The sequence below is a fragment of the Aquila chrysaetos genome, chromosome 2 (assembly GCF_900496995.4).
Source record: "Aquila chrysaetos chrysaetos chromosome 2, bAquChr1.4, whole genome shotgun sequence".
NCBI classification, from domain to species: domain Eukaryota; kingdom Metazoa; phylum Chordata; class Aves; order Accipitriformes; family Accipitridae; genus Aquila; species Aquila chrysaetos.
This window is the reverse complement of record NC_044005.1, coordinates 55,337,864-55,626,221: the sequence shown is the minus strand read 5'-3', so window position 1 is coordinate 55,626,221 and position 288,358 is coordinate 55,337,864. Positions and strand designations below refer to the sequence as shown.

Below are 288,358 nucleotides of genomic sequence, written 5' to 3'. Positions count from 1 at the left end.
GAGATTGGTTGCTTGAAGGGTTTTACTTTGAATGTGGCTAATTAATCCCCAACACTGGTTCAGGATTTTCTGGTCCACATAGTTATTGCCAGTTTATTCCCTGACACATAGGAATTCAAATCACTGCATCTTGCCAATGTATTTGGGGGGATTTAAACATACAGATTTGGAGACTAGCGAGGATTTTGGTTATGCTTCAAGGAAGAAAGATAGACTGGCATCTTTCCAGAAAATTAACAGCGGTGGATTTATGGTTTTGCTAAAATTGTGTCAAAGCCCCAAAAGCTTTGCACAAGTGTCAATACTCAAATAAAAATGGCTTTTGTAAAGTTTTTATCACCTTCAAATAGTTGAAGGCTTCTTTTGAAATTAAATGTATTGAAAACTGCAATATTTTAAGATGAATTTGCATATGCAGGTTGCTGACTGAAAGTTCCATTTTATAGAAGTGTTCCATAAAAATTGTGGTTAAGGGCGGATAAAGAAGAGCACTTTGAGTTTGTCACTGATCTTCAATTAACCTGTCAAAATCAAGAGGCACACCTTGTAATTCGACATAGTGTAGTCTATTGAAACTGATACCGTAACTAAAACCATCAGGGGCAGGGGAAAAAGAGCAAAGTTTATCTGCCCTGAATAAGATAACCTACTGTAGCTGTAAGTTCTGGTGACCGTGCTTATTATCTGGTGACTGTACTGTTATTATTCACAGAGGTGATGTTTTGAGACCTGCTTGCCAGACATCCAGATTTGACTTGAACAGTCAAGAGTACAGGATCATCAGCTATCTGGATTAAAGTGCATCGGGTCTGAAAATGTCCCGTTATGCTCAAACTCAAATCAACGGCAACAGAGCTTGCATTCAGCACAATTTTGGGTTCCCAGTTCTTGACAGAAACCCAACTCCCTCAACAATATTTAAAAATTTGGAAGGGATCAGGATTAGTGTTGCATAGGCCTGATTCTGGGCCAAGGTAAGAGATTTGCTTTGAGAATGGGCTACCTTTGAAAGCTAAAATATATTCTTCCCAAAATCAGCATAAACTTGTTTCAGTATATCATGCATATAAATTTCATAAAGGGCATAGTATCTTGTTTGGTGCATAATCAAGCTAGTTTATAAGCACAGAAATGTGAGTATTTTTAATTATTATGGAAAAAGGTTGTAAATAATTTATTGAAAAATGTTCCTGAGAGTGAGAGAAAAGATACAGATGATTTCTATGACCAGAATAGTCCTTAAATTTACAAATTAGTGCTGATGAAGTTTAAGAACAGGCATTTTGGACAAAGCGAATAAGAGCTATGTTTTTCCACACATACCATATAAAATGCTCTTGAGCATCTTTTGAAATTTACGAACACTAGGGCAAAATTGTAAAGATTACATAACACTGATAGTTTTTTACATCATTGTTCATTTTTACTTTACTTCTTAGTTACAAGTGCCCCTAATTACTATAATAAAATCTAGTTTACTTGCTTGAAGCATACTTTACTATCCTGTTAGATATTAAGAGAATAATTTTAAATCATTATTACCACTCTTTGTATGCTGAGCTAGTTACTCACAACAGAGCTTATCCACTTTCACATAAATCCATGTTTTGAACATTAAAAGCTTCCTGATCTGTAAGATTAGAACTAAATAAAACTAAATAAAGTATTTACAACACCTAGCAAGGAAAGTAATAAAAGCCAGCATTTGAATATCAGGAGTTACTCCACAAAGAATTTCTTAAAGTCAAAGATTGTGATGAAGCAATGTGGTGTCTCTGAAGTAGGAAACCTGAAGGGCAAGAAAAAGAATTCACTCAAAGTCTTCATCCAGTTAGAGTAAGCTTGGTGATTATAGCCTTGGTCCAGCAGTTACATACTTAGCTTTGAGTATTCAGGTAATCTCTTTGAGATGAGCTTTCACCTGATAAAAGTCTTGCCACACACTCTACCAGCCAAATGCAGAAATGTACTTATACTAGGTATGTTTGCTATCTAGTTTTTAAAGCCTACTATAACTTTCAGAGAATTTTAAAATGGAAATCCGTCAGAGAAATAAAAAAGAATTCATTTTTTTAGTAACAAGGAGCCCTCTTCCCAGCTGATCTAGTTAAAGAGATCCAATTTATCAACCTTTTACAGAAGAATAAAAGGGGTTTGATTTTTTTTTTTTTTTTTTTTTTTAAATTAGGGGTATTATTTCTCCACAGTTAAGTTATCCATGGCCTTCTCTAACATCATTCAGGTATGACATTCATAGAGCTTAATTTTAGTTTAAATGTGTTCTTTTTTTTGTTGTTGTTGCCAAGCTTATGAGAACCAGTTGAATTATTTGAGGCTGAAAATCCAAAAAGCACAATAAAGCTGCTAGGAATAATTACACCTTAATCTTTTGGAATCTAAAAGCTGAGGGCTTTTGAAACCTAATATTCAAAGCCAACTTTGAAGAAAATCCAGTAATTCTAATGTTTATGACAGTCCAGGTTGTCTTTAAAACTTCCTTACTTCTTTTAAAGTACTTTAGGAAGTATATCTGTGTAATTTCAAGTGCCAGGTTTCTGCTTATAAGATTTTAAAACTGTAACTATAGTGCAGATGCAATAGTAACTGAGGATAACCTTTCATTCACTAAAACCAGATCACTGTTTTAAAGATCTTCTATAAACTCCGTGTCTGTGGAAAGCTCTATCTTCCCGTACGCGGTGCAGCTGGCTTCTGCATTATTTGCCACAGAAGCTTTTTGATGCCAGACTACACTTCCTTAATTAATGACTACCTAGAGAGAATCTTCAGAAATTACCTGGGGAAAAAGGTTGTATGGTGGCTTCACATATTTATATTATAAATCATATGAACCCTCATAAAGACATCTTAAATCTCTAACACTTGGTTTAATTCAGGGCAAAATCATTTGCCTTTCAGAAGCTTTTTTCTGAGCCAGAGCTTCTGCTGCAGCACAAATGGGTCCATCATAGAAGCAAGTAGCTCTAAATTTGGCATCCAACCAAAACAGAGAGCAAGGCCAAGTAGATATTGAGAAGTAAGGGACTGATTCTACTCCATGTAGCTGTCATACAGTGTGTACCCTGGAGAGATATCAAATTTGCCAGAGCAGGAATTGTAATAAAAATAGGCTCAGATCATCTCCTGCAGAAATAGTGGAAAAAGCCTTGATTCTAAAAGATAAATCTCTATAATATACTAGTGTTAAAGACGACCTTCAGGGCCACATGTAACCGATATCTGTACGGGGGAAGAATACTAACTTGTGCTTGCCTAGGTGGAAGGCCACTTTAATGAAACAGTAATTTATATTGTTGCTTATAACTACACTATGTAAATGCACAGATAAATGCAGATCTCCAGTTTACATTATAAGCTACTTGTCATGCACAGGAATATGATACTCATACTTGGAAATAAAATTCTTGTAGTAAAAAGACTGTGGCACAATCCTTATTCTATTTTTGAGAAATGTGGAATATCTAAGTCTGGTAAAAGATGTAAATCATATTTGGGGAAAGAATATAGAGAGTTTGTTGTCATCTGGTAGATATGCAAAGTATGAAAACTACTGGAAGATCTATACACAGCTGTTTTTTAATTAAAAGAGTATTTTAATTCTTCATGCAAGGAATTAATATTTATTTGATAATAATACATAATTCAGCTGCTGAACTCTCATCTAACATCACTCAGGGATAAAGGTGTCTGATTCAGAAATCGTGCCCACCACTCAAACTCAATTTTCATCACAAAACGGCTCTTTCAGAATTATCAGTCAGCCTTACAGGATTATCATGCAGTTCTCATTGTGTTTGCTCTCTAAATTACCTTCCATTTATTTTCTTTTTCAATGATGAAGAATGAAGCAAACTATACTACTGCCTATTTTTGATGCTAGTCCTCAATTACTTTAGTTAGTCCATAAATATTTAGTTAAATTGGATATTTCTTGTTGGTTGTTTGTAAATACTTTGGTGTCATTCAAAGAGCTACACAATAGCTAAGAGAGTCCAAATGAGTGTGCAGGTGCATCCCCTCAGTGGTGGCAAAAGAAAAATCCATTTCAGTGGGAATACATCCTGGTATTTACTTCCATGCTAAACTTCCCCTTGGAGAAAGAAAAATCTAATTCCAAATTGCAGCTGAGAGAACTTGCTTAGCCTTGTCGAATCAAGTATTTAGGAAAAAAATCAATGAACTTAAACTAAAAAGAATATTAAGATGCTTATTTTCAACTACTCCTCTTATGAAAGGATGAGTTTAAAAAAAAATAAAATTATGACATCAATGGGCTACCAATAGCTTCAATTATAAGCTGAATTAAATTTATTTCTTTCTTAATAATAAGATTTACAGCTGATTGTGTATTTGTACCTGTGTATAAATACAAATTCACTTCTATGCATGTATCTTAGAATTTTCTACAGTGTGCTATGTAGCACACTTCCGTCTTTCTCAGTATCAGGTAGGAGATCCATGCTAAAGAAACAAATGTTACGCGAAACACCAAGTAATTTAAAAATCAATTTATAAAAACTTACTTTAAATATTTTATGTAAAGTGCTGTTGAAAACATGTTCTTCTGTCACACCATTTTTAGAAAAATAAAATAGAGAGGAGAAACCCATATGCAAAAAAGATGCATGTTTACTCAGGAGAGATGATTATTTCTGCAGCTCCAATTATTTCCATATTTGAGAAACTAAGTATGAAAAATGGAATGGGTTTGACATGGCTGAAAAGAAGAATATTAACCTCTGTTTGAATTCCTGCAGCTTCTGCATTTTATTCCTTCTCAGTGAGCACAGTGATGAAGCTGGCTTCACCAGATACTAGTCCTGCACTAGAGGATCCAAATTTAGCCAAACATCATTTCTTCCTAGAGAAGGAAAAAATAGACTATCAGCATTGGTTTTGATACAGAGCTGACACAGAATACCACTGACAAATGCCTTTAACTGACACCTGGCACTTCAGAGAATCAGTAGTTCTAATAGTGTAGAGCTAATTTAGAGTATGGGCGACACAGTTATTTTTTTTGCCTGGCAGGATACCAGAGTAGCTAGTGAGACTGAACATCCTTCTCTTTTAAATACAGTTTCAGATCTTCAGTTCAATCTGTATCACCTAGAGAAAACTATTTTTACAATGCTGTTAGAAGTTCCTTCTGATAGCAGTTTCATGTTATGATCCCAAGACAAGTGTATAGAGGAACAAAAGATCTAGGAGACTAATTACATAATACTAATTTAATCGAGATTTGACATTTTAACAAGTGAGAAATCCCTATAATAATTTTACATTACTTGTTCACCAAGTATCACTACCTCACTATTATATAATGGAGCAAAGATGTCTGTCTTGTCTTGGATCCTTTCATTGTCTCTGAGATACTTCCCGCACTTCCCAAACACTTCAGTTATGAACAGTGCCTCTGTACTGCAGAATGTCACTCAGCCCTTTTCAGTCTTGCACACATATATTAAAAAAAAAAAAATCACAGTGGTAGTGAACCAGTCTTCCATAATTTTATTCTAAAATACTTCTTTCATTATTATTTTCTTTCTAAGCTATTTTTCTCCTTTGCAACATTTCTACTGTAGTGCCAGTGTCTCCACTTGAAAACTAACATATTTCACACAAATATTACAAATTTAAACCTAAAATTCATGGACCAGCTTTAAAGAAATGCATAGAAAGTTATATTCCAAATCACTTGAGAAATTATACTTGTAATGTTTTCTGGTAAAATGACTGCTAAAAAGCAGGATTACCTGTCACTCAGAAATAATTGATATATGTCCATGTTAATCCATTTTACCATAACTTACTCTTCCGTAGTTCTTAAGGCAATAAATGTGTCTAAGAATGAAAGTAATTTCATGCATTATTATACGCAAAACTCATTTCATGGATTTTACTTCCCCATGCCACATGCAAAGAAAAGCCAGGGTTTCACATGGAAGGCCAGATGTTAGAGCAAACCTCTTTTTGGCTGGTGACAATTCCACTCTCTAATAGCTCTTAACAATGTCTTGTGGAATCTTAACAATAGACATGAAGTTAATAGACCACGTCAGCTAAAAATCCCTTTATTAAACCAAAAGGCAATTTACTTCAAGTATGTTCCTGCTAAGTAGTTATGACACAATGTAAGCATACCCAGACAGGTTTGTAATTCTAAGCATTCCTACAGTAATTCAGGTTAGGAGGGACCTCAGGGGGTCTCTGCTCCAACCTCCTGCCCCAAACGGGCTCAGCTGTGAGGCCAGGCTTTGCCTGGTCAGGGCTGGAAAACCTTCAATGATGGAGGCAGCACCACTTCTCCAGGCAGCCCGCTGCTACACTTCCTGACTGTCCTCGCAGAGAAAGCTTTTCCTTACACCCAGTTTGAACCTCTCTTGTTTCAATTTATGCTGCTATCATAAATCCTTCTGCCATGCATCACTACAAGGCTCCATCTTGATAACCCCCTTGTAGGTATTGGCACATTGCTGTTAGATCCCCGCTAAGCCTTCTCTTCTCCAGGCTGAACACGCTCCAACAATACATTTGCAAATCCATTCTGACTAGCTTCAAAAGAAAGCATTAGCAACAGGTACTAGCTTGCATTATTTATGGTTTTGATTTTGGTTTTATTAAAGGGTTATCTGACGTGTCCGTCCCTCTGGTTCCTTGCTTTTGTTAGGACCAGCTGAACCCCACTTTTGGTGAGTAGCTATTAGGTGAACCAGCAGTATAGATGGTATTTATCCTGCAGCCTTTCATACATCTCGTACTACCTGACTCATCCTCCTAAGCGATAATAATTCCCTTTTCCTGGCAAAGGACAATATCCAAAACAACAGATTATATTCTTAATAATTTAACGAAACACAGCTATTTAAGGATATTGATAATTTCCCATGCCTTTGCTTCTCTTAATTTAAGAATTGAGGTAATTCTGTTGTCAGGGTTTGAGGAACAAAAGAAGAAGGAGAGCAAAGAGGAAAAGATGGATTTCTTTCAATTAAATCAAGTTTTATGGAAAGCTTTTTTCCTTTAAGTCCGTCTGTGTGGGAGGTGGAAAGATGATGGGAAGAGTTCTTTCTCAGACAGATTTCCTTCTGTATGTATAACACAAAAGAATTTTATACAACAAAAAGAAGTGCTTCCCTTCTAGATGTGCAGGATGATACCAAAGTCAAGCTGACCAGGACAGCAGAAATGCTTTCATATAAAATCACCATATAAATGAAAAATCCCTCTTTCTGTAGAGATCTTGCTTCACAGCCCTTTCTAATTTTTGCTAGACAGCCCAGAATCTAAAAGATTAAACCAGGCCTTTAAATTAAGGCTTCCAACATACAACCTTTCTCATCATGAAAATACTGTCTTAAACAGTCCTTCACAACAGAGGTACCAGGAGAGTCACCTGCTCTGCTCTCTCTTGGCAACAGAAACGTGCAGGACAGAACCAAAAGAGGTCTCCTCTCTACACCCTCACCTGTGTACAGCTATGAAGCAGGTCAGCTATGCCCAGGGTTATACCAAGAACACGTCTCAGCTGCTCACAAGGCCGGGCGGATAGTAATGTTACCATTACAGACAGAATCATGAGCAAAAAATATTTGTCAGGTTGCCCCAAATGATATCAGAAATGGTATTTTTCTAACATATTAAATACTGTATTGATACACTACAAAAATGGTTACAGCTTGACATAAACTTTCTCCATTCTTTTTGTAAGGTTTTGGCAGAGGAAATTCACAATGGAATTGTGACACAAAGTAGCTGGGATCTCCCTGATAATGTTGACTGAGGCACCGTCGGCCTCGCGTTCATGATTCCCAGACAAGCGAGAATTCATTCATTTAGCGATGTGAAGAAACTGTTCTTTGCCAATGAACCTTCCACTGCAAACACCTGCAGTGATAAAAACTACTCAAGTTTTTTCAAGGTAATGTTACAATATTTTTTAAAAGTAACCGTGTTGTTTGGCTGCCTCTTCTTGCTATAAAACTTCCTATTTACCATTTTCAAATCTCAGTCTTTGACTTGTCAGGGAATTTTTAATGCTGCTCTGTGGTGAATATATAGGATGAAACTAGGTCACTTCAGTAACCTGGGGCTGTCTTTGCTCTGTCTCAGTGAACATTGTTGGGCCATGGTGAATGAATTATTTCTTTCCTTGACTGACAATAGAAGGAATTATTTTAGGAAATTTTATGCCCATTTTAGACTGGTTATATATTAATATGTAGTCCGCCAAGACTTTGGAGACAAAAGCAGAATACAGTTGGCATTTCATAGCAAAGACTACCTTGGAGAGTCCCAGAAAGATCAATCTTTGCTCTAATTCTGTTTAGTGTCTACTTTTGTATCGTTTTTGTGTAAACAGAAGTAGACAGATCTTGAACCTAGGTACCACAGAGTTGGAGGTAACACTTGGGTCCCTCTAACCCTAACAACGAACTGCCATTAAGACGAAAAATGGAAGGAAACAGAGTAAGTTTTTAGCTAGAATGAGCGCTTTGTGCATGACAGCCATGAACAACATTTTCTATTCTCTGTAGAAGAAATGATGGCACCCTGGGTTACAGAACTCATCTAGAAAACAGTTTTATTATGTCCCCACAGGACTGCAGTGTTGCATCGTACCTGAAGCCAGTGTTTAGGAAACCACCTAAGCTGAAGCGCATATCCTCGGCAGTGACTACTATGAGCAAAAGTAACCTTTCTCTATTCCTGAGAGTGGCTTCCTTTATGAAGCCACACATCACGGTTTCGGTCCTTAGTTCCAAGGTGCTTATATTCATAAGATGCTTGTGAATATGAAAGTTCTCAGCCAGACTTAAAACTTTAAGAGAAATTTTCTAGCACCACGGCAAAACCTTAGCGCTCTCCCCTGCATGTATCCCTTACAGGCTGACCCCCGGGATGATGGAAAAGCTGCTACACAGGAGTTACGTTCCCAGCAAACATTGCCAGCCCACGCGCTAGGGACAGGCCATTTCACATCACCCGCAGTAAAATGAAAAACTGCCTTCCGAAGGGCCTCTCTAGAGATGCCGCACCAAACTTTGTGAGGTTTGATTACCCAGGGGAAGCTCAGTATCATAAACCCCCACTCAAGTTAAGGCTCTCATTGCACAAAATGCAATTCCAACGCCTTTTTAAATAAACCCCTTCCCTCTACGCCTTGGAGTTCTCAGCGGCCTTCGCCTCCGCTGCGTCCTTTTCTAACGCAGCCCCCTCTAAGAAAGGGTTCACACGGGAGCGTCCATCTGCCCGAGCCCCGGGCGGCCACCGCCCTCCCGCCCGGCCCGCGGCGAGCTCCCGGCTCTCCCGGCACAACAGCCGGGCAGAAACGCAGCCCGGCCGCGGGGCCAGCCCCACCCGGGGCCGCAGCCCGCCGGGGCGAGGCGGGAGGGGATCCGGCGCCTCAGCGCCCTCCCCGCCTCCATCTTCCCGCCTCAGCCCTGCCCGCCGGTCGCCCCCGCCGTACCGCCTCAAGGGCGCGCATGCGCCTTGCCGCCCACAGCGGCCGGGCGGGCGGGCTCCTCTGTGTGAGGCGCCTCGCCGAGGGCTGTTAAAGCTTGACGTGCTTCTCCGAGGAGTTTGAGAGCCTCCCGTTAACCCCTTCCGAGGGGCTCTCGGGATGGCGGGTTCTTCAGTCGGCCTGTGTGGAAAAGCGTGGAGCTCTGCTTTGCTTCTTGCTTCCCCTACAGCCGCGGCCCGTTGGCGGGGCCTCAGGGGCGCTCAGAGCTTCTCCGAATGCTTCGGTATATCTGTACTTACCCGTAATTGATTTCAGGGGGATTTCCTCCTGATGTTCATGACTGGAGTTCAGATGCTTTACCTAAGCACCACAAAGAAGCATTAAGGTATGGGGAAGGCTTTTCAAACGTGAGGGCTGGAAGGGCTGAAACGAAGCCCCTCTCTGGTCACGGCTTGCTTATCGCGGCCGTCGTTATCGCTAATCCTTTCCAGCACGTGTCATTTCTAAAATGCTTTTATGTCAGGCCTGGTAACCACCAGGTCCAACTGAAATCTGAAAGAAGCGGCCAAATAAAGAAAAGAAGAGAAAGCAAATTTTTATGAATTCAAGACTGTATGTCTCTCCCCAGTCTGAGGCAGCCCACACAGTTTTAGCACAAACAATTGGAGGCTTCCCAAGTTTGCGCTTTGATTGCTCATTGCTGTACTATACTACAAATTAGTTTGTTCAGTCATGGCTAAAGCCATCCACCCACTTACAGCTATTCTTATAGAAAATAACGTCCTTTCCCACTGATGCACATAATTTGTGTCTTCTGGTAATTGTACATCTGATACGTGGAGAGAAGGAGATAACGGATAAGGGCTTCAACTTGATTTCTGACATACTACTGGAAAAAAGAGGCAATGGCTTAAGTTAATGTGTGTAGACATTTTGCCTGAATGATAAATAAACAAATTGAAAGCTTCAGTTGCACTATTCAGTAATGTCAGTAATTTTCTGAGTTTATGAATGGCTGAAATGCCATCAAATGGACATAGATATACAATCATAGGTATGATTTTGACTGTAACTAACCTGCAACTTTTTAAAACTAAAAGTTAAAAAGCATGTCAGACAGTATAGCTGCAGTTAAGATGCCCAAACTGCAAAGTAAAATGTGGCATGAAATAGTCTTAATGAATGTATTTTCTTGTTAAAGGGAACATTCATTTCTATTTGATAATACTAGGAGACTTCAAAAATTATGTGTAACTTATGCAGTTTAACTGTTTATTCAAACTAATAGAGCACACAGTTTAAAAAAAAAAGATTTGTTGGTCATGCATTTGGAGTTCAGATGCTTAGAGAAAGAATGGGCAAACATACAGCTATAAATCACAGGAGTTAGGAGGCTTGAAAGAATTTTCTGAGAACTTTGGGAAGTACCTAGTGACTTTTACAAAGTGTTTTGAAAATCTGAGGAGCTGAGATACAGAAATTCAAGGTGAAGTTCTATAATTACAGAATTATATGTTCATATGTCTACCTATATCAACTTGAAGTTTCTGTGTTCTATATTCTGCAGGAAGAGTGGTCTCTGACACGGCTGAAGATAAAGTGCGCTGTGCCTCCCATGTCTCCACACGACTGCCTGACCACCAGCTTGTGGCTTGCTTGGGGGCTGCTCCTGGGCAGACTCATCAGGTGTGCCTGACACTGTGCTCACTTGTCAGCTGTGTTGAGCTAAGTTTAGTTCCTGCAGGCAGCAGGTAGCTCTAGCCGTGCTGTGTTCATGAGCAGAAGTTTGAAGTTTACAGAGCTCCTCCTCAGAGCTGCCTTTGGCAACAGGGGAAAAAAGTTCCATTGGAAAATCCTTTGCATCACTATATGGAAGGGTATATGTTTACATATGAAGATATCAAGAAAAGAACATCCTGTTGTCAGTACGTATAATCATGCACCCTTTGATTTATGCACATTCTATTAAGTAATATCACACACATCTTTTCTCATATCTGAGACAGAAAGTATAATGTCTTGTGATACTATGTGGGACTGTTTTCTAAACAGTGCTCATGGAAGTCACATAGTTGGAAAGTACAGAACATGTTAAAATTATCTGTAGAGAAAGAAGAAGCAATGAAAATTTTCTGGCAAATATAGGTCACTTATTTGTGCAAGTTAGTTTCACAGTTCACTGCCTAACCTCCTGCTTTTTTACCTAAGGAGGGTTGTATAGCTGACACAAAACAAATATGTGGTGTATAGACTGTGTTAATGTTATTTAAATACATTCTTGAGGAATGAAATTGAGAGTAATACGGCTAAGTAATAAGAAATGTACTGGACCATTAACACAATGAAATTACTGTAAGTATACAGGATTAATCAATCAGTATAAAATGCCTCAAGTATGCTTACAGTTATAGCAAATACATAGTTGCATTATTTGATAAATGTCATGTGGTCATATCTTTTAATACTGCATTCTAATGTAGAAGCCCAAATGGATTTTTTGTTGCTGTTAAATTTTAGGAAATGGATGTTAAAAAATCTGCAAAAGATATTCCTTGCACGTGACAGTAAGGTACTACTTCTGTATGTAGTTTTGTTATCAGTTCTAGTCAGACAGTTCTTGCTGTGGAGGCCCTTCAAATATACTCATTTCATAGGCATAGTGCAAAATAGAGAGGTACCAAAAATTCCACAGCTCTGCACTGAATTTGCACTTTATTATGAAAAATATAGCACATCCTCTGATACAACTGAAAACTCATCTTGGGAAAGATGGCTTTTTTAACCTGGGTCAATTCTCTGATAAGACTCGCTGGAGGGCAGCACAAAAGGCTGTGCCAGCACCAGGGCAGGGGCTGGGTGGTGGGCAGAGCTGCTGCTTTTGGTAGCAGTGCCAATTTCTGCTGGCTTAAGGTGTTCGCATAACCACAGTTTGAGTATGCAACTTCATAGTGACTGAAGTCAGGCTAGGTTGGTGCTGTTATGGTCCCACAGCATCTCCTTCCTTCCCTCAGCTGCACACTCTCACCTTTCTTTTCTTTGGCACAGGTTTTTTATTTAACCCCTTTGTGAGCTAGTTTGGGCAGTGAAAGGGGCAGACAACTGTACATTTTTTTTTCTGATTCAGTTTTCTATTAAGTGAGCCTTCCAAACTGACTCATCAGAAGGTGAATACTATGGGCAGCAGTATGAGAGAGCAATGCAAAGCTGTGGGCAGGATTGCAGCATCTGACTTGTGTTGGCTTAAATTATCTTGGAAGTAAAACTGTTTTGTGGCAGTCAAAGCTTACCTAGGCTAAGCTGCTGCAGTCCTGTCTTCTCTTTCCTGGCTGCATGCTCCTGCACCTTCTTCCTGTACGCATTCACATCCGTGGAAATTGCATTGGTACAGGGACCAGCCAAAAACTAACCACTGTTTTTTGTTAAGTAAGATTAATTTTCAAATGGCCCAGCTCTTGAACTGGCTCCCTTTCTGGTCATGTAAGCACCCAATTTAGGTTTGTTTAAGCTGCCAAGGAATTGCATTTCAGGGTGATGTGGTTTATTCACCTAAAAATCTTTTCTGTTGGATGAATGAGTATGGAAGCGAAAGCAGCCAGAGACAAGAGCTCTGCAATGTGTGAATTGCTCTATTCCTTCTGCTGGGTGCTTTCTCTTCCCAGAGGCAGTGCTTGTGGGCCTGTGATACGTGTCCACTGAGCTTGAAAGATAACCCAGGAGAAGCATGTTCCTCAGTTGGCTGCTGAAATGCATAGAAGAAGAGGTCTGAACTCTTTGCGCACATTAATGTTCACACCAAAACTCCCAGTGTGTTACTGCCTTTCTGAGCTCTATCACTGCAGTCTGTGAGACATTAATGCTGTCAGCCACTGAGCAATGGGACAGGAAAAGGAGAGGTTTTGTTGTCCTGGGAGGGAAAGTGTTCTGTGACCTGTGTACCTTCTTACAGACTGCAGGCCTGGCTGTATTTCTGGCTCACTGTCTATAGGCAAAAACTAGATGCAGCCTTGAACATACAAATGCTGACAGCTTTAAATAAATCAGATTTTTCTGAAAATCTATCTTGTGAGCAATGTGGCCTCCTGGTACTGTAAGTCCTCCTTTTTAAAAGTGCCACTGGGTATGCATAAACATGCTTATGCTAAACATAAATAATAAATAAATTGCATATACAGTAAGTTAACTGTAAATAAGCACAAAACAGAAAGAAAAGGAAAATACTTCCTTGCTATGTGTATTTCTGGTAGAAGATAATGCTGAGAAGTGAATCTGATACATGTATGTGTCTCTAAGAGAGTTATGCATTTTGCTGGAAGAGCATATAAGATGTACTGAATTTTAAGAGAAAATATTTTCTTTGTATTTACTGTCTCACACATACTAAACCACAGCTTTCCCTAAGGCTGTTTTATTTATAAATTCATACTTATAAATAATTTCCATAGAGTTACTCTGAAAAAATTGCAAGATCTGGTAAGAATAATAAAAAAAATTACTGACATTTTTAGAGGAAACACTATAAAATAAAACCTGCAATTGCCTTTTAAACTACCCAGTCTCACAGACTGCATTTAGAATATAAATAATACTGAAATTACAAACATGTATCAGAATTGATTTTTTTTCAAAACATGTTGCCTGGGGAAGGCATGTGCTGCCCTGCTGCTGCTCTATGCAGGCAATACTACTTGTGCTTAAACCCATTAATTTGTACTGTAATGAGGCTCTGATGAAAACCCTAGGGGCTGCAGAAGGAACCAACTGTTTTGTTTTCAAGGAACCTTTCTCAGAAGTCTGTGGCAACTCAGAAAAAAAGTCATTGCATTTTGAATCTGCAGAAGCGGGAACCTGTTTTGTATATCCGGAAACTGTTACATATGACAAATGTGACATAGATCTGACATCTGTATATGTCCTATGTGTGTCATGAAACCTTTCCTTTCATCAGTTCTAAAGTTGGCATTCCTCAACTGTCATGTCAGGGATGTATGCTGTAAATGAGGTGTCTGAGGGTCAGAGACTAAAGGGACAAGGGCTGACTCAGTAAGAGCAAGACTGCAGTTTTTAACAGTGTTTCAGGTATATTATAATTTTTGAGGCATTATTTTTTCCTTTGTTGTTAATTCCAGTTAGTTAGGGTACCCACTGCATGGGTGGGCACCCTATTGGTCAGGGCAGCAGAAACATAGACACACATTCCCTTCTCCCACTGCTGCTACTGGAGCAGCATCCCCCGGCACAGGGACAGTGCAGATATCTGAGAACTGAGATCTCCCTACAAGATTTGCCAGAGGACATCTGTCAGAGCCCAAAGAGGTAACAGCTGCACAGGGCAGGGTGGAAAATTTTGAAAGAGCACGAGTACTGATAAGGAAAGAGGACAGCAATTTTTATCTGCCTAGAGCAGAAAAAAACCTTGCATCAGCTCTGCTCAGTTTTAGTACAGATTTTATTCTGGTTTTGTTTAGTTTTCCCACAGAATGTTGTGATGTGCGTTTCATTGCATCTGCTCACCGTATTCAGTCTAGGGAAAGGTATTCTAAGCGGAATACATTTTGGAGTTACTTTTCAAAATGCAAAGCACATCAACCTCATGAATACCCTTTGGAAGAGTCCTGCACCCCAAAAGCCACATTGTTTCATGAGCTGGCCCCTAGCAGTTTGAAGGCAGTATTTAGAGACATGGAAAAGGTCATTGCTGCTAAAACACATACCCTGGGAGAGAAGGAAAGATACAAAAAATTATGTTGCCAAGATAGACTGAGGGAAAGCTACCTATCTGAAGATGGCCAGCATTCAGTGTGAAGGTTTGACAGATGTTAGAATATGTGCTTTTCCTTCCTCCCAAGAGCCTTGGTATTTACTGAATAAGCTCAAACCTGTAACTTGCAGAATGATAAAGGCTGTAAAACAAGATAGTGCAAGTTCAACGTAGAGACAGTAGTGTTAATGATCCTCAAGAAGCTGTAGCCTCTCAGTACCATCCAGTGAGTACAAACAGTTGTCACTTCTCTGTAGTTCAACCAATTTGTTCAACTCTACACATGCAGATGGAAATAAAAGCATTTTTCCCCAGATGAGCCTTAAAGATGTTATTCAAGATGCAGATTGAGTTGTGCCTGGAATGTGCAGTGATGACAGAAGACTAGATTACCTGCAAAGATGCTAATGAGGCTTCAGAGATGCTTGTTTCTTATTATCCACTCACTACATGTCCTTCCTACAGCAGTCTTGCTACTCCAGTGCTAAGAGTAAGCCCTCCTTGCCTTTCCTCAGGGAGCTCATAAGGAAGCAACATTGCTAGCTCTTCATGATCAAATATAAATAGTTTTCCTGCTTTTTTTCTTGTCAGGGCTCAATGAGAGCTGCTTGCTCCCTATGGGAGGATGAGCCAGGTCCCGAGGTGACCCCAGCGCAGGCCATGCCCGCACTGCTGGCTGTGTCTGACCGCTGTGGGCAGAGTGAGGGGCCGTAACAGGATTCATTGGCAGCCCCTGAGATGGAAAGTGAAGAACCAGGGCCAGGGACCATCCAGGGGCTCCCATCAGGAGCTAAAGCAGAGGGAGCTGGAGGCAGGACCAGAAACAAGGCTACAACATGGGTCCGAAGTTCGTCCAAGGGACAGGGCCGGAGGCAGGACTGGAAACAAGCTGCAGCGTATGACCACAGGGGCCACCCAGGAGACCGGCAGCCCACAGCATAGGTCCATGTGCGTCCAGGAGGCAGGGCCAGGGGCAGAGGTGGGAGATTGGCAACTGCTCCAGCACAGCCCAGGCAGGGACTGATGGCCCCAGACTGAGCTGAAATGGGGCTCCTGGGCCCACGGGCAGAGGTGGGGGGAGCCCCATATGAGGCTGGTCAGGGCCATTATGGCCTCTGGGTGCCCTCAGGGCCCTGACCTTTCCAAATGAAACCTTTTTGAATTGTTCTTCCCATCACTCCTAGAGAAAAGAATGCTAAATGCCAATAACCATTTCCAAAAGCCATGGCTACTCTGTCTTTCACCCTCCTCCTGTTACAGAAGCAGCACTGAAATGTTGGGTTTGCTGCAGGAAGAGTCCTGGGTCAGGCATGGTCGGACAGAGCTCTTACGTCTCGGTTCCTGCTGGGCTCAATCCTCAGGAGTCACACTGAGGCAAGATACCAACAAGAAGTGGATTAAAAGCAGAAAGCTTATCTGGGAAGCAGCAACTCCAAAGTACTGCTGAGTTTCTACCAGCATGCTTTCCTTTCCTTTGGGGAAGAAAAAAAAGTAAGCTGTTACACCAGTCATCAGAGGGTTGCCGGGTTGCAGATTTAGTATGAAATCCTCACTCCACTCACTTCAGTAGCAATTTTAGGATTGACTTCAATGTTTTTTTCCACCTGCTACCTTCTTATACATAATAGGATGTATTTGGTGCTGAGGAACCTACAAAGAAACCCTGCGTAAGTGCTAAGAATCAGCCCATAGGCCTGTTTTTCAGCTGAGGGATTTAAAGCCCTCAGTTACATGATGTCAGGAGTCAAACTAGATTTTCAATGCACAACTTGCCTTTTGGTAAAGCTTTGCACCATTGGTAAGGTGCATTAAAATACAGCTCCTGTGATCTCCCAGCCAATGAGAAAGAAAAGGAAATAAAAACTAAAGGAGGTTTAAATAGAAATGCCCACTGTATTAGGGAAAAGGATAAGTGTATATATAAGAGGCAAAGGTAGGAACTGAGGTAAAAGGGAATGGAAAAGACAGTAAAGAAACATGTCATCAAATAATCTACAGCAATTAACTTCACTAATAATTACCTATAACGAGTACCTAACGGTTTAGAAGATAGTGGATATACCTCTTTACAGGTCCTGTATAGGCCTGTCTGAATATGAAAAAAAGTTAGTCAATGGCATTCAGTGATGCATGGGCCCAGGGCTCCCGCTGGGTGAGAGGATAATAAAAATGAGCCCTAAATTCCCCTTATGTGGGTTAAAATACCAGACCTGATCGGATTATTGTCTGTAACTGCATTGTCTCTCTGCTCCTTGTTTCAGTGATGGATTGAATGTCTTATCTCTACTACTGTAAGTTGTCTCAAGAAAGTACAGAAACAAAGAGCCAGATGTTTAACCGCTGAGACAGGCTTGTCTTCATAGCCGAAGGCCATTAAATAATTTCAGGCTTCCTGGAAATACAGTCTAGAACAGGACCATTTAGGCTGTATCCTGGGGTGAATCTTCTCCTTGTTCTTCAAGATCACTTTTTCACTAATGTACCCACTAAGCTGCTGGGTTCAGATGCGTTCAGATCATCCTCCCCAGGGTCCTGCCAGTGCTCCTTGGAGCACACCCCCAACTCAGCGATTTCATTACAAGCCCATCTCTTGCTAGGGTGTATGCACTCTGTCACACCATCTCTTTCCTCTGTGAAAGCAGGTGTGGATTACCTCCCCTTGGTCTACTCCCAGTGTGCAGGTGTTGAGGCCAGTCTCCTGACTGGAAATTTTGCTGGTTCCATTTCGACTGTTATCTGTCTTAATAATAGTGTCCTCAGTAGATGTCCCCTGATTATTTTGAATTAAATTATGAGGCAAGGACATGTAAGCATCCTGTTTTACCAGACTTCCTTCCTCCTGCTGCTAACTGCAGAGCTGCAGGGACTGCTAGAGGGCCTGACAGAAGGCAGGGAGAATCTACAGCCCATGCTCACTGTCGTTTTCTCTGGGACTCTCTGTGCAAGTGATTGGCACCTTCACTGGAGGAGCTGTCACCTCTCATCATTCACTGGCATTTGGATGTTTCTAAAAATTCCTGCATGTTTCTGTGAGCTATGTCACTCTCTAATTTAGCAAATATGTTCTCATTTTTAAATACAGTTTTATTTATTTCTACTATGTTAAAGCATGCTTTTTCTTCTTTGTATATGGATCAAAGAATACCTGGGTGAGTGCAGATATAGTTGGGGATTTGCTGCCATCTGCAGTTGAAATCTAATATTAATCTCAGTTTACATGAGCGATTCTTCCTTCCCAGTGTCTTCAAAGACCTTCAAATCTCAGACAACCCACAAGACATGCATTAATGACTGTTCTTCAGTCCTGACCACCAAGTTCCTGCTCTAGCAGAAGGGAGGAGAACTGTTTGCATAAAATTATTTAACTACTTCTGGCTGTAAAGTTCATTGACAATCCAGATAGATAGTAAAACCCTTGCAGTCATCTCTTCAGCTCTCTTTTTGGTCAATTTGTTCACTTCTCAGTCTATAAACACTGATGACACGATCCCACTGTTTAAACTTTGAGCAGGAACTTTTCAGAAACTTTCCAGCCTTGACACAGAACTTGAGTGGTTTGGGAGTGAGAGTTCAACATCCGCATTTTCTGAAGTGAACTATATCTCCTTGTTTCATCTCTAAAAGAAAGTAGGACAGCTGGTGATGTAAGACAGCTCTCCCCTAACTACAGGTTTTCACATTAAGATATATGGTGGATCCTAGTACAGAACAGAAAGGCATTAAAGCCTGCGTGTATCAGGCTGGTGTAGAAAAGAATAAGAAAAGTAATTTTAATAAGATTTACCTCTACAGTACTGCAATCATTCTAGGCACCAAAATATCCAGATGCATCAAAGGATGTTGGGGGTAATTTAAAAAAAAAAAATCAGTTAATATTTCTATATATTTTATGGTTTTGTAGATAATGCATATGAAATAGTAGGAGAGAAATTCATGTAGTTCTTCACATATCCTGCAAATAAATACAGAAATAAGTAAATAATTACATAAAAGAATGAGAATGGCACAAGGGAAGTGAGTAGAGATGATTAAATTGTTGTGGCATGAACATTTTCTAAGTATGGCTGGATAGTTTTGTAATTTTTTTTTGTTGTTTTAATGAATCTAGTCAAGCAACTTTACTGAGCCGTTATGGTAAAAAATTATTTTTGACTGTCTGCATAAGAAAGCCAAGTATTAGTTTCTATAATATTTAAAAGTTCTTCCTGCACTCTAGTAAAAGAACTGCATCCCATTTCACACGTATTGTTCTAACTCCTCTAATACAGCACATTTACAAGCTAAAAATCTCTGTACTTGTAAGGATCTAATATGACAATCTCTTTTGATTTTCCCATCCCTGCAAACCATAGAAAAATGTACAAGTATTCTAAGTCTGATCCTCAAGGACTGTAAATCACTGTTTCTTCACCGAAGCCAATGGAGCAGCACTGATTTGTAGAAATAGAAGATCTAGCCCTGGTTCTTAAGTGTTTCATAAATATTTCACTCAAACTGAGAAACATACATGATGATTCAAATAATAGTTTGCTTTCTGTGTATTATAGTTTATGCTCTTTTGCCCAATTTGGAGAACTTAAAGTATCAACAAATATAATAAAAGTACAATATAACAGTGATCAGCATGAAGTGCATCAAATTCCTATAGTTTAATCACTGAGTGAACTGCCAGCTTGTTTTTGCAGTCACACAAAAGCAATGTCTTAATTTCTTCTGACAAATGGAGATTGTTACTTATGCAGATGGTGCATAGATGAAACATGAGTGGTTAAATTTTGTCAGCTTGTCTTTTTCCAAAGAGTGCTTAACACAGCAATCCTAAGTTCACATAGGAAAAAAACTGTTTCTGTGCTGAGATCAAGGTCAGAAATTGTAGCCACTGTCAATCCAGTTTCAACAAATTGTCTATATGGTCGAGAACTTGTAGTAAGGCATTTCAGGGAATCTGGGAGTGTTTCTGTTCGCTAGGGAAATGGACATCATCTTGTTCGCATTTATTTTCTCCCCTTCCTGCTCATGGGAAGACTTCACAATCCTCAGATATGCAGAAGTGCTCAGGCTTCTTGTTCAGCATCTGGGAATCATGGCACTCAGATTTTGGCTATGCTATTATCTACTGTGGGACCTTGAGCAAGTCACTTAACTTCTTTTTAGTGTTTAAATTTAGGTGTTAATTTTCACAGTAGAAAGTCACTAATACCTGGGTGACAAGTGTATTACAAGGTTTGGTTGATGAAAATGTTCTGAGACTTTTAATTTAGTGTCCTTTAAAAGCTTTTATTATGTGTTATGTGATTTGGCTAATGATGAGCACATTCGGAATTCATAAAAACTGTAGCTATAAAAATTGTCTTCTATAAAACTGTGCTAGTAAATTAAAGTTTTTATTGTAATGCATTCAGACTGTATCTTGAAAAAAGGATAGTGCAAACCATTTTCCCCAGATTGCATTAGTAAAGAGTAAAATCAAAACAAATACTGAAATAAACTTTAGTTTGCTTGTTTCTTAAATTACTGGTATACTTCAGAGTGCCCTGCAACAACCTATCAATAAAAGAAAAATATGAGGAAATACCTTACATTCTGTATTATGCTTCCTAGTGACTAAAGCTGATGTGGTTTTGGCTGGTTCTGTACTACAAAATTTAAGTTATGAACTTTCTGAGAGATCATAAAAATTTAAATTGTAACTTGGTTCAAAGTATTGCATCTGCCATAAGCCCAGCACATGCGTTTTAGAACTTCAGCTTCACTTAGATCCAAGGTTCAGGTTTTGGCCATGTTCTCTGATTTTTGACTGGGGAAAAATTCCTCCGTTAAGGAGAGCTCAGTGACTGTTCTTTCATATAGGAAAAGTACTCGGAGGAAAAGAGTCTTTCTGTCCAAGACAGTAACATCAATTAAAAAGTCACCAGCTAAGATAGCATTAGAGTGTGTTTTAGGCCTGAGCATTACAGGCAGAAGTTTTCACAGCAGCTTAAAACTAAAGCCTATCAGAATTTGTCTGGTGCTGTTTGCCACTTAGGATAGACAGTCTCTAGAAAATTTCAAGCTTTGCTTCTGCTTGACCCCACTCGCCTTTCTTCCAGAAAGCTGTTGATAAAGACTGCCACAGAAATCAAGCAAAACTCTCCCTTACTTCCCTTACAATCAGGTGCAGTTGACAATGTACATGAGAAGAGAGAGAAATAAAGAATAAAAGATTATCAGTTCATTTGACAAAGAGGTGTGTTTGCTCCCACTCCTTCAACACTTGACTAAGTAAAAGAAGGGAGGAGAGGAGGGAACTAAAAAGTCCTGAAGTGTCATCTAACTTGCAAGATTAGGAGGGAAAAGTAGTGGGAGCTCTTAAAACTATCCCTGTGGTCTGGGGAGAAAACATGTAAGTGAGTAAATAGAGAAGTAAGAGCTGGGAAGAGCACTGGAGACTGTTGGAGCTTAAAGGCAACTGTAAAGTCCTGTAACATAAGTAACGGTGAGAACTTTTGTACTGAGGGTCAAGGTGCTTGGTTTAATGTCCCTGGGAATATTAACAATGCTTTTTTGTCATGGAGCTAGGGAGCAAAGGGAGTTCAAAAAAAAAGAGAACCAAAATGTATCAATTTTGTTTGAATAATCCCATGTTTTCAGGGGCCGGGAAGCAGGGAGCTGATAGGAGGCCACCACATATTTGCTTTCTTCAACCTTTCTAGAAACTGTCCATGTGAAGTCTGAAGAATCCACATGTAGCCCAGGCCTCCTTGAGACCTGGCAGCTCTCTGAAACAGCAGCTCTGACAGTGTGATGGGATAACTGGAAATATTCCCTGGGCATGCAGCTCTGCAGCATGCGCTTGCTCACCCAGTGTGACACCCCTCGGAGCCAGGGTACCTACTGTGCACGTGCTGCACACATCGCAGGACTCTGCAGTGCGTGCTCACCAAGTTCAGCATCTTTTGGAAGCACCAATCTTGCTGTGAATCCTAGGGACAGTGATGGATATACTTCTGCAGAGATACGCCAACAAGAACTACGGTAATAATGTTGTGAAGTGGTGGGTACTGTTGATGCCTTCTATGGAGATACTGATAACAATAACAACCTATGCGATATCGGCTTTGCAAGATCGTACTCCCCCAAATGTCTTCATTACTCCCCTCCAGTTCCCCAGTTCTCTGTGAAGTCCACCCATAGCTCACACTTCTCCCCATGGCCCCCTGCAGTGTCCCGCCATCCACGGCGGCACCGTCCATCACACGTGGCTGCGTCTCGCGCTGCTGTAGCCACCTCCAGCCCTGTCTCACCAGCAGCTCCCCGCCATCCCCGCGGTCACCCGAGGCCTTGGCAGTGTCCCAGCTGCCTCCCGGCAGCCGTGCCGGCTTCGTGGCCTTCCGAGTGGATTGGGCTTGCCCAGCCGGTCATTGCCTCCTTCTGCTTCCCAGGGTGGGTGGGTGCAGTGAACAAGCCGTGGTGAGCCCAGGAGTCTGCCCGAGGCTTGTCCTGGGTGGGGAAGGAGCCATCCTGGTTTCTCTGGGTGAAGAGAATTGGCTCGTTTGTTGTACGATGGTGGGTTTGATTGCAATTTAGTTCCCTTTTGGGAGCTATCCGTTATGAATGAACTAATAACCTTGCAGCTGACATGATGAGACTCCCTACTTTTGATGATAGCTCAGAGCTAGCTGCTGAGGGTAAATGGGGCAGAGCCAGCTGAGGGAAAAGCTTTAGAAAGCTGAACAGCTGGCAGCTACTGAGGTGACTGAGGAATAGAAAGCAGTAAATAAGGATGTTTAGATGAAACTTGTTCTTGCTGAAGAGGTAATTATGTTTTCTGGAGGGTACACTAATTTATCTGTGTGGGTTTTTGCTTGGTTTGGTGGTAATTTGCACACTATTTGAGAGCTGTGCGTTGATGTGAAGATGGAGGCTTTGCAGCTGAGTGTATCTGGAGGTGTTTTATCTTTGACAATAGTTGCAGGACCTGCTGGGTAAAAAGAAGGTGCAGAGCTGAACTAGGTAAAAGGGATTAAAGCATAACTGTAAATAACTAATGCAGCCTATTAAGTGGACTGACAGTTGGCCAAAAGTTGCTGTAGCTGACTTGCTTTGAAAGAATAGTAAATAAAGGGGATGATATAGTGGTACTGTGCAGTAGAAACAGGCTAGCAATTAGAGGTGGTGTTAGTATGGCACCAGAACAAAGGGAACAGTTTGCCTTACTTTTTAGTAAAGTAATGCAGTTAAGTACAGCAATGCAGTTAGAACACAGTTAAATGAGGCTAAAATCGAAATTTTCTATGAGAATGTTTGGAAACGGAAGTTCACCTGATTTAAAAAACTTAGATGCTATCCTAAAATAATAGGAAAATAGTACATATGCTACTAAACAAAGAAATGTGATCCAGATTGCTGCAGACCTGTTTAACTGTCAAAATATAGAAGCCTTTATAACCAACTTTGGAGAAAGAATATGTGGGCAGTTGCACATAAATGGAAAACAAGATGAAATATGATGTGTGTGTTTACTAACAGTAGATTGTGTCAGGCTGACATGGTTTTTTTTATCAGTCTCCAAAGTTCAGTAAAGCACTTGATACAATGCTAGGGAGTAAATCATTACATGAGAAGAAAGAAACTGGTAGAAAAATGTGAAACTGGTGAAAACCAGACCATTCACAGGGGTGCACTGTGGTAGGATGGGAGGCAAAGGACACACGTTGCAACAAGGGAGATTCTGATTAGATGATATGAAGAGTTTTTTCACAGTGAGCAGGGTCAAACACTGGATCAAGCTGTCTGGAGATAATGTGAAAATTCTGCCCTTGAAGAGATTCATAACTCTGCTGCGGATGAGCCTGAGCCATCCGATCTAATGTCCAGGTTGACCCTGTGTAGCAGTGCTACATATCAAGGTGCCGCGATTAGATCACTGATCGGTCTGGACCAGGGAAGAGACAGATAACACACATGGTGTGAGTGCCAACTCCGTCCTTTATTGCGCAGTTAATTCCTTTTATACTAACAACGGTAGGTGGGATTACTGATATGTCATAGGGAGGCGACGACTAGCCTTCTACCTTTCCGTGACATCGCGAGATCTTCCGAACGGTGTTCCCTACATCTCCCCCTCCTCATGTCCAACTAGCTCCCATTGGTTACACACACTATTCATGCACTGTCCACGCGTCCAGTTGCACTCAATGATTGGCTGCATCAACACTGCACACGCGCATAAACATAAAATATAATTGGTCATACTAACTAAACATACGAGACTTATCTCAGTCTAATTGGTCAAGATAAACTGCCAAATTGAGGTTGTTTGTGCCAAGTTCTCTTTATCGTGGAATATGCACCTGTGTTTTTCTAATTGGTATCTTTCTTATTTTTGTCTTCTTGTTTATTCTGTTCAAGGCCTTCTAAAGGCGTCTGGAATGCTCTTGTGACCGTTAGCTAAATATGTTCCCACAACAATTCCCCCTCCCTTTTTCTATTAGAAGAGTTAGCAGATCTAGTCACCACCATCCGCGAACTCAGCCCAGCAATCGGTAGGTGCCAGCTTTACGTGGGCGTCCCCACAGAGGCAACGATGGCCTTGCGTACACCAGCCCGATGCTCTTCGGAAAATCCCGGTATTTGTACATTTGCAGAGGAACAGATTTCAGCACACGTGGCCAGCGGGTGCTAAAATTGCCTCAGTTGAAACATAGGGAGCCTATGGCACATGCGGTCGCTGGCCAGACGTGCCGCACGAGTCATAGCCATCCTGTCTATTGGTTCACGGGCTTTGTGATGTGGTTGCAGTGCACAGAGAATCTTGACCTGTTATGTTGGCTAAGGTGACCTACAAGATATATGAACACAATTAATTAAACACAGTAAAAGCAACATTATACCTAATAAAATACACAAGAATAAAAGAAACCCCGATTTTTAACAAAGATACAAACCAACTCCTAAGTCCCCATCCCGCAGCTAAATGTTCTAAGCCGAAATGACAGTTTTCTTAATTGCTATAAAGGTCTTGCAGCGCCTTCTTGCTTCTGCAGTTCTGTTATCTTGTTTATTAATTGCTCCAGCGTCAGAAATTCGTAGCAGATACCCAAGACATCACAAGCCAGGAAAGGATAACAGCAATCTGTAAAGAAAAAACACTCAAAACACTATGAGGTTAGGACAGGACGAACCATGCGACTAGGGACCCATTTCAGTAGCCCTTCAGGTCTGTACACAGGCGTACCCCCGCCTGAGGCAACGCAGCTCAAACGGTCCGTCCCATTGGCGTGTCTGGGGATCTCGCACATGGACCAACGGGTAGGGGCCTTTCTCTTCCGTAGTCGTAAAATGTCGTTGCACCGTCGTCTGGTCCAGGTCCCCCCGAATTGTCTGATTTAATGAAGTTAACGCAGTTAACAGGAGACGCTGTGCACGGAGAACAGGTGAATTATCCCGTAAGCAGGAGGGCTCCGCCTGGTCCCCCTCCCTAAGACGATCTAGCAGGGTCTTTAAGGTTCGATGTGCTCGTTCTACAATGGCCTGGCCGGTGCTGTTATAAGGGTGCCATGTACAAGGGCTATACCCCAGACTGCACAAAATCGTTTCACCTTTTCCGCAGTATAAGCTGTACCATTATCCGTCTTGATCTGTCGTGGAATCCCCAGTTGGGCTATGCAAGCACGCCAGTGTTGTACAACCACCAAGCTATTCTGCTTCCTGTGCGCTGTAGCGAGAATATATTTACTATAGGTGTCTACGGTAACATGCAAATACTGTAGTGGCTTAAAGGGAGCGTACTCCGGTCCACTCATGTTGACTGCGGGCTACTTATGCTAACTCTAAATAATCAGGCTCAAAGAAATGTTCCCCCATTTTCTATGAAATCTCCCACAATTTCCCTTTTTTTTTTTTTTTCCATGCAAGATTCCCTTTATTTCACAAAAGAATCCAACTTATATATGTTTCAACAAAGATCCAGAAAGTACTAACGACTCACAGCCAATACTACTAGCACAGGAGGGCATATCTGACCCAGCTGGGATGTTTGCCAGTCCTCAGAACAGTTAAAGATAAAAACATTCCATAGACATACTCGTGACTGTCTTCAGCCACATCTTCCCAGGCCTACACAAGGCCATCCTCCAACCTGACCTTGTAAAACTAGTTCTTCAAGGCTTGGCAAACATGCAGCACAACAATTCTAACGGTCACTCTTGAAAACAAATGCCAGGTGTTCCGAGCTGCTCCCACATCGCCCCCTTTTTTGTTTAGGAACATCAGATTCACGAGGAAGGCAGCGAGGACTCTAGCTTCGAACTGACGCAATCCTCGTACTGCTCCTCAGGTGATTCTGATTGCTGCAAACACACAAATGATTAATAATTCTCCAATAGCAATATAAATTCAGATATACAAATTTAAACCTTCAAATCATGTTTTTGGATTTAAGCATTCAACAGTATTAGACAATTCTTTGAAAAACACCTTATTCTGCTAATTTCGTATATTTCCCATTTGATCTTGTAATATCTGTGCAAGGTCTTAGGTCTCTCCTGCAATATTAGTAGCAAATGCACCTTGCAAATGTGCCTTCACCTAATTCCAATCACATACACTTTCATTCCCTTGTAAAGGGTTACACAGAGTCCTTGTTTTTGAAATTCCCAATTGCAATGTAATTTCATTCTATTTTATAATGCATTTTGTCTATGTGATGGGTTGATCCTGGCTGAACACCAGTTACCTACCATAGCTATCCTATCACTCTCTCCTCCACGCTGGACAGGGGAACGGGAAATGAGGTTTTGCGGTTAGTTCACACACTTATCTCTGTCACTTCATCCTCCTCAGTGGCAGCACTCATCACACTCTTCCCCTGTTCCAGTGTGGGATCTCTCCCACGGGAGACAGTCCTCCACGAAGATCTTCAGCATGGGTCCCCTCCACAGCGTGCAGTCCTTCAGGAGCACACTGCTCCAGCGTGGACCTCCACAGACCGCAGGGGAACGACCCGTCTCACCATGGTCTTCACCACGGGCTGCAGGGGAATCTCTGCTCCGGTGCCTGGAGCATCTCCTCCCCCTCCTTCTGCACTGACCTGGTGTCTGCAGGGTTATTTGTCTTAGATGTTCTCACTCTTCAGCTGCCATGTCTGTGTGTTCTGCAACCCGCATCTCTCTTCCCCCTCTCCAGCTGTTTGTTTTCATTTTTTTTTTTCTTTCTGTTCTTCCTCTCTCTCTCTCTTTTTTTTTTTTTAATTATTTTTATGCAAGCCAAGTTACATGAAATGCTTTTGCAATCATACGTTCAACTATTTTATGATACGTAGTACAATCATTACAACTGCTAAATTACAATTAAAATAACTAAGCCATGCATAAGCAAATCTTTTAATCATCCCGTAATTCCCAAACTTGTTAGCCATCCAGTTAAACCTGTGTCAGTTATTGTGAGCCTTTTACTGTGAATCATATTAATATTGGGTGTTAGTAACGTAAGTCGTCCGAGGCTACATGGCCTCCTGTTAAGTTTCGATGGAATTCCTCTCCCACGCTCTATTCCACGATTAAAAACATCGCGTAGGTAAAGCAGCTGGAATAGAAAAAAGAGTGTGATATTCTGGAATAGATATAGTTACACCAAGCTGTAGCATTTCTATATACAGGCAAATAGCATTTACATTCTGACCCTTTTGAGTGGTGTTATGGGTGTAATTAAACATCACACAGGGATTCATGATGACTGATCCTAAGAACTCTAACTCTTGAGGTTCTTGCATTTCTTGAGGCAGGTGTGCATACAACAGGAAAAGTAAACATGGTATCTCCTTGCTGTAGAGCTTTTCCTCGACAGCATTGCATCAAACTGTGATTTTTTCCCAATCATTAGTGAATCGTCATGGATTAGACAGAGGCACAGAGTTAGAGGGATTAGCAGGAAAAGTAGATACAGGCAGTGCAGCAAAGCCAGGTTCCGTTCTAAGTTCTGCAGACCCTGGAGAGGGAGTACCAGGCGATTGGGGTGGGGGGGGGGGGGGGGGGCGGCGGCACGGCAGCGGTCCCGGCCGCGCAGAGGCCGCGGGAGGCAGCGGCGGGACGGCCGTGGGAGGCAGCGGTGGAGGTAATGAGGGATATAATTCCGGCTCTTTTTCAGAGTCCACCCTGCCTGATACAAAAGAATTATTATCAGAATCAGAATCCTGCTCATTAGCGGCCTGCTTACAGACTGCCTCCTCAAAAGCAGTATCAGGCTGTACCCGCCTGCAAAAGTTGTTGCAAGGCCGCCACTATCGGACGCGCTTCCCGTTGTTGGTCTCTCTCCAGTACATGGCGTATCATGTTACCTAGGGACGAACCCGCTGGCAAATGAGAGACAAGCGCTGCGCTCAGTGGGTTAGCTTGAGCCCTAGCACATTCAAGCACAATCGCCTCTTTAGCCGCCTCCGGGAGGTTTGCCGCCTACACAGCAAGCTGAAGCCGATCTAAAAAGGCAGTAAAACCTCTCGGCAATCCCCTGCGGAACTTTCACGCAAGGGGGGTCCGCTCTATCCATGGCCGCGACACGCCCAAGTGCGGCCAAGGCAGTTGTTGCAAGTGCCGTAAAGTCACGCCCGCGTATGCCCTGTGCCTGTGCCTGAGGCGTTGCAAACCGTCCCTCCCCGTGAGCTGCCGAACCACCCGCCGCAACTCCTCTCATGGATAGTGGCGGGGGGGGGGCGCATCAGGTCCCGCTGGTGCCGCCTCTGCAGGAAAAACCTCCGTCTCCGCCGCACCCTCCGTGCCCATGTCCGCAATTAAGGACGGACCACTCTGCGAGCCCCGCTCCACGGCCGCCCGCTCCGTCTGAGTCCGACCCGCTGTCCCCGAGGGCGCTGTCCCCGCTGTCCCCGAGGGCGCTGTCCCCGCTGCTCCCGAGGCGACGCTGCACCCGCAGACGCAGCAGCTCGCGCCGCCAGCCAGGACGCCTCAGCCTCCCGTCCCGCCGCGACCACCTGCTCCACCTTCCCCCAACTCTGCGATCGTTCAGCAGCTCTGTGCTCGGATCGGAGCAAGGACTCCCGAATCTCTCCCCAATTTGGGGGGCTCAAAACTTATCTAGGAAACTCAATGTCCCCCCGGCGCAGCATCCATTGGATGCATTCGCCCGTGGGGCCCCTCCTAATCGAACCGCGGGCACCCACCTCATAAGCTAACACCTTTAATACCTTAATCGCTTGCGCAAGCCCCATCGTCGCCTGTGCGGCCGATCACGTCGGGGTCACCACTATGTAGCAGTGCTACATATCAAGGTGCCGCGATTAGATCACTGATCGGTCTGGACCAGGGAAGAGACAGATAACACACATGGTGTGAGTGCCAACTCCGTCCTTTATTGCGCAGTTAATTCCTTTTATACTAACAACGGTAGGTGGGATTACTGATATGTCATAGGGAGGCGACGACTAGCCTTCTACCTTTCCGTGACATCGCGAGATCTTCCGAACGGTGTTCCCTACACCCTGCTTTGAGTGAGAAGTGGGGTCAGATGATGTCTAGAGATCCCTTTCAAATTAAATTATTCTACAGTTCTTTGAAAGATCCTTTTCCAAGGCAAAATTTATGGATGAAAGGACTCTATCAGTGTATTTTTGCAAGCATGGATTTTGGGGATTCTTAAAATATTTTCACTTATTCCAGTTGGAGAATGCTGAGAAAATTTGGGAAATACTGCCTGTGTGTAGGAAGATTAGTGTATAGGCCAGAAACAAGTAAGACTGGAGTTATAACAGTGAAACAATTTTGTGTGTTGCTATGTAAAATCTTGGGGACAGTAAGCATTTTGAAGGGAATAAACTGCTCAAATGAGGGTATATTAGCTGATTGCCACCCGACTAGGCCACCAGTGCCTATACAGCCATGGGAAAGGCAGATACAGTTCTAAGATGACTGACAGACACCTCCAGTAGCCATTATCAGGAAAGACGAGTTCAAACCCAAATAAGTTCATCAGGAATTGGGGGAATGGAGAGCTTATTTTCGTGAAGGGACTTGACTGACTTAGTTTGGGAACATTAGACTGAAAACCAAAATGTTTAATGATTTTAAGTACATCAAGGTGGTAAACATCACAATAGAAGAAAGCCTGTTTAAGATACAGGATATGATGTTAGACCCAGAACAGCTGGTTATAAGGTTAGTAAACACTGAAGAAAGTTACAATCCACCAAAGCATTCAAGTTCTGAGATAGCTTTCCAGCAGGAGTAATAGGGCTTAAAAATTATCTAGGCCTTGGCTGGTGCTTGATCTGCTGTTAAAATAAATTATTTGATATGGCTGTGGGGACAGCAGAGGACAAGAGTTGATGACTTTGGAACGTAAGACTGGAAAGTACATTGTCTTTCTAGAAATAAAAGCAAAGTAGTTTGGTGAAAAGCTACAGTAAATCACTCTGATTCTTAAATGCCATCAATATTAAAGGGATGTTATTTCTCCAAAGGATCTAGGACATCTTGAGCCACTGATAAAAGTAGGAGGTATTTATTATCGAGGATGCTTAGACTCAAGAACTGTCTGCACCAGCATCCATACAGCCTTGGCCTAAGGGAAAGGTACCTTCAGCTGAAAAATTGCTCTGGTTGCTGGTTTTGACAGAAAGCAGACTGTATACAGGAATCCCTTTATGTGGAGGACAAACTGCATCTGAACTAGACCTGTTTTAATAGTTGATGCAGCCTTGTCCATTTAAAGCCATTACATGGGTCCCATCCTGCTAAGGAGATAGTGAGCCCTGCTCTATGTTTCTGCGTCTAAGGAAAGCAAAGGCACTTTTGAACACGACAAAAAAATTGTCTACATTTGGCTTGTTTTCATTTAGTCTAAGCTCTGGGCATCTATCAGAAATTATTCTAAATATTTACTGCATTGAAAGTTTCCCTAAAGTTAACTGCTCTGCAGTGCTCATGTTCTTATATACATCTCTTGTTTGCAAGGATGACCTTCACATTTCCTGAAGGAAAATCTCAGTTCTCTATCTAAACACACAAAGAATTCTTGTTTTGATATAAAATAAACTAAACCTATACCATGGCTGACTGAAATACGTAACTATACTGTTTTTGAAGCAGCAGTTCCATGGGTAGCAATCAAAATTCTTGTTTTATGGAAAATACTACAGTAATAGTCCTAAAATAATAGTTTACAATAGCTCTGCTTAAGGGTTTGTAGCCACTGCTGTGAAATACTGTAATTTTTTTTTTAATATATAAATACATATGTTATTTGTAAGTAGCAGCACTGGAGCCATCTTTGAAAGAGGCAAGCACAGAATACAAATATGTACAAGGTGTTAATCTGACACACTTGAAGTGTCATCTGAATAAAAGAGTGTAATACAAGATTTTGGTAAGGGATATGGTGATGTCTTCAACAGGATTAAATTATATTTATTTTCCTTTCAGAATAAATTATAAATGTCACAGTTCCGCACAGCTGAAAAAGACTGAATTAATTAGCCTGTCACCTGAGAGCTTTCGCCCTTTCTGGAAGGGAATGAAGTGCTTTGAAAGAGCATTGGAAAGGGCCCTCATCCTACTTGACCTTTCCAGAGATGCGGCAGACAGATCGATAGGGAAGTGACTGCAATGAGCTGGCACCTCGCAGAGAGGGTATACTTCAGGAGTGCCAAAACAGGTTATAAAAACATGGAGGTTGACTGCTTTGTTTTATGAAGAGGCTCTCCTGTGCTTTTGGTTAAGGCTGAGGTAACTTCCAACCACTTTGTCTGTCCCTTGACTTTATTTTTTTTAAATTGTCTGGATCTTTATCAAAATCAAACCCTTCTTCATACTAAAACATTGGTGGTGTGAATTTGTGATAGCTAATCTTGGGGGGTGAATGACCTGAGGCAATTGAAAATGGCTCACTGAGGTAGAAGTTTTAAAGATAAACTGGACTTTCTATAGTTGTTCTCCTAGTCTTTTTGGGCTCAAAATCAAAGATAAATAGCATTACATAGAAACCCCAAATGTGCCCTCACTGGTGTTCATAAGAATTGGTGATGACTGTGAGCACATACAGTCAGAGTAGTTCATGCACTGCTGCAAGGTTTGTGCTCTCTATGGGATATTGATGCAGCGGTTTGTTCCTGTGATCCTCGGTCAGCTGTTTCCTTGTGGGTAGAGGAGTGTGGAAGAGTACAGAGAGGGGAAATCGTTGTGGTTGAAAGTGTGTGTGCTAGATTCTTGGTTTGAGGGTGAATTCTACCAAATAAATCTTCTCTCTGAGACCTTTTATGCAACATTTGTCTTTTAATGTTGAAGCCCAGTTGTGAGGAGTGATGCAAAATCGCAAATAATATGTGGGTTTAGAGTGCACCACCTGAGACAGTGCTCCTGAATCCCCTCTGAAAAGCTTTCATGTAGTGAGGGTTTTTAAGTATTTAGTTATGGGGGAGAGGGGAGTCCTATTTTCAGAGCCTGCTCTGCCTTCTTCACTCAGTTCCCAGCAAGCACATGTATATATAATGTTTTGCTTTAATCTTTTGCTTTTATCAGTAGGCTCTGAACAGCTAACTAATCAAGAAAAAAAAAACATCGAGAGCTGCATGGCAAAGCTAAGTAATTACGTTGATGATAGCAGACAAAACAGATGTATTACTCCTAATCACTCCCAAAAGAGACATGAATACCAAAAATGACTTAATAAGGAACCTTTGTAATGTTTATTGGATTGTTGCTCAACAGCAGAAATACCTAACCTGTAGTCACCACCTTTCTAAAATTAAGTTTTCCAGCAGCTCAGAAGTGTGTCTCTGCTGAACCGCTCTGTGTTGCTAAGTATCTTAATGGCAGAGGAATGACTGAACAAGATTCATAAATTGTGCCTATACCAGCAAATCAAATGGTGTCTGTATGTTAATTTATTAGTGTGGTGTCTGGCTCTTTGTGTGGCTCAAAAAGTGCTCTCCCAGCACAGGCCAAGGGCTGTTCCCAGTGTGTAGATTGAATGGGGCACATCTATTCTGGAGGGAAAGAGGTTTAATGCTATGGATATGGCTGGTCTGTAAACAGCTGCTATCAGAGCCAGAGAATAGGCTCTGGCACTATTTAGCTTTCTGTGTAGAAGTAGCCATCATCTCTGATCAGAGCACTCTTCTAGAAAACAGGAGACAATCCGAAGCTGATTGCAATAACAAACTCTCAGCTCTTTCCTAATGTGTATAGTGATGAGGTCGCTCACTTGCAAGGTGATGCTCTAGGCTCTGGTCCTTGCTTTGAGGACTTTTCTGTATTGAAATTAAACAATTAGTGGAAAGATGAAGAGAATGAATTCTTCCCCCCAACAGACTGTAACTGTAGCTTACAGTCAATGTAGAGTCACAGTCTTTTGTTCTCTTCCTCTGGCTCAATTAATCTTGATTTCCCTTTATTATACATTGAGTGGCTTGACCAGGAATAATGGACTGCCTTTACACTCATCCCCCTACACTGGTGATGAGGGCACTTGTGTGGAAGGTGAGAAACAAGGATTTATAATTTATTCATATTTGTGCCTCTAACTCTGACAAATTGCCTTGAGGGGTAAGATGAAAGATGAGGCTGAAATTACTGGATGTTTAGGCCAAGATTATATTGATCAGGTTAAAAGTTCAGTATTCTGTGATTTGATATAGGACAGAAAGCTGGATCCAGGAGGCCTACAGACAGACCCATGAATTATTTGTATAAGCAAGTACACTGTGAATGCCATTTGTTATGGTAAGTCCCATTTCTGGTGTGACGCTGCCAGAAGTTTTCAGTCTTGTCTATTGAGAAATGATGGTTGATGGCTACTGCTTTACCAGGCATCAGATACTCCAAGGTAAACAGTGCTCATACTCAGTATAATATGGGTACCAAGGGAAAAGGTTTCCCCTGCTTTGCTCCTTCTGTGTACCCTCCTTGAGCATTTCATGTACAAAGCTGCGCTGGTGTGTTGCTGTGATTTTTCATCTATCCTGTCTTCTGCTTTACCTTGTAAGTAATCACCACAACTTTGAAACCAGCTGAAGGAGGTTTTGTGGGTGCTGCTGTCTAGAAATTTGTCCAACTAATTCATTGTTGTGCTTTGTGCTTTGCTCTTGCGCTCTTTGTAGGATTGTTCTGGGGGTGAGAAGGACAGTGCCGAGTGACTTTAATCTTCAATTCATACCTCTCTTTAAAAAAAAAGAAAAGATGAAAAGAGTTCTTAGAATTTGTGCCTTTCTTACCAGCCCGTCTTTCTATTTAGAGATCTCTTTGGCTAGGACCTATCTTTTTCTGAGACACCGTTTGTTATTTTCTCTTTTGCATTAAAACTGAATCTTTACAAAGGAGTTAAACTTGCTCCTGCTGTTCTGTCAGTGAAGGAGATAGTCTTCTCTTCAGTGATCTGTGGAAATTGTTCTGTGGAAACCAGAGAGGCTATTAGAGCCCCTGAAGTCCAAGTTATTGTCTGAAAAGGATCTTGGCAAAGACGAGCACTTGGTCTTCAGTGTGAAGACCATTAACCTATCGCAAGAAAGCTGCTTAAGTACCCGAAAATTCTTGTTATAGGGGTTTTTACCTTGATCACACAAAATGGGAAATAACCTGAACTGCTGTTTTAAGCACAGAACAGCTTCCAGTTCTGTTTAAAATATGGAGTGAATGAGCAGTGATACTTCCTGACCTGCTGGAGAGGAGAACATTTTATTTTGATTTTTCTGTTAGAACTTGACACAGTGAAACACATGGTCCAATTAAAATGTTAGTAACTCCTCCAGGGTAAAACGTAAGCAACCTAAAAATCTACAAGTACTGCATGGGTACTGCACAGGTCAGTCACCTGTGCTTCATATGGATGCATTTTTAACAGCATCTTCTGTATGTGGTATTCCAGCTTAATTTTTGAACTAGCCTGGTTTTAGTCTCCAGGAGTGAAAACAAACTCTTGGTAAACTGTCAGGTTGTTGTTGGTATGCTAATAGGACTGGTGGGATTTGGCTCAAATAATCCAATATGTCCAGCAGCTGCTGTTGCCTTAGTTCCCTTTTGACCCCCGCAAAAGGAATATTCAACCTGAAGCTAGGTTCCTGGGCTTTCCACGCAATGTGTGGTGGTTAGATGCTTAAGAAAGGGATTGTTGGGCACCAATGGAGTCAGAGAAGCAAGGCATCAGGAAGTGCCAAAAATAAATGGGTACCTAATTCCACCTGTAACTCAGTTACAAACTCTCTGTCGGAAAGAAGGCAGGCTAGTCTCAGAGCATGGCAAGAGAAAACTGGGATTCATTGCAGCAAGTTTGGCAATGGTCAAAGCTTTCCCCAGTGGTATAGGACACCTGCCAGAGGAATTTCCCAGATACCATGATCTCTCACAGCAGATGACTGCTCTGTCTTCTGGATTTATGGATTTGTATAAATAAAATAAATTACTTTACCCCCTGCCCCCCCCTTTTTTGGGGTTGCACAGGGGGTTTTTTGTCATGTCAGACATATCAGAAATGCTGGACAATAGAAGCAAACTATTTGGCTCAGACCATATAAAGGGAAAAAATGAGAGAATTATACTGGAGAAACAGGGAGACATCCCCTGTGATATGAAAGACTAAGGTTTGTATTCCTGCTGCAGACACAAGCTCCGACCTCAGGTTTTTAGTATTGTATGTGAGTAAGCACAGGTTAGGCTGGATTGGAGAGAAAATACTGGAATACTAGAAAATCAAAACTGACTCATTATGTCTCATGCACTGGCCTAAATTGCTGTCCCACATAGTCTTGCTGGTTTTTTTCTGGTTGTTGGTATTTTAGGTACTACTTATTATTCCCAGTTTGAGTCTGCCATGCCTATTTTCTCACACAAGACCCTGAAGTGGCACTTCTCATGGAGCAGACGATGACTGTGAGAAAATGGAGGTCTTGAGAGACGCATGGAACAACCTTTGTGGGCCTAGAAATGCTTTTCTTAAATTGCAAAAACCTTTTGCCATAAATAACTTGCCACAGACATACATTTAGGCATGGGACTTACTTACACAAATGGATGGATACCTGACCCACATGCTTGTTTACAAATGGTTAGCAAAGCCAACAAAATGTTTAAATTGGGTGTACAGCTTTTTTTTTCAGGTTTATATACCTGAAGTGAATATCCAGTACTAAAATAGCTCCAGTAATCCAATAGGTGGCTTTAGATCGAGTATTCTTTATTTGTCTCTTAGAATAGAGATCTGATTTTAAAAACTGTTCTACAAATCAATGTACTAATAAAGCCAGAAGAGTCTCCAAACTATCTTTCTCGATCTTGTGTGTTCATGAACTGGACTTTAACAGCCTGCAGTGTCAATTCTATTAAGCATTCGATAACAAAGTAGGCACTGCTCTCTATGCAAAAGCTGTTTTTCCAGACAGATAAATTACCAGGCTGAAGTGCAAGTACGCTTGTTCTGACAATGAATTTAAATTATTGCCTCTAAAAATGGTGCATCTGTCCAAAGCAGTGAAACATCTGGGGGTTTTTTGCAAATGTTCATGGGCAAAATAGGTCGGGTATAACTGTAGTATTACCTGCATTTATTCTGGTTTGCTAATTTTTACACTATTCCACAAGAAACTGCAGATAGTTCTTCAGCTTCATTTCAGCAGCATAAAAGAAAAATATTTAAGTGCCCTTTAGATATTTAACCTCCTTTAGGGGCTAAAAGGAAGGATAGGCTTGTGGGTAAAACACTGGTCAGAGAATTGTTCACTTGGCTGTAGCCTTCCTGTGTTACTATGGTCAAATTAAACAGGTTAAACACTTTTTTCCATTGGGATTTCAGTAGTATTGCTTCCTTTCTCTCTTCCCCAAGTAGGCTATAACTTGTTTGAGATAGAGACCATCTCTTACAGGGTCTATACAAGACACACTGATGCCAACTTCTAGGCAGGCAACAAACTAGCCTGTTTCGACTGCTGTTCCTGTTCTTGTATTTTTATAACTTCTCAGCATTTAAGATTCCTTTAGGGAAAACCTTTTGAATATAAGGACATGGTGTAGCCTGTTGGAATTCTGTTCCCTTTTCACTGAGGAATTGCTTTGCCCAAACCTGGAGAACATACCCGTGAAAACACTGAAAAATTATGTCTTTTTTTTTTTGCTGTAGTGGCATGGTCTGTGCCTCTGGGAGAAGTTACACTCACTAGGGGAACTGTTTTCAGTTACCTGTACTCTGAGATTAGTATGGAAATTGGTTATCTATTCCTTTATCTTTTTTTCATTTCTCTTCTTTATAAAGACATGTAATTTCCTATCCTACCTGTGTAATTCAGAATAAAGGAAACAGAAGATTGCTATGACATCCTCAACCTTTTTGGTTGTAAACCTTTTGAATGTAAACTTAAAAACATAAATGATTAATTAATTAAAAATGAGTGTATACAAGAGGACCTCTCCATCTCTAGAAGTGCAGTGTATAGAACCTTCCTTCTAATTTTATGTGAAATTGAAACCTTTTGATCAGCCAAACTTTGGGGCCTCAGAAGTGATCTCTTAGAAGTTTGACAGTCTTAGAGGAAACCCGATTTCTTGGGAACCAGAGGAAACAGGAAGGACTTGCTTTGCTTATAACTGAAATCCCTTTCTACCTGATAGGACTTTGCACAAAATTTTTTTTGTTACATTTTAAGGTCATAGTATCAGGTACCTAGCCTTTATTTCTTTTCCTGTTATATTTCTCCTAGTTTTCCTCCTTCCTCAAGCAAACATATATTAAAAATCAGAACAAAAATCCAGCCAGAACCTTGTTCCAAACTATTCACATGAGACTTACTGACAGGACAATGACATAGCAGCCTTTAGGATACTATGTTTCATTTAAAGATCTTTTAAGTGAAGAGCAACAGTGATGTCTGTGAATTGGATGTATTGCCCAATTTACAACAGTTCTAAATTTTCCTTCAGTCTTCTTTAAGAAGGGTCTGATCTCAACTATGCCTTTCCACAGCACACTGCTTTTACTGAAGCCTGCCTACACCGATTTCCCTGCTAGTTTTATCAGAGCAAAAAGAATCTTTAAGAGTATCAGCAGTTGTAATTTGCTTCTACCTATTTAAATTCAGAGGTTCTTCTGGGGTTTCCATAGGCTTAAGGGAAAATACTATTACTCTGCTCTGATCCAGATTTGCAGCGTGAAACCGTCACTCCACTTATACACTCCACACATTGCATTTTACAGCCATTGTCTTGATTACTGAACTGCAATTGATTCACTAGACAGCAAATTGAAAAATTATCTCTAGGCTTCTCTGTAAAATTACCTCTGATAGCAGGTGCATTAGACAGTGCTTTAGTACTAACAGAAGGCTGTCAGGCTGTCGCCTTCTCTGCCAGCTAACTCTGACTGCTAGGAGAAAATTAAAGTCCGTGCTTAGAAGCTACAGCCACTGACAGGTTCCCTCCAAACAATGGCAAAGTATGGGATGGCAGATTGGGAGGGAGGGAAACACCTTACTGTACTCAAGCAACTTGGGTGCTTAATTGGCCTTACAAATAATGGTGATTAAAGAGCTCTCATGCCAAAGTTGGTTAGAAAGAGCAATGTCCTTTTTATTTTGGCATCTCTGGGTTGCATGTGTATCTCTTGTACTGAACTGTTACTCACTCGTGTGCCTTTGTCATCTTCATCAGGAGTAAGAGCCATGCCATAAAACTCAGGGAGTGACTTTACAGCAGAGGACACAGTAGTCTTTCACACAGTGTATGGTGAAGATGGAGGCCTCATTGCTACAGATGTAGAAGCTAAAAGTGCAAATAATTTTGCATGGATGTGTGGGTTTTTTGTTCTTTTTTTTAATAGGTGCATGGAAGATAGGAGGTTGTGAACAGATTTTTGGACCACAGGGAGCAATGTACTCAACTGTCATGACAAGGTGTGAGTGGATTTCTGAATAAGGATGTAATTGAATAAAAAAATTGAGACAAAGCAAAATAAGCTAAGATATAACAATACAAACTTTGCTAAGGAAGATGCTATCTAGAATTTCAGGAGGGATTTTGGTGCTGAAAAGGATGAAAGCTGAACTGGAGAAAATTAGATAGTAAGTGTGATAGAAAAATGTTGTTGAGGTAATAGTTGCAGAGACCTGGTAAGCAGGGTAGAATTTCTTTCAGTTCAGTCTCTACTGAGACCTTTTTAAGAACAGTGAAGCCTCAGGCATGCTTGTGTTGAGAGCCAGAGGGGAAGGAATATAAAGTCAAGAGGCTGTCTTCATGCTGGTGGTGTACTTTGTGGTTTAATTTGGAAAACCAATATATTTGCAAGAAGAAAAAGTGAAGGAGCAGTTCTGGGTCAGAGGGCTAGGAAAGTTCTTGTCTTCTAAGAGCTATTTTGAAGCTGCTGTGGAGCAACGGGAGGAGAAAAGCAATGTTTGCTTCTTTCTTAGGGTCAAAGAATAGAGGCTATTTTTGTACAAGGGTGTTTTTCTTCCTCTAGGAAAAAGGCTGTCATTGATGTAAGTGAAATTGTTGATTCTCTTCCTGCAGTAAATTTTATGTACCAGTGGGGATGCATGTGAATATATGTATTACTCACATCTCATGGAGGTTTCTAAGGACTGTGATTTCAAGGTCTCCAGGTGGACTGACACCTATTACAGTTTCTACAGTGTCCCTTTAGCCTCACAAGTCCACGCATAGCTAGAGTGTCTTTATTTAGCTCTTACCGTTCCCTGTGTGTGTGGGTGCATGCATGTGCGCACAGCTGTCTACTGCTTGCTGTGGCCCTTGCAGCTTGTGATAAAGCCACAAGCACCAGCAAAAGTGACCTTCCTGAATGTAAGATGACAGTGTTTTTATCCCTCTGCTTGGCATGTCTGGGAGCTGTAACTGTGAAAGAGAGGAATGTCTACTTTTCTGTCCTTCCCTTCCATTCCCTGCCCAAACAGAGCTTAGCAGCCCGCTAACGGCAGGCTGGCATTAGCAATTGTTTAGTGACCCCTGGTGAATTTATGAACTCTCCCCTGCCCTGGGAAGGAGGGGCTGACACATGCCCTTGTGTTTTCCTTCCACTCCTTCCACGCTTTCTGCTTTCTTTTCTTGTCAGACACTTTGACTCCCTGACTTATTTTACACTTACAGCAACTTTCTGCTGAGAGCTTAATGAGTGCAAAAGGGCACTTATGACTTCCAAACATCGTAAGGCATAATAGTGCTGTGGGGGAGACAATCTAAAAATGAACAGAAATAGCAAAACACTGAAGGGCGAGCAGGATGCTGCAAAACCATCTAGAAATATCTACATACCCTGGAATGACTTTGCCTCACCTTGAATATCTAGCTTGCCCCCCCGCGCCCCGTAGTTTGTAAAGCTCTGCCTAGGTATTTCAAGTGTGCCTAAAGCTAGGCTTCACAAAGCATTGGTGCATTGCTAGCACTGTGTGAAATCCTTTCCATGTAACCTTGCTGCTGTATGGTGGAATATTCTTAATACTTGATAACCTCTTGAGAAACAGTCAGCTTTCTCTGGACCCCAGCTCATTTTAGCAGATTATGGTCTGTATTTCCCTTCCCATGGAAAAAGCACACAGAAGAGAAAGTCTTATTGGCATTTATCCTTGTTTTCAGCTTTACGTTCTGCTTTATGTGTTCCTTTTAGAGCAGACAGAAGCCTTCAAAAGCAACATTGGCAGTTCTTATGGAAAGCTGAGATTAACAGACCGAGGACATTTTTGGGCTGTTTAGGTTCTGTTCAGGTCTCCAATGTCACCGGCCACAGGGCTCTTTTCCTTGCTGTTACATAGCTGGGCTAGAAAGGTGTGCATTTCACCTAATTACTGCTCAGAGTTTATTAATCTAGTCTCATCATAATTCTTGATTTCTTGATGGAACCTGCCTAAACGTGGGACTGGAAGAGTTACTTGGCATTGGGTTGAAGGACTGGAGCCAGGCACACTCTAGCCAGGAAGGTGGAAGTTACATTGCCATTCTGCTTGGTGGTTAAGATAGTGCTCCTCTGCCTTTATGGTTGAGGGTCTGTGTTGGTTTTCAGTTCCCCATCTACACTAAGTTCTCCTCCCTCTCTCACAAAGTGACAAATGTTCAACTGAAATGTTTCAAGAAGTCCAGTCTGGGAGCGGATTCTGTGGACAAAAGAATCTTAGTTCTCAACTTCATAGAAAATACCCAGGACCAGTCAGTGCCTCTCAGTGTGATGGGGAAGATCCCGAGACTCTCTTTATGCTGACAAGCCTTGCAAAACAGTGGTCCTTTGGGATGTGCAAGGGAAAGCACATTTCTCCAGTTGTTTCAAACATGAGTAATACTGAATAAACATCCCTTAAATACAGGAAACATACGTATGTAACAATGCTTAACTTTATTTGTTTCTAAAGGCTACCACAGAGTAAATGTGGACTAGTAAGACAGACCCGGTGAACTTAAGAACCTAAACAAAATCACCAGAGCAGAAGTGGTCGGGTCCTTATGAATATGGGGTCATCTTCAGGTTTTGTTCCTTTTTTGATATCCTGAGTGCACCTCCAGGTACACACAAGCCAGCTTCACCGAGACTCTTCCTCCAAGCTAAGACCTGTTGCCACGGGCTTCCCACATCGTTCTGTAACCACAGTGTTACAGATAGCACAGGATGCTCAGCGAGGCTTGAGGCTTAATATGCTTGGGAATCAAAACAAGCTCTCTCTTATGCTCTGATAACTCACCAGCTGCTTGTATGATGTAGGTTTTAACCTTCACGGATTCCCAGATTGAAGCGAAGTTAATATTGCCCCAATATTAATTGCTGATGCTTAGGAGGACAGAGGACAGAGGGTGGCAGCGCAGCGCTGTCAGAGCTCAGCTACACAAATTGTAGAGGCTGGGGCAGGGCTGAGTGGGTGTAAAACATTTCACACACAATTGCTTCTAATTAAACGTACATATTTTTTTGTTTTGCTTCACAAACAGGGCAAAAATACCTTCTGTTTGCCTGGTGTGTTTTGGTACGTTTTAAACTCTATCTTATTGTTTGACTTAAGCTCAGGCAATGAAGTTTAAAACCGTGAGCCATGTGTATAGTGTATGTACGCAGAGACAAAACTTGCCTCTAAGAGGTCAGTCACTGATCTTTTATTTATTAAATACTATAAAATTGCTGCTTGTTCTGACAACAACAAACAGGCCATTTCTTAGCATAAGGAAGAGTAAACAAGCGACCGTGGTACTGAGGCTATAACAGCTCTAGCTTGGGGGGAGGGTGAAGAATCTTTGGTATGAATCACAGTAGGGGGGAATGGACCACAACAGTAGAAGGAGGCGTGCTTCCAGGAGCCCTAAAATGCTTCATTTTGCATTTTCCCCCTGTGGAGAAACTGAGATAACAAATTGCTTAATATGCTACTGGGACAGGTTGGAATTTCACGGTGCTGAGTGCAGGACTAAAACTTGCAAACCCAACACAAAACCCAACCACCACCAGCCCCCTAAACGAAAACCAGATCTACATCCCCCATTGAAACACTGGTACAATCTTTATTCCTCTCGCACATTCCCAATTAAGTGAAATGAAGATGCTATGCTGTTGGTAACATGCTGTTGGTAACATGCCGTAAGGATATGCATATATCCAAGACATTATTCATGAACCCTCTTTGTTCTTTGAGGAAAACAGTAAGTAGAATTACTGAAGGATCATCCAGAGTTCTTAGTACTAATAAAAGGTTTCCTGAATGAGTGTCAAAAATTAGTTTTTTTAAAAGAAGCTAGCTGAGCATTGAAAGGAAGCCTTGCCCATTTCCTCCTTTAACAGCAATAGTCTTTGTCTCCTGTGTTTTGAATGAGAGGTCAGCTTTCAGATGGCAGACCAAAGTTTCTGGAGCACATTGGTCAAAGCTCAAACAGAAGAGTTTTGTATTGTTGAAAATTGGTGACATGATTATATTATTTATATTGTTTGTATTGTGATTATTTATACTGTTGTAAATTGGTGATGTGATTTGGACCTGTGTGATGCATTAATGATGTAGCTTGAAAATCCCTGTAAATCTGAGATAGCAAATGTAACTACCAAATGATTTTTACTGGAACTCTATAGAAGTAAAATACCATTATTTATGACTTGTGTTATAATAAGAGCTTCTTTGAAAAAGAAAAAATGTACACACAAACTGGGCCACTTTTACAAATGCCTTTTTCCACATTCATTTTGTTTAGCACTTCAACAGTTCACTTAGATGAGATGTTATATCTTGCTTTTACGTCAGTTGGTTTACTTAATCTTGTCTTGCTGTGCTCTTTTGGCTAATCAGGAAATGCATCACAATCTGTTTATTTGTGCAGATGAAATTATTTTTTGTCTGATAATCCCAGGAGAGATTATTTCAGTTCTGAATCATCTCCAGAAGTCTTAAGTAGCTTACTGGGAAACAGGACCGATGTTTATACCTATTTCATAGTGTTCATGATTTTAGATCAGAACAATGCAAAAGAACATTCCTGACCTGAAGATGTAATATTCTGGAAACTTTTAAAGCTTTTTAGTTTTGGAAGAATTATTCCTACACTTAAACAGTAGAAGAGCTTGGTAGACTAACTCCACTGAAGTCCATTATGACTCAGAAGAATGGAGAGAAAAGATTGCCTCTTCCAGTTGACTCTCACTTCTATTTATGATTTCAGTCACTCTTTAGAATGTTTTTTCTAGCTTCATCACTACTTCTTTTTTTTTTTAGTGCCTTTTTTCAGCATACAGAGCATCTGAGTGTAAAAAAACAGAGGAGAGCATCTTCTACCTCAACTCCTTTTGGATTGCAGCTCTCTAGATCTTTTCATAAAGGCATTAAAAATCCTGGAAAGGACAAAGGTCAGCTCTGAACAGGCTAATTTACACTAGTAAAAAAGAAAGTAGTATTAGACAAGTCAAGACGTAACTGATAGAAGTCACAGCACACATTTTCATTGGAACTGTAGTTTGTATTTGTGGACAGAATCTGAAATATTACCGAGAGAGTCTTTCTAGTTACTCCTTTAAACAGCAATTTGATAATCTTCAGCTGTGCTAACATTATTGCCAGAACTTTATGCAGTTTATTTCGCCAACATCACATTTCTTATTAAGTACACTCTGATCTTCACAAATCAGATGAGATGTTGAAAGGAATATTTGCAATGACCCACTTTCTGCAAATTAAGTATTGTGGCCCCTGTGAACCATTGTTTTAGAAAAGCTTTGTCTGCCAGAGGTTGGATGCAAGGTGTGTGAGGTGTTTCTTCAAAACATACATAAGCTGCAAATTGCATAGAATGACGCACATTTCATTATCCTTCCATTTCTGCAGGAAAGGGTTACACAAACTAGGAAAGCACTTGATTTTTGGCAGGTTTGCTTTGTAACAATTGGGTAGCAGTAACATTGCCCTGACTTGAAAGGTGGGATTCCCCCACCTGGGGACATGAATCTTTGTGGTGGAAAGGGATGTAAGGGACACAGTCACAGGCTGTGGGGTGACGGCGTTGGCTGGGGTCGGGCAGATGGGTGAATGCAGCAGCAGCCACCTGTGTTTCTTTGCTGCAAATAATATTAGTTCCTAGGTGGGTTCAGTTTGTGCTGGGAGCCAGAGCAGCTCCCCAGGATTTAGAGACGTGATTTGAGCCAAGCTCAGGAAGACTTAAAAATTGTGCCCTTAGGTTCTGAAGAGCAAGAAATGTTTTGAAATAATTATTCCCGGTGGAGGCTGTAATGAGGTTAGGTTAGACACAATGAGTAATTCTAATTCCTTATTGTCTAATGACACAATTTAAAATAGCATTTCAGACTCAGGCCTCCCAGGTAACTGGGTTAGATCAGTAATCCCCTGCTCTGATAGAAACTCGTCTACTCATTCCTCAGAGCCATGCCTTTTTGCGACTGACCAAACACAGGCTTTCTGGGTTATAGTATAGCAACCTGACTATAAGATTTTCCTTTGTTGCTGTATGTGCAGACAAGATGTTTATCTGAGGGCAAGGTAGAATACAGTTTTCAATATAAATATTTTGGTTGGGGGAGAAAAACAAAATCTTTGGAAATGATTCAGGGGAGGAAGATCTTCTTGAGCAGCTGTATCAAAAGCTAGACAGAATAATTGCAGCATCCTAGCGTATTGTCAGTAATGGCCTGGTGGCTGAATCATTTTTTTTTCTTACCGACGCTTTGAAATCTTCTTCCTTCAATTAGTCTCTGAAGGGAGATCAATAAAATAGTTTTCTCTTCCAAGAGTAATGATGTGTCTAGACTTTACAATGGAGAAAGTAGCAGTTTGTCCACAGCAGTGATGAACTCTCCACTCTTAACTACCATAATATATATGTAGGGCTCCCAGCATGACTGGGTGTTCCTCATACAAGGTGCTTTTCTCTACACAAAAAAGCAAGATTTTCTGATAAGTCACTTGCACACAAACTAAAGAAGATTGGTAAAAGCAGTGACGTTGGGGAGAAATATTTTACTATCTCCAGTTCCAAGATGAGGGTAAACTTTTATATTTGGAAAAGGGAAATGTTTAAAACAAGCAAGTGTATTTTTTTGCAGATATGTTCTTTTACTTTCACTCAGTCCTGAAGTTCTGTAGTTAGTCAATAAGGTCATTAAAAACTTGAGCTCTCTCAAGAACTGTTCTGCTGATGCTGCTCAGGGACAGTGAGCCCATGCCCATGAGAGACATTATGTTCCAGCTTCCTCCCTCAGCTGTACTTGCTTGGGCATCAGTTAGATCTTGTTCCTCACTGCTCTGCAGGGAATGGCTGGCACACAGGATTAGGAAGACTAAAGCTGTGAAGAAAAGCTCAGGTGGTAATGGTTCATTCCTCTCCAAAGGAAAACAATTAACAAATAGTGAAGGCACCTGGAGCAAAGATGCAGCTGTCTCATTAGTAAATTGACAGGCATGATGGCCTGACCTGTACTTGTTAAGTACTTAGGAGATCATTGGTGTCCCTTAAAACTGAATCTAGTTTTAATGTGAGCAGGGCTTGCAGTAATCCCTGCTGGAAGAAACTGTGGAACCACCTCTGCTAAACTTGAAGGTAGTGCCAAAGATTGTGAAGCAAGAGAGGTCTTTGCGTGGACAGAGAAAAGAACTTTCATATTGCTTCTTGCCCCAAATATTCAGGTAAGCATCTGTTGATGAACTCCTTCCTCTCCTTCCTGCTCTTAATTAATTTCTATTTGTGAAGTTTGTTCGTACAGGTAAAATTCAGCCAGGTCCTGCAAACTACAGTTCTGTAATAACAGGCAGGCCTGGCTTGCAGAAGCTAGCAGAGGAGGTTAGTGATGTGACCTCTATTCTGCTACCTTGGTGGTAAACCCAGTGTCCTTGAGATCTGTAGTTTGCTGCACATCAGTTATATGGCAGTATGAAGAGTGGCATGCCTTCTGCTTGGAAAGGCAGCGTATTCCTTGACAGAGTCCCCAGAGGGCTCATCCAGATTGGTATCTGTTTGTTGTCGCTGTACTAATCACCTCGTGGTTAAAGCAGATGACTGACTAGCCTACTTAGTGGGGTCAGAGATGTGAAATACTTCAGATCTCCTTATTCCTCTCTGTTTGCCTTGGTTTTCTCAGCTTCACAGGGGAGATAGCCAAATATTTGCTCGTATGAGCACATATCTTAATTAGCAAAGTTCTTTGAAAAACTGTCTGTGGCAAGTGCTCCAACAGCAAGAGGAATCCTTCATGCTATAAAAAGCCAGCAATTGTTTCCTCCAGCATTTAGTCACTGCTCAGGATGGAGCCACTAATTTCTCCTCCTCCCCCTTTAATACACACATTATGTAAATAATCCTAACAATAAGCTGTCTGGAGTATTTTATTGCTTAATTAATATGGTTTCAATATTATGAATAAATAAGATCACATTCAGATTGTGAGTATGGTAAAGTTAAGGGGATACGATCCAAGAAGGAGTTTCAAATCCCGTCGCATCTGTTCCTCTATTTTGTTGGATTAATTTTATGTTCTAAATTAAAATATTCTTATGAATCTGTTTCCTCTGATGTTCTGCCCTTCTCCCCCGCATCTTTTCATCATCTGTCTGCTCAACACCTTTGCTGGTCTCTCGCGCAGGGAAATAAAAGCCACTTGACAGCCCAGCTGGCTGAGTAGGTCTGTGCTGTTCCCCTCCATCCCTTCTGGGGCTGCTGAATGTGATGAGTTTGGAAAGCTCTGGACTGGTTGGTCTCTGTTTTCAGATGAATGCAGGCTTTCCAACTGGCATTCGTTGTTACTTTGATCCACGTTTTAATTAAAAACTTGGGAATTCGAAGTCCGTTGAACTGTAGTAGACTTATTTTTTTACTAAGAGGCCCTCCTCTTTCTCTCTTCCCTGCCCTAAAATAAAACTCAAACCCAAACACCTCCCAGGGCCTTGCCTATTTCTGTTTAGTGAAGGAGAAACAGTTGTTAAATGGTCATCTCCTTTATCTGGTTCTTACAAGGTGGTTTGTGGGGGTTTTTTTGTTTTTTTTTTTTTTCAATTTTGGCTATAGAAATGCTGATGTAACCATAGTTTCCAAGTCACCAGAAAAGAAAAAAAAAAAATTCAGAAAATGGTCACAAGACAGGAAAACAAAATTCTTGTAGGCATTTAGCAACTGAGATCTCATTTTAATTTTGCTAAATTGTAAACTCTCAATGGAAGGAATTACCCCTCCCTTGGGCTAGGAGAAGGACCTGGCATGTTCTGGGCATTCGTACAAGATGAAAATAACCAGGTTGCAGGTACAGATGCTAAGGCGCTCCCTGTCCTCTCTTTGGTGTAAAGGAGAGACTCTTTGCTCGAAGGTGCTTCCTTCTAGACCTGACCTTGCCCAGCACAACCAGGGCCCTGACCCCTGCGAAGTCCCTCCTTGCTGCCTCCGAAAGGCTGCAGCTCCCGCTGGGGTGCAGCTGCCTCCCCCCTCCTCCCTGGTGTCCCTCTTGCTGAGAGCAGCCAGCGGTGCTGAGCCCTGAGTTCCCGATGTCCGACCGCACGGTCCCTGTTTTTCCTAAAATGAGTAGCTCCGTATTCCCAACTGATGTACCACCACCACCTTTGATAGGATCAAAAGTCTGTAGCTGTTGTAAATACCCTCGCCTTTTCTTAACGAGGTATTTTCAAGAACTTACAGGCATGTTAGTGGGAGTCGAGTGCTTCATCTCTGGAGAAAATCTGGTTGAAATCAACCTGACAGGTTAGAAAGCCCTTAGAGAGGGACAAACTAACATGGGCAGGCTAAATGACTATTTAGAAATGGATTATAGCTAGAAATTTACTGTTTTTCCAGGAGCATTGTTAGGCCGTGATCATTTACGTGCTGCCATGTCTCATAGTGCGTAGTGAAAGATGAAGACAAGTACCTCCTGGTATCCCTCTGGGTATACTTTTGCACCTTGTAATTTATTTAATGTTATTCTTGCACTCTTGTGTTGCAGACTCCTGATTACATGCAACTGCTTGTGGAGCAATCTATATGGTGTATGGTTTTTCCTCCTTCCCTCATAGGAATGCAAAGAGAGGATGCCAGAGGCATCCTGAGTCAGGTCCCACATGTTGAGAGATGTGTGCTGTTGTTGTTACTTCATGGTGATGTCTTTTTGAGTGTGCCTTCTGAAACTGGGAATACTTTTTCCCTTTTAAGGCACATGAGCCATAATCTCTGTACTTCTAATTTTAAGTGTTGGGTTTTTTTTTTTTCTTTTACTACTTATGCTTATCTCTTCCCCTGCAGTAAAAGAAACAGCAACTTAATGTGAAGGAAATCATACCTGATTTATTCATGCTTGTATAAACAGCATGTATTTCCTCACGTGCAGGTAAATGGAATTATAAAGATGAGACTTTGTGAATAAAATTTTGAGAAATGAGAGAGTTTGCTAGTAACTCATTTACTGTGACAGGAGATGAATAGAGGTAATTTAGTCTCATAAAAGTAAAATTGGCTCATGTCTTACATGTGGGTGGGAGGAAGAATATTGTTTAGCGGCTGGAAAGCGGAGTGGAGCTGAGAATTGGCAGCTGTGCAGAGGGGGTTTGACTGCCTGGCTCTGTAACCTTGGGTGAGGCATTTTGTGTGCCTGGTATACATGCTTCCTTCTGTAAATAAAGATCTAATTCTTGACTAGTTTGTAGAGGGTTTTGTTCTCCCCACGTGAAGCACCAGAAAATAAGACTCCAGTGTGGTGCTGCTCTATTGCCATGTTTGAATAGGAGTTTTTCCTCCTCTCTTTTCTTCCCCCGTGGCTGATATATTTGCTCCATAAGTGTATTTCAGCCTTCACATCTTTCCTGGGGACAGAGAGAGTAGAATGTAATCCTGAAAGAAAAGCAAATATCCTTTGGTTTTAAAGATATATAATAGTAAGATAAAAAGATTAGGGCGTCTGGGACTAGGCATTATGAGACTCAGATGAAGTATATGATCTTCTAAGGTACCTACCTCCTTGGACAAATAAGCTGCACTGAAGGCACAAATGAAGTGTGCCTGGGAAGTTCTTTCCCAGGACTTCCCTATGAAAAACACAAAGCAAAAGGAGTCTGAGTAAACCTATGCAAGAAAAAAATTCCTGTTGTTATGAGTGAAAATACTGTGTAAGACCCCAGACCCCAAGCTGAAGAATGGTCAGGGCTGCTCTGTTGTGTGGGCTGAACAGTGGCTCCCTCTGAAGGTCTAGAGGTGGCCTGAAATGAGAGAGAGATCTGTCAAGGACAAGGTGGATGTTTAAAAAAAAAAAAAAAAAAAGGCATGAAAAGAGCTTAAGATTTTGCATAAATTAGCTTTGGAGCAATTTGTTCCCCCATGGTGAAGAAGGAGAACAGGTTTCCTTGTGGTGTATGGTTTTATTTTTGAAGGTGGGGCAGAGAGAGAAGAGGAGGTTTGAGGACAAGCTGGGTTTCCTCTGACATGGCCTCTGGTTTTCAAAGGTTCATCAGTGTGCTTTATAAAAATCTGTAGGACTATCAAAAATGCATTGGTTCCACAGTGTGGATAATGTTTGTTTACTGGCGTGAATGGATTAAAAATCCAACAATGTCTATTTTCTGCCTAACCAGGTTGCTTTCAGCATTTTTTGGGCTCTTAAAGTTAAACAATGAGACTGGCTTATTTCTACTGGCATTTTGGTCCATAAGAAGTCTTTGCTATCAGTCTTTTTGAAGCTGGGATATTATAGTATAAAATGGAGTTGCTAAACCTTACATTATCAGTAATTAATATAATGATCATGTTTCTGTTTTCATTTTTGTGGGCTTTCTGGTTCCTCTGAGTGGTGATGATGTGCAGGCTGCCCCTTCTTAATGAATTATTTACCCATTACTGCTGGTAACTGGAGACAGTAAGATGACTTGTGCCTCTTTAAAACATTCCCCTAAATTACTCTGAAGATGCTGCTGTGGCTGTACTACCACGCACACTGCTTCTGTGCTTTTAATCAGCTCATCATGCTGCAAATCTGTGAATAATGTTGTTTACAAGAGTTTGGGGCTCTTCACTAAACACTACAAACAGCTTTGGCCTGGGACTTGCTGAAGTCTACAGTGATTGCTCTAGCCTGAGTACTAATCCTCGTGCTTTGCAGCCTGGGCTGTGATTTACCACCGGGATTTAAAAAGCCTATTCAAATTTAGGAAGCTGTACAAATGCTCAAGGTCCGGGTAGGCAGGAAAGAGCACTATGAGCTCAGGGAAATCTCCATCTCTCCTAACCTTTAAAAGGTCTGTGTGCATCTCTCTAGGAGATTTACTCGAAGAAAGTCTATAGATAACGTACTTCCTGGCAAAAGGGCAAATCCAGTGAGGGGTTCAAGCGGGCTGTGAAGTGTACAAGGCTAAGCAGAGAGCTGGGGCGATCAGTAAAAACTGCTAGGTGTTACCTTTGTGTTGGTGAGCAACCAACAACCGTGACTGCCATCTCTACAACAGGGGAAAAAATTATCAACTCCTAGGTTTTGTTTGTTTCTTTTGCTGTTTTAAGACAGAGTAAGACAAAAAGTGGATGTAATGCATACTGCACTTTTAATAAGCCAGGGAAGGAAAGCTATGGATATTTTCAACTTTTCCTGGCAGCTGGGTCCTTTTGTGCTACGAGCATGGGTTTGTGCCATGGAGAAGCACAGAGCCCGTGGACACACCAGGATGAGGGAGGGGAATTTTGGAGTTGTGAGAGGACAGGAGGCCAGTCTGCAATGCAGGGTTGTACCAGGGTAATGAATTTTTTTTTTTTTCTGGTTGTAGTCAGCAGGTCATGTTTTCAATGATTGACTCTTATGTTAGGCTTCCAAACTCGGTGCCCCTGCAGATGCAGGGCATGTGTGCTCTAGCTGCCCTGCTTAGTGTGTCTACTCTGCACGCCTCGGACCTGAAAAGGAGGAGGTGACACTCAGACAGCAGTGCCATTTTCACCAAAATTCAATTCTTGGCCTGTCTGAAGATGATTTATTTTTTTTAAGTGCCTGGTTTGGGTGTGCGTGGGAGACACCCTTTTCTCTGACTCTCCTTCCTCTGTTCTGAAGTATCTCACCGTTATCACAGTTCCCCTTGCCTGGTTTAGTGGCTTCTGCTTGTAAAAGTTATGTTGTTGTCTCTTTACCACCTTCCTTTCAACCCCGTGCATTCAGCAACTCATTTTGTCTTATTCTTTTCATCACTGATCTCCCTATGTCCTTTTCTCGTTTGAATAATTGCCCAGTGACTTACATTTATCTTATGTTCTATTGTAGAAATTTTCAGGAAGAGAATGTGTCTGTATAACTTGTTCTACCTTTATGCCATGATGGAGTATAAATGGTTGTTATTAATAATGCATCTCAAAATGGTCTCTTATTTGACAAGTGTACTTTTATTTTAATATATAATATTTATGGCATGCTTGTAAGTGTTCTGCAGCATATTTTATAAAATTAATGGAGTCCCACAAAATGGGAACTCACTGCTGTGTCTGGCTGTTAAATTTTTGCTGAGAAATGGAAAGAGGCTGCAGGATTTTGCATGCAAGTTATGAAAGGTGGAGATTTGGCTTTATGTATGTTGGCAGCCAGTGTTGGGAGAGGGAGAGAAAAAGACTGAGATGTGATATATTAAAATATTTGAGAATGATAGAGAAAAGAAAGCTTTAGACTTCATTGAAGCTATTCATGTTAAGACATGTGTGCCTTAATTAAAGATGCCAAACATCAGCTGAATCGAAGACACTGATTTGTTTTCACTAGGTACAACATAGCTCTGAATGATAAGCAAATGGATAGTTTGCTCAGTGAGAATAAATACAGACATAGTGTTTATTGTCCAAAATAACCATATTTGAAAACTGGATCATCCATAGGATATTAAAAAAGAAGAGAAGGAAAAGAAGAAACATAGCACCTATGCTACCTTTTCCTTGAGCATTCCTTAGGCTGTATCTGCTCCATAAATCTCCACGTAAAATTCTATGAAATTGTTTTCTCAGAGTGAAAAATTGACTTCACTAAAATAAATGGGAGTTTTTCCATCAACTTAAATGGACCTGGTTTTCTTGCTGTATAAGTTATTTTTAGAAAGAAAAATGCTCATTGATGCAAGAAATTTTCCCCAGTTAGCCCATGTTGGTGATAGTGTGGGTATAAAGATAGAAGATTCAGTGCCCCAAACAAGTTCTGACGGTGAGCAGCTAATTAATTCTCTAGTTGGGAAATGTTCATACGGTGCAGTGTGAGGCTGTTTTCTCCTCCTTTTTGCCTTGGAACAGAAAGAAATGAGAATTAGATACTGAGATCTATGTCACAGTCTATCAAATCCTACTGCAGAAGTGGATAGTTATAAGGATTGCTTATATCTGTAAATATATCTTAGTATGAAACACTAATAGAGTTTACATGTACTTTCACTTTTTCTTTTTTATTGAGAAATGTTCAGGTTTTGGATTAAAGAAAGATGTGGACAATAGCATTTTACTGGACAAATGTATTCAATTTTGGATCTAAGAAAAAAAATCAAAGAATACTTCATTGGTTATTTGGTCAGAGATAAGCAGGAGACAAAACCAGCAAATTGAAAAACAGGATTATTTTTCTCTATAGCCTCAATTTCCTGTAACTTAATGTAGTTTTTCAGGGCTTTAGATGTGGGTGCAAAACCAACTGGCTTCACTCGTAAACTTATTTTCTCTAGAGCTCTCAGGGTGGAAATGGTTATGGTAGCAGCTGAGGGCCCTTGCAGAAATTGCGAGAGGCACTCATGCATTGCTCTGCACTGGTCTTGCCGGGAGACCCTGGGGAGGCCTGCCAGGTAATTGCTTGTTATGTAGGTCCTGGCTTATCTTCTCCCCCTTGTTTGCATCTGTGGGTGTCAGGAGAGAGGTGATCAATAAGGTGATAAACTCCCTTTTTCTGTCTCTGTCCCATCGGACTGTGAAGGTGTGTTTTAATTAGTTTTCTATCTATCTGTATTCTTGCAATGACATAGTAGAAAGGTGCTTCATGAGAAAAGGAGGAAATAACAAGTTTCTTTTTCTTTAGAGACTCTCAGTTTTTTCTAGCATCTTTCTTTTAAGCTGCTGCTCTCTCAGCCTGCTGAGTCTCCTTCTCCTTTGCTTTTCTTTCTTTTGCTGGCATGGGTTCCATTGGAGCTAAGCCACCAAAATTAGTTTCCTGGGCCGTCTGAGCAGCGCCCATGCTGTGCTATGAGAAATCGCCGCTCCTGCTTTTAGGAATTTCATTCTTGTGCTTTTCTATGCTCTGAGATGTGACAAAGGGAGTTTGGCCCTGTGGAGAGGGGAGTGCTCTGTCTCTAGCTTCCATGGGTGGTGGTTGATTAATGCTCAGTCAGCATTTTATCATGAGTCTTTGGTGCAGTGAACTGCTAGTGAGGCAGACTTTGTTTGCTCTTAGGCAAGTTTTGATTTGTTCATGCTTGCTTCTAGTCTGCGTGGTCACTCCCAAACACAGGGATCACGGTGGTGAGAGCTGGCTTTACACCGTGACTAGCAGTGGAAAAAGCATGTTTGAAGCTGCTACTTGGCAATTTGCTGCTTAATGTTAAAATACTGAAACAAAATAAAGCAGCAGTCTTTCTTGGGCTGTAGGGTGTCCAGAGAAATGACTGGGCTCCAGGAGGAGTCAAGCTGTTACGGTAACTTCGCTTCCTGTACGGTGCTGGCAGCACTCAGCTCCGTAGCATTTCTTGGCTGAGATGCTGTGAGCGATACCTGGCTCTGTTGCAGCTGAGTGCTTCCAAAGGCCTTGCTCCCATTGCCGGGTCCTGTTCTGATACATCAGTTGGACTGAGGAGGTGTCTGTGGAGGGGAAGAGAGCTCGGTGACTCCATAGGATGGGGTTTGGGGCTCTTTACAGCTTGGACCAGACGCTTGAACGGCGTCTTTCACTGCCTGAGTGAGTACCTGAGCCTCTGGCTGTCTGGATGGCAGTTCTGGTCAGCAGGTGACAGTGATGGTTAGAAAAAGTTTCTGTAACCAAAAGGTGCATTGAAACTGGTGCGTTTGCAAAGAACTGTGGCTTTTCACAACTAGAAAATCTACTCCCCTGATTAGCTCTGCCCTCAGTTTTTCATGTAGCAGCAGGGAATGGAGATTTTTTCCTTATGACTTGTGTTATTTGTCTCAGTAGGTTTCGGTTCACTCTAGACAGAGTAGAAGTCACTCATTGACTAGAAGGTGCCACAGCCTTAAATTCATTGGGGGAGGCTCAGAAGTGGTCAAACCCTCTATCTGTTGTGTGATTCTGCCTTAAAAATTGGAGTCATTAGAGTCTGTGTTCAGCTGGCTTAGAAGCGAGGGGCTGGGAGCGGAGGCTTTTGGGGCACCGCCAGCAGCTCAGTTGCAGCATGCCCAGAGGTGCTGGTCTGCAGCACCCAGCCACCGCTGTGCTGTGCTGTAGTGGCACAAGGGTGCGCAGCCGGACTGAGGGACACCCACGCTGAGGGACACTGGTTACACGTGGACAGGCAGCGAAGGAGACTGTTGGCAAACCCCTGCTTACACAGGGAAAAACATCAGGGACCAGTTTTCTGGTTCCTGAATCGCAAAGAAGGAGCTCTGTGATGCTTGAGCTGATCATTTGAGTCTCTTCTTGCTCTGCCCTTCCAGCAAACAGCATAGTGAACGTGTCTGGACATTAGACTCTTTTGGTGGTATTTTGGGCCATTGTGTTTTGCTTTCCCTAGGTTTCTCCTGCAATCTGGTGTTTGTCAGCTCCTGCCCAGAATGGCTATGGAGTGTTGTGGTATTAATTTGCTGCTGCCCTTGTTGTCCTCGAAGACACCACCCAGAGCTGTCTCAGACACATCCTGAAACTGTTGTGCAGTTGCAGATTAGAAGGTGTTGTATAAACTGTAATGATTTGAACTGCATGTGAAAAGTATATTTTTAGAATAAATTCTGTTTCTGCTTACTTATGTACCATGGAATTGTAGCTCAATATTTAAAGTAACATAAAGTTTTGCTGTGGGCTTTTTTTGTTGGGTTTTTGTTGGTTTTTAAACACGGAGCACTTATGGCTAGTTGTTAGCACTGGAAAGCTAAATGCAAATTTCTGAGGAAGAGCATTTGAAACATGTACTTCCCAGCTCCTCTTCTACATCAAACAAAGCAGCAAATGGAATAGAAAGCAACTGCGGCTGCACATTTAGCTGTAGCCAAAAGATAAACTATAATAAAACCTCTTGTAAGTACAGCTTTTGGTATAGTTTTGCTCATCCCTTACTTTGTCCCCTCTGCTATAAGATTCTTTGCACTGTACTTTTGAAATAGAGCATTGCCATATTGTAAATTGCAAATTGAGGGAACAGGACAAAGCTTACAGATACAGCTCTTCACAGTACATAGCAACAATTTTTCCTGTGGAGTTGAATATGCAATTGGACATAGCAAATGTGAAAGCAGCAAGGTTATGAGCCTCCTCTTGTTCCGAGTTTTTTGAAGTTGAGGGATGTAACATGCTAGGAGCAAGCAGCAGTGACTTGTAACGTTCAAGCAGCAGCAGAGGAGCGAGATCTGAGAATGCACCTCTGTGAGAACAGTTTCCACCTCTGAGAGGGGCTGGGGGGACCTGAGGTACTCTGAGCAGAGGGAAGCAGAGGTACCCCCAGCAGCAAACACAAAGCACTGGGTTGAGAAAAGTAGGACGAAAGCACAGAAGTGCTTCATACCAACTGAGGTACCTCAAGGAACAAGCCTAAAAATAGAAAGCTGTTTGGGAGGGAATGTGCTGGTTATCAAATAAGAAGTATTTAGCAGGTGGAGGTTAGTAGTCGGCTCCCGCTAGAGATAAAGATGGGTTATAACATCTGAAATGCTGCGTAAGAGCAGCAGGATCACAACTGTGAGATCTTACAGCAGTGCAAGAAGGGCGAAAAAACTTTGACCGTGTATTTTAGTAAACGAATTTCAAACCAGCTGAGGTCAACCAGTGACGCAGCTGCCCACTGCGCAGGCACTCCCAAAGCCTTGTCCTTATCCTTGGCTGCTGGGCCATGTTGTGTTGGAGCAGCTGAATGTGGCAGCTTGTGAGTGAGCGGTGAGGCTGCCACAGCTCCGTGCCCCAGGTCCAGCCAGTAGCAGGGCTTCACGTGTATCCCAGTAGGCACGTGCACACACAGACCGAACTATACAGAACGTATATATGTATGTATATGGCCAGCCACACAGATCGGCACAGACGCACTTAAGCAAGAACAGGTTTGACCTTTGTACACATGCAAAAAAGTCCCTCACCCAGGAAAATAGTTAGAAATGGAATTTAAGAAGAAGATAAGACACACTGCTGAACAGGAGCAGGGTGAGGCCAGTGAAGAGTACCAACCAGCAAGCTACCTGCACATGGCTGGCCCTTCTTACCCCTTATTTCTCTATTTTCCCATGCTTGTTTCTCTCCAAACCACCTATATCCCTTGCTTTCCCCACCTTTGATGCCTCCCCTAAACATCCCGTAAGTCTTGTGTAATTTCAAAATGTTCTTCCCCTGCATGCTCCTTGGCAATGCTCCCCCCACAGTCCGAAAGGTGCTCTGGAGAGTTGTTCCTTTTGACTCATCCTGATGTGTGGACACCTGAGCACCAGGGCTGAGGCTCTCCTGGGACAGCTCTGTGAGGGGGCCTGGGCAGGATGGCTTTTCCTCGGGGTTCCTCATGTGGGTTCCCACCTGCCTGTGTGCCCCTGAGCTGCTCTGGGTGTGTGGAGATGGACCTCTGATGGGCTGACAGCTCTTGCCATGGGCCTGGGAGTAGCTGGGACAGGGTCTGCCATCGCCTGCGTGCTCCTTGTAGATGCGCTGATGAACTTTTTTAAAATCAGGTAACCTAGCATTGCTGTAGGATCACTATTTGCAGCACGAGAGTATCAACTGTTGTCCCCCATAGCTGAAATAACTTTGGGCTCTTCTGTCATGCGTGTTGCCAACCATGACACCTCTCTGAGCTTCTGTAGTACCAGCAAGTCCCCTTGTCACAGGGTGATGCTCCTTGGCAGATGAATCAATGGCCAGAATGTGACAGTGTAATAAAGTCACACTGATGATTTTTTTTTTTTTTTTAACTCGAGGTGCTCAAGACTAATAGTTGCTCTGTGCTACTATGATTGATGGTGTGAAAGCAATGCACAATTGAAGTGAAGGGATAAAGTATCAATAATGAGATGCGTCTTCAATGTCCTGTAAAGTGTCAGTATGGGAATGGTGAAAGGCAACCTTCCACAATTGACCCACAAAGCGCACAGAAAGCTTGGAGAGCATGTGAAAGTTTTAAAGGGGCTTCCATAGGGAAGGTTGATTATGATGATTTTTCATTACCGGGTGAGCGAGAGCTGGTGCAGATAGAGGAGCAGATACCTGAGAAATGAGGGTCAAACTGCAGGCTTTTAAGGTACTGTTGAATGCTAACAGCCTGTGGGGCTCTAACTGGATTCTGCAGCTGTGTGGCTTGCTCCATCCACCACTTTGTGCATGTATGAATGCATAAAACCAGGAGAGAGGAAAAAAAAAAAAAAAACCACACACCTGTGTTTTATCTCTTCTTGCAATATTCAGACAGGAGCTCCAAGTCTCAGTGACCATTTCCTGGGTTTGGCAGACTGCTTTTTTATGCATGATCTTTCCTCCCGCATTTGAGATGAACCAGGACAGACTAATCCCAAGATTAAGGTGGATCAGATGAAGGGCTGTTTCCATAGCAGATGCTATCATACGAGTGCCAAGTTCCTCTTGTGATAGAGCAAGGCCATAGGGCAATGCAGATGGCGGGGCAAATCCTGTTTGTCTTGACTAATTGTCAACTCAGTCCTAGTTCCTTTTTCCTCTGCAGAAAACAAACCATACCAAGCATCCAATTAGGAGACCAAATTGGTTGAAATTCTAAGCCAGGCTTGTATTTACGTCTCTTGTGAATAACGTGCTCCACTAAGGTTTGCGTTAGTTCATGTTTAACTTGTTGAGTAGCACTTTGTGTGGTCCTGGAGCCAGCTACAGGAGGGGGACTGCGTGCTGACTACCCCAAGGATTGCACTGTGTAGCTGCACACCCGCGACTATGCTGGAAAAAGGAGACCCCCAGACCTAAGAGCTACCCTCCAAAATGACTTCAGCAGGTCTAATGAGGAAGTTCCTTTGACAGAAATTGATGCTACTGAGACTGTTCTGTAAAATCATGGCAGTTTATTTCACTCTTGTCTTTGGATGAGGCTTACTGCTAAACAGAGAAAACAAGGTTATCTATGAGGTGTAGCTATTATTTCGGTATTTAGATTGGAGATCTTACTGACACGTCCTTCTGACACAAAATGTAGTTACGGTTCCTATGACAACTGTTCCTCTCTCCTCTGGAGCATGGACTTAATGATAGTGTTTCATTACATGATCATGTAATGCTGGGCACTGTGACAGCCATGTCATCTCTGCTCTGGTGTTTGCTCCTAAATGGCATTTAGCTGAAGCCTGCTTGTATTGTGCAGAACACGAATTGGAGTGACTGACCTTCACTGTGCTTACTGCCTGCCACCTCTGACTTCCCAGCTTCCTGCTTTTCATTAGTAAGCTCACTTTCTACCAAAATACATTTGGTAGGATGAACTTTATTGACAAAAATTTCTAGGAATTTATTTCTGTGGTAGCAATTCTATATACACTGACTAACATTAATTAACAATAATATCTTAACAAGTACACACAGTACTAATCTGCATCAAACCAATCTGCTGACAAAAATTCATGAGTATAGCAGCCAAACCAGACTATGCAGCAGATTCCTGTAGTTACTTCTGCAACACACTTGGGAAAAATTGTAACAAGTTGAACAGATATATTAAAAGACTTTATTCACAATAGAGAAATTTTTACAAATATAAGTTCTTAAAAATTAAGCATCTTGATCTATTATGTATTCCATAATTTCAGTTTATATAAAGATGAAAAGACTAAATGGACTATGTACAAATCAAAACCAATTTAAATGCATGATAGAAATGGATAATATGTATGATGAAGTCACCATAGAAACAGTGAGCCATTGGGCATTGCAAAAAATCTGTGTACAACCAACACATATGCAATACTTAATCTCACAAACAATCAAAACATTTTCTTTTTTCCCATGAAACAATGTGGGTGCCATTTAAAGTGATCTACCTCTTAGGACTTAACATAGGCAGATTCAAATGCATTATTATGCTACAAAGAAATGGGAAAAGTATAGACAGTGTGTTTATGCAAAGATACCAGTCCATTCCTCCCCGCACCAAGCAATTTCTTTTGCTCTTATGAGTGACTGGGAACACAAAGTGACCATCACTAGCCACTTCCACACAGCTAGTTCAGTGAAAGGGAAGTAAAACGCATGTTATCTTGGCAATCTAACAAGCAGTGGTAAGTACTGACTGTTTCAGAATGATTGCTCTAACTTTGGTGTTTTGGGGTTAATTAAAAAAAAAAAAAAAAAGAAAAATCAATATATTCTCAGTTTATGAAAAGGCTTTTTTCTTACAGTTGGCAGATCTACACGTTGTACAATCGTCTCGTCTACTTACATTAGTTTACAAAAAGTACAGTATAGTGCAGTTTGTACATACAACCTGAATACCAATACCAGTCACATCAAATTTGTGCTCTTTCAAATCATCGTAACTCCCAAACTAAAAAAAAACCAAAACAAAACATCCTAAGTGTCTGTATTACAAGGAAACAGTCATGATGCTTATTATTTAAGTACAAAGGACCCAATGCATACAAGAATTGTATGTTTGTAGCCTGCTTTTTGAGACACAGAGAAGAGCTATCTGTTTCTCCACTGTTTCTCTTCAGCTTGTTAAGTAAAGGCAAGATCACTAGACACAGCTGGGGGAAGCATAGTGTGGTTAAGAAAAAAATGTAAAAAGAGGCTTACAAAACACATTTCTCAAAGACTGTTTTTGTCTGAGCTACTGTAGTTACTTAACTGATATGAGGCCTATAGCAGCACATGCACAACCACGTGGTAGGCAGGAGCAGATGATCTAACAATGATAACTAAGATAAAAGTAATTACTATTACTTTTTGGTTTAAGAGGGAAGAGAACTTTTGTTTTTATTCCACACCTATAATTTCTCTGTGCTACTTGGGGTGGGGGTGTGTGTGTGGAAAAAAGCTCCCTTATAAATACTGTTTCTGAAGAAATACAATGAAATATTATAGTCCTCCAACAATACAAATTCTGGAGTATCAAAATCAGCAGGAGTTCTGCTTTTCAACAGGAGAGCAAGACTTCATTCTTGCTCGTTCAGTTTCAGAAAACTGTTACTGTGACATGAGGGAATCCATACTTTAAAAAAGAAAATAATAATAATTAAAAAAAGGCAGTAAAGTAAAAAGTCTTGACTCAATGCACCAGTTCCACGTAAGCAGGCTTCATCTGAGGCAGATGCACATAGGTTTGTATCCATTCTCCCAGCTCTGGGTTGCCCAGGCTCAGCAGGGTACCCCTATTAACTTCCATGTACGAACGCACAGCTCTGCCAGTCCTGTGATGGAAGGATCAGCGTCGCTGAAGATGCTCTTCCCTTGCCCCCTATGTAAGTAAGTGTCTTGGGTGGCTCATGTGGCACATGCCATCTTCTCTGTCTGCAGGGGAAGCAGAGAGGCAGGGCTGTCTTTACAGATGCCAGAGGGTCAAGTTTATGGGTCAGTCTCCAGCCGCTATATATAAAAATGTAATCTGTTATCTTTGCTCTTGGCTTCTACCTAAGAAAAACTACACTGCAGACCTCTGTCAGTACAGGAAAAAAAAATGTACTCTGTAATGCCTAAACAAATGTGCTTCCTCAGCTATGATTAGCTATGCTGGACATGTGAGCTAGCTTAATAAATACCTTTAAAGAAGATTACTGTTCAGAACCATATTTGTTTTGCTGCAGTCAAATTAGTGAATAATGTGCTTTCTCAGAATAGGAAGCCAGGTGTTACACCCTACTCAAAATACATGAAAGTCATCCTGTCATTAAATAAAAACATAGGTAGACTTAATAATCATGTAAACCACTCCAAACTACTACACTTAAGTAGAAACAGGAATTAATTGTGCCTATTTTTTTTTTTCCCTTTGGTGATGCTATAAAGTAAAGTATTTTTGGCAAAGCTGTTACCTTTCTTAGTAAGCCAGGCCTCTAATCTAGGGAGTAATTTTAAGTACACTGTGTTTCCATCACTTCAAGAAGATGGACTTGGTGCTTTCAGAAAGTTTGAGTTGTACACTGGATAATTTCCTCTCCAAATATCTTTTAAGGAGACAAGTGATTTTCAAGGCATCTGGACATCTAACTTTATTAACATAGATTGTCAAGTCTGAACCTATCTGAATGTTTGGGGAAGTCCCAGAAAACCAAGTTGTCTCTGGTATAATTCTTAGCTTCCAGGAAAATGTCATCAAGTATTTTTTTATGTTTTTTTACCATCCATCCAAATGAAAGTTACTGGACTAAATACATAAATAAGGTAAGACTCCCTTTCTTAATATGAAATGACTATCTTCTTTTAGTCTGTATTAGCCTGACTAAAGATATGAGATTAACACCACTTAGAAAAGGGAGCAAACAATTTATTCTATTACAATATTCTAATCAAAACCTGAAAAACTAAGGTCTGCTAACTAATGTGCTAAATTCATAAAAACTAAGTTTAGACTAACTTCAACATATACTGCAGTTTCAGAGTTGTGTCTGCATGAGATGAAAATATTCCTATGTAGACTTCATTGACAATGAAATACATCAGCTACTTTACCAAGTAATGATAGACCCGCATAAAGAAGAGGCTGTCACAGTCACAAGATTTGTCTTGGATGACACACAAAAATTAACATAGAACAAAACAAAACAAAAAAGCTCTTTATACTTAATTCAATATGGCTTTTTGCAACATGGCAAAATATTACAGCTTAAAGCAGACATCTCCTCACAGAGGAGAAAAAGAATTTTGCAGTCAAATTAAAAGCATAACAGGAAACAAGTAACATGCAGACCCTCTTTTGGCCAAGATGACACTGCAGCCTAACAAAATCTGGAGAGATGTCCTATTTCTCTTCTAAGAAGTGGTTCAGCTGGATTAGAGGCCTGAGGTTTTATCATAATTAGTTTGGGTCCATTCATAAATATTTACTGTTAAAGAAAACGGACTGCAAAACACTTGATTTAAAAACTTAACTCAGGAATTTAAAACCAAATCATGTGCCCAAGTCCTGGAAAGAAACATAAGGAATGAAACAAAGTATAACTTAATCTTCATCTATTTCTGGTTTTCTTCTTTATTCCCATCATCTTTGTGAAGAACAGGCAGAGGATGAGCCTCTGTGTTGAAGACCCAATGTTCGAATGGAAGAAGATCATCTTCAGAAAACAGCAAGTACAAGTACCTGGCAAGAAAAAAAAGCAGGAAATGTGACACCGCAGTAGTTTTCAGGAAAACATAAATACCTGGTTTCCCTATGAATGTATCAATGGAAAGAGGTAACTGCACACAAAACACCAGTAAGTCCCAGCATCACAATGATGAGCACAAAACTTTGGGGCTACTCAACTCAGACTGGACTCAAGGGCAATACCAACTGGAGACCGGCAAAAGAATGCCTCTATCCTGATAGAGGGCAAAGAAGTTTAGGCTATCAAGGTTAAATATCAGTTTGCTTCACTTCCATTTCATCCTTGCTAATTTTATTACATATTGTTTAGATAATATACAACCATAGTAATCTTTTTCCTCCTGAATGTCTACATATGTCAAGGTGTAGGAATGAAAATGTTGTAGTCCAATCCTGTCTTACTTCTGAGAACAACCTCTGGCTTAGGATTTTTAAAGACGACAACTAGCACTAGACCAGTAGCTTGAGCATCCATTTACTAAGACAGGGTCTATTAAAGCCAGCAGTAACCAATAAACAAATCCAACGTTTATTGTCATGATACAAGGTGGTAGCTACTGTAGCATGATTATTGTTAGGGATGAAAGCAAATGAGATTTTATTTTTTCTCAATTGCCATCCTCCCCTGAAGGCTTTTCTTGGTCTAATTCTGATAGTGCACTCCCTCTACTATATTTTTTAAATTGGCCTATCTCAAAAAAAATGCCACTGTGTATATAAATGTATTTACGGTATTTCATTTACTTCAGTATTACACTTTCTGTTGAAATGGCATGATTGCTTCTTTCTGGTCTTTGCAAGAACAAGTTGCACAACAACAACAACAAAAGTGAAGAAACCAAGACAAAACTTCCTTTATTTCATTAAAAACTTAGGAGAAAATGATAGATAATGAAAGCTTTTGTTTTTCTCTCTTAACAGGCCCTGTGAACTTACCATGCAAATTGACTTTTTTTCTTTTTCTGTAGTTTTAGAATGAAAAGTATGCAATACAAGCCTGATAAGTCCTCTGTCTACTCAATTTGTTTCACTAGTGTTGGCATATATAATTAGATCCTATCAAAGCTAGGAGACTTAATTTCTCAACAAAGACTATCAAGTACCTTTATCAGAAGTAAAAATAACTTCCAGAAGTCATAGAACTTAGTTTATTGATACAGAAGGAAGAAAAAGGCAATTCAGCTTCCCATCACCTAAGAGAAGCTCTTGTATTTCAGTCAGATTTTGTTACGTGAATGTCAAGGGTACTAATGAGAAATACTTATCTGTAAAGATGATACATAGAACTACTTCATATTAATGAAAGTCAACTTTAACTTACTTGAGTGTCTCTGAAAGGAAGAAACTTTGCTGCACATCATCATGGCTTTCATGATTGTTATAAACATCTCTAATGCCGGAATAGCCACCATCCACTCTGCAGTGTTTTTCCAGTGCCTGAAGAGGGAGGGGAAAAACCAGCTGCATTAACAAAACGAATCATCTGTCAGTTTTTCTTTGTTTGACAATAAAACTCACAAAAAAAAAAATTGTCAAAAATTTTTTGATAAAGAGGGGAAAACTAGATAAAGCTCTAGATAGAAAACTCTTTTTAAAAGGACACACATCTAATTTTACATTTAGGAAGAGAAGCAAAATGATAAATTAATAAAAGAAGTGACCACAAACCAGTTTTCAGAAGGAAAGATATATGGATGTAAAAATATATGGATTTTCACTTATTTTCTTTTTCCTCTTTTTAATAGGAATAACAATAGCCTCTCTTTCATAGGCTTGTCTATCAGACAAGTCTCTCTTCAGAGATCGTGTCACATGTACCTTTCTTGGTCATATTTCAGTGCTTAAAAATTATTGTGATAGAATTGAACACAATGATAAAGACCAGTCTTTTCCTTACCTCCTGCAAGTCACTTTGGAAAAGGAAAGGCAACTCTCCATTTTCCATGTAAGTTGTTTGGTTTCTCTTTGCAATTATTTCATTTTTTTCAGTGGGAAGCCTGTGATACTGGGCTACTAAATTTTTTTTCTGCAGTAGGTACTATTTTTGATACCTTTCTGAAAAAGCTTTGTCTGTTACAAAGGAATAGATGGAAAGCTAGTATGTGGCTGGACTTAACATGTTTTAGATATAAGAATGTGTTTTTCTCTAACTAGTTTCCAAACTGTGTATTCAGTTAAAAGGTGCAAAACAGATGATTGATTCCTATTTTACAATAAAAAGGAAGACACAGACCACCTAAAAATATAGTTTCTTTTCTGCCCCCAGGAATGTTCCATATGATCAGCTAATTTTGAAGGAGAAAAAAGATCAGATGAAGGGTGTATACAGAAGGGTAAAAAGCATGTACCTGGTGCTGGAAGTATAGAAGGTATATATGGTTATACTATTTAATAAATTTTGCTGCTTGTCTTTATTTTAGACAGGTGTTTGCATTAGAAAGGTGGTACCTATATATGAGCCATAACTTTAAATATACCTCTATCCAGTACCTTATTTGAGTATCGGTTCTCTTATCACTGTTTTGTTTAAAAATATTCATTCACCTTTTTTCTTTATAATTGGCCTATTTAACAAGGTCAAAAGTATTCTTAGCCTCTTCATTTTTCTTATTCTGTTTTATAATAATTCTCTGGTATCAAGCAGTATAATAAAGGAGTGAAGAGAATCTAAGATGATTATATTTAAAACAACTCATTATTCAAAAACAAATCCAGAAAATGCTCTTTACCCCTAAATAACTTCTCACAATGAAAATGACAGTAAGTGTGGTGGATTGCTACAATCACTCAGGACCACACTACCCTGAAACATGGTGCTTGCTGCAGAGACAGGTATTGAAGCAATAACTTTCAGGCAGAAATTCCTGGAGCTTTATCAAACCCCTGATGGAGATATGGAAGACAACTAGTGCCTCCATTTCTGAAGTTATTACAAATATCACTGAAGTGATTACAGGATGTGTAGATTTTATTTAGGGAAAGATGCTGCATTTCAAACTGCATATGACAAAAAGCTATGAAAAGGCAGAAAATATGCCTAAAACAAGCAGAGAGGCAGAATATGCATTTTCTGATGAGAGAGAGAGATGGGACCAAAAGTCACTAATAATTACTGAGGTATCCATCACCTCCGCCTGCTCTAAAGGCTGTTCAAGATCTGTGTTTTGCTGTGAGTAGATATCCTAAACGTCCTTGTTTTTGCTTCAGTCCCTGTAGCTATCTGCATATATTTAGCTTGCATGTCAGGCTCTCCGTAGTTTTCACTGGAGAGTAAGCTGCCTATTGTATATTTAAAAGGGATTTTTCTCCAGGAGAGATCCTTTAAAATATAACAGGCCTATTTGTCTTTTCTTATGTGTCTTTAGGTTCTTTAATTTTCCTGGACACTTTTACTAAGTGACAAATATACTTAAGTTTAAACAAGTAATTTCCCCTGGCTGGTACTCCTTCCCTCTCGTCTACTTCAACCTGCAATGAATTCAAAATGCTGAATCTGTGTCTGGATTTTCAATGTCAAACAAAAGATTACGTTTAGCAAGGCACAGCAGAAGGAGAACTTGAACTTGAAGGATAAGGCTATTATTCAAGGAAACATCTGTATTCTAAACAGGGTGAGGTAAAATGAAAGCAAATTGCAGTTGCGGTTTATGTGCTCTAACGTGTAGTTAGAGCGTTCTTTGTGAGTTCATTGTAGGGAGATACCGTATAGGTACCTGAACACCCTGCTATGATGCAAACTAAGAGGTTAACTTGCACCATGTTAGTCATCTGGTAGTATCTATTTGATGCAAATGTGAAGCATCTTACTCCGCAAAGCTACTTCCCCCTTAACTAAAGGAAGAGGACATTCACATGCAGCATTAGTATGAGAAGAAGGCTTGTGGTTGTCACCCTCCTTTAACTGGCAGCAATGGCCTTTTGTGCTTATACCTGCAGTTTCAGAGTATGGTGATGTTCACAGTGGGAGTGGAGTAGAGGTGGGTGGGAAGAAACAATCAAACACATTTTAAAATAGTGGTTCTCAGAAAATGAGGGTGGCTAAGATCAGTTATGCTAGAGTAATCGAAAACATCAAGCAGAATGAAAACCAGCTGACAGGCTCAAAGTATCATAAAGGGAAGAAACAAAGGCAGTGCTGTGAATTCAAAATATGTGCCACATTTATAATGCAGAAAGGGAGACTTTCGTGAGCTAAGCTGATAAAACCTGACTCAGTAACAGTGGATATTGCTATTGGTCATAACTGCATTTTTTCCAACTGCTGAAGTACACACAGAATGATCTTGGACTCAAATTAAAGCAGCAAAGCAAGTTTCCAAAGAAAAAATGGAGAGGCTAGAGCATGTTTTTAGTCTATAAAAGTTAGAAGGAATTAATAGACTTGTTGGAGAGTTTAGAAGTCATGACTTGTAGAGCAGTCTCCTTTTCTACTACAAGGGCACTGGAAAACAAACCTAATGAGTTCTTATAGCCAGTGTCATGAGTTGAAAATGGACATGAAACACCTGAAGAACAACTTTTTTGGGCAACAACATATGGTCTGATTGTTCCCCCTTTTTTGTTTCAATCTCAGCTTCCTCTTTGTGCAACAGGTGTTGGTAATTAAACCAACCATATTCAGTAGTCAGGGACTTCCCCAAGAACAAAAGGGTGGAGTGACATGCTCTCTGGTGCAAGAATAAGGACCAAGAGGGAGCAGAATTTATGAAATAGTTGTGGTAAGCTATCATGACATGTGCTGGAACAAAAAAATACAGTATTAGGTGGAGCTGTATGGGCTATAAATATCAAGAAAGAAGAGAAAAAAAGAAAAAAAAACTATTTGAAACCTACAACTGACTGTGTAACTTTTGTGAAGCTGTAAGATTTGTTTTTGTGAAACACGCAACTGCACATTAGGACAGTGGAAGATGGGCCTGTACAGAATGGGACCAGCTGCATCTCCCACACATGGGCTGTAATCCACTACATTAGAGCCAGAGGAGAGTAACCACAAGAATGTTAAACAAGGAACACATGGGGAGCCCTAAGAAGGTAAACGAGTATACAAACCTGAAATAAACACTAACAAACTGAACCAAGAGGGTAAAGAATAATAATAAGGAAAACATTTCAATTGTTTATAACAATGTTATCGGTGTGGGCAGCAACAATGAGTCAGGAAAAACATCTCCTGGAGAAGGAACACTTGGCATTGCTGAAGCCTGGTGGGATGACTTCCATAAACAGACATTGTAAATATTCCAATTATAATCTGCCTGGGAAGATTCCAGTAGTAAAATGTGTGCCTATGGCTGCTGTTAGCGAAGAAGAAAGTAAGGGAACAGCACTCTAAATTAGAGGTTTTTTAAAAAAAAAAAAAATTGCTTTGGAATCATTAACTCAGAAGCATATTGTTTCAGGGCCAATAGAGCCAACACCCAAGGGAGCCAAATAAAAGGTCCTAAATAACTACCGTCTACCTAGCCAAATACAGCATTGACTGCAGATATGGAATTGCTGTGACTATTCAAACAAGGGGAAGTTAGAGAGTAGAACAATAGTTAATGCTAGCAGCTATTCTTTTATGGAAAGCAGGTTTTACCATAAATTTCATTCTTCAAGAATATCTAATTACCAGACTTGAAACACTCTTTTTTCACAACACTCAACAACATTTGCGATCTGTTCAGTATCTCACATGGTGAATACTGAATACAATTACAGATCTTGGTTGCTGTTGATGGAGCCAGGTAACTAGCGGATATCATGTCGCAGCCAGGTACATGGAGCCATAACCCAGTAATAGCTCTCTAGTAGGGTCCCTCAGGAATGAGAAATTGCACAACACAAGCCTTCACCTTCTTCCCTTAGTTGTAGAAGGTTGCTCTATACTAGTGGTGTAGGCCCATCCAATAAAGTTATCATCATACACCCCTAGAAGCAAGAAGTGTTGGGCAAACGGACAAAGAGGATGTTTTTGAAATCCTGGAAAGCAGTAACTCTGCAAAGGAGAGCTCACTGTGAACAAAATATACAGAGTTTTGTTTTCTTTTTTTTTTTTTTCATCATTTTTCTTAAGTATACAGAGCTGCAAAAATAATATTCTTCAGCTTCCTGTATCTCCTATAAGATACCAGTCTGCTTAGAAATTCCAAAGTAAGAGTGAAAAGCAGATTAATTTAGCAAGGGCAACACCAATATGAGGAGAAAATAAGTGAACTCTGAAAGTGTAATAAGGACCCATACCTGGAGGATGAAACATGGTAAATCCAAAGGCTCTTGTCTCTAGCAGCAAGAGTGATTAATCATTGAAATAAGGGAAACAATGGATTTGGCAAGCCCATTTTTGCAGTATAGACTAGCTGCCCTCTTGGAAGGCTTGTGCTAGACAAACACAAATAGCTAGATTCAGCATGACTGGTTGAAGCTCAAAGGCTAGTGGGACACAGAAATTTAAGTCTAGAAGAAATTGTTATCATTAATGGAGTTCAGTCCAGTAGACCTACGCTTTTTGAAAGTGACCCATTTTTTAAATGTTCGGTACTATCTAGTACTTCATCTTGGCCTTCATCACCTTAATTAAAATCACCTTCGTACAATTACTGTTGAAAATACACTTCATAAAACTTATTTCCGTGTCCAAGGCTCAAATTTGACACACGTTTGCACTTTCCATTCATATGCAGCAATACTCAATACCTGGAGCAGCACATCCAAATATGACCCTGATCTAAGAAGCATTTAAGAAGGAGAAATCACAAGGTATTTTTCTAATATATATAATACCAGCAGTATTTGGTTTTGTCAAAATGATCTTAGTTCATCTATTTAGTAAATGAATCTCTGGAAATTTGAATTGATGTTAATGATTTAAAATAAATACTTACTCTCCAACTGCTAAACAATATCCAGATACCATTAAATAGCTCACTTACCAAGATACTAGGATTTAGTAAGAACAAAGTCCAATAGAACATTACCTCTACAGCTTCCCATCCCCACTGCCTGTACTTTGGGTCATGAGTGAGCCGCCACATGTACATGTAGGTCTCTATGACTTCTGGTCGTAGGATGTAGTATTTTTCATTTTGTCTTGTAGCGATGGCCTCAACACCACCATCAAATCTGAAGGCTTCTGGTCCCAGTTTCATGCCTAGCCAATATAAAAACACATGCTAAAATAAGGGCATTAAAAGAGATTTCAAATTATGTAACCCACCAAATCAACTATCCTTTCATGTGGCACAAAGCCAGGTTACCCAAAAGGTGTATAATTTCTGAAAGATACTGCAGCATCTCCTGTTTTCATATTTTGTAAATAATTCAGAGTAGGAGAGAGCTGATTTTCATCAATGCCTTAAACTGACAGTTCAGTTTGAACAGTGATGCTAACATTTGCATTCAGGAAGACTTCATATAACTAGCAACATGTGAAATTTTGCTTAAAAGAAAAGGATATTTACCTTTCTATATCAAACTGGAAAATACACTCTGGGACCTGAAATGCTGCCAGGGTTATTTCTATAAGAAGATGAAAGAATCCAAAGAAATTTCTTGCACAGAAATCCACTTTCTTTGTGCAATTCTGTTGTTTGCAGCATTGTACCAATAGAACTGAGACTAAAATAATTTTTTGTGCATAAAACGTGATTAATAGCTATATTGATGCATAAATGAACAGGGTCCCTCTCTTATGCATATTTGGCTATACAGAAATTGGCAAAGGGAAAAAAAAGCTATCATGTTCATGACTAGAGCGAGTAGATATGATCCAGGTGCACAGAAATTACCTATAAAACAGACTAGCCATTCTTAAAGTTACTCTTAGAACAAAGCAGCATTTGCTTAGAAAGGATGAGGAGCTCTCACCATCACACAACCTTCATTCAGCGTTATGTGAAAATACCGATGGCTGCCTTCACAAAGTCAAACTGGGAAACTAAACTCTGCAAGACGGTACTTACTCGTACGATCATAGGATTCATGGCAAGTCCTAGCAATTTCAGCACCAAGCTCGATGTGGTGGCCCGTCTTGTCATTAGGTGCTCCGTCTGCTCCTAGAGCAAACATGCCTCCAGCAAAACAAGTGAGATGTCCCATCTTGTGTTCCAGCAGTCCACCCTTCCACTCAGCAATGTATGTCAGCCCCCCGCTTGATTTTCGAATGAGGTGGGTCTCTATGGCCTGCAAAAGTATGTGATTTCAAACCAAAGGTACCATTTGGTAAAGTATGAGGGACAAAGTTGTCTTGTATGTTATGTTGGTTGGTTTTTCTCCATATCGCCTTAGCTTATAGTAAAATGTAAAATGGATAATATGAGCTAGCATAACCTCAAAGTGCAGCCAAACCAACACAGATTAGCATACGTCAGCAACGATGATTAACTTTGCTACAACTTTGAGCAATTTACGCAGTACATTTTATAAAAATATTGGAAAGACCTAAAAAATACAATTCCATTAAAAAAATTTTTTTTTTCTTTCCCTTGCTACTTTGAGCAATTTCAGGTAATTTCACTTTTAATGGTGATTAGCCATGACTTTAGCTTCCATAGTTCCTATTTTAATTCTGACTTATAGGATGTGGTTATTGATATAATTTCATGTCAATTATATGCAGACATAACTCATATTCAAAACACCTGACTCGGTGAGTGAACTGAAAGATGTTAGGCCTCTGAGTCTATATGTCATTCCCAAAGTCCAATGAGTTTCCCCTCCCAGACTGAATTCCTCTGTAGTTATCAATCAAGAGTAGGGTCTCACTGAGATTTCTGGAGAAAAACCTAAGCAGAATAAAAATACAGAAATCTCCTAGAGAGAATTAGAAGTTGGTGCCGTTAGCATTGTATGGTCACTGATTACAAAATCCAGGAAAACAAGCTTCCCTTGTGGGAGGAACAGAATTAAAACAACAGAGGAGATGCAGAAGAACACATTAATTAGATGTCCACAAAGTAAGCTATAACTCTTTAAAGGGTAACGGATATGTTCAGTTATCCAGCAGTGCTCTGGTTTATTCTGTTGAAATCATAAGATCCAGAAACAGTACTCAACATGCATTATACAAGAGAAAAAACATGAATAAAATATCAGTACAGGGAACTATTAATAAAAAAGCCAAGATTTAAAAAAAAAGTATTATAAAGAAAAGATTGTAGTTATTTCTTCCCCTTTAAACATCTGTAAAAGTTGTTTTTATAAGCATGAAAAATCTTCGCATCAGCAGAATAACTGGACAAGTTTACTTACTAAGTAGTTTTTTTGTGCCAAGAATGTCACGTTGAAAACTACACTTGTTTTCCACTAATATTAGTGCAAAGCACTTAGTAAGGATGTTTTCTGCCCAGCTCCAGACCCACTATTGGCTCAGAAAACTCCACCGTCCCCTTGTTTCCTCCTTGATTGTATGTTTTTAGCACTAGGTACCTAATGAAAAGCATACCTGAATTTTAAAGCAGCAGTAAATAATGAAGATTCCTGTGCTTTAAACAAATCCTGCATAATTTAACCTATAAAAAGAGGAATTAAATATGAAAGGGGAATGGTGGGAGAACAGTTTCCTTAAGCATCCAAACCACAGACCCCGCTGTGGAAGATGAAAGAATTACAGAGGCTGAGTAGATGTTGAGCTAATTGGTGGCTGTGTATTCCAAGTGCATATAAAAAAAGCTTTTCTGTCAGGTTGGGAAACTAGTAGCGGAATACATAGGTACTTTTTTAAAAAATAATGTTCTTTAAAACATGTCTTTTGTGCTCATTTGGGTATAAAATATTTGAATTTGTAATTGAAGAATTGACAGAACAGAGTTCAAAGAACCTGCTACAAAATGTATTAATGCATAAACAGGCAAAATTAGCGAGAAGACAGAAATAATTGGAAAACTTCCAGAATCTTTCAGAGTGCTGTTCGCATTTTTATTAAACGGTTTATATTTTGTAATAGGATGCCTTATTGTTAAAAACACACAACAATTTGGTGGGAAATAGCTTTCAGACTACTTACGCATTCTAAAAAATAAGCTACCTAAACCCAAGTTCAGAAATGAAAACCTTTTAATTTGATGAGATTTCATTAAACCTTTCAGCATGGTATCCCCATCTCACCAAATCAACAATTCTGGCAATAGTTGGTAACTCTACCAGTCACTTAGCTGTTGAGTCAGAATTTATTTAAAAAAGAAACAAATATAAAAATAGATTGATGACTAAATTTACCTATATTGCATTTTTTTAGTAAAGAATTAATGAAAGACAGAATGAAGTATTACTGTACCTGACAGAAATAATGGTAATCATGTACCTTCAGAACTATAGTAACTAGACCGGAGTTGATTCTTGTAGTATGAAAATGGATTTTGCGATACCAATTAAGTCTTTCAGAGTTTTTTTTTCCCCCTCTTTTGGCTCAAGATTAAAGTTCAGGCTGAAAAAAGATGACTTCCACTTGGGAAATTTTAAAATTATTCTAACAAACTGGTGTTAAGAAACTAACAAATTGATGTTAATTGATGCTAAGAATGTCACAAAATAAAAATATATTTCCAAATTAATTATTCATGTTTAGTAAAGCAAATCATCTTGGTTTTATAAATGGGTCCTATTAAGAACTAGTACATATGCCTATTAAAAGTTATTTTTATTATGTAAGCATCTTATTTAAAGCTATTTTTATTAGGTAATTATTTGATATATTACAGGCTCTCAAATTGCCTTGTCGCACTTTGTACAATCATGGGTCCCTGAGTGCTAGTTAATACCTCTACCAATGTATATACCTTTATTAACAGCATGCTAGGCAACTAATCATTTCTACCTAGACACGAAATCCAAATAACCTTCAGAAGCCATAAGCCCAAGTGTGCCGAACCTGCAAGTCCATCAGCACTCAACAAACTCATTCTGGGAGGCAGGAAAACAAACACTGTAACTTGGTAAAGCCTAAACTTCATTTGAAGTTATATGCTTATGAAGTAAGAGTTTGTAGAAGTTACATGACTTAAGCAAACCAACCTCAACCGAACAGCTTTCGTAAAGCCTGACAGGCAGAGGAGTGTCTCTTCCCAGAGGGCTGGTAGCTCTTTTTGTGGTACTGGGCAGCGCACCAGCAGAGCTCACAAAACCACTGCCGGGGAGCTTACTGTGGGACTGGCAAAAGCTTCAGCTAAATCAGAGAAGTTTCTTTGTGGGCCATTTTGGGGCTGAGCTAGACAAGCTGTTTTTGTCAGAAATAGGTTCCGTTCTCGCATCACTATTCATCCACCCTCCAACTGAGAATAGAGATACTAGCCGCTTGCCCTGAAACAGCATTCTCCAAAGGCTTGCTAACGAATCTGCCATATGAAAGTTGCATGAAGTTTGGAATATTTCCAGCATGGCATCGAAGTGTGAGATTATAATGAATTTTTTAGGTGTGTTCCTGTTGTTTCAGGAACTCAACATAAAAAAAAAAAAGTTATTATAAAAACCCAGCATATTTACAAAAACCTCAAAAATGTAAATGCTTTTCATCTTAAAAAAAAGTATGACCTGCATGAGTAGAACATATAAAAGAAACTCCCCAACATTAACTATCGATGAATGTATTCATTGAAATTTTAAACTCCTGTATCGATAACAGTATTTGCAGCATTAAGACGTGGTAAACCCTTCCTTTTCCCCACAAGTCCAACGTAATGACAGTTTAATTTCAGATTTTACTTCCAAATGTTGTTAAAGCACTAATTCTGGAATGTATGTTTGTATAATGCATTTATATAATGCCTTAGTATAATAAAATATTTTCAAAGTAAACAATAAACAAAAATCAGTACTCTTTCAATTATCAATTCTGAATCTATACCCAAACTGCCAAAGTGCCACCTATCATCCATCTATTGGAAATTCACAAAACTGGCATTCACATTTTTAATATTGTGGTTATAATATAATGGTACATACTTCAGTGAGCAACATATCAAAATATTTTTCAGTGATTTTCACAAAGGCTGTAAGTGCCATCAGGCTGGACTGAACTTTCTGAAAGACATTCATTTTTTAAACAAGCTTGAGGTCCAGAGCAGGACTAAATTGCTAGCTGGAATACACACACAATTGTTTTAAGTATAAAAAACCCTCAAATGCAAAGTTGAGAAAGTACTAGGATGAGGAAGTAAAACTATCAGTTTAAATGAAGATATAATAAGGCTCTCCAAACTTGAGCAGTAGGATGGAAATTCGGCAGGGTTACAATCCCATAGGGAAATGCTACTTGCCATCTGCAGTGCTGTGGGCGCGGTTCTGGCAGGGAAATCAAGTTACTAAACCAAGTTATTATAAAACGAGAATAAGTAGTATGGTGACAAAGATCCACCCAAGTGAAAAGCTCTGTTTGGTGGAATTAATTCTGAATTTCATACTTAGAATCAATTTACTTTTATTTTGATAAAATTATCTACACACTTAAAAACAGGACATGTTTATTTGAATTGCAACTCTATTACAGCTTGGTCCCCACCTATGAATAACTCCTTCCTGCACTGCTTGCAGATCAGGTGGTGTCATATTTATCACTTAAAGATTATTATTTCATTTTACTGTAATGAATATTCTCAATATAAGCCAATAAACAGTATCTGCAAATAATAAAAAACCCCCTAGAAGAACATGGTCTTTGATTAGCTGAAAATACATTATTGATGGATAATTGTTTGCAGCTGGTACAGTTTTTAAGTAAATAGAAAATGAATTTTACTGTTTTCCAGAATGTATTTCTGCAATTCAAAGAGTAATTTCTTTCTTTCCATCAAGGTAAAGCAGAGACACTGTGCAACATAAAAGGTTACAGTGAAGAAGTGGCTGCAAATGTATGTTCCCAAAGGGAGCAATAGCAGATGCTACCTGGGAGTGACAAAAAAAAAAAAAAAAAAAAAAAAAAAATTAAGACAGCCTGATTTTAGACTGTCGTGGACAAAAAAAGGAGAGGAAGGAAGGGAAACTAAAGGAATATAAACAACATTTGCCAGATATTTAAAGAAATAAATTTACTGCATGTAAAGCTGATATGGCATACCGTTTGCAGTGTACCTGCAAGCTCTTGCAGCCAGACTAACTTTTATGGCTGATACAGTTCCTGGCAGTTGGGGTTTTTTTATGTTTTTATGTAAGGCTCTGCTTACAGTCCTCACTGCAATAAAGCCTTTAGCTAAATTACTTTTTTTTCCATCTTGTAGGAAATTATTCCTTCTATACAACAACTGTGAAAATGCTTGAGCACTCAATTAGAAACACTAACAGTCCCTTTTACAGTTTGAATTGTGACTCAAGTGCACCTTGTATTACTCCTGGCATCTTTCTCATGAGTTCACATGTTAAAATTATGCCCTTGCCTATCTGTCACACTGGAAGAACTGCAGTGAATGAGACATTATGAATTGTTTAGGTTACAGGATTGCACATCGCATGTCTATGTAATCACTGTTATTGACAGAACAAAAGAGAAACTTCCATTTTTTCCAACCTGATTTCCTTCCCCCTCCTGCTCCCTTTCTTAAGGCAGTATGTTTTGCATTCTCTGCTTATCAGCCCGTTCCTTAAGCTTTACATTACACTGCCGGTCCTCACACTTGCAAAATTAAGCAGAACTGGACCCTCCTAATAAATGCCTATTTTCCTTCATTCAGTTCTTTACTCCTTTAAGATTTTCACACAGCTTAAACGCTGTCTTCACCACCCCCCTTTCCTCAATCCCCAACTTGATTTTGTGATGGGAAGGCCTTCGTTTACCCTTCGACTTGCTTAGGATGTTGAACTGGAGCGCTTACAGAGAAACATAGAGGATAAAGAACTGAACTCATCTCACTGTTAAAAAGAGTAAAAAAACCCAATCCACAAGCTTATTTTTAATAGAGGGTATTCTCTTGGTGGATTATGCTGACAGGTAATAAAAATATTAACAGAGGTGCCTACAGAGCACAGATGGAGGCTTCTCAGGAAAAACGTTCTGTACCTCAAAGTTGCTCGATTCAAAATAAATGCGCACCACAAAAAAGTTAACTCTGTTAAAGGAGCAGGGATAACAATTTACAAACCTCAAAATGCAGTGTACAACTGCAGTTCTACTTCCTCTAGTACTTCGGCATTTTACCTCTCCTTTTACAATAACTCTTTAATTATGATTAATGAATTTCAATGACTACTGCTGTTTTAACACTAAAAAGCAGGTGTTTCATTTCCCACCTCAAGATGTCACTATAGCTGGAGATAAAACTGCCTTTCAAGTCATAGCCATACCTTAATAAATTTCAAACTTCAAAAATATGATCCTAGTTCTAAATTTCCAAGGTTTATAATGTTTGTTTTGGGGATAATTACAACTCCACAGGCTTCTTTACAACAAAGCGCTATAAATTATCTCAGTCCAAACTTCTAATATATTTTTCTTCCCCTAGGAATCTTCTTCATAAACAGTATTTTGACAATTTGAAGCAACAGTGAGTATGAAAGAGAATTCTACCACATGATATTTCCAATAATTCAAAGATGTATAATGTCAATTGCTTACTTATCTATTTTAATATTTACAGCTTGCACCAATATATTTTATTGCTTTGAAACAGCACACAGCAGGCAGGGCAGGATTATTGTGGTTTTGCATGTTGTGAGTTTTTAAGTCCTTTGCCTGTTTTCTTGACTTTAAGTTACTTCCTTCATGTTTCCTCTGTTGAGTTGATCTAATGCAATTGATACTTTTCTTCAGCAATCTTCATAATTCATCAACTTTATCTTTTATCCAAAATTCCAATGAGTTTATTATGAAAAGTTTAAGATTTGCATTGTTGCATTATTACAGCTGTTTTGGAGACGGCAGAAAAACACTGCACTTTTTTTTTAAACTTCCTATTTATTAGTTGATTCTGTTTTCTTAAATATCATTCATACAGGTTTTAAATACGTCTTACAAGATGCATGAATCACGTGAAAGCATACAGTCAGAAAAACTAGGATGGAATAGGAAGTTCAAGCCCTTGTTACAATATTTAAATACTTCTGCTAAAGAAAAGTGCCATCTTATACTGAGGTCCTCACTGCTTACTCAACGGCGCTTTAAAAATCAAAAGTGAAATCTGAACACAGAAGAACTTTCGTTTGTTTAAACACAATATATAAGAAGCATTTTGAAAGCAGTAAGGCATTTACTGCTTTTAGACTTAAGACGTGTTATACAGACAAGCTTACATGTGAAATGAAATATGAATGCTTATAATGGAGATGCCTAAATTTTTAAAATGGAAACATTGGCAAACATTTAACTACTATGATACCTATCCATCTGATGATTAAAAAGATGATTAAGTTCTAGGGGAAAACTGATAATTTACTTTTGTTTGAAAATCTAATTATGTCCCCCCCCCCCTAGATCTATTAGTGTCTCTAAAAGCACCAACGCTCTTGCACTAAATGTACTTAATGCTGTCTGCTACCAGAAGGCTAGATTTATTCACATTCTTAAAACAGTATTAATGGAATAGCATGAATCAAAACAAGTCACTCTCAAAATGTTACATTATGTATTTTCTGAATATTCTAGAACAAGTACCTACCGCTCCTGACAAGCTTTTTTGCTGTCAGAGAAGGAAGGCGAAATAGCACAAATAGCAAGGACACGGCTGCTCTGACAACAAGAGCAAAGCCACGAGCAAAAAGGGACAATTTGTCTCGCAGGACTTTTCTAGTTAAAATCCTCCTTAGAGTTCTAAGAACATTATAGCTTGCTGCTTCTCCTGACAGTCCATAAACAAGCAAACATTTTAATAAGTACTTTCTATAGTCCAAAACATAGACACTGTGCAGTTATAAGTAAATTATTAACAATTTAAAAATCTGCAGAAGCCTGTCTTTAGTCTTGATGCTTTCCGTAAGCAGTTCTAGAGAGCCTGAAAACTCCTGTCAAGAGGAGAAATACAGTGAAGAGACTAAAAAGGAGCAGCGAGTCCTCTGTATGTTCTTGTCTGTTAAGCGTAATGAATCTTGTGTTCCTACATAATACAGCTATACTATCGCTACGTGCAGAACACCAGTGCAGCTGGGTGATAAATATTTTAAACATGACAGCTGACAAAATATGTAAATAAACTGGCTGTTTATTCATTTTTACACGTTTAAGTTATAGACAATACCTCCCCTCCTCCCCCCAAAATATATGCAGTAGGAATGCTGGGCACCCTGCACCAACTGTTTCATTCTGAAGATGGGCTCCTATTGCACCACCCGCCCTATTTATGTATTTCCTTCAATGCCAAGAAGTGCTCAAGTATTGAATGTTCAATTCATTAATCTACTTTTGGCTTTACCCAGTGTGACAAACTAGTCTAATTGAGTTGTTGCAGTTCTGTCATTGTGCACATCGGTTATGTAGTTTTTAAGATCACTTCCATCACAAAGCAAACCACTTCAAAAAACTTAATGGAAACTGCAGTCAGCACAGACCAGCCACCAGACTGTCACCACAGTTAAATGGACCCTCATGAAACTCTGGAGATGAAAATGGCCTATCTGCCAATATCATGTTTTCAGTTTGCTAAGAACACATTGTTCTCTCCCTCATTTCAATGAGAAAGGAGTCTACGTGGATTTGTTTTATTTATCTAAAAGGCTGAAATCTCAACAGCCCCAGAAAACATTCACTACTTAATGCTGACAATTAAATATACCACCCCCCCAACAAAATCAAAACCATATAGCTTCCTCTGGCAGAGTACGAACTGAGTATATCAAGGCTAGTCTCAAAAGTTAGCAATGTGCCAAAAACAAACAAACAAAATTATAAAAAATTAAAAAGCAATCCTATATATTTTCTGTCTGAATACTCAAAATCCCGAGGCCAAAAGTGACTTTTTCACCTTTTGATACCCACAAAAGTTTACTGCATTCCTTAATCGCCAACCCAGCGTAGCAGCAGGCTGACTTTTAGCAGTGCTGTTGAAATCTGGCAGAGAACAGCCATGGCACTGCTTCACAACACCTACTCTTCTTTGTGCTATTTCCATTGTTTCTACTTTCACGTGCTAGGTTCTCTGAAGATCACTAGTTTTCTTGTTACAATCTTCTAAGCAGTTGTTACCCAGTAAGAAAAAATTAAACAATCTAAATGTCTAAAAGTAAACTACCCTGTGTAAAGGTAAAACTGCAGATTGCAGTGGCTTTACCTCTCTGATACCACGGGGCTACCGTGGGCTGCACTGAACTGAGCTTCTTGGGAAGTGTTGGCAAGAGATTCTCCCTCTTCCTGTGAAGTTCTTCTAGGCTGAGTTACTACTCTCTACAGCCTTTAGATACACCACTTCTCTACAAATACACTGAGGAGGGGATGAAGGCGGCATCAGAGAGAGAAAGAAGAAATATTTAAGATGCAGAAAGCTTGCACCAATGGCCAATAAATGCACCAATAAATAAATGCAATGGGAAAATTTGGAAAAGATACCCAACCATCGGACATCAAGTGTGAGACAACCTATTAACAGGAGTAGTGGGAAACTGCCCTTCAACTTTCAGGGCTGACACACTCAAGAGAGGAGGAGGATTTGACGCAGTTGCTTGTGACACTGCTGTTGCTAGACTAGGTATAAGTGAACCCACAAGGTCCATTTTTGCTCTAAATTATCACGTTCTCTTACTAAACCTACTCAGTTGTGTCTCAGAGATCAACTGTGTTAACTGAAAAGAGTGGGATGGTTCCTGTCCCGGTTACTTGCAAAGACTGATAGATTATCCTATGGGCAGTTACATCCTCAAAATATGATGAAAAGCTGAATGCACATTTGTTCTGTAACTAAATGTTGCATGCTATCCATTGAAACCAGTTTAAGAAGATCTCTTACTTCCTTTATTATATGAAACAGGACATTATATACATTGCTTTTCAAAAGAGAAAAGTAACTTACATTAAAAATACATTCACTTGCCTTTTGTGCAAATTCTAGGGCTCATGAATCCCTCTGATGGCCTTAAAAATACATTTATATTATGCTCTGGTATTCAAAACAAGACTATCTCTGTCCCTTTTCCCATCAGAAATAAACTCTTCTTAAATGGCATCAGCCAAATACACATCTTATTCATGGCAAGCAGAAAAAGTTTTTAAATCTAGTTTGACATCTTAGTTATTGCTTTTAATTTAAGCCATAAAACAATCTATAGGTGCAACAAAAATTCTAATAGAAAGAACTCTCTGGTTTTAATATGAGTTACAGAACAACGTAAGAAATAACCCCAAAGCTTTATCTAAATAAATTTCAGCTTTTCACAGTGAACTATAACTCACCATATATTTTCATTTGTGGTTTCTGGATAGCAGAAGATATTGAATTAGGCATCAAACCTTCACATCACTTTCAGAATTTGGTGGGTATGTGCTGGACCGAACGGCCAGGAATAATCATGCCGTTCCCTTTGGTGTAGTCTTAAAAAGATTCTGAAAGCGTCAGGGGAAATTTATCTAAGAAAATATGAAGAAGACTCAGAATGCCCAAACCGTGTAGGCTTAGTCATAAAGAAAGACTGCAGCTTGTGCAGACACTTAAATTAGCTTTAATTTAGATAAGTAAGGGATCGATAGCAATAAAGCCAGTATCAGGATGGATTTCAAAACAGGCTAGTTACTCCAGTGAAGAACCTGGCGTCTCAACAGGGACCAAACAGTCTGAAGTTTCTGTAAGCAACTTCCCTGCTGTTTCCTGAACAAGCTACATTACAACATCAAGCTGTACTTCCACAGGCTGCATATACACTTTGAGCTTTGGTACACATCTGCCTCGGTATAGAAAACAGAGGACAGGAATGCCATTGCTCAGAAAGTACTGGGAATAGCATTCAGCCAGCAGCGTGGCGAAATCTAGCACATATTTAGTGATCATTTGGCCCTCTCAAACACTGATACTCTGGACAGACACGATGCCTGGACTGCTTAAGAGCTAGTACTACTAAAAAACATTAAGATAATGGGTACTTTAAATCTTAGTCACATGCAGCAGAGCTCAGACCCCGTCATTGATATTGCCACATTTGGTGATGCTGCCGACCAGACAATTCTGCTCCTGCAGCTCGCTCCCGAGCACGGAGAACTGGCCGCGCAGAGCGGTGGCCATCACCACTTCTGCTCCCCGCTGGGACCTCGCGACGCCTGCGACAACTTTTGTACCCGAGGAGGCTGTTACCCTGGTATAGCCAAGGTGTGAGTTTAAACAAAGCCACGCTGCTGTGCCCCGCACGGACGCACCTCGGAGTGCTCCCGTCCCTCTTTCCCGACGGCCAGCCAACAGCAGGTAGCTCTCGACCCGCCGGGCGGTTCGGGCTGGCTCGGGAGGGACCCAGGCACACCGCCACGGGGCTCGTGTGGCGTAAGGCAAGAGAGATGTACCTCGCTCCAGCTGCGCTCAGGACAGGGGCAGGTGAACCTTCAGCCTCGGTAGGAGCAGCCCAGCGCTGGCCATCGAGGCACCGGGCTCTCTCGGACTCTCCGTCGTCAGCTGGGATCAACGCGCCCCTGCTGCTCCCCGGCTTGACGGGAGGCAACGCGCTCACGGTCCTGCCAACGAGGGTGATGGTCGCACCGCGTTTGGGATATTCTACCTGCGGCGGTTTCCAGAATAGCTGTCCTAGCAAAAGCACGGTCTTTCACCACGTGTGTCTATGCGCTAGCACTTACCCTGTGTAAGAACGTATTAAAAAGAAAAACCTGACAATATTAAACCAGTGGAAGTAGAAGACTAGAAGCAGCTTTGAGGTGCTTCAAAATGCCTTCCATGGTAAGATGAATTGATATCGTATTATCAGACACTTTGTTCTCTCTTTTTGGCTGCCAACCTAATGGCTGAGCTATTACAGTATCACTGTTCTTATGTTACAGCCTCAAATGCACTCAAACCTAATTTAAAATCCACCTTTTGCTCTGAAGCTGAAACCACGTTAGCGGTGAAAATGAGGCTGACTGCATCCAAATCTGCACTTACAAAATTAAGGGCAGGATTTTCTCAGCAGAGGATACTCGGCCGTCAAATTTACCAGAGATCACACCCTCCCGCAAATCATCACATATGATCACATTTTCTCTCTAATGAAAAAAAAGATAGTTGCAATGAGCCAGGGTCATCATTTTTTTAATGTCACCGCTTTCTGCGGTATGGGAAGTAAAAGGAGACTTAGGCCTCTTCCCTAGGGACAGTGCATTTCCAGATGTATGAAAGAATAAGCAGATATTGCTTAGCATCTCGAAGCCTTGTCTACAGAGGCACTGTACATACATACAGTTAGTAAGAGATAAAAGTCCTGGCCCTAGAGAGCTTCCAGTCAAAACAGATGAAAGGATGGGGAAAAAAGAAGTAATATTATCCTCTTTTTTTAATATATATATATGAAAGCAAAGAACCAAGAAAATAGGTCATTTGCCCAAGACTGGAAGGAAAGCCTGTAAATATGAATTTAAACTTAATACTTCTGAAGTCTTAATCTGGTGTCACAAAATCATTATTTCTCCCAAAACAGCACATGAAGGAAATACCATCAATAACAAAGCAAACTGCAGACCAGAAAGATCATAAATAAAATACCACATAGAAATGTAAGTATGAACAATTCTGATTTTTGAAAACTTTCTCTTGTGTCCGATTTGAATAATTTGCTGTTTCACAGAAGCTGGCAAATATATGCCTCTTGTAACAAAAAGTCATTGTGCAACAAAACCTTCTATTTTCATTTATAATTATCTACCACAATATATTGATCCCTGTGTTGACCACAGTCAAAATACTCTAATGGCTGAAATACGAGGTCAAAACGCAAGAGAGGAACTCCCTCCTGGACATAAGGAAAAAGGACAAAAGGAATATATTTAGGGAAGTCTGAGGAAAAAAGAATTGAACTTGTATCTGAGAGCTACTTGTGGATGCATTTTTTGTTGCATATTTTATACTTTTCTCCTCCAGTATCAAGCAAGAACCGACTGTATTGCAGTTGGAAAAAAAATAGCTATACTTCAAGACTCTCCCCTTTCCCACAGTATCTGTAATCCTCTAGCATTTATATTTGATGAAGTCTTTTTAAAAGAGAAACTAATTCTTAAAAAAACCCCACACTGTGGTGGCAAAGACATAAATCTCTCACATTGTCCCCAGAGCCTGTCTCTTTAGGATTATTATAGATTAGATTATTATGGAAAGGAAGACTTAAATATCTTATTTACCTGAACAGCATCATAATACATTTTCTTGCCTTCTTCATCTGTCTTGTCCGACATCAGCCATGCCTTGAGCAAATATTCATAAAAGCTATCCCCAAGCCCTCCAATGGAGACGTGATCTTAAAAGGGAAGAAAGAGATTGAACAGCAATTTCATCTTCAGCCTGGGCAATAAAATACAATTACAGTTTGAAACAGTGCGTTTAATGATCTCGTCCTACAACAATCTTTAATAAATGTAAGCCTGGAACCTCAGGAAAAACTTAACTGGTATATACAGGCAATTATTTCTTTAATTGCTAACTTTTTCATCAAGCTAAAGCACCATAGTTATTTAATATCCATAGCATGCCACAGGAGTTCATGGCAAAGAAACAAGAATTTATGTGTTTAACATCTAATTCATGTAGTCTTTCCCATACAAAAATGTGTTAATCTAAGTTCTTTTTTTCTAAACCCAGGAAAAGAAGTAGAAAATGCTCCGTTTAAGTCACTTTGTGAAAAAGGCCAAAATGTTTTAGCTCCTTACTGCAGCGTTGAATTTCAGGTTATTTAATGGTATTTCAAAATGCCTACCCATATGTTTAAAAATAATACTATGGTTTTGAACATCTGGCTGCTCTCAGAACTCAGCAGTGGTTCTGGAAGGAAAAAAAACCAACCCAAAACAAAACACTTTGCTACATCTACAGAGGATTATTGCTATCACAGTGCTTTATTCTACCCGATGCTTACTAAGTGGAATGATCTAGTAATACAGATGCTGTGATTATTCAACTGCACGTGTTTAGGACATGACTCTGCAAACACTAATACCACACAAGTCGGACCGTTCAGTGTCAGTTGCACCAGTGATGTGAGACTTAGTGATGCTCTCAGCTGCCTGCACAAGGCTGCACTCACTTGCTGTCCAGGAGCCTAAAAGATTCTTGGCAAGATTTTAATGGGCTATCGTGATTTCAGCATAGATCCCCTAAACACATGAAGTACTAAAACTATATATATATGTAAAGTGTTTCTCTAAGCTCCATTAAACAAAGAACACTAGCTAGAGGTTTTCTTTTTTAAGTTGGTGCTGCCTGGTAACATTAAGGGATTTGGTATTTATCGAGTCTTCAGTGAAAGGATTTCAAAGTGCTTTACCAGGACTACTCATTTACAACCCTCAATTTTACAGCGAGGAAGGGGTCTGCTAATTCCACCCGAGACATCCAGGATGGAGATGTGGTTACGTATATCACGCAGCAAGTCCATGAGTCATACCGCAAAATTCTGGGCATGAGAAAAGTAAACACGCATGGGGCAATCCAGGCTCATAAAGCGAGATGCAGAAGGGTTAGTGGTACAGAGCTCACACTTCCCGACACCTAACTCTGATCTTAGCTTCAAAGTTATGCTTCTGTTGGTGGAATTCAAAAGAACACAGAGAATTTATTTTTAAACTCCTTAGTATCTTCTCTTCATGGAATGCCTCCTTTCACCTTCTGAATAGTTTGCAAAGCCATACAAATGTAGAAGATACACATTTTTCTAGTCAAATTTTATTAACAGTGTCTTTTTCCTCCGCTAGCCTGTGACATACAAAAAATAATTTAGCTTTCCAAACGTATCCTGTCCCTTTGGCTAACAAATACATTGTACCATCAAACCTGGGTTATAAACGGCTTTTTTCCCCCTTCCTCTTCTGAATGAGATATATTACATTTCTGGACAGAATACACCATTTATTTAATTAAATGTTCATGATCCAAAAGGAAAAGAGGCTTCTTAAAAAAAATGAGAACATTTTCTATGATCAAGGGCTGATCTTTGAACAGCAGCATTTAAATGACCTTTACGGTTTCCTAAATAAATTACCATAGAAACCTCTGACATTTGCAAACTAAATAGCACAAGCACAGTTTCATCAATAATAAGCCCTGTTATTATATACATTATTGCAGTAGACAAATCCAATTGACGCACGCTGCAGCAAATCACTGTCAGTTTACTGTCAAAATAACAAGGGCTAAATGAATTTACAAGAACAATGGCAGTGATCCAGCAGTGTCCTTCACAGTTACAGCATTGCTAGAGAAGAAACGTTCAGAAACTATACCTCCCTCCCCACTTGCCGTTTGAGAGAGAATACTTCTGTCTTGTACCAATTAAAGAGTCTAGGGTTTTGGGGTTTTTTTCCTTTTGTAATCCGCTGAAAACAGCCTAGAAAAGCAATCTCAAATAAAACATCTCTCAAGTCTTACATTCGGATCTTCTACTATGGGAAAAAAAATTAATACATCACTGTCTGCGAACGGAGGCAACTGAATTGGAAGAGATGCAACAAGATGCTTTTGCTGCTTCAGCATGCTAGGAGCTGACCTGCATCACCATCTGTGTCCGTCATTTCCATGTGCAGGAAGTTACTGCTTTGTCAATACGACGTGTTACTGGAAAGCAACGCTGGTATAAACTCTAGATTTTCTTGTGCACACCAACAAAAAATGGCATTTATGTGAATGAGGACTACGTAAGACACAATTATAGTAAAAATAGGGAAGTGGCAAAGGCCATAAGACAGACTAAGTGACTGCTTTAAAGTAAGTAAGGCAGAGCCACTAATGGTGTCAGCTACTAGAACGATCTGCTCTCATGCAGCTCACCAAAATGCTGAGTTTCTGTGGCTGACTGAAGCCGAGGAAGGAGGTAACTGGACCTGGCTCGCAGATGCTGAGGTGGCCTTCTAACCAAACCCAGTGCCTACTGCTGTAGGATCAATGCTTCCAGTGGAGGTTTTAATGTTTTACAAAGCTGTGCTAAACCAACATGGGTAACAAGTGGGCACACATCTCTCAGATCTGTAAATGGATGTCAGAGTTTACACCAACATGCCAACCAGAGTTGATGGTTATGCATGCTGAGCTGCCACAGGCCTTGTGGCACGGTGACCTGAAGGAAGCCTCACAGCGTAGCAGGCTAGAAGGCTTTCTAAAGTGACGGGCATACTCCTAATTCCTAAAGGGAAAAGGCCTTTGCCTTGATGGGACAATACAATTGAGCAGCACAACCTTTTTGGACATCTTTTTCATTCAGAGTGTGACACAAAGCATTCAAAAATATATTTTATTCAATAAAACAGTCGTGCTTTGCCTTTGCAAAAATTATCTTATCTATCCAGACTATGGCCAGTCCCATAAGGACTCCAGAACCTCACTTCCACTTTAGCTGCATCCTAAACAAACTGTTATATTCAAAAACTTCTCCAGTCCTTTCCCTCTCTTGTACTGTCTAACCAGCTCCAACACTGATAATCTACAGGACCATCTCATCTGACCGTGTCTTTTCAGACCAAGACAGTGTATCTTGCTTGGTTTCTTTCAATAAAGCTGGGAGGAAAAAGTACGAGAACACCGACTCACATGAATGGGATTGGTGGTAGACTGAACTGAAGTAGGAAAAGTGGAAAAAGTAGGATCTCTAGAATTGCGATCCTGCACACTACGTAGGCTTTGAACATGTTAGGAAGATCGGAGAAGGCAATGTACAACAAGAAAAGGCTCAGTCATCAGGAAGGGGCTAAGAAGTTCAAATACTTCAAAAGCATTTTATGATACCCTTTTCCCTTCTAATTTTGGTGTCTCCAGTAATGGTTCCAAGGGGATTAATGCCATGACACAGTTCTGTTTAGTTTGCTTCCTCAGTTGTTGGCATTAAACTTCAACAGAAGTCACAGCTGGTATTAACAGGAAAGACTTTTGTTTTGTTTGGGTTTTTTTTTTTTTTTTTTATATTCAGTGGAGCCACACCACTCTAAAAATATGGAATTTGATTCAGACGAGCCGACAATGTTTCCTTAAACAACTACTTTAGAGAGCACTTTAGATTTTTGAATAAAAGGCTTTTGTAGTCTACAAATTCCTTTCCAAAATGATACATATTCAGACATTTCCTGGCTTGCAGAAGCCATACTGAAAGATCAAAGAAAAATACATCAAAAAAACAGCAAGTAGGATTATTATTTTTATATTTGTAGTAGTTTTTACATTTTACAGAACCTCAGATACAGTGTGAGTTCTTACACTTTATAAAAATTCTTTTTATAGATACACACACACACACACACACACATATATACATACAAAAGTCATGTAACAGTGATTGAAAGAAGTTAATAACTGTGAACAGCACACTGATAGACAGGTCATAGTACCAAAGAAGCGATCTACTTACGCTGGCCCCATTGGCCACTGCTGGGATTCAGATAGTTGGGGTAAAGGCCCTCTGGTTTATCCAGTCGATTTAGAACTTTTCGAATATTCATTACCTATTGGAAGGGTACAAAACACTAAGCACTGATCCATTTTTCCCCCCCAAAATTAAACAGTGTCGGTACAAAAGTCTTAAAGCGCAAATATCCCTAAAAATAAAAAAAGTCTTGTTCAACACGTATACCTGAATACTTCAGTGCAATCATGTTACTATTAAAAAAGATCCTCTAAGCTGATATTGTCACGTAAACGGGCTCCTCAAAACCTTGGGTTTCTGTGTCAAGAGTCAGTAATGAAACAACACAACAGAAGCAAGCTCCAAAGTCCGGGACTTGCCATACAAAGCGTCTCGCCCCTCCACAGCATACCGAAATTCACGGAGGCTAGTTGCCTTAACTAAGCTCAGCTAATTCGTATATTCCTCATATACCCAAATCAGAAGTAGTATTAAATATTAAGCCCATCACCTAGTTCAGATGCAGAAGTGAACTGTAAAGCAGTTTTGCCTGGAACGGAAAGCACCGCTGGAGCTGAGCTTCATCCAGCCAGCCCGCCCAGCAGGAACCCACGCAGCCCCGAGCGCTCCGCCGGCACTGTTAAGGAGCTCGCTACAAATGAGAGGCCCGGGGAAACAATTACAGTCCAGATGCTCTGCAGCTGGAGTCATTCAGCAGCACAATCCATTGCAGGGCACATGAAATAATTTATACTGAATTTTTAACATTCACAGAAAAAGCAAGCGTAGCAACTTGGGAGAATGAAGATCCTGAGCACCACAGACCAGAAATCGTAACAAAAAGGTACTGACAGCTTCATTATAACACCCTGAATGCCTAGAGATCAAGTGAACTAGCTGCTGAGAAAGAAGATAAATTAGCTTACACCAAGCTGCAGAAGGATTTCTGTTGTGGTACACAAACTGCCTTCTGCATCTTGACACTGCATTGCTAACAGTCATTGCCCAAATGCAGACTGCGAGTCCTAGACCTCATTTAATGAATTCTTCTATGAATTCTTCCATGCAAAGCTTACTCCAGTGTTTCTTCTTCTTTATCAAGCGTACCAGCCCTGGAATGGCTTGCCTCAGAGGGCTGTGGAATCGCCACCTCTAAAGGGTTTTAAAAGCAGCTTACACAAACAGATTTCCAGCATCTTGCAGCTATAGCTCAATGCCACTTTGGAAGAGAACCATAGGCTAGGATTTTTAACATACGCACTTTCATCACACTTTAACTGTCTCTTAGTAGAACAGATGTTATACATTAAATTACCATAAATGTCAAAAGATAATTAAGTTATATAGTAAGTTTGTTTCTGGCTTTTCCTGGGTGCTGCCACCCACCCCATCCCTCCCCCTCAGTTCAGATCTGTTTAAAAGAAACTCCATCTTTAGTTTCACCCCTAAATACATTAACATTGCTAGGAGTTTGTTTCACAAAATTTATTCCAGTGCTGACAATGGTATTGCAGCAAAGTCATTCAGTCCTTTAAGTTTGGTACAACTAGTATTCATTTTAGATTTGACCATTGCTTTTAAATCTACCGCTAAACATTTGGAATGTCATTAATAATTATATTACTAGATAGATAATATCAGTTTTAGCTAACATGGGGCAGTTGCAGTAAGAATACAAAACCAAAACAAGTGGAAGTTTTAATTAGGAAAAAAAAAAGATAAATGATACAGTGTATTATAAAGAACAGGACTTGCTGACTATTTACACATTGAAAAACAATGCAAAATTGCTTAGGGGGGAATTGAGGGAAGGAGAAGAGGAGTTGCTTTTTTCCATGGCTCACATAAATAAAAAGTATCCAGAAGACAATGTTATAAAATTTTGGAAGAATTAGTAAGCATAGTAACTGTTTTGTCAAAGGATGTTTTTTTGTTTGGTTTTTTTTCTTCCCCCAAAGAAAGTTCAAAGCGCATCTCTCAAAGGTCAGTGCAATGGAAGGGCTTTCTGACCTCACTGACAGCAGTGATATTATACAGCATTTTGAAGACTAAACTTGCTGAATTCACACAAAGTAGCCACGGTGCTTTGCTTTCTATAGGCATCACATATTATCCCCAATATAAAGTCAATTTTTGTTTTCACCACATTCAGGTGAAGTACTGAAGAAAGCTCTACGGTCTGATTGTTTAATGTGATACTAATTTAGAACATAAACAGAAATTAAATGTTTTATGGGGCCAAGTAAGCGTTATATACAAGAAGATGCATCATAATGATTTTGGAACAGATTATTGACTTTATAATACAACAACACACCAAGGTGATTAGGGAAACATCTAGAAAAGATCTACCTCCTGTGACAAATGCTTATAACTGTGGAAAATCTCTCCCCTGAGATATTAGCCTCCCAATACGTGATTTATCTTTTACAACATGATTTTGACTGAACAGTCTAACCTTTTCAGCAAAGACAGGATTTCCAGACAGGTGGCTCAAGTGTACAAACTCCAGATGCAAAGTCCCAAATTCTGCCAAAATGCTGCTGCCGCCAGAGGCCCATGGCCAATTTCGACCAATTCCACTAAGATGGGGGGGGAAGAGAAATACAGAAAATAACCATGAGCATCTATAAGGCAATGCTAATAAAATATAACAGGTAGTAGACATACTGTTATCAAGAGAAGATAATTAATTTAAAATGTACTTAATATCTACATAAGAAACCATGCTTCAGCAGCCTTCCACGACTTCACCACAGGACTTTGAGTCACTTTGGTCCAGGTCTGCTTAGGCTTGTAAAATCACTTCTTGCAACAAGCCAGTCTTTTAGCTCACGAATAGCTCCATTACACCTATCACTGTACCAGTGTTTCACTGTACGATATCACGTTTAAAGACATTACAAAAAACAGAATATGAGAAAACATTCTCATACTTCACCTGTTTTCCCTGTATTTTACACAACACTCTCCAATTCTAACTCTTCCTTCTACAGTGCAATTGTTTATTAACTTAAAATACTGCACATATACAGCATAGGCTTTAAGTTAAGAGTACTACATCCAGTATATCGTTCTTAACACCTGAGAATTTAACAGAGTAGGATATGTAAGCATTGTCTGTCCAGGCAGTCTTACCAGGATGAGTAACTTCAGTTTTAATTAAGACCGAAAGATACTTCACAGCAAAATTAATCTCAGGTTTTGTGCTGAGAGTAAAGCACATTTATTGCTAAATCCCCACTAGAAACTAAGCTGGTTGAGATTCAGGACAAAAAGTCTGCTGAAGTTTCATTACAAAAAGGTGGGTTTTCTTCCCTTGAAATTTCCAGCAGCAATATTCAGAACCCCCCCTGAAATGAAAGAAAAGCTAACCAACTTTCTGGAGCATCTAGGTGAATAATGACATATTAGACCAGCATATTATTAGCATGAATGTTAGATATAAATACACTTATTAGGTACTGGAATGCCTTCCTTATTTTCAAGTTTTAAACAGCATTAAACACACACACACATATAAAAATAAAAATTTTACTTTTACACATAAGCAGCCACTACAGTCATCAGTTAGCACTTGCACAACCATAAAAATCGGGTATTCTTCCTGAGCTAAAATGTGAATCATACTATGAAAAAACAAAGCAAAAACCCCAAGGAACCCCATCTTTAGTTCATCATGATGGAAGTCCTCTGTTGCATTAAAATTTCTTCTTCAAAAGGTCAAGTATTTATAACTGAAGTTTAACCAATATAATGAAATTAAGGCTCCATTAAATGAATTTCCCCACTAGCTATATTAACACATTATTTTGAGATTTCTGTCACACACACAAAATAAAAACAAGTCATTAAACTTTAAAAGCAGAGTAACGACTCCAAACAAAGAGCACATTCATGTTCTAATTAAATATCACGGCTTTAAACCGTGCAACACCTTTAGCTGCCTGGCCTGGAGCTGAAGGCGCCACTGGAACTTACTCAAATACCACCAAAAATAAACCCAGAATATTACCTACTGATAGGTGGATTTGTATCGTCCCACTTCTGAAGTACCATAGCATCTGTCAAATACTCCCCATAGGTATGCTATAGATTTTCTTTTCCCCAGACCATAAAGCACTGAGTGACTAAGCTTATGCGAGTGCTGAGTGGAGGGAGAACTTGGTGGAGCAAAAGGAAAGAGGACAGATGCGGCTCCCCTGGCTGACCATAAAGAGGCCGGGACTCATGGAAGTCCTCTGATGCAAATGACTGCCCAAAACTCCAAAGGAGAAAAATGTTTCTAATCGTCATAGCTGCAGACAAAAATCAATGACATAATGAAATCGGGGTACTGCAAAGATGCACGCAATTAAACTTTGATATGATGTTTGTACGATAGAAACAGAATGCAAGTTTTATGGGATCCGAATATCTCATTTTAAGAGCAATCTTACAAAGATTAGAGTGCTTTTTACATTTGATGAAAACAAAAGCAAAGAGAAAAACCCACCTGGCTTACAAGCTGTCGGCACTTCAATCTACCGTGGGTCAGAATTTTTCCAAATGGTGACATAAAAGCGTAAGGTATTACAGAAAAATAAGATCAAGGTGAGTACTGCAGACAACATGTCTGGAAACCTCTTATCTACAGAGCGAAGAGCTTACACCTGCAGACTGATTATTCACCCAAGAACAGGCACCATCTCTAGGACACACTGGCCCAAGTCCTGCCTAACTGCTGATTTCTGGGTGAAAATATTTTAGCTTGTTTCCAAATCACCCACATTAAAAGAGATGACATAACACACTACTGGTAAAGAAAGCTCGCTAGGGAAAAAAAAAAAAAAAAAGTGAAATATTTCAAGGTTTTGAAAAGTTCCCAAGTTATGGTGCAACTGGCAAAAGCCCACCTTTTTTCTATTAAATTTCTCAATAAATCTCAAAGTGGAAACATTGAGCTGTTTCTGCAGCCAGGCATCAACCAAACTTAGCAGAAAACATAACAAAGTTCCCGCTTGCACTCCACCACAACGTCTGCTCATATCAACACAACCTGTCAACTTTCTGATGTACTGCATTTTGTTAACGAGAAAAATTTTCAAGCACAGCTATCAAGAGGTTTTCTGCATGCAGCAATGCGTTTTACCATCAGTGGAAAATTCTTCCTGCTTAAGATGGTTTGAAAACTATAAACTTGCATTCTTTAGTCTTAATGCGAGAAAAGTAGAAAAACATCTATGTTGCATCTCTGTAGTATTTAATGTAGCTTTTTTTTGTTTCAGTTGGGACAGCTGGTTAGGAAAAAAAAAAAGGCATCAACATATTTCTGGCAAATCTGCAAAATAATGAGGGTATCTGTTGGTTTAGTCGCAGATGGGGGCTCTAAGCCAAAAGTGACAATCTCGTTTCAACAAGTGATAGAACCCAAGAATTGCAATTCAGTGCCTTAACTTTTTCATGCAACCTTCAGCCATGGATGTCTGATATTCTCTCATATATTTCATGTTTGGGAGCAATGAAACAGGTAAGTTTTCCATATTCCCTCATACTAACTGCACCAGCCACAGTGTTGCTTCTGGTTCCATTTAACTCTATTTTAAGGTGATAGTCCAGCGTGCACAGCTAGAGACATTACTAGAGCCTGGGAGATACTCAGCAAAGCTTTCAGCATACAGAATGAGAGATGTTTCATACTCTCTGACCTTTTTTGACCAGAGAAAGTAGACTTTGGCTCTTGTTTAACAGTCTCTTGGCTCTGAAGAGGGTGCTCTCCCCCGCCTCGCCCCCAATTTTCCTAAATATTGTATGCTTTTAAACAGAACAGACAGACCTTAAGCAGGAGAGAACCTGAACAGATGAAGAAATATGGTGAAATGGAAAAAGACTTCTGTGTCAAGGATTATAAACAATGAGTACATTTATAAATGACTAGATGCCCTAGAAAATAACATGCAATAAATTAAGTGTAATAGCTCAGTAAATCTTAATAACCAGGCATAGTAAAATACTGATTTCTGCCCATGCATCAGACAACGCATCCAGAACTCCCAACTCAGACATTTTGCAAGCTCTTCACCAATACTATTATCAGGGTGACAAAAAAATTCTCCAAAGTTAAAAAACCACCTATTTGCTCTTCAGCCATAAAGTCAACGCTGGGTAGCTATTTACTCTTCAGTTATGAAGTTAGGGGCTTTCTTCCTGAAGTCTTGCGATGCAAGCCTGGGGCTCTGGTGAAAGGTTTTATTGCTACTCCAAGTTCTAGCAAAACTGTGTATAACGTTGCAAATTCCTACAGTTTTTCTTCCAAGGGCACCCATTAGTCGGGTCAAGAAACTACAGCAGCAATCTAAACCTGAAGAATGATCAGGGCATTTGGGGGATTTTCAAAAGCTGGCTTACGGCTCTGTTTGTGAGCTGTACAAACTTACGTGCAGATCGCTCATCTCAACCAGAGCAAAATCTGTAAAACACTGAAAACTTTTTGCAGCTTATTTTCACTCAGTTATTCTTCCAAAATGGTTTAATGTCCCAAATACCTTGTAAGCTGACAAATGCACTCTTCAGAAAGAGATGGAAAGATACGTACCACCACTGGTAGAGGACAGCAAAGGGCGCCCAGGTACGACACTCACCCTTTCTATTAGCTGCATTCCTTTATCTTGCTTGCTTTTTGTAATTTACTTTGCCACTGTATTTTTTAATTTTACTATGTCGATAGTCACTACGACCTGTACTGTCAGTCATGCACTGACATCAGAGTCCGAAACAAAACTTCTTCTATACCCTTCAGGAAGGAAGGAAGAAGCCACAGTACTTAAATTTGTTTCAAGTTCCAGACCAGTACTAAAATAATTTCAGTTTACAGGGCACTATTTTAACGTATCTCAAATCATTGTGTCTAAAATCATATTGTTTATACTACTTAAAACCCATTAAAAATTCTGTAAAATATTAATAGAACTTTAGAACTTATTTCTATATTATTATAACCAGTGTTACAACTAGTATTATGTAATTAACTGAAATTTGAAGGAAGGATCTGGATCAGAAAAGCATATTAAAAGCAGGACCATCACTGTTTTACAATATTTCCCATTTATTTTATAAACTTTGCTAATGAATACCGAGTGCCCCAGAATCTGAAATACAGTGTTTGTAATTCTACTGTCATTCATTCTCAGGAAATATGAGCCTGATTGAGCTGGGCTGCTGGTAACTCAAGTCAGTATTTTTCCAGTAGACCACTGCTGGTCCTTCTGTACAAAGGAACAGAAAGTATGAGATCAGTATCTCTTCTAAAACGTACAGAACGTACCAGGGGAGGGAACCACAGAGGATATATAAATATTTAAAGTTTGGGTTTTTTTTTTTAATTACTGAAATTCAGAAGCACAACAATATTTACGAGGTTATTAAAAAATTATATTACGTCCCCAATATATATAAAGCAGCAGCTAATTTTCAACTGAAAGGAACAGCAAATCCTCAGGGACACTGCACAAATACTTCAAAGGGTCAGAACACTTATCAAATCAAAATTCTTGCCATCACTGAGCAGAACTGCTTCAGTCTCTGCAGACAGTTTGTTTATTATCCCCCAACCTTTCCTGGAGGATGCCAGGACAACTCCACAAGCTGGATGCAGAGCAAGACTTCAGAATTTCAATATTTAATACAAAATGCAAAAGCACCACAACCTAATAGTCGGTATCCTCCTGCAGACTTAGCCAGTAAAAAAGGTGAAAGGCCAAAATAAAAGAGATCCAGCAGCAACGATGTGAAGTGTCCAAGAGCTGCTGTTGCAAAAGGTTTTAGGATTCTATATGAAAATAACTCCCTATAGCCCCTTTGGACTTTACTAATGCTGATCTTTTTTGAAAAAAAGCTACTCCAGCTAGGAAGGTGGGCGAAAATGCAAAACGCTACGGCAGAGAAGTGAGAACACGGCACTACGAAGGGTCCGTTTAAATTCACCAGAGCCGTGAGACGCCAGTTGGAGCGCGCAGGTTGTGCCTGCTACTTCCAGGAGCGCTGAGGGGACAAGGGGATCTGCCCGGAGAATACAGCTTACGGCTGGAATTGGTCGGGCTTAAAATCCTGTTTCAATTGGAACTCACAGCCCCTGGCTCACTTGCCTCGCTCCGTGCCACCAGCCACCCCTCCGACACCCACCGGGGAGAGGGACCTTCCCAAATGGGGGTCAAGGAAAAGGGGAAGGGTGATGCAAAGGCCACACAAACTTTCCTGCAGCTTTTTTTCCTCCTTCTTCTCCCTCCCGGTTCCCCAGGACACGCTTCATGCTTCTCCCCGAGTCTCAACCCCCAAGCGTACGTGCCTTAGAAATAGAAATAAAGTAAAATTATTAGCTTTTTTGTGAAGGAAAACATCATCCCCTGCTTTTCCCCCCAGAGGAAGCCTGCGGCCCTCAGACAATTTTGAAAGCATAATATGATCGCTTTCCCTCGTTTCAGCCTTAAGATTGCGGCCACACGCGATTCGGCTGCACGGCTTATAGCCCAGACTGTAATTCAGCGGACGGACACCGCGTACCAGCTGCAGGTCTGCCTGGCAGCAGAGATGGGGAAACGGGAGAGCAGTGCGACTCCGGCAAGGGTATTCACAGAACCGAATCTCTTCGGGGCTCCCCTGATCGTCAGTGCAGGGAGGTAACAGAATTAAATCACTTCACAGACGAGATTAAGCTAAAGATGGAGTCTGTCCCTTTACAGAGTAAACCCAGGGAGACCAGTCTCACCTACAGTTACCCCTTGCCGGGTGCCCAGATCTCCCCGAGACTTCAATTAGCTTCACAGGTGTCAGATAGATTTTTTAACTCTCTACAGGCTAATATATATAACAAAAAGTAGGACTGGAGATAAACACTTTGTAATATTATATTATAATATTTATCTTTATATCTTTAATTATAAAATAAGGTTTTTACTAGCTCACAATTTATTTTTAATGGTCCTTTTTTATACTGGCCACATTTGCACGACATTTTTATAAAACATTGCAAGATAACTTTTGGCAGATTAAACTACAAAAATAAACACAGAAAACCTTTCTGCAGTACTGTGACATGAAAAGGATACCTCAAAGTCCATGAATCTTTACCTAGCCAGGCAAAGCCATACAAAGTGTGCCACATATAATGAATTAGTAAAATAGACAAGTTAACACAATGCATTATGTCCAAAATTTCTCTCATACAGGTAATACATGTCAACTTATTATTATTTTCTCTGCCATATTTCAATCCAGTGAGAAAAATCTCCAAGGGCACACTCCATTTTGGCAGAATTGGTCATTATTTCTATGGATGACTTTTTTTAAACAAATGTCTTCCTTTTATAGAAAGTCAGTATAACTACATAATGGCCAGTCACTGCATTTCTAATAAAGTGTTTGTACGTTGCAAAAGCCTTCAGTCTATTTCTTCTCTGCCACTACCAGTCTTTCATTAATATATTTTAATTTCATTAAGTCAAGCAAGTCTCCTAAGAATCAATGAAGAGGGGTCAGTAAAGGGTCAGGTTTTCATTTACATACTCAGTATCTACTTCTCATTTAAAACAAAATATATTTAAGTGATTAAGTTGCTATAGAGCCATAGATGGCACAAAATATGCCAAAATGCTAAATAAAACTTAATTGCTTTCAGCATTTCCTAGGCAAATGAATGAACTCAAACCCAAACAATTAATATGTTCTAAATATACTTTGTGGCACACACCCCAACATAAAAATAAGTAACTAACGGGAAAAAAATATTTCATGGATACTATAGTTGCATTCTGTGATCCCCTAGCTAAAGGAGTCACTACGGCAGCCAAACAGATGATACTCAGAGGTCATTTTCATAGAATATCTAATGTTTCATGCATTATTTAGGATTGCCACATCTGAAAACACTTTCATAAGAATGATTTTTTTATTTTGCCCTGAATGGAACCATTTATCGATGTGTCACAAAAATAAATGAAGAGTGGCTTCTTCCCAGAAAGCATAGACACACATCCCTTCCTAACAACTTGCTAAGAGAGAAGCTAAATCCAATACCATAGACCACACTGGGAAAGATAAAGGGTGATCTGCTGTTGATAGCTCCCTTCAAACACCTGTGCTGCATCTTCCTCCTTTTCATATTGCAGCTAACTAACACTGCTAATCCGCTATGGTTTATGATTTAATTTATAAAGAAGCTGTGATGAAGAATGAAATTATTTTATTAGAGGTTCATACTTTTTAAAACAAACAAAAAAAACCCCAACCATGGAGCACACAGGCAATGCTTGCTAAAGTTTCAACTACTGTATTTGATAAATTACATGCTCAAAAGATATTTTTTTTTTTTTTTTAAATTTCCTTCACCCCCCACCCCTAAGAGTAAAACATATGGGATTCTGGCGTAAGGGCCTGTCTTCACAAGCACTGAAATCGATGATTTATTTGTTAACACTTCAAAAGATATTTAATGTGGTTTTGTTTTCCCCATACCTGGCAAACCATCTGTACCCCTATTTGACAGAAGACAGACAGGAACCCAGAAACCCCATGTCTGCGGACACCACTGGTACCCTTCCACCCAAGTCTAATGGCGGGAGCTGCCAGGACAGCACCTTGTTGGCAAAATCAAATTGGGGGACCCGTGAAAAGGCTGGCACCGTACCTGTGCTTTTCTAGCCCCAGTAGCAAGGGTGAAACACCTTCCTGCCCAACTTCCAATAAATGGCAATTAACTTTGTGCAGGCCTACGAGGTCCCTATCTCCCCCCAGACAGCATCAACCAAGACAGACAGGCTCTGCTGGAGTTCCGACTTTTCCACAGTATCCCTTTCCCGAGAAAGAAAAATGATTATAATCTGGTTAACCATCTTCCACACAATGTCTCAGCAGCTGGAGACAGCAGAAGAAGAAACTTAAATCCGCTAGCTAGCCTACGTGGTAGTTTTTGATGTCTGTTTTATTCATCTGTTAGGAGCATCATTCAGGCAAATGCTAACAGCTGGGTAGTTTTTCGGGGTGACAACAAACGTGTAGCTGCTGCCCTTGGCTAATCATTGCCCAGCTGAGAGCTCCCTGCTCAGCTGAGCTGCCCTCTGAAGACTGACTGATACCAGCTATTACCTGGTGAGGTGATTTCTAGGGATGCTGACTTAGCAGGAGAAGGCAGACAGTAAATTAGTACCATCAGCAACTGCAGGATGAAGACTAACAACAAAAGTGGTTACTCAATTTTACAGTACAACGGGGAATAAAAAAATTTCTATGTTGTAATGTCAGACAGAACACGAATGGTTTTTTTTTCACTGTAACAAGTGAGATAATGAAGAGCTATAGCCTCAAGAGCCATTAGTTTGAGAACATTAATTTTGTCTATTTGCCTAGTCATATGCAGTGTCAGCATTAATATAGGCTGATCTCCTGCCCACTTCAGTTCTGCCAGTACAGGAGACGCATCCATTTGTACTGGAGGTACATGCACATCATCATCTAGCTGGAAATGAGAGTAGGAAGTCAGATTACCGTGGCTGACCCATTTATCACGTGAGAAAATACCAGCACAGCTGCAAAAAGATGCTAATATGAAACAGATCTTAAAACAAGACCCCTGCTTTTCTGCAGGAGCTTCATCAGGTCCCTCAAAGGCAATGCACGCAGCACACTTTCCAATCCAAACATTACAGAAATGTCTGTCTGTAAAAGGGCAGAAGAAGAAGAAACAGTCTCTTCGCTCCCCTTGACAATTTTAGGAAGACAGGACCAGTCAGAATAGTTTTGTGGTTCTTGAAGATTAACAGTTGTTTTAGAGACCCTATAGTACCTAGGCACATCAGTTGCACTGCCAATGGTTAAATTTTTCAAGAACAAAAGTTATCCTCTTCCCAACATTTTTGCCCTTCACCTTTGTAAGGAAACCTACTCAGCGACCTTTAAAGCTGTCCTAGAACGGTCACTACTTCCTTACTGCACTTGCAAGGCAAAAGGTTAAAATGTTCAACAATCATGGAACGCTATCGGGTGGGCTGATCTTCCTCAAGGCCACTGACAGGCAATTTCTCTTGAAACTGGACAGAACAGCAACAGAGGCCGAAGACACTGCTAATGTAAAAGCAGAAAGCGAGAAGAAGGTGCATGAAGGACAAAATTTCCAGTATCAACCTGTGCTGTGGCCTCTGTCAGGACAGGTCCCTGCCAACTCCCAGAGGGATCAAGTCAGTGGTGGAGGAGGTGTTGCAGAAGTGTGCGTACGAACACACAGGGGAGGCAAGAGAGTTAGTTATTCCTGCTCCGTGTCCAACTCGTAGTCCATGAAACCCCACTAAGTACTCTTTGCTCAGTAAAAAAAAAGACACCGATCAATACCACCATCAAACTTACTCTCATGGCAACAGGACCAGTCTCTCTGTGGTGAAACTTACTTGCTCGGGATTTGGTCTAATGACGGCTCCTGGGGAAATACTGAAGGGAGTGGACACTGAAGTGAATGGGAACAGCGGCAGAGGGAGCAGGAGGAGCAGAGACGCAGGTGGAGACCAAAATGCCAGAGAGAACCAAGACGAAGAGGAGACAATCTCATCTGCCTCTGGAGAGCAGCAGAGAATAAGCAAAGGCCAGTGAAATTGCCCGTGGGAAGATCATGCTCTACTGTACGCGTTGAAGTCTGACAGCTGCTGAGAATAAAAATAAAAACACCTCCTCCATGGGCTCCAAAACCCACCAGACACCATCGGATACTCCTTTTGTGATCTGATACGCTGTTTTTGAACATCGGGATCTAGCAATACTATGTCTATTGATGCTTAAAATAATCAGAGTATCTCATTCTTACCAGTCCATTCAGACTGTTGGGCTGCTTTGTTTACATCAAATTCCTATAGCATTTCTCTGTGGAAAAAGACTGAATTTCTTTAGGACTTTACTGGCAGGGTTCATACAATCCTTTCCTTATGGCTGTCTGCCCTGTGACACTTCTCACGTTACTGGTGCTCGAAAGGGGCATCAAAGCTTGTGGACCCGGCACCCTGCGGCAAACCAACAGAGGCGTAAGCTCACGTGTACGCACCCACATGGAGGAGTGTGAGAAAGGGCGAGACAATTAGTAGTCAAGCAGTACATAATTTGAAATGTCGCTATGAGACATGTCAAGCATTTAAAGGCATTTTTTAGTGTCTTCATCTAAAACCATACTAAAACTATACTTGTGACCGTAATCATTTCTGATAAAAGTTATCTGAGCACAGCACAGACCTACATGTCTCCCACAACACACTAATGAATAAACTAAACAATTCATGTTTCCTATTACTTTATGTACTAAAGGTTTAATTAATCAATTCCAAGGGCTAAAAAAGCAAGAGGGAATACAACACAACAGAGCAAGGCTAGAGATAATAAGTACCAGCATAGACTACTTTTAATCAGGTCCCTGAAGAAAAGGGAAAATAACAGGAAATGAAAAGTCATGAATGGAAGTCTACAGTTCTGCCATCCATGCAATAATAAGTTAGAGTGTAGAAGGAGGTATTAGAATAAATTCCCTACAGTAGCAACTGGTATAACTCGGTGTTAGTGACAGTCTAAAAAAAACTCCCAGAACCAAATCCAACCAAACAACAAGCCCCTCTACCTCCAAAAAACAAAACAAACCAAACAAAAAAAAAACCCCCACCCAAAACCCAAAAAGCCCAAACCAAGAAAAACTGCAGAAACTCCTGGTTCTCAGAAGCCCATGGAAAACACCTTCTTAACAGATTCACTGGGAAGAAAAATAAGAATTTTGGAAAAGTCCATGGGAAACACCATTTACGTATGTTCTCTTCCTCTCTGCCATGCCTTTTAATCCTGAAAGACAAACTAACTTTGTTTAAGTCTAAAACTTATTTCAGAACTTTACATTTCACACTAAATAAGAGTGCCTGCTGCCTTAAACCACCATAGCCATGGCAATCTGCAGTCTTGAACTACTTTGGTCAGTACATGTCTCTATAAGACTCCCAGTTTTTTATCACTTTTCCAACATTCACCTTTTAGGCTATCTTTTTTTTCTGCTGAGGATTTTCTATAAATCCCCAATCTACCCCGATTAGTTCATTAACTTCTGACCTCAGTGAGTTTCTATCCCACATCAGAATTCCTTTACTAATAACTGATATTCAAGCTTTGCTAAATTATTCTTGTGTCGTATCAATTGCATTGTCCAATTGCAAATAAACGTTATTAATTTCCTTTGTAAAATAATTTGTTATGAAGATGAGTGTTGAGCAGCTTCCATTTGCAGGTGACTAGGTAACATAGAAACAGTGTGGAGAATTGGTCCTAGAACCTAGAACTTCCCCATCGCTTTTTTCTTCTAGATGTGTTGGGTTTTTTGCTGCTGCTCTTTCTTTGTGGACCCACAACTCTCCTCTCGCTCTCCCAATTGACTTCTATGTTACCAGATATTCTTCCCTCTGCTGCCAGTCACTTAAGATCTTTAAGTTCTCTCCACACAGCCTCAAGTGGGAAGCAGCAAGATGCATTCCTATGACAGAGATCCTGCAACAGCAGTCACCTCCAGTTCAGGTTAAGGACACTCACAACCCAATCAAGAATATCAGTGTACTGAAATATTGTGAAAACAGTGGCAGGAGTCATTTTTTTCAAGGAAAGCCACTACTGATCTTCTGGACAGGACAAAATCTGAGTATTTGGTTTTTCAGTCTGATGAGGACTTTTCAGAGAAGGTAAAGATTCAAAGCATCAAAGCAACAGATGGCAAGTGACAGGCTGTATGAAAATTCCCAGCCATTAATTCCCACTTTCCCACTTCCCAGAGCTAATTTTATAATACTCTAGATCATCCTAATCTCAATCTCAGTCATTTTAAAAATATGTGTATCACTCTTGTGTCTCCAGATCATATTCATTCCTTACCACCAGATGGTAACTTTAAAAAACTGTTTTTAATCTTTTACTTTTCTGAACTCAATTAGCTTTTATTAGTTTCTCATGTCAAGAAAATATTTTAAGTGGATTTACAGTCATTTAAGTTAAAAAGGCTTTCAAAGCATTTAGTCACATTTATTGTGCTTGATATTGCATGTGGTACCATTAAGTGTTTGAAGTGAGAATCAAAATCATTATACTAACTGCGTGGCTCCGTTATTAAAAATAATTGGCTGACAAGTTGCAAAGGTCTGTTTTAAGCAGTTTTGTAGCTACCGTTCATTGCAAGGAGCCTACGCCAAAGGCTTTCTGACTGACAGTCAATTATTTCTCCTTTTAATACAGCTGTTGGATCAACAGTGGTTTCAGATATTGGACAGCTTGTCACAAGACTTGCAGCTGTGATACTCATCTGATATAACGTTAACTTACAAATGCCATAAATTACACTTGCATATGCATTTACAGATACGTGTATCAATCGAAACACGTACAATACAGAGACACCACTGTTGTCGAGGGAAACCTCCCTCTTCAGTATCTGCTTTCACAGATGCTGTGACAGCTGTACGAAACACTACTGAAATGGCATTCTGGTTCACTGAAAGAGACAGGTTTTCCAGATAAAAAAAATCCAAAGGAGTCTTTTTTAGACTAGTGTTGCTAAAGACATAATCTGTTTTGACAAATGCTTTAAGAAAAGTATAAGTGTCCCTTTTTTACAGTCTGCTTTAGTCTTCTCATTCTTCTTTACCCACACATAGCTGTGTCATATAAACCCATTTGTTCTGGGATCAGATAAACATTTGTTTTTCCCAAGTGCCAGTCACTAAGGACTTGATCCTTACGGCCAACAGAAAAACTCCTGGTGGCTTCAACAGACACTGATCAAGCCTAAAAATGCTGTAACTGTCATTAAAGTTATTGCAGAGACAATAGGTAGCATGAATACAGGGAATCCCTGCAGCCTGAAACACCAGTATCACCGTATAAATCCTTTCCACTAACACCATTCAGATTTGGGAACTGGTTCTCTTTCTGGAAATCAGTAATACAATGTAAAACCAGACTGTTCTGGTTTCTTTTCCCAGCACATATGGGAAATGCACAGCTTTATCCTTCAATGCCCATAACTATTTGAAAATCAAGATTAAAGTCGATTACTTTAACGAACAGAAGTACTCACTTACATGCAATTTACAGACTCCTTTTTCTTCACTTTATACACTTACAGAAGATATGTATTATTCAGTATAAACCGGTCATTTAATGATAAAGAACTATTCCTATTTTTCTCAAATGACATTAGTTTCGTGTATATCACTAGGCATGTGGAAGATAACTATATTATTTACCAGTTTCTGATTCTCAATGTTATACTTATGCTCCAAACGTAATGTAATATGGTTTCATAAACATTAAATATGATTTCATTGGATCACATATTTATCAATTAATCAAGTCCCTCATTGTTTGTGGGATCAAGGAAAATCAACCAATGGCTAAAATATGATCAAATTCATTAACTAAGGTATGATTAAATACCAATATTTCTTACCATCTAGCAGGCAGATGGAACCCCCCCGCCACGTAATCTAATACGCACCTGATTTTCACCTGAGGAAAATATCCCCACTACACTTTTCCTGTGGTAGAATATTATCAGTTACTCAATTGCGTTCCACCAAATCCAGAACTTCACCTTTAATCTACTTACAATTACTTCAAGCAACAAATACTTTTACACAGCTGCTGCTCATCTTATACATGAGCTATTTACAAGAAACCAATGATGCTGACTATCTCAGAAAGCCAAGGCACAGTACAATACAGCTTCATTCTCAGATATGCACTAAAAATTATGATCCAGGACAATCTGATTATATCATAAAAAGAAGGAGGCGGGGGGGTGGGGGGGGGTGGGGACAAACATTACCTTGAAAACTCTGTGAACTCAGATTAGGCAAGACTTGTATTTTTAAAGAAAAAGTAATTTTGTTCCATAATCTTTTTGCAGTAATTCATGTTTTAAATTATGATACAATGATACTTTGAAGTAGTGAATATCCTGGAGAAGGCAAGGGGTTTTCCATTCAATTACCAAATAATTCAATAGAGTTGAAAAAGGCTGAAAGACCTATGCTACCTCGGCAGAGCAGAAAAATGAGAAGTACCAAACTTTTCTTCTAAAAGTACTCCTTAAAAAAATAATCACAATCCATGCACTAATACTCATGACAACACTTAAGATATTCCTTAGAGGATTTTGTAAACCAGATTATCAGATAATGAAGGGGCTGGCATCAACTAGTCAAATAAGCTTTTCTTAACAGTAATGGGATTTTAATCAATACAATGAAAATAAGATAATAACGGATGAAGTGAAATCAGCATGAAGGGATTACTATTTAAAATGATAGAATAATCAAAGGCTCAGAAAAAAACCACACTTCTGGAATCCTGCTGGAGACAGTATGTGTACTTTTTGTTCCTGTACCAGCACAGACTGTTTCATTAACCCCATTGAAAAAGCTTCTGCATAGTAAACAATGTACACAAGGGGACGTACCTTGCTATTTTTCTTTTTTAAATTACCAATGAAAATAATGATGCTATAGTTCTATAAAGCATTTATGAAAATCAGGTTTCTATCCCAATTCCAGCAAAATATTTGGTCAAAGGTTTTAAATATTGTTTGTAATCTCTCACTGCTTTTAATGGCTTTAGTGCAAGAATCTGTATTTTAAGCTTCCCCCCCCCCCCCTTTTTTTTCTTTTTTGTATTTCCAGCTGTAGACTGGAATAGTATAGCACGGAGTATCTTGCAAGGATCATCATGTAAGAAGTGCCATACTTGGTCTTCAACTAAAATGAAGACCTAGTCAGGAATGGAGTATACTGGATAGATATGGCATATTGGTTAGTCTTTTTGACACTTTTGAAAAGTAATGCCAGTCAAAATAAGTATTTTTGGTAAGGTGCACAATTGTCTTTTGGGCACCAGAAAGACTTTGAACTCGAAAGCCTTCAAAATAAACTACTTTTAGGTCTCTTATGAGTCACTTAAAATAAGAGTCTGTCTACTCTATCAAAATGATCTTTTTCTTGACTCTTATTATATTACGAATTTGGGAGCACGAGAGCAACACCCTGGCCCAAGTCAAAATGATCAGAGTGAACACAAAAGCGGAGCTGACTCGCCGTTCTCGCTCCCATCTCTTTCAGGCAGATTTCCGAAGGGTTTCTTCAAGGGCCAGCAACCAGAGTCTGCCTTGTCTGTGATGCGTGGGTGAATGCAGGGATGGAATATAAAAGGCCAGGCTCCCTCTCCTCCCTAAAAGGCGAGCTCTTCTAATCCTCTAAAGTATCTAAGACGTGTTTAGTCAATACATGACTGATTAACGACAAACCAATCTGGCTCACACACAAAAAGCTATACAATTACAAAGGATCATAAAAGAAAAAGAGGAAAGAATAAACCGGTTGTTCACTTCAAAAAGGCTCAAGAGATACTAATACATAAAGTCTTCCACATCAGAGGATCAAGTACTATATGGTATAGACTAACACAAAAAAATACATAAAAGTGATGGTGATGCCATGGTTTTGTCCAACATTTGTTTTCTCTTTCTGTTGTGCTTGAGTGAGGGGAAATAAACATAAGTGATGCAGAGTGTATACCAGAGCTGCTCTGAGAAGACAAGTATTTTGCCAACTCAAAAAAAGGAAAAGAGGTCTGGAGAATTCAGGAAGCTACTACCTAGGATTAGAATTTGCTACAGAAGCATCCCCAAAAGCTTGGAGAAGCAGGCGTGGGGAAGGAGGGTTTAGAAATGAGCAGGCTGCTAAGTGGAAATGCAAACAAGGCATGTCGCGGGGTGTATGACGTGGCTTAGATGTGAACTGAGGAATGAGGGTGCTGAAGGGCATATGTTATTCGCTCATGGAAAGGCCTCCCTTGACCTGCATCCAATACTGGACACCAACTACATTTCAAGAAAGACAGGGACAAAGTTTAGAAAGCTTGGAGAAGAGTAACAGGAATTATCAGGAACACAGAAAGCATTGCCCCAGGGCTGAGGGGAGAAGGAGTTATCTTGTTAACAGATAATAGATTAGACACGGCAATAGTCTTCTTCCAACACATACAAGGGGATAAATCTTCCACTGAAATACTGAAGTATTTAAGTCCCAGGATAGACAGAGAAAATAACACCCATCCCAAAAACCTCACAATAGTGAAGACACAGAAGCACTGGAATCGGCTTCCTTGGAAAAGCATGGAATCTCCATGTTGCAGGTCTTGAAGAAATGGCTAGACAGACATCTGTCTGGGATAACTTAGGCACGGCTTAGGTGTTCAGTATTGGAACATACGGGTCGATGACATGACTTCTGCCTTATTTCCTGTGATTATTTCATTTCTGAAACCTCCTAAAAACCATCTCATAAAGCAATACAAAGCTAAATCATATATTCTTGATGAATTAAGCTTGTTTAAAAATAGTAATAAAAATTTTACAGCATCCCATTCCTGTGCATTATAGGAGGAGGAGGGAAGGAAGTAAAGCCCATAAAGAGTCCTCTTCTAATTTTCTATGCCTTATCAAAGCATCTGTGGTACATCATTCAGAAGAACCATTATATAATGCAAAAATTGGACAGTTTAGATTCATGAAGTGGAGAAAAAGAAGCAAGTTTGAACCACTGTCCAAAATTTAGTTACTCAAAAGCAGGCTTGTGAACTTGTACCGCTCATGAAAACCTTGGATGCTAGTAAACCTTAACCATACAACAGGTTGAATACTAAAATGAGTTTTAAGCCTTCAAAGACAGGTCCAAAAGCTATTAGCCATTAAAACAATGCTGACTAAAACATAGTTAAGCAAAACTCAATTAATTTACAAAATGAATTCTGGGTAGAAGATAGAGAAAACAGTTTATTTATGGCCTCAGTAGGATATCATGACATGATGTGAAACAACATTGCTGAAAGACTGCACATTCTAATGCCCGTTAGAAAACATTAATTTGAAAAGAATTAAAATCAAAATAATACATTTTTAAAATCTTCTTTGCTCCAATAGATTTAATTATCTAGAAAGTATGCTGTATGACATGAAATGGACAACCTGAAAGGTCAACCAGAAAGACTGTCAGATTTGCTGCACCAACCACAATTTGCTGGGATGTATTTAAAACACACGAGCCTCACCAAGGCTAAGTGTTGAATCAAGACATTTACATTAATGGGCCTTTGACAGACTAATACTCAATTTTTTTATACTACACAGAAACCACACAACATGAGCACTGTTACAAGATATATAGCATACGGATACCATTAAAGCTCAATTACAATGAATACTTGCTCATTTATTTCTCTAAGCACTACTGCAAGGAATGTAGCAGCAGTTTCACAGATGTCAGCTGGAAATAGTAGCCTTTCATTTAATTTGCTGAAAGATTGTTCCCTCCTATTAACTTCCTCGTAAAGATGTGTCAGTGTTGTAACAATAAAAATGTAATTTTAACGTGAAGTTTAAACCAATGAAGGCAAATTTCTGGAACAAACGGCTTAACTGGCTCACTACCCTCTTTTTATTTCCTTCTCAATAGCTCTCAAACTACCCCACCATTGTACAAGTCACATTTTGCCTTTACCCTCTGCTATCTGGATTCCTACAGCGACATCCATGCGTCTATGGCATTTACCACTAGGGTTTTATTACTGCTTGTTGGTGGGCAGCGGGTTGTTTAATATAGAGCAAACCTGGTATTCTGGTAAGTCTTTAAAAATGACATTCATTTATACCATATCCTCTAAGCCAGGTCTACTCGGTTAGGTTATGATGTACTACAGTGAGCAAGGTCTGCTCATCAAAAAGGAGTAAACACAAGGTCACCCATTTTTTAATGTGAGATTAGAGTGAGGACACCACGTATTTTGGATGTTGGCTAGGTCCATCCACCTAGAAGAGAGTCCACATCAGCCCGCTGGACTAAGAAGTCAGGTTGTGTGTTTTCCGCAACATAAAGACGTGCTTGCGAGCTCCTACTCTTCTCTGCCCATACACAAGTCCACCTGTAATGAGCTAAAGGTCACTCAGAGCAGAACGTGATCATGGGAGTATTGCTCATTGGTTGACTAGCCAGGCATTAGCTCTCTACTACAGTAATTCCAAATTATATGGCAATATTAAGAAAAAAAACCCAGCAGAGTCAGCCAACACAGCATCCAATTATCACCCTAAACACCGGCAGGCTCCAGTAGCAAGAGGCACACTCACTTGAAACACTCACCCAGCCGTGACGTTGATATGATAATGCCATATAGTTAGTTTGAGCGCGTACAGGATTTTTAGCAATGATGCATTGCAAAATAGCATAGAGAAAATCCAGAATGATCTCAGCAGATACACATTCTTTCGTAATGCTTACTTCTCCCGACGGAAGAATTCAGCATCTTCTTTTACAGTTTCTTTCTCAATATGAATAGCCATCATAGCATGAACCCAAAGATATGTCAGAGGATCAGCTTTCAAAGTTATATGTTCATGCAACTCATCAGCAACCAGAAGATTATAAAGCAAAAAGTTAAAAGTTTTTCTTTAAAAAAAAAAACAACAAAAAAACAACCAACAAACCATTAGGAGCCAAGCTATCTATCAAAACTGGACAGAAAGATTGAAGTTTTGCAGTTAACATTCCACACCTTTTCATACTATGAGGAAAACCCACAGATAGCTATAAAAAGCCTTAAAGTATTCATATATATGACTGAATTTGCTTTTGGAGGATCTGTTGGACTTCACTACCCAGTCAGCACAGCTGAATGAATTACAGCACTGGGTATCACTTAGGGTTATATTTTGTCCTACATATCTACAAACTAATTCTGTGATGTGTAGTCTTTATGAGTCGTAATATCTGGTAGGACATGAAAGCACACAACAAAAGTATAGCTGATAAAACTGAAAATTACAGCACAATCAAACTGTTTTACAGTACTGGAGTGCCTAATCCACCACACTTCAAAGAATACGTAAGACACTTCAAAATATCTCCTTCTCCAAACAGCTGCATTTCATGTAACTGTTCTTATTTTGCCATCTGCAAACTGAGCTTTATTACTGTGAATGCTCATGAAAATTGTGTTATGTTGGTGAGTGCAAAGACGACACTTAGCAATTTTGAAAATAAAACAATACAAAACCTTAAGATACTGAAAAAATGGTTTGAAGCAGACAAAAATAATGAAAATATAAATTGTTCACAGCCATGTGTCTAAACAGAAAAAAAATCCAATTTTGCTATGTTCTTTAGTCATTTGATTTGTTCCAAAATGAATTGTTTAATACAACTAATGCAATAAACTGCACTGCTGCCCATTTTTTGTTTTGAAATACAAGCTAATTTATTCAATGAAAAATTTTTACTATGCAGAACAATATGGAATATTTCAGAATCCTAAAACCACTGATATGACACTGGCTATGAAACACAAATTAGAAGATGGCAAAAGATGGTGACCACCACCATGCAGTATTCACAGTCATTAATGTCACAACCAACAAACCTCAGGCAATTTTCAAGTTCTATTCCTTGTGTCTGAGGTCCTTGTGAGGTGTTTTGGGTTTTTTGTTTCAGGATTTTTTTGTGTCTCCAGGAGTTATGCATAAAGCAAACCCAATATGAGATCTGCCTGAATCTTACTCTTTACCAGTAAAACAACAGAATTTCCTAGTAACTCCTTTATATAATTCCAAGGCTTTTATTTGATTAGAGCCTCAGTAACTCCCTTTCCCCGCCAATCCCTTATATATTATATTGTCATTATGGAATAATCAAATGTTTTAATTTCTGCTTAAAATCTTTGATTTGGCTGGCTCTCTGCTCAGCTTGAGCTGGATCAAACAAAAGACATAAAAGGCTTGGCTTTACTTTCGGTATCTAAGACCGGGCTTGTGATCCCCACGTGTCCCGAGAACAAGTAGGTCAAAGGTGCCGAGCAAATACACGCTTTTAGGCACTTTCGTGTTTAACCATAAACCACAGCACAGCAAGTGGGGAAGACTGGGAGAAACACTTCAGAAGCTCGCTCCTGAGCTGAACTAACCTACTAACGAAGACATCCACATTGATTCCTTGATCTTAATTATTCACAAGCCCTTAAGGCATAACATACCCACCATCCACCTATCAGTGAGATCAGACTGATTTAAATTCTATAGCTAATGGTTTCTTTTAAAGGAAGCAATAACCAAGGGAGCTAAAGCACAAGTCCAAGAAGTGAAAGACCTCGATTCCATTCTCCTCCAGCTGAGGAGGTTCAAACCTACGCCTGCTAAATTCCTGGAGAACCTCTTAAACGCTAGGCAAGAAGCTGTTCTGGCAAAGGCTGTCCATCTTTTTTGCTGTTGAAATTGTGTCACAAAACAACCAAAACGACACGCTCACTGGGCTGAAAACTCCTGGCTTTTGGTCTCCCAGAACACCTTCTCTAATACATTCCTAATGAACTCTTCAACAACAACAACAAAAGCCCTAAAACAAGACAAGCAACCCCAGGCCAAAGTCTTATGTAAATAAAGCAGGGTTTTTTTAACTATCTGTTCACTGACAGTGTAAGGATACTGAATAGTTTTGGACAGTTTTCAGAGTCTGATCTACATAGATGCTTTGTGCTTTTCCCCCTTCAATTGTTAAGAATAATACTAAAGATAAACCTTATTGACAAGATTACAATAATTTGTTCACACCAGTGTATTTTAGGAGATCAAGCACGAGAGCAGCAAAACCAGCCAGACTGCTTAAGAGCATTTTCTCTTATCAATTCCACTGCTAGGATCCTAGTTCTAATTTTTGTTCAGTGGCATTTGATTTCCTAATAGACGAGAGGCACTGAGCATGAGGTGATCCACAATAACCTTCACGCCTCATAAAGAAGGGAAGAAGGGCACAAACACTCCCCCACTCGAGTCACCTTGTCATGCTAATTCAATACACCTAGGTAATTTCTATTTTCCCTTTGTGTTTCTGAAAAACATTTATGGACAGGTTATGAAAAATGCAAACTAATACGACCATTACAGTAATTGCATTGGTTAGGTTTATTAATTTGTCACAATTAAGTCAATAAGAGTTTTACTAACACCGTTATATTACTTGATTAGTTTTGAAAGTGATTATCCTAAGAACTCTATTTAATTGGAAGCATCTCAATTTACAGGGTACATTAAATTCTCAGTAGCATTTTAAGATTATTCAACATATGCAGGTCAATTACCAGTAATCACTGTTTCATCCAACTGCTTCGTAAGAAACTTCAGTACAACACCGGGAAAGAATGAAAGAGGGTGCTGAAAAATACAACTGAACTTCAGTCCTGAAAGATACAATTGAACTTCAGTTTACATTATTATAGTAGAAGGGCATATCTAACATCTAAATTGTTAAAACCATTCTGAAATGGAAAAGATTATAAACATTTGAGCAAAGATTAAAGAACAGTTGTCTACCTTAAAACAGATGATGATAATTTGTCAGGACTGCCAAATTACTGAATTGCACTAACTGCACTCATGCCCAGCTGCACATTAATTACCAGATTAGAAAATTATAATTAATTTTCTTAATATCACTACACTGCTTTTCTTCCTTGAGTTAATAAAAACAGATTGCAATCAATCTTTGTTAATTCACGCTGCAGAACAGAACTGCTGTAGCTATTTCCATATGCGAAAAGCACTGCATGCATAGTTCTTGGTGTAATACCCTGCCTAGAAACTGTATCTTCTGACATTTTAATGAAGTGTTGTAATAAGGCAAATAAATTATAAATTGTAATTTGACTTAATATAGTTAGTGGAAAAACTACATAAGCTAAAAAATGAATTTTTAAAGAATCTTCTTAATGACAAAATTCCGAAGTGGATAGTATTTCAACATATTTTGAACTAGAAAAGAGGTTTTACTTGTAGTTGCCTTGTTGAAAGACTTCACTGCTGAGACTTTTTAAATGTCTTCATCAGCTGACTTTGACACTAGAAACCATTAAAAGTGCTCCAGAACCTGTCTGGCCTTCAGAGAGCACAAATTGCAAGAAATTTTAAGAACTAGTAAGGGAAAACAACTTTATACAGACACAGACTAAAGTTCATCAGAGGTCTGATCAAGAGCATCCAGTTATAAATACTGCAAAGATAATTAATGCAGCATTCAAGCAGCATCCATTTTCCTGTGTCCATATCTGTATTAGTATCAAAAGGTGTTTTTATGAGATGGAAATGATTATTCAAGGGTTCTCCTGTGAGGAAAGGAGAACTGAGTAAAATCAATGCACCTTTTTCATTTTCCATTTATGCCTGAAAGACCTTTTATTTCTCCAGCCTCACTGCTGCTTAAAAATTATTTCTTTTCTCTCCTTGCTTCCCCTCCTTTGTAAAAGATAAGAACAAGTGTCGAAATAGGAGAATTATGACATCATGGCTTCCAAAGAGCAGTAACAGTTTTTATTCTGATCTAATAGCAGTCTTCACATGGTCAGCTTAGGTGTCAGAAAGGGAAGACCAAATATTCAATAGCAAACGGAGGCTGAAAATGTTTTGTGTTGTTTTGGTTTTTTTTAAACATTTCTAGAGTCTTCCAGGGAATGGTAAAAAAACCAAGTAATTCTGTATTTGAGAGAAACTGGAGATAAGAAAAGGGATTTTTAAAGAATATATAGCCTTCAGCAGCAAAGCCAAGCACAACCATCTTTTTATTTATCCTTTCTCCCAAACTTCCCTACAGCAGCACAATTTGGCTTACACTGCTAAATGTTATATATATGTATGTACATATATATAAAACATTTATATGTGTGTATAGATATATACACCCCCCCAAAGATATACCAAAATATGCCTAAGAATAGCTTGATTATCACACCTTCCAGAATATTCAAGTACTTAAATATATTCAAGACCCTAAGGAACAGTGTATTACATGATAAAACAGTCCGCCCAGAAGTCTCAGAAAACGTACATGGGACAATACCCAGTCCAGTTCCCGAACATTAATTTTTGCAAGCTATGAAACTGAACCATCTGAAAAAAGACTCGGAGAAGTAACCCATAGATCTGGAAAACACGATGCATCCGGGATTCAGATTCCTCTTATGGAAGATGTGGGGGCAAGGGCAGAACCACAGTTCAGGAGAAAAAACTTCCATCGGAGCTGAAAATCATCACTGGTGTGTTTCTCCTCCAAAATAAAAATGGATTAGAAGAGGGCAGCAAGCATGGAAGAGGAGTAGCAGGGTTAGAAAACATAAATTAGAGCAGGATCAAAGACAGGTTGCAATAATTCTTGATTTACAGAAAACATAGAACTAAAAGGCACTGGATGATCTCAGGAGCTCGCAATAAAAACTTGCAACTTAGATTAAGGATTCAAATAAGGTCTGGATGCTGAAGAGACACTACGAGAAACAACATAGCTGTTTTCCAACCCAAACCGGTGCCATTACATTGACTAACACCGAGATAACTGAAATAACAAGTACAGCACTACAGGTATCTGTATTTAGTGCGGAGATTACTGTTTAAAAACAAGGATGTGTTCTCTCTTCAGCTGGGTGTATGGTCGTAAACCTGAGAAAATCCAACCAATGATGAGCAATTATGCAAGCAAGGAAGGCAATAACCCTTCCATCATTTTACGATTCCTGAAAAGAAAGGAAACTCTGCAAATCTCACCAAATGCTAAACCTAATTGAACAATTAACAAATAATAAACTTCAGTTTCTGTTAAAATCTAAAGCTAAAAATGAATCTGCATGCATTTCCTTATTACGGACTGACTTCTAGAGAAAAAGAGAACCTATTTAATGCTGATTTGTTATTTTAAGGTCACTCTAAAAGATTAAATGGAAAACTGCACTGAAAGAGTATCTGATATATCCATGAAAATGGATATGCCATGAATTTCAGAAGAAGAAAAGATGTCATAGACAGTTATGACTAGTCAGCTTAAAACTAAACTTGCTTATAGAAATGGCATAAAAAACACCCGTCAGCATTTGTATAATGAAACCGAAAAACACAAAAATCACGTTTCGTGGTATTAATAGGATTATGAAGTACTATAAAGAAAAGTTTAAAATTCAGATAAGTGAAACAGTTATTTGTGATACACAAGATGCATCGCAACTGCATCAGTTACAGATCGGGTTCCAGCTGTCCAGCTGGGAGGTTATAGTTTGGAGGAGGTTAAGGAGAGATCCTCTCATATCAGCAGCAATGAGAAACCATATAATGATGAATAAAGTTTTACCTATATATATATATACACACACACACAGAGACACACACACACATACATGTGGATATATGTGTGTGTGCGTATCTATAATGAAAGATATATTCAAAGGTTAATGTACTTAGAGAAAAATGTCTTTTTAGTGAGAAAAAAAATGTAGTCTTCTGTGAAGAGGACAGTAGAATGTATTCTCAGTAATGATTTCTGAAAAAACGTAGTTAGCAACTCTCCCTCACACGCATTATTTTAGGATAACAAGAATACAGAGTAACTACAAACACTAGTCACCTATTTAAACTAGTGCTTATTTCAGAATCTAGAATAGCCCTCACTTGATGCTAGGTAAAAATCTTGTTCCTCCAGTCTTGTAACGTTGAACAGATATCATACTCTTATGCATATTATCACCTACAATTTAGACAAAGTATAGTGCTTGGTAGATCTCAATCCTTATTATCCACCACATCAGAAAGATGCTTAAACTAGAGCAGGAAAAAACCAAAGAGCCACCTTTCCATTTTGAAATTACTGTTTTTAAGAATGATAGTCTCCATTTTAGAATTTATCCAGGTAGAAGTATTAAAGCAATTTGAGCTAAAATACACAAGCAAAACATCTGGCAAATGCCCCCTCTCCCCTTCTCGTGGCCATTTAAAGAGTTCTCTAATGAACTATGGAGCGATGGATTTTGCAGGCAAAATCCCGCAAATGTACAGGCATTGTATCAAATACACAAAGTGATTAATTTGTGTCTTCACAATTTGTCATTTAGAAAATTTTTAAGAGAACCAATCCTAATGCAACTATTATTTTTAGATTAAGTGTTTCCCTGAGGTGAGATGAATTCTGGTGGAAGTGACTGAGAAGTGCTTGTGCTCATTTTATTTATTTAATGGAACATGAAGTCTGTACAAATTGATTTCTTTCCCCCTGTAGGAAGCCTCTTCCAACAGTCACATTTTGCCTATTATAAGATTATCATTTACTGGACACAGATTTAAATTAGGACATACACGATACACGCAATCGAAAGGGAAATTATCTTTAACCAGCGCAAAGATTAACGTGCCGACATTCAGGTGTGGGAGTTCCCAGCGCAGTCAGGAAGGTCGAGGAAGGGCAGCTCAGCTGGCCAGGCACTAGGCATTTATTTCGGGGCAAGGCAACTGCTCCTCAAGGTTCTTCGTAGTGCCTGGCTCCCCGATAACCGTAACGGGAGCTGGTTCCTGCTGCCCTGGTAAAACATAGAAATGCGTCTCATCCTGAACTGAGCCTCATCCTGCGCACCTTCACGTTCAACTCCAACTCTCAAATGTATTTGGCAACTCAGCACTACCAGAGAGACTCAAGGGCTCCCTTGCTTCTAGGCAGCGCGATAACTCACAATTATCTGCCAGTATCAAGGAGATACCAGCAGTTATCCAGCTAACGCAAGAACACAAGCAACACCAGCATCTATATACAAATTTATAAAATCCTATTTTCAACAAATGCAATTTCAAAATCGTGCAGGCAGATTTCTTTGGGGAGCAAAAGCAGTTTTTAACTATCAGGAAGCAAACCGAGGATCTGATGCAACTTTCCCACGCTTGTCACCAGCCACCCCATGTCACTGCGTTTCACCAGAGCCTGGTTAATTGACAACCAGACTACTATAAAATCTGAAGTACCTGGTTGGTACACGTCATTTATTGGTACATGCCATAGGTGACCGGGGTGAACTTCCTACTCCCGATTTATCTAGGGCAAAACACAAAACAGTGCAACCTGCTTATGCCGACTCAAAACCCTCCCCCTTTCCAGTGCAGAAGACTTTCATATCTTCTGTATAAATAACACACAAAAAAAAGCCATTTCCCTTTTTTTTTTAAGCCGTCAAGACAAAAATTTATGATAGCTGGGGAAGGTTTTGATACCCCGAAGAGAATGTCTGCTGTGGGTGGGGGGCAACCCCATGAAGTGAAGACCAAGACCTTCCTGCAACCAGCTGGCTTCTGTGGGACTGTCTGGCACAAGGTCTGTTTTGTTTTATAAAAGAACATTACCTATTGTTAGCAATACAGAGATCTGGAAACTGTTTGCAATCATACATTTTATGCTGAGGAATCACGTTACTAATACTCATATAGGGTTTTAAACAGATAAGTAGTGTGATAATTATGAACTTGTAAGTATTTATACTCATTTTGCAGTGCACTAATAAACTGTGGGGAAAGAGTTAGTGTTTACACTTAGAGTTTGGGACTAGAATCTCTTTCCTTTGGCTATAAAGAAAGCACTTGAACTCAGAAAGATATTTTACAGTAGCAATAATAGGTCCCAAATCCTTCCTGTGTTATTGTCAGAGGGCAGCCTCCCAAACAAATTCAGCGTTATAATATTGACTTGAAGCTGCTATTTGAATAATACAGCTTAACATTATGGGCTATAATCAAAATAGTATTTTTCTTGGTTCTTTGTTTTTCCCCTGCCAAACAGATATGTTCCTTGAGCTACCTCATGGAATTTTTCTGATATTTTTATGATGAGATTTTTTGCATTGCTCAATGGCAAATCAGACACCACCACCACAGGTCAGAAGTATCTACTCTGAAAACCGCACTGACATGCACTGATAGCTACAATCAGAAAATCTAAATTTTAATAACACTCTCAGACCAATTTTTTTATTTTTATGTGTGACCATGGAAGAATTATTTATGGAAACTCAAAGTGAAAAAAGGAAAGCTGTTTGTTTTTTTTTTAATGAAATATAAGATTATAATAGTTCATTTGATTCTTATTGAATATAAAGCACTAGTCATGCAATGCAGAACTGGCTACTCATTTCGGATGAGGCAAAGACATGGCAAGCAATTTGCTTACTGTGGTGTTCTAACACGTTCTAAAACAATGAACTTGCTAATCAGACGACATATAGCACGGTGCTATCAAAATGCCCCAAACACAAAACTATTTACATGTTTATTTTGCATCCAGTACTGACTCCAGAAATGTAAACTTGTTTATGAATCATGCAATGAACCAGTGGGTTAACCAGCACCTGAAATGGCAGTGCTGAAAAAAATGTGCCCTTTGCTGAAATTGTCCTTGTCACTAGTTACATATAAATTAGGATGGAATTAATTTCCTCACCTCAAAAAGTTAGTTCTTTCAATTACTTGCCTAAGGTCTTCTTCAGTCAATGGAAAGAGATCAGTATCTCTAGAATGCAAATCATTCTATGCCAAAACGTATGTTTAACACCAGACAAATAATTTTTACGTAGGTAAAGTTCAGCTAGGATTTATCTCTTTGCATCCAGTGCTAATACAAATAAATCCACACTGTGATCCAAACACCTGAAGGAAGAAGTCTGGTTTCAATTGGTCTGTTTTGCTACAGGGGAAATCTCTGTGTTTAACTCAATATTCAAATCCTTTTTGTTATTATTACCACTTTAATTTATTACATCAGTGGAGCATTTGCCAAAACCACAAAGCCTTTATTGAGTGTGCAAACTAGACTACTTTTAGCACTTTTTTCTTAGGTAGTTTTGATTTCTTCCTCTAAAACTATGCCCACGTTAGACAGAAGGGATAAAATTAAAGATTCCATCTAAACACAACTTCTGCATGACAAACTGTGCAGACAATGCAGGTTTTTCCTCTTTAAAACCCCTTTAAAAAACAGGTTTATTTTTGCCAGAGACAGTCAAATTTAAGAACAAGCTTTATTTAACTCCGTAGTCTTTTTTTTTTTTTAATTTAGTTTAGACACTAGAGTTAATAGTGCAAACCAGAAAATTTAAATTAGCCTTCCTGATTGACTCTCTGCAACAAAGTGCTTGTTGAGTCACTAGGACAAGTAAAAGCATGAACAACTAATTCTGTTAAAGAACATAATATCACACAAACAATTTGATGCTTAGGAATATTTTGCAAAATAATGCAACAATCACATTTCAGGCATTTCTGATAGTGTAAGTGGGGGAATTAAACTATCCAATTACTGAATTTATGTGTTTGGATCCTTTCGTCCTTATATTTTCAAACTTTCCCAATGCATTAAGATTCCTTTACAAACTATAAAGGAATACACTCTTAAATGCTTTGATTATGATGTTTTGGAAGCAGTCCCAGAACTCAGAGAGAAGCGTTCTGTTATATACTAAAATCTTTTCTTAGGAATACTAGACTTTTTCTCGTGAGGTAGCACACTGAAGACATTTTGAAGGCCACCTATTCCTCAAGTGATTTAGGCCCGTGAGACCTGAAACACGTTTGGAATTTGGGAACTACTTTTAAACTTTAAAATAATTTCAAGCAAATTTTGTTGGCTAAAGAGGAACATTTCATACCTCGGCGGTTGGATAATCAGCCACGTTTCCTCCTAGGCAGAAGGTGCTGAGAGATAAGCTCCTTTAAACGCCTGCAACCTAAAATACTGCCAGTACTCTGAAATACCAGAGCATGTGCCCCAGAAGAGAAGAGCACCTGCGCCTGTGTCACCCTGGCAGACACTGTGGCATTTTAGCATTCAAATCCCTCCCCAGAGCAGCCAGGCTCTGTTGGGCAAGCCATCCTGCTTGGCACTGCTCTCCTGGAACAGGAATCTTAGCTGGGGGTAAAACTTAAAGCATTCAAAATAAAAAAACTACGGGTGTGTTTTTCCTTGTTATTTTCTTTTTTTCAAGTAATGTGAGAGAAAAGATTGGTTTTGAAGCTGTGCTGTGGGTGTATCTTCTTGTTCCGAACCCATACTGTGGCTCCGAGGGCTCAGTAGCTCCAAGAAACTTTTGTTCAAACATTGAATGCTTTGAGGCCTGGAAAGGCCTTTGGCATAACTTAAATATGCTGTACAAAATGCAGTGACTTAAAAAATAGTAATAATTTTAATTAAAAAAAAAAAAGTCAAAAGAGGACCTTGCTTTAAAATCATGCTGACAACATCCTACGTACTGCAGTTTTGTCACTTCCATCCTCAGTTACCTACAAATGAGTAACTACTTTATTTAAACAATTTAAAAGGCCTCTGCTATCTCACTTCATAAAATATGTAATATTGAATTCAACTCAGGTCCACTGTTAATGTCCAATCAATGTTAAAGTGTGAAAGGCAAAGAATTCTGAGCTGATATCAGGCACAGTAAACATTTTACAGTTATGATGAAGAAACCATACCACTCCCTGTAGTTTGATTTTAATACAAATTAGTCAGATTTACTTCAAATTCCTCCTTTTTGACTTCTGTTAAGCTTCCCTGCTCTGACCCGCTCCACCCATACCTCACAACTTTTCCCTCTATACAGAGCTTCCCATGGTCCCTATAACCATAAATGCGTACATAATTTACTTTTGTCACTGAGCCAGCGGAACAGGCACAGTATCCCCCTTAGCTACAACAACACTTGCAAACAGGCTGGACATCCAAAAAACCCATTTCCGGTTTGTTCTGTTTGCAGAAATAAAATTATTATTTACCTCAGTCAAAAACTTTTTCATTAAGATAAGGCATAACTATTTTTCAAAGTTTCAGATGCACTTAAAGGTTATATGTTACATTAATTCTTCCTAAAAAGCCAGGCACCTTAATACCTAACAGTATTGCTACATCGTAGCAACTAAAGGATAATAAATAACCTTATATCAACTATTCAACTGGTCAATGTATAGAGAGCAAATATTTTATGGAAAATATATTCTTTCATATAAGGATGAGTCTGGGTTGCTTACTAGAAAACAGTAATATGGTCTTACTGGAACTAATGCTCACTTAAAAAAACCATACAGGTCTGCTTTCCAAGGGGGAAAAAGTGACATAGAGAGACAATTTCCATCAAAAAATGAAATAATATTGTACAGGATCTTATACTCCTGACTGATCCAATAGACTAACAACAATCTGGGTTCTTCTCTGTATTTCACAGCTGGGTGTCATCCCATAAACACAAGCCCTATACAGCTTCCTTTTCAATAGTTACAGGGGTAAAAATAAATAGATACAATAAAAAGGTTACTTGATCTCGCGAACATGATGCAAGCTGGATATTTGTTAAGATTACTTAGCTCACTAAGAGAGTTATAATTTCAGGTTTTTTTATTTCTATAATTCTGAGAGGCATATTACAGAAATACACAAGGAATCCGATCGCTCAGTCATAAATTACTTGACATTTTGAGAGAGAAAGGAAAATTAAAATTTTAGCATGAAGAAGCCAGATTGTCACAGCTCGGTGAGAAGAAAAATAAAGGATCATGAACTAGTGGTATTTTAAGAAGCTGTTATAGTTGGTGTTTTAGAAGTACTGAAGACTAAATATCTAAACAAAGGATTTGGGTGTGGGATGAAAATAAGTAAGTAAATAAATAAATAAAAGCAGCTTTGCCAGCTTGTGCTCCTTATCTCCAAAAGAAGACTCAAACCTATCTGTCAAGCAACCACCGCTTCATACACATTCTCCCTCTGCAGCGTCTCTTTGTACCAGCGTTTTCAGCCAGAATAGTCAACAAGTGTTATACAACACTGGTTACTCAAATAAGTGAGCCGTAAAAGGAACTTCAAATTTGGCAGTATAAGCAGAAGTGAAAAACATGCTGAAGATGAACTGAAGATACAGAGCAATATCAAGAGCATCAGAAATATGGAAATGCAACTGAAACATTTAGAAGGAAAGAAAAGGAGATCCCAGTACAAACTATCAATCTAATTACTTAAAATGTACTTCAGAGACAAAAGGAAATTTTACAAACACACTCAAGAATTGGCTAATAATTTTAGCTGAAGAATAGTACAGTGAACTTTTAAATGTATTTGATAATTAAGGTTCCATAAATAAGGCAGTAAGTGTCCCATGGTCATTAAGTCGTGAGGAAAGCAGCAGGATGAAGAAAAACAACGGAGAAAAGAAAGAGTACAAGACTTCAGGTGGATGCCTTTGGTATGTAAGGACACACTAGGACAAAAGCACATATATATGTTTACACACAGAGGCGTGCAAGGAGAGAGCAAGTCTGGCTATGATGATACAGGATGAGCAGAGAAAACAAACTATTCTGTGAAGAAAACTTGTATAATGAAACAAATATCCAGCTCATCTGTTAATCCAAAAATAGACATTTAAAAATAACCACTGACACCCACAATCTATTGGGAGTGTTCTCCAATTTGAAGCATAAATCAAAATAAAATCGAATAAAATACTAATCAGAAATGAGGCGTATTAGATCTGTAATATATGCAGGCTTCAGTGGCTTAGCATTTCCTAAGCCTGGATGACAGCGTATTTGTTTACGCACAGTATTATGGAAGAGTCATCTATTGAAGGTCAAATCTAGACAGATGTGCAAAGATTCAGAATGAATAACCAAGAACCCAGCATTTAATGTGAGTTTTTCTGCCCTAGCGAAGGAAGTTATCTCAGCAGAGGAGATCTTCCACTTTGGTGCCAGATAAGAAATTAATCCCTTCTGCATTACCACCTTGTAGTGTTTGTGGCTGACATTTGTAGTGCACCACAGCAGTTGTTGTGAGAAGCTAGGAACGAAACCATAAAGACCTACCACAGAATTTGAACTATTTGCAAAAACCATTGATATATTTAGTAGATAAGCAGGGATTTAGATAAGGCCTACATATAAGACAAATTTTTAGCCTAAATACCTTAAATATGTTTACATATAGTATGTAGAATAAGGTACTGTTGTGTTGCAATTACAAACATACGCTAGGGTTTTGTACTCAGAAGTTTTTGTAACAGCTTAAAAACAAATAACTGACAAACCTCAACTTGTTGTGCTACTGAACGCATGCAGAACTCATTAAAGTCTGTTGAGAAGAAATCATTAGCGTGCGCGTAAGTAACCAGTCAAGTGCAAGGCTCATCCCCGGGCAGCAGTTAGTCAGCCGGTTCAACGATATAAAGTTCAGGAGGCACTACCCCCGCCTGCTCCCGCACACAGACGCGCTTTTTGCCTCCCGCCTCGCTTCTGTTTGAAAGGGAAGTGGAAGATAAGCCTGTCTGAACTGACAGACCAGACGTTTCCGTAGGACTGGCTCTGAGCAGTTTGCTGGGAAGCCTGAAGCAATCACAGCCAACCAAGCAACCATGCCAATGCGTGTCCCGCCGTGGGGAAAAGGCGTACCCATAAATACGGATCAAGCAGTGAACAGTGGAAGATGCTGACCGTTGAGGAGGGAATCATGCAAAAAAACCACAACGCAACACCAATACACGTACATGTGAAATTCTTCTTGACTCACTTCCTTGTGACGGGTGGTGCTGGGGTTTGTTCGCAGCACGAAGAAAGCTGATGTGTCCTTACGAATACACAATATACCCCACAGGTGTAACTTTCAATATTCTTCCCTAGGCAGCGCAAAGAAACCCATTTTCTTTACCAGCACAGTATCGCTGCTAGCAGACGAAGGAGTCGCTGACATCTGTCTGGAGTCGGAGACCGGCGGCCAGCGTGACTCGAGGAGAGCACGCATCTCCTACAGCAAACGCGCAGCTGCCTCCAAACCACAACTGGCCAAAGCAAAACCACGCCTGGGGAGAGGGTGCAAAACAGCGAGTCTCTTGTAGCAGGTATTACTCTTGTTTCCTGATACGAAGGACACGCCGATACTACATTTGAGAGCGGATAAAAATAAGAGCACAAAGTGGCTGGCAACCTTATCCTTTCAGAGTAGCACGTGCCCTTTTGCTCCTACCCTACCTATAACAACACTAAAAGCAACAAAGGATTTCAGGAAAAGTGATGAGCAATATACTAACTGACAAAAAAGCAGCCGGTTCTGAGATGAATAAATGTATTTCTATATACATTCTTGTGCGTACAATGTATATCTACTTATATTTCCCAGTTTAAACTGTAGAACCAAGGATCTTATGTCAACTTTTACCTAGCTGGGAAGAGAAAAAACTGTGCAGCAATTGTAATAGTTCTGAGGTGAAGATGGTTTCAACATAACTTTTTTATATGCTCTAGTCACCAAAAAGCAGTTGTTTTACCTCTTGATATTGAGCAACGCCCAAGGTATCCCTGTGGGAGTGTTGAAAGCAGGTAGCAATTTCTCTCCAAGCTCCACTGCCTTTTTTCGGAAAACCTGGAAGTTAAGAAGAAACGAAGTGTTGGAAAACGCACTAAATTCATTTAGAGAACACCGTTACGGAACGTATAGTGGAAGTCATCTCAGCACAACGAAGCATCCCTGCTTTTTTAGAGTGACACCGAAGGAATGAAGCAGCACATCCCGTTTTCCATCACGCGCAGTAACGGGAGAACTCAAATCACACGGTGACGATGCCCAGACGACCCGCGTCCGGCACGACCAGCATCAAGCCCTAGACACCAGCGGAGCCAGACCCGCTCCGGTTCGCACGGAGCTGCTCGTGCGCTCCCCGCAGCGCTCGCCGGGGACTCTGGGGTCGGGGACGGAGGGAGAAGGGCTGCTGGATCCAGGCTGGCTCCCCGGCAGCTCCCTGCGCCGAGTGACAGACACCTCCTCCCGGAGCGGCGCGGACGCTGCCGCAGAAACATCGCCTTTGCTCCGTGGGAGGTTTATTAACGGTGGCTCAGCGGGCCGTGGGAACCCAGGCTGGATTGCCATGTACCTGCTGTACTGCAAAAATGTGCTGCACAGGAGATCTGCGGCAAAAACACATACCCCCCCCCCCCCAAAAAAAAAAAATATATATATATGCAGCACCACAGTCTTTATGGACTCAGGTGGCTTATACCCAGATTGTATCGATGCCATGATTAATCCAAAAATTGGAATATACCCCTACAGATAACTGAGACTTAACTGATCTTTAGCATCTGAAGAGTTTCAGCTCTCATCTTAAAAACAAGAAGCAGAAAGACCCCAGATGCTTAACGTGTGCCCACAAGAATGACAAACAATATAACACCAGAAACTTTTATGTCCAAAGTAACAGTTACAAAGCTAGAACAAAGAAGATTTTGCTCTCCTTCAAGTGCCAGCTCGGCTCAGGTTACATTAACCTGACTTTTTGAGCAGCAAGTGCTCTAGTAAGAGAGTTTTTAATTAGAAGCAATACTGTTCCAACTTAAATATAGAAACCTATTTAGTAATTTCAATATGTGGATGTTCAAGGCCTATTTGCTTGGAATTACACTGGGATCCTGCGCAACACTGAAAGGGATTATCCCAGGTGTAGTAGCCAAAATAGCAAAGTCACCTTCATCGTTCTCTCTAATAACGGCTCCCTTCAATGCATTTTTTTTTCCCCTCAGACATATTTATGATGAATTTCTATTTATTTATGTATTAGAAATCAACTTGTACATCTGATGCATCTCATGGTGTAGCCAAGTACAGCACAGCAAATTTTTGGAGAAGGAAAAAAAAAAAAAAAAAGCATATATGTTTATTTGGATACATAAAGACATTTGCTGGTCAAAACAAGGTAATGACGAAATTTCTTTCCACACAAATAAAATACAATTTATAAAATCCCACTTTCTAAAAGCCACCTTGAGGAAAGGTTTTTATTATTGAAAAAATACATGATCAGGAGAGAATATAAAACTCTGGGATAATCACGTTACCATAAGGAAGCTCCAGTCTACCCCACAGTCTCTTCATATGACACAGATCTCAAGATTTCTGTGACAGCAGTCCAAGATTTAGCATTACAGTACAAGATATTTTGAGGGAGGTTAAGCAATTTGAAGCCAAATTATGGCTGGAGTCAGAAAACTTTTTCGAGTGGATTGCATGGGAGCACTAGGAGAAACTTGAAGCAAGGCAGCAGGGAAAACAATTTGCCTGGAAATCCCTTCATAATCCATGTTATTTCTGACTTCCTGGTTTACCGATTGTGTGGATTCTGCTGAGAATTAGTTACGGATTTGTGATCTTCATCCAGCACATAATTCAGTCTCCCCAAGGGTTAGAACCTTGAGGGACACTCAGAAACAGTTGGTGCAGGACATAATTATCTCGTGGTAGACTTCGCTGAGAGGAGCAAGCGGCAGTAACCCCACCAGGAGCACACAAGCTTTCCTCTCGTTACACTACGCAGCCACGTTTTTCACCTTGGTCTGTTGAACCCAAACCTCTGCTTTGCTCTTTCAGCACAAGGGAGGCCTCCCCAGCCTTTCACAACGTACGGTGCGATCAACTCATCAGCTTACTTTAGCATCTCTGCCCCGAAACACTGAAGTATTAACAGCAGAGCAGTTACTATGACCCCCCTCAAGCAATGGGCACACAAAGACTCCTAATTTCTATAGAAGCATCTGCTGTGCAGCATAAACCCCTGCCTTTTGCCATATGCAAAGGGGGTAGATATTTCATTTTATGGAATGTGGTTAAAGGTGCCAAATGTACTCTTTTTAGACGTGTCTTTAACGTCAAGAGATCTCCCTTTCAAAAAGCACGTACATATTTAACCATAGCAGTTGCAGCCAGGCTCAGTAACTGCTGTACCTTACAGGCTGTATTAATCCTTCATCATTAAAAAGATTACATGCAAGCTCAGAAAGAGGTCTGTTACAATAATTGCTTCTGGACAAAAATGTAACATTTTAGTATCTTAATTAAAGATTCGAGGTACAGCGATAATGCTTTACTTTCAAATATTTCTACCAACTCTCACATATTTTTTTCAATTCTACTGTATTTCTTTTATAAAGTAACAGCCCAATTTCTTTCAAAATAGAATTGCCTACTTCATGGAAATGTAAAAAATAACAGTTATCAAAAAATAAACACATCCAATATGAAGCAGTAAGGAAATATTGTTCCACATATGGATATGCAAGGAAAATGTAATTCACTCCTGATAAGGACAGCGCTCTGAACACCAACATGGGAACCAATGTTGTCCAAAATGCACCTCTTCCAATGTAGTAAACAATTTTCCTAGTAGGCAACTAGGAAAAGAGAATTTAAAAATGATTTTTAAACCATTATACAACTTTGGAACAAGTCTTGAGGTGAAGGTGCACTTCTTGTTTACAAGAGAATTTCAACAGGTTATTACTAATGCATGCTAGTGATTTTCCTTCCCCTTCCAAAGTTAAAAAAAAGCCAACTATGGACATTATCCAATTTTACCTCCAGGGTAATTTAACATGGCTGAACAACTGACTGCTAATCACTAGCTATTACGTAGAACAGTATAGGCAAGAATGACAAGAATACAACACCCCTCTGAATGACTGAACACAATAAATAGCAACTTCCCGCAGAAAAATTGTGCTCTTTCGGAAAGGGTAAAAGGGTGAAGATTAATAAAGGAACCACTTTATTTTTCAATTTGCAGGTTTAACAGTTAAAAAATAATAATAGGAAAAGCGGGTGTTGTTAATTATTGCACACCATCCACAATCTTCACCATATTTTTCTTTTGCAGAAACATCTAATATTGGACAAGAAATAAATATCGTACAGGGCAAGATATTTTTTCGGATAATAAGAGTAAATAAACAATAGAAACTTCTACTTAATATCTCTATTGCTGACATGAATTTCAACTTTTTGCCAAGTCCTAATCTCTCCCAAACTATGGCTCAGTAAAGTCATTTTTTGGCAACCAGAAAGTATGACAGCCATTACGGAGATGCACAGAGTAAAGGCAGAAATGACAAGAGCACAAAAATGAGAGACATTATATATAATAAAGGAAAAGATCTACAGCAAAATTTCCCATCCCAGTGGTTATCTTTAGAGGCTCGAGGACTTCTCCTGGCCTCCTCCTCATGGATGCTCAGCCAGCAGTAATGAAGGCTTACTTACAAGAAGTATTCCATCGGGATCAGGCCTGGCAGAAGCCATCACAGCCCCATGCCTGCACCCACCCTTCAGCCCACATTTAGTTCTCATGGTTTAAATACTTACCTACAAGTCTAAAAGCCTACAAACCACTCCCAAGAACCCCATGACTTGCTCCACGGTTCTATCGTATCCAGACTGCACACTTTTCAAGGAAGAGGGACTGTGGAGTTATTTACCTGACATATCAGCTGTCCCTTCATCAGGTGATGCAACGAGTAAGCCACTGTCATCAATCCCTTCTTTTAAATTGAGGATGCAGAGGAAAGTACTATGGCTACCTTTAAAAAACAACAAAACCACTAAAAATGGCACTGACATTTAACTCAGCTAGATACTACATGTCGTGGTTTAACCCCAGCCAGCAAGTATGCATCCCGGTGTGGGATATACTGGGCATGACGTCCCATGGTATGGAATACCCTGTTGGCCAGTTTGGGTCAGGTGCCCTGGCTGTGTCCCCTCCCAACTTCTTGTGCCCCTCCAGCTTTCTCGCTGGCTGGGCATCAGAAGCTGAAAAATCCTTGACTTTAGACTAAACACTACTTAGCAACAACTGAAAACATCAGTGTGTTATCAACGTTCTTCTCATACCTAACTCAAAACCATAGCACTGTACCAGCTACTAGAAAGACAACCAACTCTATCCCAGCCAAAACCAGGACACTACACTACAACAAAGAAAATTATTCTAAGTGAAGCACAGCAATTTAGGGAAGAAAATGTTAATTGAAACTAGTCAGAAACACATGATCAGCGTGTAATGCTATAAAGTTAGGTAGGATACTGAATACTTTCCCAAGCATTTCTCTCCAACCTAATTTTTCCCAGAAGACAAATTTTGGATGTGAGATAAACCTTCTTTTTAAACTCAAAGTATTACTAACATTTTTTAAAAGGTTTATGTAAGATCTCTAACAAACTTGTATGATACTGATTCACACTGTGTGAAGGTCCTGTGTAAGGAAGACTCCTCCGTGGAATAAGTACACAGACTCCTTCACACTCTGCAGTCATACTCATAATTAAAATTAGCACTAAAGCAAATTAGATACTTACTATAGTCATATAATAGATTAGACAGAAGATAGAGTTACTACATTTTCTACTGAGATCTCTGTTTATATTAGCAGGCTATGAATTGTTAGTTAAAACACGCTCAATGCTCAGTAAAGCAGCACCTTCCTCGTTCTTTTGAGTTACCGAGCTCAAGTGCCTTACAAACACAGAAGTCACTCCAAACCACCACCATTACTCCAAGCCAGCAATTCATTGAACAACATTTGAGTAAGCAGCAACATGCAAACAAGAAACCCACCTCCCTGCTGCGCACACTCGGCCTTCCTCTTACTGTTTGTTCATTCCACAGGCAACACGCATACCAAGCCAGGGAGCAAAACATTATTTTTCCACTCCATTAGATGTTCTTAATTGTTTTTTAAACACATATAAATATTTTTGGTCATCGTAAGAGAGAACAAACTAACTTGGGAACTTCCCCTACCACACCACCACTGCACAGGCTGCTAGGAGATATGCTTTTGTACAACACCGTACCGATGCACGTTGTGATTCCCAGTGCCAAAAGTCATCCACTTCCTCAGGAACTACAATCTGCATCTTTCATTCTAGTAGGACTATTACTGAAAAAGGTAAGAAAAGCAACCACATTTACATATACAGTACTTTCATCAGCAGTTTTCCTACAGTAACTGGTTTTCTAATAAAAATTTCCTTATTTCTCTCAAATGTGACCTTAATTCAGTGAGGCACTCTTGCTTAGAAAAGCAGTTTGGGTATGAGGTTTTTTGGTTCTGCTTACTTTGTGCCACTGATGCAAATGTAGAGGTTTTGGATGTGAATTAGGACACAGAAACAAACTTTGGATGAAAAAGAAGTTGTGAATTTAATGAACCAAGTTTTCCAAATACCCACTTAATTAATTTAAAGCAGTTACGTGCATTCTCTACACTACCTTGTGGTATGCAGATATCCAAAGTGTGTTTTGTGATTTTTTTTTTTAATGGCTTTAGAGAAGAAGTCTTTTTCTTTTAAAACAGATTGTTAAAAGAGGTCATACATCCAGAACTGCGTTGCTCATGTTAGAAGACCCAATCCCACAATCAATCAGATTTTGCAGACTCTTGTGTCCATTATCAAATCTTATTAGGGAAAACAGAAAAATGAGGATCTGCCTGCAAAAATGGAACCACAGGGCTAAAAACAGAGTTGTCATCTGGTGAGCACTGACTTTCATTATAGTGCAAGAATGTTATCTCCTCTGGATAAACAAAAAACCATTTCCTCTGGCTGGAATGACAAACCCCTTTGAAAATGTTAGGTTACCTCATCATAGATTTAATTGCTGTTGCTAACCAGGAAGAAAAGAAAACACAGGAAACAAAGAAATATCTTAGAATTGCGTATGAGGCACATCTAATTGAAAAAGAGCATAACATGGTACAATATCGTAAATTAAAGAACAGCCAGAATTCTGCCTTAAGAAGTCCTCCATACAAGTGAAACCAGAAGCTAAATTTTAACACCAGAGGAAAAAAATCCTATGCTGGGTTTTTGGGGGGTTTGTTTTGGTTTTGGTTTTTTTTTTTTTTTTTTTTTTCAATTGACAAAGACATTTTCTCCACATTTTTAATTCTGTCAAATTAAGCATTTTTCGGTTTTGTTTTATATTTACAGATAGAAACTGACAAGCCACTAAGTAAGATTTATTGCTTTCTTTCCTGTACCTGACTACCTTTCCCAGTAGGGTAAGGAATGAATATTTCAGTGCAAAAGCAGGAAACAAGAGCAGAAAAATGAACAGGGACAGGCCACTTTGCTGCTCTTCAGAACACTGAATAGAAATCCTTTCAGTGTAACAAATGTTGATTTAGGTTTAAAGTGATCTGCTAACAAAAGAGAACTCTCTTAGAAGAACTTGTTCCAATACCTTCTTTGCTGAAAGACAATCCAGGATTTTTGCTATGTTTGCATTTGTTTTATTTTTAGAATGAAAGATTAGAAATGCTACAAAAATTGTGGCACCCCACCTGACATACCAGAGTACTTGAAATAGCGTAAGCTGAATTCTTCCACTATCTTCAATACCAAGCGATACCACGCTTAAGCGTCATATTATTTGAAACTATTTCCTATAACATATTTTCAGTGTTTATGACACCTGGATAAGTTACCCAGCTGCTGGCATTAATTCAGCAGCAATTACTGCTTTTACAATTACTGTCACCTTGACACTAGCAGGTGGTTTTTTGAGTTTAATTTCATTCAGTCCTCACTTACTCCTGGCTGAGCCAAGTCAGTTATGAATTATCTGTGCTACAAGGTGAGGAGACAGTTAATAACATTTCTGGAAACAAGTGCTGGAGGGAGTTACGCCAATGTGGTAACCAGCACCAACAGAAGGAGCCCAGTTAGGTGCCCAAACCAAACCCCCCAACAGGGACATCCCAGGCACGGCCAGCCCGGACAGCGAAGAGCTGACCATGCTCTGGAAATTTAAATTGGCACCAATTCTGTAAAAGCACCGTGAAGGAAACAATGCCTCCTTTAGATCCTTTACAGAGCGTGGTTTGTCACACCTTCACATTGAGAATATTGACCGGACAGAGCAGTATTTTATTTTATTGAGAATTTAAACAAGTCACCCCCCTCCCTGGAGATGAGCAAAATGCAACTGGTCGGGTTTCTATCCCATCGGGATGCTGGCAGAGGGACCACAAATTAAGCTGTTACATGGCACAGCGCTAGGGCATCTTGGGGTTAGGAGATGTCAGAAATCCCAGGAAAAGGACTAAATTAAAAAAACCCAAAACACTTAGTTTGGTAAATAATCTCAGATGCTCCCTTCTCATTAACATTCTCAAAGCAGCACTAGTTTTCATACAAATCTCTCCCTCGCACCTATAAGCAATGTCACGGCTGTATAAAGCAGGAGGAATGTTTCATTTAAAAATAATGACAATCTGCAGCCATTCCCACAATCCTGCTCGGCATCTACTGTCATACAGTGCCAGGCTGGAACCTCTTAAAAGACAAATGGTTTTCAGCGGAGAGAGCCTGGAAAATATAGATCCTGTAGTAAAAGGGGGCTTTCTGTCTCAATCTAAGCCTGAAACAGCCACAGGACAGTATTTATAATGAGATCTTCAGTATAGAAATCCAAAGCTTATATTTGACACACCTGTAAGAGCAGCAGGCACTGGAGTGCTGAAACCTTGCGAAAACTCTTGGCACCCAAGATGACGTGGAGATTCAGGAAGGTGCACATAAGTTTCCAGCTTTTGAAAATCATGACTGTAGAACCGCCTTACTGGAGAGATTCAGGCCGCTTGTGGTATCTGCAAGCAACAACTCTATCTCACCTGCAAACTGCTAGAGCAGTACGTGTCTTTCTCACAACTTGAGGAAATAACAAACATGGGTAAACTTTTAGATTTGTACTGCCCTTTCCAGAATACTCCAGTATGCTGGTCACCAGCTTGTAGAAGCAAATCCACTTTAAAAAGATGCTTATTACAAAAATTAGATCACATTTTGGGAAAAAAAAATTAAAAAATCCCTTCTTTTATTCAATTAGCCCTTTCTGTTATGGTTTCACTGATGGCAAGAAAATTAATTTTCTTTTCTAGCTGATTATTGTACCAAAGAAGTCACATAGTACCATGAAGAGTCCCCCCTGCAGAAAAGGCTGTAGAGAACTTAATCAAATGGAAGTAACTGGATTAGTGAGAGATTTCCAGATTTAATCCAAATGTACACAGCAACAAGCACAAAACCCCTCAAGTTATCAGCAGTAGGCTAACACATGCAATTACTTCAGTAGTTTTTTAACTAAAGAATTTCTAAAATAGATATATTGTATTTTAAAATCTTATTTTAGGAAGGCCAGTAATAAATGGTACAAACTGGCAGAAAGAAGTCAAGGCATAAAACAAAGAAATATTAATGTACAGTACCTTATACACATCTGACTTGCACTTTAAAATTGGAATGAAGGAAGGAATTGCTAACTGCAGAATTAAAAAAATCATAAAGGAAGAGTTTGTTCCAGTTATATTTAGTTACTTCCTTTTGTGCTATTCATGTGTCTTTAAGATTGCTTACACAGACAAACTCCAAGAACTATTTAACAGGAAGAACTTTGAGACCACAAGAGAAAAAGTAACTGCTAATTTATCCACTAATGTCAGAAAGCATTACTTTTTTTTAAAGCTTATATATGCTTGTACAATTAAAAGCTTCACTACAACCCATTAGTACCTGCAAAGCTCATGAACTGACCATTTAATAATATCTCTGTTGTGATAATTCAAGAAAAGGTGGTAATGCATGTAGTAAACTTTAACGATTGCCTGTAATAAAAGGAATTTGTTAGGTATAAAAGCCTTTGAGAATTCCTCACCCCAAACTCAGGGCAGCCTTAATTTTTCAAGAGATGCGATACACAGCATGCACAATGAGTAATGAGTTGGATTTGCTGCATATGTGCAGATCAACTGCACGCTGGCAGCTGGCTCCTGAGGCCCCAACCACAGGTAACAAGAGTCATGCCTACAAAAGCTGGGCTCAAATCTTAAAATTCTGAAATCCCACACCACCCCAAATAAATAAATTATGAAACAGCTCAGTGTCAGCAAATCAGCGTCAAAGATTTGGGATGCCAAGTCTTGCGTCCTGTCAGCAATAGGAAGCCTGGAATCCCAGGTCTCCAGTCAAATAAAGCACGTGCTTCTGGCAAGGGCAGATGGCAAGCTAGCAGGCATTAAAACTGTCAGCAGCCCATGACGGAGGACTGAGCCCACACCTAAGAGCTAGGGGAAGTTTTAAATCTGTGTTTTTACCTGATAGCCACATAACTGGAACAGGATATTAACCCTCTATATATCTATTAACACCATGGTATGTCCTGCTTTGAACATCAGGCAGCACTGTAAGGGGCACCATACAACTGCACAAGTGAAGGATCGACAGCCACCATCGCTAAAAAAACTCCTTCCCAAGACCCCTCCATCCCCAACAAAACAACCCCCCCTCAAACCTGCAGAAGTCCGATATTCAAATGCTTGGATGCTGGTGAGAGACGCTGTCAGCCCTAGAAGCAACTTGTAGACTAACACTGGACAAGGATGTCAAGAGCACAAAATACGTCATGTATTTAGCACTCGGGTCTTCTACAGTTAAGGAAGATGATACATGTATTTGAAAATATGTTGGATGTAAGTAAATACGAATGGATTAAAAATATGGAATATACAATGGAAACTCATTATATTGTGAAGCGATACAGAAAACATCTGGATGTCATCTTAGAGGTTTGTGGTTTTCCTGATTAAGGAAACAGCTGCCTTAGTAAAATTACTCATATCCACCAGTAATGAAGAGTATCTTTTAGCACAATTCCTCTGTTAAGCCACAAGCATCTGCTTCCTAATTTTCTTTTTATTTAATCTTGTGTACCCAGCCCGAGTGCTGTAACAACAAATTTAAATAGCTGCCTCATTTGACATCTTGCAAGCTATCGTATCTAAACAAAGAATAGCACTTTGCATATGAAACTCTCCTTTCAAGCAGGTGACCGTTGAGAGGTGATTTGCAACACCATCTGTGTGAAAGCAGGGGGTGGGGTGGAGGAGCCTAATAAACTTTGCATGGTGAATCAATAATTACATCCTTAATGTAGCATAAAGTGCTAACAGAAGATTCATTCCCAGCCTTGTAAATTCAACTGTATCTTTTAACTCCGATACCATTAAGTGATTTAGAGTGATGCCTTCACTCTAAAGTACGCTCCTAGACCACAGCGGCACGCACAGAAAAAGCTGAAATCACTCTGCGTACATAAGGATATTCTATTTGCTTTTTACTGTTAACTCAACAGCAAATGGAGAGCTGTTTGTTTCAGCCAGTGTTATGTGATACTTTTAAGTTTGTTCCAGCTGTTAATGTAAAGAGTTTTAAATGATGCTTATCAAATATACAAGTAAAACAATGTGAACAAGATACTAAGTATGCCTACTTTAATTGTTCTTCTGCTCATTTTTTTTCTAACTTCATTTACTCACGTTAATATTTTGCTCCAACATCAGAATAACAGCTTAATGAAATGGCTCTCAACAGTTGGAATCAAAAGTGTCCTTGGATAAAAGAGTCCAAGGCTCAAGATCTCCCATGTTCTGCCGTCTTCCTTGAACTGACCACTAGCAAATAGGGACCTGCAGAGCAAACCTGGTCAGCTCACCAAGCCAACGGAAAAAAAGAGCTACGCTTTTTGCTCTGGTCCCCCTCAAAAGGGCTGTCTTCCTGAATCACCACATATCACTCAATCTGACACCATCACAGGTATTTTAAGTCAGGTATCACTCAGAGGCCAGTCCTCAAACGGTTAAAATTTATACTGGCAATGTCCTCAGACAAGGTAGCACAGAGTAGCTCTTCTCCAACCAGCTCAGGGTTTGTTCCTCCCCGAGGAGTTACTCCTACCGCTGTAGAGCAATTGTCGTGGGTCTGCAGCGGTAGCGCTGTGGCCCTAAGAAAGGAAAGCTTCCCTTTTCTCTGCTGTTTTTGCACAAAGGGCTCCAGATAGCCAAGGGGCTGTGTTTTTACGAAGCCGTGAGTGAAAGTTCACAGAATCACAGAATAGTTGAGGTTGGCAGGGACCTCTGGAGCTCATCTGGTCCAACCCCCCTGCTCAAGCAGGGCCACCAGAGCCAGTTGCCCAGGACCACATCCAGACAGCTTTTGAATATCTCCAAGGATGGAGACTCCACAAGCTCTCCGGGCAGCCTATGCCAGTGCCTGGTCACCCTCATGGTAAAAAAGTGTTTCCTGGTGTTCAGAGGGAACCTCCCATGTTTCAGTTCCTGCTGAAAGTTATATATAGATGTTATATTTATATTGTGGCATAGCATTATGGCATGTACAGGGCAGCGTCATAGTATAGTCCTAAGTGACTTTTGTCCAAGCTTCAGCTCCAGTAGACGCTGGAACAAGCTATTTATCAACAAGAGTCTCCTCTTGTAAGGTAGTAGTGGCTTGCTTTAGAAAGAAGCAGTAAACTAATAATAACAATAACAAGAAGAACAAGTAATAACTAGCAAACTACATGCAATGCAGGTGACGAAAGGATTACGGCAAGGAACAAAGCAGGATGAGAATCCAAACTGACAAGTTTGAATACCAAAGTTTTAAAAACAAGTCATGAGGTTGGGCACAGAATTACAGAGTTCCAGGCTTTATACAGTCTTCATTAAACACAAAAAGCTTAAGGAGTCTCATTTGCATTAAAGTTTACTCTAATGCCCTTTACAAGAGATCCGCTGTTCCTCTTCACACAAGGGCAATTCCACTGCACATTAATTTGATGTGTTCATGCATACAAGAATAACAAATTAAAACCTACTCTTTTAGAGTTTTTCTTCTACTCTTTAAACATGTATCAAATATAATGAGTATTCACTGAAAATTAATGTTGTATATTAAGGCTGTCCCATGTTTAAACAGTAAAGCGCTTCTTTTAATCATTATACTAGGATTTAAGCCAACACAGGAATTTCCAGATTTTGTGATCTCAGATACTGGAAGCATCATAAATACCTTAAAAAGTAAAACGATCACAAGTATGAAGACAGCGCCAACTGTCACTCTGTTAGATTTACAGCATGGATCACTTAGGAACAAACCATTTGATCGTAAAACTCTCTCATTGATCTTTCTCTACCACCAGCAGCTACAGACTACTTCTGTTTCACTTTTACATATATGGAAAAGGAACCAAGAGTTTTATCTGTTCCAACCCTAATGTTTCAGTGGTTTCTCAGATTACAGGCAAACGTTGATAACCGTCACAACTGCTAACATTGTAGAAACTACTTCTTTCATTTATTTTGGTAAATTCCATTAAAAACAACAGGATTCAGAAGGTGCCATTTGGGTAAATTCAGCTTGGATTTGCAACTGTGCAAACAGCTTAGCTTGACTCCATGACAGGTGAGTTTTGTAACACTAGCAGTTGCATTGATGATGCATTCCTAAGAAGTCATTTTTCAGGGGAGAGGAACATGTTAAAATTTAGCATATTCTGAAGGTTCCTTCCTCCACAAGACCTCTGACACACCATCTAGCTGGCTTTTTATATGAGCAATGTAACAAGAAAAAACTTCTTTTGTATAGCAGCAAAAGATGATGATGGTTTCTTAACTCAGTGCATTCTTTCTTATTGTTGAGATTTCTCTGAAAGACATAGTCACTGAATTGTCTGATGAATAATGGGCACATCCAAAACGAGCCTAAATAAAGTGCTTGTGTATTTTCCTTAAATTAAGTATAAGAAATGTGAACTCTCTTGTAGTTCTTTTTATGTAAGCCAAACAGGAGGCTTCAAGAGAGAAGAACTATGATTTAAGAAGCTGCTTTTATGTTGTAAGTTAAATCATCGGGCAGGCTAATTCAGTTCCTTTCTGTTTACTGTAAGACTATTTCTCTTACTGGACAAGCCATAAAACTAAAGTGACTAAAATACAAGAAGGCAAGCAGACATTTCCAATTCTTAAGAGTCAGAAACAAGTGCTCTGACTGAAGAGCAGTGCTGCCAGAAAGTCATAAATTTATGAACAATTCAACTGCTTCTCTGAATTCCCTGCAGTTAAAACTTTTTTTTTTACAATTAAACCTCAAAATCATTGCTATAATTAAGCAGCCATTAGATTAACAAGATTAACATTATTTTTAAACGCAGCGTATATTTGGAGGAAATAATGGTTACAAGTATTCATAAAGATTTCAAGTATGCATATTAGCATATATAGGTAGCATTACATTGCTTTCCATCCCCCCACTTCAAGGAAGGGGAAAGAAAAAAAAAAAAAGACATGACAGTCATGTAAACTCTTTCTGTTTTTACCAAAACTCATGACATGGCTTTAGCATCTTATTTTAGTCTTTGAACACTTTGCATAGCCACTCCTAGAGAAAATACTTTGCAAGTTTCACTAATTTATTTTTATATTTGATGGTATGTAAATTAAAACATTACAGTACCTTAACTGTAATTTCAAGTTGGAACTAGATATAAAAAAAGTCTTAAAAGTATGATTTAGAAAAGGGGCGTCTTAGCACCAGCTACACTCATTACTTCTATCACCAACTGTCATAGTCCATCAAGAAAAAATTGGTTGAGCACAGAGGAGTTCTTGCTATCTCAGTAAGCCTTTACTTTTGGCCTTGGGTCAGTTAATAACTGTATTAACTTAACACATAACCTTCAAGCAAATCAGAAAGGCTGATGGCATTTCACATCAGAGTAAGTCTGCCCAAATGTGCCGAGTAGCAACCATCCTGAGTCTCCTGCATCAGTGTGGCAACATTTGCCCAGAGCATCTCAGCAGTTATTGATCTTGCCTGGAATCAGGAAGATTATTTGTTCTTCCCTCTAGAATATAAATGGAAATAAAAGCAACTCTGGAGAGAAACGACTGAGCACAGACTAAGTGATGTTTGTAAGAGATACCCTACAAGCAGCAAATGCTGATGAGAAGGTTCAAATTATTCACTGGTTTTCCATGATAAAAGGAAAAAGATTGAAATTGTCTGTATACTATGAATAGTGTTTTTAAGAACAAGTTGGGGAAAATAGCATCCTTTAAGAAACAGCATTGTGAGCTGCTGACTTTGTTCTGCAGCTGTTGGTTTGAAGAAAACAAAAAAGAGTTTTCAAAGAAAAATGGAAGAGAAAGAAGTTCACAGCATATCCTTTTCACAAGATGATCCTGAGGATCTACTGGACTGTAAAATTATCTAGTCATGCTTGCAAAAATTAAGGACAGCTTGCCCCCCCAAGGGACAACACAACTTTAAAGCACTAACTGGACTGAACCAGCTTCCAAAAAAACCTAGTGTGGTTATTTTGCTTAGCCTGCAAAAGCAGATGACTGCCTAAAGGCTGAAGAAAAGAAACAAATCAGACACATCTAGCTCTTCAGATTAACTAGTTACAGAGCCTTTTCAGTAGTTCAATGCATCTGAATCATAAGAAACAACGGAACTGGCCCTTGATGCCAGAAGGAAGATTGCTTTCCGTTAATTGAAGGTTGACTCCACTCCAGTAACACTGCTGCTGGAATGATCTTCCTTGTTTGCTTTAAAGTTTTGTCAGTTTACATAAGGTTGGCTTTTTTGGATGTTAAAATAAGCTTTTGAGCCTTCATGTAGCCAAATGACGAGAGTCCCCGCATACTGTGCTGTCTTAATTAGCTACTATTTGAAGGAGTTATCAAGGTTAGGTGGGTTAATGTAAGCAATCAAAGGTGTTGAGTGAAGAATATCAGAGCTGAACACATCAAACAAAATCCAAGTTCTTCAGAATATCTTACCACCTTCTGCCCTCTCTTATATCTTACGCTTTACTAGAAAATTAAACAGTAAGATTGCTGAGCAGCTAACAGCTGTGGGAATACAAAAGTATAATACTTGTTGACAAAAGACTTGCAATGTAAACAGTGAGCTAAGAAACTGAATCTGCTGTTTAAATACACCCTAAACTATTTTTCCTTGAGGACAGCAAGTAAGATTTATATGAAGCACTGGCACTATGTACTACTCCTCTTTTTCATCTTTCAAATCTTCATGGAAGTGATTTTGTTCACCCTCTTCTCAGTCTTTGGCTTAAGAAAAGTTTGCAGTTTGTCCATTTTTGTGCACTTAGGCCTATGCAAAATGAGCCCTTATATTCCTTGACTCGAGGAAAACAAAGATTTGTCTTTCAAATGCTTAATGACAGCTCTGTTTAGGGGCAATCATCTGCCAAAACCCCAAATTCTCCTTGGCATCCACTGTGCTGGAAGTGACACAGAATTTTTCATGTGAACATCTTTTCCAAATTCCTTCTCAATCATTTGCACATAGGGTGCAAATACAGTCTGCGTATGGAAGAGGCAAGCTTTTGGCACAGGATAGACAGGAACTGCACTCATTTAGCAACCACAACATTTATCAACATTATTCAACTGTTGCATTTTTACAAACAAATGGCAAATGAATAGCATGTGGATTCCTGCAGTTTCCAAAAGACCTGGGAAAAATCTCCCTCATCATCTTTCAAATCTTTCAGATTTCTGTTGTTTGAAAATCACAAACAATAGATCCTGCCAAAAAAATACACAGGCCAATTAGCACTCTCCATAAATTGATCCCAAGAGTTCATGCTAACTTAAAGCCAGTGAACCTTGTTTGTATCTGTTTCATCTGCTGAGCAAATGTATTGCTAAATCCAAAGGAGACTAAAAGAGTTTGTTTCTTCTGCAGGAGATGCCATTGTCTGTACCCTATTGCTGAAGGCATGAAGGGCATGCCAGAACAGCAATGATGCCTGCTTCTGATTTCAGGCATTCAATTTTCTCAATGATTTTCAGTTAGTTTGAAGGAGCAGGACTTGTATGTGGCACAAAGTGGTGTTTTGTAATGAATCTCTAATCCGATCCTTCAAACAGCAAATTGGATGAGGAACTTTCCCGATTTCATCGTAAATTTCCATTCACTCGATTTGTATTTAAAATACTTAGAATTAATTAATGCTTACATATTCTTTAATAGAAGCAATTTAAATTGTTGGAAAAAGATACAAAAGTAGAAGGACTCTTTGCTAAAGTCAGATTTGGGAATCTGATGGAAGGCCTTAGTAGTTGCCAACAGAATGAAAAACACAGGAATCTCCTACTGGATGGTTTATGCTTTTATCTTCTCTAAGCTAATAAGGAGAGGACATTTTCATCTACTTAACTCCCAACTTAATGAAAAATAACCTCTGGAGCAGACTCAGTCTGTGGAGACAAAAGCACAAAATGGAACCTTACATAAACTAGCTATACGTTGTGAAAGATTTAGATGAAGAAATGAAGAGTTACCCCATGCCCAGAGTAAAATGCAGGTACATACTATTTTCACCTGTACTTTTTGGTGGAAAAAAAAAAAAAATCAGTACAATAATTCAATAACATGTATTACTTATCACCTAATTGAACTTTTATAATACATCCACAGAGAGAATATACTTTCCCAAATATTTTATATAGCCTAGAATTAAAGGAGGATAAATTAATGCTGATCTATTCCCACTGTCAGCACCAACTGAGATATTTTTATGTTGCTTTCATTTGCAGAAATAAGTCAAATTCTCGGCTGTAAAATTACACATAAGGATTATTCTTTAGATATGGGAAGTTTATTTGCAACAATCTCAACACTGCTTGCAACTGGCTCCATAGGATCCTATATTTAACCATACGTTGCACATTTTCTATTAAATTTGCAGAACAGGACAATCCCACCAACTCTTTGGGCAATATGTTCTTACTCTCCTTTTACTCTTCTTTATTATTGCAATTGCATTTGGTGCTGCAAAATGACAGAACTGAATACTGAGATAAACAAAAAGAGACAAATGTCTTGGAAACTGAACTTCTTTGCAGATGCATGGTGACTCTGGACAGACTGTTAATAGCGTATCATTTCTTCTGTATAGTATATTAACCACATGCAAAGAATTCTTCTTTTGGGTCTATCTAGAGCTGCTGCTCAAAAGGAAAGTACCCACACTAGTATTTCTGGTAGACATGCCCTCACCAACTGTTCTGCAGAACCACAATCAAGTGAAACTGCAGGAGCTGGTTGAGAGCCAAATCCTCAGAACAAACCAACCAGCTCCCTCTCAGCTGCTTGAATTCTACTTAATAATATAGCTCACAAGCTCATGTCAAACACACCAGCTGTTACAATCACAATCAGATATTACTTAGCTCTCATTATCATCCATTCTCCTTTCTAACAGTTTACCAGCTTTAGCATCAGACTGCAGTAGCCTAGAGGCAAGCAGGGACTTTTGTTAAAACTGACGTAATGAGCGATAAGTAAGTTTGCCATGGGACAAACTAAATTTTTTTGTTGTTTTGAAAAAACTCCCCAAACAAACTCCTTTCAGTTATGCAAAAGGAAAACCACTAAAAGTGAAGAATGTGATTGTGTACAGGTCAGAGTTCTGAACTCGCGTTTCTCAGACCAAAATCAGGGCTCTGACTCCTGGTTTCACAGGAGGCTTAGCTATGGCAGCTGCAGCAGGCTGTCACCATAGCTCCTCTGTCCCCCGGCTACGGATATTCACGCTGGTGACGGACATCTGAAAGGGAAACGTACCCACTGCTGAACTCCAGCAGACAGCAATTCACTGAATTAATGTATATTGCCACTATTTTCACTTCATATTAGTAAAGCAGCCTGAGAGTCTTTATTATGAGGCACAAAAATTGTTGGTGATGGCAGTCGATTGCGTGCCTGGTATACAGGTATATATATTCCTATACTCAGGAACTGAGTAGGAGTTCCCCGTCAGGGTATGTATACATGGTATCAGTAACTCCAAAGCAGAGAAGGAAGAGAAGGAAAACCAAGAAGCAAAATTTGAATTAAGTGCAAGACTGGGAATCAGCATCTCTGTCACCGTTCTTTGAAGTTTCCTCAGAATTATGTGCGGGGCCAGCTGGAGAGGCAGAGTTGCACAGAGCAGCTGAGCAAGTAGCACTGGGAGAAAGGGGACAGAAGTATTAGGGAAGAGGAAGCTTTTGGAGTATAGGGAACCTATTGAACAGAGATGGGTTTCATCAACAGTGACAGTATAATTGCACTGCAGGAACTTAAGAGACAGAAACAGAAGACTGAAGGGCAGTCTGCTTGCAACAGCAGAGAAACAATCTACATCAAAGAAAATCTTAAGAATCAAGATTATTTTCAGAATGTGAATCCATAGTGATTCTGTAGTACATTTTGATGCAGCTAGCACAGAAAGAGAACAGCCTTAGATCTATTAAAGGTGGTGAAGAGACTGAAATACTAATAGAGATTACAGACTGTGATTGTGGGAAGCAGAGGAGATTTTAAATCCTTCTCTGTTCCTGAGTAGGCTGTTTAGTGCTACATCAGAGCAGATATAAACCATGCTTTTATACACTGCAACGACAGCTTCTTGCAGAAACTCAGAGCCTGTATGAGAAAAAGTAGCTCTTGATTTAGTTCAACATATTACTGTCTAACAGGCCACATGCTCCAGTTCAACATGCTGTTACAAACAAAAGGTTCGCTTTGGTTGTGTTTATGTTTGGAACGGGAATCAAGAAGACCACCTGAAATGACCTTAGAAAGGAACAGCCAAATGGGTAAAATGCTTGGAGATGACTTGGAGGATAAAAGATGAGGTTCACAGTCACAAGACTCACAAATCAAAAGGCTCAGGTGACTTCTGTCTTCTTTTGGTGTGACTGTAAAGAAGGTAATTTAAAACAAGAGTATATTAAGTCCAATTAAGGAATACAGAAATTGATAATGTCTGACAAGCTAAATGAAAAACTATTAAGTCAGCCTAAAAGTAATTTTTGAATAACAAGTTTTTAAAGTTAAAAAACAACAAGAAAAAAAAGAGAAACGAGGCCTGCTTAGAAAGCCAGGAGGAACAATTAAGAGATGTCTGTGTAAAAGAGCACAGTGCATGAAACAAAGTCATTACAGAAAAGCTAAATTTGCCCCAGTGTCGAGTCTTGAACATAGGCAGATTGCCATGCAAGGAGATTTTTAAAAGGACAAGCCTAATGCACTGTCCCAATATTGAGGCTGGACTAGATGACCTCTTGAGGTCCCTTCCAAGCTGAACGACCCCAGGATTCTATGAAATACGGAAGTTTAAAAAAATATCATAAATTAATAAAAATGAAACAAATCATCAAGATAATTTCAGAGCTCTAAAAGAACTAAAACGTGACACCACTGAAGTATTGCTGTATCATGTAAAGTGGCAGCAGATGGATGGTAGGTGGCAAGCAGGACCCAAATCTGAAAACAGGGCTGCAGAAAACTACAGGCAATTGCAGTCTTCTAGTTCCTACCGAACAGGGAATTCTGCTGCCAGTCTGTGAAGATGCTTCAGGAGGAGTTAAGAGGCATTCACACAGAACTGATCAAGCTGATACAGTATGCCTGGAGTTTCAAACAGCATTAGAAATCAAGCTTCCAAGACATAAAAGGAAAAGTCCTCTTGTTAATTAGTGTCAAGTTAAGTGAAAAGCCGGAGATAAAACATGCGGTCAATCCTCTCACTGGTGAGATAAGATCCCCAAGGCATCTATACTAGAACTTACATTCCTGATTTGCAGAAATAGGCCAATACCTTTGTATAGGTGACAAACTTCATCCTCCTACTATTCAAGATTGCTAAATGATGAATTATATTTTTTTGTATTTATGGAATTTAAATATTCTTTATGAAGGGAGACTTCTACAAGAGAGGGAGAGCCAGATAAAAATAGCTACAGCTAAATTCTGGAGAATGTCTCAGCGTTATATGAAGTCAGCAATGTTTTGTGGTCAGCCTGGCAAAGGCAGCTCTAGATCAATACCATCTGCATCATTATTTCATGTCTGCTCCTCATTAGTAAGACAGCACTACCATCACTGATGGATGGTTGTTTTAAGTCGGCAATGATTAGGTCTGAAGTCAGACAGGAGGCCAAGATCATCAAGTGAGGTTGAATAGTGGCACTGTAACTCCTATTCTAAATGCAGATATAAACTAATTAGGTGATATGTCATCACTATTTTTTTTCCTTCTTTTTTTCTTTTTTACTTCTAATTAACAGTTGGTAGACAATAATAGATGAAACTCGGAAAGTCCAACATTTATCATGATGAAGAATAGTTTGTTGTGGTTTTTTATTCCTTCATCCTGATCAGAATAAATTCCTTCAAACAGGAATATATACTGCCAAAGAAAGAAAAAAAAAAAACCAACCCCAAACCTGTTACATTTCTGCTTCATGCCATGGATAGAAATGGCAATATGAACATCATTATCAACTTTATTTTGTCTTCCTCCAGTGAAGATAACTATCTTTAGTCCTAAAAAAGAGAAGGTTATATTATGCAGGAAGAACAGCTGCTGAATCCAAAATATTTTAACTCTGGGGGTGAAAAAAAAAAAAAAATTACTCATCCCATTCAAAAAATGGAAAGCTTCAAAGGAATCTGGGAGCTTACCAGCTGGATCTGAAACTCACGTTCTCCTTATTCACTTCAGAGCATTTTGGATTTACTTTTTTGCTACTCATACAAACAGCAATTGCTAAACGCTCCTTCCATTTCTGCCTATGCAATGTATTCCCTGACTGTGAAACCCACCTTCAAGTAAAACAGTCCCCTTACTACAAAGCTTTAGCAGTACCTGTAAGAACCACCCATCAGTAAACGAGAAGAGCTAGTCAGATCAGTATTTAGGTTTGTATATTCTCTACAAGCAGTGCCATACACTTACCATGACTTTCAGCACCAGTATCACAGTTATTCCCAACAGTGAAGATTACAGTGCTCAGAAATAATGTTTGTCATCTCCATGAATTCCAAGAAGGGTCTTAGCTGCTGTTAGAGGATACAGTGTTGTCCTCCTCCAAAAGCTAACATATTATCTCCTTATATGACTACATTTGGAAGTGTGCTTTAAGCAAGGGGGGGGGGGGGGGGGGGGGGGGGGGGGCGGGAATAATTATCTGGGTCTGCAGAGCAGGGGATCCTATGGCATACAATACTGCTGACCCTTGGCATACCAGAATTTTACATCAGACTAGTAAGTACAGCAAAGCAGTTGTGAAACAAATCTCTCCCTTCCTAGACGTGAGTTTCCAGTACAAAACCAAAAAAGGTTGCATACCAAGTTGCTTAGAAAACGATCGCACGTCCACTCATGAATTCAGGTTTAATTTAAACAACACGATCAAGAAAGTTTGCAAAAAAATCTGTCCTGTTCCTGTGGGTTAAATTTACCATATTACAGGCTCCTCCAGATGCTTTCATACAAACAACAACAACAACAAAATCAATACTATCAGTGCTTTAAAAGAGCCAGGTTTACTTTTAATAATCCCTTACAGCCACTGACTCATGGAAAAATACCACAAAAGCATTCACATGCAATATTACTATGAGGGACTTCAAAAACCAACCAACCAAACAAAAACCCACCAAACCCCAAAACCAAAAAAACCCAGAGCAGTCCTTAAAAAAGTTACTCATCTTGAAGTTTTCTGGTATTTGTAGCTGTTTTACAAATGAAGTTTGATATTTGACTGGAATTCTTTCTAGCTTGGGTTTAAATAGCAATCATAAAATAAAAAAAAGATGTGACAGTGTATGACACTATTCTAACACTTTTTGGTATTTCATATGAATTCAGGTAAGGCAGAAATTGTAGGAAGTTTAATAGAATGCATCTCATAGCTCTATTTGCAAGCGAGCACCACACACAGTTACCAAGAGACAAAGCATTCAATTTGTTCATTTTTAGAATTATTCACATTGGTGCCTTTATCTAAATGAACTATTAAGTGAGCAGGATGTTTTAGGAAGTACTCAGTATGATAGGATATTCTTTAATCATGATTAGTTAGACTTACAAATGATTATGGAACATACAATGTGTTGCAGCTTTGGATCATTACCCATGGAAATGTAATTCCGCAGTACAAACAATAATTATTTCCGTCACCCTTTTACTGAAACATAGCTTTCTTTAATTAGGATATTGACAAGTGAGCACAGCATATATAAGATTTTTAAATAGTTAATCTGACAAAGAATTAAATGAGCTTTTAACTGAGAAAGCTTAATCCTCCAAACAGCCTGCACACCCCTTTCGGAACGCCCACTGATATAATGGACGAACATTCTATTATTATATGATTAAAGCTGTATTTTCTATGGTGGCAGCCAGCCTCTGGGGCCCTCAGTTCTTCCCACACCTGCCAGCAGCACCAGTGGAAGACAGACCCACGCAAGATGGGAAACCTCACACTGCTGCCCCGCTGCCCTGCCCTCCGAACGCCTGCATCCCGCTCCTCCTGCCTAGGGCTTCAGCGTCTTGCATTTAGGAGACGAAGCGGGAGGTTTCCCCAAACCTGACAAAGGCAAAGCATGCCGAGTTGCACTCTCTAAGCCACTAGGACAACTGTTAGGTTAGGAACATCACCGTCTCAGACAGCAAATGTTTATCAAAGAGCATGAAAACCAGCGACAAGCATGGGCAGTGCCCTTCCCAGCCTGCAAGAGCTCAGGACCCTCCTTAATCATACGTGTCATCTTAGGAGCCCGTTTTACTTTCATTAATGACTCCATCCATTTTTAGCACGGACACTAGCATCCAGTATCACCAATATTCCACTGCAAAGAGTTCCACTTAATTACCCATTGTGTGAAACACTTTCTTTTAAATGTTTCCTCATTACATTTGTACAAGAGTTTTATTTGAACACCAGTGTTGCGACCAATCTAGTCCAAGAGGTGGTGGTAAAACTGCCTCTCTAAAGAAGAAGGAATAGTTGAGAAGCAATGACTAGGTGTTATTTAGGAGAAACTATATGCACTGATTGAAAGTGAGACTGCACACTAACAGACACAAGATATAAACCATCAACATATATATATATGAAATCAACGGCACTGATCACAAATGGTTCAGGCATTTCTTGGCAGACAACGGCCGCTTGATGTAAAGGCTCACATGTGCTCCTCTACCAGCTCGCTGTCTGCCAAGAAGCATCCCCTGCTTCTGTCAGAACCGGTTAATTAAAATGTAGCAATAGGTTATACTGGAAAAGTTCACTCTTGTTTGCAAGAAGTAGATCTGCAGTGAAAGATTTAATTGCAGAAGGAAAAGCTTTCAATTCTAGGCACCCTTAGATATGTTTATTTCTGGTTGCTGAGTTACTGTAGGAGGACGAGTGATTTCCTTCAAGAGTTGGAGATGAAACATTAAGTAAAACAATATTTAGTAAAGATCAAGAAGCCAACTACCAAGCACCTCTCCATTTTTTTCATTACTGTTAAGCATGAATTTGAAATGGGTCTAAGGGTGATTTTTCTTTTTCCAGAAAATTATAAGACAGTTAAAATACAAAAAATTGTGTATTTTAAAACATTAATGTCTTTTCAGTACCACCTATCCTCAGGACATGACCATGGGAAATAAACAGGTAAGTCTGCTTAAGACAAGAATGTCGGAGGAACATTGTCTCCTTATAACTGCTTTGTCAGGTACATGACCCAATAGTACCTGCTAAGACAGCTTAAACATAATGATAAATTTTAACAAAACCCGACATTTAAGTTATTTTAAAGTGACAGTATCAAAACAGAGCTTTACGCAGTATTTGGGAAATTTACATGTTAAAGAAAATGACACATCTTTAGGGTTTTGTGGAGTTTCCACCAGTAATTGCTTTGGATTTAAAGAAATCCTACGATAAATTCAACTTACAGTTAGAGAGTATTAACTTGTGTTAATCCTACAGTAAAATACTACTATAATCCAGAGACAGGAATAAGAATTTAAACTAGTAAGATTAAAGACTTTTCAAGTGCCAAGCTAAAAATTTAAAATATCACAGTACCTGTGACTTAGTATAGCCTTCTCCAAATATATTACAGAAATAATTGCATTAGTCAAAGCTCTCAGATGAAATTGCTTCTTCATCCTCTCCAGAAACCATGACAGGCAATAGAAATTAATGGGATATTAATGCTTTAAAGACATTCACATGTCTAGGTTTAGCAGGTATCTTTTCATTCTTAGCATGTCTTTTCCATGTGAGTTGAAGATTCAGGTTCAGGAAGGCCAACAGAAGTATAGTTTATAGGAGTTAAAGGATATGCTCGAAACCAATTTGTGAAGCAGGAAGCTGATGCACCAAATCTACCACTACCATGGCATAGGAACTACATAACTACACACTCCAGCACAAAGCCTGGTAAGAATGTACTGAGTATTGTTTCAACTCAGGAAAAAAAGAAAAAGAAAAAAAAAAAAATCATTTAACACTTACATGAAGTAACAGTTTTAAGACTTATGCAAAGCAACAGTAATAGAAGCAAGAAAAGCCATTGGACAGGTCTCTGTTGTACAAGCCATTTTCAAAGTTCTAAACAAGTTTATTTTGGATAAATGATATTATTAAACTAAAAGTTAACTACTTCTCTAGATTATGATATTGCGGATAAACCATGTGGAAATATCTTACCTCTTCTCCCGAAAGATAATAAGCTGAAAGCAGTCCACCGACAAAACGAATGTTCACTTCAAATACCGAAATTTCAGCATTCTGTTGAAATAAACAAACATAGTTTTATTCCCTGATACTTTTCCATATGGTTTAGTTTGGTTGTTTTTTTTCTTTTTTTACATACATGCAGGTATTAAGCTACAACAGCTGTAAATAGCAAAACACAGAAGATGTAGGGAAAGCCAACATAAGTGAACTTAAGAGCATTTTAAAGTATTTCCTTCCCTTCCTCACGTTAACAAAATATCCTCTCCATTATCCTCATCCTGTTTAACTTTTCGTCTCTTCCGCGTGGACATAAGGCATTCTCCAAACCCACACATCTAAGTGCTTCCTTGCAGATGATTCAGTGCTCACACACAAAAAGTGCTCTCGGATCACGTCCCACATTGCCTCAACCTCACACCATCTCTTCTCAGGCACCGTATGAGAAGTTCTTGATCAGAGTAGCGTGTCAAGAGTTCTCCTACTTCAGCCTAAATGCAGGTTATTGTAAAATGGGGGGTAACATTAGAATGAGTTAATTACACGTTCATGATAAAAATGTAACCATGACATGTATTCACTAGGAAGCAGATGATCCTTCACGATTACAGGGACACCCTTCCCAAGCTGGCCTGGTCTTTACCAATGATAGAGACTAGGTTTGCTGTACTATACTTTTGCAGTATAGATCCAGCCATTATCTATCTCAAAACTCAAAGCGCATTCTTCTCTGCCTTTTTAAATTCAAACCTAAATGAAGAACCTGAGTCTCATGATCACTACATTCTCTTGGTCTTTACCAAGTTCCAATTTTACCCCAACACACAACATTCAATCCACTCAAGAGGCATTCAGTTGAAAAGCTGATCTACCGAAGTTTCTTAGTTTTTGCTTTTTTATGTTAATACTACTTTTTATATTTTTGTATTTCTGTAGAAAAATGGTACCCAGCAGCCAATCTTCTAAGCTTTTGGGCACATAAGGTGTTTCACTTTTGTGTGTTCTTTGTTGTTCTTGCTTCTATTGAGTTGTTTTTCCACCTTCTATTTGCTGAGATAAAATACACTGTAACTATATTTAATATAAACCAATGCATGGTGGAGCTGTGGTATTTTCTTCCAAAGGGCTTGCAGGCTTTTCTCATTCAGCTAGTTTTTGTACTGTTCCAGTTTAAACGTTCAGATGTCAGTTTATGTAGGAGGGAAGAAGTTGCTCCCTGTTTTCTATGGATTTTATTTTCTAGTAAACTGCCTTTGCAGAAGCAAGCAGCACAAGGTTACTTATTAGAAATATTACTTCATGCTTTTCAGTTTGCAAGGCACTCTGATGAAGGAAAGATATCTAGACACATTGCAGAGAGCTGTTCAGTGTTTCATCAGCTGTGAAGGTACAGACTTCAAAAAACACTCACAGACTTGCTACAATGCTTGTCCACTTACCCTCACGCATTTAACTTTTCTCCTCTACAATCTATTCTGCACCTCCCCCTCTAAAAATTGAGGATATTATTTCATTCACAGAATTGTTCTGATTAATAAAGAATTCATATAGTATGTGCGTGCCTGTGTAGTTTTTTTATACACACAAGCACAATTCAAAGGGGCAGACAAAGTAAAGCCATCACACATACCTGCCTATTGAAAACTCACACCTGGCATCACACGTTAAGACTGCAAACCAAAAAAGTTATCTTGCACTGTTCAGAAAAGAACATTTTTCCAAGTTTATTTTAAGTGTACTAAAACTCTGCAGTTTCTCCTCACCCACTGCTCTCCCAATACTGGTCTACTCTTATTCTTTCTGAAAGAAACTGGGGGGGGGAAGGCTTAACTTCTGTTTCCACAATTAATCTGATATTTCTGCTTCAAAGCATTCAGTCATTGTCTCACTGAATCCAGCAAAAAGGAGAATGAATTAACTGGAAACAGGTATTCACTTTAACTTTAACTAGTGCCATTTCTATGCGTTTCTTTTTTATACCATGCTATATAGTAAACCTGGGGAAATGGATATAAAAACATTTAAATCCTCTAGAAATCTGAACTAACTAGACAATATAGCTGTTCACCTGCTAAGCAGGCTACGAATGTAAGAACTCTACATTAAATAAAGAAGTCTACCTTAACTAAATCCAATGCATAAAGCAGCTTGTAGAGAACTGATCTGACTTAAGAAAAGCTAAGCTGATCTGATCTGACTGACGAAAGGATGATTAAAGCAGTGATAGGGGCAGCTTCTCTTCCCTGGAGCTTGAGCTAGCTGAAACTCCTATAAATAGTATTGTACTTGAGAACCTTCCTCAGAAGTTCAGATTCTTTCCATTTCAATCCCGAGGATCGGCACACGCCAAGAACTTTTCTTTGATGTGGGAAAGTTGTAGCTGTAAGAGGTAGGTATTAGACAAGGAAATGAGTTAATCAGATATCCCAGACACTTCTGTTTCCTGTAAGGATTGAATTAAATTACTTTTTGATTTTGAATTGCTCAAAGTAAACTGAGTGATATGTGAGCTCAATGTTTTGTCTCCAGAACCTTACATTTTGCCTTTCTGGATTTAATACAGCCACTTAACTCACAAACCATTGCTATCTTTCAAGGAATGCAAAGGCCCTTTAAGAAAAGCTCAGTACGTATGCACTGACACGCTTCTGGAAATCAGTTATAGACAAAAAGAAGACTTTGAAGTAATGTGAATACAGATTTTGCTGTCGAACCACGAAGATTAATTGCACTGTAATCCTGAACGTTTGCTGAAGTGGTGATCTTTCAGGACGTTTCTTGAAGCTAACCATTCTTCTAATGTTATCAGATTTCTAGTACTTCACTTGCACACATCTATGAACCCGTTGCCTCTTACTAAAAATCTTATACAAGCCACTGAAGCAGACGCAATTAATGAAATGGACAGACATTTCATTAATGGCAGATTGAAAGCTGTATGCTTAATACATAGTTATTATTAAACTCATTATGCCACGCTAGTAGTATTCTCAGAAAGCACAGGAATTATAGCAATTTGCAAAACAGCTAAAGAAGTTTTATAATTTCATGTCAAAGACATTCATCTCTACACGGAAAGTTCCTGTGAAGGAATCTGTTAAGAAAAGTAAACTTGTCCTAAAAGTAGCAGATTTCTGCTACACCAACTTTACCCTTCCTTCTGGTTTGATTTTTTTAATTTTTTGTATTACACATTTAAGATGCCACACTGTGATCATTACCCTCTTTTCATATTTTAATCATCATCCACATACCATTTGCACAAATAAGTCTGTATATTTCTACTCAGCAGTCAAATCCTAAGAAATGTTATTTTTTACTTTGCTTGCAGATCCAGCTGTACACAAATACCTTATGATCCATTTAACAGTGTCAAAATATATAGGACAAACCTTCATCTGCGCTTCCCAAAGTTTCTACTTTACCAGCTGAAGAGGCCAGAATTATTTTACTTTTTATTTCAAGTTTAACCTTCTCTTTCAAACCATCATTGTATCATTACATAGTAGGTCTGAGAAGTGGTTGAATTAATTCCGTCATATCTAACGGAACTTCTATAAGCAGCGACTGGACATGCTTATTTTAAAATGACTATGATGTTCCTTTTGTAAGATCCCAAGTATATAAGATGGCTCTGACCAACTGGATAGATATAATTTCTAATTTTACAGTCTTTTCATTAGTACCCCAATCAGGCTGGATGGCCATGTGCTGTGGATGACGACATATGAAACACCTTTGTTAGTACATGTCTGTGCTAAGCCCTTAGTGTTCCTATGCAATACCATCTTGCTCTGGCTGCTAATTTTGGAGGCTTCCCTTTTTATAAAAGATTCTGAAAGCATGTAGATGCTTGGGAAAGTGATATATATATTGGGAACAACATATTTTTGTTTTACTTCCAGGGCTTTTATGTTAATTGAAGTATGTGAGTAATTTGGTCTTTCATCTTACATTTGATCAATAATTTATCATTCACTATTTGATCTTCTGATAAGTGAATCATAAATAGGAAAGTCCAAGTACTATACAAAACCCAGAGAAATTGTGACTGCTGCTCACTGTACTTAGAGAAATAGAAAACCAAAAGCAATATATGTATCCATTACATGGTGCAAGAGAAAAACTGTGACAACTTTATGGAATTTCATCTAGTTTCCTCCATTAGCTTCTAAAGACAAAATTATTTTGACGAAGAGATGTAACATCTTTTACAATGCTGGCAAGACACGTAACACCAAAGTGACCCTATTTACATAGGGTAGAGACTGCTCTTTCTCGAACTCAGGCTATGCAAATACGCAAGTCTCTACAATCAAAGGACAAAACAGCTGAGTGTTACCAAATTTTGTCTTGACAAGGAGAAGTGTTAAAATAAGGGTTTTTTTAAGCAAGAGAAGAACCATAGCTCAGAACCACTCAAGAAGCTGCAGAATGTGACAGGTTTAACTAGTAAACCTATTAAACTACCCCCTTTTAAAGAAAGTGAGGTTGACTATCCCTTAGGAAGCCCCATCTTCAAAAAGCAACAAATATTACCAAACAGGGGAAAAAAAACCTGAAGTGCCAAGAGTTACATTAGCTACTTTGTGTTACTTTGCATTTGTATTTTATTTGCAAACCTATGACAGGGCCAACCTGATCTCAGCAGCACCTCACCAACTCCACTTCCATCACCCTTCTGTAAACTGGCAGGGTAAGTCTACAACTGGTAAACTACTTACTGAAGCTTCAACCAGCTGTGGTTGTATTTAATGTTGAAAGCACTGTTCAGATAACAAAACTACTGTCAGCTGGGCTCTCCTGAAGCCCTTCTTCTATAGGACTCATAGGACTCCTCCAGCTTCCCCCAAATCAGTATTCACATCCTTCTGGATCATTTCCTTAACTCATCTCGTTCCTGAAAGTCTTTCTCTCCACAAATTCGTAGACCAAGGCCAAAACAATTTCCATCCACGTTTTCTCATGGGGAGTCACCCTCACTTATAAACACATTTGAAATGCAACACGATTTTATTTATCTAGTATCAGCTTCCACCTGGCACTCATCAGCACTGGTACTTGCTCTGCCATTCATAACTGAATTGGAGAAAATACTGTGTGCTCTTTATGTGGATGAATATATTCACAATAATCAAGTCACCTTAATCTATATTTGATAAAGATCTTACTCTCTTCATTTTTATAAAGATCCAAATAAGGCCACAAATCCAATCAAATAATTTGTTTCAGCCATCTTTATTGCACATTCTTTCCAAAACCTTCTTTCCTTCAGTTCTCCTGTTCTTGTCTCATCAAGAGTGTAATAAAGTTTTAGTCACCTCATCTGCATTTCCATCTATTGCTCCTATGTACAAGGAATATAGTGACTCCCCCCATGCCCACATACCATACCGCACCATCGCAAACAGCCCGTATCCTGCAGGTTAACAAGCTGTGCAAGAGAACGCCAGGGGCCCTACACTGAACAATGCTGAATAATGTATATAATTCTAGACTAAAAAATGGTCACAAAGGGCCCACATTTCAAGTGAAATGAGAGGAACTTGTAATTATTATTAAATTATAATATCCCCCTGTCGAAGCATGGAAGTTGGGAACAACAACAAACCTTAGCAATTTCAAGCAGTCCAGGAAGTATGATAGCGACACAGAGTACTACAATAGCTCACTTTAAGCTACCGTAATTAAACAAGATTTTAATTAATTGCAATTGTGGGGAAAAAGTTTCATTCATATTTCAGAAATGAAATTTAGTGGCAGCTTGCTAAAAAACTCATTGCTATAGACAAGGGAAACAATTGTAGCAACCTTTTTATTGGAAGTGTCAAAGCCTGGTTATTGCGTAACATGCTATTTAACCTCACTGAAGTCCCCACATGGCAAACTGCAAGATCTTAAACAGGAACAAAAATAAAGTGTTACTTGAAGGCATTAACGAACTCTCACAGCAAAAGAACTGCATTTAATAACAAATTTGCAGGATCTCCTTTTAGCCCATCAAAATAATTTCTTATTCATAATCAAAACAAAATCAAGTCACTTTGAAGTCTGACATTTAGAGTGCGCTAACAAGTTATGTGGCAAACTAGTAAACAAATAGTCCCACAAACTAAAGAACCATTTTCAACTGCTTTCTTAAGCTTCCTCATAGACCCATTATACATTTACTTGAAGTCCATTTACTCACACCTCCCACATGCCTTTTTTTTTTTTTCTAAATAGGAAAGCTATTCTGTTGCAAATTGTTATATTAGGAAACTTTCTGATTTTCTCACTTAAAGAAAAAAAACACCAAGAATAGAGCACCAAAAAACCATCTGCCTCCAAGCCAAAACATTAGGTTATGGACTGTTAATTATAACTACAAGTCAATCGTAATACCTACAGTTTTGAGAGTAGTAGAATTTAAATTTGTAAGTGTTTTTATGTAAATGAAACTTTAAAAAGTTCGAAATAAACAATCTGGATTCTAAAAGTCTGTCCTGTTACTGACTGCCACACCACAGACAGATTTGAGCTAAAAGATAAATGCTGGAAGCATTATTAATTAGATTCAAATAATATTTGCTATTCTGGGATCTTGGAAATGGGGTATGTTAATCTATACATGGCAGTAGAGATACACATCATTTCAAGTTTCTATAGTTTTTGCACTCTTCCAGTTCCCCAAACAGTAGACACATTACACGCAAAACTTCTACATTTAAAGAAGCTTTGTGTGCAGCTTCATGCAAAGATACTCAAATTTGCAAAGCTAAGTAAAAAGACAGAAGTCAGAACTGGTAAGTAAGCCTTCAAGCTTCAGGGTGGCTTATAGAATCAGGTACAATGACTGACTGACCTCTGTAAACAGCTTTTCTTACGAGTGCTAGCAGGACACAAGACTGAACGTATCCTTGCCATCTTACTCATTCCCTCAACTCATTTAGTACCCATCTTCAAGAGCAAATAATGAAACAGCAACTCCTTCCGAGGTTGACCCATCCTGTGCAGTTAACAAGGGAAGGTATCTGCGATGAGACAGGTAATGCATGATGAGCCAGTGCTCGCACAAAATGTCAAGTGAAGTCAACTAAATTACATCCACATAGATAGAGCTATTGCACAGACTGCTGCCACATTCACCTCACCGAGCAATCATAATCTCCTGCCATCCTCCATTTTGACCAAAAATAGAGAGGGATGAGACAAACAAAGCAAAATCCACTAGTAACCAACAGGAACGTTATTTTAGCTTGAATCCAAATTCACCTTTGAGGTATCTTCTGGTAGAAGAAACGATTTTCCTCTTCTCCCAACAAGCACTTCGCTTCCTGCCCTGTACCTTGTTCCCATTCTGGTCCTGCCTGACTACACCCACACCAGATGGCTGACCGGTGGGTCAGGGCATGAATTCAAGCACTGTCCCACATACCATTTAATTGTTAGCACCTTCTGGTCCGGTTTGGGCCCCTGTTGTTCCAGCCACAGAACGGCCAGCCACGCTTTAGGACACGATGTAGGCCAAGGGCCGTTCCCAGTATGCAGCATGGGCAAGGCTGTCCTTTTGCGGGAAGGGAGTTTAGCAAGGCTGAAGAAGAGGGGACGGGTCAGTTAGTCTCTCACCCTAAAGAAGTTGGGGTGTGCCCAGGTGTCGAAGCGAAGCACCATCAATTCCAATACTTAACAGCTCCCAACCCTTCGCTGCTGTGCCACGTGGCTCAGCTCCTGCGCTGCTACTCCCCAACTCCTGACCCTTTCATCCATCTCATTAAGATCCCTCTTCCAATCTCTCTTCCCAAGGATGGATCCACTGAGGTTCACCCCTTGCGCTGCAGAGACCGATAGCTTTTGCCTCCCCAGTGTAAAGCAGAAGTTGGGTGGTGGTACAGAAACTCTTTTGGGAAGCTACGAATGCTCTGTCTGTGTGCGGGTTCTAAAGCAAATGACGAAAAAATAAAACCAGAGAAGCACGCAGCAGCACGTAGCTGTAGCTAGGGAAGAGCCAAGCTCCCCAGCGATCCCATGAAAGACTGGCTCCTTCTTCCTCTGTGGCAACGCGTTGATATAGAACCCAGCCCAGCGCCATGCGCGAGCGCTGCGAAAAGGGTGTGCGGGCAGCAGCTTGTGTAGGGAGGTCAGGCCAAATCCTCAGCTATATTAACTGAAGAGCAAAGATACACTCCCACGGAGGTGAAGGGATTGAATGGAAAACACAGCACATGTCCATGATGCAAAGACCATGGATTTAGCCACGGCAAACGTTGACTCTTTCCACAGGTACAAGTATGACTAAATCTCTTAAAATATTGACAGAATCAGAAAATGCAACTTAATTCCTGAAAGACCACTCAGTTTGGCTGAAACTTCAGCAAGGGAATCAAATAGGAGGAATTTCAGCAGTTGTGAGACAAAAAAAAGCATTGCAGCATGGATATCTCAGTTATAAAATCACAGGGCTACCAGCTCCAGCTATAATAAAAATAGCCTAAGCATGTTACACTCCAAAAGAGGAAGCTTCCAAACTTGTCCACTCACAAGCTTACCAAAATTCACAAGTTTGCTGAGAAAAGCAGCATTTACTTACCTAGAAATTTCCTTCAAAATCAAAACAGTTTGCTTTCTTCAGAAGGTAAACAAGAGTAACCCTGACAACTAATTCATTGAATTGAGGGACTGAAATCTAACACGTGAAGAGATGATGCCATTTCCCATTAAGTCATCTTTATTCCATAAATCCTTTTATGTGGATAAACTAGTGCCTACTTTACAAAGTGACATTTGGAAACTTTTATGACCAGGTGATGAGAATGACCAAGTGCTGGCCAAATGGTTCAACATGTACAATAAGTATCTGACGTATTACAAACTTCTAGAGAGGGAAACTTGCTTTATCCAGCTGCATTGATGTAGAACATAAGGAGAAAAGATTCTGCTGCAGAATACATTCACAGCTATTTTTGTAAAGAACGTCTTAAAGAAAACTGAAGACTTAAAAAGCATAGTTCTAAGATTAAATGGAGAGAAAAACTAATCCTTTTTATACAAATAAAGGCCAAACATGCTTCCTCAAAAGCTGATTAAGCAATCACTGCCCAAGAAATGACCAGACACATCAAACAGAAACACGTTTTATCCTTAAGTGTTATTCTTTTGAGTAGTATATGTCAGTGTGTCAGTTGTTAAAAACTAAATCACTTTCATGGGAGAAAGGTTTCTAAAACAGGAGCAAGTAAGAGTGTTCAAAACGTTAATGCAGAAAATGTCAAGTAATGCCTGATACATGATAAATGCTTAAACACAAAAGAGAGGGCCCTGCTGTTCTTTTTGTTAAGTAATCTCCACCTTTAAACTGTAAGATACAAATACAAAGCAGCATTTGAAATTAGAACTTATATTTAAAGTGGAAAACTACACAAGTACAAGCTGAGTAGCTTCAAGCAATTCAGCCATTAAAGAACCTGACATCAGTTATTAAAGTTGGTGTTGCAGTTATTTATTTTCATTTCCTCGTTCCACTTTGGGAAAATTCATCTACTCGTTACGGATGCCAATGTAAAATTCAATTCTATACGATTATGAAGTATTATGAAAATAATTTTGTGAGGTGTCGAACTGAAGGCAGCTATTTACAGGAATATCAGGAACAAGGTATTGTTCCCGATGCGTATCAGTATTATCTGTAAAGTAGCTTCGGTAAACCTGCTGGATTGTTGCATTGACCAGCTAATGCAATACAAAAATTCAGACATTTTGAAAGACTTCATAGCTTTTAAGCATTACTGAGAAAAAAATAAGTGCTACGTAATTTTTAAAAGTACATAAATTAACAAGAGGAACTGAAATTGTAGGCAATACTGTCTAGAAGTTTCCAGTACAAAGTATAACAAGATTTATGTAAAACCAAAGACTTTAGTGTTATTAATCTAAATCACTCTACAGCGTTTCATGATGTTCCTCCAAGTGGAGCTCAGCTCTTCCTTTAAAGTGAAGTTTGCTATTTTCTATGATGTTTTGTTCTTACATTTTTAAACATCTTAAGAATGCTAAGCTAATAAGACAGGAATTTAGTATTACAAAAATTCCTTTAGGAAAAAAAAAAAAACTTATGCACAAGATAAAGTTAGCATGTCATTCAGACATCTGACACTACTCAGAAGCACAGTTTAATATCCTGTATTTACATTATTACTGTAAACATAAATGCACACTAAATTGCTGCTTATATAAACTATATAATATCCACTTATTAACTCCTCCTTCTTAAAATAATTAATTCTCAAGCATGTAAGAGAAGCTAATTAATCCTGACTTTTGCATAATATATTAGAAAGAGTACTTTGTTTTCAGAAAGTGTATCTACCATTACACACGTCAACTACAAGAGCTTTTTAAGTGCTCAGTGTACCGTGCCTACAATGCTTTCCTACTTTACTACACCGATCAGCAGAGGTACTCCATTAGCTCTCTGTACCCAGCAATTACAATAAATACTCTGGTCCACAAAAAAACCCCAAAACCAGGACTACTCAATTTAATTGAAGTTTTACAGAGGTTCTTGCCTGTTCAGTGCCTTTCTAAAATAAAAACTTTAATAATGAACTTTCCTTTCAGCTGCATATTTACTAGTTAATAGGATGATCTGTATATGCAGCTGTGATGACCTGGTGCCTCATAAGACTAAAGCAGCGTAGTTTGTGCCAACAGTTCAGCCTAACTCACGAGATTCAACTTTACTAGAATACACAAATGAACTTAACTGGTAGGTATGGCATGTAGCTTTCCCGAAACACAAGTCTAATTTGTGGAAGATTTCACAAAGCGAAAATGTAAAGTGTTTACATAACTAAAACATTAGTGCTTGAAGTGTCCCAATTCTTCTATCCAAAAGAGCTGAAAAGTTTGTTGTTGACTTTACAATGGTAAATACTCTATTCCTTTTTCCCTCCTTCAGTCTAGCTCGTTACCTCCTATCTACCTAAATCTCTCAGATTGAAAAACCGCATATAAGCAGAGCAGTAAGTTTATTATGTTTCTGCTTTCTGTCTTGTTTTATCTACCAGTGATCTAAATTCTGTAGCCTTGTATCATGCTAGCAATATTATAACCCTGTCCTCAATTGGCCCCTGGAGACTAAACAGAGCATTAAATGTTAATCAGCAACTCTACTTACCACATTGAAGTCTAAGTTTTTTTCAACCCACTCCTTGGCTTCCTTGAATTCCTCCTTCATTTCCATGATGTATAGTGTATCAAGGGCATCCACTATTGTTGCTCCTTGAATGTTACCTGCAATACATGAAGAACCAGTGATTTACTTTCCAACAGATGGCTTTTCAGTTAGATCTAATTAAAATTAATTCTAATTTCAAAATTCAATTTCAATCAATCCAATTAAAAATTGGGTGTATAAGCATTCAAGTGGGCAACTAGTAATTCACAGCCTTAACTTTGATTCCGATGCCACAACACAACATGGTAATATTTAAATATTTCTTCCACTAATGAAGTTTTGAAGAACAGTTCTGACGCACTGCATTTTCAGCCATGATTTTGCATTTTTAAACACCAATGGAACAATTCACTGTAAAATGTAATTCATGAAAGACAATAAATCTCAATAAATTGACAAATGACTGTTTCTTCCAGTTTGGAGTGAAAAAAAAAATCAGTTGCTTTTTTGTTTTTATACTCAATAACGTACATAAAGCTTTAAGAAGCTGATAAGTACTGATCACATTTCAGTAAGGAAAGCTGTTTAAGAAGTACCCTCTCCGAAAGACAATTTTTCCGATACTGTGCATCACCATGCAACCTGCACAAGATAGCATTGGGGGAGCAAAGGCAAACTTGCACACACGTGAATTTCTCAGCTCAGGAGAGACTGCCGGACACCAGTTTTCAGTGCAAGTTCTGGTTGTTTGGAAAAGTGATATCCTTCTACCTCTGTTACAGAGACAGATAAGAGTTAGCCTTCACCTAATGCTGCAAGATGAAATATCATCAGTATGTTCACTTTGGCACGGATTAAATGTTCATGAGCCTGTACAGAAGGGTTAATATGGAGGGTGAGGGAGGGAGAAAAAGCCACTCAAACGACTTTCCCATGCTTCCTTCAAATTTACAATGACCTTTTCAAAACACCATTTTTTGTCTAGGAAGAATTTTAATTCCTATTTACTGAACAGTGTCAATTTTATATTTATGAACTTGGCTCCAACAGTCTTCATTATGAATAGAAGCTACTGTTAAGATATACTTTAGAGAAGACCCTAGATACAAAAGTAAACACTTAAAATTGCAAAATAAATTAGGCTGCAAGGAACAGAGAAAGTCATTAGATCCAATCCCTCTCTCCCCCAGCAGGGCTAATGACTTGGGTGGATAGTTGACTACTTATTCAGGAATTGATTGCACTGGGCAAATAACAAGACAGTAGCTACAACTAACTTTACAGAACTCGATTATCATCTTGCCTCTGAAATACCTGATGAAAAAGTAAACTTAGTTTTGTAGACTTATCAAGTATCAGAACTGGATTACATATTTAAGTAGGAAATCCACTATTTCAGTCAACTCTTGTGTTTACTACCATCAAGGTTTTCTGCTTTCTCATGAAATGGAGAAGTGATTGGAGATCTCCATATAGCAGGATTGACATCACTTTCTTATCTTAAACTTCCAGGTAGAAAATAATTTTCCATTTGTATCATCTTACACAAAGTAATACTTGAGATTATTGTAAAAGTTACTCAGTACATTTAACAGAACCAGATGCTCTCTCTGTTTTAGCAGCTGCTAGTAGCTGCTAATTGCTTATACTATCCTTTTTGGAACGTTCCTTTCCTACTCTGAAGGAAGTAATCTATATATTTTCCCCTAAATACCCCACTAATAAAACTGCAGCCTACTTTGGTAAGAAGGACATCCTATCTTCCCAGAGCTTATTTGGAGCTTGGCCACCCTTCTCTCATATTAAAGGAAAAGCATTCCTTTAAACTTGGCTAAGTAACTTGTATTTTTCCTGAGCTCATGAGAAAGTGAGAGTGATTGTGGAAAACTGCCGGAGGACGTGCTCAAGAACACTACTCCAAAGGCCCTGGAGATGTTTAGTAACTCTGTACAACAAAAGCAGCTCCTGGTGAACTTTTACAACTGAGCTCTACTTACAGAAAAATCATCTATAACCTGATTTGCCTGAGCAGACTGCAATAGGCTCACCATGCAACGACATTCCTTGTGATAATCTTCTTGTAATACAGCTAACACCACCTCTGAACAGTTGCGCTTTCAATTTTAAGGATTAGTACTTGAGCTGCAACTCACTACTGAGTCAGAAGAAAAACAGGAGAATCCAACCTTACTGAGGAATTGGTGGAGTCACCCACCTCCTATGATTCCCCCGCCCCGAATCTGGCCAATATGGCCTGCTTAGAGCATAGACCTCTCCCTGCAGGCAGACAGGAGAAAACAGGATAATCTCAGGTAGGTCTTACTTTGTTTGAAACAACTGTTGCTATTATTCTGAAGGCTTCAGAAAAAAGAATAAAGCAATTAATGTGACAATTAAATAGTCAAGTTTGTCTTGAAGAGTTATACTTCAAAATTCTTGATAAAAGAACACAGAATGCATTTTTAAAGTGTCAGTTTAGAGGCCAAAGTTATGACTTGTGAACAACTGCAGTTTACAGTAAATTAGCCAACAGGATAATCCGAACTTAAGACTGTTAAGGAAATGGTGTAGCTGAGCAGCTCATTTATAACCAGTCAACCAAACAAGGGATGGGGGGCGAGGAGGAAGAAAAAGAAAAAGGAATGCAAAGAAGTTAAATGAAAATTTCTTATTATGGAATAAGACCAAATATTTCACAAGCCTATATATGCTATGCTTCTCAAAGCACACCACATAAATTATTAAATACAGTTATCATTCATGTTAGTTCCTACACAATGTTCCCAAGGAATTACACAGCAGTCTTGGTCTACAAGAGGCAAAGATTATTGCTAGGTAATTACAATACACACTCATATACTCAGAATATTTGGACAGGAGAACTGTTTTGTTATACACCTAAGGTAATGCTATACATTTGATTAACAGTGAGCACTGGGTTACAAAAAGTGCCAGCAAAGTTGCAGTCACCATGGTAGAGTTTCACAGTTGCCCTAGGCAGAAGGAAGGTATCACAAGCAATACTTGGAGCAAATTCATACACCTCAGGTAATTACAGATCTATTTTGCAGACAATACAAAAATAGTATACAGTATACTCAAGGTAGAGAAAATGGACTTGAAATTCATAAAACATAAGCTTGAAGTGAGTAATTTTGATGATAAGAGATAACCAGATGTACAAGCCTACCAAAGCGAAACATTATTAGTCTCTCCCAAAACCTCCAGACCAAGTACTCATATATGCTCCATTTTACTTCCTTTGTTGAACCTGCTTCTGTTTTTCCCTCTCCTCTTTACTAACACTATCATTTATTCCAATGTAAGTGATTAATAGAGAACACGTAAAATAGCCTACAAGCTATTGTAACTGAAGAGAAAGCAAAAGAAATCAGTCAACGTGAAACTTGGACTATGTGGCAGCATCTACAGAGCATCCTTTCCAGTTTAACACTTGAAATCTTTATTTGATTTGGAAGAAAATAAGAAGAACCTCCTGCTAACAAGATTTGTGGATGATTAACTAAGATGACTGATTACCCAGCATTTCAGAATAGCATGATATAAAGCATAGAGCAGTCTAGATCACCTCTGGGTAATGCACAGCGGGTCCGTTTAAACAGCATGCTTTTTAATATCTAACAACGCAAAGGTATGTGCGCACAAACTGGAGATTACATTAGAGAACACAGTAGTGCCTCAGGGGTGGGCAGGAAAAGCAGAATAAAAAAAGCGATCAGAGGATGAATAACTTTGTATGAGTTTCCAGGGTGCGACTGTAGGGAGAACTGCTATAGATGACAAACATTAGCACAGCTCTGTGATGGAGCTTATGTGGCCATATGGCTTAAGAACCACAACTGGCTGATGGCCAAACTGGAGGGCGGGCCAAGAGAAGCTTTTATTTGTCTAGTGCAGGCTTTTAGACATGGCTTATATTTTGGCCAGAAGAGTCTGAAACAGAATACAGCCAGGATGCCAGAATCAATGCATGCTGGTGCACTTAAATAGTTTGTTTACAACTTTCCTCCCATCCCTTGTATACCAAGTTTGGGGTTTGATTCTCCAGAACATCCACGTTCCTCGCCATCAAATATATTTGGAGATAGATATTTATGCACACATACACACACACATATACATATGCATACGTATATGTGAAACAGATGAAGATTTGTGATCTGGAAGCATATCATACAGAACATTACATGGAGGAAAGTTTCAGACGTGTGTCCTAGTGCACTGTCTATAACAGGATGGAAGCCAGGCTCCCTACTCTTCTCGAATTCAACTGCTTTTCTTTTTCTGACTCTGTGTCATATTCTGAATGGAAGGAAACTGGCAAAGCATGTGACAAAAATGAAAGATAAGGAAAGATGAAATATGAAGCGGCCTCAGGTCATGTTATGCATCAGCTCCCTCACCTATAATAGTTCACTGTCCAACAAGCATCATAAACTAGGACTTCTTGTTCTTGCATGACTGTGGAAGATGAGTAGAAGATTGTTTTTTCTTCCAAAAAAACAGTTACATTTTTGTGTTCCTGATATAAACTATGAAAATTAACATAGGACATTTATATTTGTAATTTTTTTTAATATGATGGAAATTCAGCACATAAAAATAATAATGGATTCAAATAAAGTGAAAAGGTTAAAAAAAGTTTCCTCTATTATTGTCAGAAGAACTGCTTTTTAGGGCTACTTTGTACTACTGTGGAAAAGAAAAAGAAAATTTTATACATAGCTTTATTTGAATTGCACTCAGCCCCACCCTGATCTTAGACTGTTCATTGTTTTCAGCCAGTGAGGCAAACTTGTGTTGTCACCTTCCAGTTATTGTAAGTTGAAGAAGCTCAAGTTGAAGTCAAAGCAGATGTATTCTATGAAATCTTCCTCCAGTTTGTCATTTCAGACTGAAAATTCCAGCCAAAAATACAGAAATAAAAGCTGTCACAATTTTATCTTAATCTGGCCATTAAGAACAGTTCAGAATTTCTTAACATGGGGAGTAAGACCAGAGACTTTGTAACATTAAATATGCAAATCTGAAAAATCAATCAAGCATCCAATTTTTTCAGGTCTATATGCATATACATTGTACATAAACAACTGAACTATGTTACTCTCAACATATTCAAGAATACATATAGGTTTGACAAGATTAACGTTTTGATTAGAGCTGTAAGTTTTTTAGAGCATTGTTCCAAAAGCTGACTCAGATTTTAAAACAGTGTTTTCCTCTATTTAAAGTTCACTGAAAAGGTTCCTATCCAATATCATTAGCAATTTAAAGTGTCAAGAGTGATTAATTATTAAAGTGTGCTATGCCAAAACATGAAACTCTTACTCAAGTACTGGCAACCCCCCAACAACACTAACATTTTTAATTTCAGCCACTATTACTGGCTGGTAAGAGTGGGAAAAGAAACAATACTCTCAATTTTTTTTTCACATGTGTAACATGAAACAATGCTGTGATATTTCTAGAATACTCTTTTAATCTCTAGCATTTTGTACATCTGTGCATTTTAGAGACAGCTCTGGTGCCTTTGTATTTACTAGAGCTCAATGAGCTTTTCCTCCATGGCTTGTTTCTTCGCTTTCCATGGAAGCCTTTGGTATCCACCACACTTCTGGCACCCGTGCAGCTCAGCTATGTGCTTCATTATGAAACATCTTCTTTTGTTTGTTTGAACATGCCATCTACTGATTTGATATTTCCACCCCTTACAAAGGGTATTGTTCCCCCACAAGGAATAATAAATCCTTGTTCATCCCATCTATGCTACTTTTTATGCATCTCCATGTATCATATTGAAAAGTTTTCAACCTTTACTACTTATTTTGAGTTCAAGTCCACCAGTTCTCTGTATTAACTTAGAATTCTATCTCCTGTGCCACCATGTGCCAGTTTAAATTTCAGTATGTTAGACCTCATTTGCTATTTCAAAGTGCAGTTATCATCTGTCAGGGAATCCTTTGTGGGTTCGTGGAACTGCCTGCAGTTTGCCATTGCTGTAACTACCTCGAGTAACCTGTTAGCGCTGCCAAATTGTCACTCTGGTCACTTGCTTTTCCAGCTCTGTGATAGGCGATTTGAGAGCATGGCCTCAGCAGCAATGGATCCCTGTGAGAGGCCAGTAATAACCCCCCAAAATGCTTTTTGGAAATCTAAAAAGACAACAAACTCGTCTTCATACCAACCAACTCCTTTGAATAACAGCCGTTGTGCAGCATGACCTCCTCTCACAAATGCTATGTTGAGTCATTCATCCACATATCTGATAATGTTATTCTTTAGATGAGTTCCTATTAATTTTGTTGGGAAAGATGTCAGGCTTACTTCCAAAATTCAGACAACATACTGAAATCCAGAATTCCAATGAATCCAGCAGCAACAGTGAAGAAAAACAAGATGTGGGGGCGGGGGGGGGATGTTGAAGCTTTTCAATTTAAATTAACATATTGTTTAAATACATGTACAATTAATTTTCTAGAGCTGTATTAATAAACTTACAGTTTAAAAATACACATTGTTGTACACTGCAAGTCAGTTTTGAACACCAATTTTGGCAGGCTTTAAAAATCTTCATACACCTCAATACTCTGTAGAAGAAACTACAAAAATCAGTTCAAAGTGGCAGGAACAGGATCTTGCTAAACTATAGTACTTTGGCTTTGCAGATCATGAGTATTTATTAAATGTCTCCTTTTTTCCCTCCAGAAAAGGTCCTTTTTCACTTGCAGAGACTAATTATACTATGCCCACAAGTTACAGTATTATTAAACTGGCAATACTGCACATGAAATACAGTTACAGATAATTAAAAAAGCCCTTTAGTAACACTCACTTAAGTGCAGAAAACACTTCTAGAAAGAGCTCTCTGCTAGTGCAGCAATGCTCATTAGTTTTAAAATTAGTACAAAAGGCTTGGAGAGGAATAGCTCCTGGGTTGGGGGGCTGTGAAAAAAATTGGCAAAATTGTGATTTTGCCACTTCCACATTAGTAGGGTAGATGGATAGAGCTTTATTTTAGCAAACATTGTTAACAGTAATCTGAAACTTCAAAGGTTAAAGTATTAAAAATTAACAGCACTTACTCAGGGCCTACTTTCTACCAGGTGTGGGCAGAGAACAATTAGTACTCACAGCAGAAGTCACAGCAGCATAGGAGACAAGCCTTATTTTGCTGATGCACAGGTATGGTGCAAACAGATGTTTAGCTATTCCAATTTACTTGATAAGTCTAGAAATAGTTGTACACTTCATGGAATTGAACTAATAAGAATGCTACAGAGACAACAACTGATGACTTTTCGCTTCTGCCTTTTCAAATAGTTGTTATTGTAACTGAATTCTTTGCAGTTGGAGTAGACTATGAAGAGCCCACAATAATGTTAGTTACTTGCCAAGACAACATGGTAAAAGCTAAAGTGGCAAATTAAAAGGAAATCAAAACATTACATGGATGTGCTGAAAAGACTTTGCAATGGTCAGAGGCAAGTATGTGGCTTTGGCTTGAAACAGAAATATTTCAGTTTACACATAATTAGCTTCTAGAGAAAGGCTGAAACATTTTTAGTGTGCACATGTGAGAGGAAGCTCCTAACATGAATATGTCTACAGACTACCAGTCTAAAGACTCCTCAGCTTATCAAATACCCTCCACACACACTGCTCACAGAACACCAGCAAGATCAAGGCAGATCCTTGTCTTCAAGTTGGTTTCATGGCCTGGATTTAGGACAAATAAAATGTCATTTCAAAGATCGGCAAGAAGTCCTCAGCTACAGAAGAGCTCTACTACTCTTAATTTGTATGAGTTGCTAAAGCAGGATGCTTTTCTTTTCCCCAAGGTCAGAATCACCAGTCGTCACTATCCTTTCTCCCATCGTCATCCCACTGGCCACATCCCTCTTCCCATAGCCTAACAATACTGTCAGTATAGTTGCCAAATTCACGATGGTATTGCCTAACAGTCACGTCTATGTGTAATTACAGTTCTTAAAAGCCCATCTTATCTTTGTGTTTCACAGAAACACATCACGACGGTTGCGTCTTGCCTTCAAGACACAATCGTCATTATAATCTACCTACAAAAAGCCTTATGCTAGCAAGGATTGAAGCATCTATACTTTCAGAATTAAGTTTAGAAGCAATACCACTTGAAAACAACTCTCCACTTTTGTGTCAGCAGAGCTATACTGTCTCTAACTCATACAACATTAAGTGAGCTACAGCATTGGAACCTGCAGTTCCCCACAGTGAGGTACTTAAGTCTCCATCCCATAACAAGACACTCCCAATATATGCAAAGTACCATAACTGCACCAGTTAATGCATAGGAGGGAAAGTGTTCAGTATTAAACAGCTGGCTAATGAAATATGCTATCTCTTACTGCTATTAAGACAACCGGAAACTTGTATTTTTGGAAAATTGAGACCTAGAAGCAAGAAGGAAAGACAATCATGGCAAATTGGAGATAGTCATGATGGATGACAGTGAACTGAAGGTCTTATTTGATTTCTGAAGGTTGTGAGGAGGTTCGTGGGACACTGGAGGTAACCTATTCTCAACTAATTGAATTAAGAATTACCTTAAAATTAGTCAACCATTTGCAATCCTTTTTTTTTTTTTAAAAAAAAAAAGAACCAGAAACAAAAAAGATAAAGAAACTAAGAAACTTGTTTGTCCTTTCACAAGGAAAAAAGAGGTTCAACTATTTGACACAAAAAAAAAAAAAAGAAAAGAAAAGAAAAGAAAAGAAAAAAGAAAAACCAGATCATCCTTTTACTCCTTTATGAAAAATGTGGCATTTGTTGAATTCAAACATGAAGGTACAGATCAGATCTAATGATCTGAGGACACTATTACAGAAACAAGGATTTGTTTCTTAAAAAAAAAAAAAAAAAAAAAAAGAGAGAGAGAGATTATGGATTCAGGAAAGGGTAGCTTATGAGACAGAACTGCTTGCAGATATGCTGCTCTTTAGTATTCTGTAAAGCAATTCAGCAGAAAGATGCCTAATGCTTATTTTGATCTGCCACCAAGATCAATAAGAGTGAAGATGTTTCTAAGGAAATCTCCTCAGCAATAAGATCTTATACTAGATGACCATGATGAGAAAGTGATCTGCATTTAGACTGACTCTGGCTCTTACTCCTTTAACTGCAGTTTTATTTTCAAATTCAACACTTGTCCTGTTTCACACTGAATAGCGCCTGCAGTGACTTACTCTTAAGCAACATCAACAGAACTCCTGCTTAAGAATTTCACAAGTCAATACATCTATGGCTTTTTCTGCGAATCCATGCAATATCATTAAAAACTCAAACCTCGTAAGTTTTTATACCACTTCTGATTCCAAATGAAACTACATTAAGCATTTTAATTTTCAAGACATCATGTGCCATTTTGTTGTCCTCCAAGAAAACATAGGAAACAGGATTGCATTAGATAGCTCTTCAAATATTATATTAAATTGCACAACTATCAGTCATCTTAATGAAGATAATAAAAAAATTTTACTTTTCAAGAAAATAGAATAAAACAGAAGCCAGACTTCACCCTGAAGTTCTCCCAAACTACTTTGGTTTCAAGCACCCAATTCATGTTTAAAGTTCAGTAACTAACTATGTAATAATTACCTAGTAAAATTGTTTATGTTTCTTTGGGTAGACAAGCAGTGCAGCAAGATCAACGTAGATGATGTATTTTCAAAATTATTTTTGTAATCACAACTGCTGTCTCTTAGCAACTTCCAAATATAGTTGAGGATTTGATAAGTGCTCTATTTAGGCTGTTTTAGGAAATGTTTCCACTTCAAACTATCTTTTCCAAACATTCAACAAAATAAGTTCCTGTTAAAATCAAAATAATGTATTGATTTTGTCTCAACTACAGAAATTAGTTCATTTTTCAGCTTTCTGTTTGGAAAACAGGAGCTATTTGAATACAAAGATTGCTGTCAAACAGTTTAATTCTTCATTTTTCTGCAAAACTGAAGATGATGACAGTTCATAGGATTGCTTTTTCATGCTTCCTCAGAATGCTGTTGTTCTTCAGCTGCTATTTATCCAGCCCTATGTCCCACTTGGACATTGAAAAAGTCTTGCCTCATTACACTGGATTTCTGCAGTGTGCCTCTCCTACTAGAACTTTTCAGCCCCATATTTGTTCTACACTCACAACAACTTGAGCGTTATTTAACCATCTCCCATGCAACATTTAGAGGTGCAAATAATGGTTATATTCACGAAAGAGAAAGCCTGATAAGGGAGCCTGACTGACACAGATTAACACATTTTTTTTAAGGAACAGAAATAAATTCCTGAGAACTGCAGACAGCTTCAGCTACCTTCATGACTGTAGAGAGTATCTTTTGTTCCGTGTACAGGGTTTCCCCCACCACCACCATAGTTTTTGTTTCCTGCTTATTGAATGTGGTGTCAATGAGTTCCAATTCATAGAAAAAGTTTAAGGCAGGGGAGTATTTAATGCAAAAAACTACATCTTTATCATGCAGCAATGACATGCTTCATTTATTCTCATTCAGAAGGGAATCTATAGGAGTCATTACCTTCATTTACTGTTAGTTTTTGTACATAACATAAGCAAGAAACACCACACTGCACGACAGAGGGTAGAAAGAACACGTTTATCACCTATAAGCTTTTCAGCTGATTTGCTGTTTTATACTAACGTCGCTAAGCACAAAAATACACTCTACTCACCAAATAAATTGCTTGAATGTCCTTGCTTAGATATGGGTTTCAGTTCATTTAATCCCCATGCGTAACGCTTATAATTATCCCAGGCATGTTTCATCATCTGTAGGGAAACGAAAGCAGGATTGTAATGTTGATTTAGCAAGAAGCCACAGCAAATACTGACTTGAGAATATTCTCAATATTAAACACATTTAATTCAATGCTTAATTAAATTCATGTTGTATGCATTAGAACTATAAAATACTCAATGTAGAATAACAGTGGCACTGTTTTCTGGGTCGCAGTAGGATGGTTACCATAAGAATTCCATATTTGTCCCATCCACCTCTACCATTATCTGCATGCTTATGGTCAAGACACACTCAAAAATAATTAATTGTTAGGAAGGGAATTTATTGTGGTATATATCAGTTTAAGCAAGATTTTATTTCCCTTAAGTATACACCTCTGAAACTAAGGGAAGCAACATTTTTAAAGAAGTTTTTTCTCCTAGAGCAGGAATTTTTAAGGTCAAAATTAAGCTCACAGTAGTTTTCAGATTCCAGCAGAGACTTTCTTGCGTAAAACTAGCTGGTTCAGACTCAGTACGGCTAATAATAGATGGAGGAAGCTAAAGTCGGCAGGCAGAACACCTAGGAAATGTTTTGAGGTTACGATGATATAATCTTCTGTGACTATAAATGCGACTGCATGCATCCATAGCTACTTTCACATACCATTTTGCACAAATAGCTGAATACTTTCACAACATAGCACTACAAAAACATGTTTTGCATAAAGAAGTGCACCACAAATAAATCCTGCTTTGGGAAACTGCCTTGGGGAACCCGGCACAGCAGCTCTGCAGTAAGAGCAGAGGACATCCATGTCAGAAGCAGGGGCATCGGGTTGACTCACGGACACCCACTTTTACCACCACGATCAGCCAGACCTAGCCCAAACTGTCCTTTTTGGGGGTGGTCCAGGTGCGCAGCCATTCCAGCTGGTCCAACACCTCCGTTTACCAACCACCACGTTCAACACCTGCTCGGGAAGAGTCTTCTTCAAGGGCCACCACGAGCAGCCTCACTTGAGGTAACAGAAAGAAAGATTTTTGCCTCTGCATTGTCCCTCCTCCCCTCTTCCACAAGGCAGAGCAGCGCTGGGAGTGCCAGAGGTCATCGTCTAGACAAAAAGTGACAATTTCAGACCTTTTCAAAGATATTGCTTCAGGCTGTCAGCTGACAACACCGCTCTGCCCTTGCTTTCAGACCTTTTCTTGAGGCCATGCGTGTCAAGGATAATTCTGTTAAATAGCAGTTATAATCCTAAATTTAAAAGCAACAGCCTTGGGACACACAGATAATAGTAATCCCGCACCTCCTTCCTTCCCCTTTCCTTTGCTCAAATCACATAGAGAAATTAAGTCAATTAAAAAACTGCATTAAGCCAGACTACAATAAATGGCAACAGATTTTCAGGAGTACAGCTGCACTTGTGAGAATAAACGTTTCTTTGCTATTTATGGAAGCATAAATGCGCATCCATCCTGCAGGAAAATTCAGGAATGTTAATTTACTCTAGAGCCCTTACAGGCCCAGCTTTACAAATGCAAAAATTGGCACCTGCATTTAATATGTGAGCATTTTCAACCAGAAGGTTAGCCTGGTGTCAGATCTCAGCTGAAATGCAGTGACTAAGAAGGTCTGTGGAAATGGTCTCAAGCCATGGATGGCACCGATATGCCAGATGGCAGGAGTGGTGTCCCTTGCTTCACTTCGTTGCAAAATGGTTTAGGAGCTCTCCAAGGACAGGGCATTTTGTCCCAATGCAGAACTGGTAATAGGCAGCCAAGTGGTAGACTTTACGTCTACAGGGCATTTCCAATCCTTGGCTAGAGGGATCAAGACCACATGAAACCAATCATTTGGCCACAGCATATTTTCCAATTTACCAGTTGAAGTTTTCTGATAATTTTGCATATTATACAAGAATGATTTATTCTGCCCTACCATCATGTGCCAGACCTGCAAGCTCAGCTTTAGATATTAATGTACAAATTCTCAAAGATTTCAGCAGGCTAAATCCTGCCCTCCACCGAACCTGACATTTTCTATGCTTTGTCAAAGCTTATTTTCTCATAAAATCACATCAGAATCTTTTAATTTGTTTCATCATAATCTGGGAACACCACAGAGAAGGGCTTTTTTTTTTTTTTTTTTAAATTAAACTCGTAATTAAGTGGTCTGAATCAAAGTGCCTAAAGATGCAATATTATAAAAAAAATTAAAATTGCTCAAGCCAGTACTGCCATGGTCCTTCCCTTTTCCCCTCCTTTTTCTCCTAGCACATCCCTGCTCCTTCTCTTGCATAAAAGATGCAGTGCTCATCTATTCCCACACCAAGTCAGTTCAGGAAACAGAAACTTTTGCAAGTGAAATTTTTGGTTTGAGGATCATTTTTGTCCTGTCTCGCTCCCCAGGTCAGATTGCCATGAGTATCAGAGTTACCAAGTGGAAAAGGCAGGAACAGCTCCAGACCCAGTTCAGCTCGGTCACAAAGTGCATGACACTACAAGATGTCCCATATGTACTCAGTTGCCTTTTGTTTTTCCAACTGATTGACATTTTGATCATATTGCATTGTAAATGCATGCGTGAGTTCTTAACAGAAGCCACTCCAATTACCTATTGTTAGTCAACCCCTAGATAGTAAGACAGGAAGCTAACCCACACAGTAGACACTACCTTCTAATAATATTTATTACTTCATGTCAATGTTCATTCCCCCCCCCCTCCAAAACGTCCTCCCATTTTGCTGAGTCTAACTACTCAGGTACGTTTGCCTAATTGCTTCTCAGGAAATTATAATGCATGAATCCAAAAAGCCAAGCAGACAGACACAACCAGTAATTTAAAAAAAAAAAAAAAAAAAAAAAAAAAACCACAAAACTTTTAAGAAATATTTCCGTGGGGAAAAAAAACCCACCAGAGTAGACTGAGCAAGAGATCCAATTCATCCCTTTTGGCTAATCAAAGTGTTAACTTAGAACTCTTTCAGAAAGTCTAGATGTAGATAAAACCAGCGAGCTTAGTAAGTAAGTTTCCTCCTAAGAAAATGCACCTTTAGAACATCCTTGCTTTAGACATTTGGAGGTTTATGGACATAACATTGAGAGCAAAATGCAACTCCAAAAGCCGTCAGTGAGCCCTCTAGTGTTTCAAAAGGACAGGAGTTACTCAAACTAGGCACAAACGTGAATGGGTATTTAGCAAAAGGTTACTACCATAAGCGTTACTGTACTTACTGGGCAAATAGCCCATAGATACAGTAGTCTAAAATAACTAGCTTAATCAATGCTGCCTGCTGGACAAGTGAGTTTGAGCTTCTAACCAAGCAAGATGTCCCAGTTTCTAGAATTCAACATATCAGAAATACTCTACATGCTTTTCCCCCTGTTCTATTAAGTTTCCCACTAAATGAATTTCCTATTTGTTAACAGCTTTATGTTCTACGTAAGAATGAAAAAGTTCTAAAATATTGAGTATCAATTTGAATAGACCCAGCCCACTGATAACTATTCTTTGCTTAGGCAAAACTCCTAGCACTGGTAGTTCAGGAAAGAAGTTTAACAGGTTTTTTTGAGAAATCCATCTATCTTTGCAGTCTTCACCTTTCTCTTTGCATGGGATGTCCCCAAATCAGTATCTCCATTTTTTTTTAAATTCACAAAGGCCCTTTAGATCACATCTCCGACTGCTTGCATAAGTACTGTTGATCACTTGAAATGTCTAAATAAAGATCACAGTTACTGAGAACATCTGTATTTCAACATAACATTAGGGATCCTGTTAAAAAGAGAAATTCCTAATGATGACGAGTCTAACAGCTTTTGACCAGATGATTCCAGACACTCTCAAGCTCCTCTATAGTGTAACTAATAAAATTATTTTACCCGAGTGCTTTCAAATAATTCCTTATTAGTCCTCCAGGATGTTAACAGGCAGAGTTACATTTGCATAGATGTATTCCTCCATCCTTCTAGCTTTCCTAAGCTATGTTCATTGAACCTCAAATTCTAGAAGAGCCTGACAGCTCACTGGGAAGCCCCGTGTCTACATTAGCAAAGTCCATTTCCCATGGAGCTCTACCTCAGGTCACTCAATCAGAAGCGGCAGCCAAAGGCTTGACTAGCTAGCACTGTTTCACTAGTAAGCCGGCTGCTTTTACATCTTCAGAAAAAAAATAAGGCACCGATTTTTTACTTATGAAGTCAGAAAATGCCAAAATACTACCCCACCTCTGCTGAAGTATAATGAAGTGTGCTATTGCAATTGATATCAGCAAAGTCACTTAGAAGAAAAAGGTGAAGGTCTGACACTACGCACAAAAGGATCTCTGCATTGCTTTAAAGGAAGCATTTTGAAAGATAATGTTAAAATCCTTCTCAAACCACTGAAAATGAAAAAAATAAAGTAAAACAATTAAAAAAAAATTTTTTTCTCCAGCAGCAGAAACAAAGACCCTATCTACAGCTATAATACTGGCCAACCAAAAGATTATGATAATGCACTCCCATTTGTTGGTATTTTAGTTACTGCCATCTTCCAAAGCACTCTTAACACAACAGCTACAGAGGACACATAAGCCACTTAAAATGTGCAAAATACAATTCTATTCAAACAGGAGTACCCAAGAGTTCAGGCATGAAATGTTGCCAGAAAACCAGAGCCATACTGAATCAGCATAATAATAGTAGTATTTAGATGCAAACTACTGCAGTACCAGGTGGAGTGAAAATAATAAGAACTTAATAAGGTTTATTTTTAGCAGTTACACACAAGCAGGGGAGATGTCAAAGAAGATGTCAGGAAAAGAATTCAAGCACCTTCCAGAAACTGGGATATTAAAGGAAAAAAAATTTCATTGCATGAAATAGTACCATCCTGACCTTCAACAGAACCATTTAAACAATACCAAGACAAGGAAGGCAGGCAGAAGACTAAGGTACTAGAAGCCCAACAAAGAGACAAGTTAAAAAAACAAACAAAACAAAACAAAAAAAACCCCAAAACCAAAACTCTGAAGAAAATGTAACAGCTTGCTTGTCTAATCTCTGCTAAATTCTCATTGCTAGATTAAATCATCTTCTCTTTCTCAGTTTACAGTGAACTTTTACACATTTAACTTATTGTCACCTTTTAAACTTGTCCTTACCGGAACTACATGTTCACTCAGTCTGGTCTCTCTGAATCTTCTCTCCTTCCTGTTGTTGTAACTAAAACTTCATTCTTTCACAGTATCAGCAAAGGAAATGAAGGAAGTTCCTAGAATTAGTAAGAAACCTCTATACACGCTCCACTTAAACTTTCCTCCCGTACAAATCAACTTGCATGACTGATGACTGTACTGGGTCTGGCTGGGATGGAGTTAGCAGCCTTCACGGCAGCCCGTACGGTGTTTGGAATTTGCGGCTGAAATAAGGTCGCTAACACAGCGGTGTTTTGGCTGTTGCTGAACACTGCTCGTACAACATCAAGGCTTTCTCTTTTTCCAACTCCTGCCCCTTTCTCACTCCCCCTGACAAGTAGGATGGGAGGGTGGCCGAGAGGTTGGGAGGGGACACAGCCGGGACAGCTCACCCCAACTGACCACAGGGATATTTCCTACCACGTAACGTCGCGTTCAGCAACAAAAACCGGGGCAGAGGGAGAAGAGGGGGTTTTCCAAGGTGGCTGTTACTCAGAGGCTGGGCATCAGTCAAGCTCGTGGGAGGTGGTGAGCGGCTGCCTTTGCATCGCTTGTCCCTGCCGCCTCCTTCCTTCACCTAATGAACAGTTTTTATCTTGAGCCACCAGTTTTCTCACTTTTGTTCTCCCAGTTCTCTCCCGCAGCCCACCTGGTGGGCCAAGAGCTGTGTGGGCGCTTGGCTGCTGGCCCAGGGGAACCCACCACAACGTCTCAGAGCACCTCCAGCGCGGGAAGTTTGTGACCACAACACGACCCCCAGCTGCTTTCTTGGACCCGATGACAATATTACATTAACCATTAGCAAAAACTCAAGCTTTAGAAAGCCTTACTTTCTTACTTCCCATTCCCATTACTGTTAACCAACTGAACCTAAATGAGACTGGGTGAATCGGAATCACAGAAGGGTTGAGGTTGGAAGGGACTCTGGAGGTCATCTTGCCCAACCGCCACTGAAAAGACCTATTCTCACCCGTTTTCACAGTCCCCAAGTACCAGCCAAATTGCAGCACAGCTGAAAAAACTTCACAATCATCCCAGAAATCTGTTATTAGTAAATGAAACAGCAACTCTGAAGGTACTGTCACCAATCAGGATTTCTCTGTGAAAAACTGTATGATTTCCTTCAGCTGATTCACTATCAGTTTTCATAAAATCATGCTGCGTATATAAGAGCTCTGTTTAATATGCTCTCACAGAATCTACTGATTATCACAGTGAAACAATTTTGGCAACACATAGCCTGTCTTTTTTATTTTAGTTATCAAAAGGATTACATTTGTGTTTAATCACCTTCATAACAGTATTTAGTGTAATATTGCACTTCTAAAGAAATATAAGTTGTTAACCAAGTTTATTGATCTTGTCCTGAATAATTTGCATCTTGGAAACATGAAGCGATAGGTCAATTTTTCTCTAGATCTCAATACATAACACTTCTTTTTCTAGCATTAGGAAGCACAGCTACATTGTGAAGTCATTTGACAAATTCCCTTGTTTCAGAGCATGATCTTTGTTACTTTTGTCATTATTCACTATTATTGCGTTGGTAGTACTTCAAACCCTTTATTTCAATCTTTTCTTGCAGTTCTGTACGCACTCGTAACACACTCTGATGTCTTTTTCATCTGGAAGTGTTTCGATCGCTAATAACTGCCTTGAATTGCCTTAAAAAATTAAATTGGATTTTTAAAGTATTTTTTATTGGTATTCGCAGCTTTTTACCCTGTTCAGAGTTGCTCTATAGTGGAAATTCTTGGTGAAGATGTAGGGTGTTCTACTGCAGTTACTTTGCTAATTAGTTCATAACCTTATCTAAGCAGACACACAGATAGGACTGAGTGATGCCTGTCTGCTTTCAGTTTTTTTTCAGTTACACTGTCTACTGTTATGCTAAACTGCTGACAACGTTAGTTTTAAGCAACTTTTCATAAAACAAAAACTCAAAGTTAACTTCTTGGCTGAAGACCAAGATTCACTAGAAAACAAGATAAAACTGGTTTATATTCAGATCAGGTCTTCTGTAGGTAGAATTGTGTCTAGAGTTTGATTTCAAATTAACAATTAGCAACTATAGTGAACAGAATCTTATTCTAAGCTCTTCATTTTTAGTTACTGTTTCTTACTGCAGAAACAAAGCTGGAAAAAAAAATCTCAAGTATCTGAAGAAGGTTCATCCCATTGGATACTGTTTACTTTTTTGCCTTGAATCTGACAGAAGAAGATACAAATGACAACATACTCCCTTTCTCTACTGGCAACAGAAATTTGTTTTTCTCCTTCAAGACACGTAAAATAAATCCTGTCATTGCGAACCTTCACATACATAACCACTTCTTATCTGTCAGCAGGAACATTATTGCAAATCAGGAGCTTGACAGATCTCTGGCGCTTATAACCTCATTTCCTAATGGCATCATCCCGAGTTAAAAGCAAGCTACACGCTGTCAATGGTTGTTTAACAGTCACTGCCCAAGTGTCACTGTTTTTAATTTAGCAGGTGGATGACAACCATGCTCTGAAGCCCACACAGGCTGGAGAAGTTCCGGCGAGCGCTTCCCGACGGGACTTCCACTTAGCCAAGTAAACCCCCGAAGGAGACTTTTGTATTAGTTAATGGGCCAGCAACAAGGATTCCCAGTTGCTGTTTTCCACTAAGCAGCAGCTAGAGATTTTGGGAACGTTCAGGCGCTTGTTATTTAGCTCACGGCTTCGTTTTGCATTGAGATAGGAATGGAGAACTCTTCACAACTCAGAAGTTCGTCCGAGACTGCTACCCACAGCGTAGGGCATTGCCGCACACCAAGTAGGGGAAATACCTACAACTCTCAAAATTACAACAGAGCTAAGGTAGCCAAACTGATTTACAGGATTGTCCATTAAAATTAAACACGCACCTTATATCATGAAATATTTTATATGGTTCTGTATTTCATGCTCTGTACTAAGACATGTGAGCAAACTCCTGCTACTCCTCAGCTTTTCAGGTTCTTACAAATAATTCATGTATTGCCCGCAAAGCCAAATTAAAATAAAAAAACCTAATATCTGCATATAAAAAAGGAACTAAGAGGGAAAATAAAAACATTAAGGGCTATTCTGAGGATTAATTCATCATTTGTACTGCAAAGCACTTCAAAATCCTCAAACGGAAAGCCTGACAGAAATGCTAAGTATTATTCCCACATGTGTTACGTTAAGTTACAGATAAGCTTCTATTCTTATATTTTCTATTCCTCACAGTAGCTTGTAAGCCTCTTTAGTAGTATATTAAACTATCCAACTAATATTCATCATATGCTGTTCTGGGCATCATTTGTTAACCAGGGACAGACGCTGCACAGTGCTTCATTCTGTTACACATTTTAAAAGGAATAAATTATCCTATTAATTCTGCAACAAGAATTCTAATTAAAAGCTAACTAAAGAGAACAGGAAATTTGCAGGTAAGGTATTTTCTACACTTATTCTATTACTGCATATTTTATTTAATGCACAAGCACGCAGGAAAAATGAGACTGTTTTGTGTAAGAAATAATTAATAAGTACAGCAGCCCTGATGCTTTGATACGTCTGCACCAAAAAATATAAGTTCATCTGAAAATGATTGTATGACATACCAACCTACTCGATGATAACAAGCTACATTTTACTCATTTGTCAGGCATGCCTCTCTTTGCTGAACAGTAAAATACTTCTAAAATTATTAATTTACTGAAAAACTGGAGATACCAGAATGCTTTACAGTTAGTTTGTGAGAACTGGGCCATGGTGGTTTAACCATTGCACAGTTCATTTGAGCAACCTGGTCTAGTGGAAGGTGTCCCTGCCCACGGCAGGGTGGTTGGAACTGGATGACCTTTAAGGTCCCTTCCAACCAAAACCATTCTATGATTCATTTTAGTAGAAGTCACAGGGTGATAAGGTAGAAAAACTTGAAGGAAGGCCAGCGTTCACCTCCATACTCCAAATACTAATATCATTCGGTCCAAGCTGATACCTATAGCCTGCTTCTTACCTGGCCATCCCAACACCACAGATATAAGAAAAACAAACTATTTGGTGCAGCACAGAAGCATCCTAGCTGAGACTCTTTCCTTGACTAAATAAAAACTAGGAAGGCAAGAACAACATATAATCCTTCCCATAAAGAACACTGTCCTTGCACTTCCTGAAGCCAAAGGTCTGGCTAATTTCTGCCAAATGAAATTATCCATCGCAGGGAAACAAAAACAAAGTGTGGTTCAAAAATCTTGCCCATATAGTTACCCAGATCTAATATAACAGCATTCATCCTACACTGAACCATCCAAAGTAGATCAGTTTTAGCTCAGTTTTAGATTAATTTGCTCAACTTCTGTTGAGCTGTCTCTCACCCAACGTATAGAAAGCAAAATAGATATGCAAGAAATCACTATTTCCTTTCAAAACTGAGGGGTTTGGATGATATATTTGTTTGTTTCTCCCCCCAGGTAAGCTACGATTTGAGTATGTTCTGTAGGCATTTTAAGAGTTTTTCCTGAAAACATCTGCCTTGAAAGCATCAAATAAGAGGCTGCCGAACTGCTTTGGCCTCCAACTCTCAGTTACTAGTGGGAGAACCAACAACACGTTCTCAGTAACTACACCAGTGGAAAAAGAAATGAAAATATAGTATTGAAGTGCAGCATTATGAAATTGAGCACAGATGACATTAATGTTGAAGATACTCTATTTTCAACTTGTTTCAGTTGCCATTTACGTCTGTATACATACACAAGATAGAAATCTTAAATGAAACATCCAAGTCATCCAGTTCGGAACAAAAGAGCAGTCTAAAGAATAAGCCATGCAGCCCCTATCTTACAACTTAGCAACTGTTACCAAGATCTGTATTTCAGAAAAAAATTGAAGCCTACAGCTTGTCACTCAAGACCACTGTATTTCTCCAAAGCTGTCTTCTTCAAATGCTTAACAAAAAAAGTCAGATGGACTCTTTAACAGATAGACTGAAAAATTGTTTCTTTACTACTAGCATAAGAGATAGATCATGTTCCTGCATCATTATTTCAGCAGTTTGGAATTTATATAAAAAAAAAAAATCTGTGATGGACAGATCAGTGATGCTCCAATGTTTTTTTTTTTTTCCTAAGGAGAGTCACTGATGGCTAATTTTTAAAGAACCAAATCACACAGATGTTTTGGGTTAGTCAAACATCCATTAAAAGAGAAACACCACATCATAAGGTAATGTGCAAGAACTCAAGTCATTGTTCATTACTGACAATAACCAGAAAGAAAGCTGAAGTATTTTCACTTAAAACAGAAAAGCATTGCAGAGTTGTACAAAAACCTAATGTATTTCTTTGATCTTATGCAGAATTAGTATCAGCCTCTGAAGTTCATGCATAATTTGACTAATGTCATAAAAGGGAAAGAAAAAAGAAAGCAATTTGTGGAAATACTACTCTTGTGAAGAATAGTGGTATACATAGACTCATCCCACTCAGTGTCATTTTTTTTTCCTGGTCTACTTATGACTTGCTACAGTTTCCAAGAACTCCCAAGCTGAATGGTGTGAACAGCTAGGCTCCCGCAACTGCACGATAAAATCATCCTTTTGTTCTCTATTTTTTCCTACTGTTCTTTAAACAGTTACTTGATAAGGTTTGCTTCTAATTAGATTATAAATTATTCATGGCACGGACTGTATCTCCTACTTGTTCGTTAGGTACCTGGCACTACGCAGCCGTGCTGCTACTGAAGTTCCCAATCTCAGCAGGGGTAATGCAAATAAAAAAATAAGCACAGTGCTATGCAGTACAACACATCCAGATGAAGTGATTAACATCAAGGTGATTCAAGCTGCTGTTTCAGAGCACGACTAAAATCCACAAAAAGGAAGTAAGGTGGATCTAAAGAACCTGTTTGTTTTTCTTTCCCACATTTTGAACTCACAATCTCCCCTCCCATGCTTGTAAGTTTTACTCTGCTGCTAAAAATCACTAAGTAACAAAACTTTTATTCACCCCATTATATGGAAAGTGTCAATATATCCAGGCCTATCCAGGATGTCTTTCAAAACAAAAACCAAACTGGAACAACAACCAAAAAACCAACAACCCACCAGAAGTGTCTCCCCCCTTGCAGAATCCCACAATCCTGTTTCCCTCCCCTGGCACATGTCAGAAATTGGGAAGGATAAGAGAGTATCCTTGCTGGTAAGAGGTTTTAGTTGTGATAGGAATGCCAGACTGGCACTGAAAAGCAAAATTGCAGATGTATTTTCTAAGTGCAATTTTTCTTTAATTGTGTTTTCTTTTATTTAATTGCATTCTTCTGAGGCAAGTATTTTTAAATGTCTTTTTCACAGTAGTTTTTTTTCTTAAGGAAAAAAAAAGTTAAACAGTGAGCCATGCATTATTAGTAGATTTAGGACTATCACCAACCTACTTAAGTAGCTAATAACAGTAAGTAAAAACATAAAATCAGTTATAAAAACTATGAGATATCAGTTAATGAGAAACTTACTAAGCTTGATGTTGTCACTGAATTCACGAAGTAGAGAGCACTTTGAGCTTTCCAAAATACTGGGTACTGGCAATAAATACTTTCCCCATCCTCAGTCCATCAGCTTTTGACAAGAGGCCAGATCAGATCAGACCATATCAAATCCTTATCCAGGTGCCACTAATTGTCAGCTCTAAGTATTTTTCTCCTCTTCCCCTGCCCCAAATGAGTTCTTCCTTTCCACTCCCCTCTCCTCTCTCCAGTTAAAGCAGCTGAAGTGCTCCACTGCTAAAGCTCATTATTGTGGCCATGGTGAAACTGCACTTTCAGAAGTCAGAGAGCCTGTTCCCTAAAAAGTATTTACATAGATTAATCTGATAACACAGTTGCTGCATGGATCAATGGCTCAGTCTGCATCATTACCACTACTCTCAGAGAAGTATCTTCAGCCTAATAACCTGAAATTAGAGCAAAAGGATTGGATTGTTTCCCAACAGCTGAAAACCAGTTACACAGAGGTCAAAAGCAGATGATACTAATTTATGCCTTTTTTTTTCCCTCCCCCTTCTCCATTTAACATCTTTACCAGTGACCTGGAAGATGTGATGGCAGGTGTAAACCCTTATCGAGTTTGCAGGTGGCACCAAGTTGGGGTGAGGAAGGGAAATCCCATCTGGGAGTCAGGGCTGCCGTTTGCAGAGGCCAAGACAGGCTGGAGACCAATGGGAACTTCATGGAATTCAGCAGGGACAAATGCAAAGTCCCTAACTCCTGGTGATGGTGCAGGCTGGGGAGCAGCTCAGCAAGGAAGGCGCTGGGACTCCGGTGCACACGCCAGCAGCGCCCGCGCAGCAGGACCGCAGCCCGTCCATCGAGGGACAGGATCATCCCCCTGTTCTCAGCGCTCAGGAGACCACATCCCGATACTGCGTCCAGTTCTGGGCCTCCCGGCGCAGGAAAGAGATCAATAAACTGGTGTGAGTCCAGTTGGGGTGGGGTGAAGGGGCCCAAGGTGGTCATGTCTGGAGCAGTTGCCCCATGAGGAGAGGCTGAGGGATAGGGTTGGCTCAGCCTGGGGGGAGAGGGCTCCGGGGGGGCTGGCAGCAACCCCCCTGTACCTGAAGGGAGGTGGTGGAGGAGAGGGAGCCAGAGGGACACGGAGCATCGGCTGGACCAAGCAAAAGAGGTTCCGACAAGGAAAAGGCTTTTCCCTGGGGCCGGAGAGGGGGGCAGAGGCGCAGGCTGCCCGGGGAGGCTGTGCCGGCTCCGTCCGACCGGGGGGTTTCCACCGGACCAGGGACCTCCTCAGACCTCCAAGACCAAGTTATCCTGCCATGCCATTAAATTCAGTACAGACTGCACATATTTGCCTGAATTTTACAGAGCAAGTAAACCGACCTGCTTCTCCCCATCGACAACAAGGACGCAACTCAAATTCCAGCCCAAGATTGCGGCTGTTTAAAATATTTCAGATGAGAATTACAAGTTGTGAAAGGTTTTTCCCAGCGTTCAAGGTATTTTCTGTATTGAGTAAACTACTTCAGCTATGCAAAACACTGCCAGCTCATTTCTGACAGGAAGTTAAGAGCTATCTACTTATTGCCTTAGTATAGAAAGATTAAAGAACAACAATTAAGATAATCAGACCCTAGCGAAACATGATGAAGAAAGATCCAGTGTCGTGTACGAATTCATCATTTCTGCCCATTTCACATTAACATCTACTTATCTTGGTCAGGACTGATCAAACAGCTTACCCAGGGCCACATTTGATTTCAGAAGAAAATTATTTTAAGAAAGATTTATTCCTGCAGCCCTCAAACTATCTCCAGGAAACATGGGCTGTATAGTAGCAAATTTTCTGAGGTGAAAATTTGTTCTTGTAAATTAGTCATCACATCTCTCTGTACAAACAGTGAAAGAACCACCGCAACAGAAAACACGTATCAGTTATTTTTCTTCAGCAGTTTTATCATAGCATTCAAAACTGATACTATAAACCTAAATATTACCATTCTTTGCATGGCATTTGTTTTCCTCTTGAAACATTTATGTCATTACCTGGCCTGTGGATCCTGACACAACCAGTGCTGGTGAAGTTCCTAAATTACATGACACTCAGGCCTTACACCTTCTGCTTAATTCCACTACCACAGTATATACGTGTTACAGAACAGTGACCAGATTTGTAAGTTAGCTTTCCAGTTCACATAAAACACATCTGCAGAAAAAGTAGTAAGATACTTGTCCTCATGCCTAACAGATGAAACATACCTACTGGTATCTGTAATTTCCTTCATTCAAGCTGGAGTTAAGGATGACAGCTTGGAAATGACACCTTTATACTGAAAAGCATATATATGCAGTGAATCCTTCTGTGGAAGGATACAATCTAAAAACAATCTTAAAAATCTATGCAAATCTGCTTTTACGTACTAGAAGTAATTTAACCCTTAGGTAGCATCTCTTCCAGTGCTATACATAGCATATTAATGCTTTACACAATATTTTTCTTATATATCCAAATATTCCTCAGCAAGAAGCCTTTATAAATGAGAGCGCAAATTATAGTACTGGTAATATTTCATCAGCTCTACATGGATTTGAGAAGAGCTGTCACAGGCTTATGGAGAATGTCTGTGCTCATGCTTTCACGACAGGCAGAAGAAATCAGATGCTCAGTTGTACAAGGAAACAAATGGAAAACCATAAAACCGATATGCAATTAAAGTAGCCAAGATGAATACTAGTGGTCTGTTCCAATCACCTCCTGGCAGTAGTGGATACAGAAGAAACAGAAAGAATTCAATTAAGAGGCATAGAGGTATTTTCCTCAATGGAAAGGCCAAAAAATAGCTGTACTTATTTGTAAATGGACAAAAAGAGAACAAGACAAAAGTAAAGGCATACAGAAAGTAAGGGCTCCTCCTGAACATCTTTGTAAAAGAGAAAAGGAGCAAATGAACCACGCAAGTGTTAGGTTTGTTACTGAAAAGGCAAACACTCAGGAATCATTGCCAGAAGATACAGACAGTGACAACTTAATGGGATACTGAAAGATTTGAGAGAGCAGATGGTCATAGTGGCCCAAATTTCATACTGCACTACCTAAGCTGTTAACAAAAAGTGCTTCAAATGCCTTATAGCTTTCACAGCACAAATGGAGCATAATTCCAGTTTGTGCTATCTGTAACACAGCTAACGGCGTGATGACTTTGATGCAGGGTAGTGTTATTAGGAGGAGACACCTTCCACCCCACCCACCCAGTAGAGACTTATTCCCACAACGGGCAAAAATTTTAGCTTTGCACTGCCATCTAAATTTACCAGTTTCTCAGCATGTATATGGTACCTCACACAAATACATAAGGTATCATAAAAAAAAAATAGAAGATGCAATGCTCCTCAACAACATAGTCAAACAACTATCTGAAATTTCTGTCCCTTCCTAAGCAGGAACAGGGAAGCCAACCACAGAATTAACAGACCTGCAAGCTTGCAGAAGGGAAAGACCTTGGATGGGACTTGTTTTCCAACACACAGAACTCTCTTAATTCTCTTGCTTTTTTCAGGCAGGTATGTAAAAACCACACAAGTTTCCCAGATCAGTTCTGTTGATTCCACACTTAATTTCAAGTTCCTAAAAGGAGATCAATCAAAGTATTTACGTCACTTAAAACTACAATACAGAAGAGACGAAGTCTTTGCTCTCCCTCAAACTGTTTTGGATAGTTCAGCCTAAACTATCCAAAATAATCTAGGGAGTTTGCTGCAGCTATTCCTAAGAAATACTTCACAGATAAGCCAAATTATGTGGCAAAAGTGAAAACAAAACATCCAAATCGTCATAATAATTTAAAAAAAAAAAATAATACCTATGTCAAGTCACTGAGCTACAAAGTGTCTGGTAGAGTAGAGCTGGTGGAGAAGTTCCCTGCTGAAAATCCAACTGTCAATGTTTAAAAAGCAGTGCCCCCTTACCCCACCAAAAACAAACAAACAAACAAAAACCCAAAACCACATCAACTTCACTTGCTGTGGCTACAAAGCCAGATTTGACAAGTCCCTTCCAGGCAGGCTGATGGGTGAGGAGCGGAGCAGGCAGGGACTGAGCCTCCCCAGCAGCCTGCTTGACAGGTCCTGTCAATTTTCATTTCTGGTTTACTGGCTGCCCATGAGCAAATTTTGTAAATTCTGAAGAATCTATTTTTGGGTGAAACTTTTTTGGAAAATAAATAAATTGTTCTTTTGTCTCACATTTCTTCCCTGAATCACAATTTTTTTTTTTCCACAAGAAATGTTCTCTATCCAGCTCCGGGCTTGATCCCTTTTCCACATCTACCCTTTTCCAGCTACCAAGCTCCCTAACCTCCACTGTAAACAGCTGTGGTTATCCCAATATAAAGACTTTAGGAAATCCCCAGCTACATCTATAGTTATGTAAACATAGAAGTATATGTAAACTGTATTATTCTGCAATCTTTTCTGGGGCACAGACATAAAGAATTACAGACTACAAGGCTTTCCGTACGTCAGGGTAGCACAGGAATGGCACGCCCAGGCTTGTGGTGCCTCTAACAAGGTAACGCCACCACCAAGAGTGAGATGCTACAGAAAACAGAGGAGGAGTAGCATATATGAAGATGGCTCACCCTGTCCTGTGGCACCACTAAGAAGATAGCAACATGAGAAAGGGCAGGCAGGCTCTAGAGATAAAAGAAGGGGAGTGCTAGCTTAACAGAATTTACCAGTCAACAGAATTGAGGCCAGTAGGGAAATGGAAACAGGGCCGAGATGTTCAGTTGGGAAGCGATAAGGATGGTAAATGGAAAGAACTTGGAAAGGGAGAAGTGGGAGAAGGGAATACAAGGGGAAACAAATCAGGTGTTTGAGGGCACGTTATCAGTGCTTCTTGGAACAGGACAATCAATCTGTTGATGCTCTGGTCATACCTGCATCTGACTTAAGCAGTGAGGGGGAACCTGGGTGCTCTCCCTCCTGCCGGCGAGGGAACAGCTAGAGGGGACCTCCTGATGTCCTAACAACGTACAGCATGGAACAGACCTTTCCCCATGTTTATAGCCCGTTAACTGAGCATTTGGGTAATACTAATGTAACCCTATTTAAGAGAGGTAGGATTTCTGTTTGGGCCATTCTGAAATAATTCCAGCATCTACCTTCAGGACCTTTTTTTGGTCGTTGTTCCTCTCTCAAAAATAGATTTCTCTCAGTACAAGCCAGGCAACAACCATTCCAGTTCTCAGAAGATTCCCAACACAAAAAATGACTGCTAAATGAGAGTCTAAAAGGCTTACTACAGCTTCCTACCCCTAACAAAAGTTTAGGAACAGTACGAGCAAACAGAAATACTTCTTATGAATAACAGGAGTGTTCAGAGTTTGAGAGTCGGGGACTTTCAGAGCCAGACGTGATGCTTGTATGATTAATAATCCCCAGTAGAGCTTTCTTTCACAAAATTACTCAACTGTTTTCTGAACTTGTGTAAATTTTTTATATTCACAACATCCTGCTGAAAGGGCTTTACAGCTGTACAACATAATGTGTAAAGAACAGGTTTGTTCTGATTTTGTCATCTCGTACTTTCCTTTGATGTACCCAACATTCGACAAACAGGAATATTTCTCAGAATAGGCTTAAATAACACCACTAAATACACCATAAAAATCGATGTCTTATTATTACGCCTTTCTCCCAATTACATTACCTTCCTGGAAAACACTGAATCTATTTAATCTTAAAATTTTGAAACAAAGTATGCTTTTATTATGAATTTTGGTAAAGATCATTGTGGTGGAGAACAGACTGACTGTCAGAGATGGGTAATTCAGTTTCCTTCTAATTATCTACTATTTGTGTGTTAGAAGGAGCTAAAGTGCTTTAAATCTAACTTAGTTCCTGCATTCTAAAATGGGGAGGCAGTTCTAATCTTCTCTGAAATGCTTCATAAGATCCATCCATAAAAAGCTTACATAAAATAGCCACGTGTTATCATAGCATCCAGTTTCTACACCATGTTCACGAGCAGCACCCTTTTACTAATACTGACATGCAGGCTACCTGCCTATGATCTCACTGTCTCCATACACTTATTGATTTCAGAATCAAATTACAGAAATCCAGAGCTTTTAACTTTTAAGGATTCAAATATAACATTTAGCACATTAAACTAACACACCTTAGAGATGACCGTTTAGGACAACGGAGGTTTCAGTCCTTCTAAGAATATTACACTTCTCCAGAACTACACAAAGCTCTCTTTTTGAGCACAGTTGTTCAACATACAAGCTATTTTAGACAGCTTCTTACAGTCTTCTCAAAACTGCAATGTTTTATTCCTAGAACTTACTCTTTCATAACGTCTCCCTTTTAAAAATGAAAGGTGAAGAAATAGTTGTTATTCTAATACTACATTTTCACAAAAATATGACGTTTCACTCTGACATCAAAGAAATTTGAGAGACATTTCATTCTTTCCAAATGTTGTCCTGCTACTGTGCTTGAGACTAACACAGAAAAGCTACATCAGTTTCTCATTCTGAGGTTTCCACCCTGTAATGACCACTTGAAAAGAAAACCATCACAGCCAACCTCCTGACACATCCCTAAGTCAGTCTCGTCTGCCCACTTTCACAAAATGCTGAATTATATTTTCCACATGCACAGGAGATTATTGACCACACAGAGAGAGCTCATCTGCACATCATGACTTGGATACGTAATAGTAATTTTTTTGTTTGTTTCTTTCTTTGTTTTAAAACCAGGACACTTTGGAAGGCATCACTTGTTTACAGTAGAACACAATGTATCCTAGTTGTTTCCTGTTAATTGTGAAAAGCAAGCCCCATCACCCTCTGCATCCAGTGATTTAGGTCTGCCAAGCACATGGAATATTTCAGGACTCTCTTTGTTTGACTGTCGAGGCTTACAAAGGCAACCTGGAGATCTCTGCTCTGGCTATCCAAGTTCGTTTTAACAATTCTTTCTTGATTTGGACAATGTTGTTAGGAGCTAGTTCAGAATACCTTAAAATACCTCATTGCTCTTAACTTTTACCAATGCAGTATTGCCAGGACATATCTATATATACACCACTTTGGAGAAGTAAAAGGAAGTATTTTTCTTTAAAAGGTATGGTACTAATTTAGAACCCAAGCAACCTGCAGTCCACTATGGACAGGCAGTAGGAGACTTAATTCAGGAGTCCACTGACTTTCACTTCCACCTTTTTCATACACTTATCTGATAAGCGTTTCATGAAATAGCAAACCTGTATGTATCTGAAATATAAGCTGAGGGCTAGTACAAAGAAATGTGTGTCAAAATCAAAATTTGACTCCTCTATACAATTAAGGCGCTACTCTGTAACAGGGAAGTAGAACTTGTTAGAACAAGTAAATTACCTTCTAAAATAGCAGTCAAAACACAGGATGCTGTGTGGCCAGCAGATTCACACTTGACAGAATTAGCTTGTCACTGAAATAAAAAGCTAGTGGTCTAAAGCGTCATTTAAAAAAAAGCAATCACTTCTGTGAGATCTGTTAAATAAAAGTTAAGCCTATCATTAAAGGTGGAAACTTTTCATTAAGTTATGAGCGAGCAGCACACCTGAGGATGGGAAGATACGCTTTGTATCTACCACAACAGAACTCCATACCTGGAAACTCAACGCTGTGTCCCATGCTAGTGTACTACCACTGATTTTGCTGCCACAGTAACAGCTCTTAACACTAATGGATAGTCTCCAGAAAGAGTCACATGTAGTTAGAACCAGGCCAGGTGTATTGGGTCTGCATGGCAAGGTTTGGGTAGCGGGGGGGCTACAGGGGTGGCTTCTGTGAGAAGCTGCTGGAAGCTTCCCCCATGGCCAACAGAGCCAACGCCAGCTCTAAGATGGCCGACGGTGGAAGCACCTCTGGGAGAACAGACTTAAGAAAGGAAAAAAAAGCTGCACAATTGCAGCCAGGAGAGGAGTGAGAATATGTGAGACACCCCCAGGTCGGTGCAGAAGGAGGGGAGGAGGTGCTCCAGGGGCTGGAGCAGAGATTCTCCTGCAGCCCGTGGGGAAGACCATGGTGAGGCAGGCTGTCCCCCTGCAGCCCAGGGAGGTCCACGGTGGAGCAGATCTCCACCTGCAGCCCAGGGAGGACCCCACGCCGGAGCAGGTGGGTGCCCGAAGGAGGCTGGGACCCCGTGGAGAGGAGCCCACGCTGGAGCAGGTGGGTGCCCGAAGGAGGCTGTGACCCCATGGGAACCCCGCGCTGGAGCAGGCTCCTGGCAGGATCTGTGGAGAGAGGAGCCCATGCTGGAGCAGGTTTTCTGGCAGGACTTGTGACCCTGTGGGGGACCCACGCTGGAGCAGTCTGTGCCTGAAGGACTGCAGCCCGTGGGAAGGACTCACGTTGGAGAAGTTTGTGGAGGGCTGTCTCCTGTGGGAGGGACCCGGCGCAGGGAAAGAGTGAGGAGTCCAGCCCCTGACGAGGAAGGAGTAGCAGAGACAACGTGTGACAAACTGACCCCAACCCCCATTCCCCATCCCCCTGCGATGCTGCGGGGAGGAGGTGGAGAAAAACAGGAGTGGAGTTAAGCCCAGGAATAAGGGAGGGATGGAGGAAGGTGTTTTAAGATTTGGTTTTATTTCTTATTTTCCTACTCTGATTTGATTGGTAATAACTTAAACTAATTTCCCCAAGCTGAGTCTGTTTTGGCCATGACAGTAATTGGTGAGTGATCTCTCCCTGTCCTTATCTCGACCCACGAGCCCTTTGTTATATTTTCTCTCCCGGGTCCAGCTGAGGAGGGGAGTGATAGAGCAGCTTTGGTGGGCACCTGGCCTCCAGCCAGGGCTGACCCACCACACCAGGTGAAGCCTATTTACAAACTTTTAGCTGGCATGGTTAACTGAGAGTTAAAAATTTACCTGCACCAGATAAGGAAGGCAACGAAGTGCTGATGTGGATATTGAAGGGGAAATGTTATTGTCCCATCTGTCAGTCATAAAAACAAACAAGCCAAGTCTGTCACTGTCTTACCCTGCTGAAACAGAAGAGACTCATTTCCTTGTATTCTACTTGTACCCATTAATAGCCTACATTCTTTTAAGGCTGTTGTTTCTTTGAGAAATCAGCTTTGAGTCTAGTCCTTTTACATGTACTAGCATAGTAGCTTTGACAAAACCTACTAGGCAGTGTGTTCATCTGCTACTGACTCTGAAACAGGTCACTAACCATTGCTCCAGCTAAATCAAAGCAGACCCCTCCAGAAGTGTCACACCAGTCAGAGCCCACAGCTGAAGTGCTGAAGCCTGGAGCTCTTCACGTCCCATCCGAGAGCAGTGAGACGTAGCAGGAAAGCCTTTGGGCTGTGCAATGCAGGAGAGAAGGCTTTGCTCTGGTGCGTGGTGCATCTGGAGCTGGTCTTGTATCACAGCCTCTGGCCAACAACTGAGAGCCAGAGAGTACGCCTGTTGTTGGTCCCGCAAACGCATCGGTGTAATTAAAATACGCAGCAGCTCAGACTTTCAATTTCTGTAGCTGACTCCACGCCTACCTTATATATGATGCTACTGCTATCTTGCTAATAGGTAATAACCAGAAGCCACAGCAAGAAACCATCAAGTTTAAATACTGAGGAAGTATTTTACATTTTTTGAGGAAGTTTTAAAGTCAGCATCAAATGTACATACCTGCTTCTAAAAGTCAATAATGCCTGCTGGTGCAAGCTAGTGCTGTAATCAGACTGCAAACTAAACCCACGGGGGTGTCAAGCATAATGGAAAAAGAAGGCTCTGCAAGAGAGGCAACACATCAGAAATATATCTGCATTTGAAGTTTCCTGACAGTATTACATAAACTCAGATTCAAAAATTGCAGTTCTCCAAAACACTTGCCCTGAAAAACTTGTTTAATATTTGCAGTCTAGTGGGTTTTTTTGCATTGATTTTAAGAGAAATTGCTTACTGCTTGCTTTCTGGAGAACAGCAGTCCCTGTGGAGTAGCATTTGCCTTGTTTGAAACTGACAGATAGGGCCATAAAGAAAGGGAGCGCTCACCCACTGCAATGCCCCAATTCTTATCTGTTTCCACTCTCAATGCTGAAGAAGGGCTATTAGAATGCTTTAAGAAAGCATTGGGAAAAGCCAGTTTCATGCCATCATGTCACGGGTATCCTTAAAATGTAGGGAGTGGGAGAGATTAATCCTTTGCCCCAGCTGGAGGGATCTGCTGGTGATCCCATGCACGCACACTAATATTCTTCTTGGGAGCAAACTACTGTAATCAATTTGTTCATGCAAGGTATGGTTTTTACAGATCAAAGTGAACTATAGTTTTAGTTAGCTTGGCTTTCGTCCACATTATAAAGCAAATAAAGGAATGTATGTTCATCACATGACCAAAGCTGCAAGAAAAAGTACAAATGTTCCGCAATCCGCATTCATTTCCAGAAACATTTGGCCCCTGCAGTCCAAATGGCTTGGCACCAAGTGCACATACATCTCTTCTATGATCAACACCAGCACATGCACCCTGCCTTCAGGGAAGAGGATTTTTCAGTGGCAAGGTGTGTACCAAAAAAACACTGTTTTTTTGGTGAATTTGCCTCCAGCTCTGACCTGGCAGAGCCATGGCTGGTTAGATTTTTAAGCGTACTGCCACAGCCCAAGGGAGAATGAAAGGAACATGGGTTTGTGCTGATTTGGGGAAAGTGGTTGACTGCACAGATCTCAAAAGGTTGTGAAGACGTAAAAATTATTTGCTTCTCCTCACAACGCGAATTTTCACTATTTGTCTGTAGAAACAGAACCAAGTAGGTTTAGGGATAGATGCTAAGAGAAATGAAAATTCTGCTAGAAAAAACCAAAAATATTTCTAAATTCACCTGGAGGTAGTACTGAGATCATAGCTACTGCAGTAATGCTAACCATATCACAAAAGCTGGAGAGCATGAATGAAACTGAGTATGTCCCAAAGTGAGAGGGATTAACTACATGGATTAACTGTACAAAGTAGTTGCTATCAAATTCCTTGTATAAAAAGCTGATCGAGAACTGCTGATTAGGATTCTCAGTAAGCTATAAAATAGTGAATAAAATTTATTTTTAAAGATGTTGTGACTTGCAAGCAAATGCTGTTCTTACCCAAAGAGGTCTGTATTTAATTAGTAGTAGCACTTCTGAAGATCAGAAATGTTATTCCCGCCCAGCAGTCCAAAGGGCAAAAGGTAAGATATACGAATAATAAAACATTTAATCAGACTTCACACAATAAAGTCATTAGTACATCTTCATATATAGCTTGAAACAGTATGTTTCAAGAACTACCTTTCATCATCCAAGCTACCAAACACTTCCTCCCTACCCACCAGCCAAAACGAGGGCATTTCCCAGGTTTCAGTCTCACATACAAGCCCGAACGGCTGTGAAACACTCACGCTAATTACAGTAAGAGCAAATACAGATAGTATTTGTACAGATACAGCATGCTACAACCCTCTTTACCGTGTTTAAAAAGGTGGTAAAAATTATAGTTTGGCTCTACTTTTGGGGCAATAATTCTACATATTAAAGTATGAGCTTTTTCTTTGGTCTCTTTTTCATTAACACACATTATGTATTTATATATACATACACACACACACACAAAGCTTCCTCCACTTCACTCCAAACACTCTTTTATATGCTAGTTTCTTTGGTAAAATGTAGGACAGCCGTGATGTTCCCAGTTATTAGTTTTCAAATGAAAGATGAGCAAGTTTTCTTTCACATTAGTTTCATTGTTCCTTATCCCATCAGAAAACCCACAAAGTTTCCCTCCTCCTTCTATATAACCTCTTTGGGGAATTCAGTCAAGTCCTTAACTATTTTAAAGAAAAGACAGAAGTTGAAATTTGACTGGGGTTTTTGGGGGGAGGGTAATGTGGTGGTAGAAAAGGTAGCACATAACAAATTCCCAGTTGTTTTGATAACAGCACATACAACGACACCCAGGATGCTTCCTATAAACAACATATTTGAAACTGGATATTAAAGCACAGCAGGAATATCCAAGAGAAACTATGAATAAGTTATTTTCTTTCTGATTATAGCACATTCACAGCTCGTTTTACAGCCCGCAGAAGTTCCCCACATAACACAGGACTAATGGCAACATGAAGTTACAGAGTACAAGAGAATCATTATCAGCGAAGCTGCAGTAAAACCAGCCACAAAGTTCTTAGGAAAAAGTTTCTCCGTGTGGACATAAGGTAGGGCTGGTAAAACAGACACTAGGTATGTTTGACATTGAGGTAGTAGATCACGTCCCCGTTTATTTGCGCTGCAGTGTTCACACGAACATGGACGACTTTCAAAGCTGTTTTTGAGACATCAGCCGCTGGCCTTGTTCCTTCCTCAGAAAATAAAACATACTCATTTTTCAAACAGTGGCATGAATCTGAAGTGAGTAAGACTCCTCATGGCAAATAAAGAATAAAATAGGCATCACAAAAATACTGTGTTCAAACAGAAGGGAAGAAAAAAAACTCCACAAAATCCCCCCCCATCACAGAACACAGTCACAGGTAATTAGCACACCGGGAAGCTACTATAGTGTCACTCTGAAGTGAGCATGTGTTAACATCTTGCAGTCCACTATTATGTGTTTAAAATAACTTTGTAATAGTTGTGTCCTTCTAGGTTCTCATGATCAAGACTACAGCTAACAAAAAAAAAATGTTTTTTCAATGCCCAGCACATACAGATCAGAAGACCATTCATCTAAAGTTTCTCTTCACATGCAAGAGACCGAAGTGGTGTGACCTTCAACAGGTTAGACTACAGGACCTGCTTTACATCAGAAAATGAAATGCTGAATTTTTACTTCAAGTCACAGATCAAAAATGTAGAAGTGGAGACGCAGCCACCGGTCATGCTTTGGATTGCTAAACAAGATTCAGAATAACTTACTTTCTTGATGAAACCTCCATACACACACTTAGTAGAAAATTTAAGGAAAAAAAAGTCCAACAAAAGTTAAAAGAAGCTTGACTGCTTTCCAAAACTCAGAGACCCTTTCCTCAAACTTATTCCCACCAGAAGTACCTTTTCACACTTTTGCTTTAAGTGCCAAATAAAAACTATGGGTGATCACTGTTCCCATAACAAAGGATCATAAAGTTAGGGCAAAAGGAAGGTTATATAGTCCCTGCTATAGCTGGAAAGAGCTTTGCTTCTCACATCACAAAATCAGGACAGGCATGTCAAATTGAAGGGATGCTCATGTATTGCTATAATACTGGAAACCTACCCTTTTAGAAGTGCCGAGTGAGTTTGGACACTGAGCATGCGGCAGTATAAAGAAAGACTTCATTTTGAAAACCAAGCTTCCGTAAAGCCAGACCTCTTTGCGATGTCAAAAGTGACAGAAAATCAAATCCTGAAGAGTTGGACTCTCGTGAACTGGTTGTGCAGTGCAGTAGTACAACCCTACTGTAAAAATACTGACAGTGTCTGCTGTAAACCACGCGACAAGTCACACAAAACCGATGGAAATTTAATCAAAAAACATGTTTGTAAGCTAGCAATAAGTATTTGCTAATTTTAATTGCTTACAAATGAAGTTAGACCCTTAAGAAAGAAATCAAACAGAACTGTGATTTAAATCTTATTCAGTAGTATCCATTTCAGTTACAATCCAAACTTTGAACCTCTCCATTTTAACTGACACTGTATTAGCTTTCACATCCTTACTTGCCATGCGTAAATATCAGGTCATTGATATTTTGATCAGAGGTATGTAGAAGGAAGAAGCTTCAAAACAGCATGATTCTTGGATGGCACATCTCCCAGCCCCTGTCAGTATGCTAGTAACCCATTCACACCCACAGAAGTGGCAAAAGCTGCAACTAAGAGTTCTGTTTTCCATCAATAGCTTGTATTTCAAAAATTCAAAGGGAAATTCCCTATATTAACCGTATCAGTCTGACCAGTAACCATTTCCTCATTTTTAAAAAATTTCAAAATACCTGCTAACATGCAGTTGCCTGCTGGGCTTCCCTAATGAAACCGAGAGGTAGCACAGATGCAAATTAGCCAGAAAAGGCTACACGCCATTTCCCTCCACCACCCCACCTCCCATAATCAAAGCTCACTTCAAAACAATTAATGCATGAATGCAAAATGTCTAAACCCCAAGCCTATTTAAATGCTAGACAGGAGAGTTGAGGATCCTGAAGGAACTGAGGCAGACAAGTAATAAAGACCCCAGTCTTCAGGGGGACAAGCTCAATTTGTTCAGGGACCTGATCCGCAGGATCCCACAGGGGAGTTCCCTGTAGGGCTAAGGTGCCCAGAAGACGTCGTCGACGTTCAACGTCCCATGGCAGGAGAGCAAGGGAGCTGCACGAGGAGGGGCTTAGGTGGCAAGGGACTGGGGAAGGGTGTCAGGTAAATGAAGACCAAGCTAGGAACAGAGCACTTAAGCAAAACGGATGCTCACAAATCCATGGGACCAGATGAGATGCTTCTGACGATGCTGAGGGATTCGGCTGATGTCACTGCAAGGCCTCTCTAGATCACCTTTGAAAGGCTGTAGTAACCAAGGGAGGTCCCTGGTAACCGAGGGAAAAAGCAAGAAAGAAGATCCAGGGAATGACAGGCCAGTCAGTCAGCCTTCTTCCAAACCCTGGGAAGAAAACGGAGCAAATCCTCCTTGAATCTATTTCCAGGAACATGAAGGACAGAAACACCTTTGCGAACAGCAAGCATAATTTCCCAAGGGCAAAATGTGCTCAACCAACCCAGTTACTTATCATGATGAAGCCACTGACTCTGTGGATGAGGACAGAGCAGCAGACTTCACTTACCTTGACTTTAGCGTGCTTTTTGACGCAGTTCCCCTTAGCACTACAGCAGCCAAAACGGCATGGACGAGATGGCTGGTCAACAAGGTTGCTGAAAAAAGTGGCTGGACTGACAAGCTCAAGACAGCAGTAAACAGGTCAAAATCTAACTGGCAGCTAGCTACGAGTGACATTTCTCTGGGCTTAATCTGAACAACAGAGCAGAACATACCCTTCGTGGGTAACACCAAACTCCAGCAATCAAGAAGCTGGAGAGTGGGGCTCCCACCTGAAGGACCTCAACAACCTGGAGGAGCGAGCTGACAAGCTTCACAAAGCCCCATAAAAGCAAATGCAAAAATCTTGTACCTATTGCGGAATAATCCCGCGCCACAGAACACGATGGGAACTTACAGGCTAGGAAACAGCTTTGCAACAAATGTCCTGGGTGTCCTGGTGAACAACCTGTTGTTTCAACAACAAGTAAGCAAGGCATCCTGGCCGTGATGAAGAGTAACTGTATAGTGGGCTCCGTTAGCAAGACTGCTTGTGAGTGATGGGAAGTAATTAACACTTTCTATGCGACATTCCTGATGCCTCAATGGGAGCCCTGTTCTTGGTCTTCAGCTCCCTTGTACCAAGTAGAGATTTAAAAAAAAAAAAAAAAAAAAAAGGAGACCACATGACATATGAGAAGAGATAGATGGTACTGGGTTTGTTCAGACTGGAGAAGAGAAGGCTTCTTAATGACTTAGTAGATGCCCACAGAGAAAAGGTAGCCAAGCTCTTCTCAGTGGTGCACAATGAAAGGAGAAAAGGCAGTGGTCACTGGTTGCAGAAAGCGAAATTCTAAGTAGATACAAGAATAATTTAAAAAGCCTACAATAAGGGTCTTCAGACACTGGAATATGTCCAGAGGGACTGCTGAATCTCCCTCCGCAGAGATTTTCCACGCTTCGGTACCCAAGATTCTGAGCAACCTGATTTAATTTTGAAGTCAGCCATGCTCTAAGCAAGAGATCAGGCCTCCAGAGGTCCAGTGGCAAGTCTGAATCTCCCTCCTTCTCAACAACAAAATCCTGTGGTAAGGAGAAGGTTGGGAGAAAGAACAAACAGGACTACAGTGTGCATAAATGCAGACCAACCATGTCTCCATAATGCTTTCAGATGATCAGGCTGCATATGAAAACTGTTCCCATGAAGTCTAAACAGAGCATCTACTTTCTGCAAGGTTTAGATTTATATAACAAAAAAATAACTTGAGCAAAACTGATTATTGAAATACAAGGATTTCTTTGCTCCATCCTAATGTTCTGGATTTTGCTTGCAGTGTACGTTTAATTATCTTTTCAATTTAGATGACTATTTGTGTAAAAAAAACAACCAACCAACCAAACCAAACGATGCCTTTTACTTTTTCAAGGTGTTTCTTCAGATCAGAGCTTGCCCTGAACAAACTACATTGTTAGTTACGGACAACAGAATTTATCATTTACCAACTGTACAATATATTTGGCTCTTACGTAAAACATATATATGGAGACAGATACAAATACATCTCGTGTCTCAATATATGAATACAGTGATTTTTTTAAAGAAACTGCATGAAGAGACTTACGGGTTTTTCTTCAGAAAGGTCATTTTTTGAAATGCCCTTCTTGATCTGTGATGTCACTTCAGCCCTTGACAAGATCACACACATTTCTATGAAGAGTCAGTTCAGGTTCAGTGCCATGCTTACTCTAGAGCTTTACAGAGTAAGACATAAAAATATCAATTTGCAGTTTGTCTTTACATAGCGTAGTTTCTCCCGTGGTGATTCTTCAGACGATCTCACCAGAACAAAGAAAGCAGTATGCAGCTTTGAAGTATTATGACTTTTTAAATATGTAATGTGTATAACTCTTCTACTCCCTAAATGGTAATTAGGCTTTCTGTTGCCTGATGGGGGTGGGGGGGGCGGAAATCCATCAGTGCAAATGATTAACATCTATTTCTCTTCTTTAAGTTTTAGTTGAACGAATCTAGTATTACTATCTAGGTCCAACACAAAATTTAAAGTGCAATTCTCAAAATCACAGATGGGTGGAGAACTATAACCACAGTAACAAGCAGCAGATTTCCCTACAGACAGCAATATGGGCAAAGCTTTATCATTAGTATCACTATTCAGTACATCAACAGATGTCAGTGCTCAAAGGCAGTGAGAAAACTGACAGTGGAGTTAAAGACTGGGTCTGCATCTGCATGTGTGTATCGGTGAATAGTAAAATTACTATCTCCTTAAGCACTACACTTTGAAAGCAAAATGTTTTTTAGCTTGGTATTCTTTTACACAAGCTACTTCCTATTTCCTTGGAAGAAAGCAGTCTCTGAACAAAAGAAATTTCAAAAGGCACAGAGATGTTTATTATGCAGTGGACTAAGCGAAAGAAAAATATGCAGATACTTTAAAAAAAATAGCCACGCAGTGGTCTGAATACTAATTAAAGAAGCAAGCCACACTGATCTAATGCAATTTTATTGCAATGTTTTAAAAGCACATACTGACTTTGAATAAATAATTGAAAAAGAGGGTTTATGTTGCCAAGCAATAAGATCGCCCCTACACAAGTCAGATGATGTAAAATCCTGGAAAAAAGTATCAGATGTTCTTTCCTTTCTACTGTATTCATATAAACAATACACAGTACTGCCTCTAACCTAAATGCCAGCGACATGTATCTTTACATGAGAATTGCAAAGCTGCACGCTTTTACATTGAAATTGCAACTTCTGTTTCTGCCCGGCATCGGAGAAAAAAGTTAATTATTCTGAAATAATTTTTGAGATGTGCACAGGAAGTCTTGTAACAGCCAGATGTTCCACAGTCATCAGCTCATTCACTGCACAGAATCATTTTGGTCCTTTGTTCAATATTGCCTACCATCTCTTCCAATCGTCATGTATTTTCTTACCTTATTAGAGATTTGCATTTAAAAAAAAAAAAAAAAAAAGGGCCCAAGTTTCTCAGAAGCCAGACTTCCATTCACTTCCTTTATTCCTAAGACAATTTAAAAGCCAAGGTACATATAGTTTCCAAGAGGGAGTGGGAGGACAAATGAAAGTAGATTTTACACTTGTAGTTACCTTTGCATAAGAGACTGCATATCTCAGTGTTCCCACAAGGGCTGTGAATGTTTAACTTTAACAGTTATAAGAATGTAACAGCAGGTTATGTGCTCATCCAATCTGTTTGAAAAGCTTTTAAAATTAGAGGCATCAGAATGAGCAATACCTGTATCTTCATAAACACCAGCTATAAAATCCAATCAGCTTACTGCAGAGAGTTATAGCAAGTTGTCATATTATTTCGTACAAGCATTTCTTGGTTACAACAGAGTTCAAACCAAAGATTTCAAGATGCAAGAAAGGCAAATGGGGAGTTTTACTACCTTACTTGCCTTCCTTCAAAACAGCACTGGACCAGAGCATTTGATTTCAACTATTGCTTAAAAAGCTTACAGCTAGCGACCTAAACGTAGAGCCAGGGAGTCTCAGGTTCAGCCTCCCCCTGGAATAAAGAGCGCGATTAGCAGCAGTTTAGTGGCAAACCACAGCTGCCCGTGTGCACCCACGAACCAGACTCCAAAACCCAGGTTTAGGCTGACCCCAGCGAGCTGACATGCCCAGGCTGAAGACCTGCAGCATGGGCAGGAGCAAAGACAGCCTTCGCCCCTGGTTTAGTGGGGGAACAGCCAAACACGATCCAGGTAGTCAAGTTCTGCTCTTAAACCTGTCACTGTGAAAGGCACTAGACCCCTCTCACCCCTGGAAAACCAAACGCCTTTCTCAGAATGGTAAAGTCTTCTGGACTCTGCAGGCAAGGCTGCCGAGCACTGTGATACAACAGCGGCTTCACCGCAATTCCGTAAAAGGTTTCATTTAATCTGGTTCAGGCAAGCGTGCGCTTTATTACTCACCAATTATGTTTTCATGACAGACTTGCAGACCCAATTATAAAAAGTCATGGAAAACAGAAAAAGAGATGCTTCTTAGAAGCGTGCACACATTCTTTATATCACATGCTTAAAAAAAACAAGCAAAAAAAAAAAAAAAAAACCCCTAAACAAATTTTGTAGATAAAGGAGATTTTAACACAAAAGAAGGAACCCCTAAATTGAGTATCTGGTACATTGCCCATATTGCTTAATTCATAGGCCCACCTCAACAATTATTTTCTTCATTTGTTAAATGACAGTTCTAGAAATAACTTAGAAATAGATCACAAAATCCTTCAAAACTGAATGTCTAAAACATACTTTACACAGAGATACATTTGAGTAGTTAAGTTTGTTACCAAAAAACCACACAACCAGAGTGTTTCATCATCTCTGTACCATCTCAGGCAGCAGTTTATTGCCAGAGAAGTGCTGCACTGTTAGACAGCAGCAAACACTGAATCAAAGCCACCTTCCTGAAGTATTACTCTTACTCTGCCAAATAAGTTAGGGAGACAAATTAATTATTTGTAAATAAAGGAACTACTTGTTAAGATATTCTATTTAAGATGAAAACCACAGAAATTTACACCTATGCTGGCTCCCCAAGCTAGAAAACAAACAAACAAAACCAACCAAACAGAAAGTTAACACACTCAACAATTCTTACAGCAGTATGTTTCAGATAGCTTTAAGAAAAGGCCTGTCCATCCAACAGTCATACAAGTGCTTCTGTAACGACGTTAATTACCTTCCACAAGTAGTGCTGTCTCCTGTCTGTCCATGATTTCCTTTTCATAGTGCTGTGCTTTCATTAACATTCAAAGAAGCTATCAAAGCCTGGCTGTCTAACCACTCTTATTTCCCCCCTGAATGAGATAAGACATTTTTTGGCCTTAACGGTAGATTTTAATAAACAAGTGGAATTTTTCTGCTTCAGTTTGCCCACAGCACAGAACTACAGCCTTAAGCAACTGTACTCACCAGCATGACGATTTACTCTATTTCTTTATATTAAATGGCTGCCATAGGCAGCTATACTAACATTAAATACGAAATCATCACCATGAGAATAAAACTTTTGCCAAAACGCAGAAGACATTTAAAGCTTTACCTCACGCCTTTACATTACCTTATTTAGCTTTCACAAAAACAGTCCTGCGTGTCTGGAATTTACATTTTGCCTTTACATAAAATGTGCTCATGGGTTTTCAGTTAAAGAATTAATCATGTGCTTGATTTTTTTTGTGAAAGCCAGATGTCTTCCACTGAACTTTTACAGCCTTTTCATCTTCCCCACAATTCTGAGGATCCTGTTACATAGGACGTTCAGTTGGTTTTGGTAAAGGTACCTCTTGAGAGCATAGACCAAGTCTGAACGTAAGAAATTAAATATTCTTGTTAGCTCACAGAAAACAGGTGTAAGGCTGAAAAAGCATGAACTACCAATAGGAACACACCCTATCCCGGTCAGATGTGCACACAGACACCGAGATATCCCTCCATCTCACGACCGATGTTCAAATCGGACAGGCATTCGCCTGCATGGCAGAAACTTCAAGTCACTTGACCGAGAAGAGGCTGGCAGGTTCTCAAAAAAAAAACCAACCAAAAACCACAGCTGAATCAACTCACCTGAAACAATGTCCTCCCCTAAAAAGACCTTAAGGGCCTCCAGCAGAAAGAACATTTATTTGGCAAAGGCATACCCTATTTCGTGTCTTGTGGACAAAAAGATGCCTCAGTCCCATTCTCCTCCACTGTGCTCTCCTTTCAAACACGTTGGCTTAGCGAGGGTCCACCGCTTCCACTGTGCTCAGACCTCCACTAAGCCATTTTGGCTCCCTACCCCACCAGGTACCACGAACCCAACAAAAGCTGGGGTAGCTTTCTGTCTGGTCGGCGGGTTGAACTGGCTCCTCCTAGGGTCTGCCAAGTGACAGAACCAAAAGGTTGTGAATCATACAGGACCAAGAGTCACAGTGAACCGTACTTAGTAACTCAGATGAAGCTTCTCTGTGTCTTGTAGTGACATTATCCCTAAGCAAGTAACTTTATTTACTGTTTTGTAACATTTAGGTGCCATAAGATAAGCCCTGCCACCTCCAGCTGCCACTTCACAAGAGCAAAAATCTCCCCCCAAAACCAGGAAAAGTGCCTATGAGGCCCAGGAAGATGCCCTTAAATTAGGGGTAGGAGGTACCTATCTACCCACCATATCTGATTCCCTGTATTTAGGCACTTAATTCACCTCCTTAGTGTCTTTAATAAAACCATTTAAAAAAAAAAAAAAAAAGAAAAAAGATAAAAACTACAATAAACAGTATTTATCAGGAAGGAAGGCACTGCAAAACACTCAAAAAGAACTAGTAGATACAAAAATACTGAAGATTATAGGTAGGTAAATAAAGCTTGGGCGGGGCGGGGGAAACCAAAATTAATTTTAAACTCCTTTGACAAACTAAATGAAAGCTACAAGATGTCAGCATTAAGGTCACAAAGTACTTTAAGAAAACTTCTTTCGAAATGCATTGCATCATCAGCATGTCACCAGGAATCACCACATTGCTTACTCATTACATGTTAATTCCTTTCCTTTCGGTATCTTGCTCTTAAAGAAATGTACCATCAGGGAAGGTGGCTTTTTCTGTTTGAAACCCAAACCACTCAATACTTCCACAGCTGCATTTTAACTCCTTCCCTTCCCTTCCCATGCAGGCCCCCACAACCTTCCTCCCAGTAAAAGCACTCTGAATTTTGGTCTACAGAAGCTGGGGCTTCAGTTAATTCCTGCCACTGTGTTTCTTTTCCCCTTTTCTGTTCTGAGAAGAGGGGCTGGGACGTAACAGCCTCCTGAAGCGCAGCACTTCAGCCTGCTACAGAAGGTTATTGCAGTAGATTGAACCTTTACTCTGCAAATGTCACACTGCGGAGATTCAATTTTAATGGAGAAGCTAGGCCAGAAGATCAGATACCAACTCCTAAAACAAGGTTACTGAAAGAGGTTTCGTAACTCTTTCATCTACCGTTCCCTCGCCACAACCAAAACCAGCACCAAGTCGATCCTTCCGTTAAGGCCTTCAACTCGCCACTCGCCACCTTGGCAGAAAACCATCCAACTTTTTTTCTCTGGCAGTTTTCTGCTGGTTTAGTGAGCTGAAGCAGCTTACGGAGGGCTACAGTGGAATTAATGCAAAGTAGACAGTGGGAAAAGGCAGTCGAAAGAGACTTCCCCTCCTCTTTTGTCAGCAACGAGTATTAGTGAGCTCCCCTTATCTCATAAAAATCAGCAAAAGGAAATTAATCTCCCCCCAACCTGGCACCGGACCCTGCCAAGCAGCAGCACCAGGACACCAGGCCGTAGGAAAGCACGCAGGAAGGCACCGGGGGCCAACCGCCCTTCTTCAGCGGCGAGCCACCTCCTGTAATTTTGCCATCACTCCTCCTTGTTAACGGGAGAGTTCTGATTACGCCCAAGTACTATGTCAAGTGTGTATTAGATCTCTGATTAGTGCTTTATTTCCATGCTCACAAGCTTGCTTTCCTCCAGATACTTCTGAACTTCCCCGCAACATTACTGAGGCTTCTTGCTTAACCCAATGACTTCCAACTAAACTGCATAAAAGCCGCCACAGAAAACAATTAAACAAACAAAATGAATGCTGAGGACTCAGGAAGCGCCAGAATTCACACTGCCAATGCAACCTCAATTCAGTTCTTTACAGAAAGACAGTGTGAAGTAATTAATCTTCAGCTGCGGAGTCTGTTTTGCTGACTTGCGACCACTGCCCTGTTGAGCTCAAAGGTGCTCAGGAATGACCAGAGAACCAGTGAATAAAATTCTCCTCGCCAGGACTTCTACTAGATGACTGTAACAGTCGAGAGCTGTGCAAGTATTTGGAGCACCTCATGATCATGCTCTTCGGACATCGATTCCAGTTTATCAAGCAGGCTTTTATCTTGAAAACTTGTCCAAACAGCTCCAAACAATAATATGTACGGTTTCCAAGAACAGCACAGCTGCATTAGTATGATGCTCCACCAACACCAATAGCTTGCTGTTCAGCAGGATTAATTAGCCTGGCCAGAGCACCGCACTAATGTGATTATATTGCTTCTAGTACCTGCGCTAGCTCACTCATTGTTTTCTATTCCTTTCCTCTAAAATAAAAAGCGTTCAGTTTTTGCTATTTTCTTAACACCTAAATAATTCAATCACTTTTTTTTTTTTATTTATTTTGTAAGAGAGAGGAATGAGACTTGGAAAAGATTCAAAGTCAGATTCTCCTAATTGAAACAGTGCATCTCCTGCCTCCATAGCCTGTTGCCACTATTACCATCCTCTTCTAATCACTTCTTTTGTTCATACCAAGCTGCCACCTTTTCCAAACTGCCTACATACCTGCAAGTCTTCCCTGGACATCAGAACTAATCACGTCCAGCCACAACCAACAGTGACAAGAGCAGAGACTGGAAGCCTTTCAGTTTATTTGAGTGGAACAGTCTCATCATTGCCTTCCACTCCCCCTTTTTTTACAGATGGGGAACAGATATCACAGGAGGTACTGGCTCAAAAGAGGGGCCACCTCTCACATCAGTGAATGGAAGAGCAGGAATACAAACCTCATTCACAGTCTGGGGCTCCTACCAGGACACCGAAACAGAGAGCAGTGTGAGGTGTACCAGGTACCCAGACCCTGCCCCAAGTCACGGAGACACCAGAGCGTCAGCGGAACTGCCCGAAGAACTCAAGTTCTGACAAAATACAAGTGCACCGCTATGCTCAAAAGCGGCTGTGCCTCTTCGCTCAAGCCTTCCTGAAGCATGTGGCATGAGGAAGACGCTCAGAGCAGGCAACAGCAGGTCAGCCAGTAAAAAATTCAGCAGTCGCAAGCAATCGACAGCGGTTTTACAATAGGAAGTACTGGGCAAACCCCACTGCCGGCAGTACTGCCAGCCCCTCTTTCTTTTGAGTTTGCCTGCAACTCGGCAGCAGAAGAGAAACAGAGGAACACGGCAGCATCGCCGGTCTTTGGCCCACGTCCCTTATCTGCAGAGGCACACCTGCGCACAGGCAGGCCCTGCGGGTGTAACGCGGTGGGACCGTTACCACACGCTAGACCTCGAGAGCAACTGTCTCGCTCTGACGGAGTGGAAGGCAGTGACAGCAACACGATCTCCGCTTCTCCATGTTTCCACAAGACTTTTACTCGCTCGATAAGCTTCTAGCAACTTATTTTTCTAGTTATTTGTCATACTATGTTGGTTCCTATACCAAAAAAGGTTCAAGAATCTTTATATTCCCACCTTTTTTAACTTTTTTTTTTTTAAATACAAAAGAGTATGCCATAGAAAAAATGGTTACAAATTTCTATAACAAAACTTTGTTAAGAAATGCTATAAAGTCATGGCATTTTATTGTTTTGTGATAGCAAACCATATTGTACTGGCTAGAATTCTAAACACTCATTTCAACTTAAAATTTGAAACAGTAAATGAACAAAACATCTCTAAGCTCTCTCCCCTCTCAGCTTTATGTCAGCATGTTGATGAGACAGAGCTCTTCCAGGACAGAAATGCAGGGAGGAACAACCGTAGTTTTTGGCATTCTTTTCCTTTAAAGTAGCCTGCTTTCTTCTCCACATGAATAGTTTCAAATTTTGAGTTCTAGGTATACGACACACATCATACAACGCAGACACAAATTCCAGGCTCAAAAGAGTACGAAAGCTGATTCTTTACATTTGCACCTCCAGCACGCAACCACCAGGCAAAAGGAGAGGAGCTTTAAGGGATAATTCCAGTTTTGGTACATGTACAGTGTAGTACAAAAGTTCATACTTTAAAGAGTTACAATTTAAAACTGTTTCTAAAAAGACTGCAGATTAGAATTCCAGCTTGACGGTAAAGTATCAACATAAAGAAAGTAGACAAGAGTTTGCAAAGACAGAAAAAAGCAACATGAAGGCCAACACATGAAACAATGTGAAGCAAGTTAACACATAATAGGAAACACTTTTTTTTTTTTCATTGACTGTAAAACAAAGTAATCTTTAAGAAAGAAAAAATTAATCTAGTCAAGGTACTGCAAAAATGCAAGAGCAATTAAGTAAACATCATGTTAAAGTCACATACTGAATCAGGAGGAAAGGAAACTCCCAGAAAGAACACACAGTATTGAAGAATTATACTGAGATATGAAGAAAAACTAAAGATCTGGAAACGAAGTGCAGTTCCTCTGTCATCTCTTGTGCTTACACAGCCAAAAATCTGGTTTGGGGGGTTACTGTGTTGTTGGTGGCTCCTGTGTAGAAGTGAAGCAGAAAGAGCGATGGAATGGAAAGGGAGGAAGGAAAATTGAAGAGATACTGGGGTATGTATGTACACACGCATATACACCCACACATACAAATATATGCACACATACACACGTGTATCCATTTATAATAAAAGATAACTGGGACTACCCGGCACAGAGCGGGACCAGCAAAAGCAGCTGTGTATTTATCTTCTTCCTCCTGCTTATTTACTTGTTGCAGTCTTCTATACTACAGAATCGCGTACATCAGGTCTGGAGCCTCATTACTTCTAAATACTTCTACATGGCAATTCAAGATAACTGGAAAAAGAGTTTGCTGGTATTTCTAATTGTTCCGTATGCCTCAGGGAGGCTCTGTGACTAAACCAGAAGACACCGTAGTCTCTGCGCACTTCGAGATGCGGTCTGTACCACGCACTCCTGAGAGTTTTTCCCTTCAAAATACCTTTGCGTTGGTATTTACTGCTTATGACTGCTGCACAATTTGCTAAAATAGTTAAACTGATGCAAGGAGTCCAGAGCACAGAACACAACTTGAGATTTGTGAGAGCTTATTATCCGGTGCTCCGTGCGATGTCTGGGCTCACTTTTCAGACCGCTCTGCACAAACGAACCATAAAAATAAATCAGTCGAAATAAGGCTAATGATATTTCGCAAAGACAGAAATACTCAGGAGTTATAGTCTCACTCCTATCTCATTTCCATCACCACAGAACAGGAAACATATACTACTAATTAATTCATAAACCCTCATCTCTGCCGGCAGCTGCAATTGTCAGTTCGATAAATAAACCGGGCAGTAATGACGGGAAGTTGAACAATATTATCAAGGAAATTCTTCTTCTGTCGGAGGACCCTGTCAAGCTCTGCTCACGACAGACTTGCCTATACACAGTTCGGCGAATTTCCGTAAGGAAGGACTTTAACACGGTACCTGAACCAACCACGCAGCACGAACGAGCGAGGCAGTTCAGGGAACTGGTCGGAGCACATCCAGCTCGGATGCCTTCCCGCTATAACCCAAACTGCCTCCGTTTTGCCAAATACCCTCAACTCTTCAGCCAGCCGGTATCGCACCGAACAGCGAACCGCACGACTCCGAGGCGGATCGCGACATCCCTGAAGTGACACCACCACCCCACCCCCACCCCCCCTCCGCCACCAGTGCGGCACCGGGAGGACACCGTCCCCCCGCACCCCCGGGGGGGGGGGGGGGGGGGCCGAGGGGGACGGGGACACTCGCCGCTCACCCACCGGCGACCGAGACCGGGATGCCCCACGGGCGGCGCAGATGGAACCGCGTCGCGATGGGGCTCCCGGGAGTCGTTCGCCGGGCTTTGCCTCCTCCCCGGGCTTCGGTGCAACAGCTGGGGGAGGTCGGTAACGGGGGGGGGGGGGGGGGGGGGGGGGGGGGAGAAGGGGAGGGCGCAGCCGGCGCGGAGCGCAGCCGGGTCGGCGGGCAGCGCTCGCTCCGCGGCCGCGCAGGACGCACGGCGGGCTGCGAGGGTGCAACCGCGGGCGACGAAGCCGACGTGCGCGGCGGCTGCCGAGCGAGGGCCGGCCAGACAGACCCCCCCCCCCTCCCCTTCTCCGGCAGGGAGGAGGAGGAGGAGGAGGAGGCAGGAGGGCTCGGGGCTCCCCACCCCGCCGCCTGCGACCTGTTGCCCACACCCCCCCACACCCCCCCCCGCCCCGCGTGGGTGCCGAGGCGCGTCCCCGCCCGCCGCCACCCACCTCTTTGATTTTGGCCCTCCGCTGCCGGACGGCGGGGTCGGCGGGCTCCTGCCCCACGGCGCCGACGGGCTGGCGGAAGAGGCGCTGGGGCAGCCCGGGGGCTCCCGCCTCCTTCCTGCCGCGGGCGTCCTGCAGAAGTTTCTCCTTCTCCTGGCGGATGTCCCTGCGGATCTCCTCGGGCAGCTTCTGCAGCGTCTCCTTGGCCTCCCGCAGAGCCCGCTCGTGGTCCGCCCGGATCCGCTCCAGGCTGCCCGCCCCGCCCGCCGCCGCCGCCACCGCTGCCGCCGCCGGGCCGGCCCCGGGCTGCGGCGGGGCGCGGGGCTGCCCGCCGGGCGGCGGCGGCGGCGGCTGCAGGGCGGCCGAGTGGAAGAAGACGCCGCTGAGGAGCTTAGAGGAGTCGGGCAGGAAGAAGATGGCCCCGAAGCAGAGGGTGATGAAGGCGCTGAACACCAGCAGCAGCACGAACTTCTCCGTCAGCCGGAACGCGCCGGGGCCCGCCGCCTTCCTGCCCCCGCCGCCCGCGCCGCCGCCGCCGCCGCCCGCCGGGCCGCCCAGCGCCCCCGGCCCCGCCGCGCTACCGAAGAGCGGCAGCAGGCTGGCGGCGGGCATGGCCCCCGCGCCGCCTCAGCGCAGCGCAGCGCGTCCCGCCGCCGCCGCCGCCGCGCAGGGACCGCACCGGAGGGCTCGGCTCCTCCGCCGCCTCCTCCTCCCTCCTCCTCGCCTCGCCGGCAGAAAGTTTTCCCCGGGCGGACAGCGGCAACTTTTTCCCTTCCCCGCTGCCGCGCTCCACCCGCCGGCAAAGCGCTCGGCGTCTGAAGCGGGGCGGGCGCTGTCAGCTCCAGCCCATGCTGCCGGACCGCCGCCGCGGGTGCCGCTCCCCGCTCCGCCCGCGCGGAACTGCCGGGCAGCTCGGGGGCGGGGCGGGGCGGGGCGGGGCAGCCGCCGGCCCAATGGTGGGAGGGGCGGGGCGCGGGCGGGGCGGGGCGCGGGCGCCGACCGTTCTGCCGTTCTCCCGCTCTATCGGACCCCGGGGGGGGGGGGGGGGGGTCAGCCCCGGGGGGGGGGCTTCCCGCGAGCTGCCTGCCCACGCGCCCACGCGCCCCCCCCCCCCCCGCCCCCCGGGCTCCGTGCGCGCTTCTGCACGCGCGCACGGGCACACGCGTGTGCACGCACGTGCGCGAGGGGAGGCAGCGGCACCGCCCGCCTCGCGGGGCCCGCGTGTTCCTCGGGAGAAAAAAAACAAAAAACCCAAAAAAACCCCCAAAACCCGGGGGTTTAATTTTCTGTTCCCGCCGGTAAAAGGTGGCGTCTGTTGCGAGGAAGCAGGGGGAGGGGGGGGACGGGAGCGTCAAAATTCGACTTTTCGTCTGCGCTTAGCGCAACTGAAAGAGCAACGGGTGTTGGCGCAAAGGAATGTCGTGTTTGAGAGCCCATCAACTCGCCGCATCGAGCTCCCCAAGCCTTCCCTGAGAGGAAAAGTTTCCAAAAAAAAAAAAAAAACCCAAACCGATTTATTATTTTGCGTGTGTTATAGAGCAAGGCAATAAAGAGTGGGGATGTGAGAAGCAGGGAAACACAATGAAATGCTGGGTCACTTTAACTGGAAAAAGGGACTCCAGCCAACACCCAGCGGTTTATCTCCAACTTTTCTGGAGCATACTTGGAGCCCACCTAGACTTTCACAGCGGTTCAGCGCCGTAAACTTAAACGTTTCCTCCAAAATCTGAACCACAGAGTCAGAAAGAAAACAGCGGCATAGGTTGTTCGCCGAACTTACGATGCTGAGGGTGGCTTGTTTGTGTATTTGCACGACTTGATTTTGCAAGGGAAAAAAAAAAAACGGTAGAGGGAAGTCTGTGCTTTAAACAAGGGCAGGGAGAAGGCATTGCATAAGCTGTGAAGACGTGATTTTGAAAATGGGCTTGGCACGGGCCTCATTCTGCTCCCAGTGGAATTAAGGGGAGTTTTACCATTGACTTAATAGGAATAAAGTAAGGCTGCTGCCCAGTGCTTTTCTAAATCCCGTTCTTTAGAAGTTAGAATATGTAATAGATTAATTAAAAACAGGTTTAGAGAAGACAGCTACATAGAAATGTTGGACTGAGTCCCGCAAAACTCCCATAAGTATACAAGCTAATGCTTCTGTAAAATTTCAGCATTATACGTAAAACTGAAGGACCAGGGGCCCAATTTTGCATCCAGCAAAATCAGTCATTTCCTTTAGTTTTTACTCTGGTTTTCTTTTAAATCCTATTTTTTTCCTGAGTTGCATTTCCCCACATTTAGATGCAAAACTATTCCTTAAACTAAACAATAAGCATTCTGATTTTGACACACATTTCCCAGAAATGTGTAACGTAGCCTGATAGCTGTGCCAAGATAAAACTGTTTAGGATGGAAGAATTCAGCCTGCTTGGAAAAGGAGATAAGAATCTATGCTGGCTTTTTTTTTTTTTTTTTTTTTTTTTTTTTTTTTTGTAAAGCAGCATTTAAGGTAGCAAATATGGAGTTTAGCTATTGAAAGACAGTTGACTAATGAAAAAGCTTCCTAAATGGTGAAATACCACTCTCAGCTTCAGTGAGCATATTCTGTTTCAATCGCTATGTATGTGGGCGTATAATATTTTTCACAGATTGCCCTCAAAACTTATCACTACTTACATGATAATATTTGGGGGCAGAATTTATTGCTGGAAGAAGTGCCTTTCTTCAGTATTCTAAAGAAATTCCTTAGGTTGCTGTACTTCTGTAGCACTTCGTGAACGGATGCAAGAGTTGAAAATACCATCACGCGGCGTTCTGCTCCTGTGTCTCCTACACTGAAGCCCTCTGAACTCACCAGCCTCTTGCCTTCTTTTGGTGTCGGGGGTTAAATGTGAATCCACGCCCGGGGGTTCACTGCCACCCTCGTCACTATCTTTGGGACATCCCGCTCATTTCCGGAGCGTGAGGGAAGCAGCAACCGGTATTTTGTATGCAAAGACAGAAATTGTTAAATTCTCTAGCCTCTGTGATGAGATGATCATTCCGAGGACAATGTCGTGGTTTAACCCCAGCCAGCAGCTAAACACCACGCGGCTGCTCGCTCACTTCCCCCCACCCAGTGGGATGGGGGAGAGAATCGGAAGGGAAAACTCATGGGTTGAGATAAGAACAGTTTAATAGAACAGAAAGGAAGAAACTAATAATTATAATAACAATAATAAAAGTACAATAACATTAATAATAATAATAAAAGAATTGGAATATACAAAACAAGTGATGCACAGTACAATTGCTCACCACTCGCTGACTGATGCCCAGTTAGTTCCTGAGCAGTGATCCACCTGCCCCTGCCAACTCCCCCCAGTTTATATACTGGACATGATGTCACACGGTATGGAATGTCTCTTTGGCCAGTTGGGGTCAGGTGCCCTGGCTGTGTCCCCTCCCAACTCCTTGTGCCCCTCCAGCCTTCTCGCTGGCTGGGCATGAGAAGCTGAAATAGCCTTGACTTAGTCTAAACACTACTTAGCAACAACTGAAAACATCAGTGTGTTATCAACATTATCCTCATACTGAATCCAACACATAACACTATACCAGCTACTAGAAAGAAAATTATCCCAGCCAAAACCAGGACAGATGACAATAATCTAGGCCCTAAAATGGGACTCCTCCTCTGAACAAGACCCTAAATTTTGTAGGCAGAGTGTTCTAGTCGTTAGCACCTAATGTTACAGTTACTAGCAAAGTCATGTGGGAACTATTCAGTGGGACTATTGATGCATGTAAAGTTACTGGAGTACAGCACCGTTCACAAGATGAGGCCAATGGAGACTGAAAGAAAAAAAACCTGCCTCAGCCCAACATTACGGTGCAAGTCCCTTGGGTTTTTTTTGCCAATAATTTACTTTAGGCACAATACAGAACTGTACAAGATATTCCAAAGAACATGAAAATACAGGGAGCATCTCAGAAAAAAATACCTCAAACGCAAGTAGTAGAACCAAGGGTTGTACATGCTCAGTTTCGACTGGCTGTGTTCAACAGGCAATGCAGCTGCAAACTTAAACACCATTGATAGGTGCTTAAGTAGTGTCAAAAAATCCAAATAAAGCATGAACAAATGAAGCCTGGTGTTTGCAGTAATCTAGTGAGAGTAGTGGCAAGCCCAGGGCTTGCACTGAAGAGCCTCTTCCGATACAGCTTCGTCAGCATATCCACCTCATGGAAACATTGAGCTGGCTGACACTTTGGGTTGGGTTTTTTTCTCTCTTTTTTTTTTTTTTCCTTTTTTTTTTTTTCCCCCTTTGTTTTTTTTCTAATTGAGCTGCATTACTTCCTGGATGACATCAGCTAAATGGGAAAAAAACCCGAGTCTTCAGGCAGTTGTTTTGCTATGCTGGGTAAGGCTCGGTCCTATCCAGTTTGGTCATACTGACAAAACACTGGACTGCATCTCTCCTGCAGAGGGAAATGCTTCTGTTGGGTTCAGCTGCAGGATCAGAAATCATTTTCCAGCAACCATGCACAGGTCAGGCTTTTATAGAAAGGTAGAACTGATACATGAGAGGTGGTGAGAGGGAGATTTGCATAATCAAGGGACAAGGCTCTTTCCTATAATAAATGTTCTGAATAGGCAAATTTGCTGCATATTGACTGAAAGGCCTGGAAAAAACTAACCTTACTGTTTCTTTTCCCCTTTTTTTAATCAGCTACACCTAATTTGTCATGGTTCTGGCCTTAGATCTTCCCTAGTAATAGGGAATTAGCCTGCATGGTCTAAGAGATACGTGTAACAGGTAAGGAGGGTATGAACAGTTTGCCCATTTCTAGGCACATTCAGCTGCAGCAGAGGTGCTGACTGATACGCCTTTTTGGATAGCAAGTTTGTAAGAGTACCACGGCCTTACAAGGGGTTCCCAGTGTTACGTTCTGGTTAAGACTACTATAAAAAATTACTTGACAGCTTCCTTTTGAAATGCAATGCTTTTGCCCAGCTCCGCAGAGGTACTTTCAGCAGGCTTGCCTTGGGGAACGTGATTCACAAACCCAAGTTAGACATCCAGCTCTTCATAGAATAAGTAAGTAGCGTGACATAGACTTAGGTTTCCTAGGGCTCACAAGCCGGATTCGTAACACCCAGCGTGCCGTCTGGAAGGAGGCTTCGGCCATTTGAGGACCAGATGTGTATGAAATACTCTCTGTGTCTCTGATTTTGGCACTCGGCTGCAGTTCTGAGTTCAGTATGTGAGGAAAGTGTGATTCACAGCCACAAAAACTTTGCTTGATCTTCAGTGCTTTGAGAATAAGGGACTGCCTCATGCTTGTCTTTAAGAGCTTAGAAGAGAGAAGTGTTGAGTCCTGCGGTTAGAGCACTTGCTCAGGAAGTTGGAGATCTGTGTTCAACATGGGTTTTTTGTAGTCTCAGGGGATTCAAATTATCCCCTTTTGCCTTGCAGTAATATCCTGGAGAATGTGTACATTCCCCACCACCTTTCCTTTTGATGTAGTGCTATGACTCAGAGAGGAGTGCAGGACGCTGAGGGCAAAGAGGAGAAAAGTTTTCCATGAGGAGCATTGCTCAACAGCCCTGAAGTGAGAACAACCCCCTCCCAGAGAAGCCTACAACCTAAGAGCTAGGGCACTAATCTGAGAGATGGGAGACACCAGTTTATTCCCTTCTCAATGAGATGGGTGTTGAAGATTGGTCTCCTATCTGAGGATGAAAAACAGAAGAAAGAAAATTAAATTCTATGACAGCCTTTCTCAGACATTTCCTCTAGTTAAACACATGAGATGAATGTGGCTAATACCCAAACTTTATAAATACTGTAGAAATGTACTAGCAATATGAAGCTGTAAGCTCGCAGAACTTCTTACTCCACTCCCTCAACTCTTTTCTGGCATGGCCCATCAATGCTACAAAAGGTCTCTTTTCTGCCAGTATCTTTGGAATTATCCTTCATAACTCCTTCCATCCCCACCTGAGGGAGGGGATCATTCATTTCTCAAAATGAAGGCTCTGTGGCACAGGCAGCTTTCAGCGCTTATTGGGAGGGTTGCTGAAAGTGTCCAGGTAAGCATCCAGCTAAGGGCAGAAAAGCTCTGCCCTTTCTCTCTTCCCCAAGATTTCAGAAGGCACAGAAGATGAACTGCAAGAAATGCTGCCCGAAGAATATTTGACTCTCATTCTATAAAACCAGTAGATATTAAAAGCATTTTCTTCAACATCACAAGAAGCCTGAGTCTAGACTTTGAACTCTGACCACTTGCAGGATCGTGTTCAGTACTAGCATGAAGCTATCATACTCAACCCCAGATGGCATCTTTGAGAATATCTCACTTAAGTTGCTCCTTGCTCTTCATCTTTTTTTATTGCTTCTTAGACCCTTTGCAGTCCCTCAGAGCAAGCGAGCAAGGCCATGGTGTTCTGTGTGCAAGGGAGAGGCAGGAATATAAAGGAAAGGAAAAGAGCTGCAAGCTTTTGTCCCTCTTTCCAGAACGGTTTGTCAATGCTCACATCCTTGAAGAGAATTTTAGCTACAGAGCTAAGAAATGGAAGTTAGCGTTTATGGTATTTCACCGTTTAAGATTCAGATAGGCATCTCTTGTAATTATTCTCATAGCAATTAAGGATGGAGTTGTTTTGAGAGATCCCACGAAATTCCATCTGGACCTTTGATCTTTAAGAGATTATTAAAAGTCATGACAAGTACCTCTACAGAGAGGTTGATATGTTCTTTTACTTCCAGTCTCCCATTTCTGTACCCACAATCCCCAGCAAAGGTAGAAGGCCACCAGATATGGCATATATTTAGGGCACGAAGCTCAGTGGATTGTGAGTGACTGGAAATGATTTACTACTGTGCTTTCCTTTAGTCTTAGTTACCTCCAATAGCATTAAAATATCCTGCACCGGCATAATGCCTGTAGCAACCAGCAGCGTTTTCTTGGCTGTCATCAAGTTTGTATACTGCATTTACAGGTATGAACTTAAGACTTTATTCTGACAAGATTAAATCAAGACAAGGAGGCAAAATTTTGTGAGAGGATCCCTGGAAAACAGACTTACTTTCCTTTCCAAGGTGGCATCATTTTCCTGAACCAAAGGGGGGAAATGTTGGCAGAAAACAAGACAGGGCCATTGATGCTGGGTTTTGCAGTCATTTAACAGCTGTATTTATCAGCCAGATGATGGGAATAACTGGACATCTTGGTTGCAGACCAGAGCTGGCTCTTTTAGTATATAGCCCCAAGGAAAACTGGTTAGACTGGAGATTACTAACCTGATAGTCCTGCTAAGGAAGAAAAGCATATTATAATAGGTGATTGAAAGTATCAAGAGATCTTAAAAACAAAGGACACTGTGAATTATTCATTTATGTCTTTATATTAGGAGTGCTTGATTTGTATAAGATTTTAATTCCATATTTAATGGATCCTTGGCTATTTCATAAAAAACAAAGCTGAAAATGTTCCCAACCTTTTATCACCCCAGCCACGTGTGATGCCACATGGGTTGTGTAAATTGCCATCAGGTAATAGTGGAAGCGGTATCCTCCTGCCTCTTTCTTCCCAATGGCTGTTTCCCTAACTAGATGAGTTAATTCTGCTGAACAGCACATTTTAATAGAACAAGTACAGATGTGGCTTACTGACTGTACCCTGATTGACTGAGGCATTACTCCAACTTTATTTTCAAGTCGATTTTAAAGCTGCTTTCTCTTTCTGTAGGTCTTACATGGCTTTGCGGTTATAAGCAGCAGAGGTTATGTATTTAGTTATTTTCTTACTTAATCTTTCCTGTTGAAAATATTCTACTGTTTACTGGCTCTGTCATCTGGAAAAAAGTGGTGCACCTTTTTCCAGTGGTTCTGATTAGGACCACTACATGTTTCCTCTTCACAGACTTTTGTTCAAAATTGTTGTGGCCGGTTCCATCAGTCCTTGACGGATTCTCCTACTCCAAGCCCCAGAAGCCTTCTGGTGATGGAAAGTTAATCTTTTTAATTTTCCTGTCTGCCATGCATGTTCTGACTCACCTTGACACGCAGTAACTGTGCGTTAGATGTGTCCAGCTGCCACCTGATGGGCTGTGTGAATTTTTTTTTTCGGTAAAATCACTCCCAGAGTAGAGGCTCTCAGCTGCATAATGCCAGCTGGTGTGTGTGCGTGCGGCACACACGTGTCTGCTCAGACCTTACATAGTTGTGAATTGTTTGTCTTCTCTAAATGAAATCCAGGAGTTTCGGCCTCAGCTCAAATCTGATCTTATATCCTACTGAAACTCCCTTGTTTGATTTACTGCTTGGGCTAAATGATGCAGAAAAAATCGGAGCTAATCTGACCTTTGCTCTTGCTGTTTGGCTAAACCAAGATCTTATTGAAAACCTAGACAAGAAAAATGGCTTTGCCATTTTTTTTCTCTATAATAGTGAGCCTTAGTTTCCTCAGCTGTAAAATAAGAGCTAACCTATTTCACAGTGAGACCTAATGTACAGAGTTGGCTTTGATATCCTTAGATGCAATGTTGGTTTGGGGTGCAAAGTTTTGCTTTGTTTTCCTTAGAAATTAAATTCTTCCTACTTTTCAATGCTCAATTACTAATCCAAGGACTTGTAGTACACCACTGACAATCTATCCTAGCCCAGTTCTGGTTCATTTCACTTTTTTGGCTGTCTTCCTGAAACACAGGTCTCCTTTCTCCTCCACATATGTCCAATTGTCCCTGAGCCTTCTGCTTTATTGACAGCTGTATTGCTTCAATGTCGTCTCATGCTCTGGTCCTTTGCTGCAGCCCTGAGCTTGCGGTGTGTAGTGGTTTCCTGAATTCAAGGCATCTCTGAGGGCTTCATGTCCCCCAAAAGCACCAGGCGGTATGGGATCCCAGTCTCAAGAATGATAACAGTGAATTAGCTGCGAGAAGCTTTTGGACGGGCAGGCTTCTGTTTAAGATGAGACTCAGGAAAATTTCCAAGGCTGAAAAGAGAAGATACTTGTTGAGTCAGAAGCAAATGTTTCTCAGGGAAACCTTCCTGACTCAAAAGAAGATGCTGAAGACTGAAGAATATATTTTTCCCTTTTGGTATGAAGGTCTTCATGCATGTAGAGTATTGTCTGGAGAAAAAGGGTAAATGCTTATACGTAAATCAAATCTCCAAATTGGGTTACAAGTGGGAGAAGGTTCTCTAAGCTTTTCATGGTTTCATGCCTTTTTGTTGTCTGTCCTGGTCTGAACTGGGATAGAGTGAATTTTCTTTCTAGTAGCTGGTATAGTGTTATGTCTTGGATTCAGTATGAGGATATGTTGTATCCTCATAATTCAGTATGAGGATAAAACACACTGATGTTTTCAGTTGTTGCTCAGTAGTGTTTAGACTAAGTCAAGGCTATTTCAGCTTCTCGTGCCCAGCCAGCAAGAAGGCTGGAGGGGCACAAGGAGTTGGGAGGGGACACAGCCAGGGCAGCTGACCCAAACTGGCCAAAGGGACATTCCATACCGTGTGACATCATGTCCAGTATATAAACTGGGGGGAGTTGGCAGGGGCAGGTGGATCACTGCTCAGGAACTAACTGGGCATCGGTCAACAAGTGGTGAGCAATTGCATTGTGCATCACTTGTTTTGTATATTCCAATTCTTTTATTATTATTATTAATGTTATTGTACTTTTATTATTGTTATTATAATAATTATTTTCTTCTTTTCTGTTCTATTAAACTGTTCTTATCTCAACCCACAAGTTTCACTTCTTTTTCCCGACTTTTTCCCCCATCCTACTTGGTGAGGGGGAAGTAAGTGAGCGGCTGCGTGGTGCTTAGTTGCTGGCTGGGGTTAAACCACGACAGTATGTTTCTCTAGTTATTTTATAGAGTCTGTTCCTTTAATGACCCTGCCAGCAGGGTGGGAACCTGCCTTTGTCTTGAATAAACCTACAGGGTAATTGCAGACATGGAAAGTGAATAGCTGGCGTTTGTAACAGTGAACATCAATATATTTAGATAATATATCTACCATAAGAGGTAATACCTAGTATTTTCTCAAGTTAACCAGTAACTGGCTACATTTGAAAAATATTCATGGTCTCTTCCTTATTTTTGGCTCATCATTGCCATCAACTATTTTGCTCAAATGCAAACAATTTGGCATGTCTTTCCCCTTATGTATTTGAATCGACAGATGAGAGATGGCAAAATAAGTTAATTGTTAACGTAGGTACATGAACACAGAGGACAAACTCCAAACAGAGCAGAATGAGGCATCTGGGTAAGGTCGTCATGCTCTTAGAATTACCCATTAAATATAGACTTCACCTTGTCCTTCCACTTTCCCTCCCCCAAAGGTTAGCGCAGAAGCAGTTTCTTTTCATGGGCATACAGCTTATTGTTTGATCTATATTAGGGAAACATTGGTTTACTAACTGCTGGAGAGCAGATCTTTAAAATTAGGTTTGGAGGTTTTTTTCTTTTTCAGTAAGGAGTGTTTCCTGATAGATAACACAGTTCACCACATAACATTTAAGCAGCCACAAGTAATTTATTCTTCTCTCTAGTTGGAGTGGAAGAAAGAATAAATCCATCCTACCTAGCAGGCAGGGAAAAGTCATGTTTCTTGAATGGTTTGGGTTGGCATGACCCATCCCATGCCTTCTGCAAGAGCTGGAATGTACTGCTTTTGAAAAAACAGATGGGATTGTCTTTAAAGAAAGATCTTTATCAGAAGTGGTTTGGTGTCATGCTGTCTTTTACTACACGCTCGCCATCTCTCTTCCAAGAAAGATTTTCTGTCTTGTATTGCCTCATGTTTACTCCTCTGTTTCAGTTCATAGTAACAATTTGATAGTGCAGAACTCAGGTGGCTGGAAAAATTAATAGATGTTTGCCTCAGAATGTTAGTGGAAAACTGTTTATACAACACTACTAAAAGGTAACACCCTATTTGCCAAAGTTGAATCAGAATGTTTGAAAAAATTGCAAAGAACTCTGAGTATATGGCAAAGAAAGCTAAAAAATTACTTTCTGACCAATGCTGTGGTGCTTTGTTCTGTCTCTCAAAAGGATGGTTGCACTGCGGAAGGCTTGTGCTGGCTTGTCCTCTCGCCAGTTCTGTCCCATTAACAGTCCCAGTGGGGCTGTAGAGAGGTCTCCACAAGCTGTATCAGGGACCGTACCTTTACCACCAAGGTCTTTTTGCACCTCTGGCTGTTGACTCCGTCACTTATGTGTTTGTGCCACACATAGCCATCCCGTGGTCTTGTGGAAAGGCGGTAACTTCATTTAAACCATTGCCCATCAGCACCTCATAGCAGAAGTGGGAGATTAAGAACATGGGCTGGTGCCAGACTTTCAGGCTACAGACTTGCCTACAGTTGCCCCTATATCCAGTTGTGCTGAAGGACCAGCCAACTGGCACCCTCCCGTCATTTTGTAGCCTGCACAGAAGAAGACATCCCCCCTGCTTGGAGCTGGCCCTGTTGGCATATCCGGCAAGGGTCGTTGGTCCAGTAGTTCTCTTCCATGAGGGGAAACCAGAGGCCTGACCCAGAATAATTCAAGACTGACAACACAAATACAGATGATTTGTCCATGGAATATGGACCATATGGTACACAAACTGCTGGAAGGATGAAGGCAGAGATCAGTTCTTAGGGCTACATATGCGTGGAAAGAAAAGTAGGGAATAGAAAGCAGATATTTCAGAACAAAAGTCTGTCCCTGAGGCACCGTGTTGGCAAACCAGACATTGTCACGAGAAATTATTTGTTGCCGGTTAGAGTCACGACCCGTAGTTATTGTCCAGGACAAGACATCTTTATAGTTGTCTTTTGGACTAGCCAGAGCCAAGAAGGAGACCTTAAAACAGCTAGCCCTCACCTCCTCTACACAACAGCTTTTCTTAGCCTTACTGACGTGCCATCATCCAGATGTTGACCAGGATGGCGCACAGTGGCCAGGCAAAATGCAGACATGGTGTAAGCCTTTCAAAATTATAGGTGAGGTCTTTCTTAGAGCCGGTTTTTTTACCATTACTGCTGTTAGATACTGTCTAATTCCATCCTATTTTAGTCAATTGGATTACTTACTGTGATGTGGAAATAATCTGTGTAATGGGGTGTCAGCCATGTGCTCTGAAGCCTTGACCAACAAATTCTGCATAGGAGCAGTGCTGTTCCCTGCAGCTGGATCTGTTTACAAACATGGCTTGGAGGTTAAGCCACCAGGGTTGCTACCATGCTTGCCTGTGAAGTGGCTTGTGAATGGTTAGTGCGCTGAACTAAATCCTAAGATGAATGCCTAAATACATAGGTAAAACAGACATAATATTAAGAACTAGGAAATGTGAATGGGTTGCTTTAGGTTAATGCATTAACTGAAAATGAGTTACTCTACTGTCCCTTCCAAAACAGGATGGGTGGATATGGAAAGTGGATCCATGAATAGAAGTTGCTGAGTTGTGTCCTGTGTCAGGCCTGTCTAGTGCTCCTTATCCTTTGCTTTCCTTCAATTTTTAGCTGTGGAGATTTAATCTGAGCTGCCCGTCATTGAGATGGAGAACTAGACAGGCTACCAAAGAGAGTCTAAGCATTTGGGAATATGGGAAGTAACCAGCTTTAAAATTAAAAAATACCACCCAGCTATTTTTATAATAGTAGTAAAATAATATATGAATAATCTTTTAAAAATTACAAAGATAAATTTCACTTGAAGGACTATTGCTAACCCAGTCATATGATATTTCCAATGTTTACCACTCCATTGTCAGTGTTTTTTCCTTTACTGTAGGTTAGACTGATACTAGTGAAAGACTCGTGACGTGGCAACTGGCCAGTACTAAAATTTCTCTCTCATACTATCTGTACAAATCTGACAGAGACGGTATGTCCTTCCTAAATGTTTCCTACAGGAACAAAACAGAAGTAGTAGGAAAGAACATAGTTCCCTGACTGAACTATTTGCTCAGCAAGGTATCACTAAAGAGACTTGAATGAGTTTTGGTTAAGTTTAGGATTTTTCTTAAAACAGCTTTGTAGAATTAAATAAAGGAGCCTTGCATAACCGTAAGTAAAGTACACCAGATTGACTTGTCTCCAAGTAGGGTACTGGCAGATTGTAAGTTGTCCTTTTTACTCACTTTTTTCCTTTCTCCTCCCACATATCCAACAAAAAAGCAATAAACTGCAAAAATTGTTTTTCATTTGTTTTTTAGTGAAAAAAATGAATAAAGGATTTAAGTAAGTTATCTTATACTATACAGAAATCTATTAGTTATAACTTGGCACTAAAAACTGTACTGTGGACATTATTCAAAGGCATAAAACTGCAATGGATGGACAAGCAAATATGCTTGCATTTATTTTTTTATGTGCAGAACTCAGATGTTTACAAACATAAATATAATCCTGCAATCAGTTGTACTCAGCTTGATTGTAGTCATCAAAAGGGACCATAAGGTCAGGCTGCAGTGCTCTGTAGACTGATAAAATGTGTCTCTGCTTCACTCAATCTCAAGTACTGAGTCAGAAGGGTCTGGCTCTGTTTGGACTTTGGTGAAGATGAATTTTCAGGATGTGGTGCAGTACAGGACTGAAATAATGTTGATAAGTGAAGAAACACACCAAGAAGAGGAAAATTGATGCTTGACACTTTTTTGTGTGGTTCTTAACCAAGTCCTGATCTGTGATCCCACAAAATCTCCAGCTTCTTCCTTGTGCCCAGGTGAGGAGATTGAAGTAGACGGACGCCTGTAATCTTGAGAGCAGACAACAGAGGACACTTTATTGCTAAAACACACACATACTTATAGTCACGTATTCTGCAAAGTCACTGTACATGCGCACAAGCATAAAATATGATTGGTTATATCAACACTGTACACGCACATAAACGTAAGATATAATTGGTTATACTAACTCTGTACATGCGCATAAACATAGGACATAATTGGTTATACCAATTAAAACACGCGAAACTTGTCTCAGTCTAATTGGTCAAGATAAACTGCTGAATTGAGGTTCTTTGTGCCAAGTTCCCTTTATCGTGGAATGTGCACCTGTGTTCTTCTAATTGGCATCTTTCTTTTTTTGTCTTCTTGTTTATTCTGTTCAAGGTCTTCTAAAGGCATCTGGAATGCTCTTGCGACTGATGTTAGCTGAATATGTGTCCACACCCAGGCATGGGTAGTCAAGAACACTGCTCCCTCCTCTCTTTTATCTCATCCTAATTATTGTCTTTGTTAGACTAAAATATGTTAAAAGGCTACTGAGAAACTTCAGTCAATGAGGGATGCAGTCAAATCTAGGTATCAGAAAGTATTCTTCCATACTCTATGATCTAAAATAGCTTCTAGCTATTTTTAGATGAGGTGTAAACTATTGATATAGACCCCTTGATTCTGTAAATGGTCTGGGTCTTGGTATCTTAGAAAAATCTCTTCCCAAAGGCCATATTACTAGTTTTTGATACAGACATTAAAATCAGTTGACGCTTTTTTTCTTCTGTTGTTGTTTGTTGTTCTTCTTGCCTATAATTTAGGAGGTCAAGATACTAAATAGTCCAGTAAATATGTGTTAAAATTATTTTGTCAACATAATTTGTTATTAATAAACATTACACCCACCCCCCCCCCCCCCCAACCTACAAAGCAAGATAAATTGTAGGTAGTCAAGCTTTCCCTTTCCTTTTCTGGCTGCTTGTAAACAAAGACAAAGTAATGGGGAAGGATACACTCTGGAGGAGGAAGGGGATTATTGTGCAAGGCTACCGTTAGTTTAGTAAGGGCCATTTCCATGGACTCCTCTGTAGTCAGTGGAGAAAGATAAGCCCTTTCAGATGTGATAAAGTACAGCTGCCTTCGGCTTTTGTTCTGAATATCTTTTGGAAGAGATGAGCTCTCTCCATCAGCAACAGAGAAAACTCCTGGAGCTTATAAAATAATGCCTGTGATAATCGCCCAGGAGCAGCAGACAAGCACCAGTGGTTTCTTCCAGAGGTGTAGGACAGCTCTGGAGATTTTGTTTTCTGAATCAGATGAGGAAGCAGGCAAGTGGATGAGCTGGTATATAATATCAAGAGAAAGACCACTCTTGCCTGACAGCAATATGTGCTAGTAGCTCTGTATCCTTGTTCACAAAGCATGAACTATTAGCGAAAACAGGCTTTTCTCTCTTACAGTCCTCTCACAAGCACTGAGTAAAACATTAGGTCTTGTATGCAGTTTCCAGTAACTGCTTTAATGAAAAGTAACTGAATTGCTCTCTGACAGGTTCCCATCACAGAGCTGGTTCAAAAGCTGCGGTGAGGTGCCCTGAGCTGCAGTTCATTATCAGTGTTCTTGACTGTAGTGCTGATAGGTGATCCTTTTCTTCCCCCAGGCATATGCTTCTATCCCTTATTGGTGATGAATCCTATAGTCCTGACCATCCTTTGCCTTTCACCTTTGCAAGGATTTTTCACCCTGTGAAGAGGTAATAGAGTATCCACAGTCTGGTCCGGCAGTGCTGACGCAATCTGAAATGTTCACGCTAGGTACTGAAAGCCTGTGCAGTTCAGCTTTTTTAAAACTGATGTAAGAAAGAATAGAGTCAGCCCCCAACACCTTGGATGTCTTCCTTTCCCCTCAAGCCACTGCTCTTTATGTTACCCTCACAATATAATTTCCCCCTTATAAAAGCCATCTCCACGTAAAGCCACTCCTGTGCAGTGACTCAGGCAAACAGAGGCATTGTACGTGGGGAAGATCCTTCCTTATGGATCGCTGTGAAGAACTGAGATAATTTAACAGCATCAAAGAGAAAAACTTCCCCCCTTACTCAAACACAACGTTGTTGTAGTTTTCCCATTAGCGTGGGGAAAAATAGCGATGTGTTGTGGCTGGCGTTAACGCGAGTGTCTTTTCTTGCAAATCGCTGGATTGGCAATCGAAGGACGCCCTCTGTCCTTGGGCTTCCTTTAAGGCTACCTTTAAACACACTCTTTTTGCTTCTTCAGGAAGCTGTCATTAAACAGCAATAACCTTTTATTACTGAATTTAGCTAGATTTGAATGGGTGACCTAGAGATTAAAATTTCAGACTCTGTTACTGATTAATGGAGTCATTTGAATCCCTGATGGATTTATTATTTAGTACCTGGACTTAGGTATTTTCTTCTTTCCTTTCACAAAGGTGGTTTTCACATGTCTTTTGTGATTTGAAAGCTACTGTTTATTGCAGGGGAAATTTAGTATGCTTATTCATCACTTCGCTGTGATAGGCACTAGTCTTCTTGCCCCTGATTCCCGGAAACCTTCAGTCATGTTCTTCTTTTTAAACACAGAGTTAAGTATGTTCCTAAAGGCTGCGCTGAGGCAGGAATTTATCAGGCTAAGATCTGCCTTGCAAGTCTTTCCTTGGGCAAGTGCTGTATGCTGGTTTTGCATTAGGTGTGAAAAGGTAGTATAGATATTAGTAAAATATGTCTTTGCTTATTTGTAATTATAACAGCTTTATATGAAACACCAAGTGTAGTTTTTCAGTGGAAGAGATTATTTTTCTAACACGAGATACTCAAACAGCAGGAAACTGCTACGTGTGAGAATATCTGACACTGTTTCACCGGAAACCAGTGAGCAGCTAAAGCAGTTTGGGCTGAAAATTTGATTTAAAAGTAAATAACCCCACCTATAATATAATAAGGAAGCTCAGGCATCCAAATGTTAGTGGCCTAAATAATTAGAAAATACTATTTGGAGGTTAAAAGTAGATTGCTAGAACTATGCAAATTTTTCCTCTCTATATCAACAGTGACTGAAAGAACCAGACAGCTAAATCTCTGTGGACCAAATTGTAATCCCGTGTACACATTTCACTGACAAAGCTCAGCACATCTGCACTCTTTAACAAAATCTTTATTTTATAGTGCAATTGTTTTTTTAATATTATAATGCATGCAATGCTTATGAAGCAATGTATTTTAAAACACAATTTAAAAATAAGACTTTTAAAACTCAGAAATTCTTTAGGAGTAAACATTGGGCCTTGTGTAAAGTTTCTAGGTACCATATTAATGAAAAGTAACTTAATTTCATCCTGGCAGGTTCTAACCAGAAGCTTTGCAGAGCTGAGTCTGCAGCTGAGGTGATGCACCAGGAACAAAACCTAAGGGTAGTTTTAGTGTCAGTTTTTAGATTTGTAACTAATCGGTCAGCCTGGTTTTTCTCTTGTATTATAGGTTTGTGGGAAGAAACTAGACTTTTTTAGAATGGCTTTTGATGGGCATTTTACTTTAAGGCTCCAAGAAATCAGTCTTCCGTTTGTTTTAATCTACCGTTCATTACATTACCATTCTGAATGAATAATAAAGAAGGTTCTTGTTATCAAAGTATTCAAGTAAGACTTAGGTCACAGCTTTCAGCTAAGAAAAGCTATTTAAGTTAGATCTTTACATATCTGCAGTGACAGGGAACAGGTTTTTCATTGTCAGGCTTAATGTAGCCTGAACAATATCAGTTTCACAGAGGTTAAAAAAAAACTTTACCTAATAAATTATTGTTTCTTTTTCCTTGCTATCCTAAATAACTGCAAAACATGTGGAAAGAGCAAGCCCATGTACCACCCAGGAGCTCGTCCCAGCTCACCGATTCAGGTGTGAGCTGCAGGGACACGATACTTGCACACACGCTTCACCCCTCTTTTCTGTAGTTTAGCTTCCAAGGGAATCACAGCTCTAGCATATCTATGTTATTAGGGGAGCAGGACTATGGAGCACAGAGCAGAGATGTATCATTGTATCATTAAGGTACATTATTTACATATCTAAATACAGATCTTTGGAGAAAATAAACTGACACAGAAGCAGAAGATTTGAACAGCTTCTATAGCAGTGGGGCTTCTATGGTCCAAGTGAATAGGATCTGGGGTCGAAGCCCATGGGAAGGAGCAAGGTCTGAATTTGGGGGATTTTTTGTTGAACTGTATCATGTGCTTGTGTTTCTGCTTTGCAGGAAGGAATACAGAGAGGCAACTGCATCTTTGATGCAACACCAGCCAAGAGCCGGCACCACTACCAGAGCTGTTATCTGTATCTTTAACTACATATCTGTCTGTATGTAGAGATATATAGTTTAAATACAACCTTGCAGTAAACAGAAGTCCTGTCTGAGCCAAGCCATTTTTTTTTAGAATTTCAGAGTGGACTCCTGAGAGTTGTTCAGCTGTTCTGTGACAATGTAATTAAAAGCAGACCATCGTTTAGGGCAAAGGAGACTGTCTTCATGAATAACTTATATTCTACAAGAGCTGACTTTGTGTCGGCGTATATAGAATAGCCAGAAAATAAAGTAATGGATGCCTCCTTTGCACAGTTTAAGATTAGCAGGCATTCACTTTTTTCACATGGGTTCTTTAACCAGAAAAAAGATGTTTGGCCAGATGGCTAAAACCGAGATACTTCAAAGCAGCAGAGCACAAGGGAAACAAGATGGCACCAGAAGTGAAATGAGAAGGCGCTTGCTGATCTAGGAGCTGTAGAGTGGAATTGTTTTCTGCCTTTCACACAGGTGAAATAGAGGTCTGTGTTGATATATTTCCAGAAAAGGAATAAGCAAAAGTGTTTCTCTGAATGTCTCATGAGGGTTCATCTTTTTATTAGTTAATGTGTTTTGTCTGAGACCACAATCCCAGTCCCAACTACAGATTTTTTTTTTCCTGTGTTTCATGGATTTTGTTTACTGCGTTGCCACTGTACAAAACCCCCCAATAGTAGCACAACTCCCCTCAAATCAGAAAATACTGATTTATTAAAAACCCCTGCATACCTTGTTTTCCTAACTTGTTTTGAATGCATTTTTTACTTTTATGAAAGTAAAATCTGTTGCCAGCTTAATTTTTCAACCTTTCCAATCTGCCACAAACTTAAAGGTAAAAATTCTAGAGAACAATGGGAGATGGCAGAATGACTATATAGCTTTTTTGGAAGGAGACAGAAATTGGAATATATAGCATTTATTAACAAACTTGAGTGAGATTATAGAATGCCCTCTGGATTTTCAATCTGCATTTTAACCCAAACTTTGGAGCAACTTAAGAGAGATTTTCATTCAGAGCAGCTTTCCTTCATGTTAGGTTGTCTCCAGTGCATGAAGGAACACGATCTGGAGGGCCTTGTAGGTGCTACGCTCATATCCAGTATGGGCACATTCCATAAAAAGCATAGTCCTGTTCCTTACTCCTGAGTCTCAAGGTTTTGATGTAAGAAGGTCTTAATAATTGAGACTACCGAGCAATTATGTTTTATTTTTGCAGGTTGAAGGGATGCTATGTCTTTTTGCTGTAAAACCCCCCACCTGCTTTTAGCTATATGACATAACTCTACTTTCCAATAAATGCTTTATTTCCAGCAGCACCAGTGGGAAGAACAGAATCCCCTTTCCTAAATGAAAATAGAATTTTTTTTTTTCTTATAGCCACACATCAGAAAATAAGGCAGAAGGCCACGTCTTCCTTCCTGTCTGCCCACAGGTAAGCAACAGCCCGTTACTAAACACATTTGTCAGTGCACTACAGCGTAGCTCCCCTATCGTATTGGCACCTTATCCCGTATATGACTGCGGGATAGACAGTATGGAGCATCCCGTGGTTTGCCCTACAGCACCCCAGTGCCTGCAGGCAGTGCTGTGGGCAGCGCCGTGGGTTAGCCTGTGGGCTCGCAGGCTGCAGGAGAAAATGGGAAGGTGGGACAGGAGCAGGTCCCCTTCACCCCAGTGACCAGAGGCAGGCGAAGCGGGATGTCTTTTGCTTCTGCAGCCTCATCCTCGTTGAAAGGCTGGTGCAGAAATTGGCTACGGACAGCTTGATTTCCATCGCCAGGATGGCGTTCCCGTTCTTCTCCCACCCTGGCAGTGAAGCAGGACCAGGGCTGTGAAAAGAAACCCTTTTCTGGCCATGTAAAGGGAATTTTTCTGCATCTTTAGCAGATAGCTGGGTTAGTGGCAGGGTAAAAATGACGAATTATAAGGATAGAACAGGGAGACTAGTCTTAAGATGAAATTGCAGAGATCACCTATAATTTTTACTGAGCAAAACACATGCTATTTTATCACTTTCCAGTAATGGATCTTTTTGGGAGAGGGAGACTTAGATGAAATGTTATTTGGGTGGAGGTGCATTTAATAACATTTTATGGCATATTATTTTTTACAACAAGCATAAAGATTGTTATTTTTGCTTCTCTACCATATGAAAAATGACATTCTGTTTGAACACTGTAAGACTACAGTCATGGCACGGCATTTTTACCTCTGTTCGTCTGCATCTTCAAAGGCGGGGTGAGGTGAATGAGGCAGACAACTAGAAGTGAGCTGACAATGTACCGCTTGAGCGCTCGGGGAAGTCACGGCTGAAATTAGAGGGTCAGACCTCACCCAAATCTTTCATTTCACCCTGCTGTGCTCTGAGTCAGTCCAAGGAGAAGAGGTGGTGATTCAGGGCTACGAGTCCCTCTGAGACGAGTGGCATCCCTTTCTGGGCTGAAAAGGGGATGGAGCATGTCCGCTCACCCCTGGGGTCTGCACGCGTGCTCCTGACCCTGCCAAAGAGTTTGCGCACACGTGCCCAGGGCATTCCTCAAAAGCCGGGTCCGTTTATGGCTGTCAGGGCAGCTTTGGGTCCCCATTTTTTGCCGTTGGCCTCCCACACCCTCAATGTGCACGCTTGGTGTTTTCTGGTCTGTCCGATCTTGTGATCAGGCAGTAGTTAGCGAGGTGCACTGCTGTACTCCGAGGTTGTAATCGGTGCTTTATCCATACCTCTTCCCAAAGGTGTAGCGAGAACCGGGTCTGAGCCCTGGGTGAGGTGGCCAGAGGATGGATGAGCGGCTGGGAGGACAACGTCGGGGTGAAGCCAGGAACCCTCCGAGCAAAGCGGGGTGGAGGAGGCTGGGCAGGGATGCGTGCGGGCGGGTTATCTGCAGCCGGAGGCGAGAGCGGTAGTGGAAGCGTGATGACACGGAGGCAGGAGCGCGGAGACGACGAGGGCGAGGGCCGGGAGCGCTCGTAAGCATTCTCTTGTTGTGGCAGGCCTTGCACCGCGGTCGCCTTGGCTGTGCAGTGCCCGGCGTGAGCTAGCTCAGGTCCGCCCTGTGCTGCTCCACGTTACGGCTGGATCACCGGTGGATGAGGACGTAGATGTATGGGAGCAGGGTGTGATGTGGGGAAAACCCGCAGCTGAAGGGAGGTGAGCGTGCAGAGAGGAGAAAGCCAAAATATCTCTGTGTTCCCATCGATCTCTGAAGTTGTCCTCAGACGCTTTTAGGTTAAAGAACTGACAATTACTTGGCAGATAACCCTTGGAGGCACCAAACTTGACAGAATTAGGAATTGCGTGTTCCAAGGATGATGCGTCCTTGAACAGGTTTTGGGAAGCATTACGTACACAAGTGCCATCCCTAAGCATCATTCATGCACGTCTGCGTGTTTGACTGTCAGAGCACTAAGACAAATATGTTGTTGTGGTCAATGCAAGAGAACACCGACACTCAATTTCCAGCTGAGTTCTTCCATACCATTTTTAAAGCAAAGCATACTGTTGATTGAGTGTAGTGGCGTGTTGCATAGATGTGTTTTTGGTTTTTTTCCAGATTTCTCCCTTGAGAGCCCAGTAACAGAAGCAACAAGCAGATTACTGAACCCCTCACCAATCTTTCCAGCTTTTAAACACTCAAAACTTTTTACAGACAGCATTAACTTTGTTTAAATAAAGCTGGTATTCTATGATTTAATTAAACCAGTTTCCATATCTCTGTCACTCTTAGTTTATTCTTGTTAGGAAAAAGTTTATGCTAAACCTAGTGGCTTGTTACCCACTTGTCAGAAGCATAATTTTTAAGTTATTTAGGGAGACAATTATTTAGGGAGGCTGTATAAACATTCTTGAATTAGAGGCTTGCCCACACAAGGAAATACATATAGAACAATTTAGGCTGCACCTTTAAAAATGTAACAGCTGTTACGTTTTTAGCTAGATGCCCTGTGTGGACATTCAACACTATAGGTAGGAAGCGGCAACAGAAAGTTGGAGCAGATCATCAGGTTTCTGCTGCAGGATATCTTAATTCACTAGATTTATGGAAAAGTCTTAGCAACATGTAGCAATGTTGTAGGCAGACATTTTCATGGGTCTCAGTAGGATGCGGGTGAGAAAAAAAAAGACAGTGGCCCCTCACCTATGCTGGAAATCTCAGAGGAAATCACTCTACCAGGTCGAGACCTCTGGAATTCCCAGAAAGGAGTTTGTTTGTCTTTTAATATGTGTTTCCTTTCCTTCCTAGGCCATTTCATACTAGTTCATCAATGTGGTGGGACTTAAGGAGATATTAACAGGAACATCACAGGATGTCAGGGTTTTTTGTATATATATATATATATATCAGTTGTTGCATTATTCTGGTCAGTCTGGAAGATTCTGGGGGCTCAATTCACAAAGCACCTACGCTGGTGTCCGTCACCAGGAGAGTGCCTGGCAGCAGCTCCTTCATCTTCGGGTGCATTGCAGCACAGCACAAGTACCCTGCACACCGTGTTACAGCCACAAGATGGGCCAGCAGAGCCTTACAACTGGGAGGTGTTGAGTCAAGGCTTCCAGACATGATGATTTAAGATATCTATCATCAGCAAGCACAAGTTTCAACCCACCTGCTGTAAAAAGAATCACTGACAAGGGCATTAATGCCAACTTGTTTATGCTTCTTGCTCTCCCTTGAGCGCATCAGCCTTTAGTAGGCATTAAGATTTTTCAGTTTCCATCTCTCATGCCAGTGGGTGTGAATTACAGCACTGTGATTTAAAATAACAAACACATAGTATGAGTCTGAAATAATGAGAAATCTAGAACAACTGTACGGGCAGATGGTTTTATAGCCCAGCATTCAAAGGAAGATATAATGCTATTCAGTTTTGAATTAAAAAAGGCAGGGATCCTTTGAACTCATCCAGCTACTGGGCAGTCCTCATTACAAAAAATGAGCTCCGTATCTTTGCCAAAGTATTAATATCTTCCTTCAGAACGGGTGACGTTAAATGAACACCGAGATCTTATGAGTTTTGAAGAGAACTATTTCCACAAAATCATACAGCAAAAATTGATGCTAAGAGGGTGACTAGATCTCTTATTTGTGCCAACTGAAAATACATGTGACTGCATCATTTAGAGGTGTTAGACTAATTTTGCTTTAGACAGATCTTTGTTCAATAGAATAATTGTAGAACGGTGTGTAGCATCTGATTACTTCCAAGAGAATTAACTTTTTCATTATCATTTCAAAAGAGTGACCAGCCAGCAGTGTTTCTCCTGTCCTTAACAGGATACCAGGAACTGGGAAGCAACAAGCAGTTAGAAATCAGAATCATCCCCTGAATTTCCAACGAACCTTAGCCTTTCAGTTATGCAAAGGACAATTATTGCAATTTTTACCCTCAATGAAATGCAGGTAAGTCACAACACTAAAGCACTTGTATCTTTTTCTGCCAGATCTGAGCTCTTGAGTCTCAATGCCATAGCCATCAGGCCTTTGGCTGAAGACTGAGGGAAACCGGTGACTAAAACATACCCTCCCCAGGACAGATTGCCTCGCTTATGTCATTGATGATTTAATTCCTGTTCTGTTTTTGTGATAACACTGAGGTAGTGACAAAAGTGTGGTCTAGGTGTTACAGTGCTGAATCCTGCCTGGGGAGGCATGAGTTTCTTTCTCAGATCTGCCCCAGATTTCCCGTATCACCTTGTGTAAGTCAGTTAATCAGTCTGTGCTTTACTTCTTTGTCTAAGAAACCTGGATGGTAAGCAGCCCACGGCTTGTAGTTTTTGTCCAGAAAAATACCTGGCAGTTTCGGATCCTCTAAAAGCTGTGGCCAAACAGAAAACGATGGAGCTGAAGGGACCCACTAAGCTCCTTTAATGCTACTAAACTGGAAAACAGGAGAAGGCAAACGATTAAAAAGGAGGTAATCAGATGTATTTTTTTAAATGACAGACAGAAATACTTTTACAATTCTAGTGCATTTCATTTCCTTTTCTGTGGCCACATATAACCCAGCTTTTCTCAGATGACTCTGTATTGCTTTTTAATCAGCCTTTACAAATTGTTCAGCTTTTTTAGGCATTGTTCTAATGAAACCTTTGAGAAGAAATCAGCAAGTGGAAGAAAAGGTCTGACCTCTTCCTATTTACAGTGCTATCTGTTCATTCTTGCTATTTCTCATGCTGAATGTGTTTTGTTTTTACCTTGAAAACTGAATTTAAAAGTCTTCATTGAGAGAAAATAGCGGTTTATTGCCAATATGCACAACAATCAAGGAAGATAGCTTCTCTCCCCAGTAACGATTTTCTCTCTTGCACAAATGTCGCACATCGCTACTAGCCTTGGAAGTGCCTGGGCTCTTGATGAGGTAGGTCATTGCATCATCATGAGGGGCATTGCAGTGCCAAATGGTTGAATTCCTTCCATAGCTCTTAAGCGCATTAAGAAATGTAGAAACATTTTTTCCTAAATACATTTTCCTCTCAGGATTTCTGTTCCAGTGGATGTATTCCTACTGCCTTATGGCCTGATCTGTAGTCCACCGGGAGCTAGACTCGGTGGGAGTTTTTCCATTGATTTTGTTATTTACTTTGTTTCACCTCGCATTATTGACTCATATTCACTTCAGCTCAGACCCTTAGGCTAAACACTTCTAAAATGTGAAACTCCTTCTGTCAGGAGCACCTCATTTTCAATGAGAGAGAAGATTTCTGAGACCAGGAAAATTAATGTGGACCTGAATCAAGGGAAAGCAACAATCTATACATTGCTGCTTATTCTGCACATTTTATACCTCCTGGAAAAGACATATGAACCCAGATTTACATTTTTATTTAGCCATCTTTTAATTTAATCTCTCCATCCTTCAGTAAGTTAAGCACAGAAGCTTTCCTCATGCTTTTCTCCTACTTGAGCCTTCCCTCCCCTGTTTCTCCTCAATCTCTGTAGCAAGCTAAACATTGGCATCTGCTGCTCCAGGAAATATTTTGTGATTTTCCTAGTATCTGCAGGTGGCTGTGCTTGGCTGCATCTCCCAGACCTACTGCTTTCATGTTTCTCTGATCGAAAGATATAGAAGTAATAGCATACAGAAGTAGCATGGTTTGGAGAAAGAAATGCCTTTTTGAGAGTTCCCACTTCCCAGATATAGCTCCCTGGATATTTTACCTCCCATGAAAATTTTTGAGATTTCTTGTTTTTTCCTGGTTTATACTGCGAGGAAAATGAGACCTTTTTGTGTTCATTTTGTTTATTTATTTATTTGGAGAGAAGGCACTAGGAGTGAGTAGTAGCTGAGTATTTGGGGCATGCACACTGGATACTGAAAACCCTAATAATCTACTTTAGCCCAGGGACAAGACCCTTTCCTACCCGCATCTGATACGAATACAGAACTGCTTGTCCATTCTGGAGCAGAGCTCTCTTCTCTTTCTGAATTTGACAATGAAAAACCCAACTGCCACCCTGCCCTATGGGAGACACTGGGAGGTCTTTCCCAATATGTTTCCATGACATTTATGCGGTTTTGATTAATCAAGATTTTATGCTTTATTTTCCCCTCAATCAGGTCTCTCAATTTGGTTTCTGCCTCTAATACTGGTTCATCCTGTGCCTGTGGACTATTGCTTGATACATTTCTGTCTCTGCTCCCAAACTGGATATAAAAAACAGGTTCTGGGCTGAATTTAATTCCATTTTAAATAGGCATGTATTTGTTGCTTTTTGTGACTTTGCTTTCTATAGTGGATTAAAGATGGTAAAACTACAGTGTATACAGGTAGGTAGGTAGGTAGGTAGATAGATAGGTAGGTAGATAGATAGATGCATGTGTTTCTGTGTATATTAAACTTTTGATGGCTCCTTGAAGGGTTGTTTGAGCAGTTGCTTTTTTCACTAAAAAAATTGCAATGGGTTATTTTAGACTGGGAAAAATAAACACTCACGATCATTTGTGTTTATTTCCTGGATGGCATACTATGAAGCTGCTACCACATAAGGTCTTAATATTCCTGCAGTTTATAACTGCTGGTATAGGTATTAAGTTTTGGTTGATTTTCCTCACTGTGTTTGCAAGGCAGCTTACAGATATTTGTGTCATTTACCCATAGTTATAAATCTACACATGACTTTAAGGTGTGATTTTTAAGGCAGGGTTGTACAAAAAGTAAGCCATAACAAAGTCTGTGTGAATTACAATGCATCCATGTATGAGGTGTTTCTCTGTTCATGGGGTTTTGTTGCATTTGGAGGCTTTGTGTTGTACTTTGCACTAAAACCAGAGAGCAAGTTAAGGCAGTTTCTGACTGCTGTGTGATCAAACATGTTGTGAAGCTTTTACCAGATGAACAGTTAATACTTTGTTTTTCCAATTCCATTTCCTGAGAAAGAAAATGGTTTTGTTTCAGGAGTCTGTGCGTCGTCTGTGATATTACACCTAACGAGGATGGCCGGATCCCCAGATGATATTGAGGAGCACCTTCCCTCTGATACTGCACCATTGGAGTCAGCAGGAGTTTTGCCTTTGAAGAAGCGTAGATATGGAACTGGCAGTAAGCAGGGACTGGGCTCCGCTGGTCCTCCGACTGTGCCTTCTGGGCAAAGCAAGAGCCTCCTGAACTCACGGGGTGTAGCTTTACAACAGGTGAAGGGAACTGACATGCCAGGATATTATTGTGTTTTCCCTCACTTTACCTACTGCGTCGGGGCCGTCGGCTGAGCTGCTGCGGAAGTCTCAGGACAACTCACACGTTGTGTATCCCACGTGTGCGTGTACGTTCGTGTGGGTGATTTAAGCTGGCAGGCAGCTGAAGGCACCAAAGATCTGGTGCACAGTAACATACCACAGGGCATATTACCTTTATGGTGTGATTTTCCCCAAGGAAGACAGTGACCTCAAAATCAAATGCTAAAGTCACCGTAGCTGTAGCTACTCATCGTGCAGTTTGGTGGCTCATCTCCTTCCCACAGTGCTTCTCAGCTGCCTGTGAGCTGCGTATTGATGAAAAAAAGTTTAACCCATGTTCCCACCCAGAAGCATTGTGCAAAGACAGTTCTGGTAATGCAATGAATTGCTTTCTCCAGTAGACCCGGGTGGGTATTGGCAGACAGGTTTGACCATACAGTTGGCCAGTTTGGACACACTGTTGGGTGCTGTGTTTTTAACAAGTTGCTGCAGTGTGCTTGGTCCCAGAGGTACCATGAATTACAGCGTTCGGTTCTGCTTGGCAAAATAAAGGTGGCCAATGGTTTGGATTACAAATTCCATAACAACTCTATAATTAAATATGTTAAACTTTTTGTCTGCTTTTGACAATCGGATGGTCCTCACACCCTTTTCATACTGTTTTGGCTGACCCACCCTCCTTTCAGCATCCCCTTTTGGCCTCTCAAATGCTTAGGCCAGGAGAAAGTGAGTAATAAATACGGCAAGGCTTTTTAGTATTGTAAAGATGTGAAACTCTTTCCATGTTCTCATGGGGGCATCATACCCCATAATTCATTAAAAATTCCTGTGGTTAGTTCAGGTACTTAGGAGTTTACCTCGTTCCCATTAAAAGTCAAAGGCATGTCTTTAACACCTCCAGTGATTTTAATGGAGGCAGCTTCAAAACTTAATAAAACACTGTATCATTTCAAAATTTGAGAGTATCTGGTTCTGATTATGAAAGGTTAATAACATTTTAAATTGGAACTACCAAATACTAATCGTGCTTCCTCCTTAAGTCAAACGCACTTTATGTCTGTTTCTATGGCAAAGATAATTAATACACAGGGAACGGTAACAGGCTCAAACAGACTGGATCCTGCAGTGAGCTGAGCAACTCCTGGAAGGACTGAGAGTCCCAGCTCCTGGCAGCAACAGAGAGGAACATCTCAAAGGAAAAATGCTGCATTTTGCAGGGTCAGGTCTTGCAACTTTTGCCAATTAGGAGTAGAGTCTGTTGTACAGTACTGCATAATCCTATTAAAAGCAGCCAGATGTGACTCTACAGCAAGTGGCAGCACCAAATGTAAAACATCAATCCTGTGAGGTACAACAGAGTCTCAGTTCCTACTGCAGTTTGCACCGTTAGTGCTTGTCAGCTTAGATGCTTACCTGTGTGACACCCAAATTGCTACTCAAAGCACCGCAGAATGATCCCCACAAAAGCATTCCAATGCTGGTGGCAGAGAAGTGAAAATGAACAGGAGAGGAAATACAGCTAAAGTGCCATTCAGGAAGCCAGGGAGGAAAAGTGGGTTTTACTTCTGCTTTCTAACAACTGGTAAGTGAAGTGAAGATACTTCTTGAATTCGTTCTCTACCCCATACCCTCCCTTCTCTTCCTCCTTCTAGCCATGGCTAGAATTTGTTTTCAATCAAGTATGAACTCATACTTTAATAAAAAAAAAAAATCAAATAGGAAATATTATTTCCTCTCAAAGTGGATCCGGGAAGTTTGGGAGGACATGCATACAAACTCAGCCCAACTATTTTTATATGCATCTTATATACGTACCTGCTAGGAGCTCATTTCTTCTTCCTCAGAAAACAGAAAAAGGAGGTTGGATAGCAGGTGTTCAGAGGACCTTGCCTTGGGAGTATTTTTACTTTAGTTCTCTGTTAAATGAAACTGTGAGGTTTTTAATACATCAATGATAACTATGTATATGCTATTGAAATTTAATTTATATATGTCAGTTTTTTGACAAATCACTTTGTTATACATGTCTTTCAGACATAAATGGACCAAGGGTCCAATTTAATCAAAACTGAAATTTGATTTATTTAAGAAAATACCGCACAGAAAATCATTCATCCGAGATTTTAATCCTTCAGTGGCTGGAGGGTTCCTCCTGTTCCCTGTGAGAGAAGCCTTGCACCCCAGGCCTACCCTCCAAACTAGCGTGAACATGACTTAGCTTTATTAGGTCAAAGATGAGACTCTTTACATGAGTCTGTTGATGGGACGGTGTAGAATATGTAGCCTGAGGTGTGATTTTATAAAAGTATATTTCTCTCCTGTGCTTCTGCTATAGAGTGGAAGTAGCAGGAAGCAGCTCTGTTATTCATGAGGGTAGGTTAAACTTCATTCACCAAAAGAACTTAATAGAATCACTGGAAATATTAAGAAAGCATATTACCTATTAAAATGAAAGAGACTCATCTTTTATTTGCTGTTTTAAATTTTGGTATAAAAATACAGGTGTAAAGAAGTGTGAAGGTTGGGAAGGATGCTTTTTTCTTAACAGATATTTGCCATCTTAGTGAAAAGCAGGATGGGCATTTAAAAGCATTTAAGCAGGGTGTTTATCAGGGGCACTGAAACAAAAGCCGGCTGAATTCTAAATTACAAACCTGGTTAGGAATTGACTGTCGGACTGGACCTTTTTAACTCTCCTTCAAGAGAGACAATACGCCTTTGTGTCTCAGAGAAAAACACAGCATAGGCAGCTCTGTAAGGTTCTTGCACAGGAAAAACTAATATGTGGTTAAAACCATTTAAATGTGATAACATTTTTGTTAGCCGGGAACCTGCAGCACCTCTACTACCCAGTTGTACAGAAGTACTGAGCACTGGTTTTGCAATTGCCTTGAACCTATGGTTTCCTGATGGAAAGATCCAGAACAGAAGCCTGTGCATCCGTGTGTCGTGGGAAGCCAGGGCTCAGGCATCGGTGCTGCTGGCAGTAATTGAGCGTTATTGGCATTATTCTGCCCCGTGACAGGTAAAGGAGATGGCAGAATACCAATTTGCTTGGTTTTTACAAGCCTCTAAACTCCATATGTAATTAAAGAGACTTTTCATATTTAATAGTATTTATCTTGTGTGTCAGATAACACTTGTTAAAAGTCATCAGCTTTTCATTACCGAGATCATTAATACTATTGGTGATACGTGACTTGAATAGCTCTTAGCTTGTTTGTCACAGCTGTAAATTGACTTTCTAATGACTGATTCTGTTGTAAATTTGCCTTTTCAAGAACAAACCCTGTAGTATCAGACTTGTTGCTTACTTCAAATTCTTTTATTGACATTTACTTTTGATGTAAAGCAATGCTAAACTAGTGATTTTAGCAGGAAACTCTCTTCTGGAAGGTCATATTTTCAAATAGGTAGCACGCTACCCAATGGAGCAGCTTTTTTTGTGCATCCAAATTTTGCTGATTTTCCCATCTGTTCCCCCTGCTGTGATAGGACACCTGGCAAAAGGACCAGATCCTGTTTTTTTCCTGCCTGTGCACACTTTGGCCTGCTAACCTTTGCATTGCTACCGCTGTGTGTGATGGAAAGGACAAAATTGTGCTGGGCTGGCAGGCAGGAAACCCGTCTGCTCTGTGCTTTCACATTTACTTGCAGACTGAGCCAGCGAGTTACTGGGAGGCATCAGACTGGACTCTGCTGCTCTTTCAGAGCACAAGGGCAGGTTAAGGAGCTTGCCTACTTTTGCATCTTTACATACAAAAAGATATGAATTTGATCTTGTACAAGGCTTTAGATGGACCGGTAATCTTAGATTTTAAGGCCAAAAGTAGACCAGTAGGTCATTTAGTTTCACCTCTTATGAAAGTCAAGGTGTGAGTTTCTTCCAGTTCTTTAGCCAGGCTCAGATCTTTGATTAATGCATGACTTCCAAAAGACATCAAGGAATGGAGAGCACAGTGTTTTCCTTTTAGTTTTTTGCCATTACTTATCACCTTAATGCTATTTATTTTTTCTGGTGTAAATGTTGCTCCACGGGTTCTGGACTTGAGAGACCACCTTTGCACTGAGAGACTGATTCCATCACTGTTCTTAGGTGTGCCAAGTAAGGGCAGTGTTCCCATCACCTGCCAGTGTAGACACATACAGCTCAAAGAAATACTTTGATTTGCAGGCCTACTTCATCAGAGTTTTTATATTGCTTATATTTTCTTAGACTGCAAATTACTTGTGATAGGCCTGTGTAAGCTTTATTTAACAACAACAACAACAAATTAACAGGAAATTCAGAACCCCTGTTCTGACACAAGCTCTTAAAGGTGTTTGCAGTGAGTGCCCAGGTTGGAAGGAAGGGGCAGTGGGATTGCCACCTGAGGCATGACATGGAGAATAAAGTGTTATGAGGAGCCTCTGGTTGGTACAGATAAGCCAATGTATTGTAGACGCAAGGAGTGTATCCTCAAATTTGGCTGTAGCAGATGACAGTTTAATGACAGTACTGAGCCAGCTTTAATTGTTGTTGTGTTGTCAGCAGGCCCAAGGTTCTATACTGGCAGAAGACTACTTTTGAGGGGGAGGGTCAAATCAGAAAAAAGCAAAACATCACCAAAGCAGCGTTGTAGTCAGAAGGTGATTGTTAGATGCAAAATAATTCAGCTTGGATGTTCAGCCCATTTCCTTGGCATGAGCGTGAACTGGAGCTGAAACTTCCCGGAGGCATCCTTGCTCAAGATCAAAGCCAAGCTAGAAAGATCAGCCAGGCTTGCATCTGAATCCAGCACAGTGCTAAGCACTGTAGTCCTGACCCAATAAAACTGTCAGGACCAGACTTAAATCTATGGAGCTTGATAGTCCTCTGCCTGGGCATGGAGGGAGGTGGGAGAGGGCTGTGAGCTTTGACTACCTCAGTGTTCGCTGTGGTTCTGTTGGTGCTCCCATCACCTTCACCTTGGACAGGGTGTCTAGGAAGGGAGGGTGTTGAGGGAACCTTTCCTTTAGCTCATCAAGAGCAAATCAGTTTGGTGGAAAGCCCTGGGGAATAAGGTCTGTTTGTTAGTTAGTTTGCTCACCAAGAGGACTGTGTGTTTGGTTTATGCATTTGTGATCGGTAGTACAGAAGAAGTTTCTTTCTCCCTTTGTTGCCAAGACATAGTCTAACTTATTCACAAAGCCCCTCTCCATTCAAAGGACTTTGCATTCAAAGCCAGACAAACATCATTTGGACATTAATTGCATTGGATGATCAGGTGAGCTGTGATCTCGGTGTGTTGCTGAATAATTTAATTTGGTTTTGTGTTTAAACCAATCTCCGTGGAGGACTGTGGTATACTTCATATATTCCTACTTCATACATTTGATGATGAAGTGAGATATTAAAGGATTTCCCTGAAGATCTGTGTGCAGGTAAGGGTTTGTTGTATATAGGAAGAAGGAACTATAGGAATCCCCTGAGGACATAAAAGCTTGAGAGTAAGCTGTCAGTGCAATCCAGAGTGATTCGACAGACATCTTCTGTGTGAGGACCAAGTGTTCAGTGTCGGGAAATAGAGGTGCATTGGTGGATTCTCAGTCAAGGGGCATCTTGAATGGGAAGGTTACCTGCTTTGTTAGGTCACATTAAAAGAATCACAGGATTTACTAATCACTGAGGTAACTGGCCCACAGAAAATGATGAATCAGTATGAAAACCATGGCCTTTGCGGTGGGAGCAGCAAATGTTCCCTTTTACAGGCAGCAATTACTCTGTATGGAGAAAGAGAGTGCTGTGTTTCCACCTAACAACAAAAAATAAGATGTGGAAAAGTTACATGACCCTAGTAATTTTCTCTTGCAAAAACCACAAATGATTTCTTTAGTATTAAATAGTGAACATGTAAATAGTTCGTAATCAGAAAAGTGCTTTAATAATAACAGTAATTTTAGATAGAATGAAATAAAATACCTCTGACAGTGATAAATCAACATGTCACACCCTTGCTTCTAGTGGTGCCAGCGGCTTTTTGCAAGAGATGGCAACAGACATCCACAACAAGGATAAAACGGCACAGACAGAATTTGGCAACTGAAGAGAAAAAGCTGCAATGTCGTAGCAAAGGTTACCTACTACTATCATTTGCCCTCATAGGTGGAGATAAGAAAAACACTTGTACAAACTCAAGTAGTATTATCATTACAGGGAAAAGAAGTGCTACCCTCTAGGGTGCATATGTACTTGTGCACAATCAACATGTGGGCCGTCATATGCACTGGTGTACAATTGCCTTCTCCTGGAGAAAAATAAGAATTGCTGGAATTGCCATGCATACTGTTGAAATATTAACAGAGTCCCATGTAATCACACTACTGAGGGTTTAGACTGGGATTCATCTCCAGAGTAAGATACCTAAGTGAAGATGTCAACATGTGAACTTGGTGGATAAAACACCTACATTTAGGTGTCTAACCATAGAATCATAGAATAACAGAATCATTTAGGTTGGAAAAGACCTTTAAGATCATGGAGTCCAACTGTTAACACTGCCAAGTCCACCACTAAAACCATGTCCCTGAGCACCACATCTACGTGTCTTTTAAATACTTCCAGGGATGGTGACTCAACCACTTCCCTGGGCAGCCTGTTCCAATCCCTGACAACCCTTTCGGTGAAGAAATTTTTCCTTATATCCAATCTAAACCTCCCCTGGCACAACTTGAGGCCATTTCCTCTTGTCCTATCGCTTGGTACTTAGGGGAAGAGACTGACCACCACCTCACTACAACCTCCTTTCAGGTAGTTATAGAGAGTGATAAGGTCTCCCCTCAGCCTCCTTTTCTCCAGACTAAACAGCCCCAGCTCCCTCAGCCGCTCCTCATAAGACTTGTGCTCCAGGCCCCTCACCAGCTTGGTTGCCCTTCTCTGGACACGCTCCAGCACCTCCATGTCTTTCTTGTAGTGAGGGGCCCAAAACTGAACACAGGACTCGAGGTGCGGCCTCACCAGTGCCCAGTACAGGGGAACAATCACCTCCCTGCTCCTGCTGGCCACACTGTTTCTGATACAGGCCAGGATGCCGTTGGCCTTCTTGGCCACCTGGGCACACTGCTGGCTCATATTCACCCGGCTGTTGACCAGCACTTCCAGGTCCTTTTCCTCCGGGCAGCTTTCCAGCCGCTCTTCCCCAAGCCTGTAGCTCTGCGTGGGGTTGTTGTGACCCAAGTGCAGGACCCGGCACTCGGCCTTGTTGAACCTCATACAATTGGCCTTGGCCCATCAATCCAGCCTGTCCAGATCCCTCTGCAGAGCCTTCCTACCCTCCAGCAGATCCATACTTCTGCCCAGCTTGGTGTCGTCTGTGAAGTTACTGAGGGTGCACTTGATCCCCTCATCCACATCATTGAAGAAGATATTAAACAGAAGTGGCCCCAATACTGAGCCCTGGGGAACACCACTTGTGACTGGCCACCAACTGGATTTAACTCCAGTCACCACAACAATTTGGGCTCAGCCAGCCAGTTTTTTACCCAGTGAAGCGTACGCCCATCCAAGCCACGAGCAGCCAGTTTCTCCAGGAGAATGCTATGGGAAACGGTGTCAAAGGCTTTACTAAAGTCTAGGTAGACAACATTCACAGCCTTTCCCTCATCCACTAAGTGGGTCACCTTGTCACAGAAGGAGATCAGGTTAGTCCTGCCCCTTGTGAGGGACTGAAGGAGTTAATGTCTCAAACATTGTGGTGGGGCAAGTTCTGCTTAACGAAGAATTCTGCATAACAAGGAAGTCTGCCTAGCAAGGAGCCAGAGGTGAAAAGCAGCCGATCAGCGCCCATCCACAAGAGGAGGGGAGGGTGTGCAGGAGGGGGCACAGCTCCCTGCTCTGTGATGTGCTGAGCAGGGCAGCTCACCCTGCGTGGCCAAGGAGCACGTCTGCAGGGAAGGGGAAGTTACTCCCCAAACGACCCTCAAGCCCACGGACCTATTTCCCAAAGGCTCACAAACCGCTCATGACACCTAATTAGCCTAATGAGATCGAGTGCCCGCCCAAAGGAGGGGCAAGGATGATAAAAGGACACAAACTGAAGCCCCAGGTGCGCAAGCTCACAGGAACGGGATCCCTCAGCTGACTGGACCAACGCTGGGCCCAGGACTGGTGAATATCCCTTTAGACATAAACCATTGACCAAGTCTGGGACTAAAGAGCCGACCCAGCTAGCCCCAGGCTCTTCTCTGAGAAGGAGTCTAGAAAGCAAGGGGTTCTGCTCCGAGCCTCCTGACCCAACGGGAGGGATCTCCTTGTTGTCTTCCCTGAACTGATTCCCAGATAAGCAAGGCCTGTAGTGTATGTTTGGTGATGTACGGTTAGCACATGTTACAGTTTACTGACATAGTTTCATGCCAATTTTTGTTGTGAGCATACCAATTTTTGTGGCAAGCATGCCAATTCTTGTTGTGAGTGAGTAAAAGTTGAGTTCTGTGAGTTAAAGGTTCCCTGGTGTCGTTTCACCTTAATCCTGACCTGGGAATTAGCGAACCTGAGTCATGGTCCTGAGAAATTGGGACGTGACACCCCTTCAGCTCTGAGACAAAGCAATCAAAGCCTGATCCTTGGTGTTACTAAGAAGCTCCAAGTAACAGTTGTGGTATTTTAGAAAGCAGCTGTAGTTGCATGGCTCTTTGTTAATAAACTGATGGAAATTGAGAGGGAGGATGATGGGGCAGCTTAAAAACATGGCAGCTAATAAAAAAAATTAACAATAATGAGATGGAGCTTTTGCTGCTAACTCCTCGTTTCTTAAATAGCATGAAAAAAATGTTATGTTGATGATGGGGAGAATTTGCTCTGTATTATAGTCTTAACTAATAAAATGCTACAATAATGCTGGGAAATGGAAGATTTTAGCTCCCATTTTAAGAGTCATCTGAGCTTTCAAAGTAATGAGTGTATATTAACAGCTACATTGCTTAGGGCTGGGTGGAAGTTTAGATAAGTGACCTTCATATCTTATGGTTTAATGCTGATGATTCTCAACTGTACACTTACAGTACCATCTGTAAGAAAATGTAAAGGTCTTTTTGTCCATATCGCTGCCTTTGGTTGGTGTTGAGGAAAATAATTTTCCCCTTTGACTTGCTATTTTTGTGCTCTTCTTGGGCAGGTCATGCCTCTAGTTTCTTTCTGTGCTTCAGAATTTTTGTTTGCGTCATGTTATCCCAGATGCCAAAGTCTCCTCTTATAAATCTGCTATGACTGCCTCATTCCCCTCTGCCTTCCACCCTGCATACTAATTTACCTTTGTGTGACCAGAGTAGTAAAAACAGCAGAGGAAAAAACAGGAAGAGATGCAAGGGCGTTTCTGTTGGGATAGCTCATACACCTAATGCCGGAGGGAAAGCAAAACACACTGTCTCTTGCTGAAGTATGGTTTTTGTGGGATGGCCTCGCTTCCCCATTTGGAAGAAAGGAAACTCCCCTTCCACTGCCTCCAAGAGCTCTCTGGGGGTAGTAAATCCTCCGTGCTCTTTGAGGGATGAAGCCTTGGGGCTTGTGGCAGAAAGCCCGGGGGGATCCTGCTGCCTGGCCCGGCCATGCTCGCTCAGAGCTCAGGGGCTGCCCCCTCGCCCCTCTCAAAGCAAGGCATCACCCGTGCCAGTGGCAGGGTCTTGCTGCTCCTCTTGAGTTTTTGAGGGAGGGGTTTTTATTTTTACCAGCTCTTGCTCAACTGGTCCCCTTCCTTCTTCCTGCTGGGAGCATACTGGTATTAGTCACTGTGGAAGGACCAACGCACTAGTTCATTTCCTCTACAAATTCCTAGAGGACGTTACAGCCTCCTCTTTTCCATGATTTTCCGTATTGCAGTATACATGGAATGCTACATCCCTTTGCACGTATGCACAGACGGTCATAATCTCTCCTGCATGATCAGATGATTTTGCTCACCATTTTTAATGTCAAATTTACTTTTCTTGCTTCAAACCCTCCCAGTTTTACGGATCCATGTCTCTCTTCCCCTTGTGCTTTTTTCCTCTTTCTCTCTACCTATTTTTTTTTTCTCCTGTTTGTAAGGGACTCTCAACATGTACAAACTGACCAACACGGGTGTATAGTAAACCAAGCTATTCTGGAATAACTTCCTGCACGAACAGCCTTCCAGAGAGTACTACAGAATAATTCTACTTTTTCCAAAGCTACACACTACGTCCTCAAATCTTGAAGAAAATTCTTGGGCTGGAGTTTCGTCAATTTGTCTCCAGTTTAATGACAGGGAAACCCAGAAATGTCTCTATTGGATGACATGCATTGCTTATCCTGATGTAAAGCTTGTGCAACAGTGTAGAAAATGAGTTCTCTGTTTCTCTCTGTCAAAAGGATCATCCCAATTACTTCACATTTTTTTCTACTTCTGGTCTGAATGTATCAATTTCTATCTCTTCTCACTATCATTTAATTTTGTCGTTAAAAAAGTAATAGCCTTCATAAATTTGGAGGTGTTTAATCTCTCATAAAAATAGCTGTATTGTAAATGCTACAACTCAGTGTAAACAATAACATTTTGTTATGCTATCACAACTGCATCCTTAAATGATCATAAATTGACTTGGAATTAGCATAATAATTCTATAAAAGAAATAAGAATTTATAAAACGGATATGAAAAATGTTTAAGTTTAGCGTAAAGCAGGAAATAGATCCTAGGGCAGAACTGGAAAATGCTTGGTGGCATGTTAAACAGTAGGAGATAAAGTAATGACTAGAAAATCCAGGATGTGTTAATACAATGAATGACTGTTGGCTGAAATCTTAGCACTATGTGAAGGATTAATGGAAACCATCCTAGCATACCAAGAACATACTAAATGCTCTACTTCTCCGTTAGGATGATTTGGGTCCGTTCGATACAAGCATTTGATTAAGGAGTATTTTCTTGTAAGCAGCAAAAGACAGGCAGACTGAGGCACACAGCATCCCTTTAGAAGCCATCCCACTTTCCCTCCTCCTCTGAGCTCATTCCCATGTGATCCATGCTGCCCTGCTGGGCTCCCTCTGTGAAGTTCCTTTGGTAGCAACCCTGAGAGGATGCGTGTGGAGACACCACGAAGGAGAACACATATCTCTAGTAACTGGGAATGTGCACTGGTTTCAGGGTCCATCACTGCATCTCCATCAGCTTTTACCGCAGCGACACAAATCAGTGTTTTGCTCTAATATCTGCAAATCTGAGAAGCTGGGGCTCCTCAGGGGCTGCTGCCCACCCTTCCAGTGAAACTGCCTGTGTGCTGGCCGACTGGGAGCACAACCCCCAGGCAGCCCATTGCATCCCAACAAGCCAGGCATCTGCTGCCAGGGCCTGCGGGGGAGTCTCTGGGGGACCCCTTCTGCTGGAGCAGGACACTCCTGTGCTGGGAGTCGGTCCTGTGGGAACTGTGTGGGCAGGTCTGGGGGAGCAACGGGGCAGCTCAGGTAGGGAAATCGCATCCATCCTCAGCCTGGAGAGGAAGATGTGCTTTTCCACTGTGAGGAACAGTAGGTTTCCAAAACATGGCAAGTGGGAAGGAAAAAAGGAACCAAGAAGATAGGATAATGAGGATGAAGTGTGAAATACCAGGGCAGAGTGTGAGAGGAAGGAAGGGGGGAGGACTGGTAAGACAAAAATGGGACAAGGTGGGGAGGATAAGCATGAAGCAAAGGAACATGGGAATAGAGGGTCTTCACTGGTCCCCATTTTCCTGCCAAAGGGATGGGGAAGGGATCCCTCATCTTCCATCAGCTGCCGGCCATGTGGCTTTTCTTCCCTCCCTGCCCGTTTCCTAAACGTAGTCTACCTTTTCACTTACAAAATCTATCATTCCCCTCATCACTATTAGCATTATCAGCAATACCTCTTTTGACTAAGGTGACGCTTAGCGGCCACACACAGGTTGAGGTCTCCTGCGGTAAAAGCTGTCCTCTGACATCTGCCTGAGGCAGAAAGGTGGTTGAGGAAAGCAGAAAGACAACTGAGGACAACTATGAGGAGATGAAAACATCAGGTGTCTTATCTTTTTGCCAAACTAACTCAACTCTCCAAGTGTGACCCTTTGGGAGCGTTACCCTGTGAGTGACATGGGTGCTTGAGCAGCCGCTCAGAAACTACCACCATGTGGAGACCCCGTGAGGCTGGTCCTGCAGATGCCCCTGCCAGCCCTGCTCCGGGCTCCTGGGGTGGGGGACAGGTCTCCTGCCAGGGCTGTTTCCTCACTGGTTTGCCTACGGCGCTTGCTAGCAAAGACATCTGTTATGAGGAAAAGATTCGGGTTGTCTTTTCATTAAAAATGATGAAAAATAAATGAAGACCCTCTGTTTTCAGACCAGTTGCTGATGGTCATCTGCATGGCACTGCTCCGAAACAGAGAGCAGGTGCACTGCTTACTGGGAGCACATCTGGAAACAGGGGCTGTGTGCTTTGCCCAGGCAATCCCGTAAAGGAAACTCAAAGATTAAAGGTTTTTTTTTAGTGTGCATTTTCCTTTTGTATTACTTTGCTGCTCTTTTAACTCAAATGATTTTGCGGCTCAGATTTGGGTGCACACTGTGTTCAATCTGGTTGCCACTGACACTAGATTTAATCTAAGCATCAGCTGGAATGTTCTGAAACAGCCAACTTTATGATACAGTTAAATATGCTTTTTTTTTTAGGCGTTGTGAATGTTGCCAAATAAGGGAATATTTTACAAATGAATTTGGGTAGAATAGGAGATGTACTTATTGCAATGTTCTTTTTGTAATAAAATGTAAATAGAAATTATAGGTAGGTTGCTTTTGTAATGGTTTTAGGACTCTTATCTTGACAAGCAAAGATTTGAATACATCTTTTTTCTTCATGGTGGTGAAACATATATCAATCACAACCCATTGAGAAGACGACAAATGCTTTATTTGGGATCAGAAAACTAAATCTGTTAGTTGACTGTAGTTTGTTTTATATTGGAGAATATTATTGGAGAGCTGGAAACTCTTCATTTTTCAAAATTGTGTCTGAGTTTTTGCGAATCACATCTTAAATTTTGTGGAAAAAACACCCAGATCCAGCAGAGGTGATTTAACATTCCCGACACTTGACTTTCTGCCTTCAGGAAATTATGCAGATTTACAACAGGGGGAAGCCACAGTCATTCCTGGCTCAGCCCACTCCTTTTTTAGAGCTTCTCACCCCTCCTGTTGGATGGCTCAGCTGTTTGCTTGGCTCCCGTAGCTTGTAGCCTGTTGTACTGAGGCAACGTGAAATGAGTACCAGCTTACCTCGGTACGTGGTACATCACCTCCACGGGAGTGTCTCGGTCACCCGTAGAGTGGAGGAAGAGAGGGGGAGCAGGGAGCTGGAGGTGGGAACCGTGACTGCCGTCCCAAGGTGGCCAGTCCTCATTTGTCCATCAGAGCCCTGAATCCCAGGTAGTTCGTGCAGCTATGGATCTGCCTCAGGCAGATCTAATCCAGGTGAAAAATTGTATCTGGAGGTTTTTGTCCTTGAAACTTAGTCACTGCTAGATGATAGGGATGTATCGATTGCTGTCATAATGCGGGTAGAACAGCTACATGAAATGTAAGAAAGGAAAACGTGACGGTGCCTGGGAAGGAGGAATGTCCGTGGCAGAAGGCAGGGTACGCTCGCCCTGACGAGTGCCTCTTGGTAGCACCCGGTAAGTCGTTTCAGTACAGAGCAGGCTGGAAGGGGGTGCTTGCTGCAGTCAAAGGGGGTGCGTGTTCTTCATACCTGCCCCTGGGCTGCTCCTCCGAGAGTTTCCCCACAGCGGGAGCTTTGCTCCCCGCTCCCCGTGTGGGTTTGCACTTACTAGGCATGATTTAGTGTGGGTACAGAACTGAGTCAGATTTAATTTGCGAGTTTACTGCCAAACCTGAACCAATTTTTAAGCCAGCTGTACAGCACTGATTTAACAAGAAATGGAAACCATTCAAAGCTCTGTGAATTTGGCTGAAATTAGCAATTTTGGAGGAGTGTTACTGTGGGGTTTGGACTAATTCAAACCTAAAGCTCACAGTGAAATTCAGGAGGCTTGAATCCGTGCCAAGGGAAAGGTTTGCATAGATGTCTGCAAATTGGAAGTGTCAAGGTTTCAACAGCTCTGCTTGGTAAGTGAGTAAGGAGAGATTTCCCTCTGAAGTCTGCATCTCTCCTGGAATCCAGAATGAATGTGTCATGGCAACATACCACACCTGATAGCGTATCTTTGTTAAGCAGCTTTATTTGAATGGGTTGTTAATGACATAAACAATAGCAATTATAAGTATTGATATTATATTGACAGGCTGTGAAACGGTTTGGTAATTCATTCTCCTAAGTTAGCTATTTTCTGCTATGCACTGTGATTATTGCTATTGCTGATAGCAAACCAAAAATAGCTTAAGAAAAAAAAAAAAGAACTATCTTGGGGGAACTATATTTGGGGCAAATATTTGTGTAAGGATTGGAGCTGGGTATCGTACTCCTTGCAAATATTTTATGGCTAAAACCGGTCTTCTTTTCTGTGTATGATTTGTGCATTAATTTCTGTGGAAGTATTTGTTAGTTATAATTAGTTGCAAAATTGGTTTAATACTTGTTAGGTACAACGGCTGTATGCAATTTCTCTCAATGAATATTTATGATGTGCAAAAATTTCTATCATATGGTACTGGATCTGGCCCTCAATAGGGTGACTGAAACAAAGCAAGTAGAGGGATAAAAACCCAACAAAAAACAAACAACAGGATTATAAGAAGTGCAAACCAAATATTGTTTGCACACCAATAGTTGTGCATGCAGACAGCTGTAGGTATTTGTGTGTAAAGCAGCCACTTTCGAAACATTCAGGTCTACCGAGAATTATTTTCAGGATCTTTTTTGTGAAAATGGTACCATAGGTAGGATGAGTGACTTACAAGAACTGTTTAAAATATGAAAAGATGAACAGAAATATAAAATCTGAGTTATCTAGGTGGTGCTTGCATTGAAGAATTAGAGCTTTGGGTTTTCACACCAATACTGGAAGGTCAACATTTTAAAAAAAAGGAGAATTCAGAACCTAACTGTAGACTCCCCCCTCCCCTTTTTTTTTTTAAATTAAGATTTCCACTTGATCTGCAAAGAACTATTCTGTAGCTCCTAATGTGTACCACTGGAAAAATACTAGCTTATGGAAGAGAGGATATGGGAAGGAGAAGAATTTATCTTCAGTGAGATTAATGGAGTACAACTCGGTACTGTTTTATTGTCCTGTAACCCCAGATTCTAATACCTGATCTGTGCAACAGTCACAAATGGCTGGTTGTCTTACCTTAAATCAGAGTAGTTAGTGATACTGTTTTAATATTTATCACAGTCACATAATGTTTACTACCACAGTCCCATCTCCTCCTTTATTATTATTTTTGGTGTGCTTACCTGCGATGTTTCAGCATGGCTGGTAAGCACCCAGTAAGCCGTGGGGCACCGCGGCAGGACATCAGATAATGCCATGTCCTCTGATTCTGACCTGGGCCTCACACCTGCACGTTAGTCTCGATTACACTTCACAGGCATTAATAATCACAATTTAAATAGCTTAAAACTGAGTAATGAGCTCACCTGAGCACCTTTGTAAGAATGTTTATCAATCATTAGAGGAATAGTCAAAAAAGTGAAAAATTAGCGTGCCAAAAGCTGTGTAATAAACCCTGTAAGACTAGATATTAGAAAGATTAAGCTGCTCTTCTACTACAGCAATATATATCTATAATGAGATGCAGTTGCTTCATACAAATGCGCCACAGATTAATTAGTTTCAGAATACTGCAGCTTGGTCACAGTACCTTAAAGGTTCTTGAAAAACATTATCCATGGTAGGGGAAGCAAAGTGAGTATGCGGGAGGGACACTGAGAAAAGCAAATAAACTTAGCTCTTTGCATTGTATTCTGGGGAGACAATTTCTCTTTAACAACTTTTCACTCAAAAATCCTCATAGGATGTTACAGATGTGACCTTCACCTGTACATTTTGAGTTTGAATAAGTAAGTTAGTTAAGGAGAATCAAGTTGGCAGAATATGTATTTCTCAAAAAAAATGTGCGGTGTTTGAAGACCCTGGAGTAAATATTGTTTTCATTTCTCCCCCTCCTGCTTTATGTATAACTTCTTAGGTAGTTCCAATGTTTTAAACCAGATGTGCTGGTCCAGAATTATTCAACTGTTGCACAATTTAAGTTAAAGAAACATGTGCTGTGTGTGCCTGAATAGGTGCTGTGCTGTGCCAACACTTTCTCTTTTCTGTTTGGTTATTTTCTTCAACCTGTTTCCCTCAGGAAACAGAAGTGCATGGGACTGTGTATAAAACACATGACAAAGAAACCCAAACCATGCACGATGCATTATGTAAAGGGAAGACGTGGTGTAATATAAAGAATTTATCAGCATGAGTATGAGATGCCTGCATTACTCAAGAGAAGCAAAAGCCAAAGCTAAATTATGTAGGTCATCCCAACCAGTACCAAACAAATCTTATGCGGGGACTGTCCTTTGTTATGTGATATACAAAAATTGTTTATGTTCATTATTGGGACTTTTTGCTTCTACTTGTACATAAAGGTTGATATTTACAATAAGGTTTATCTCTAGAAGCAATGTGAAATTATTTTTAGATCCACATGAGCAATGATGTAGATCCAAACAAACCACATGCCATGATGTGGGAGAACTGGAATATTGGAATTAAGAGCCAAAGAAGCCAGAAGAATTTACTGGGAGTGAGGTGGAAAGACAGTGCCTAGCAGAACCACTAGATTTTTGGATCATTAGGTATCTGTATATCTCAGAAATTTGTAACTGATCTAGAATGGAACGATTTTGTCCTGGGAGACGTGTATTTTTCAAGGAAGAAGGAAGTATTTCATTGTCAGATAATTTTTAAAATTATTTCTTAATGTAGCTGTTTTAACATACTCAGCGTTTTGGTTCTGGAATGATTAACAAAGAGAGTGCAGGTGGTATCACAGGCACAAAGTGAAATTATCTCCTGGCTATCACTTCTATGCATGCTGACATCATTGTTTGAACTCTAATTTTTGTAGACAATCCTGAGTAACTACAAGCTCATTTTCCTTTTCCTTCAACTGTGATATTTATTGACCTATAAATTACTCCTATAATTTTGTTTCTCTAGTTGTGCTGCTGTGGCAGCACCTTTTGGTTACAATAATCTCACTAATAGCTGACAGTAATGTGTACTGTGTACATGTGAACCCGAGGCAAAAGTACGACTTGCATCAGAAGCGATGACATATCAAATCCTGGTAAAATCAGTGGAGATAATTACATATGCTTTTCCTCATAAAGCTCTCTCAGTACTTCTCTGGGATGGATTGAGATGCGAATTACTTGCTCCACCCTTGCCAAAGGGTTGCAATAAAGAGATGCCAATGGCTGTGGGGGTCCAGTGGCTGCTCCAGAATTTGTGGAGGGGGACAGCGCCTTAACTGTATTCACACAAATGCACATAGCCAGGGAAACAAGCAGGAGGATCTCGAGCACCATGTGCTGTCGCAAACCTGCAATGTTGTTGGAATAGCTGAAATGTGGTGGGACGATTTGCACAACTGGAGGGCGGTGGTTAATGGGTTGTACTTTGCCTGGCGGTGGGTAACAAACGGGGTACTGCAGGGGTCTGTCCTGGGACCTGTCCCATGTAACAGTGTCCTGGTTTCAGCTGGGATAGAGTTAACTGTCTTCCTAGTAGCTGGTACAGTGCTGTGTTTTGAGTTCAGTATGAGAAGAATGTTGATAACACTGATGTTTTCAGTTGTTGCTCAGTAGTGTTTAGACTAAAGTCAAGGATTTTTCAGCTTCTCCTGCCCAGCCAGCGAGAAAGCTGGAGGGGCACAAGAAGTTGGCACAGGACACAGCCAGGGCACCTGACCCAAACTGGCCAAAAGGGTATTCCATACCATGGGACGTCCCATCCATTATAGGAACTGGGAAGTGTTGGGGGGAATCACCGCTCGGGGACTAGCCAGGTGTCGGTCGGTGGGTGGTAAGCAATTGCACTGCGCATCATTTGTACATTCCAATCCTTTTGTTAACGCTGTTGTCATTTTATTAGTGTTATCATTATCATTATTCGTTTCTTCTTTTCTGTTCTATGAAACTGTTCTTATCTCAACCCGTGGGTTTTGCTTCTTTTTCCTGATTTTTTCCCCCATCCCACTGGGTGGGGGGTGAGTGAGTGAGCGGCTGCGTGGTGCTTAGTTGCTGGCTGGGGTTAAACCACGACAAACAGCTTTATCAGCGATCTGGAGATGCTGGACTGCACTCTCACCAAGTCTGCAGGTGACAGCAAATGGGGGGATCGGTTGACGAGCTCGAGGGCAGGGCTGCTGTTCACAGGGTCCAAGACAGGCTGGAGGAACGGGTCAACAGGAGCTTTATGAAATTCAGTGGGGGCAAATGGATAGTCAGTAACCCCTGGCAATGGGTTGCCCTGTGAGGAGAGGCTGAGGGACCAGGCCTGGCTTGGTGTTGGGAAGAGACAGCTCTGGAGGGGACTAACAAGGGCCCCACAGGACCTACAGGGAGGTGGTGGAGAAGAGAGACAGACAGACAAGGAACATTGGCTGAAACAAGCAAGAGAGGTTCAGATGGGATATGAGGAAAAGGCTTTTCCCCATTGGGCCAGCAGGGCAACCTCCCCATCTAGCCAGAGTTATCCCATGATAATTGACTGAGCACTGGCACAGGTTGCCCAGAGAGGTGGTGGAGCCTCCATCCTCGGAGATATTTGAAAGCTGTCTGGACGTGGATCTGGGCAGCCTGCTCTAGGCAACCCTGCTTTAGCAGGGGGTTGGACAAGATGACCTCCAGAAGTCCCTTCCAATCTCAACTACTTTGTGATTCTCTGATCCTATGATTCTATCTAGGGATGTAATTTTTAGGACAAAATGTAATATTAGAGAGGTTTTTATTCTGTGTGCTCTAGATCCTCTAAAATAGCCAGATCTTTGAGACTGTACACATATCCTCTTCCAAAAATTTCAAAATTTGTTCCCAAGTACATGTTTCAATCATTGCAAGATTAGAATTGGTGTTTTCCACCTCTTATTATATGCATGATGCAACCACAGTCCTGTCAGCTCTTGCTTTGTAATCACAAATGATATGTTGCTGACTGCACTCTTGTTGGATGACCTAAATAAGATTTCAGTGCTGTTCTGCCAGTTACTGTATGTACTTTCAGGTCTAGACTCAATAAGTTCTCTGAACATTGGAGCCAGGGCCATGGCACACTCATATCTTAGGTGTCTTGGAACTTGCAACACAGCAGGGCTGAAGGACCCGCTCCTGAGTTCTCACTAGTTGGGTAGTCGCTTGGTTAACCAAGATACCTAGTGTAGGACAAATGTCACTGCACATGCATACCTATATACATGCATAGGCACCACTTATAATTAATCAGTGGTAATGTTATTTTACACTTTATAAGCACTTTAGCAATCTACTCATGTCTGGTGCTAGAATATACTAGATCCTAGCAGCAGATCTTCCAACTGATTTCAGCTATCAAATCCAAAACCATGGCTAAAACTCTGGGTTTGAAACTTCTCAGCTGTTTGCTCTTTGGTGTTCTTCCCTATTGATATTTCCATGTTTCAGTGAATGCTCTTGTCACAAATTGAGAGCTCAATAAAATATAATGCCCTGTAAGAGTACAGATTATATGAAGGCCAAATTTATTCCATGAGCCCAAGGGGATAATTTGCTTTTCATCTCTTCCTTCTCTCTCAAAATATAAAGCTACCAATAAATGGTATGTAAAGGAGACCAGAGCAAACTGAAGAGTTAAAAGTTTGCAATTTATTAACTCGAGCATGAAAGCACAGAAAATAGGCAGGGGCTCAAGTTAGTTGGGAAAGAATTCTCAACCTATTGCATTAAAACATGGTTTGCACTAGTCTAATGAGTTTTCTACCAAATGAGGCATGAAACATACTGCCAGAATATAAAGTCAGTAAAATACCCAAATTACTGTATAATGTCATTATATGTTTTATCTTATTGGGGAGCTTGTACAGAATACATTATCTTTAAATTCACACAATCTGCAAAACCAGGAAAAAAAATTTTTTTTTATGATTGTGCCATTCAGATAAGTTGCTAATAAAACAAGATCAAAACCTACTGATATCCATAAGAAAAAAAATGTATTTACAACATTCGCAAGAACACATGAAAAGAATTGTTTAGTAAAAATATCAATTCAATTTTCTATTTACAGTTCTTGTTTATTCAGACCTATAGAGAAATGCACACAAAAGTGGGAAGTGTAGCACTGCACAGAAAATATTTTTTCTAAAATTGTTCCAAATAATTAAGTACTGCAATATCATGAATTTAATGTTAACACATATCAAATAATATGCAGATATTTGCTTCAAAAATGAATCTTGATTATTTTAGAATGCTATGTTTTGTAAATATTTAAAGAGGGAGGATTGCTTTCTTCTAGTAAGGAATTGTGCTAAGTTGCAAGTGGTATTTTTGCATGACTAAAGGAGTTGGTGATTAAAATAAAAAAAAAAAAAGGCAAACTGATCTTGAGTTGTTTGTTCAGAGTCCTATTTCTGTTTCTGTCCCTAAGGGACCTCATTGCAACTGTAAGACAATTGGATGCTTTTGAAATTAATGGAATTTCTATTACATCTCATGAGGCTGGAATTTGTCTGCTCCAATCTCCTCAGACACAAGAGTAGATTGTCTGCTCAAGTATTCTCCCTTTGACTACACCTGAATTCCATTTTTCTGTGGTTTAATTACAAACTGCACCCAGAAGCTTCCTAGAATTGACTACAAGTCAGTGTATTGCATCAATTACTGCAATGTGATGAATTAAATCTTCATTTATCCTAAATGCCAATAGGCAGCTCTGAATCTTTCCTGCATGGCCAAACATTGCTTTAACCACAGGCAGAGCTCTCCCTGCATTGTCGAGGCTGGTTTTGCATCCTCTTGCTGTTATCTGTTGTTAAAACAGTTGTGTTTCTTGTCAGCGGGCTGTTTAACAGATGACTGTCCATCAACCTCCTCAACATCCCTTTATCTGCCCAATAATACAGAGACATTGACAGACGCACACGTCCCGGGTGTTTTCCTTCTAGACATCTTTGGAAATAGAGTGCTGTTGAACTCTGTGGCCAGCTATAACATTCATTAAAAATTAATTTCCTACTTGCCTGGTATTTTCCTGATTTATGTGCTTCTGAAGGCATTTTGATGCGTTCTTGTGCATGGGTAGATTTCCAGGCTTCACATCAGTATGCTAAATTGGAAGTAGGATTGAGGGCCTGTAGTTTGGCCTTACCAATTAGTAACGTTTTTCCCTTCTGGGGAAAAAAAAAAAAAGATTCTGTCACTTTCAAAGTATGATGTAACCTGGTTTCTCCTATTACACGGATTTGTCTTAATGGAGTACTTTATCTTGGGAGAGGATGTCGGAGGGGAAGAGCTGGGCAAGGACTAGGGCCTCTCTTCCCCGTGCGGGGACTTCGGGGAGGGAGGGAGCTGCCCCTTCCTGGGCCGTGAGGAGGGAGGAGGCTTGTTCGGGTTAAACTACTAGGGGCCTGGTAAAATGTCCACCGAGGGAAAGAGGAGAGGGGAAAACGTGTTCTCGTGAATCTTTGTGGACCTCTTAAATCCTGTCATACCTTTAACCCTATCTTTTGTTGGCCACAGCTTGTAAATCAGCTCCTCTGCTACCGGGAAGAGCAATGTCTTTATTTGAAATCCAGTTATTCTAATGTGCAGTCAAGGTAGGCAGTGCCAGTGTTGTATCTGCCTACCCTGTGTATGCGCTGGTTCTAACGGTGCAGCTAGCATCAGTGCCAAACAGAAACGCGCCCTCGTTTGACACCATTTTAGAAAATGATCAAGTCTGCATTTTCTTTGACTACACAAACTGCACCTTAACATAAAACCCTGATGACGGTAATTGTTTTTATTGGCACGCTGTTTTACTTTAAGATGGTCCAGAGTTAATCGCAGCACAGGCTGCCAAATATTTTTTAAAACATTTGACATTTGTGGCATGTGGTTTTTGCTATTGAACATTCTCTCTCATATTTATTTTTAGAGCGAAAATGTGATTGACACATAATCTTTTGGGTCTAAATCCAGCCTGCTTTTCTCTTGGGTTTGCCTCGATTACTCCCTTTGTTCTATTCATGAACTAATTGCAGAAGGCTTGCTTTGTCACTGAAAAGAGAGTAATACCTCACCAGACACAGGCATCTCTTAATGCATGTTTCTTTGGTCGTCATCTTCTGTCTTCTCTCACATAAATTGCGGTTTCCTCTAATGTCAGAGTTTCTCTTTTCTGTGACCTTCTGGAGATGATACAGATGTCCATCCAACACAAAAAAGATCAATGTGGCTCTGGGGGAAACCACACTGGAAAATATAAGCAACTTGTCAGATAACTTAGTGCAGGAAGAGCATCTGTAGGGATGATCCAGCGCTCTGAGCACAATGATTTCCATGCCCCATTGGTTTTGATCTCAGACCTTCCATAAAAGACCCCTGCAGCTGAGCATATGTTGAAGAATATTGTCAGTGCTACAGTTCACCGGATTTTCAGTTCTGATGATGCCATCATAGCTGACTGTTGATATTTAACACTGCAGATTCATAATTTTCATTTATTTTGTTTGAGTTGTAGCTAAAAGCAACTGATTGTTTCCCAGGGTGAATAACATCTCTCTGCTTTGGAAGTCCTCAAGAAGCATCACGTCACAGTATCTGAGCTCGTTGGGTACTTGCTATTTTTATTTGCGAATTGCTGTTGTTCTGTGAACCTAACGAGTTCTGAAATCTGATCTGTCTGGTTCTTCCATCACCTGTACTGCAGCCTTCGTTTCCGAGACACAGAAAGCTGTTTTTGTAACTTACTTTATGTTTTTGTAGAACTTCTTGACTCAGAGCCTCCCCAGAGCCCTCTCCAGCTTTTGCCATTCTTGCTGGGACAAAGTTTATTGATTTTTACATGCAATGTGCAAGGGTGGTGACTTTGCTCTGTTCCTTTCACTGAAGTCTTATGATACTCATCTCTCAACCCCTGAACTCCGCCTGTGCAAACACAGAGTCTTTCAGACAGACTTCTGTGCTGGAGAAGAGACCTGGCAACAAACGCCAGGCGCAGCAGACCATGTGCATGTGGGGGAAATGGCTCAGAAAGCTGGCCGTGTTGGGTAATTGAGACTAAATCTCTTGTCCCACAACTTCTTCCTTCTGTGCTCCCCCCCCCAGGGAGATACAAAAGGAGATTCACCAGAAGTAATTTTCCTCAGGTGCAAGGGTTTGGACCAGTGAAAGAAGGTATCCTGTCACCTAGCCAAGTGGTGGGGAATCTGGCTTAATCTGGTTTAAGAACACTACCCTGTGTGAAGCCTCCTTACCTCTCTGCGTTGCAGCAGGACTTCCTCTTCCACTAGCCAAAATCCTAAGAGGGCTACTCCAGACAGGCCCTTCTAAAGCTGCTTTTTCCCTCAGAAGTAGCTCAACAACAATTTAGGAGGGAGTTTGTCCGTTTGTCTTTTGAACCCTGACAGCTATTAAAACAAGGGATGCAAAATGAAAACTCTCTTAAATAGTGTCCCTTGTCCATCCACTAAAAAAATATTTCCAACTGCGGGAAGATTATTTTTTTGGAAATTAGCTCATCTAGCAGAAGTCCTTTTATTTTTGTATTCAGGTGTCTTAGATGGTAAGTAAGGCTGACGCACTTATCAAAAGTATTCAAGATTAGTTAAGCTGGTCCTGGTGCAGGTTAATGGATTTCAAATACAAAGTAGCGAATTTAAAGAGCCTTCAGGCTTTTTCTGCACTGTGGTTTAGAATCAAACTTATTTTTCACAAAAGCTTAATTTTAAAAGATAACTTTCTTTTTTTTTCTATTCAGCAAAATGTAAATTGCACTAGGTAATAACAATAATTGTCTATGAAAAAATGCTTCTTCATTTGGCACTGTTTAGCACATTCTAATGAATTGTGGTAATAAAGGCATCTTTCTTGTGCTTTATGGTATATGAAAGTAATGCCTTGAAGGGACAATACAAATGGATACAAAGCTGGCTGCAAGCAGTATCTTCTGTAAACATTTTTAAGTTAATTACATAGTAGACCATAATGAATACCAATCAAAAAGACAGATACTATGTTTTCCCTCGTAGGTAAGATTAAGGCATGTTTAGGTTCTAAATAACTATAAGCATTTTAAAGGAAATATTTTTTTATTGGTGAAAGGTTGAAGTTGGATGGCTAATGGTGCTAAGCTCTCTTCCTCTAAAGGATTAAAATTAATCATAAGTCAAATTTTGTAGTTAACAGTTAATTGGAACACAGGGGAGACTACAAATACATAGGTTGTAATATTTTTTCGCTCCCCCGCTGTATTTTGTAGTGGGAAATGGTAATTGGTGGGGACCAGTACACATGACCTAGAAGTCAACATTTGTCTCTGCAGGATGAAAGGACATTAAAAGCATAATGAGAGAGGAGAGACAAATGGATGGGGGCAGGATCTCACTCTACTTCTATACCGTTATTTTACCAGTAGAGTGGATTCCGTGGCATACTGAAATACATCTGGAGTAAAAACCATGAAATATGCAAGTTGCTTGCTTATAAAGTTCTGTGCATTGCACAGTTAAAAAATTACTGCAAGTATTCTGAGTGTCTTGAAGTTATTTCCGGTGATTTTAACAGTGTAAAGACTTTTTAAAGGAACTTACAATCCCAGAGTATGCTCAATGGATATGTATATACATAATACATCATTGGTAGGATATTGCTCAGTGAACAAAATAGAATAATGTTATTCTTTTCCAAATGAGAAAACAGAAATATGGAAATTGCCTTAGGGGATCAGACCATCAGTCCAGTATTTTGTCTAGGAGCTGTCAGTGCTAGCTGATTAAATGCCTAATCCTCTCTCCGCCAACAACAATGAAACAAATCCTCAAAGAAAAACTTGACTATTCATATATTTTTCTGTAACTACCATTACATAGAAATTGCCTTAAAATACATGTAAAATTGGCATTATATTCACGGCACTGTCAGGAAATCCCACGGAGGACTTGAGAGGATCTTTTGGAGGATGATTAGATTCAGCAGTGAAACAGAAGCAAGTGAGCAGTGGTGGATGCCGAGCTGCTCCCCAGCGGTGGGGTGGGATGCGTGGCCTGTAGGAGAGGTAGGAGCAAGGAAGGTGAGGCAAGCAGCCTGCATTACTCTCAAATTACTCCTGTATTATGATTGATTTGTTTTGAAGAAGTGTATTGGGAAGCTGCTCTGAGGAATAATGCATGCATAGTGACCACTGGTTCATTATCCCTCATTTAACAGTGGGCTTCAAACCAATGAAGATCTACAAAAATGCACGCTATTTTGAATTAGGATGTGAAATCTGCACTACAGGGACATTACTCTTCTTTACAGAAGTTCCTGTCAACTCTGAAGTATATTCCTATATATTAATAAACTAGCAAAGAAGTAGAAATAAATTAACATTGCACCTTCCTGAGTTTGAACATTTAATCTTTTTCTTTTCTCAAGGTCACTTCCATTACTGACTTTTTTAGTTTAATGTGAAATTGACTGCGTCCCACCAAAAATTCTATATTTTGTAATTAAATCACCAGCAGGCACAGTGGTGGTTGGATATATTTGGCTAAGAATATTGATGCCTGATTTCTTGCTGCAACAACATGCATGTGTATAAAGTTCAGCAACATGAGTTCTTTGTCTCTGAACATTGTACAATCGATATTCTATTACTGCAGCGTGAGCTGTGCTGCATTGTAGCTAAATTAGTGTGTAAGACTCAAGAATGCAACAATGGAAAGAATTCTAATTTCTATATATAAAATGCATGTAAGCTGTTTATTTTAGCTGTAACAGCTCTGTTCCAGTACCTGTTGCTTCAGGTACTATTTATGCAATTTCATTAAATAGGAATTTGGGAAGTTTTAATTTATTTTCCTTGGGATTTTCTTCAGTAATAATTTCAAGAAGCACCATATTCTTCCCGATGACTTTGTTCAAATTCTTTGTTTGTTTTGCTTTGTATGATGATGTCTGCAGCATCAGGAGGTCCATTATACAGGCTTTGCTACAGACTGCAACTCTTTTGTGGTACAAAACCAAACAAACCCAGAAGTTTTGGGATAAGAAAGATGAGCTGCTCCCCGAGACCAAAGGGAAGGGTGCAAAGCTGTTACAATGCAGATTATTTAGGCAGCAGGCGCTGCTGTATGTCACCCCTACAGACAAGCCAGGACAGGCTTTCTATACATTCAACATAGGCAGCTGCCTGCAGGAGCAGAGTGCTGAAGGTGACAACCTCAGCTAACTTCAGCGGGAAGTAGGGGAGGCAGAGAGAGAAAGAGAAAAGCCTTCACCTGCACCGCCCTGGGACTTCCCACGACTCTCATGACCTCTTTTGTCCGGAGCCTCTAAAATCTCTTATCCACCCAACTCATTCTGCCACCACTGTTGAACTGAATTTTGAATTTATTTGGTCATTTTCTTTGGAGGATGGGAGTCGAGTTTGTCCCCACAGCCTACAAGTCCTGATTTTACTCTCCTTGCTTTAACCACCTCATGTGTGCAGGTATTTCACTGGTGTCTTTGAACAGATGCCGGGCTGCTCTGCTTTGCTCCCTCTTCCCTCCCAAATCCTGAGACAAAATATAAGAAAAGTGGGTTTTTTTTTTTAAGGAAATCAGGATATATATGCCTGTCTCTCAGTTTCAAAGTGTCAAAGCACTACACCATCGGTTCAGTGTTTGAGCGGAGTTCCCTTCTAAAACCAGAACTCACAGGGAGGAGAAGAAGGATCGTTTCACTGGGTGTGCCATTTAGAGGACAGCACTCGGCACTCACCGCTGCCCTCCTAACACCAGGAAAGTATTGGGGAAGGCAGTGCTGCTGCTGCAACATTAAGCCATCCTGGAGAGTTTCACTGGTGGCAGAACTCATAAGTGGTAAAGGTTGAGAGGATCTCGACAGGCCACGGAGTCCAGTCACCTGCCCAAAGGCAGGATCAGCCATAGCTGTACAGTTCCCTACAGGTGCTTGTCTAACTTATGCTTAAAGCCTCCCATGGGAAGATACGACGAGGTCCTCCCCCATGCTGTACTTGCGTTTTACTGTACCACCGTGGCTTAACAGAAGCATTCGTCTGTGCTGATAGCTGATACTCACACTTATAGTTCTTATTTGCCTTTAGTTTATACCTGTTATTTGCCGCCTTTTGCGACTTCGTGACATTGTTGACTCAAGTTCAGATGGTAATTCATAACACCAAATCCTTTTCTCCGTGGCGACTGTCGCAGTGGTTATTGTACACTCTGTATTTATGTAGTGGATTATTCCTACTTAAGCAGATACCTTTATTTATTTGTCCTGACTGCAGTGCATCTTTTTTCTTCCTGACCATTTTTCATATTTGGTAAGAGGCTTTAGATTAGAATTCTAATCCTGTCCTCTGGTGTGTTTGTAACCCTTCCTGTGGCACACCTAGTATGTATTCCTTCATCCAAACCATCGGGGCAAACATTAAGTCATGCAAGCATGAGACCCAGGGCAGACCCCTAGGGAATCCATTAGATCCACCTCTTCAATGTGGTCGCACACCTTCTAGTCTGTGCTTGCTTCTGGGAGTCATGCGAGGCAATGTCAAAAACCATACTGAAATCAAGGTATTTCAGAGGTAGTGCTTCTCCCCTGTCTGTGAGAACCATTACTCTGTCACAGGAAGAGAGGAGATTATCTTGACTTGATTTGTTCCTGACTGCTATTTATCTCATTGTTATTTTCTAGGGGCTTATACACCAATTATTTCCTTCAGTTTTTTTCTAAGAAAGAAGAATGTCAGCATTACATTTGCCTTATTTTCTGGAATATCTCTCCATCCTCCATAAGATCTCAGTGGCAACTGCTAATGCTTCTGAGGTTGTTCAGACACTTCTTTTTCACATGTGAGAGTGAAATTCATTAGGCCCAACTGATGTGAAAATAGCTAATTTATCAAATCATTTTCTAGTCTGTTCTTCCCCTGCTGCATCAAAGTTCTTGCTCCTTTCTCACTGGTGCTGGTTATACTAACTGCCTGACATGAGAGTGGCATTTTTTTCTTTCTTGGCAACATTGAACCATAAATGCCTACTTACCACAGAGCATGAATCCTTTCCTTGGGCTTCCATTTCAATATGCCTGTTTTCTCTTGCTTACGATATCTCATTTTGGACCTTGGTCTTTGCACTTTTTTTCCTTTTGTCTGCGTATGCTCTTTCAAACTCCTCTGTATTAGTTCTGCCTAATTTACAGTTTCTATGTGATTTGATTTTAAGATCACTGAAGGACCGATCATTTACCCACCTACCCTTGTTCAGTTTATTCTGTTTTCTGCATGAGATAGTTTCCTTCTCTTTAAGGAACTCTAGATTTATTGGATCTTAGCTATTAGTTCTCAGAATTTCTTAAGATTTGCCTTTTTCAAGTCTGTTGTCCTTAGTTAGCTGGACAGTTCTGCTTATCTATTATTTTGTATATGCTGTCATCCAACTTGCACGTCAAATGCAAGGTAATATCTACTGCTCTTTCTTCCTGCGAACTTCTCCGATAGAAGCTGTGCTTAGAATCATAGAATGGTTTGGGTTGGAAGGGACCTTTAAAGGTCGTCTAGTCCAAACCCCTGCAATGAGCAGGGACATCTTCAACTCGATCAGGTTGCTCAGAGCCCCGTCCAGCCTGACCTTGAACGTTTCCAGAGACGGGGCACCTGCCACCTCTCTGGGCAATCTGGGCCAGTGTTTCACCATCCTCATCGTAAATAAGTTCTCCTTATATCTAGTCTAAATCTACCCTTTTTTAGTTTAAAACCATTACTCCTTGTCCTGTTGCAACAGGCCCTGCTAAAGACCTTGTCCCCATCTTTCTTATAAGCCCCCTTTAAGTATTGAAAGTCCACAATAAGGTCTCCCCGGAGCCTTCTCTTCTCCAGGCTGAACAACCCCAACTCTCTCATCTGTCCTCGTAGGAGAGGTGTTCCAGCCCTCTGATCATCTTCGTGGCCCTCCTCTGGACTCACTCCAACAGGTCCGTGTCCTTCTAATGCTGGGACCCCCAGAGCTGGACGCAGTACTGCAGGGGGGGTCTCACCCGAGCGGAGCAGAGGGGCAGAATCCCCTCCCTCGACCTGCTGGTCACGCTGCTTGGGATGCAGCCCGGGATACGGTTGGCTTTCCGGGCTGCGAGCGCACGTTGCCGGCTCATGTCCAGCTTTTCATCCGCCGGTACCCCCAAGTCCTTCTCCGCAGGGCTGCTCTCAATCACATGCTTGTGTTCTAGAGAAGTGAACTACTTTACTAGGTCTTCTGCAGCAATTAAATCAGAAGTGTAATCACTTTAAGACTTCCTTCTCCTGCTTATTCACTACATTTCTTGTATTACTGCATGGACATCAAAACTCATTCCTTGTAGCTTCATTATGAATAAACCTATACCCTAAATCATGAGCCCTTCCCCTGATTACTTTATGAAGTACTTGTTCATAAGTGTTGTTGCAGCTGTGATGTCCTTTCTTTTTGCCTCCTTTTCTTTGAAAAGGAGCATGGCACAGTGTTTTTATGCTCTTCACAAATATGAATCCTAGAGCCTTTTTCCTAATGCACGGTGAGATTTCCATGAACTGACATGGCCAAGGCTCTAAGAAACCTGCTGCCCTGGTGAGAACTGCACTGAACTCATAGCAGTGGCTCTCTGAGGCTCTAATGAGAGTACCTAGGTTTACAAATATAGAAAACTAAAAGATAGATTGCCAAAGGATCCTAAAAATTGTGAACAAGTTTTTACAATCCTAAGATTCTGCTATCTAGCAGCACGTAATTACTAGTAGTTAAAGAGGCAGGAGAGGTATTAAAAGTTTTGTTAGTGCTTATTTGATGTCATCTATCTAAATAAGTTCATTTCACCCCTCCTGTGCTCATGCTGCAGATAATGCCTTTCTACCGTACCATCATTTATTTATTTTTATTGATTTACTCACTTCACAGAATTACTGGGTGAGAGAAAAATACCTATTTGCAATCTAATCAAGCAAACAAATATAATTATAGTTATCTGGTGTTTTCTTACTTGCAGTCGTCTTATCTGCCTTTGCCTTGATTGTTTTCTTGTTTGCTAATCGTAAATTCAAGAAAGTGAATTTTAGCTGGAACCCCCTCTCCCCAACAGACGCTAGACTAAATGCTTAAAACAAATAAATTACAACAACAGGAAGATCAAGACCAAAACCCTCATAATTTTTAGCTGGAGGTTGTCTTTATGTTTTATGTCCGCACTACCTGCCACAGGGCACAGGCACTGGCTGATCTGCAAGGGCCACTACACTGACGTTATTTGTTTTATGTAGGTTTCAAACAACTATCACTGAGCAGGCTGGTAGTATTTCCAAATACTTTCCAGGGACATTATGGCCACTTCTAATGTATTTAATGAAATAGGCCAAGGACTGTTCTCTGTCCCTCACAGTGTGGTTGCTCTCACCATATCTAATCTCACTTCTGCCCCAAGATGAGTTTGTTGTGTTCAAAGTATTTATGTGGACTAGTCCCAAGCATGTACCATCCTTGAAATCATGCCTGTGTATCACCTAGGAGCGTACTGACTGGCATGAGACAAAGCCATGCCAAGGGCACTCAGATAGTTAAACAAAACAGATGTATGGGCTAGGAAACTACTTTTATACCCACTGCTTTTTTGCATATACAAATCCAAGAAAATGTATCTCATCAAGATGATGTTAGTGATTCCATGACGTCCTTGCTGAAGGGGGAAGCTGCTTTCATTGTTACAAATGAAAACTTAATTTTAAATAACTTTGAAAACTCTGGTTTTCCAGAAGTTTTACCTAACACGTAATTGGAAGACAATGATTTTCCTAGAAGAGTGAAAAATGTAATGACAAGTTGCTATTCTTTTAATAAAATTCAACAATAACAACTGTGTATTTCATCACAGTGGACAAATAAGTGTTCAAAGAACAATTTATGTTTAGAACAACAGCTGAATATCAAGAGAAAAATGGAGAGAGCTGTCAGCTTCTTCCCAGGCCTTGTTTTAAATGAGAATAGACAAAACACTAAAAATATGCTGTTCTGTTTATGCAGGGCAGTGAAACAAAAATGACATATTAGATTTTGCATTTCTATCTCTTTAACCCGAGTGATTCAGCTCTCAGATTTGGGATAAAAAAAATTTATATGTAGAATGAAATGAACAGACATGGGTTTTTTTCTGGTTGGTTTTTTTTTTTTTTTTTTTTTTTTATTTAGCATTTCATATTTTTAGCTTGAAAAAATTTATGGTTTTGCCATGGTACCACTGAGAAGGACAATTTTTTGTTGCAGGATGGCCTGGGAGATATAGACCAGACCTACATATTGCCTGGTGCAGCACTGTGTTCTCAGCAGTTGTTTTGACTATGTGGGACTTTGTCTGAAGTTCAACAATATAGGTGGAGATGAGTGCAAGCCTGAAATGAACCAGCTATGAGAACAACTTCTTCCCCTGCTTTGGCTCATTCTCTTGTGGTATATCAAGCCAACCAACTTGTGTAGATCAAAAAAATCCTCTGTGTGATCCCGCTCAGCCTTTTTCTCCTGTCAACGTGACGTGGGGCCCTGCCTTGTCCTGTTAGTGATGTTAGCCTTGATCATCTGCTCTCCTGCATGCTCTCCTGTGTACATCGTGCTGCACTCTGTGTGCTTAAAGAAGAAAACTCACATTGTGGTTTCATTTTTCCAATGCCATATTCTCCTTCGTCCGTGACTGAGAATCTCATTTTCGTCACCTGTTTATGCCTGGGGGCATTATGAATTGCGATTGCTGGTTGCTAAGGGTAAAGCAATGTGACGGGGCTTGAGCCAGTCTGGAGGTTCAGCGATGCCTCCAGGGCAGTTCGACCCTCTCACTCTCTGTCCCATTTTCTTCCCTTTTACCTACAGTTCTTCGCCTTGCCATCCTGACCTCTCTGTTGAGCTGGCTCTGTGCTTCCTCTGATCCTCCTACAAGCCAATGCAAACTTGCTCAACTAGTAGAAAATCAATCTAGTGAAAAAAAAGCTTTTTTTCCTTCTGTGTTAGTGAGTTGGTTACTGCTCGTTCAGATGTGCTCTAGAGGTAGCGTGGTGGGGGCAGGAAAGATGATGTAGGCTGGAATGTGTGTTTGCATGGGGGCTTGGACTTCTTTTCTGATAACAGCAAATATTAAATGGGCTCATCTGCATAACGTAACCCCAAACTCAGAACTGACTCAGACACATGCACAATTTACTTCAGGGTAAGACATTACAGTGTATCAGCTGAATGGCAGTAAGGTACAATAAACTCAGCCATGGATGAGACCCTTGTACTAGCTCCAGTTATTTGAATGATAACTCACTGATAAACGCAGCACTTGAACTTTGGTCAAATTCCCTTGCTCAGTAGGTTATTTGGAGTTGTAGCCTTCGGTCAGCAGAAAAATCAATGGATGAATTCCAGTCTATATGTAATTTGGCTAACAACCTTGTGCTTTAACTTAGATGCCCCTCATGCTTAGGCGGATAAAATTTACCACTGGAGACATTAGCCTCTTTCTGTTGATTAGAGAAGGAACTTTGACCTTTACATCTAGAGCACTGAAGGAAGTGTAAACTGGGTGCCTAAGACTGGGTGATTGGAGCCTGCTCATTGAGCATTCAAATAAACACAGTTCACAGAAACAGAGAAAGGCAGAGGTTGGAAGGCACCTCTAGAGATTGCTTAGTCCAAAATTGCTGCTCAGGGCAGGGTCACCTAGAACAGGTCAGCGCTGTGTTCAGTCAGGTTTTGAATATCTCCAAGGATGGTGATTCTACAACCTCTATGGGTTCCAGTGTTCGATCGCTCTCACAATTAAGAAGTTTTTTCTTATTTTTAAATAGGCTTTCTCGTACTTCAGTGTGTGCCCATTGACTCGTGTCCTTTCACTGGGCACCACTGACGAGAGTCTGGTTCTGTTTTCTTTACTCCTCCCCGTCAGGTATTTATACACCTTATTCATAAGATCCTCCTGAGCCTTCTCTTCTCCAGGCTGAACAGTCCCAGCTCTCTCAGCCTCTCCTTGCATGACAGATGCTCCAGTCATTTAGTCACCTTTGTTGCCCTTCACTGGACTCACTCCAGTATGTCCATGTTTCTCTTATATTGGGGAGCCCAGAACTGGATGCAGCACTCCAGATGTGTCTCACCAGTGCCGAGTAGAGGGGAAGGATCACCTCCCTCAACCAGCTGGTGATGCCCTTCCTCATGCAGCGTGGGAGAACTTTGGCTACCTTTGCTGGAAGGGTACTTTGCTACCTTGTGTTCAGCTTGTTGTCCACCAGGACCCCAAGGTCCTTCTCTGCAGAGCTGCTTTCCAGCCAATTGGTCCCCAACATGTACTGTGTCAGGAATTTGTCATTGATGTGCTGCAGAAACATCCTGGATTTCTTGTTTTCTGCTGTACTGTCCTTCCAGCAGATGTTGGGGTGGTTCAAGTCCCCCATGAGGACAAGGGCCTGTGAGTGTGAGACTTCTTCCAGTAGCCTGAAGAAGGCCTCCTCTACTACTTCTTTATGATCAGGTGGTCTGTACCACAACATCAATAACTTAGTGTAGATAATAATTTAAAACCAGGTAATTTCATTGTGGTATGGAAACATTTTAGATGTTACCAGAAAGAATTATTCTTTTGCTAATAATCAAAAAAATTATAAAAGAAAAACTGAAGAATGAAATATGAGTGACACAACTGGGTAAGAGTCTCCTAAGAAACCAGCTGATTTGAGTGCAATTTTTTTACTATATGTCTTTATAATATATCCTAGGTATATCTTTACTACATTGTTGATTAATAATTTAAAAGAAAACTTTCCAGGGCAAGGAACAAGTCTTCCTTTGTGTTTTGTATGGGAATTGTATTGATGCTGTAAACTATTAACAACTGTTCAGTTAGCTCAGCAAAAATGACTGAATCTGTAGAGTAACTCTGTGTAAACTCTACTCGTCCTTGAGTTTTTTTTCTCATTTAAATATTCTGTGTATGCAAGATAGTCTACAGAGGACAATGCAAATACATGCGCATTGCATAAACAGTGTGATGTAATAGAAATGAAAGGCAGGGAACTAGGATAAAAACCTTCAAATCTGATAAAAGATGGTAAGCAATATAACACAGGACAATAGAACTAGGATGATGAAATACTGTACTAGGAAGGTAAAATGATTTGATAGGTGGGATGTGGTTAATGAGGCAAGGCTTTATAATTGCAAAACTAAAATATTAGGACGGGGCAACGGATAGAAGGAAGCAGGACAGCCGTGACTGAGAAATCCTAGCAGTAAGGGTTTTAATTCTTCACTGTGGCACTAATAATCCTTGATAGATGTTGCTTTGAGATTCACGCAGATATGGAAACTTTAGCCCTAATTCCTTGGTTTCTGTGGCTTGCTTTTATTTTACTCTGCAGAACAGTGATACCCTGTCAAACAGGGAGCTCCGTGCCGTGACGGATCGGCTGGGGCAGAGCTAATTGCCGCGGTTTCAGCCACCACTGTCGCCAAGCCCTTCGCTCCTCCGCGAGCTGTTCCTCGCCCGTCTGCGGCGTGGGAGCACCGAATGTAGGTAAAAGCAGTCGCTCTGTGTCTGACCAGAGGTCTGGCTGTCTCCAAATCCTGCTCTCGGCCGCGGCCGAGCGCCGGGGTGGATATGTGATGGCACCTGGCTGTCACTGTTCACGTCCCAGGAGGGATAAGCGTGCACTGGCACCTCAGGCTGAGCTGCAGCCAGGAGGGAAGGCGTTGGGCTCCTTCGTGTCCGACCGTGGGCAGGGATGTGCCGAGGAGGGGCAGGAAGCGCAGTGGAAGATGTTCTTTTGTTTAAAGCACACGAACTTTAGTTTAAAACTAATAAGACATTCAAAACAAGCCTCCCCGAGGAGAGCAGATCGTGAAAGGAGATATTACTGCAAATGAAATAGTATGAGTGACATCCTGTCACTGCAAAAATCAGTGATAAATGGCCATCTCCTTACCCGTAAAATCTATGAAGAGCACATGTTAGTGCGTGGCTAACAACATGGTTGTGAAACCATGCAGGGGAAAGCTTTTAAGTACCTCATTTCTTCCATATAATTCAAGGAAACTGGTTTTCTTAGGTGTGTAAAAGTTTGTGGGATTGAAGCCCGACAGTTCATTGTATGGGATGTGTGTTAAATTGGTAGAGCTGGGCATTTAATCTTACACTTGCATGAATATCTGTTATGAAAGTGTAGGAGGACTGTGTGTCTCTGAAGGCAAAAGCGATGTCAATACCACAATACTGTGTAATGACGAAAAAAGCTGCATATGAGTTGATTACGGTTCCAGTTAAATATGAAGGTACCTACTTTGGTAGATCTTCCCATGTCAAAAGCATTGAAAGTTCAGTTTGGAAAAACACCTAAAGAACATGAATATGTTTTCCAACCACCTAAGCTGACTGCAAACCCAAATTCTTGGGACTTCCTGTTTCTAAAAGTGCTGAGCATACCATTAGGACCAGCTCGTGCTTTATTTTGGCTCTGATGTTGTGTATTTTCCAACACCAGAAAATACTGGAAATCAAATGGAAATGAAAAGGTGGGAGCTTTTTGAAAAATAGAACCCAAATCCAAAGCTCTTCTTTAGTTTTGGATGAAGACTTAAGCTTGGTATTTTGCATGCTCTCAGTTTCTAGCTCCCTTTCCTATGCTGTCACACTGTATTGCTCTCATTACGAAATTAGGGAAGATTTGTGGGTTTTGCGGCTGGGAGACATTTTCTCACATGCAGAAGAACTGAGGAGGTGGACAGTGGAAGCACTGTTTCTGGCAGCAATTAGAAAGAGATATGGGGAACTTGTCTAGGAAAGAAATGACACCAATGTATGGTAATGATTTACACAATCATTATATGCTTATTTGGAAATAACCGGGTAGTGTTTATGCAAGTCCTTTATTTCTGTTTTGATAATACTTCTCAGTGAGAGTACAGGGAATGACATAATTTAGAAAAATAAGTGCCCAGCTGTGATTTAGACATGGTATCAAGTCCCTCCATGCTGCCCGGTTCAGGACATGTCAGTCTTTAGAGGATTTGGAGAACATGAAGCACAAGGACGTTCCTGGCTGTAGTTTTGTGACATTGACAGTGTTTCACAGCAGTCCCTTGTACCTACAGCGTCATGCCCAGAGCAGATGGACGCCAACATGGCCAGCTCGGTTGCCTTGGCATCGCCTGACTGGTTAAGAAGTTTTAGCTTTGTTTTTGTCTATTGCAAATTAGGGACACCTATAAAATTACCAGATTCTTCTCCAGTATAAGCCTGTAGCATAGCACATAAAACTCTGAGCTGCCCAACATGGGCCTTGGTGTCTGCCTGATTACAGGACTATCCTTGAATTTAGAGAATATGGCTACAGAAAAAAAAGCAGAGGCATATGTGTTAGCATACGTAAATAATGATTGCAGATATTACTCATGTACATGGCATAAGGGCTGAACATTTCTTAAAAGCAGGGATCAACGTAAGTATTTTCTCTGCCCTTTCTTTGGCAAATAAATAAGGATTTCTCTGTCCTCTGATTTCCAAACTAGGTCTTACCCAACACTGGGAAAGGTTTGCTGTTATAACTATACTGACAAAATGTTCTAATGTAGGTGCAGATTTATCAGCGAAGGGAGATTGCTTATACCAATTCCCTGAAGAAAATAACGCTGGCAACCTATCCTGTATCCTTGTTTTTCTTACTATAATTAAGCTTGTGCTTGGATTTTTTGGCATAGGAATGAGCACAAAATAACACAGCTTTAACTGATAATCTATAGTGACATTTAAGTTTTGCCCCGGGGGAAAGTACCTCCTTGCCCTCCCACCTTGACTTCTTAATCTGAATTTCTTAGAAATGTAGGGAGAGCTTCCACTGTTTTCTTGACACTTTATTTTTGGTGTTGGGTGTTGACTTTTCTCATTTTAACCTTCAGTAAATGGGAAGAGAACAGAAGTTAGGTCTATAGGAACAGGGACAGGAAGGAGACATGATGTTGCCTTATTCTTCTGTACTACCAGTCCTAACATTTTCTCTCTTTCCACTGCTTTTATCAACTGCGATCAAGAGAAGAAACAAGATTATTTCAGTGTTTGTGAAGCAGAAGCAAAGGAGGCATATTTAGAGGCAGAAATATTTCAGAATAAAGAAAAAGAAGTTTAAAGAAACTTATGTTAACCTGCTAGTAACTTTTATTTGAGTAAATAACTTCTTAGCCTTATGTTACCAAGTTTGTTTAGCCCAGGATACAGTTATTGTCTTGAAACGAACTATTCATTTATCTTTCAAATAATGTTTATTATATCACTTCTAGGATTTCACAATAAGAAGAGTGTTAGAGAAAGTAGAAGGACTCCATCTAGCAAAATCAGGACAGCATGGTCTCCTGTCCTTTAAGATCAAACATAGATTAGTCTCCTGCATTTGCTTCACCCCTCTATGTAAATATGTAAAAAACGCACAGACTGGATTATTAAGTTTACCTTGTTCAGCCAGGCTGGTGACACTGATCCATATGTCAGCCTCCTAGAGTTCTGTAAAAGATAAGATGAGTAAGGAAAAAAAGTTCAAGGGTCAGAGCTTTGGTAAACAGCCAAAGCCGAAGGAAGTCCATTGAGGTGAAATTGCTTAAAACAGACGTGTCAAGTGGCCATTTAAATTTCAGACCTTTGATTTATAGTGCAAATAGGCAGAGAGAAAAAGCCGTCATTCTGCCTCTGGGCTTTTTATCACTCGGACAATACTTTTACCTTGCATAGGACTGGGCTGGGCAGGGTGCTTGCTCCCATCCTTATTGATAGTCCTCTCTAAAAGATTATGCTAATGCTATGGCATTAAGGAGATCTGGGACTGCATTCTTCCCACGAGAGAACCAGCTGGCCTTGCAGCCTTTTGCTCATGCATAACCTTTTGCAGAAGTAGAAGGAATTGCAGGGACGATGCCCATAACTGCAACAGCTGTGGGAGCAATAAGAGCTGTAGCTGTGTCCCTGGAATTAAGGGGAGCCACAGGGTTTGGGAGAGACACAAATAATCTGGTACCCTGACTGGGACTATGCTTAGCATCTGCCATGCTCCACCTTTCACCTCACTCCTGGTTACTTACCTTGTGTGAGTTGCTTTTCTCTTGAGTAGCTGAGTAAAGTGCTTTGCCCATTGAGTAGGTTTAACTTTAAGAGCATAGTGAATATACAGATTTCGGAGGACTGTGTAGATTTTGAACTTTGAGAGTGGCTTCTTTTTGAAGCTCAGGAGCACAGACAGAACCAGCTCTTGTTGCTGGCAAGAGTCTTCTGGAATTCCTACCGGTTTAAAAGGAATTGGGGATCACAGGAGGCAAAGAGAAAAGAAACCTGGTCTTCCTTTCAGAGCTGTACATCTCTAATTCCCTTTGATCTTTTGCTCAAAGTTTGATTAAATGTTTGGATGTAGACTGGACTACCTAATCAGAGGCAGTTTGGAATAACTCTGTGCTGGTGCGATGTGCTTCAGTCTGCCTCTGTAATCTTGCAGACCAGGATACAAGGACTTGGTGGTGTTATCATTCATGAGCAAGAAGCTATTTAAGGTCAGTTTCATGCTTCTTTTAAGATTTTCAGAGGCAGTTCTCCAGGTACAATAAATTCTGTATCGCTTCATTGTACCGAAGCAACACTGTAAAAATAGTCTCTTAGCATTAATATTTACAGTTGTGGTTACAGGGGGAAAGTACCTTATACTCATTACTCAAGACTGATGTCAGCAGAGTGTTTCAGTTAGAGATGTACTTTAACCATAATCTGAGACCCAGATAACCTAGATCTGAACATCTCTCAAACGTCAGGATGTTTAATCCTACTGTGACTTTCACAGTGAGTCTCCTTTCCATTATGAGTCAGACACTCAGTTTGAAGATACTCCCACATATAAAAGTCCCAGATCTAACTCCCTGCCTTGCTGTTACTTGTACAGATTTAAATTTAGCTCTGATAATTGAGACTTAGGCTGCACCTATGCTGCTGAATTAAACGTCACAACGTTCCCAGGCACTTGCTGGAATAGTCTCTGGCACTCTTTTCACCCAGAATAACTAACATTTTCTCAAAGTTTCCAGGCACAGCATGGGGCTTGGCACACACCAGGGACTGTACTTGCTATGGCAGTTTGGACGACCCTGTTCTGGAGGCTAAGAGAACTTGGTAGAAGAGACATGCCGCATTGTGCTGGCTGATCTCAGAGCCAGAAAACAGGCCCTGGCATGTTTCCTTTACTAGTATAGATACAGATATAGATATAGCCACAGGGTTTTCATCTTTGGCTCTGTGATCTGTTAGGAAATGTTTTCCTTCAGATAAGACAGCAAGAGGAATCACTTTATGTGTTTGTTTATGACTTGCAACTGGGTAAAAGCTAAAGATCTCATGAAACTTTTCAACAGAAAAACAGGAAGAGCCCACATGTCTCACATTGTTTTCTGTCTCAGTTGGTAGTATTTGAAATGTGAACTACTTTTCTTTAATTATAGTGCTGTTACTGTTTGGTTCTCTACATTTCAGGGCAATTTGCCATATTAGAAGGATGGCAGGCCAATGAAAAATCCTATTTGATTCTCTTTTGTTCAATTCTGTGCCCACTCTTTGCTGTTTTCATATGATATTTAATTCCAAAATGAATATAACCATTTTTCTGAATGATCTTGTGAAAGATCTGTTCTTAATGCCCAATACCCACTGATGTTAAGCTAGAGATGAAGACAGTTTCTCTCTCATAAAGAGATACTGTTGAAACACTGGAAGAGGTATCTCTATCTGTACCTCTGAGGGATCACAGGGCCAAGCAGAAAGTTTTATTATTTTTGGTGATGAAGTGGGGCAGGCAAATTGAAATTCACCTTTAGTATTTCACTGCAAATTTGGGTTGTTTTATGTAATATCATGTGGATATTTGGAGAGCCATGTTGATCCCAGCAACCTGAGGGAGCTCAGGATCATCTGCCTGGAGGCACTGGAGGGGTTTGTCCCTGTTGCTGGAAGCTGGTGAGGGACGTGCTCAGTTACAGCAGTGTCAATCTGAAATTTCAGGATGTTTGTGCTAGCAAGCAGAGAGAAAAAAATGGCCCATAGCAAACAGAAAAGCTTTGGGTCAAGTAGCCTATTGCTCTGTCAATGCAAGATTATAGCTCTTGAACATCAGTCTTCAGCAGATTAACTGGTTCAAATAAAAGGACTTCTACTCCTTCCCTTTGGGGGCTTTTCTATTGTTAGAAGTAACTTCCATTTGATCTTTTAAAAAAAAATTAGCTTGATTTTCTCATTTGCCCTCGTGTTATCCTGCATAAATTTCTCCACCATGGCCTCCAAAAGGGAGCCAATGGATCCCAAACCAGCCACATCTCAAATGTGGACTCAGTACAAGATCCGGATTTCACAGGTTACTCTGAAGCACTGGGGTGCAGTTGTGTCCTAACTGTGTCATCACTCAGCTTGGCAACACTTAGTTAACTCTTTCTTCTTAATCTTTTTCAGTTCCTTATCATGTACAATGAGAAGATAGAACACAGAGGATATTAGACCTGCTCAAGCAGGTTTAGCAGTTTTTTAATTCGACTTTGTTTATAGCGGAAGTAAACACATTGGTTTAAATCACAAGATTAACGGGAATATTTACAGAGGTTTTCAAATTTGGATTCCACACATTCTTCCTTTTGTTCTGACAGTCTTCCTCCTTCTTTTAAATGCATATTTCTGAATGGCAAGATAATAATAGACAAACCTCTCCTCAGCTGGCAAGGTAAGCAGGATGTTATCAGAGAAATGATCAGTTTAAACTAACATGCAAAGACAGTGGAAGGCAGAGATTTGCACTGTGAGTTAGCAAGTCGTCCACCCTGAACATCAAGGAAGCCTTGCACTGAGCACTGCCAATCCCATCGCAGAGCTCAGAGGTTTAGTTTTCACCAGCAGTGTGATGACGGAAGATGGGGCTTGAACAATCAAAGCACTTAACATTTCATTTTTGAGAAACAATCTCTTTAAGTGTTGTGCTTAATTTGCTCTGCCTATTTTACAGTATTTGCAGACTCCCAGTGGCAAGCCAGGGGTGCTCCACGTTAAGCCATGAATTGATAAAAGCATAGTAATGAATAGTGGGCATCTGGTTGTTTTTTTTTTTATACCCAACAGGTCTTGAAAAGCAGTCTTGCATTAAATGTTAAATACCCATTTAAAAAAAACCGTGCCAGTGGGCACCAAGTCTCTGGGCGTTGGCATCCACGATGATGCTCTCATCTCCTGTCATTGTCTGCTTGGGCACCTAGAGATGATTGATTTACTACCATGCTCATCATTGTGGAAGGAGCTCTTAGACACCTTAGTGATTTCAGTGTTGTATCCCTATTGCCTTTCTGTAGGCTGGTCTGCATGGCTGAAAAGGTGTGTTTTGGTTTTTTTTTTAACTTGCACACAAGTTATGCTAAAGTAAAAGTCCAACCCAAATCAGACCCTTTGCTTTCACCTCCAAGACAAGCATGTAAGGTTACTGCTGTACCTCAGTGAGTTCCTCACATCCTATATTTCCAAGTAGGTTTCAGGCACCTGCAATTCCTCACTTCTAAAACACTGTGATATTTGACCAGCATCCTTCTTCATACAGAGCCATTGTCATTTAGCAACAGAGAAAAGCAATGGAGAAAGGTTTTTGAAAAAGCCATGTGAATATTTTGTCTAACCTAATCTCATGCTTCACTGCAAGCAAAGCTAGATGAGCTTCCCTCAAAGCAGCAGCCACGGAGAAAGGGTGTCTGTATGGGTGTGAGTGCCTGACTGACTCTCCTGGGCCTCTTTGAAAGACTCTGTGTCTTTCCATCCTTTACCCCCCAACTATGCTTCAAAATATTGTCTTGCTGAATTTACCCATGTGCTGGCTCCCCTTGCTGAATTGGCTTTGGTGCTGCTAGGACCATAATGAACCATATGAAAGAGGCTTCCCTTTTTTACACTGGGCTCTGCTAAATAAGACCCATGCCTAGCCCATATGCAGCTCTGAAAGCCGTATGACTAGTGATAACAGATGTTTTCCCCCAACATTACTTCTTCATCTCTGATTGAGTTGTCTCCCACTGCTGAAGCTTTCGGGTTGTTACGGAGGGAGGTTAGGTATTCAGGAAAGTGTCCAAGGTGAGGCACGAAGCACTGGTTTCAGTGCTGCACAAGACACACGTACAGTTTTCCGGAACGCCTCCCAAAGCATTTGATGAGCCATACGTTGCCAGTGCCGGTGGCTGTGGACTCCACTAACCTTATTTTGTGAAGTTAGATGCTGAGGGTCTCCCTTAGGTCATGCCACTGAGTGAAAAGAGAGAGCAATTGGTTCATCTTTTCATCTATTTTCTTTTGCTTGTTTGTTTTTCCTCCTCCTCTTCAGTGACATAAATTGATGGTCTCTGGCAGAAAGGTAATAGCATTGGGTAGTAGTAGTATCATCTGATGCTCCCAAATCCTTTGATTATCTGGCCGTAGTTTAAAGTGCAGCTCTATGCTGAAAAATGATTCTAAAAATGGCACTGCGGGGTTCTGTGCCTATCATCTCTAAATTATTTCCATATCACGTCTTCTGTGAGCAATGAAAAAGACATTTAATTTTGTTCCTGCCTGTCAGCCCCTGTGAACATAACCTGGACTTGAAGTTCACCCCCAATTCTTTTCTTTTCCCATGTAATTGCCAGTAATGGAGCACTTGACGGGCCAAATTAAGCCTTCAGTTATACCACAGCATGTCTACTGTCTTTGAACTGGACCTCACTGTCACCTGTAAAGCCTGGTGCTTTCTGCAGTTTTGCTCAGGTGACTGGAACCTATTAATGTCATGCATCTGTTGATGCATGACAACAGGAAATACAAATCAGCTCCCTGTGCCTTTGCCACTTTTGGTATGTGAACAGAGGTGGAAAGTAGAAATTTTTATTTTTTCCTCTCTGAAGTGGAACGTATAGGGTGCAAATCTGTGAGGGAAATGTTATTTTTTGTGTAGTATTTTTCAGATCAAAATTGTACTCTGCAGAAGAAGAAGAATACTTCCGATATGACACAGTCTTAACTAATTTGCTTTGCTTTTTTTTTTTTATATTTTGCATGTTGTTCTTGCTCAGTATGAACTACTTGGTCTTGTTTTTCATGTTATTCTTGTTCTTTTGTACTCTTTTTACACTCTTTTATAGTCCCCTCTAATCTTGTCACAGAATATACACCCCATTTGATGAATACACCCTCCCATCTCTCTGTACGTTGAAGAACATTTGCTGTTCAAACTGTTCTGCACTTTATTTCCTTACTTGAAGTACTAAAATATGTTTTATACATATATACATACAGCGACGCATATATTATGGATTTAACAAAAGTGTGTATGCTGCAACATCTTTTTCTAATAGTTGTTTTCACAAACCAAATCCTCAATATTCAGAAATGGTACAACTGGCAGCAGATCCCAGCAGTAGTACTTCAGCAGTCAAAGACAGCCATATGACGGGAAGTGCATGCAATTCAAAATAGTCTTTCTTTATTGGTGGACAGTTTGACCAGCTTGTGGAGAAGAAAGAATACAAAACTCTTAAAAATCAAGTAAACCCCATTTTTGAAAAAAGGGCCCAGTAGACCTTGTGTGGTGGCTGACTTTCCCCATTCAGGATGGCCAGCTACACTGATATGTGCTGACTAGTTCTTTGCTAAATTGCCTGTACCTAAGGAGGCACGGAAGAAACAACAAAATGCATCCTGAATTCTGGCCCCCAGAGAGGGCCACCACTATTGCATACAAGAGAGACAAATACAACATACAAGCATAAAAGAATAAATGAAGTAATCTTGGAAAATCATGCTTGCTTTGGATTCTAGAGGTTTAGTTTTGTTTGCTTCAAATAATCAGCTGCAGACCCTCCGTGGTGGCCTCCAGACTGGCTGACTTCCCAAGCACTTCTTTGAAGGTGGGACCAGGCTCCCTTTTAACATGTGGGATGAATTCCTGGGTATATTTAGCAGCATTTCCTTTCAAGTAGATCTCTGAGGAAGTGGCTGCCAGAAAACATTGCCCAGTGTAAGGTGGGGAAGGGGACAGAGATTAACTGCCTTCTATTAAGGTCACTGTGTAGCTTTGGGGCCCAAATTTGTCCGGGGCACTTTTATCATAGGGCCTGTGCTGTATATGGTCTGGATAACTTGATATACAGAAAACCCACAAAGCACAGAGCTTGTCGAAAGCAATGCAGAGGAATGGTTGAGGCTTCATTCTGCAATGTGTTCACAGAGGTGCAGAGGCTACGGGAGAAGAGGGATGTTAAGTCTGCCAGGACATTGGCCACTGTTGTCTTCCTTACTCCTCCCGAGCACATGCCCGTCCTATCTGTGGTGATGGATAGTACAAGCATCTGTAAGTCACATTTCAACTGTACAGACTGAATTGACAGAACTTCATTAACAGAACTTCATTATATAAATGGCTGCTGAAGGGTGTTGGTGATGGAAGTGAGTTCTGCCACTCCTCATATAATATTGTTTCTAATCACTGCTCTTCCAACAGGGACAAAAAAAAAAAAAGTGAAAGGGAAACTGAAGGGGTCCGTCCCCAGATTACTACATGAGATGGTGTGGAGTGCTATAAAAATGTTTACGTTCTATGCCACTCCTCTGACAAAGACTTGCATAACTCACCGGTGGCTCCATCACTCATGAGCAAAGCACTCATCCCAAATGCATGGCCATAAAATCTTTATAGTGCCTTGAAAAGTGTGGTGTGCTATAAAGTTTTTATAACCATGCATTTGGGATGACCACATTACATCATCACATATTTTCCCCATAAAGATTTTGGCTTACTGCTGCTCTAAGCCAACTAACCCTTACAGATGATTCCTAGAATAACTAAAAGATCCCTGCTTTGGTTTTTTGTTGTCAGCACGAATTTAATGTACTCCTTTTGTTTCATTAAGTCCTAGAGTTAGGCTGCAGGGAAGTGGAATAGTGCAGTCAATACACGACTGGATTTGCTTTCTAGTTATATCAATCACATTGTCCCACTCCATTATTAAACATTTATGCTGTGGTAATGTTTGCATAGTACAGTTAATATACAAGCCCAGGCGCAGCAGCAATGTGGACGTGGTGTGTATCATGGGATCTGGTTTGTACACTGGCAGCCCTCGGGGAATCTATATCTCTTAGAGATTTCATTGTGTAAAGGAGTAATGTATACTAAAAAAGGTACTTCCTCGTCTCAATTTTTGTTTATTCTCAGTTCTTTTCTTGGCTACTTTTCAGTCGGATGAATTAGCGATTCTGCCCCTCTGTGACCCTCTGAGCCCAGGAATACGCAATCCGGAGTGAAAAAAGAAATGCAGGAGCCCTCCATTCATGGGCAGCATGGATTTGCTTTGGCTTAACCAGTTATGACACTGCACCCTCTGAGCATGTTTCACTATCTATAAGATACAAAACCTTGAAATATAACCACTTTTAAAGAATACCTCAGTGTTTAAAATCAAAATTACTTCAAAAGCAAGTTAGGGTGAGTATTTTTTTTTAACAAATAACACAGTTCCACAATAAGAATAACTACAGTGGTGAAATAGAGAGGAAGGCACTGCAAATTTAGAACAAAACTGATGAAAAAAGAATTTTCAGATTCAAGGCAGATTATGTCAGGGGACAAAACAATCTCTGTATGAAAAATATTTGAACCGGTCTTCTGGTCCCAACAATGAACATTCCTCAGCTTTTACCCATAGTTTAATGAATTATATTAGTTTAAATATTAGTGCTGACTGAGGAGACGGGGCTATAAATCAGTGCCAAAATGCATTAACTAAACAGCGTAGAATAAAGTTCCGACCCAGCGTTCTAGTATTTTCTTAGATTTTTAAAAATAATTATTTGTTTAAAAGATTCTTTTCCTGCTTATTTATCCCCAGTTTTGGTCTGCTGTTATTAGGCAACTGGGTCCACAAACAGTTGGTTGCTCCTTGTATCTTCAGCACTCATTTAAAGCAGGTTTCAGCAGACTTTTAGAAGTCCCAGATTAACCAAAACTTGTGATTTTATGCTTGATGATCATCAGCACGCAAGAAAAGGGAAATAACGTTATCCATTGTCACCCATTCATTCATTGTCATCTGCTTCTGCCAGCAGGCAGAATCTGAGTTACTGCCATACGTTTTCAGCTGCTGAACAAATGGCAAAACTTTGACACTCTGCAGCGCTAACTTACATATGCAAATGGTGTCGGTGCAGTCCACTTGGTGGAGTGCAGAGCAATGTATTTGTGCGTGATATATTAAATGATCATTACTTTCTCATGAGGAATTGGTCCAGTCATCAAGTAGGTAACATTTGGTTGTAACTGAATGAGTTATAGAAGGGAAAATTTGAGACTTAACTGATTTTGGGCAGGAGACTTGCAAACTTTCACAGAATTAATAAAATGGAAGAGAAAGTCATCCTTTGCTGGATGTCTAGTGCTGTCTGGTGCTGAGAACTGTCTGTAATTGACGCTTGAGTCTTAATGAGTAGCCCCTCTGTATGTTTATTTATGCTTTCAAGCTACTGTTTATATGTGTCTGGTAATGGTGAAAAATGTCTTCCAGGTGCAGCATAATGTAAATGTGGAAGACAAAGCTCTGAGGGATAGAACGGAGTTTTGCAGCTGACAGCTGCACATGTGATGTCCCCTGCTAGAGTAGTTTAATACAGTCCACAATCAATTAATTACGTTTATAGTTTGTGGAGAGCATTGCAAAGACTGTCAGGTGCGGTAAAAAAAGTGGTTTTGGAAAGGCATAGATGGAAACGTGTATATTCTATTCTTCGAATAGCTGCCACCTATATCATTAGTATCTGAAATTATCAGAATGAAAAAAATTATATGACCTCGTGTGCTCTTTTGCGTCTTCCTTCTTTTGACATTTATGTCGGCCCAAACAGTGAAAATAATTTGAGTGCAGTTCTTCTCTGAACAATGTCTGGATGAAAAGAGCATTTTAGAGTTCACTGCTTCTGTCAGTGAATTCCAGATCAAATCTGATCCAATTTACACAGAAAATTTAAAGACCACGTAATCTGATGTAGGTTTATATTTATTTTTAGTTGGACATGACATTACACATCACTGTAAATTGAAGGACCTCAATTCTGAGCCTGGAAAATATAATTCATATGTGGGGTAATATTCTTCCTTTCCCCACCATATTATCTTTTGCTTATCCATCAACATCCTTTAATAAAGAATTTTGCAGACAAAGTGCCCTGATCATTTTGCTTTGACTTATCTAACTGTGCTGGCTGGGTTGAAAGGAAGAGGACACTGATTCTCCCACAGAGAGCTAGTTCTAATGTGATAAAAGAAGTTTAAATCAGTACAAACAGCACCCAATTTGCAGATTTTGCAGGCACCCAGCTGAGCAACTAAATCTCTAAACACGTGTAGATTTACGCCTCCTTTTAAAACAATTCCCAGCTATGCAGCTTGGCCTAACAATAGATATTATCTCTCAAATCATTCCAATGTCAACCTATATATAAGAATTATGGGTCTGAGATTCACTCTAGGACTTCCCAATACACGGAAAACAACCCCCAGCGTGCTACATTTCCAGAATTGGCTGGTTTGTGTGCCCGGGGCGCAGGGATGCAGCACTGGGAACCACTGCACCACATAGGGACCTGGAATTTCTCTGCTGGAGCCCGAGCAAGGCAGAGAGCAGGGAATGCCAGAGGCTGGCTCAAGCAGCTGATTCGGATATTGGCTGCTTTGTCAACAGTTGTTGTGGCCAAACTGTCTCCAATAGAGATCTGGCCTTGAACAGCTATTGTGGAACCGCTTCTTTCAATTAGCTCTCCAAAGGGATGCTTCATCCCACACTGAGAGCCCATTTGTGTGGTTTTAGAGCAGTCTAAACTGTCACTCCCCCAACGCTCTCCGTGTAGGAAAAGCCCAGAAATAGCCTAGAAACGCTGTTGTGCCTATAATTCAAACCCAAACTTATTTCACTCTAACTTCCAGCCTTGACAGTCTTCCAGATTTATCAAAGGAAAGATGGGACAAAGAAAATCCACTGTTCAAGTGCTTATAGTGCTCTTAGGGATTTAGAAGGCTCCAAATAAAATACAGTTTGAATCAATAGCAAAACAGTGAATAAATAAATACACCTCCAAACTTGCAGACCCATCTGAATCTCTGTTTTGCACTAACTTGTGGTCAGTCTCCAGGCTTGTTGTGACTACAAGATCAAAGTCCTCTTGGTTTAAGCCAACTGAGCATTTTCCTCATTCCTATTTTATCTTTTCTCCATTCATGCTCCTTCCTGTGCCATGGCTTCTACTTTTGTTTTTTAAGGTATTAGCCTTGGTACTCGGTTATAGTCAGGGAAATACCAACACTTTTCATCCACTCAGATCTATGACAAACAGGAATGAAAAAATGCCCACTAGCAACTAGCTGCAATTTCCCATTTACTGAGCACTGCAGTACTGCATTCCTGCCACTGTGTAGCATTCTGAATTAAACTAATTAATGTGATTTAGGATGATGTCTGTTTATCAAGCAGCAGCCACAGTTTGCTTCTCTCATCTGTCTCCAGGAGTCTTCCTTCCAGGTAAGAGCCTCTCTCTTGCACAGAGGACTCTTCTCTGTGCTTTTTGTAGCTGGGCTTTGGTGAGAGGAAGGCAGTTTATTGTTCTCAGTGTGTCTGATGTAAACCTGCCTTAAGAATCTGGGAGGCCCATGGGCATAACAGCAGCATGTAAGCAAAGACCTTCTCTTAGTGGTTGCTGGTTGCTAGGGCTCCATAAAAGCTAGTTTCTTGGGGTAAATAGCCTAATAAATTAGATAGGCCAGTTCAGTTTCTTGAGAGCTACTGAACTGAGAGGCCTCCAGGCACACGCTTTATTTGCACCTGTTTAGCTGTGGGTTTTTTTCAGGTATTTTTGGAACAACTGGGAGTTAAAAGTTCCCCTTCAGTTCCCTCTCATCTCCCCAGATGAAAGCTGTGTTGCCATTAACAGTTATGCTTCCTTGACCCAGCCTTGTTGATAACAATTCCTCCTTCTCAATCTTCCCTGGAGGTCTTCTTTAACTTTCTTGGGGTGCCTTGGATATTCTTTTTGCTTAACCTTTTAACACTCTCCCCATTTTGGTTATCCTTTCCTCCATGGGAGTTCACTCTATTTATGTCTGCAGTTTGGGATATACATCAGAAGTGTCCTGGGAAGTCACAAGGCATTGCCAAGCACTAGGTTATTCTGCTTCATGCGGACTGTCTTCCTTGTCTGCATTCTGTTTTGAAGATCTGCAGGATGAGGAATTAGGCTGTCTGAAAAGTACTGTGCTCACCAATGCTTCTCCATAAACAGTAGCAGCCTGATTAATCCATCTGGTTTCTTGAGGTTCTTGCATTAAGTAGAAGCTTGTTATATATGGATTTTTGAGCACCCTGCAAATGAGTATTTCCATTGGAAACCACTCTGACATTACTACACAAGTGATAAACCAAGAAACTGCTTTCCATAACCCTTTAAAAATGGAAATGGATGCAAGAACTGCCTTAGTTGCTCAGCAAGGTGCGGGGAAGCGTGTAAGAGAAGAGCAAGCACAATGTGATAGTTCCCTAGGTTATGCTCTAACATATTCCAGCTCACAGTCTTCCTCAACCGCATCATGTCTTTGGTATTTTCATCTTTGTCCAAACCCTCTCTAACCTTATGTGAACTTACTAGCTTTGTGCATCCTCCTGCAAGGAATTCCCCAGCTTTCGCAGGGAGTGTTTCTGCCATGCTCATTTTTAACCTGCTACCCATTCACCAGTTTGAGCTGGTGAACTCTGAACATTTGTTCCTTGTTTGCTTCTTCACAGTTTCACAGATCTCTGTTGCAGTGCACCCTCAGCTGGACTCTGGATACAAGACTACTCATTTCAGTTGTTCCTTGTAATGGGAACCATTCTGAAACTGGCTTCAGGCAACTTCTGTAATTGGCTTCATTGTTGGTTTGCTTCTCTGCTATCTCTTCTCAGCTCCTTTTTGATATGGAGAGAGGGAAAAGAACAGCACACAGTATTCATAAAGAGATATATGTGGTGACGTACCAGGGTTAACCCTGGTAGGCAGCCCAGCCCCATGCAGCCGCTTGCTTACTTACCCCACAGTGGGATGGGGGAGAGAATTGGAAGGGTGAAAGTGAGAAAACTCATAGGCTGAGATAAAGACAGCTTAATAGGTAAAGCAAAAGCATGCAAGCAAAGCAAAACAAGAAATTCATTCCCCACTTCCCATGGGCAGGCAGGTGTTCAGCCATCTCCAGGACAGCAGGGCTCCATCATCAAGGTGACTTGGGAAGACAAACGCCATCACTCAACTTCCCCCTGCCTCCTCCTTCTTCCCCCAGCTCTATATGCTGAGCATGACGTCCCATGGTCTGGGATGTCCCTTGGGTCAGTCGGGGTCAGCTGTCCCGGCTGTGTCCCCTCCCAACCCCTTGTGCCCCCCCAGCCTGCTCGCTGGTGGGGTGGGGTGAGGAGCAGAACAGCCCTTGGCTCTGGGTAAGCACTGCTCAGCAGGAACAAAAACATCCCTGGGTTATCAACACTGTTTTCAGCACAAATCCAAAACATAGCCCCACACCAGCTACTACGAAGAAAACTAAATCTACCCCAGCCAAAACCAGTACAGCTCTCTCTTACTTTTCTCGTAATTCTTAACATTTGATTTGTTTATTTGGCTTCTGCTCAGTATCATGATGATTTTTTCTTTAAATGATTTATTATAAGCTGAAGATCTGAATCTGGTTGGGAGTCAGCACTGAGCTCTCTCCTGCAGATGTAAAACTTAGGTTGTTTTTCCCTGCTTGCACCCTTCTACATTTATCTATATTGAATTTCATTGTCAGTGTTTATTAGAAGTTGTATTAAACCAACACGAACAGCTGTTAACTATTAAATCTGTATGTGTGTGCACCTTTCCATATCAGAACCTATCTTTCAGGGTGGAACCTGCTTAAAATCAGATTGAACACAGCGACCTGAAAACTGGAGAGTACTTAGATGAATTGTTCTGAGTTGCGTAATAATAGTAATAGTGGCCTCCATGAGGGATTAAGGTGGGAGAAACTGTGGAAAAGAACAATATAGGTACAAGAGCCCTTACAGGAGAGTTGTGCTGCTAGGAATATGGACTTGCCAGAGGAATATGGAGTATATGACCATGCAGTTTTCTGGAGATCTGGATGCCTTCTACCTTATTAGAAGAAAACATAGCACCGGTTTTGTGTTGTGTTTTGGGTTTTTTTTCTCTTCCTAAATCCTGTCTGTTCATACTCCTTCATTCTGTGACTCAGTGTAGATGTGAGGATGGCTCGCTGCCTGTAGGTGGGGGGAATTGCCACGAGGTGTTGCAGTTCT

General features: G+C 40.5%; 1 protein-coding gene across 2 annotated transcripts; it reads right to left on the bottom strand.

The window, feature by feature from the left end:
* Positions 1-58,798: 58,798 nt before the first annotated feature.
* MAN1A1 (mannosidase alpha class 1A member 1) lies at positions 58,799-210,972 on the bottom strand. Of its 2 annotated transcripts, none has more exons than XM_029997561.2 (12): positions 210,067-210,972; positions 171,486-171,582; positions 160,749-160,864; positions 149,567-149,647; positions 124,657-124,751; positions 90,899-91,022; positions 88,447-88,540; positions 84,242-84,357; positions 70,989-71,208; positions 70,005-70,177; positions 64,364-64,479; positions 58,799-63,036 (listed from the first exon to the last, which is right to left on the bottom strand). In XM_029997561.2, exons 1-12 carry the CDS (start codon positions 210,673-210,675, stop codon positions 62,910-62,912), a joined length of 1,968 nt encoding a protein of 655 aa, XP_029853421.1. In that variant the 5' UTR covers positions 210,676-210,972; the 3' UTR covers positions 58,799-62,909. The 2 variants fall into 2 exon arrangements, with proteins under 2 accessions (XP_029853421.1, XP_040975144.1); XM_041119210.1 differs by lacking the exon at positions 210,067-210,972 and adding an exon at positions 176,660-176,678.
* Between the last annotated feature and the right edge of the window lie 77,386 nt (positions 210,973-288,358).

Coding starts and splice junctions, on each gene's coding strand:
- MAN1A1 (XM_029997561.2), bottom strand. CDS start 210,675: ATGCCCGCCGCCAGCCTGCTGCCGCTCTTCGGTAGCGCGGCGGGGCCG. Junction 171,583..210,066: donor GGAGGGCCAAAATCAAAGAG/GTGGGTGGCGGC, acceptor GTTTCCCTACAG/ATGATGAAACATGCCTGGGA. Junction 91,023..124,656: donor GCGTTGCTCAATATCAAGAG/GTAAAACAACTG, acceptor CCCCCATCTTAG/TGGAATTGGTCGAAATTGGC.